Below are 288,358 nucleotides of genomic sequence, written 5' to 3'. Positions count from 1 at the left end.
GATCATTGGATGGAGTCTTTTGGAGGAGTTAATCAGCCTAATCTTGCCCTACTGTCGCAGCTGCAACCTCTCCCTACGCTAATCAGAGCAGAGTGACGGGCGGCGCTATGTGACTCCAGCTTAAATAGAGGCTGGGTCACATGGTGCTCTGGCCAATCACAGCCATGCCAATAGTAGGCATGGCTGTGACGGCCTCTTGGGGCAAGTAGTATGACGCTTGTTGATTGGCTGCTTTGCAGCCTTTCAAAAAGCGCCAAGAAAGCGACGAACACCGAACCCGAACCCGGACTTTTACGAAAATGTCCGGGTTCGGGTCTGTGTCACGGACACCCCAAAATTCGGTACGAACCCGAACTATACAGTTCGGGTTCGCTCATCCCTAGTTAAAAACAGTTCCGTCTGACTACCCCATAAACTTCCCCACACGTGAGCCGCTGCTACTAAAGGATATATTTCAAAAAGGGGGGATGACTGTAGAAAACCTGGAATAGCCAGTACCTCAGGTGGCCAAGGACTGGCCAGCCACCAATTTCCGTATATGGCCGCAAAGCCGGTGGAGGAGGCGGCATCCGTGTGGACGACCGGAGAGTGACTCGAAACGGAGGGAACAAAAAATGACATGCCATTCCATAGTGCAAGAAATTTGTCCCACATCATTAGGTCTGCTAAGGAATCCTGATCTAATTTAATAACACTATCTTGATCTGAGGCTATAGGCAGCAGTTTAAGTAACCTATAAATAAATGACCTGCCTTGTGGAATTATTCTCATGGCAAAGTTTAACATGCCAAAAAAACTCTGGAGATCTGCCTTTGTGTTGACTCTAACTCGTGTCAATTTGTGCACTACCTCTCTAATCCTGGTTAATTTATCCTGAGGTAGACTCGCTTGCATACTACCTGTATCCAAGCGAATGCCTAGAAAGGTTATGATATTGCTTGGACCCTCTACTTTATTGGATGCTACCGGGACATTGAGACTGTCAAAAACTTCTCTAAAAACCATGAGTTCTCGCGGTACCTGTGTGGGTGGCTCGATTAACAGAAAATCGTCTAGATAGTGGATTACATGATGAACCCGAAATACATTTGACAGTACCCAATGCAAGCTTTGGGCGAACTGATCAAACAACCAGGGACTCGATTTTGCGCCAAAAGTCAACTTATTTGCAAAATAATACTGCCCTTGCCACTTGATGCCATGACACTGCCATAACTGAGGTTTTAAGGGAAGTAACTTGAACGCGTCCGTGATATCAGCTTTAGATAACCAAGTACCCTTCCCTAATGAGAGGATGACCTGTATCGCTTCATCAATAGATGAGTATTTCATGGAAACTTCTTCAGAAGGTACCAGTGAATTCAGACTTGGAATGGAGAGTGAATGAGGAGCTGACAAATCGTAGATTACCCTCTTTTTATTAAAGAATTTCCCTGTGACAATTCCTATGGGGTTAATCCTCCAACAGTTAAAGGGGGGCTGCACCCTTCTCTAACTCCACCTTTAACAGACGTGAAATTGAGTCAGGGTCTCTGTTAGATGACAATAGGTTCTTGCACTCATAAGTGGCTTGTGGTAGTGCTACCAAACCTGTATGGAACCCTTTAACAGACGTGAAATTGAGTCAGGGTCTCTGTTAGATGACAATAGGTTCTTGCACTCATATGTGGCTTGTGGTAGTGCTACCAAACCTGTATGGAACCCGTAATGAAGACCATCGACTAAGAACTGTACCCAAATCTGATCTGGATGACCTTCTAAATACAGTCCTGATCAAATGTTTAAGACCACTTGAAAAATGGCAAAAAAATTATATATAGCATGGCTGGATCTTAACAAGGTTCCAAGTAGAGCTTTAACATGCAACAAGAAGAAATGGGAATGAGACAAAACATTTTTTGAGCATTCAATTTAATGAAAACAACGAATAAACTGAAACAGGCTGTTTTTCAGCTGATCAAAAGTTTAGGACCACACCTCCAAAAGAAAACTAAACCCTCCCAAAACAGAAATCCAACTTCCAAACATGAACTCAGTAATGAGTAGCTCCGCCGTTAATGTTTATCACTTCAAAAATTAGTTTCGACATGCTTGATGCAAGCGTTTCCATGAGGTGAGTGGGAACATTTCTCCAAGCGGTAAAGACGGCCGCACGAAGGCCGTCTACTGTCTGGAACTGTTTTGTAAACTTCCCTTGCCATCCATCCCCAAAGGTTATCAGTTGGATTTAGATCAGGGGAACACGCAGGAAGGGCCAAAAGAGTAAAGGTATTCTCCTGGAAGAAGTCCCTTGTCCTGCGGGCATTGTGTACTGTAGCGTTGTCCTGTTGAAAAACCCAGTCGTTGTCACACACGAGGGCTCTCAGTCATGAGGAATGCTCTCTGCAACATCTGGACATAGCCAGCGGCCGTTTGACGCCCCTGCACTTCCTGAAGCTCCATTGTTCCACTGAAGGAAAAAGCACCCCAGACCATTATGGCGCCCCCTCCACTGTGGTGCGTAGAAAATATCTCAGGTGGGATCTGCTTGTCATGCCAGTTTCACTGGAAACCATCAGGACCATCAAGGTTACATTTTTTCTTATCAGAGAATAAAACTTTCTTCCACCTTTGAATGTCCCATGTTTGGTGCTGTCTTGCAAAGTCCAAAAGAGCAGTTCTGTGGCATTCAAGGAGATGAGGTCTTTGAAGAGGTTTTTTGTTTTTGAAGCCCTTCAGTTTTAGATGCCGCCTAATGGTTATGGGGCTGCAGTCAGCACCAGTAAGGGCCTTAATTTGGGTCGAGGATCGTCCAGTGTCTTGACGGACAGCCAATTAGATCCTCCGGCTCAGTGCTGATTACATTTTTGGGGGTCTTTCACTTGACTTTTTTGTTCCATAACCCTCAGGATCATTTAAGAATTTAAGAAATTCCAAATGACTGTCTTACTGCGTCCCATCTCAGCAGCGATGACGCGCTGTGAGAGACCCTTCAACAACCCGACCACGTTCAAAAAGGGAGAGTTTTTTTGCCTTTGCCATCACAACGTGTGACTACCTGACAGAAAATGACAATGAATCCACATCTTTGCACAGATTTGGCCTTTTAAAGGCATGTGGTCCTAAACTTTTGATCAGCTAAAAAACAGCCTGTTTCAGTTTATTCGTTGTTTTCATTAAATTAAATGCTCAAAAAATGTTTTGTCTCACTCCCATTTCTTCTTGTTGCATGTTGAAGCTCTATTTGGAACCTTGTTAAGATCCAACCATGCTAAATATGATTTTTTGCTATTTTTCAAGTGGTCTTAAACTTTTGATCAGGACTGTACATAGACAGTAAATCCACATCTACCACGCTTAGTCATGCTGAATTCTGCCCCTTTTGTGGACACACTGTGTTAGAATGAGCCCTAAAGCACCGGGTACACAAGTGCAGCAACCTACCTACCTGACTCAATTTCACCTTGGTTATAGTAACAACCTATCGTGTTGAAATTATTACATATTTGTGATTTCCCTAGGTATTTTATTGGGCGCCCTAACTTATCTACGCCTGCAGTAGACCTGGCAAGTGGAGGTTGTGGGGTATTATCAATTTGAGACCGCTCTGCCTTGACGCTAGCACTAGCGCACCATTCAGTTACATGAAAATAAGACCCACAGTTATTACTAGAGATGTCCCGAACTATTCGCCGGCGAACAGTTCCCGGCGAACATCGCTTGTTCGCGTTCGCCGCGGCGGGCGAACATATGCGATGTTCGGTCCGCCCCCTAATTGTCATCATTGAGCAAACTTTGACCCTGTACCTCACAGTCAGCAGACACATTCCAGCCAATCAACAGCATACCCTCCCTCCCAGACCCTCCCACCTCATAGCAAAAAGCAAGGACAGCATCCATCTTAGATTCATTCTGAAGCTGCAGTGTTAGTGAGAGCAGGGACAGTGCAGCTGCTGCTGATTTAATAGGGAAATCGATAGCTAGGCCAGTGTATTCAGTGTCCACTCCAGTCCTCAAAGACTTATCTGATCTGCTGTAAGGATAGCGTACTGACAGCACCCCAAAAAGCCCTTTTTAAGGCTAGTACATCAGTCTGCTTTTTTTTTTCTCTGTAATCTAATTGCAGTTGACTGCAAGCGTGTGTGTCAGGTCTAAGGCGTGTACTGTGTACTGTACTGCCAGTGCCCAGTGCTACCACTCATATCTGGTGTCACAGTAGCTTGCACGCATAGTACAACTAATAGAGAAAAAAATGACAGGCAGAGGCAGGCCATCCCGCAGGGGCCGTCGTGGTCGTGGTGCTGTGATTTCCTTTGGCCCTAGAATAATGCCCAGTGTTCAGAGGCCACATACCCTGAACTCGAAAAGTTCTGAGGACATAGTTGACTGGCTAACATGGGACACCCAATCTTCTACAGCTTCCGCTCGGAACCTTGACACACCATCCTCCTCCAGCTCAGCTTCGGGCACCTCTCAAGTTACCTCTCGCCCGCCTGCCGCCACCACCAACACTAGCACCACAGCTGCTTCACTTGATCTGTCAGAGGAGTTATTTAGACATCAGTTGGAAGAAATGAGTGATGCGCAACCATTATTGCCAGAGGAGGTAGATAACAGGGATATGTCTCAGTCAGGCAGCATTACACACATGGACGTACGGTGTGATGATGATGATGTTGTATCCGCTGCTGCTTCCTTTGCTGAGTTGTCAGATACAAGTGAAGCGGTTGATGATGACGATGTGTCCGTGGATGTCACGTGGGTGCCCGCTCGAAGAGAAGAACAACAGGGGGAAAGTTCAGATGGGGAGAATGAGAGGAGGAGGAGACAAGTTGGAAGCAGGGGGAGGTCGTCGCAAGGAGCTAGTGGCACAGTCAGACAGCATGTATCGGCACCCAGGGTCAGCCAGACAGCACGCCAATCAACGCATGCTGTTGCCACCACCAGAATGCCGTCATTGCAAAGCTCAGCAGTGTGCCATTTTTTTTGTGTGTCTGCCTCTAATAACAGCAATGCCATTTGCAACCTGTGCCAAAAGAAACTGAGTGGTGGGAAGTCCAACACCCACCTAGGTACAACTGCTTTACGAAGGCACATGATCTCACATCACAAACGCCTATGGGATCAACACATGATGACGAGTACAAGCAGCACACAAACTCAAAGCCACCATCCTCCTCCTGGTCCAGCATCTTCAGTCACATCAACCACTGCTCTCCATCTTGCCCCCTCTCAACCATCCGCCACTTCGCCTCTCGCCTTGAGCTGTTCCTGCTCATCTGCCCACAGTCAGGTGTCTGTCAAGGAAATGTTTGAGCGTAAGAAGCCAATGTCACAGAGTCACCGCCTTGCCCTGCATCTGACAGCTGGCTTGACGGAACTCTTAGCCCGCCAGCTTTTACCATACAAGCTGGTGGAGTCTGAGGCCTTCAAAAAATTTGTATGTATTGGGACACCGAAGTGGAGGGTACCCGGCCGAAATTTCTTTTCACAAAAGACAATCCCCAAACTGTACTCTATTGTTGAAAAGGAAGTCATGGCATGTCTGGCACACAGTGTTGGGGCAAGGGTCCATCTGACCACTGATACCTGGTCTGCAAAGCATGGTCAGGGCAGGTATATCACGTACACTGCGCATTGGGTAAACGTACCGACGGCTGCCAAGCATGGAATGCGTGGCTCTGCAGAGGAGTTGGTGACACTTCCACGACTTGCAGGCAGGCCTGCTGCCACCTCCTCTACTCCTCCTACTCCATTATCTTCGCTAACCTCCTCGGCTGAGTCCTCTTCTGCTGCTGCATCTTGCTCCACATCAACTACACCCCCCCAGCTCCCCAGGGCCTATTCCATATCCCGGATATGACAGTGTCACGCCGTCTTGGGGTTGACTTGCCTGAAAGCAGAGAGTCACACTGGACTAGCACTCCTGTCCGCCCTGAACGCACAGGTGGATCAGTGGCTGACTCCGCACCAACTGGAGATCGGCAAAGTGGTGTGTGACAACGGAAGCAATTTGTTGGCGGCATTGAATTTGGGCAAGTTGACACATGTGCCATGCATGGCACATGTGTTGAATCTGATTGTACAACGCTTTGTGCATAAGTACCCAGTCTTACAGGACGTCCTCAAGCAGGCCAGGAAGGTGTGTGGCCATTTCAGGCGTTCCTACACGGCCATGGTGCACTTTTCAGATATTCAGCGGCAAAACAACATGCCAGTGAGGCGCTTGATTTGCGACAGCCCGACACGTTGGAATTCAACACTCCTAATGTTCGACCGCCTGCTCCAACAAGAAAAAGCCGTCAACGAGTATTTGTATGACTGGGGTGTTAGGACAGCCTCTGCAGAGCTGGGTATTTTTTTGCCACGTTACTGGATGCTCATGCGCAATGCCTGTAGGCTCATGCATCCTTTTGAGGAGGTGACAAACCTAGTCAGTCGCACCGAAGGCACCATCAGCGACATCATCCCATATGTTTTCTTCCTGGAGCATGCCCTGCGAAGAGTGCTGGATCAGGCCGTAGATGAGCGTGAAGAGGAAGAGGAAGAGTTGTGGTCTCCATCACCACCAGAAACAGCCTTATCAGCATTGCTTGCTAGACCTGCGGCAATGCTGGAAGAGGAGTCTGAGGAAGAGGAGTCAGAAAAGGAATGTGGCTTTGAGGAGGAGGAAGACCAACCACAGCAGGCATTCCAGGGTGCTCGTTGTCACCTAGCTGGTACCCGTGGTGTTGTACGTGGCTGGGGGGAAAAACAGACCTTCAGTGAGATCAGTGAGGACGAGGAACGGGACATGAGTAGCTCGGCATCCAACCTTGTGAAAATTGGGTCTTTCATGCTGTCGTGCCTTTTGAGGGACCCTCCTATAAAAAGGCTGAAGGAGAACAACATGTACTGGGTGGCCACGCTACTATACACCCAGTATAAGCAAAAAGTGGCTGAAATGTTACTGAATTACCGGAAGTCGGAAAGGATGCAGCAGTTCCAAAACAAGCTAAAAAGTATGCTTTACACAGCGTATAAGGGTGATGTCACAGCACAACAGGAATCTAACACGGGAAGAGGTGAAAGTAATCCTCCTCCTACCACGGCAAGGACAGGATGCTTTACAGACGTGCTGTTGATGGAGGACATGCAGAGCTTTTTAAGTCCTACTCATCGCCACAGCCCTTCGCGGTCCACCCTTAGAGAATGACTCGACCGACAGGTAGCAGACTACCTTGCCTTAACTGCAGATATCGGCACTCTGAGGAGAGATGAACCCCTTGACTACTGGGTGTGCAGGCTTTAACTGTGGCCTGAGCTATCCCAATTTGCGATAGAACTTCTGGACTGCCCCGCATCAAGTGTCCTGTCAGAAAGGACCTTCAGTGCAGCAGGAGGTATTGTCACTAAGAAGAGAAGTCGCCTAGGTCAAAAAAGTTTAGATTACCTCACCTTTATTAAGATGAATGAGGCATGGATCCCGAAAGGACTGGCTTGCGTATCACAATGAAGCAATCACCTCTATGAGTGTGTTGGCAATGGCAATGTTGACACACCCCAGATGATAAGGTCATTGCTTCATTGTGAACAGACCAAAAGCTGATCGGCTGGATAATTTTGCACAGAAAAAACATTAATTTTCTTTGTGATCATCTAAGGTGATCATTAAAGCCTACTAGGCCAACAATGGGCCCACACTGCAGAATCATTGTTTTCTGGGTCACTTATCTGTCACTGAACTACCTCAGCACGACCATAGGCTTTGAAAAAACGCCATCGCCTGCAATCTCCCAAACGTGCGCATGAGCACAGTCATCACTACACCAAGATTGACGCATAGAGGAATAAAATTTATGTCATGAGTGTGTCAACTATTGACAACTCTTTGCGGTTGTCTAAACTCTATTCCATACACGTTTCCTGATAGGGGATGTAACAGGGATTAAACTGATAGGAATAGTACTACTTAACATACCACTCATATCTGGTAGCACAGTACATTGCACGGCGCACGCGCAGTGTCCCAAATTGGAAGTAAGAGGACCGACCAAGCATCTTTTTCCATCTCCCGGTTCCTAAAATCTATTCCATACACGTCCCCTGATAGGGGACGTAACAGGGATTAAACTGATAGGAATAGTACTACTTAACATACCACTTATATCTAAAAGCACAGTACATTGCAAGGCGTATGCGCAGTGCCCCAAATTGGAAGCAAGAGGACCGACCAAGCATCTTTTTCCATCTCCCGGTTCCTAAAATCTATTCCATACACCGACTCCTGATAGGGGACATAACAGAGATTAAACTGATAGGAATAGTACTACTTAACATACCACTCATATTGGGATTGCACAGTACATTGCACGGTGCACAGCGCAGTGCCCCAAATTGGAAGTAAGAGGACCGACCAAGCATCTTTTCCCATCTCCCGGTTCCTAAAATCTATTCCATACACCGGAATAAAGGACAAAACAGAGATTAAACTGGTAAGAACAGATTATTTTTTATTTAAAAAAAATAGGACAGCCTCTGCGAAGCTGGGTATTTTTGGGCCGCGTTGCTGCACAATGGCTTTAGGCTCATGCGTCCTTTTGCGGAGGTGACAAACCTGGTCAGTCAAACCCGTGGCAACATAATTGACCTCATCCCATATGCGTTTTTTCTGGAGCGTGCCCTGCGAAGAGTGCTGGATCAGGCCGTAGATGAGCATGAAGAGAAAGAGTTGTGGTCACCATCACCACCAGAAGCAGCCTTGTCGTTGTCGATTGCTGGACCTGCGGCAACGCAGAGAGAGGAGTCTGAAGAAGAGGAGTCAGAGGAGGAAGGTGGCTTTGAGGAGGTGGAAGACCAACCACAGCAGGCGTCCCAGGGGGCTTGTTGTCACCTTTCAGGGACCTTTGGTGTTGTACGTGGCTGGGTGGAGGAAGAGACCTTCAATGACGTCAGTGAGGACAAGGAATGGGACATGGCTAGCTTGGTATCCAACCTTGTGCAAATGGGGAGTTTGCGGTTGTGCAAATGGACTGTTTGCGGTGGGTTAAACGGGGAGTTTAGTCTGTAATATTTTTGTCTGTATCTGTGAAGCGGGCATAACCCTCACACTACCTGATCGATACAACATCATACCTGATGTTTTAAAGCACGTTATTTCAAACAATTTAGGAATTTTAGGTGATTTATGCCCTTTATGGATTAAAACCCCACTCTGCGTCAACTACGTAATTTTCCATGGGAGTTTTGCCATGGATTTCCCTCCGGCATGCCACAGTCCAGGTGTTAGTCCCCTTGAAACAACTTTTCATTCACTATTGTGGCCAGAAAGAGTCCCTGTGGGTTTTAAAATTCGCCTGCCTATTCAAGACTATGGCGGTTCGCCCGTTCACGAACATTCGCGGAAATTTGCGTTCGCCGTCCGCAAACGGAAAATTTTATGTTCGCAACATCTCTTCTCCAGGGCAATATTTTTAGACGCCATGTTTTCCAGGGGCATTGCTTCCGGGTACCGAGTGGCATAATCCAACACAACCAAAATATACTGGTATCCACTAGCTGACTTAACAATGGTACCCACCAAATCCATGGAAATTCTTTCAAAAGGTGCCTCATTGATGAGAAGAGGCACCAAGGGACTCCGGAAATGGGATGCTGGGGCACTTATCTGACAGGTGGGGCACGAACCGCGGTTCAATTTTACTTCCTTATACACTCCAGGCCAGTAAAACCTTTGTAGTACCCTCTCCTGTGTTTCTTCAATGGCTGCATAAGAGTTTTCCTTCCCCAACAACTTCCAAAAATATGGGAAGTCCCGTCCCAGTATTACATCATGCATAGTCTTTTGACTACCCAACTTCATAGATTACAGTCCCAGCCAGAGTCTCCAGCTTCACCCGAGCCACCGGGTATGATTTTGCATCCCCTTGGATGCATTGCACATTTACTCTTTTGTCCGGCACATAATTCCCAGCCACGAAGCTGGCATGCACTAAGATGACCAGACTACCGGAGTCCAACAGAGCCCTGATGGAGCAGTCATTTATCACCAGTGTATAGTCCTGGTGATGCTGCACACACTGGCAGTGCATACAGAGACTGTCTCCGGCTATCTGCACACTCCATGGGCTCTAAGGTAAGAGGGCAATGGGCAGCAATGTGTCCCCACTCACGGCACCTCCAGCACTGGAGCATCCTAGGTCTTCTCGGTAGGGAGACCTCTCTGGGACCATACTGCCAGTCGCACTTAGTCTTAGGCCCACACCCTACCTCTAGAGGCTTGTTCCCTCTAGCACCCTTCCACACACCCCCCAACAGCCGGAACGCTCTTACCCACAGATGACACAGGTCTGGTACTCTGGGGAGGTGTTGGTGCGTCAGGGACATCACGGAGGTACTCCTCAGTCGCCAGGAACCTTTCCACCAGGTTTACGAGCTGATACGCAGTTTTGGGGTCTCCATGTCCGCCCCCCCATTGCAGCTCCGCCGGGAGGGCTCTGAAGTAGTAATCCACCACTATTTTGTCCACGATCTTGTCCGGTGTAGAAGACTCAGGTTCCAGCCACTTCTGTACAAGATAGAGGAGGTCAAACATCTGGGATCGGGCCGGCTTGTCCGTGGTGTAGCTCCACGTGTGGACCCTCTGGGCACGAACAGTTGGTGTAAGGCCCAAACGAGTCAGGATTTCCATTTTTAATTTAGCATAGTCCCGGACATCCTGCTCTCTAAGGTCATAGTAGGCCTTTTGTTGTTCACCGGACAAAAAGGGCGCAAGGATGTCTGCCCACTCTGCTACTGGCAGCCTTTCTCTCTCCGCCACCCACTCAAATACAATCAGGTAGGCCTCAATATTATTGTAAGAGGCAGCCCTGAATCAACCAGCAGCATTTCCAGCACTTATATCTATGCAAACTCATGTTTCCCTCCGGCCACCAGAGGCCACTGTGACTGAACAGGAACCTGAGTTGTGCTGGCCAGAGGCTAAGAAAGAGTTAAGAAGTTTTCCGGGCTGTTCTAGAAGTTGCTGGGGCCTTGCTGAGATAACAGGGAGAGATGGACTGCTGAGAGATAACAGTAAAAGACTGGAACAGCAGGAGGCTATAATAGCTGAGTTTTCCCTGACAGCTGTGGAGCAGCACACAGAGGACTGTGCCGTGTGTTCCAGACGAGTGGGAGGCATGACTGCATTACTAGACACTGCCTGTGGATGACACTAGTGTTGAGCGCGAATATTCGAATTGCAAATTTTAATTGTGAATATCGCCACTTTGAGAATTCGCAAATATTTAGAATATAGTGCTATATATTTGTATTCGCGAATATTGTTTAATATTCTAATCGTGAATTTATTGCGAATTTATCACATTGCCCATTTTTCCCAATCAAGTAAACAATGACTGGAGATCACGAATTCTCGAATTTTCTAATTTATGGCGAATATTTAGCCAAAAATTTGCCAAATATTGCGAATTCGAATATTGCCTATGCCGCTCATCACTAGATGACACATATATAGCGTAAGATGCTATGTGTCATGATGCTACATAGCATCTTATGCTATATATGTGTCATCAACAGGCAGCGTCTAGTAATGCAGTCATGCCTCATTCAACTTAATGGAGTTTATATGCAATTCCAAACAATACCTCATCCCAGGGGCGTTATTAGGATCTCAAAAGATCTGAGGCCCAAGCCCCAATGAATATGGCCCAACTCTTTAAGTCAAAAAGTATTTTTTTGCAATATGTGCAACTTGTGACCTCACAGCACTTTGTCTGCAGCATGTATGTTCGCCAGCGAACACATGCGATCTGCCATCTTAAATGACAAGTCCGGTGAGGCACAGGTAAGTCCTTACCTGTGCCTGTGCACGAGCCCGTCTGAAATGAAATGTGGTCTCCGGGAGCAGGCAGTTCCGAGAACAGTCTCCGGGAGCAAGCAGTTCCGAGAACAGCCTCCGGGGGGAGGCTGTTCTCGGAACTGCCTGCTCCTGGAGACTGCATTTAATTTCAGACTGGCTCGCGCACAGGTACAGGTAAGGACTTACATGTGCCTCGCCGGACTTGTCAGTTAAGATGGCAGATCGCATGTGTTCGCTGGCGAACACTGCGAACTGGCCATCACAGCTGCCTAACACCCTGCACTGGAACCTGTCAGCTACACTATAGTTCAATCTCACCTACCTTCCTCTAACTATCTGAATTATATATATAAGTTAACTGTCTAATGTAATACAGCAAAGCACAGAGCACAACAATGACACTGCTGTCTCTTTCATAACTGCTATAAACTTTAGAAGATAGCTGCTGGGGAGGTTCTTACATAGTAAGGGGTAGGAAACTTTCCTATTGGTTGCTAGGGATGTTGCTAAACTGTGACAAAACCTTCTCATTGGCCCACAAGCTAGAAGAAGGGAGGGATGATCACCTGATGTGTACTGTGTTAAAAAAATAATAATAATATTCGTCATTACGAATATATAGCACTATATTTTAAATATTCGCAAACTCTCTGTGCCGATATTCGCGATAAAAATTAGATTTTTTCGAAATATTTGCGCTCAACACTACCTGTCACATCCAGTACCTCTCATGTGACTTCTCATCTGATGTAGAACTTCTCTGTCATCATCTTCTCCATTCAGTTCGGACAACTTCTCTCAGCCGCCTCGTCTCTGCAGAAAGTGACACACGGACATCTTAGCTTCCTCACTTTTCTATCATCATTCCCCAACCTGGAGTCCCAACAGTGTTATCCTGTTGCTTGCTGTGCTCCCCAATACCCCCAAATACTATCCTGAAGTATAATGAGTGCCATACAGATAATCTTCCCCATAGTAATAGTGCTCCTCATAGTCCCACCAATAGTAATTCCCTTCTATAATGCCCTCATTAGTAATACTGCCCCCTACAGTGCTCCTAACCGTGATAACGCTTCCCAAGAATGCCTCCATTAGTAGAAGAGCCCTCCGGTATTCATAATACCCTCACAGAGCCCCCAGTTGAAATAAGGCTTCCTATTGTTCCCCCAGTGGGCTCTCTACAGACCCCTCAGTAGTAATAAGGCCCCCATAGTGCTCTTAGTAGAAATAAGGCAGATTTAAAAGTCCCTCCTATAGAGCCCCCAGTAGCTTGGAGGATTTCGGGGACCCCAATAAGCGTCAAGCCCCCAATGCTCACCCTGAAGTGCCCCAGTATTTATATCGCCCCCTACTGTTATAATGCTTCTACAGTGCCCCCAGTATTTATAAATGCCCCCTACTGTTACAATGATTGTCCTGAAGTGCCCCCAGTATTTTTTATTGCCCCTACTGTTATAATGCTCTTCCTGAAGCTCCCCCAGTATTTATTCTATGCCCACTGTAGTTATATTCCTCCCTTTAGTGTCCTCAGAAATTATAATTCCTCAGTCCCTCCAAAATACAGTCCCATGTAAATAACATCACACCATCTCTCCCGCCTCCCCCAAAATACAGTCCCACGTAAATAACATCACCCCTTCCCCAACCGCCTTCAACATACAGTCCAATGTAAAGAATATCACCCCCTCAATATTCAGTCCCTTGTAAATGACATCACTCTCTCCCCAGACACCTTCAACATACAGTCCCAAATAAATAAAATCAGCCGCCCCAGCCACCTACAACATTCAGTACCATGTAAATAATATAATTCCCTCCCACAGCCGCATTCAACATATATTTCCATGGAAATAACATTACCATGCCCCAGCCAACTCCAACATGCATTCCCATGTAAATAACATCACAACCATAACTTTCAATCCCATTTAACTAACATCACTTCACCCCACTGTCCCATGTAAACAACTTCTCTCCCTTCAGCACTAACAAACAGTCCCAGTTAAATAATTACAACTCCCAGCATTGCTCTGCGTCTCCCTTCACTTACCTCTCCTCATGTAGCAGACATCACCACAGCTTCTTCCCTGGAATTCTCTTCACTGCTGAGCCGTCCTCTCATGTAGTGATGTCCGGATCATGAACGAATCGTTCTTTTGAACCGATTCAGTTCACTGATCCGGAAGAGTCGGTTCCTCTGACTGAGCCGATCCGAATGAAACGGCTCAGTCAGATCAGCATACAGTGTAATAGCCCCGCCCTCCAACCAATCAGAGGCAGCCAGTGGACGCTAGCCGCGCCCCCTCCCCGCCCTCCAACCAATCAGAGGCTACCAGCACAGGGGGAGTCGCAGGGACTCGGAGAGTCGGCTGAGTCTATTAGTTAAAAGAATCGAATGAGTCAGAGACTCATTCGATTCTTTTGAGTTAAAAGAACCGTGAGTCACCGAGTCCCTGCCAGGCTCCCTGCTCTGCGGCTCCCTGTAAGTCCGTGGGGGGTGGGGGGCATTAATCTAGCATGTAGCAGAGCAGGAAGTCTGGTAGGGACTCGGTGACAATTCTTTTAACTAAAACTCTCAATTATCACAGTCTGCTCCACTGCAGGAGAGCTGTGTTTGCCAGAGCCAGTCCCTCCTGACCTTCGGTTCACTTGAGAGCCGACTCAGCAAGTGAACCGAAGATTCGATGAGCTGAACATGCGCATTGATCTTCAGTTCACTTGCCTCTGCCGGCTCAGGAAGTGAACCGAAGATCCGATTCATGAATCGGTTCATTTGAATGAGCTGATTCAAATGAACCGATTCATGTGAAAGATCCGAACTTCCCATCACTACTCTCATGCACTGGTCACATGATGGTGACGTCATTGCAGGTCCTTTTCAGCTACTACATTTAGAACTGATCACATGACCTGTGATGTCACCACAGGTCCTTCAGCTCTTGCAGGGCATTAGATTCCTGAGGAAGGCAACACAGTTGGATCTATCTGGCAGGCAGAACATTCAGTGCCTGGAACAAAACATCAGGGACCAAGGCCCCAAATGTTTTAACCTAGCAATGCCCCTGCCTCATCCACAGATCCCCTCCATAGAAGTGTCATCCACAGATCCCCCATAACAGTGTGTCATCCACAGATCCCCCATAACAGTGTCATCCACAGATCCCCCATAACAGTGCACCTGCACACTGAGGAGAGACAGAAAGGAGGGGAAAGAATCCACGGAAGCAAGCAGGGGACGGCACAGCAGATGACTAAATAGCTTCTTTTGTAAGTAAATTGTTTTATTATAAATGTAGTTAAGTTTAATGTCTGTTTTTGTCTTTTATTATATTCTGGCTTTTGCTTAAAGGGACAGGAAAAAATGTTTTTTTTTTGTTATGTATGATGCTTTTTTGATAATAAATAAATGCTAATGTAGTGGTAATAAAATGTGGACGCCAGGCCTCTCTAATGTCCTGCAGGCTGGGATGGGGCTGTGGCAGCATAAGATTGGCCAGGCAGCAGAAAGGCTCTGGGGCTGTCATTGTGTGCTCTGGAACTTTTTCCTTCACAGCCACTGCTATCTCCCTGTCCCTGCCTCTCGTACAGTGCAGACTCTGCAGGAGGCAGACTCTTTCATAAGTGCACGGGATGAGCAGGCAGCATCTACTGAGGAGACAAATGGGCAAGCAGGTAGAAGGGCGTTACAAAGTCCTGCGTCCAGTGCGTTACAAAGTCCTGAGTCCAGTGCGTTACAAAGTCCTGCGACCAGTGCGTTACAAAGTCCTGCGTCCAGTGCATTACAAAGTCCGGCGACCAGTGCGTTACAAAGTCCTGCCTCCAGTGAGTTACAAAGTCCTGCCTCCAGTGAGTTACAAAGTCCTGCCTCCAGTGAGTTACAAAGTCTTGCCTCCAGCGCGTTACAGACTCCTGCATCCAGCGCATTGCAAAGACAGGCATATTCACTCACAGGTTACATAAGACACTAAAGCTGGCCATACACCTATACTGTAGATTATCTGCAGATTTTCTATGGTCAGATGGAAAAAGTGCAACAGATTCCTCCATCTACACTAAACTGTGCGGATGGAGGAATCTCCCACTGGGCCAAGCTTCAGTATACTGCTAGCCAGCCCTGCTGGCTATCAAAATACCTGAGCAATGCCTGCATCCAATCAATATTTTGAGAGCCAGCGGGGCCGTCTAGCAAGATACTGAAGCTTTGCCCAGTGGGAGATTTCTCCATCCGCACAGTTTAGCGTAGCTGGAGGAACCTCTTGCACTTTTTCCATCTGACCATAGAAAGTCTGCAGATAATCTAAAGGTGTGTGGCCAGCTTTACTCTCTTTCACCTCCCCACTTAGGCCTCTTTCACACGGGTGTCGTGGGTAAGGGCCGGATAGGATGCGGGTGCGTTCAGGGAAAATTGTTGCGTTCTTCAGTTTTTTCCGTGCGAGTGCAATGCGCTTTGCACGCGTGTGATAAAAAACTGAATGTTTAAGACCCAGGCCCGAACCCGGACTTCTTCACTGAAGTTCGGGTTTGGGTTTGGTGTTCGATAGATTTTAATATTTTCCATTATAACATGGTTATAATGGAAAATAATATCATTCTTTAATACAGAATGCAAAGTCAAATGTCAATTGAGGGTGAAAAAATAATAAAAACATTACTCACCCCATCCACTTGATCGCGCAGCCGGGATCCTCTTCTTTGTTCTTCTTGAAGGACCTTCAAAAGGACCTTTGCTGAAGTCCTCGCGCTTAACAAAGAAGAGGATCCCGGCTGTGCGATCAAGTGGCTGGGGTGAGTAATGTTTTTATTATTTTTTAATCCTCAATTGACATTTGACTTTGCATTCTGTATTAAAGAATGATATTATTTTTCATTATAACCATGTTATAATGGAAAATAATAAAGTAAATGGGGTCCAGGGTCGCTCATCCCTCGTCTCCTTAGCAACCATCCATGAAAATCGCATCGCATCTGTAACACCCCAGAGTTGTGTTACTACACTCCTCTACTCTGCTACTGTCTTCTAAGAGCTTTTATATTGTCATCTAATATGATTTTGCTCATGTCTTCACAACTGTGCATTTAAAACTTTGTTAACTGTAAATTTCCTTGTAATTTTCCTTGTAATTTTCCATGTTCACCAGCAGGTGGCAGCATTATTGTTATGGCTGTTCAGAGTGGAACAATCCTGTTCTATTCTGCCCCCCTGCTGAAGAGAAGTGGAGGTTTCCATCTTCCTGCAGCAAGGGAGGAAAAACCAGTTAGAACCAGTTCTAGTTTCCCCTGCATAGGGAAGACAGCAAGGACCAAGTCTCGTTCTGAGACTTGATCAAATTCCCAGTCTGAGCTCTGAAGCTCAGCTGGATGACAAATAGCAAAAAGTTGCAAACAACCTCCAGAATTCCAGGAAGAAAGCATCCCCTGAGAATGTATCTGTGAGTCAAGTCTGGAGACCTAGGAGAAGCCATTCCTCCTCAGCAGAAGGTACAGTTCAAAGCAGAAGACTCTATTCGTGCCAATGATTGCCAAAACCTGCTGGGACCAAGGATCAAAGCTGCATACTATTTTCAAAATTGGCTACCATGGAATGGATTTTGCAATCCCCATGCTAGTTCACTACAAGCCAATTTGGAAATTGTGGGATTTTACTAGTTTCACGACGTAAAGTCATGATTTTATTAAAGACACGGAGGCAAGTATTGCATTCTCTTTCTTTACTGAAAACTATAGCAGCAAATACAGGACAGGAAGAGAAAAAAACTAGTGACCTAGGCAACAGGCCACTCCCCCTGTTACAGCCGGTATAATAATCAGCCACTCCTCCCAATCCTCCTCTTTCTTTGCTGCTCACAGGAGGAGATAAGTATATGGTTTGCCCTTTGGCTTATATACAGTCAGGTCCATAAATATTGGGACATCGACACAATTTTAACATGTTTGACTCTATACACCACCACAATGGATTTGAAATGAAAAGAACAAGATGTGCTTTCACTTCAGACTGTCAGCTTTAATTTGAGGGCATTTACATCAAAATCAGGTGAACGGTGTAGGAATTACAACAGTTTGCATATGTGCCTCCCACTTGTTAAGGGACTAAAAGTAATGGGACAGAATAATAATCATACATCAAACTTTCACTTTTTAATACTTGGTTGCAAATCCTTTGCAGTCAATTACAGACTGAAGTCTGGAATGCATATACATCATAAGACGGTATAATAACCAGCCACTCCTCACAATCCTCCTCTTTCTTTGAAATCATATCATGCGAACAGGCCAACAATTAACTGGAACCGCGGGACTCCGAAACGAACATCCCCACAGGAACTCAAACCAAATGAACTGGAACTTGAAGCACACCGTTGCAACCTCACAAACTGCAGGCCCACCAGCGCACGGGTAGAACGAATGAGAATCCGGACAGTCGGATCATTGAAGAATCAACCTAAAAGGGAAGGAGAAGAAAATATGCAAAGTCAATTACGCCCTACTACATATGGGAGAGAATATCCTGCATAGCTGGAAAAAACATATGCAAATACAACGGAAGATACAATCAACCATTTCCCCTAAGATCCCATACTTACAATACCCCAGGAGGAAGCATGGGTGGGAGTTGCAAACCGGGTGGGTCAATACTCGCCGCCGTGTCTTTAATAAAATCAGAACTTTACGTTGTGAAACTAGTAAAATCCTACAATTTTATAGCAGACACGGAGGCTTCGTATTGCAAGTTCAAAGCTGCATGACCACAGCGGAGAAAACATGAGGTGACAGGCAAAAGTAGAAGTCCAAGAAAGGTGGATTCGCGCGACTAGTCGGCCGCTTTCAAGATGTCTTGCAACCGTGCCCCCGAAACCATCATAGAAGTGGCCGATGCACTACGGGTGGAATGAGCGGTAAAGACAGAAGTGTCCACCCCAATGAGCAACAGTACCCATTTGACCCAACGCGCCAAGGTGGCGCGTGACACCGGAGCAAAAGTTGGGCGATATAAGAGGAAAAGATTTGGAGAGGCAGAAGATCGGTAGGCCGCCGTCCTTGTCTCATATTTGCGTAGGCAGGAAACCGGACACAAGGCTGGCCTAGCCGTGAAACTCGGGTAAGAGACCGAACGAAACGCAGTCTTGGTGTGTCTGGAGATATCAAAGGTCACCCCTTCCGGAGTAAAATACCTGGCGGAATAATCCAAGGCCTGCACGTCGGAGACCCGTTTACAAGACACCAGAACTTGGCTGACAGTTGGCGCAGGGAGAGATCTGCGTTAGAGGGCCAGGAGGAAAAGAGAGACAGAACGCAGGAGACATCCCAGGTAGCCGCATACCTGGGCCTAGAAGGGCGCGCAAGGTGAGAACCCTTAAGCAGACGGCACACCAAAGGGTGTTGTCCTGCAGGGCAGCTGTAGAAATCTTGGTGAGCCGAGGATATGGCTGATCTGTAAACATTAATGGTGCGATAAGCCAGACCAGCCTCAAATAAGGACGTCAAAATCTGAAGAATGTCCGTCACAGGGGCTGAAACGGGATCCAAGCCCCGTCCCATGCACCAACTAGCCCAAGCCTTCCATGCGGACCAATATGAGCGTCTAGTGCCGGGGGCCCAAGCATTAACCAATAAGCGTTGAGTTTAGATCGGAAGTCCCTTAAAATCCCAGGGGTCCCCGAAATCCTCCAAGCTAACAGGGGCAATGATCCCTCCAGTAGAAGGGGGGTGACACTAATTGAGGGGTCCCGACAAGAGATCTGGAAGGGCCGGCAACAGCTTGGGGATATCCATTGTCAACTCCAGAAGCTAGGGAAACCACACCTGAGACCTCCAAAATGGGGTCAGCAGAACCAATTTGGCGCCCTGGTGTCTGACCTGAAGAAGGACTCTGAGAATGAGGGCAAACAGAGGGAACGCATAAAGCAGCAAGTTGGACCAGTCCTGGAGAAACGCATCCACAGCCTCTGCCGTGGGATCCGGGCGCCAGCTGTAAAAACGCGGGAGTTGGGCGTTGAGCTGGGATGCAAAGTGGTTGATGGCAAAGAAGAAATAGCGGAGAAGACCTCCACCTTCAACGTTTAGTCACTGCTGTCCAACCAGTGGCGAGAACTCCAGTCCGTCTGGGTATTGTGGAAACCGGGGAGATAGTCTGCCTGGACGGGCACATTCCTGGAAAAACAGTAATTCCAAAAATCATTCGCCAAACGAGGCAGCAACGCGGAACGAGTGCTGCCCATGTGGTTGACATAGCGTACAGCGGACACGTTGTCCATGCAAAGTCGTATGCAAGCATTCACGGTGTCTTTCGTGAAACTCCGGATTGCAAAGGAGCCGGCCAGCAGTTTGAGGGCATTGATATGGAGGCCCGACTCCTCGAATGACCACAGGCCCCGTTGCAGTGGGCTCCCCAGCCGAGGAGGCTGGCATCGGAGTCCACCGTGAGATCCGGTTGGGACCCGAAGATGGCTCTGCCGTTCCAGGCAGACAGATTGTGGATTCATCACTTCAATTCGTCCCGTGTCTCCACATTCAGTGACACCACATCTGAATACGAGGCCCCCCTGAGAAGATAGGCAATCTTCTGGCGCTGGAGAGCCCGATAATGAAGAGGGGGTAGGAAGACTGCCTGAATGGAGGACAAAAGGAGGCCGATAATGCGGGCCAGGTGGCGCAACGACATCTGACGCTGTAGCTCTTTGCGAATCGAGCGCACCTTTGCCAAGGGGAGGCTGAGGGATTCCACTAGAAAACCGAGGAACTCCATGCGCCTGGCCGGGGACAGACAGGATTTCTTCAGGTTGAGGAGGAAACCTAGTCACGAAAGGAGGTCTATTGTCCATTGAAGATGAGAGAGCAGCATCTCCCGGCTCTGGGCCATAAGGAGGATATCGTCCAGATAAATGATCAGACGGACACCCTGGCCCCGCAGTCAGGACACCACTGGGCACATCAACTTGGTGAAGCACCAAGGAGCCGAGGAAAGGCCAAAGGGAAGGCAGGTGAAGCGCCAGACTTCATTGTTCCAGAGAAACCTGAGAAGGTCTCTCGAATGTTCCGCAACCGGGACCATTAAATATGCGTCCTGGAGATCCAATTTCGCCATCCAATTCCCGGGAAGGAGATCTCGCAGGAGGTGAATGCCCTCCATTTTGAAGTGCCGGTAGCGAACGAGGTTGATTACCGGTCGCATCTGACCACCCTTTTTCTCCACTAGGAAAATGTTGCTTAAGACCCCCGGTGAAGGGGTGGGGGCTCGTTCTATGGCCCCTTTGAGGAACAGAGCAGAGAGTTCCTCTTCGACCAAGGCGCGGTTGGACGATGATAATATCATTGGGTGGGGGGTGGGTATACGGTCTGGGGTGTCTACAAGCTCTATTTGGAAGCCCCTGATTATGGAAAGGACCCAACTGTCCGAGGTGATGGCTTGCCAAGCAGGGAAAAAATTACGGAGTCTTCCCCTACAGATGTATTGGAAGAAACATGGGGAAATCGTAGACTTACTATATGGACGTCTTGAGCCGGGAGTTCCTCTGAGACCTTGGGAACGCCAGGATCTTCCGCGGGAAGTGAAGAACAAGGATTGATGGCGCGTCTCCTGGAAGGACGACCTATGGAAACCAGTTGATTTGGTAAAGGAGCCTCAGCCCATGTTACAGGCTTGGTTGGTGGACCGGCCGGACAGACGGCCCCTGACACTGCCGCCCTGGTACAGACCCACTCCTGAAAAACTCTCCTCATGGAGGACTGCGCCTTGTCTAGGGCTGTGATGGCCCCCACGAAGAGCCCTAACTCTTTGATAAAAGAGTCCCCAAACAGGAGGCCCTGGGCCAAAGATATCCAATAACTTATCTTGGCATGCCTTCAAAGCGGAATCCAATTCCTTATGGGGATTCCATCCTAGTTAAGCTAGGAATTGGGTCATTTTTGGATCCACAGTAGGTGTCTCACATACTTTATTAGGGCCAAGGACATTCCGCTTTGAGCTTGTTACGGGCCGCTTTGCTAAGCGGGGAGGCGGACCCAGGTCTCCAGGTATTTGGATACGTGGTCTGCTGGGAGCCAAATAAAGGTTCCTCAAAGGGATCCGTGATCGCGCCATCCCCGGTAGCGGGGGGATCGTTTGGGGCGCCCGAAGGGAGGGCCTTAGGTGGTGCCAGAATAGAAGGACCCGGGTCCTGCATCTCTATACCGTCATCTGAATCATGAACGGACTCATCCTCAGCCTCCTCACTTGACCCGATTTCTGAGTCAGAGTCACTCTTGGGTTGTGCTCTAGCATATTTCTATTGCCGCGCCCGTTCTGCCTGGCATGGAAAGGCTCTTTTACGTGATTGAAACATGCTATCCTGGGGGTGAGAAACATGGATTCTGGACGCCTGAGCGTCATGATGGGGACAATCAACTCAGGGGAGCTCAGAACACGCCGATCGTGCACTATGCGCCGCGCCCTGGGCGCCAGAGGAGCGTGCTAGGCGAGCTTGTGAGAGAGTGTGGGAGATGGTAGCAGAAACGGATCCCATGGCCGTGGCAATGGCATCTGCCACTGACTTTTGAAAGGCCAAAGGGTCGTCTGGTATAAGGCCTAAGGTGGGAATGGGGAATGATTGTGGCGTCAGTGCCTGTGGATTGGTCTGTGCATGAGGGCAATCAGTGTCCCCCGGGGGGGGTGAGATGGGGTGGCTGGGTTAGGCATGGTGGGGCAGGCCACAGCCACAGGTGGGACCAGGTTAAGGGTTACTGGGGTGGGAAGTGTCCAAAATGGGCACAAACAAAGATGCACCTGACCTGGCCAGTTGGTTACTGGGGACTGCGGCACTGAAGGGGGGAAGAAAAAACCCCAAGAGAAGAGAAGGCGCGCTGCAGGGGTCGGGATCTCCAGAGCCCGGCAGTTGTGCGGTATTCACAAGATGGACGCCGAGATCTTGCGATATTTCCGGCGCAATGGCCGGAGAGGGAAAGAGAAGCCGGCGGGGAGCGCAATGCAGGCGGGGGTAAGAGGAGCAGAGCGAACCACTCTGAGCGGAGACTGGGCGAGGCAGGGAGCCGGAAAAGGTCAGATGGGTAGGGAAAAATAACAAGGGGTAAAAGCAGGGAAAAAAACTGTTGACGATATATATACAGTCAGGTCCATAAATATTGTGACATCAACACAATTCTAACATTTTTGGCTCTGTACACCACCACAATGGATTTGAAATGAAACAAACAAGATGTGCTTTAACTTCAGACTGTCAGCTTTAATTTGAGGGTATTTACATCCAAATCAGGTGAACGGTGTAGGAATTACAACAGTTTGCATATGTGCCTCCCACTTGTCAAGGGACCAAAAGTAATGGGACAATTGGCTTATCAGCTGTTCCATGGCCAGGTGTGTGTTATTCCCTCATTATCCCAATTACAATGAGCAGATAAAAGGTCCAGAGTTCATTTCAAGTGTGCAATTTGCATTTGGAATCTGTTGCTGTCAACTCTCAAGATGAGATCCAAAGAGCTGTCACTATCAGTGAAGCAAGCCATCATTAGGCTGAAAAAACAAAACAAACCCATCAGAGAGATAGCAAAAACATTAGGCATGGCCAAAACAACTGTTTTGAACATTCTTAAAAAGGAAGGAACACACCCGTGAACTCAGCAACACCAAAAGACCCATAAGACCAAGGAAAACAACTGTGGTGGATGACCGAAGAATTCTTTCCCTGGTGAAGAAAACACCCTTCACAACAGTTGGCTAGATCAAGAACACTCTCCAGGAGGTAGGTGTATGTGTGTCAAAGTCAACAATCAAGAGAAGACTTCACCAGAGTGAATACAGAGGGTTTACACAAGATGTAAACCATTGGTGAGCCTCAAAAACAGGAAGGCTAGATTAGAGTTTGCCAAACGACATCTAAAAAAGCCTTCACAGTTCTGGAACAGCATTCTATGGACAGATGAGACCAAGATCAACTTGTATCTGAGTGATGGGAAGAGAAGAGTATGGAGAAGAAAAGGAACTGCTCATGATCCTAAGCATACCACCTCATCAGTGAAGCATGGTAGTGGTAGTGTCATGGCGTGGGCATGTATGGCTGCCAATGGTACTGGTTCTCTTGTATTTATTGATGATATGACTGCTGACAAAAGCAGCAGGATGAATTCTGAAGTGTTTCAGGTAATATTATCTGCTCATATTCAGCCAAATGCTTCAGAACTCATTGGACGGCACTTCACAGTGCAAATGGACAATGACCCAAAGCATACTGCAAAAGCAACCAAAGAGTTTTTTAAGGGAAAGAAGTGGAATGTTATGCAATGGCCAAGTCAATCACTTGACCTGAATCCGATTGGGCATTTATTTAACTTGCTGAAGACAAAACTGAAGGGAAAATGCCCCAAGAACAAGCAGGAACTGAAGACAGTTGCAGTAGAGGCCTGGCAGAGCATCACCAGGGATGAAACCCAGCGTCTTATAATGTCTATGCGTTCCAGACTTCAGGCTGTAATTGACTGCAAAGGATTTGCAACCAAGTATTAAAAAGTGAAAGTTTGATTTATGATTATTATTCTGTCCCATTACTTTTGGTTTCTTAACAAGTGGGAGGTACATGTGCAAACTGTTGTAATTCCTACACCGTTCACCCGATTTGGATGTAAATGCCATCAAATTAAAGCTGACAGTCTGAAGTGAAAGCACGTCGTGTTCTTTTCATTTTAAATCCATTGTGGTGGTGTATAGAGTCAAACATGTTAAAATTGTGTCGATGTCCCAATATTTATGGAACTGACTGTATATAAGCCAAAGGGCAAACCATATACTTATCTCCTCCTGTGAGCAGCAAAGAAAGAGGAGGATTGGGAGGAGTGGCTGGTTATTATACCGACTGTAACAGGGGGAGTGGCCTGTTGCCTAGGTCACTATTTTTTTCTCTTCCTGTCCTGTATTTGCTGCTATAGTTTTCAGTAAAGAAAGAGAATGCAATACGAAGCCTCCGTGTCTGCTATAAAATGTTCAATTGTTGCACTTTATTTAATGTAAATATTTCATTTTTTTTAAATTAGTAAACATTTATTTTGAGCATAGTTAAGAGAAATTCTGTACCAAGTGTAGGTAATGTGGACAGCTCGATATGTGGGTAGGGCTGTGTGGTGTGTGGGTGTGGCTTAAGGGTGGGCAGGGACACAATCTCCTATTGCCCGGGGGCCCCATGAGTTGTCAGTCCGCCCCTGGGTTCGAATATATGGCTCACCTATTAAACATAGGTCACACTGAGCACCAGGCTTTTCTTAGTCAGGATGGCAGCCAGCCTCCTGGACTTGTCTCCAGACATCACTCCCCCCAGACTGACAGCCTGGGACAGGTTTTTATTCCCTCTTAATGATCGCTGATGGCTACACCTGGAGATCCCTCAGGCTAGGGGAAAACGTGCCCTGGAGTGGGGAGGTCCCTCTACCAAGCCTACCTTCCCCAGTACAAAACAATCCAGCCCATAAACTACTATAAAAAATAGCTTCAGAAACTATATTTGCTGAAGCCAGCACCATTCTGGATCTTACTTACCTCATCCAGTTGAGGAACCTAGGTTAGATATACACCCCTTGCAGGACTTTAGCATATACTTTCCTGTTCATATTTCCACACTGCCTAAATGTATTTGCAAGACTTGTATGCTGGACCCTTCACAGTTTATTGTTTAAAATTAGATTATTAGGTTTTAGATGTTTTTCTTTATGCATATCACATGATACAAGAAGGAATGTCACAAGTCAGGAGAATCTACATAATGGTATGTTCAGACAATTGTGGATTTTGATACATGACGATTTTGCTGCAAACATTACCTTTTTCACTCAGAAGAATGAGTAAAAATTTTAAAGTCTGGAAGATATCCACAAGATATGGGGCATTTTAATCAAGCATGACCTTAAAGACTGTATTGAATGTATTTTTGGTCTGCATCCGATCTGCAGACCAAAAATAGATAGGATGCAGACCCATTCACTTCAATGGGGCCACAAAAGATGGGAGAGCACACCCATGTATTTCCGTTCCATGGCACTGCAAAAAATAGAACATGTTCTATTCTTATCCGTTTTATGGACAGGGATAGGACTGTTCCATTAGGGGCCGGCCATTCTGTTCTGCAAAATGCAGAATGCACATAACCGGTATCCATGTTTTGCGGATCCACAATTTGTGGACCACAAAAACAGCAATGCCTAAAGCAAACATATTGTACCATGTTATACTCCCCTCTCTGAAGTTTGGATGCAATAAAGACTGCTGATTTCAGCTACTGGATGAAAGATTTTTTATGCTGCGTGTAAATGAGAGTTTTGTTTTATTTTTAATATATATTTGTTTCACGATTTCTCGTAGCTATATTGTAGTGTCCCACTAGGTAAAGGTGGGCACTACACAAAAGGGGTTAATGTGTTTTATTGCATTGAATGTCATGTGCATGTATTTCCCTGTGTTAACTGGGTGTCAGGCCTGTCAGGGTGCAGTTTAGCCTCCCGGGCGTTAGAGGGAGCTAGAGAGCCCTAGATATATATAGGAAGGCCCAGACAGGGGAGAGTTAGTGTATTCCAGGGGACTAGAGGAGTCACCTTGTCAGCCTGAAGCTCCTGAGGCTAAGCATAGCTCAGTTGAGATACCCCAGTAGTAGGAGAGCACCTCCTGGGAGCAACCTGCAGTTTCCCTACCAAGAGAGGAGAATACAACCAAGTACAGATAAGTAAACTGATGGGCAGAAGTACTATAAAGTGAAGAGCAAGGGTTTATACTGGAGGAAGGATTTATATACCAAGGATTAAAGCCAGCACTTAGGCATCCGGGCCTTGGGATCCAGCCAGCTAGAATACCTGAGGGGATAGAGCAGCATTGCACTGCAAAGCATTAACTGTGTGCCCTCCAAGTATCTTGCATGATTAATACCTGCCATCATTGAAAGTAAGCCTGCTTGTGAAGTATTGTTCAAGGGACTGCATCATCATTATTAACCACTGTAATTGACTGTACAAAGTTGGACTGTTTCCCAAGTAAAGCAACGTTTGGTTCACCATACAACCTGTGTACCTAAATTACTATTCCTACCAACCGGTGTGCCACCGTTACAGGCACTGGCGTCACGATCCTTAAAGGGACCTTGCCTCAGGCACTCTAAACACCTGCAACAACCAGGGCACCTCACCCAACATCAGGCCAGGTCTCTACACCCAGAGTGTGCCCCAGAGGAACTAGTGTCTGCCTCTCATTCACTGTTGCACGCCTGCCCAGGGTCCTCCAAAAAGTGAGTAACCCTCGATTGCCCATACCGTGACCTCACTGTCGCTATACCCTGCAGGTCTGGCGTGCTGCATAAATTGGCGTCACGAACAGGATACGATCATTCCTGCGCCATTGCGGATACAAAAACTGTGTGCTGTTATTTGCCTTAAAGTGACAAGCCCTAATTGTTTTATTGAAAATTGCTGGGCCAAAGTGAACTGTAATAATTGCGGTGTGAAGATAATATTGTCTGGACTGTTTGCTGTCGATTTAAGCAACAGCTTGCTGTCAGGGAATAGACAGCGATTTTGCCCACTTATCCTGATTGGATTACAAGTGCGCCTTGTGGAACTGTTTGGCGCGAAAAAAAAGAGGACTTTGGCGCGAAAAGAACCAGGCGGAGTCATCGCCCAGCCAACAAGGAGGAAGAACGCTGCCCTGTCTGGAAGAAAAGGTGCCGCCTACCTGAGTCCCGGAGCTACGAGAGGCCGCGCCTACCTGCTGACGCTGTACGCAGGACGCTCAACGCCCGTAGCCACGCATCTCGCGAGACCTGGAGCGAGCACCATCGGAGTAAGTACAGACTTTAAACTTTTGCCGGCTCCTCCGATTACCTTACTGGAACCTTCCCGACCCCTGCCAGGGCACCGGAGGGACCCCCGTTAGTGACCGAAGACTTTTCTGTGAAAAAAAAAAGGGTTATTACCATTGCCGCTCCGGTCCGCTTGGCTACATTTAAAGGGCCATACCCACCTAGCAACGCCATGTCTGCGCCTGAGGAAATTGGGCAGGCGGCCCCAGTTGTGCCTTCCGAAGTACCCACAGACGACTCCAGGGCCTCTGCCACCGCGGCACCGCCAAGCCTGATGCCGCTAACCATGCCGTATTATTTTGGGGCCCCCTGGTTCCCACGTAATTCGGGGGAAGCCCACAAGTTAAAGGACTTTAGGGAGCAGATACTGGCCTTGTTCTGGCTTTATCCCATAACTGCTGAACAACAAATGGAGATCCCCCTAGCTGAGCTAGAAGGGGCCGCCCGCAGGGAAGTCACGTCGTGGCCCCGTTCTGAGAAAAGTAGCCTGGAACAGATCTTTGATCGCTTGGGCACAACATTTGAGGCCAGAACGGTGTCAGAAATTAAAATGCGTTTCTTCAGCAGAAAGCAGCGGCCTGGAGAGTTGCTCCGCGATTTTGCCCTGTCCTTACAAGAGACGCTGAGAGCTGTAGTCCAAGTGGATCCTAAAGAAGCTGAGGACCAGGACCGGACTCTTAGAGAGCAATTCATTGCGGGCATAGGTACTGAGCACTTAAAGGGCCAGCTACGCATGTTGTCCGCTCAACACCCCCACTATACATTTTTGGACTTTAAGGAATTGGCCATCAGTATATTAGGCCAGAACCCTGCTCCAGGGCCAGCAGCCTCCCCTGAACCTCAGGCTTGTCAGCCAAAGACTTTTAATGTGGGGTCTGCAGGAGTCGGTCAGACCACACAAGCTCCAGTCACGGATGTGGTGGCAGCACTAATGGAGCAAGTGAACTATCTTATGCTAAGTCTAGAGAAGGTGTGCAAGAAAATAGAGGAGTGGGAGAGACCATTGTTACTAGAAGATGAAGGTCCTTTTCCTCCAAGGCTCCCACCTGCATATGAAGATGTATATCCAAAAGAGCCTGATGGGCGACCGAGGTACCGGCCCAGAAGTAGAAAACAGCCTGTCTGCCACCACTGCAAGAAATATGGACATACTGAATCAATGTGCTGGCAGTTAAATGGGCAACCCCTGAGGCAGAGGACCGCCCCTCGGGAGGTAGAACAGTAGGTCCAAAGGATCCAAGCTGGATGCCTAAGTATGTAGGATCCCGTCTGAAAATTAATATATGTATCAACGGGATACCCTTTGAAGCCCTGTTGGACACTGGGTCACAGGTCACTACCATTCAACGGCCTGCCTTTGACAAATTTTGGGATCCAAGTCTCCTCACCCAGCCACCTGGGAACCTACCCTTCAGGTGGGAGAAGCCACCCTGCCACAGCAAGGCGTAATTGTGGTACAAGCAGGAGATAAGGGAGGACACCCTGTGATCTTAGGGACTAACGTTCTTAAAAATTGTTACTCCGAAGTGCTTGAAGCATTGAATCAAACCATATCTTCAGCCTTGCCGGCTTCCAGAAGAGTTATTCAAAAGACTATTAGTGTGCTGTGTGCTCAACAAAGGTTCGCCAACAAGAAAGGAGAAATTTGTACTGTCCGGTTCCGGGATAACCGGACAGTAATTCTGCCTCCAAATTCCCAGATCATCCTGTGGTGCCGTGCTGTATTAGGGATCCAGGGCCAGGACTATCAAGCCCTAGTGGAACCTATTCCCATTGAAGATCAGCCCTTCATACGGACAGCCAAGAACCTGGTGACCGTGTCTCAAGGTAAAGTGCCTGTCCGTTTAATTAACTTTGGTGATCATCCCGTTACTCTCCTTAAACACTGCCCCGTTGCTCAGCTTTTCCAGGTGTCTTTCCAGGATGTGATCTGTCTGCCTGCCACGGAGGCGTTCCAGACCACACAGAGCAGCAGCACCCCTATGGCATCCTGGTGGGAAGAACTACATGTGGGGAACGAATCCACCCCAAAGGAGCAAATAAAGGGAGTCCTGAAGCTGGTGAAGGAGCACCACCAGGCTTTCAGCAAACACTCCACGGACTACGGAGAGGTCAGTGTAATCAAACACACCATACCCACTGGCTCTCATCCTCCTATTAAGGAGAGGCACAGACCCATACCACCTACTACCTATCAGTCCTTGAAAGAAATGATACAAGAGATGAAAAACTCTAATATAATCCGGGACAGTCATAGTCCCTGGGCTGCGCCCCTAGTACTTGTCCGGAAAAAGGATGGCAGCATAAGGTTCTGCGTGGACTACAGGAAAATTAATCAAATCACCCACAAAGATGCATATCCCTTGCCACGCATTGAAGAGTCTTTGACTGCCCTGGGGTCATCAGCCTGTTTCTCCACCTTGGACTTAACCATAGGGTACTGGCAGGTACCCATGGCCCCAGAAGATCGAGAAAAGACTGCTTTCACTACACCTATGGGCCTGTTTGAATTCAATTATATGCCGTTTGGACTGTGTAACGCTCCAGGAACGTTCCAGAGGCTGATGGAACGTTGTTTAGGCCATAGGAATTTTGAGACTGTACTATTATACCTGGATGACGTCATTATATACTCCAAGACGTATGAGGACCATTTAAAGCACCTGGGTGAGGTGTTTCAAGTTCTTACCAAATATGGCCTCAAAATCAAGCCATCCAAGTGCCACCTGCTGAAACCTGCGGTCAAATATTGTCAGTGCCGAAGGAGTACAGCCTGATCCTGATAAACTTGCTGCTGTCCGCAACTGGCCTACTCCTACGACCGTGAAAGAGGTGAGAAGCTTTCTCAGTTTTGCAGGGTATTACAGGCGTTTCATCACGCATTTCGCACAGATTGCGGATCCCATCCAGGAACTCTTGAGGGGGCATCCAAAGAAGAGCCAAAAAACTCCTATTCCTGTTGAATGGAATGAAGAACGGGAAATTGCCTTCTAACTCCTAAAGAAGAAGTTGACTGAACCCCCTGTTCTGGGTTACCCAGATTATCAGAAGCCATTCCACCTCTACACAGATGCCAGTGAAAGAGGCTTGGGGGCCGTGTTGGCTCAAGTGCAGGATAACAAAGAAAGGGTAATTGCCTACGCCAGCAGATCCCTGAAGGGAGCTGAAAAGAACGACCAGAATTACAGTTCTTTCAAGCTGGAGTTTCTTGCCTTAGTGTGGGCTGTGACCGAAAAGTTTAAAGACTATCTCTCTGCCACACCATTTGTCGCCTTCACGGACAATAACCCCTTGGCGCATCTGAATACAGCCAAATTAGAGGCACTGGAGCAAAGATGGGCCTCCCGCCTTGCCAACTATGACTTTACTGTGAAATACCGGGCAGGCCGCTCCAACGATAATGCTGATGCTCTGTCGCGGCTACCCACTACAGAAGCCCCAGATGAACCAAAAGATGCCTGGGAAGAGGTGGAAATGCCAGCGTTCTACAATTAATTTTCCCAGCAGGATAATATCCGTACTGAAGATCCCCCTGCTGCTGATCCTCCCTCATCAGATGGTCCTGAGTCCAGAGGCGATCAAGAAAGATGGATTAAGCTCCAGTCCGAAAGTAGAGTCCTCGGTGAACTGCTCGACTTCCTTACCAGTGGGAAAATCCCTGAGAGAATCTGCAGGAAGAGTGCAGACCCAGAACTAACGAGACTGTGGAGACATCATAGTAACATAGTAACATAGTAACATAGTACATAAGGCCGAAAAAAGACATTTGTCCATCCAGTTCGGCCTGTCATCCTGCAAGTTGATCCAGAGGAAGGCAAAAAAAACCCTGTGAGGTAGAAGCCAATTTTCCTCACTTTAGGGGAATAAAAATTCCTTCCCGACTCCAATCAGGCAATCAGAATAAATCCCTGGATCAACGATATCTCTCTAGTAACTATAGCCTGTAATATTATTACGCTCCAGAAATACATCCAGGCCCCTTTTGAATTCCTTTATTGTACTCACCATCACCACCTCCTCAGGCAGAGAGTTCCATAGTCTCACTGCTCTTACCGTAAAGAATCCTCTTCTATGTTTGTGTACAAACCTTCTTTCCTCCAGACGCAGAGGATGTCCCCTCGTCACAGTCACCGTCCTGGGAATAAATAGATGACGGGATAGATCTCTGTACTGACCCCTGATATATTTATACATATTAATTAGATCTCCTCTCAGTCGTCTTTTTTCTAAAGTGAATAACCCTAATTTTGATAATCTTTCAGGGTACTGTAGTTGCCCCATTCCAGTTATTACTTTAGTTGCCCTCCTCTGGACCCTCTCCAGCTCTGCTATGTCTGCTTTGTTCACTGGAGCCCACAACTGTACACAGTACTCCATGTGTGGTCTGACTAATGATTTGTAAAGTGGTAGGACTATGTTCTCATCACGGGCATCTATGCCCCTTTTGATGCAACCCATTATCTTATTGGCCTTGGCAGCAGCTGCCTGACACTGTTTTTTGCAGCTTAGTTTGCTGTTTATTAAAATTCCTAGATCTTTTTCCATGTCAGTGTTACCGAGTGTTTTAGCATTTAATAAGTACGGGTGACTTGCATTATTCCTTCCCATGTGCATAACTTTACATTTGTCAGTGTTAAACCTCATCTGCCACTTATCTGCCCAAGCCTCCAATCTATCCAGATCCCTCTGTAGTAGTATACTGTCCTCTTCAGTGTTAATTACTTTACACAGTTTAGTGTCATCTGCAAAAATTGATATTTTACTATGCAAGCCTTCTACAAGATCATTAATAAATATATTGAAGAGAATAGGGCCTAATACTGACCCCTGAGGTACCCCACTAGTGACAGTGACCCAATCTGAGTATTTACCATTAATAACCACCCTCTGTTTTCTATCATTGAGCCAGTTACTTACCCACTTACAGACGTTTTCTCCCAGTCCGAGCAGTCTCATTTTATATACTAACCTTTTATGTGGTACAGTGTCAAATGCTTTGGAGAAGTCAAGATACACCACATCCATTGATTCGCCGCTGTCAAGTCTAGAACTTACCTCCTCATAGAAACTGATTAAATTTGTTTGACATGATCGATCCCTCACAAAGCCATGCTGATATGGCGTTATTTGCTTATTTCCGTTAAGATGCTCTAACATAGCATCTCTCAGAAAACCTTCAAACAGTTTACCCACAACAGATGTCAAACTTACCGGCCTATAGTTTCGCCACCAACTATTCCTTCAAAGAGGCCTGTTGCTCAGAAGGAGTCTGGATCCAGTGTCCTGTGATAGAGTGTACCAAATTCTCCTGCCACGTCGGGATGCCAGCCTGGTGCTGGATATGTATCTGTCACTACCAGAGCTTTGAGACGCTCTCACAGCTCTGTGTCTCCACCCCTGTGATGATGTCACTTAGAGCTTGGAGGTGTTCTCACTGTTCTGTTTCTCCGCCCCTGTGATGAGGTCTTTACTCCCAGCTGTTCCTCCTGCGTTTGATTTCCCTGCCTTTAAATCACCCCTCCTCCTATTGCAGGGCGTGGATTATATTTCTCATTTCAGTTGTAGCTCTGGCTTGAGTATCTTCACTTGTAAGCTATCAGTTCACTGGACCTGTGTTCTGCTGCAACAAGCACTCCGGATATTGCCAGCTGTCCTTGGATCCGTTTTTTCTGCGGCTGCAGCTCCTTCAGCTAAGTGTGCAGACATTGTTGTGTACCTGGTTATTTTCTGTCTGGTTCTGAGGTGGCCACGGTTCCCTCCATATACTGAGCAGGGCACCGGTGGCCGTGCCCTTTCCACTATTGTAGGGGTTACAGTGGTCATCAGTCTTAGGTATGCGGGCATGCCTCGTTCCACCATTTGGATCCGGGCATGTGCTTTAACAGCATAGGGAGAGCTTTGAGGGTCTGACAGGGGTCACCCTTTATCTTCCCTAGTTTGGGTCCAGTCAGTAGCTCTTTTTACTGTGTATGCTCTTGTTACTCTCAAACAGCCGTGACAGTATCACGACCAGTCCGGACACTTTGGTGTACAGAAGACTGAGGCTACCATACGTAGAAGATTCTATTGGATTTGGATGAGAGAAGATATCGAGAAATGGTGCAGAGAATGCGCTGCCTGTGCTGTGGGGCGAACTGAACGCCATGACACCTCTCCATCCTATTGTAAGTACAGCTCCTTTAGAACTTGTCGCTATTGATCATGCAAAGTTGGAGCCGAGTCGCTCAGGGTATACGTATGCCATGACTATAATTGATCACTTCACCAAGTTTGTCGTAGCAGTGCCTGTGAGAGACCTGACAGCTAAGACTACAGCGGAGGCGTTCTGGAAGCATTTCCTGCTGCCCTACGGCTGTCCAGAAAGGATCCTCACCGACCAAGGGTCTGCATTTGAGTCGCAGCTGTTCCATGAGATGTGCCTGCTGCACAACTGCCAGAAAGTCCGGACCACCGCCTATCATCCGCAAGGTAACGGACTCTGTGAAAAAATGAATAAGACTCTCATTGAAATGTTGAGAGCAGTACCCACTGAGACGAGGGGTGATTGGCCTACTCTGTTGCCGCAGCTCATGTACACTTACAACAACACCATCCATTGTTCCACCGGTTACACCCCGTTCTATCTGATGTTTGGGCGACAAGGGAGATTACCTGCGGATCACTCCCTGGGTGTACAAGTCCCGGATGTGATCAACCCACTGCCCAGGACGGATTGGGTAGTGGAACACCAAAGGTGTCTCCTCAATGCTAAGGAGATCGTCCAGGAACGTATGGAGATTGTTCGGGAAAGGCACCAAAAAGACTATGACCAGGCTGCCCATGCGGAACCCCTGGCTCTTGGAGACAAGGTGTGGTTAAAAAACAACCACCGGACCAGCAAGTTGGACAGCAAATGGGAAAGGATTCCCTATATTATTACTGCCATCCCCAATGCTGCGGCACACATCTATCTAGTCTCCAGAGAAGGAAAAGGTTCCCAGGTCGTCCACAGGAACCGCCTCAAACCTTGTATAGAAGGAGAACCAGCGGCAGAGGATATGGAACCTGAGCCTTCTGAAGAAGAGTTGCCGGCTCCACCTATGGACCCTATGCAGGCTGTGGAGAACTTGATTCATGATAAAGAGCCGCTCCACTGTGCCCTCACTCCCTGGTTGAATTTACTGGTTCCTGCTCCTGTTCCTGTTAGCCCTCAGCCTCACGACACCTTACCCCAGAGAGCTCCTGAAGAAGCTCCAGAGGCGGTGGGCTCCTCTGACCTTCCTGAATCCAGGCAGGAAGAACCCCTGCCAGTAAGGAGGTCCACCCGTTCTACCAGGGGGCACCCACCTGTGAGGTTTGGGGACTACATTATGGGCCCAGGTAGCCCCTCACGGGAAACCCCTGTTTAACCCTTTGCAAGCCTGGGTACGGACTCATGTGTTCCTGTGAGCCTCCAAGGACTTATGGTTGTTTGCGTTTTTGTGGACTGTTTACAGTTAAAGTTTTATAATGGACTATCCTGGTTTATTGATACGCTGCACCAGGTCAGCGCCCCTGTTCCCTTACATTATCCTGAAAGAAGAGAACGACGCCCCTTTTCACCACTCCTCTCAGTGACACTGTTTGCCATTGTTCATATTGTTAATGTGGTGATTGCCGTATATGCATGTTCTCATCTGTCTTTCAGGTTGCCGCTTCCAGATGGGCGGACCCTCCATGTTGCGCCGAGGATGGGCAACGTCATAGCGTGGGGGTATGTAGTGTCCCACTAGGTAAAGGTGGGCACTACACAAAAGGGGTTAATGTGTTTTATTGCATTGAATGTCATGTGCATGTATTTCCCTGTGTTAACTGGGTGTCAGGCCTGTCAGGGTGCAGTTTAGCCTCCCGGGCATTAGAGGGAGCTAGAGAGCCCTAGATATATATAGGAAGGCCCAGACAGGGGAGAGTTAGTGTATTCCTGGGGACTAGAGGAGTCACCTCGTCGGCCTGAAGCTCCTGAGGCTAAGCATAGCTCAGTTGAGATACCCCAGTAGTAGGAGAGCACCTCCTGGGAGCAACCTGCAGTTTCCCTACCAAGAGAGGAGAATACAACCAAGTACAGATAAGTAAACTGATGGGCAGAAGTACTATAAAGTGAAGAGCAAGGGTTTATACTGGAGGAAGGATTTATATACCAAGGATTAAAGCCAGCACTTCCGGGCCTTGGGATCCAGCCAGCTAGAATAGCTGAGGGGATAGAGCAGCATTGCACTGCAAAGCATTAACTGTGTGCCCTCCAAGTATCTTGCATGATTAATACCTGCCATCATTGAAAGTAAGCCTGCTTGTGAAGTATTGTTCAAGGGACTGCATCATCATCATTAACCACTGTAATTGACTGTACAAAGTTGGACTGTTTCCCAAGTAAAGCAACGTTTGGTTCACCATACAACCTGTGTACCTCAATTACTATTCCTACCAACCGGTGTGCCACCGTTACAGGCACTGGCGTCACGATCCTTAAAGGGACCTTGCCTCAGGCACTCTAAACACCTGCAACAACCAGGGCACCTCACCCAACATCAGGCCAGGTCTCTACACCCAGAGTGTGCCCCAGAGGAACTAGTGTCTGCCTCTCATTCACTGTTGCATGCCTGCCCAGGGTCCTCCAAAAATTGAGAAACCCTCGATTGCCCATACCGTGACCTCACTGTCGCTATACCCTGCAGGTCTGGCGTGCTGCAATATTACAATACAGGATATAACAATGACACCAAGTGATGGATACCAATAAAATTTCAGACATCATATTTATAGGGTATAAAATTCACCACAGTCAGTTTTAGTTAGCCTCATAACAGTTACATAAAAAATACCAATTTCCAATTTTTTTATTTACTTGTAACATGTATGGTTAGCTCAGAATTACAGAAATGCACAAAAAAATAAACGCAGGTACAGCCTGAAAAGTCACTTATACTGATGATGTGGTTTTTGGCAGAACTTTACTGTCGGAAACTAGGCTGGAAGATGAAACGCAGGAAAGCATTCAGAACAGTCGCAAAAGCAGTCAGAACAGTCTCTAATACTGAGATTGCAGATATTTGGCAACACTAAAATGGAGACACTAGAAGATCCTTCGGGTGGTGAAGTGGTGGATGAAAGAACAAGGCAGACAAGAACCAAAACTGTAGCACAGACAAGGAGAACTTAATCTCAGACTTGAACTAAAAGCTGAACTGTGAGGTTGTTACGATCTGTGCATTTGGATTTATTGTGCCAACCACCCAGGAGTGGTAGGCTGCAGACCTGTGAGGATCAGGGACACCAGAGTGGAGCACAAGATGGATCAGGCTAGCAGGACCTGTGCTGATCAGGCAAGGAATGAGAGAGATAGTGGCTATTTATAGGGAAGCTGATAAGCTATTGTAGTTAGTTAGCAGCAGAACAAGAATACAAATGGTAAGGAGAGACAGGGTGTAACCCCTGCAGTGCTAAACCTGAAGTGAGATACACTAAACTACACTGAAGCATATTGAGTGGAGCAGTGGAAAGCATAACAGAGGTCAGGAGTACAAAGGCAGGATGGGTAAATAGCAGAAACATTGACAGAAATAAAGGCTGGATAATGCAAGGAAATCACAAGAAAATCACTGAAGTGCTAAGTCTTCCAAATACCTTTGCTGGTCACAGGGAACCTTAAAACTTCTTCTGGGAGGGGGGTGCCTTAAATACCCAGGTACCCAAAGCCATTGGCTGGGAAAGGTATAATTAACACTCTCACCTGCCCTTATAAATGCCAGATGGGAGGGCATTTATGCCCTAAGGACACACTAGACAAGATAATGGAGGCTGCAACATGGAGAGAACACCGGTGAGTGGGACACTAGATGGCAGCATGCACCCCCATAAGATACAGCAGGAAGGCAGTGCAGCATGCACCCCCATAAGATACAGCAAGAAGGCAGTGCAGCATGCACCCCCATAAGATACAGCAGGAAGGCAGTGCAGCATGCACCCCCATAAGATACAGCAGGAAGGCAGTGGACACAAACTGCAGACCTAACATGCAATATCACTAGGATATGCAATCACTTAATGATTTGTGGGGGTCCGACCTCTGGGCCACAACCAATCCTGAGAATGAAGGGACCACATCACTCATGTAGAATTGCAACTACTGTACTTCTACGTTTTACCAGCTGGGTGGCTAGGAGTATTGCTATGCAGGAAAGTGCAATCAGCCCTGTTCACTGTTTAGTGCAAGAACCCATCTGTATGAGGTTACCTTGTTGTGTCAAGATGGCAGGAATAAACAGATGTATAGTGTGGTCACATACACTTCTATTTTTTCCCTATTATACTATAGTTTTGTACAATTTTTTTGTACAGGGATTTTATGTGGACAATGCCGATATCATATACTCCACAGATTTGTTATTGTCAGTCTGTTTAACTTCTTTTTCAATTGTTATAGTTCTGCTTAGTAGTTTCTTCTTTCACTGACATGAAAATAATAAGTTAAATGCAGGGGCATATATAGAAATCATTGGGCCCCATAGCAAGAATCTGAATTGGGTCCCTTGCCCTTGGTCCCTCCCACTACCCACCCCTAGCCCCTAACACTTCAGAGGTTCTGGCATATAATGGTATTTCATCCAGAAAACGATCTGATTTGTAGGGTTTCACCCTTTGCACTTCCCTTTCCCCTCCCATTGCTGAATTACTGCGTGTACCTCTGTAGCCAGCTGTCTATCACAGATGTAGTAGAGGAGAACACCAAAAGACAATCAAGAAGGAAGGGGAAAGTCACTAGGCCTCACCGCTAGGGAAGGAAAAGGGTCACCACCTGTAAAACCCTGCTCCTGGCCCTAACTCCTATCCGTATGGGCACCTCTCGATGGTAGAGATACCCATACACGGGAACCTAGAAAACCCTGATGACCCTCAGATGCCCTAAAGATAATGACAGGGCAGAGACCACCTGTTCCTTCCCTGGTGAAGGAACTATCGTCTCAATGAAGCCTAGTAAACAACCGGTGGGGGGGGGGGGGAATACAAAACATGACAAGCGGAACACTTAACTTCAGAGGATGAAGGATGAACAGGACTTCAACACGAACCACACTCCAGCTCTTCCAAGACCAAATTAAGCTATCACAAGCAAGGAGTGATGGGAAAAGTCAGACTAAATAGGGCGAGGTAAAGGTCACATGATCCACACCTGAACAGGAGCTGTGGACATACCAGCAACACACAGACAAAGTGAAACCAAAAGAGGCTGTCAGATCACTAATGCGTAGATAATCTTTCAGACCTTCTGAGACCTTACAGGATGAGCTCTGTGGAATGCTCTCACCAGACGACTAGCATTAACATCGGTCACTGGAACCCACATCCTATCCTCTGGTCCGTACCCTCTCCAATGAACGAGATACTGGAGGGATCTCCGGAGAACTCCGGAGTGTCCACAATCCTGCTGATCTGAAATTCTAAATTGCCGTCCACCATGACAGGAGTGGGAGGCAAGGAGGACGGCTCAACAGGTTCGACACATTTCTTCAGCAACGATTTATGAAATACGTTATGGATTTTCAATGCCTGGGGAAGTTCAAGACGGAAGGCTACAGGGTTAACAATGGCAGTGATCTTATATGGACCAATAAATCTTCGGCCCAACTTCCAAGAAGGTACCTTAAGTTTAATGTTTCTTGTAGACAACCACATAGAATCACCCACTCTCAGGTCCGGATCACTCATACGTCTCCTGTCAGCTACACGCTTATACCTGTTGCCCATCTTCAGGTTATTTTGGATTTTTTTCAGCCAAATACAAGACAAAGAAGAGGAAAATCGTTCCTCCTCAGAAATGCCAGAATTTTGAGAACCAGAAAATGTACCAAACTGTGGATGGAACCCATATGCCCCCAAAAATGGCGACTTATCAGTGGATTCCTGTCTACGGTTATTTATAGCAAACTCAGCTAACGACAAAAATGAAGACCACTCTTCTTGATTCTCTGAAACAAAACATCTCAAGTAAGTCTCCAGATTCTGATTAGTGTGCTCCATCTGTCCATTCGACTGAGGATGAAAAGCCGAAGAGAAGGACAATTGTACACCCAGACGAGTACAGAACGCTTTCCAGAATCTGGAAACAAACTGAGTCCCTCTATCGGACACCACATCAGAGGGAATGCCATGTAGTTTCAAGATGTTGTCGACAAACACCTGTGCGAGAGTTTTAGCATTGGGTAGACTAGGTAATGGAATAAAGTGTGCCATTTTACAAAAACGATCTACAACCACCAGTTTTTCCCGAATAATTCAGTAAATCCGTCATAAAATCCATGGACAAATGGGTCCAAGGTCTGGACGGGATGGGCAATGGAAGCAGAGATCCGAAAGGCCGAGTATGCGTCACCTTAGCACGTGCACAGGTACCACAGGCTGACACATACGCAACCCTGGCCACCAAAATCTGTGAGAGATGAGATCGACAGTCGATCTGCTCTCAGGGTGCCCAGCAAGCACCGTACAGTGATGTTCCTCAAACACCTTGTGACGTAATGAGGAGGGAACAAACAACTTCCCCTGGGGACACCCTGGCCTCAAGATCAAGATAAAGAGCGGATATGACTACCCTTTCAGATAAAATGGGACTAGGGTCATTAGACTTACCCCACCCCAGCAAAGCTACATGACAAAGCATCCGCCTTGACGTTCTTAACCCCAGGGTGGTAAGTGAAGATGAAATTAAATCTGGGGAAAAACAATGACCATCTGGCCTGCCTTGGGTTCAGTCGCTTAACCGACTCCAGGTAGGCCAGATTTTTGTGATCGGTAATTACCGTAATAGGGTGAATTGCTTCTTCCAACCAATGCCGCCATTCCACGAACACAAACTTAATGGCCAGCAATTCCCTATTCCCCACATCATAATTCCTTTCAGCAGTAGAGAATTTTTTAGAGAAAAATGCACATGGGCCCCTATACTAGGTGAACGACCTTGCGACAAGATTGCTCCTAACCCTACCTCGGACGTGTCAACCTCAGCAATAAATGGCTGAGTCACATCCGGTTCCATCAGAATAGGGGCCGAAGCAAAACATTATTTCACAGCAGAAAAGGCCTGTAATGCCGCATCAGACCAGACAGAAATATCCGCACCCTTCCTAGTCATGTCTGTTAAAGGTTTAACCACCGATGAATAGTTCAAGATAAATTTACGGTAGTAGTTGGTAAACCCCAAAAACCGCATAAGCGCTTTCAGATTTTCAGGTCGATCCCAGTCCAACACGGCACAGACCTTCTCGGGTTCCATACGAAAACCTGAGGATGAGAGCAGGTAACTCAGAAATTGCACTTCCTGCACAGCAAATACACATTTTTCAATCTTATCATACAATGTATTCTCTCTTAGGATCTGTAACACCTGTCTCACATGATCCTGATGAGTCTCCATATTAGGCGAATAAATTAGTATGTCATCAAGGTATACAACGACAAACCTCCCCACCAGATGATGAAAGATGTCATTGACAAAGTGTTGAAAAACCGCAGGAGCATTGGTTAACCCAAAGAGCATGACCAGGTTTTCAAAATGACCCTCAGGGGTATTAAATGCGGTCTTCCACTCATCCCCCTCCTTGATCCTTACCAGATTATATGCCCCCCCTCAGGTCCCACTTAGAGAACACCTTGGCACCGACAATCTGACTAAACAAATCCGGAATCAAAGGAAGGGGGTAAGGATCACAGACGGTAATATGATTGAGCTCACGGAAGTCCAGGCATGGTCTCAGGGTACCATCTTTTTTCTTTACAAAGAAAAACCCAGCAGCCACTGGGGACTTGGATGGTCTAATATGTCCCTTTGCCAAACTCTCGGTAATATACTCTCGCATGGCCTTTCTTTCGAGTTCTGAAAGATTATACAACCGAGATTTGGGCAATTTAGCTCCGGGAATAAGATTGACGGGACAGTCATACTCCCGGTGCGGAGGCAACTCCTGATTACCACTCTCAGAGAAAACATCAGAAAATTCTGAAATGAACGAGGGTACAGTTTTAGTGGTCACTATAGAGAATGATGCATTAAGACAGTTGTCTATGCAAAAATCACTCCAATCCAGAATCTGTTTCGCTTGCCAGTCGATGTAAGGGATATGTTTGCTTAACCATGGTAAGTCCAACACCAACGGAGCAGGCAGACCCTCCAATACATAACAGGAGATAAATTCCTGATTCAAATCACCCACTCTTAAATGAATGTCATTCACTACCTGCGACAGGCATTTTTGGGTGAGAGGTGCTGATGAGTCAATTGCAAAGACAGAAATACTTTTCTCTAATGCATTAGTAGTCAACCCATGAATGCATACAAACTCTCCATCAATCAAGTTAACTCCTGCCCCACTGTCGATAAATGCTTTGATTTTCACAGTTTTGGACTCTAGCGCCACCTCTGCAGACAGGAGAAAACAGGTACTACCAGTAAAAAACAAAAGTAGGTTTTCTTGCTTACCATCCAAACCACCAATAGTAGTTTGAGGATTAAAAGTTTTTTTCTTTTTATTTACACCTTAATGCTCGAAGTACGGACAAATATTCACAAAATGTCCCTTCTTGCCACAATAAAAGCAGAATCCTATTACATGACCCAAGCTTTTGCCAGGAGTAGCTCCTCCTAACTGCATAGGCTCATCACAAGGCGCAACACCAGTGTATCGCCACCATAAGTGTCAAAGGAAGCAGTACCCTTATTGGACAGTACGTCCTAAAGGTAAGGACCCCTAGATCTCTCTCTCAGGCGTCTATCTAGACATACAGCAAGGGACATAGCTGCCTCAAATGACACAGGATTTCAACACGAACCACACTCCAGCTCTTCCAAGACCAAATTAAGCTATCCCAAGCAAGGAGTGATGGGAAAAGTCAGACTAAATAGGGCGAGGTAAAGGTTACATGATCCACACCTGAACAGGAGGTGTGGACATACCAGCAACACACAGACAAAGTGAAACCAAAAGAGGCTGTCAGATCACTAATGCGTATATAACCTTTCAGACCTTCTGAGACCTGTCACAGATGTGACACTGTCACTGTGGCAGAGCGCAGTCAGGGCCTGGGGCAAATCTTCACAGCACTGGACTGGAGTCTGGACTGGTGACACTGCTGGATCAGGTCAGGTCTGGAATGGTTAGTAACGTCGCAGTGCGACACGTGCTGGCAGAGGAACAGGGACAGGACAAGGTACTTTGGTGCCCCAGGCAGATAGGCACATGGCACCACCTTTGTAGAATCAGTTAAAGAAACTACTGTACTTGCTAATAAAACATATTTTACAACATTTTACAAGGTGCAGACACAGAATAATAAAAGATTGAATCCAGTCACTCACCTGGAACCTCATAATACACACCTGCTGCAGAACGCAATAACCCACATCTCAGTTGCTGCAGAACCTTATAATACACACCTAAGCTGCTACAGAACCTCATAATTCACACCTCATCTGCTGCAGAACCTCATAATACACACCTCAACTGCTGGAGAACCTCATAATACATACCTCAGCTACTGCATTGCCCAGGCTCCATGATGGAAACCCATCAGATCTCATTATAGTTGGCATGATCTGTCACGTGTTGTCCATAATGGGCCAGATCCACCAGTATTGGGATTTACGTTGTTCTGCTCCTATTACAGAAGTTACTAGTGCAGATATGAACAAAGCATAATACACACCTCATATCCTGCAGAACATCATGATATGACAAGAGAACTACAAGTCTCATCATGACCAGGTTGTTAATGGAATTCAGAGGGCAATATATGGAGGGCTAAAAGAGGAGAGAACTATGACTTCCAACATGTCCAGGCTGTTATTATGGGAAGCAAGTTGACATTACAGACAGAGGGTAAAAGAGGAGAGAACTACAACCCCCAGCAGTATCATATGGCATCAATGGACATTATAAGAGAACTACAACCCCCAGAATGTCCAGGCTATTATTGTAGGGCACCGGTGAACATTACATGGAGAGGAATATAGGACAGAACTACTACTCCCAGTATTTCTAGGATGTTATGGGTTATCCATAACACCACTAACTTCTCCAGGTACAGCACAGAAGCTCATCCCCAGGTAGTTCATCACATTTTCCTCTTTACTGCTGAGCTCTGTGTTCCTCCACTGGTCACATGATGATGACATCATCACAGGTCCTTCACCTGAAAATCTGCTGCACTCTGTATTCCTGCCCAGATCACATGATGATGACATCATCACAGGTTCTTCTTCACATCGTTCTTTTCACAGCTAGCCATAAAAGTTTAAGTAGGAGACTGAGCCTTTCCTGCATGGCCGGGCCTCCTTCCTCCATGGGCCCCATAGCAGCTGTGTGGTCTGACTCAATTGGAGGTATTGTACGCCACTGGATAAATGTCTTCTCATCCTGCCAGTACTATGAAAACACAAATATAGGGAACAGATCCTTCCTTATTTTCATCATGTTCTCAGGAATCTCTGATGAGCTTGATATCACCTCTGAAAACACATTCCCATTCACATTTACTTGACAGGGTATTGTACAATTTGTTGCTCCACTACCCTATTCAGATAATGAGCGTTTGTGATGTTGACTGACTCACATCATTAACCCCTTAAGGACGCAGGGCGTACCAGTACGCCCTATTTCCCGAGTCCTTAAGGACTCAGGGCGTACCGGTATGTCCTAACTTTAAATCGGGATTCCGGTGCCGCGGGGGTCAATTGGAACGGGATGCTGGCTGAAATCATTCAGCCGGCATCCCGTAACAACGCAGGGGGGGGGGGGCATTTGACCCCCCCCCCCCCCCCGTATCGGCGATCGCAGAAAACCGCAGGTCAATTCAGACCTGCGGTTTTCTGCGTTTCCGGTCCATTCGGGTGTCCTGTGACCCGATGAACCAGAAAAAGACTGCGATCGTGGCGTGATTACACACCACCAATCGCAGTGCGAAGATTTGGAGAGGCGGTGCTGGCCCTGGTGCTGAACACTGCTGTCCAGGGTGCTGATTGGTGCAAGGGAGAGAGGCGCAAGATTCAAACTTCCTGCGCTCCTCTCTCCCCTCCTCTTCCTGTTCTGCACAAGCACTCGGCAGCATCGTCCAGCACCAGCTCCTGCGTCCCCCAAAAATCGGCATCCATCACCCTCCTGCACCCATCGCCATCCAGGTAGGTTAGGGTCAGTGAGGGAGAGGCATCGTTAGGCAGGGAAAGAAGGGAAAAGTTAGTTAGGAAAAAAAAAATCTATCTAAATCTTTCTCTCAGAACCCAGACCCCCCCTGCCACTTGCCCCCCCCCCCCCCCAACCGTGTCCACTGCTGGATAATGGTTACTAATTTTATACCAGCATTCCCTTGTTCAGGTCCCTTGCCGCCAGATCCACGTTCGCTTATGGGACCGTGCGGAAAAATCAAGCGGCCTCCCTGCCTACCCCCTCCAGGTACCTATCCCCAGGGGTGAGACCCGTGCACTTACCAGTGGAAACCTGTTGCTGGTCAGGTATAAGGACAAGAGGGATGTCCTTATGCTGTCCACAATCCACGGTAACAGCACCACCCCGTCTCTGTGCGAGGTACCGCGGCAACGGTCCTCAAGCCCGATTGTATCGTCGACTACAATCGGTATATGGGAGGAGTTGATCTCTCTGATCAAGTCCTCAAGCCATATAACGCCATGTGCAAAACCCGGGCATGGTACAAAAAAGTTGCGGTCTACTTGGTGCAGGTTGCCATGTACAACTCTTTTGTACTATCCCAAAGCACTGGCAGCACAGGGACATTCCTCCAATTCTATGAGGCAGTCCTCAAGGCCCTGATCTTTTCGGACCGGGAAAGAGCAGGCCGGAGTACCTCGGGAACTGGAGGCGCCCGGATCATCCCTGGCCAACACTTTCCAGGTGTGGTCCCCCATACTGGAAAGAAGGGACGAACCCCAAAAAAGTGCAGAGTGTGTCGCAGGAGGGGGATACGGAAGGACACCACCACTCAGTGTGACACGTGCCCCGATCATCCGGGCCTCTGCGTTATCGATTGCGTCAGGGAGTATCACACTTCCATGGAGTACTAAATTTTTATAATCCCCAACAGTCCACTAGAGAACATAAAAAACTATGGCGCTCAGACTTTGGAGACACGGAAACAATTTTTGTTTCTCAAAAAAATATTAGTTTTAGTGCAGGCATCCTCAAACTGCGGCCCTCCAGATGTTGTAAAACTATAACTCCCAGCACGCCCAGACAACCTACAGCCATCAGCAGGGCATGGTGGGAATTGTAGTTTTACAACATCTGGAGGGCCGCAGTTTTAGGATGCCTGCTTAGTGTCTCTAAAGTCTGAGAGACATACATATTGGGCATCGTCGCGTGCATAAAAGTCGTCGCTATAAAAATAACTTTTGACCAAACGCCTCGGATGAACGGTATTAAAAATATAAAATAAAAACGGTGCCAAAACACAAATTTTGGGGAAAAATTTCCATTTGAATCCTTTTTTCCGGTAATAAAGCAAGGGTTAACAGCCAAACAAAACTAAATATTTATTGCCCCGATTCTGTAGTTTGCATAAACACCCCATATGTGGTCGTAAATGGCTATATAGCCGCACGGCAGGGCATAGAGTGAAGGGAACTCCATACGGTTTCTGGAAGGCAGATTTTGATGGACAGGTTTTTTTTTTGACACCATGTCCCATTAGAACCCCCCCTGATGTAGCCTAGACTAGAAACTCTAAAAAAGTGACCCCATCTAAGAAACTACACCCCTCAAGGTATTCAAAAGTTACCTTACAAACTATGTTAACCCTTTAGGTGTTCCACAAAACTAAATAGCGAATGTAGAAACAATTTTAGAATTTAAATTTGTTGTTACATTGCCTCAAAAAAGAGTAATATAGAGCAACCAAAAATCATATTTACCCCTAAAATAGTCCCAAAACAACAACCACCTTATCCCGTAGTTTCCTAGATGGGGTCACTTTTATGGAGTTTCTACTCTAGGGGTGCATTAGGGGGCTTGAAAGGGTACATGGTGTAAATAAACCAGTCCAGCAAAATCTGCCTTCCAAAAACCATATGACGTTCCCTTTCTTCTATGTCCTGCCGTTTAGCCAAATAGTAGTTTACGACCACATATGGGGTGTTTCTGCAAACTACAGAATCAGGGCAACCCATTTTGAGTTTTGTTTGGCTGTTAACCCATTTTTTACAGTAATAAAGTAAGGGTTAAAATGGAAAATTTTCAAAAAAAATTAAATTTCAAAATTGTTTCTCCATCTGCCATTAAGTCTTGTGGAACACCTAAAGGGTTAACAAAGTTTGTAAACCCAGTTTTGAATACCTTGAGGGGTGTACTTTCTTAGATGGAGTCACTTTTTTTAAATTTCTATTCTAGGGGTGCAACACGGGGCTTCAAATGGGACATGGTATAAACAAAACCAGTCCTGCAAAATCTGCCTTCCAAAACCCATATGGTGTTCCCCTCCTTCTATGTGCTCCCGTTTGGCCAAACAGTAGTTTACGACCACATATGGGGTGTTTTTGCAAACTACAGAATCAGGGCAACCCATATTGAGTTTTGTTTGGCAGTTAACCCTTATTTTATCCTGGAAAAAAATTATTATATTGGAAAATTCTCCAAAAAATAGAAATTTCAAAATTGTTTCTCCATCTGCCATTAACTCTTGTGGAACACCTAAAGGGTTAACAAAGTTTGTAAACCCAGTTTTGAATACCTTGAGGGGTGTACTTTCTTAGATGGAGTCACTTTTTTTAAATTTCTATTCTAGGGGTGCAACAGGGGGCTTCAAATGGGACATGGTATAAATAAACCAGTCCTGCAAAATCTGCCTTCCAAAACCCACATGGTGTTCCCCTCCTTCTATGTCCTCCCGTTCGGCCAAACAGTAGTTTACGACCACATATGGGGTGTTTCTGCAAACTACAGAATCAGGGCAACCCATTTTGAGTTTTGTTTGGCAGTTAACCATTGTTTTACTCCTGGAAAAAATGGATTATATTGAAAAATTTCCCAAAAAATTTAAATTGTTTCTCAATCTGCCATTAACTCTTGTGGAAGACCTAAAGGGCTAATAAAGTTTGAAAAAACAGTTTTGAATACCTTGAGGTATAGTTTCTAGAATGGGGTCATTTTTGGGAGGTTTCTATTATCTAAGCCTCACAATATGACTTCAAACCTGAACTGGTCCATAAAAAGTGGGATTTTGAAGATTTCAGAAAAATTTCAAAATTTGCTTCTAAACTCCTAAGCCTTGTAACATCCCCAAAAAAATTTATATCATTCTCAAAATGCTACAAACATGAAGTAGACATATGGGGAATGTAAAGTCATCACAATTTTTGGGGGTATTACTATGTGTTACAGAAGTAGAGAAACTGAAACTTTGAAATTTGCTAATTTTTCAAAATGTTTGGTAAAAATTAAATTTTTTATGCAAAAAAATTATCTTTTTTGACCTAATTTCAGCAGTGTCATGAAGTACAATATGTGACGAAAAAAATATCTCAGAACGGCCTGGGTAAGTGAAAGTGTTTTAAAGTTATGAGCACTTAAAGTGACACTGGTCAGATTTGCAAAATATGGCCAAGTTCTTAAGGTAAAATAGGGCTGAGTCCTTAAGGGGTTAAAGGACATGTCTACAACTACTGTATCCATCATCTCCATCAATAAAGGGAATCTGTCAGCTCCAAAACACTCCCCGAACTAAAGTAAGCAGTGTATAGTGTACTTGGTGCTGAGTCTGATTATGTGATTTTTCTCCTCAAACTTGCATTCCAAAGCTGTACTCTGACAAACCAGCAGTAAAATGCATTGAGTGGACTCCTGTGTTTACACATATAATGTAGAGGATTCAAAGAAGAGTCCTCTCAATACCTTTTACTGCTGGTTTATGGGAACACAGTATTGGAGTACAAGTGGTATGAAAATAAAAATTACATAATCAGACTCAGCGTCACTTACACTGTACATTGCTTACTCAAGTTTGAAGGGGGGGGGGGGTGTTTTGGAGCTGACTGATTCCTTTTAAGCATACAATTGGCACGCTATAGTACCTTTGAAAGATTATTACTTGGACAATATTATTCCAGATGTACCTTTGAAAGATTATTACTTGGACAATATTATTCCAGAAGACTGATTTACGTTAGTTGAATTTATAGCCCTATTTTGGTGATTTGGGCATTAGCTTTGGCAAAATATCACCCATTCTCACTCAGATAACAGCAGTCCTGGCCAGAATTAGTCACTAAGCAGAATAAAAACAAGTTAATTTTATGTAATGGTTCAAATTCTTGTGTACAAAGGAACATATCACAACTTTCCGTGCGGCTTTTCTTATTTATTTAATATCAGTGATAATAAAATCTTTTCTGCTAAAGTTAAACCACATTGCAATTTTGTTGATAATTACCTTTTTGCCAAAAATTATAACATCAAAATTACTTGTTCTGGAATATCAATATCACTGTTTTGATCAATGTTCCTGGCTAAAGGAATGATCCATCATAAAATTAAAGCCATGGCTTTCTGTGCAGATAAACAGATAGATACAGAAAACTCTGGCAGTAACTTCTCAGTAAAAATGTTGCAATGAGGGAAAGAAAAAATATGACATTGGATGTACTATAGATTTGTACTGTATCTCACATTACAGGAGATGATCTATTAAGTGCACTATATAGTTCATGTAGACGGGAGCATTAGAATTAAAAGATTAACATTGTGGCCAAATTATTCAAATTAGTAGTTTTTGATGTGCAAAGTACAACACGTTTAACATAATATGAGTCAATATACAAGTGATCTTCTCAAGTAGAATAAGACTAGAGATGAGCGATTAAAAAAAAAAATTGATTTGTGTTGAAAAACGGCTAATTCCTGGCTGCAGAGAGCCTTTAAAGTTGTGTAGAACACTAGGCCTTGCAGTAACATGCATAGGGAGTCTGCTGTGGTAGTGAAGTCATACTGTGAGTCAGTATGACATGCAGATGACAGGTGTCGCTCTTAGAATCACTGCACACTTCACTTATTTGGGCAGTCACAGAGCCAAAACTGACCAAATAACTCAAGTAGGAGCTCAGCCTTACAGGTCGATGTTAGCTCCAAGAAAAAGCGCACTCCTTTTACACCGTTGTCAGTTGATTCCACATAGATGTCTACAGAACCTGTTCAATTAAACGCTTATACAAGTAGAGCCCACCGACAGAGTAGAGAGGTGTCAGCAGTAAGTTTGTGTTGACGTCCCTGATTATGTTGCTCTTTCTCTGATCCGTCAGAACAATAACCCCCAAAAAACGGATCCTGTCTGTTGAGCATCTGCCTTTACTCGGTCAGCATTTGGTCAGTAATCCATCAGTATTGCTAATGCCAAAAAAAACAGGAGTAGATCCAAAACAGAGATGACACATGAATGGAATATTTGCATGTCTTCTGTGTTTTGTACCCACTCCTGCTTTTGGATACCAAATCACAAGCCAATTCTGATGGGACCATGCAGGCCTTAGAGCTGCTACACAGACAGGATCCGTTGTGCATCTCATTTTCCCTTACTTCTGACAGATCAGAAGAAGCGTCAAATAAATGATGATGTCAGCCAGGCAAAAAGGCAAAATAGTGACCCAGTCATGAAGTGGGGAGGGTGGGAACAGCAAGTCCATAGAATGGCCATATGACATAATGGTGAGGTGGAAGCAGCATGAGGAGACCACAGAGTGGTCCAATGACAGAGTCTGGAGGTGGCGGCAGCATCAGGAGGAGGCTACAGAGTGGCACAATGACAGTGTAGAGGTGGAGGCTGCATGAGGAGACCACAGAATGACCCGGTAACATAGTGTGGAGGTGGCAGCAGCATGAGGAGACCACTGAGTGTCATAATGACAGTGTGGAGGTGGCGAAAGCATCATGAGACCATAGAGTGACCCGGTGACATAGTGTGGAGGTGCCAGCAGCATCAGAAGATCACATAGTGGCACGGTGATATAGTGTGGAGGTGGCAGTAGTATGAAGAGACCACAGAGTGGCAAGGTGACATAGTGTGGAGGTTTCAGTAGCATCAGGAGGTCACAGAGCGGCAATGTGACATAGTGTGGATGTGGCAGCAGCATCAGAAGACCACAGAGTAGCAAGATGACATATTGCGGAGGTGGCAGAAGCATCAGGATACCACAGAGTGGCAAAGTGACATAGTGTGGAGGTGGCAGCAGCATCAGAAGACCACAGAGTGGCCCAATGACAGAGTCTGAAGGTGGCAGAAGCATCAAGAGGAGGCAACAGAGTGGCACAATGACAGTGCGGAGATAGCGGCAGCATGAGGGGACCACAGAGTGGCAAGGTGACATAGTGTGAAGGTGGCAGCAGCATGAGGAGACCACAGAGTGGCAAGGTGACATAGTGTGGGGGTGGCAGCAGCATGAGGAGGCCACTGAGTATCACAATGACAGTGTGGAGGTGGCAGCAGCATGAGGAGACCACAGAATGACAAGACGACATAGTGTGGAGATGGCAGCAGCATGAATAGACCACAGAGTGGCAAGGTGACAGAGTGGAGGTGGCAGCATCATCAGGAGGCCACAGAGTGACCCGGTGACATAGTGTGGAGGTGCCAGCAGCATGAGGAGACCACAGAGTGGCAAGGTGACAGTTTGGAGATGGCAGCAGCATGAGGAGACCACAGAGTGGCAAGGTGACATAATGTGAAGGTGGCATAGTTTGGGGGTGGCAGCAGCATGAGGAGGCCACTGAGTATCACAATGACAGTGTGGAGGTGGCAGCAGCATGAGGAGACCACAGAATGGCAAGGCGACATAGTGTGGAGATGGCAGCAGCATGAATAGACCACAGAGTGGCAAGGTGACATAGAGTGGAGGTGCAGCATCATCAGGAGGCCACAGAGTGACCCGGTGACATAGCGTGGAGGTGCCAGCAGCATGAGGAGACCACAGAGTGGCAAGGTGACATAGTGTGGAGGTGGCAGCAGCATCAGGAGAAAGCCACAAAGTGACACAATGACAGTGTTGAGGTGGCGGCAGCATTAGAAGGCCACAGAGTGGCAAGTTGACATAGTGTGGAGGTGGCAGCAGCATAAGGAGACCACAGAGTGGCAAAGGGACATAGTGTGGAGATGGCACCAGCATTAGAAGACCACAGAGTGGCAATTTGACATAGTGTGGAGGTGGCAGCAGCACGAGGAGACCACACAGTGGCAAGGTGACATAGTGTGGAGGTGGCATCAGCATAAGAAGACTACAGAGTGGCAAGGTGACATAGTGTGGAGGTGGCAGCAGCATCAGAAGACCACAGAGTGTCAAGATGACATAGTGTAAAGGTGGCAGAAGCATCAGGATACCACAGAGTGTCAAAGGGACATAGTGTGGAGATGGCACCAGCATTAGAAGACCACAGAGTGGCAATTTGACATAGTGTGGAGGTGGCAGCAGCATGAGGAGACCACACAGTGGCTAGGTGACATAGTGTGGAGGTGGCAGCAGCATCAGAATACCACAGAGAGGCAAGGTGACATATTGTGGAGGTGGCATCAGCATGAGAAGACTACAGAGTGGCAAGGTGGCATAGTGTGGAGGTGGCAGCAGCATCAGGGGGCCACAGAATATCACAATGACAGTGTGGAGATGGCAGCAGCAGCATCAGGAGGCCGCAGAGTGGCACAATGACAGAGTGTGGAGGTGACAGCATCACCAGCAGCATCAGGAGCAAGCTACAGAGTGGCACAATGACAGTGTGGAGGTGGCGACAGCATTAGGAGGCCACAGAGTGGCAAAGTGAAATAGTGTGGAGGTGGCAGCAGCATGAGGAGACCACAGAGTGGCAAGGTGACATAGTGCGGAGGTGGTATCAGCATCAGAAGAGCACAGAGTGGGAAGGACCCTGCCATTATAAATAAAATTCAAGGAAATAAATACACCCCAAAAAAGTCTATAATTTTCTTATCTCACCACACAATGGCTAATAAGCCCTTTTTTCCCCCACAATAAGCCCTTTTTTGTGTATTGTAGTAGCCCAGGGGGGAGAATCGTGGATGGTCAGTGCGTCTCACTGAGAATGTATGCCTCAGTGATATAATTCCCGGAAATAAGTATACCAGTAACATTAGGTTGCTGGGAGGCTTTCATTAAAGTGGATTTTGGGTCCGGGTTTTAGGAGTGACCAGAGAGCTTGGGTGGGACAGGTAACTCCCGTACTCCATCCAGGGTTTTCCTACTGTGTGGTTAAAAAGGATGTGGAAATCTCAGCTGAGGAGATCGTGTGCACAGGCTAACTAAAGCTGAACAAGCTAAGAGGGAGGATTTGGTCTCTGAAAATTCCCAGAGAGTGGTGAGATCATATTGTTGTTACCTGATTTGGACTGAACACAAAATGTGGGACTTTATGTTATGCAATATTTGTGGGCCTAAGAAAGCTTAAAGCTAAAGTTTGGACATGTTTACTTTTGTTTGCTGAAATAAACACTGCCTGTGGTGAAGAGTGAACTGACACACGTGTATGTGTGCACTGTGACGGAGTTAAAACCCCCACAATTGGTGTCGGATGCGGGCACAATGCTCCTAGAAAACACAGCCACCGGCAGTTGAAGGAGGTAAATGTCCTGGGTAAAAACTGCAGCGAAATTACAGTCTGAACATCCAACCATGGAGGATTTAGTAAAGCAATTGGTGCAGGCTAACTTGCTGCAGCAACAGGCTACTGCACAACAGCAGAAAGCTCATATGGAGGCTATGCAAGCCCAGCAAGAGACAAATCAGCTACTGATATGACAGATGTCTGTATTGACTGAGGCCGTCAAATCTCGGGAACTTTGCAAAAAATAACACCTGAGGACGATGTTGAGGCGTACCTGTCCGTATTTGAAAGAGTGGCAGAAAGGGAGAGTCTCCCAACTGAGCAGTGGGCAGAAGTGTTGGCGCCATATTTAACAGGAGAACTGCAGAAAGCCTATTATGATTTAACCTTGCAAGATGCTAAACAAGATGCTAAAGAATACGGCAAGCTGGGGGGGGGGCGGAGCCTGCATCGGTCTGAGATGGCCGCGCTTTGCTGAGCTCCTGCACTGCTGCCGTCCATATCTTCAGCTATCAGTAGATACCAGCCCTTAAAATGGTGAAAATTGGCAACCCGAGGAGTGGTGACCTCCCGATCCAACAGAAGAACTTGCCAGCGAGTGGAGAAATGGACAAGTTTGTGAAAAAAGCGGCGGCCTCGTTTGTAGCGCGGGACACTAAGATGGCGCCGTCCCAGCCTACGCAGCTCCACAGAGCCAGCACGCAGGAGAAGTCTGACGAAGACAGCGAGACAGACGAACCGCAAAGTAAAGGGTCTCTCCCCATAACCCGACATTATCTGAAACACACGCTGTGCAAAGCCATGGAGCTGATACTCACCGAAATAGCCGCCATGCGGCAAGACCTGAGACAAGTGGGGGACAGAGTAGAAGCCCTCGAGACCCATCAGATCTCGGTTATGGAACACCAGACAGCCACAGCGTCCTCATTGCAGAAGTGCAGCGCATATCTCAACGACCTGCACAACGCCCTGGAAGACCAGGAGAACAGGGGGCGCCGCAATAACCTCAGAATACGAGGGATTCCTGAAGCGGTTGCCCCAGGAGACATCCCAAATGCGGTTAAACACCTTTGCATATCGCTCCTGGGTCCAAATTTCACTCCAGAAATAATACTGGAGAGAGCCCATAGGGCTTTACGTCCGAAGCCTAAGACAGAAGATCCCCCTAGGGATATAATTTGTAAGTTCCTCAACTTCCAGGTCAAAGCCGCGGTTCAAGAAGCTGCCAGGAACCGCCCTGATATTATATTTGAAGGAGCACAAATATCTATTTATCAAGATTTGGCCCCCTCTACACTCAGAAAACGTCGGATCATGAAGCCTTTAACAGAATGGCTACGGGCTAATAGGATCTTATATAAGTGGAACTTTCCGTTTGGGCTATCCTTTACTCAGGAAGGGCGTCGCTTTAATATCACTTCACATTCAGATCTGGACGCAATGTACGACGTTTTACAAATTCCTCCTTTTCAGATTGAGAACTGGGACTTATTTCAAGATATTGCTGTCCTTCCTGAAGTCCCGACCGTTACGCCTTTCTCTTTGCTGCACACCCCTAAAGCCCATAAAGCGAGTAAAAGAAGCAAGCAACTAACTCCAAAGAGACTTTCTCATGACCAGTGAACCTATTGACGATCATGCTAGTGAACTCTTTACCACAACTCGCCTCCTGAACTTTCTTCCTAATATATCAGAATGGACGACGACGGATACCCTACGGAATGGACTTGTTTCAGCAAATTATGGAGAAGTCTTACCCATCTATTATATTTTACTGTCTGTCCGTCTTACTTTTTCTCTCCACTCTCTCATCCCTTATTGTGATCTTCTTTGTTTGCTTCTCTCACACAAATCACACCTTTATGCATACCCATTACTGCCTTTACGTATTGTCCAAAGACAAATTTGCCTAGTTCCTTTCACTAGTTCATAGGCCCACTCCAAGTATGTTCCAAACCCTCTGTAGTAACATGAGGCATCAATGTCCCATACAGGCTGCCTATTATTGTGCTGGACGGCACATAACTCGGTCAGTTGACCTTACTTCCCCCAAGATGATTAGCTTAGGGGTGACCCTAGGCTTGAACTGTTCTTTTTTCTCTGTTTTAATGTTTTTCTTTTTTCCCCGGTTTGTTATAAGGTACATGACACAAGGTCTACATCACAGTAGAGGATCTCACGACAACTTATGGAACCTATCCATTTCTTCTGACCATCCGACTGACACCTTACCGGTAAGTGCTCTCCCCTGGGGGACTGACACATTGATACGCCTCACTCCCCACTTACTTATCGCTCATGGCTGATCTGAGAATCGCCTCATACAATGTGAGAGGATTTAATTCTCCTTCTAAAAGAAGCCAAGTTTTGGCGATGTTACGCAAAGAGGGATCAGATGTGTTACTTCTCCAGGAGACACACTTCAGGTTTAATCACTATCCCAACCTGGAATTCTCACAATATCCTGTGTGGTTCCACTGTGGCGGTAATTCATCAGCATCAGGTGGTGTTAGTATTGGTTTTAGAAGAAAAGTCCCTTTTAAATATTCACAACATCATCAAGACCCAGATGGGAGATACCTTTTAGTGAAAGGATCCATAGGCCCTCATACATACACGTTTATAAATTTGTATACCCCTAATACCAAACAAACCTCATGGCTTTCCAAAATGTATACGACCATCGAGTCCTTTAAAGAAGGTATTGTGGTTTTGGGAGGCGATCTTAATATAGCATTTGACCCGCAACTTGATTTATCCTCCCATAAATCTGCTCACTCACAGACCTCACTTAGACGGGTGAGGGATGTTTTCTGGAAACTACATTTGGTGGATTCATGGCGCACTCTGCATCCTAGCGAGGTAGACTATACCTTTTTTTCGCATGTCCACAATACATACCACCACATCGACTACTTGTTTGTGTCCAAGGAACACCTCCAGCACTGTTCGGCAGCTAAAATAGGCTCTATCCATATATCCGACCATGCCCCTGTATTTCTAACAGTCACGTCACCTACGCGCATTGCCTCACACTTCAATTGGCGTTTAAACGAATCCATTATAGGAGACCCCCAAGTCATTAAAAAAATTGCTTCCCTACTTGAGGAATTCTTTAAACTAAACACTGATCCATCCATTTCCCCTCAAACCCTGTGGGATGCACATAAGCCTTTCATAAGGGGACACTTTATTAGCATTGGTTCCTACGTTAAGAAGCTTAGGGAACAAAAGATAACCTCTCTCCTCACTAAAATTAAAAATCTTGAGACTTTACACAAACGTACATTAGCCGATTCTCAACGTCAAGACCTCTCTAGTCTTAGAGCAGAACTGAAAGCTTTATTGGATGCTAAATCCGCTAAATACTATCTGAACTCGCAACATAAATTTTATGCTCACGGCGATAAGACCACAAAGTTCTTGATGAATAGAATTAAGGCAAGAAGGGATGCAAATTACATACACCAACTAAGTTCCCCAACAGGTGAAACCACCTTCTCCACAGACCAAATAGCTGATCAATTCAGGACATTTTACGAAAAGCTCTACAATATCCCAGCCACTTCACCCCCTGATACTCATTTGTCCCTAATCTCCTTTCTTGAGGCAAATACTCTCCCCACACTCTCTGATACTCAGAAAACTTTTCTAGCAACTCCCTTCTCTACCGAGGAACTCTCAGTAGCTCTTTCTCAAATGCCCTTGGGAAAAAGTCCAGGTCCTGACGGCCTCCCGTCATCATATTACAAAACCTTTAAGACCCAACTACTTCCGTATCTTCTTGAGGTATGCAATTCGGCGCTTCAAGGTAAGGCCCTTTCTAGGGATATGACAACTGCACACATAGCACTGATCCCCAAGGAGGGGAAAGATCCCAAACTCTGTGCTAACTACAGACCTATTTCCCTCTTAAACATTGATCTCAAGATCTTAGCTAAAATGTTAGCCAATCGGCTTGCAAACCTCCTCCCTTCCTTGATACATGGGGACCAGGTGGGTTTTGTCCGTAATAGGGAGGGCAAAGATAACACTACGAGGGTTATCAATGCAATGTGCTATGCCAAACATACTTCCTCTTCTCTCTTACTGCTTAGTACCGACGCAGAAAAAGCGTTTGACAGAATTAATTGGACTTATCTGAGACAAGTACTTTCGTGCTTTGGTCTGCCTGGTCCCTTTGTTCAAGCGATCTTTGCTATGTATGCACAGGCCACAGCCCTGGTAATGGTTAACGGTAGTCTCTCCTTGCCCTTTTACATTCACAACGGTACCCGTCAAGGTTGCCCCCTGTCCCCCCTCCTTTTTATCCTGGCAATGGAACCCCTTTTAACCACAATTAGAAATGATCATAACATTAAAGGTACTACCTTGGGGGGAAGAGACCACAAAATCGCGGCTTTCGCCGATGATGTTATGATCATGACAACAAATCCCACTACTTCCCTACCCCGCATACAAAAACATTTACAACAATATAGCTCCGTCTCTAACTTTAAAATAAATACTAGCAAATCATTGATCCTCACGTTAGGAATATCCTCTCATACTAGGTCTATATTGATGGATAATTCCCCTTTTAATTGGTCATCCCCGACCATCACCTACCTGGGAGTTAAAATCGGCCCTCAAATCTCAGACCTATTTTCCCTAAACTACATCCCCCTCAAAAACTCTTTATTTACAGCCATAGACCATTTACAAACTAGGGCGCCCATGCTTTCATGGTTTGGACGTAAGAACCTACTCACCTCATTGATCTTACCGCGCCTTACATACCTCCAACAGGTTCTCCCTATCCCTCTGCCCAAATCCTTCTACACATCTTTGAAACAAAAGTTTAGAACCTTCATATGGAATGGTAAGAAAGCCAGACTCTCTTACAAGCTCTTAGCTCTTCCACGCCAGTTAGGCGGTATCGGCCTCCCAGACCCAGAACTTTACGGGTTAGCAATAAGGTTAGCTAGAGCGGTTGATTGGCTTCGCAACCCTACTGACAAACCTTGGGTGAGCCTTGAACAAGGTATTCTTGACACTCCATTCCGGACAGTCTTATTGGGTCATCAATCTCCACCCCATATACCTCTATTAAATTTCCCAATACTGAAAGCCACGATTGAGGCCTGGAGATGGCTGAACTCTTCTCATTGTTCAGTTCCTTTTCCCTCACCTATACTGAATGTTGCGGATATCTTAGGCACGTCCTCCCCAACACTATGGCGATCCTTTTCCAAACGAGTTAGAACTTCCTCTTTGCCCATAAGAAATCTCCTAGACTCCACCGGTAAACCCCTTGAGACTGATGCCATTCACAATTTACTCAATCCCCACCCATGTGACCTTACTTTAATCCCGCACATTAGATCCTTTCTATTACAGAACAATACCGAGGGAGAACTTCTCCGGCCAATAGGTTGGTTTGAAGCTCTTCTTATCAATCCCAAACCCCCGAGAAAGCTAATATCGCAAATTCACAACAAACTGAAGACCTCGCCACTCATTGCGAAACCATCCTTCATTCATCACTGGGAAAGAGACACCGGGGTAACCATACCCTTCAACGAACTGCCTGACTTATTTAATACTCCCCATAAGGCTTCCCGATGTGTACGTATCCAGGAAAATGGATACAAAATATTGACCCAATGGTATATAACTCCATCTAGATCTTCCCACTTTGCTGAATTCTCTTCTGACAGATGCTGGAGGTGTTTTCCGAGGAGACTGGGACCTTCCTCCATATTTGGTGGAATTGCCCCGTAATTAACAAATGGTGGTCAGATATTTTTCGCTTAAGCAACCAGATAAGCCGGGAATCGGTAAAGATGTCCCCACTGGGAGCACTGCTGTCTTATTTTACAGACACAAACCAACCCACCCCTAGCCACCTCTTTAAGCAGCTTCTGAGTGCTGCTCGCCTACTTGTTCCCAAACATTGGCTCCAGACTACCCTGCCAACAATTGAACAGTGGAAACTCAAAGTGGACCAGCTCTACCGTTTTGAAGAGCTTTCTGCTTGGGAATCTCGCTCGCACCCAGCCTTCCAGAGGCGCTGGTCACTTTGGTCTACCTATAGGTTTTCCAGCAGCAAGTAGCCACAGTGCCCCCCATCGGCTTCTCTACTTCACATTCCTAGTGCTCCGTAATCACAAACTACTGGTAGCCCTAGCTCTCTAGGTCCCCTTTTTGCCATTGATTAAATGACTGCCTTTGACACTGGATCAAAACGCACTAGAACTTCCTAGGTATGGATAGGCACATTTACAGATATAGGCCTGTGAACGGGTCTGGAAAACGTGCTGTAACATAAAAGTTTGGAATTATGTTTGCCACATTAACACTATTCCGATTGTCGCCGGTTGGTCACGAATATGCTTACTTCCTCTATGTATGCTTTTACTCTTTGCTACTGAATATCATGTACCTTTTTCCATGTTACATTATTCCCTGTAACTCACTGACGTCTTTTGACGCTATGAAAATAAAATAAACAATTTAAAAAAATAAATAAAAAAAAAAAGAATACGGCAAGCTAAAAGCAGAAATTCTTGCTCGGCAGGGGGTGATTGATGCAGTCCGAGCGCAGCGTGTCCACAGCTGGGAGTTTTGCCAAGATAAGCCTCCCAGGTCCCAAATGTTCGATCTGTTCCACCTGGTACAAAAATGGTTACAGCCAGAATCATCCTCCCCAGCTCAAATGGTGGAAAAAGTGGTGATGGACCGGTTCCTCCATACGCTGCCAAAACCCATACAATGTTGGTGTCACCCATACAATGTTGTCCTAGGGTGTGTTTTGTGACACTTTCCTTCTCTTGGTTGCCCGTGGCAATGTGTGGTGTTGTGTGCATGTGGTGGCAGTGTCTCAGCCCTATGGCTGATCCCCAGGACATGGTTGCCACGCATGCCGTTGCCCGCGGCAACAGGTGAAGTGTATGTTTATGTGTGTACTTCCCCTTTAAGTGTCCGTCTTCCCTTGCCTTGTGTTGGAAGGGTTAATTCCCCTCTGTGTGTGTGAACACTGGGTGTGGCTACTTGGGCCTATAAAGCCTCAGTGTATATCTCTAGTCTGAGGCGTACTTCAGCCATGGTTAGCTGGAGCAGCCTCCTGTGTAATTCCATCTGCCAGTGGGGGCCACCCTTGTGGTCATAAGTTTATGTATGGTGTTTAGAAGATGTTTGCTTGGTCTTTTGTTATTGCAGCATATGGTTTCCTGGGTTTCCGTGTGATGTCTGTTGTGTGCTGTGTCCTTTGTGTTTGTTGTGGACAGCAGCACTTGCACGTGGGTTCCAGGTTGTGTGTCTGTGGCAGGTAAGTGTGGTACTAGTCTCACTTACCTGTCATTGCCATATGTCTGTTCATGTTCCAATTTCTATGTAGCTTGGCCAGTGAGAATCCTGTTCCTCCGTATTACCCTCCTTCTAGTCCAGGGCCACCCTGAGAGCTAGCAGGAATATCAGGTTCCGGAGTATGAGCCCTCCTACCTTCAGGGTTGGCTCATACGGATAGGAGACAGGGTCAGAATTGGGGATGTGTAGGAGGTGACCTGCTCCCTGATTCCTGTCCTGGCCTGGCATTGACCATCCGCCTTCTGATACCGCACGGCTGAGGGTTTTCCCCATCCTCAGCCGTGACAGTTGGGTTGCCCAGGGAAATCCCCAGACTGTGGACGAATTGGTGGGCCTCATAGAAAGGTATATCAGGGTGGAGGACTCCCTGGAAAATAAGGGGGAGTTGAGACAGCCATATCGCGGCTCTAAGAACGGGACTGGGTTCCCCAAGAAAGGACTACAACCCGGACCCAACTGGAAAACCCAGGTTAAGCAAAAGTTGGAGACTGGAACCCGAGTCCAGACCGGCCCCATTATCTGTTGGAGATGTCAGGCTCCTGGACATATAGCAGCGCACTACCCTTTGTCTACCGAGCCCATGGAGTGCGGTGTTGGCCAACCATATTCTCTTTTTGCACATCCTGTGTGCACTGCAGTTACCCAAGCCCAGGAAAGACCCCAGGTATGCCAAGTGACCATGAACAGTGTTATAGTGACTCCCCTCTTGGACTCCGGCAGTTTGGTAACTTTGATGATGTCCATGGTGCCTCACGTATTAAATCCTGAAAAGCATGTGGGAGTGATGTGCATCCATGGAGACACACAGGATTATCCTGTCACTCAGGTGTCCATAAACACTATGTGTGGTACTGTACTGCATGAGGTGGGAGTTGTGAAAACTTACTGCACCCGATGATACTGGGAAGAGACTTCCTGTTGTTCTGGGACCTGTGGGCTAACGCTAAGGTCCCGATAAAACTGTCAAGTACTGAGCATTCTAGTTGTGATGTTATGGGAGAGGTATTGGAGTGTCCTGGGGCTATATCAGGGTCTCTATTAGCAGTGATGTTAGGTGAGGAGGATGAGGAATGAACCCCTGAGACCAATGTCCTGGATCTTGAGGTGTCTCGGGACAATTTTGGAGAGGCACAGCTCAGGGATCTTACCTTGAAAGGTGCCCGGGAGAATGTATCAGTTCTGAATGGGGTTGCCCAAAGTCCAGAGGCTGATGATCAGTTTCCCCACTTCGCCATAAACAATGATATGTTGTATAGAGTGACCAAAAGGGGGGATGAAGTAGTGGAACAACTGCTGGTACCCAGTCCTTATCGACAAGTGGTATTAAGGATGGCCCACTCGCATGTTTTAGGGGGGCACTTGGGGGCAGCTAAAACCCAAGAATGCATTCTGCAGCGATTTTATTGGCCGGGGTGTTATAAGGAAATAGCTGACTATTGCCAGTCGTGTCCCACCTGCCAGGTATCAGCCCCTGTCCCTCATTTCAAAAGTCCTTTGGTCCCTCTGCCAATCATTGAAGTTCCATTTGAACGGATTGCAATGGACCTCGTAGGACCCCTAGTAAAGTCCGCTAGAGGTCATCAGTATATTTTGGTGGTAGTAGACTATGCCACCAGATACCCGGAAGCAGTCCCTTTAAGAAATACCTTGTCAAAAAACATAGCGAGAGAGTTGTTCCAGATGTTTGCCAGAACTGGTATGCCAAAAGAGATATTAACTGATCAGGGAACACCGTTCATGTCTAAAGTCATGAAAGAGTTATGTCGGATGTTAAAAATTAAACAACTGCGAACATCAGTATATCATCCGCAGACAGGCGGTCTAGTAGAACGTTTTAATAAAACACTTAAGAGTATGTTAAAAAAGGTGGTAGAGAAGGATGGTCGTAATTGGGACTGTCTGCTACCGTACCTACTGTTCTCTATTAGAGAGGTTCCTCAAACCTCCACTGGGTTTTCACTTTTTGAATTATTATATGCTCGGCACCCTCGGGGGTTACTAGATGTGGCAAAGGTAACCTGGGAAAATGAGACTACCCCATATAAAAGTGTAGTGGAACATATTGCAAAAATGCAAGAGAGGATATCTAAGGTCATGCCCATAGTAAAAGAACATCTTCTGAGGGCTCAAGATAACCAAGCTCGAGTGTATAACAGGGCAGCCAAGGTTAGGCAGTTCAGTCCAGGGAACCGAGTGCTAGTTTTGGTACCCACGCTGGAAAGCAAATTCCTAGCTAAGTGGCAGGGGCCTTATGAGGTGGTTGAGAAAGTTGGGGAAGTTAACTACAAAGTTCACCAGCCTGGGAAAAGAAAACCTATCCAGTTGTATCATGTGAACTTGTTAAAACCGTGGAAAGATCGAAACTCCCTGGAAACAACCTGTTTGGTGGTAGAGGCTAAAAGTAACAGTCAGGATGTCACAATTGCGGAGACCCTCTCCAAATTCCAAAAACAGCAATGCAAGGAACTGCTACAACAGAATAGGGATTTGTTCTCAGATTTGCCAGGTCTCACTAATTGTATTGAGCACGAGATTCGAACAAAACCACATGTTCGGGTAAACATAAAACCCTATAGAATCCCTGAGGCTCGTAAGGAAGTAATATCACAAGAGATCAGAAGGATGTTAGAGCTAGGAGTGATTGAGGAGTCCCGAAGTGGGTGGTCCAGTCCAATAGTTTTGGTACCAAAACCATCTGGGGAATGGCGGTTCTGTAATGATTACAGAAAACTCAATGAGGCTTCGGAGTTCGATGCCTACCCTATGCCAAGAGTAGACAAACTCATTGAGAGGTTAGGTCCAGCGCAGTATATTACTACGTTAGACCTAACAAAAGGGTAATGGCAGATCCCTCTATCAATGGATGCTAAAGAAAAGACTGCCTTTTCCACACCTGAAGGATGTTACCAGTATGTAAGGATGCCATTCGGTTTACAAGGTGCCCCAGCTACACTTCAAAGGGCTATGGACAGGATCTTAGGCCCTCACAAAAAGTATGAAGCTGCATACCTGGACGATATCGTCATCTTTAGCCCAGATTCGGAGAGTCACCTGGGTAAAGTTCAAGCCATACTAAATTCCCTAAAAACAGCCGGATTCACCATAAACCCCCAAAAATGTGCCATGGGTATGGAAGAGGCCAGATATCTCGGGTATGTAGTAGGGCGAGGTCTGATTAAACCCCAGATTAACAAGGTGAAAGCAATTCAAACCTGGCCACGTCCACTTACAAAAAAACAGATAAAAGCTTTCTTGGGAATAGTGGGCTATTACAGACGATTTGTACCGAATTTTGCTACAATAGCTGCTCCGCTAACGGAGCTTACAAAAGGTACAAAGTCAGTCATGGCTAGATGGACCCCGGAAGCAGAACAGGCATTTAACGAGCTTAAGCTATGGTTGTGCCAGCAGCCAGTATTATTGGCCCCAGATTTTAGTAAGGAATTCATAGTGCAGACAGATGCCTCAGAGGTAGGTCTAGGCGCTGTGATGTCCCAAGAGGTTAGGGGGGAAGAACACCCGGTGTTATACCTGAGCCGAAAACGTACCCCCTGCGAAAAAAAATATTCTATTGTGGAAAAAGGATGTTTGGCGATAAAGTGGGCACTGGACTTTATCTACTGGGTAGGAGGTTCAGATTAGTTTCAGATCATGCACCACTAAAGTGGATGTCTGAGAAAAAGGGGAGTAATGCCAGAGTAACAAGATGGTTTCTGACATTACAGGATTTCAATTTTTATATAGAACACAGGCCCGGGAAGTTGCATGGGAATGCAGATGCCTTATCAAGGGTACATTGTTTGATGGTAACAGGTGCCCAGCCCCTCGGCTTTAGGCAGAGGGGGAGGGTATGTAGTAGCCCAGAGGGGAGAATCGTGGATGGCCAGTACGTCTCACTGAGAATGTATGCCTCAGTGATATAATAAGTATACCAGTAACATTAGGTTGCTGGGAGGCTTTCATTAAAGTGGATTTTGGGTCCGGGTTTTAGGAGTGACCAGAGAGCTTGGGTGGGACAGGTCACTCCCGTACTCCATCCAGAGTTTTCCTACTGTGTGGTTAAAAAGGATGTGGGAATCTCAGCTGAGGAGATCAAGTGTGCACAGGCTAACTAAAGCTGAAAAAGCTAAGAGGGAGGATTTGGTATCTGAAAGACCCCAGAGAGTGGTGAGATCATATTGTTGTTACCTGATTTGGACTGAACACAAAATGTGGGACTTTATGTTATGCAATATTTGTGGGCTGAAGAAAGCTTAAAGCTAAAGTTTGGACATGTTTCCTTTTGTTTGCTGAAATAAACACTGCCTGTGGTGAAGAGTGAACTGACACGCGTGTATATGTGCACTGTGACGGAGTTAAAACCCCCACAGTATACATATAAGTGCACCGCTGAACGGCAAATAGGCCCTTATTTTTTTCCACTTATACACTCCACAGAAGGCTTTAGAACATATAACTGTGTAACGCACCAAGTTGATTAGTTAGGATCTCAACTGCAGAGTCACTGGACATCAACATTTACCACACTGCCTGAGTGTTGGCTGTGTGATTTGCGGCTGCTCAGTTTGAACCCCAGGCGGCTCTCTCAGTCTTGGGCGGAGAGTTTGGGGTAACCAAAATCATGTACTGCAATAACAAAATAAACAGTTAACTAATGGGGAGGAAGGTCTCCTATTAGTTGAAGAGGTTAAGAGGTAGTTCAGAAGTATTCAGTAATGTATCTAACTGTATGGGGGAGTCCCTCTTACTGGTTGGCGCTTAAGTGAGTACCTCACGTGGTATCCGAAGTTACAAGGTTGTATCATCAGAGGTTAATGCGAGAAGGCATTATCTCCCACAGGCATACAGGTGCTACCTCTAGTTTGGTTCAGGCATAAATAATAATCAGCTCTACGTACATACGGTAGGCACAGTGTGAAACCCCAGCAGTAATGACAGTCTCTCAGTCCTTGGAGGTCTGATTAGGTTTCACATGGAAGATAGTTCATAGCATTTCCTCAGGTTAGGTATAACACTGCAATACCAATTCTCACCACCGGGAGTTCCCTCTACTCTAACTTCCACATTAATAGAAAAGCCGGTTAGCAGGCATATACTTGCAGTTAGCAGTCCTTCGAGAGGGAGCCAGCAGTGGGGGAGCCCGTGGATGATGGTGGGGAGTCCTCCACAGTGTTTAGGGTTCCAGTCCAGATTCAGGGATGGCGTCCTCTGGGTGAATGGAGCTGACAGGGTGCGCACTCCATTAGTGGAACACCCTGTGCAGCCCCTGGCTCCTATTTATCGTCCGGAGCGTGAGTGGGTGGAGCCACTAGACGGCCCGGCGGCCGCTGCGTTCCAGGCTGGAGCGCAACCCAGCGTACCATTACAGTACTCCCCCCCCCTAAGGGGACCGCTCCGGGGTACCCCAGTAGGGGAGGGTCGGTCGGGAAACCTCTGGTGGAACAACTTTTGGAGTCTGGGAGCATGAACGTCTTGCACATCTTCCCAAGAGTTATCCTGGGAGCCATACCCCTTCCATCTAACGAGGTACTGGATCCTCCCCCGTATTCTCCTGGAATCGAGGAGCTGCTCGACTTCAAATTCCTCTTCACCTTGGACGTCTATCGGGGGCGAGGGTCGAGGATCCCGTGATGGGAACGGGCTAGGTCTGAACGGCTTCAGCAGTGACACATGGAATGTGGGATGTACCTGTAGTCAAGGAGGAAGGGTGAGTCTCACCGTGTTGGGGTTGATAACCCTTTCTATCGGAAAAGGACCCAAGAATTGTCTTCCCAATTTCTTGGAAGGTACCCCCAACCGAAGGTTTCTCGTCGACAGCCATACCGAGTCCCCGACCTGGTAGGGAGGATTTTCTCTTCTGCGACGGTCGTAGTAGATCTTTTGTCTTTTCTTTGCCCGTTGGAGGTTGTTTTTCAGCGTCTTGAGGGTAGTTTGCAGAGTTGTCAGATAATCGTCTGTGGCTGGAACGTTTGTGGGAAGGCTGGTTTGAGGGAGAGACCTAGGGTGAAATCCATAATTAGCAAAGAATGGACTATGCAAAGTGAAGGAATTCGTAGAATTATTATAGGCGAATTCGGCGAGGGGAAGTAGGCCTTCCCAGTCATCTTGGAGAAAAGAGCAGTGACATCTGAGAAACTGTTCCAGACACTGATTCACCCTTTCTGTCTGCCCGTTAGTTTGGGGGTGATAGGCGCTAGACATTCTGTGGTCGATTTGGAGTCTGGAACAGAGTGCTCTCCAAAATTTGGATATAAATTGCGAACCCCTGTCTGATATGACCTGGCTAGGAACTCCATGCAGCTTTATGATGTTGGACAGGAAGGCCTCGGCTGTTTCCCTGGAGGAGGGTAACTTCTTGAGGGCCACGAAGTGTGCCATCTTAGCAGATCTACTACCACCATGATGGTGTTGTTTCCTCTGGAAAGGGGGAGTTCTACGATGAAGTCCATCGAGACCCATTCCCAGGGTCTGTTGGCAATGGGAAGACTCATTAGGAGACCATATGGTCGGTTCCTGTCACTTTTGCATGAGGCACAGGTCTCGCACGTGGAAACGTATTCCTCAATTTCTTTGGTCATTTTTGGCCACCAGAAGTTCCTGCGTATCAGGGTTGTGGTTTTGGCTATGCCAGGGTGCCCCGCGAGGGGTGAATCATGGCAGAGTTTGATCACCTGGGTGGTGAGAGAGGGTGGTATGTACAGTTGGTTGTCCTTGTAGAGGAAACCCTGTTGGTTCTGCAGAAGACCTGGGGGTGTGTTGGCATGGTCATTATTCAGAGCATCCTTGAGCTGGGTCTCCAACCCGACGGTGGCGAGGACGAGTTTCTTCGGTGGTATGATCCATGTGGGGGCCGTGTCCGCGGCGCAGAATTCAGCCAGCCGTGATAGGGCGTCTGCCTTCCCATTTTTTGAGCCTGGTCGGTATGTAATTTGAAAGTTGAATCTGTCAAAAAAGAAGCTCCACCGTACTTGACGGGCTGACAGTGTTTTACTGGTTTTCAGATACTGTAAGTTACGGTGATCCGTGTATATTGTGATGGGGTGTGTTGAACCTTCAAGTAAATGCCTCCAGTTTTCCAGAGAACATTTTATGGCGAGGAGTTCCTTTTCTCCTATGGGGTAATTGAATTTGGCGGTATTTAGCGTCCGGGATTAGAACCCGATAGGATGTAACGGGGTTGAGAAGGAGCTTCGCTGGGACAGGACCGCTCCTATGGCTGCCTGGGATGCGTCTACTTCCAGCACGTAGTGATGGTTCGGATTCGGAAGGGTCAGTATCGGTGCCGAAGTGAATCTGTTCTTTAGTAAATCAAACGCTGATTGGGCCTCCTTGGACCAAACAAACTTCGTATTGACACTAGTTAACCGGGTAAGCAGTTTAGTGGTAGCGTAGAAGTCCTTGATAAATTTCCTGTAGAAGTTTGAGAACCCCAGGAATCGCTGAAGGGCTTTCCTGGAGTCCGGGATCGGCCAGTTTTGGATGCAAGTGATTTTTGAGTGATCCATCTGGATACTCTTAGGTGAGATTATGTATCCGAGGAACGGAAGGGAAGTAGTCTCAAATATATACTTTTCCGGTTTGACGTATAAGTGATGGGCGCTTAATCGTGCAAGTACCCAACGGACGTGTTTCCTGTGATCGTGTAAGGTATCAGAATACACTAGTATGTCGTCTAGATAGATGATTACACATACGTCCAGTAGGTCCCTGAAAATGTCGTTAATAAAGTTTTGGAATGTGGCAGGAGCGTTGCACAATCCGAAGGGCATCACAGTATACTCGAAGAGTCCGTACCGGGTGCGGAAGGCTGTCTTCCATTCATCGCCCTTTCAGATCCTAATCAAGTTGTATGCGCCTCTCAAGTCCAGCTTGGTGTAGATTGTGGATGTTTGAAGTCTTTCTATGAGTTCGGATATTAGCGGCAGGGGGTACCGATTTTTGATTGTTACTTTGTTCAACGCTCTGTAATCGATGATGGGCCTTAGGCTTGAGTCTTTGTTTCTTACGAAGAACATCCCTGCGGCTGCCGGGGAGGTTGAAGGCCGAATGAATCCTTTCCGTAAGTTCTCTTCCAGGTACTGTTTGAGGTGAACAAGTTCTGGTTGTGCCAATGGGTAGATTCTTCCTGTGGGTATCTCACTGCCCGGCAACAAGTCTATGGGGCAATCGTAAGATCTATGGGGTGGAAGGGATTCCGCCTTCTTTGCACTGAATACCTCAGCGAACTCTGCGTATTGGGTGGGGACCTGGTTCACTCCCACATGCATGAGGGTCTTGAGAGGGAAGCAGGTCTCCATGCAATAGCGTGAGGTAAACCCAACTTTCCCCTGTTCCCATAGGAGGGCCGGCTGATGTAACCGCAGCCATGGCAACCCTAGAATCACGGGGAACAAAGGAGAGTGTATGATATCAAAGGATAAGAATTCTGTGTGGTTATTTTCGCTTGTCACCAGGAGGGGTTGAGTCTGACTGTGGACAGGTCTAGAAGTGGTACCCTCAATGAAACTCACGGATATCGGAATGTTTTTTCTCGTGTGGGGAATTTTATTTCGCTCTATCAGATGCATGTCAATAAAATTCCCGCAAGCTCCCGTGTCCACCATGGCTTCAACGATAGTTTGGTTTTGGTCCCACTGTAAGGTGAGAGACGTGTAGATGTAACCACCTGTGCTATTATTTCTATTGCCTAAGGTACAAGACGTCCTGCTCTTACCTTCATGTTTCTTTCGTATGGCGGGACATCCATCAACTGTATGGTCAGCAGACGCACAGTATAAACAGAGGTTGAGGTCGCGTCTCCTGGCTTTCTCCCTCTCAGTCAGAGGACCCCGAATCGCCCCGATCTCCATCATCTCTACTGCAGAACCCGGGCTGGACTGTCTTGGGGTGGGTATGAACCCTGAGACTCTCTCGGCTCTGCGTTCCCTCAATCGTCTGTCAATGGTGGTGGCCTTCTGCATCAAGGCGTCAAGTGTATGTGGTAACTCTCCTCGGGCTAATTCGTCCTTCAGGGCCTCGGAGAGACCGAGACGGAACTGATTCCTAAGGGTGAGATCATTCTATTCAGTCTCCCGGGCCCAACGAGTGTATTCCGCAATGAAGTCCTCTATAGGTCATCTCCCTTGCTTTAGGCTGCGGATGGCGGTCTCTGCGGTCAGCTGTTTGCTATGGTCCTCGTAGAGGAGGGCCATGGTTTCAAGGAACAGGGGAAAGGAATCCAGGACCGGGTCTTCCTTTTCTAAATATGTATTGGCCCATGCTCTGGGCTCCCCCCTGAGGTACGAGATCATGGTCAGTACTTTTGTTCTGTCTGTTGTGTAGGTCCGGGCCGTAGTTCAAACATTAGTTTGCACGCATTCAGGAATTCACAGAACTGCTTCCGGTCTCCCGAGAATAGTTCAGGTGGGCTGACCTTGGGTTCTGGTCCATCGCGGGGGTGTCCTGTGCCCTGAGTGACGAGTTCCCGTAGGGTCTGATTTTCCAACTGGAGATTTTGTACGGTCTCATTGAGGGTCTCCACCCTCTCTGTGAGGGCGACCATGTGTCCTGCAAGCTCTGCTGGATCCATGAAGGTTCCACTAATATGTAACGCACCAAGTTGATTAGTTAGGATCTCAACTGCAGAGTCACTGGATATCAACTTTTACCACACTGCCTGAGTGTTGGCTGTGTGATTTGCGGCTGCTCAGTTTGAACCCCAGGTGGCTCTCTCAGTCTTAGGCGGAGAGTTTGGGGTAACCAAAATCATGTACCGCAATAACAAAATAAACGGTTAACTAATGGGGAGGAAGGTCTCCTATTAGTTGAAGAGGTTAAGAGGTAGTTCAGAAGTATTCAGTAATGTATCTAACTGTATGGGGGAGTCCCTCTTACTGGTTGGCGCTTAAGTGAGTACCTCACGTGGTATCCGAAGTTACAAGGTTGTATCATCAGAGGTTAATGCGAGAAGGCATTATCTCCCACAGGCATACAGGTGCTACCTCTAGTTTGGTTCAGGCATAAATAATAATCAGCTCTACGTACATACGGTAGGCACAGTGTGAAACCCCAGCAGTAATGACAGTCTCTCAGTCCTTGGAGGTCTGATTAGGTTTCACATGGAAGATAGTTCATAGCATTTCCTCAGGTTAGGTATAACACTGCAATACCAATTCTCACCACCGGGAGTTCCCTCTACTCTAACTTCCACATTAATAGAAAAGCCGGTTAGCAGGCATATACTTGCAGTTAGCAGTCCTTCGAGAGGGAGCCAGCAGTGGGGGAGCCCGTGGATGATGGTGGGGAGTCCTCCACGGTGTTTAGGGTTCCAGTCCAGATTCAGGGATGGCGTCCTCTGGGTGAATGGAGCTGACAGGGTGCGCACTCCATTAGTGGAACACCCTGTGCAGCCCCTGGCTCCTATTTATCGGCCGGAGCGTGAGTGGGCGGAGCCACTAGACGGCCCGGCGGCCGCTGCGTTCCAGGCTGGAGCGCAACCCAGCGTACCATTACAAACTGCACCGCTGAATGGCAAATATATTTTTATTTTGCCACTAATACACGGCAAAAAAGGCTTTAGAACATATAACTGCACTGCTGAACGGCAAATATATTTTACTTTCGCCACTAATACACGGGAAAAAGGGCTTTAAAACATCTAACTGCACCGCTGAACGACAAATATATTTTTATTTTGCCACTAATACACAACAAAAAGGGTTTTAGAACATATAACTGCACCGCTGAACGGCAAATATATTTTTATTTTGCCACTAATACACGACAACAAGGGCTTTAGAACCTATAACTGCACCTCTGAACGGCAAATATATTTTGCTTTTGCCACTAATACATGACAAAAAGGGCTTTAGAACATATAGCTGCGCCGCTGAACGGCAAATAAGCCCCTATTTTTTTCCATTTATACACGCCACAGAAGGCTTTAGAACATATAACTGCACCGCTGAACGGCAAATATATATTTTTTTTGTCACTAATACACAATAAAAAGGGCTTTAGAACATATAACTGCACCTCTGAATGGCAAATATATTTTTATTTTGCCACTAATACATGACAAAAAGGGCTGTAAATTTCACAGCCTAATAAGCCTATTCTTCCCACTAATACAAGCCAAAAAATGCTTTAGAACATGTAATTACACCGCAAAAACGACATAGAAATAATTCCTTGTAATAAACACTGTTAATGGCTGTGTCAAACAGCACTTGCACCCCAATAACAAGAATGGTTTGCTGGAATTACAGAGCACTATAATGGCAATTTGGGTGCTCAGTCAGTGCAGCAAGGGGTAATCGGATTGTTCCTATTACCCAGGCTGTAACCTCCCCTACTGAACCCTGTTCAGCATAAATGCAGTGGAATGATTCCTACCTATCCTTTCCCTACACCTTGAATTATCTTTCCCTGCACTTGTAAATCGTTTTTTGTAGCACAATAAAGTTTTTTCTAGCATTGTCCTTAGTGCCTGCTGTTGTCTCTCCCTGCACTAAGTACACTGGAAAATGGCAGAATCCAAGATTAATGAGGCATTTATAGGGCTGTGACATCACAGGGCTGGCTGGCTGCTGATTGGCTGCTTGCATGGCATTATGGGTGATCCCTCCTTCCCAGAGTTCCTTGCTTCATGTCCTCACACGTGAAGCAGCCATTTTAAGAAAAAATGTGATTCGTTACCACAAAGCATGAGGAAATTCGGATTCGATGCAAATCAAATTTTTCCTGAAATTTAGATAGAATTCCACTTCGTCATCTTCGATTCGCTCATCTATATATATATATATATATATATATATATATATCTCCATAAAACATCTTTTTTGACAATTTTCTTCTATTTGGTTCCTAAATACTGTATTTGGAGGATTTCTGAGTGCTCTGATTTCTGTAACAAAGACTAACAAACTGCTAGGCATTCCAACTAAAGAATTATAGGTTACAATGGACCTGTAGGACATAGCATGTACATATTGCATTTATTGTTATGTTATGAATGTGTTTGATATCATTTCCATTGTAAGATATGGACATTATCTTTATTTTAATTTCTTTGATATGCTGGGTGTCACGAGGGTATCGAGAACCACGCCTGACTCCGTTATACCCGGGGTCAGGAAGTCGCAGCGGTTGGCTGCACGCTCTATTTAAGATAGGGCTGTTTTCCTTATGGTAGCTTTCTGGGTTTGCTTTGCAAACCCTTCTGGCTCACTCAGGGATCCGTAGCTCCTTCTCCTCAGCTGTTCCTTGTCCAGCACTCCCAAACCTCCTTATATTCCTCTCTCACACTTCTCTGGTTGCCAGAGATAGAGCTTCCTGCCTGGACATCTATCCTGACCCACTGGAGCTGTGTTGCTTCGTTCTCTGACTGTTGATTCAGAACGCTACCCTCCGGATCCCTGTTGGACCTTTGTGGACAGTTGTTGTCGTCCACCTGGGTGTTTGTGTTTGTCTGTGTTTGTCTGTCCTCTCCCTGGTGTTTCCCTCTTAGTGCAGTGGTGAGGACTAGCGATTCCACCGGCCTGTTCACTATCTAGGGCTCATTTCAGGGAAAGCCAGGGTTTAGGCACGTGATCGCCGCACGGGTGAGGAACCCGTCTAGGGACGTCAGGGCAGTCAGGTGCCAGCCGCAAGGTGAGTTAGGGGTCACCACCTTTCCCTCTCCCTTAGGCAGGGCTTTCCCTGTTTTCCTCCCTGTGCGTGACACCGGTCATTACACTGGGTGTCTGATAGTGCTTTATTTCCCTTCTAAGGCGGACTTATGCGAGGGGAGAGGTTAATGTGAAGTATAACATTCCTGGTCCTCAAACTATGTTTAGTAATGCTAATGCAGTTGAACTGTGGGGGATATTTAGGTTACTTTTTATTTGGAAATGTTTAGCCATGATTTATCTGTAAAATGTGTATTATTTGCATATTTGATTATATTTGTGACTCCCAACACAAGCCTTATCCATTTTTGTAGTTTCCTGGCTTATGAAATGAGCAAGACGATTTACAAACTGGTACAAATTGAGAGAGGAACCTACCTGCGAGGGCTTGCAATTAGTGATGAGCGAACCTGAACTGCAAAGTTTGGGCTCGTAGCAAACTTTGCAAGTTCGGGTCCGGACTTTTTCACTAAAGTCTGGGTTCGGGTTCGGTGTTCAGGCGATTTTATTATTTTTTTGTCATAACTAGTGTTGATCACGAATATTCGAATTGCGAATTTTTACTGCGTATATAGGTAATTCAAAAATTTGCGAATATTTAGACTATAATGATATATAATCGTAATTTTGAATATTTGAGATTTTTTTTATTGCGAGTTTTCGTAATTCAAATTTTTATCAATTGCCGAGTAAAAACATGATTCCTCCCTGCTTCTTGCTTGTGGGCCAATGATTCATTGGCCCACAATCAAGAAGGCGGGAGGAATCATGACTTTAAATGGGAAAAATGATTAATATTTAAAAAATAATAATATAATAGCACTATATCGAATATAGCTGTTTTTTCGAATATTCGTAATATTCTAAAACAAGAATATTTAGCAATATAGCGAATGTTCAAAAAAACTAATGTAGAGCAATTTAGCTAATATAGTGCTATAATCTTCTTTGTCTAATAGTTGTATTTTTTTTCTCATCTGAAGTTCAGAAAAAAATTACAACTATTGAAAAAAAAGATTATAGCACTATATTAGCTAAATTGCTCTATATGCGTTTTTTTCCCCTGAATATTCACTATGTTGCTATATATTCTTGTTTTAGAATATTACGAATATTCGACAAAACAAATATATAGTTTTTTTGAATATTCTTAATATTTTAGCCTCCTGTCACCTGGGTAACCAGTCACGTGACCACGGCTCTGGTTTCCCATCGTATCATCGGTAGAACACTAGGCCGTCATGGTTTCAAATCATGCATTGCACGAAAGGTTCCCCTGCTCAAGTCATCACATGTCCAGGCCCATCTGAAGTTTGCCAATGACCATCTGGATGATCCAGAGGAGGCATGGGAGAAAGTGATGTGGTCAGATGAGACCAAAGTAGAACTTTTTGGTCTAAGGCCTCATGCACACGATAGTTTTATTTTGCAGTCCGCAAAACGGGGTTCCGTTGTTCCGTGATCCGTTTCCGTTTTTGGTTCCATTGTGTTTCCGTGTGTCATCCGTTTTTTTGCGGATCGCAAAAAAAAAAGAATGTTACAAAAATGTTAGAAAAAAAGGAAGATTTAAATATCTACACCCAGGATACAAGTATATATGCCTAGTCACCTGAGGTTTGTTTGGTGGCCATTTTCTGTAGTCTTTACAGGGTACAGAGGTGCGTTTGGTTGCTTGGCTTTGCTGTTCTTGGCTTTTCCCTTGTTGCGTCTTGGTTTCACCATGGCGGATGACTCTGAGGAAGAAGTGGTACTGCAAAGGCTAGTTTCTTGGCGATAGGGACAGCGCTCAATTTTGTTGGATGAGGAACCGACTAGAAGGCAGCGATTTTGGGTTCATCCAATTGTTTCCCAACGCTACCGGAAAGGACACTTTCATACCCTCTACCAAGATCTTCGTCAGCATCCTGAGAAGTTTTGGGCGTTCTGTCGGATGTCAGCATCTACCTTTGATTGCTTGCTGTTGTCTGTGTGTACTGTCCTTACCTTCATGGACATCAATATGAGGCACAGCATTACTCCTGTGAAAAGGCTCAACGTGACGTTGAGGTAAGCTATATCTTTTCTTTATAGTTCAAACAGTAATGTGTATGGCTTATGTCATCAGTAACATGTTTCTGGAAATGGCTAGTTTTAGACATGTGCTCATGTTTGGAGAAGTCGCCTTTCTTTTTCCATAATATGTCTGCCCAATTGTCAAATTTAGTTTTGGGGTTAACTGACTGACACATAACCTGGCCAGATTAAAGGTAGTCATGTATGTCAAAATGGTTAACTATTTGTGTGTGTTTGGCTAATGTCATCATCATGCCGAGTGTTCACATTATCCTTGAAGTCGCCCATTCATTCTGCATGAAAATGGCGTAAACACAGTTGCTGTAGCATAGCTGGTGTGAGTATTGCCCACACCCCAATTTCTGAAAATGTTTTGTGCAGTTGTACCCATATTTCTCATATAAAACATTAGACAAATGATGTATTGTTTTGTAAACTTTTTTTTTAGCTGCTTAATGATATTATATTTTTCTCTATTTTTCCACAGATTCCTTGCAACTGTGAACTCATTTGCATCCCTGCATTTTGAGTTTCTTTTGGGAACTTCAATCATTTCTCGGATTATGCGTCACACTTGCCGTGTCATCTGGCACCAACTCCGAGAGACGGTGATGCCACAGCCCAAAGCGGATGATTGGCTTCGGATCGCTGAGGGCTTCAATATTCCAGCGCAGTTTCCCGACTGCCTCGGGGCACTGGATGGCAAGCACATCTGTGTGAAGAAGCCTCCTCACACAGGGTCCCGATTCTTCAATTATAAGCAATATTTTTCGGTAGTGCTTATGGCTGTTGCTGTCAGTAACTACCTGTTTATAGTGGTTGATATCGGGGCCTATGGAAGCACAGCAGATGCTCGCATCTTTAGTGCTTCTAGAATGGGTGAGCGGCTTCGTGCCAACCAGCTTGCCCTGCCCGAGTCCAGAAGACTGCCCGGATATGCAGGTCCACCGGCTCCATTTGTCATCATGGTGAATGAAGGGTTTGCATTGACTCACCATGTTATGCGGCCCTTCCCAAAGCGTGGTTTGGATGTCAGGAGGCGTATTTTCAACTAACGGTTGACTCGTGCCCGTCATTATGTTGAGTGCGCTTTCGGGATACTCTCTAGCAAGTGGAGGGTGTTTTTGTCATCCAAACAGGTGGATCCAGAGAATGCTACCTGGTGATTCAAGCTTGTGTTGTTCTACACAACTTCACCAGGATTCACGAGGCTTCCTCTTCTGTTGACATGGAAGATTTTCCTATGTCACTAGGTTTGGGTTTGGATAGGACCCTGCATAGACGACCTGGGACTGCTGGCATTGCAGTTCGGGAACTCTATGCAGACTACTTTTTTAACCCAGAGGGGTCCTTGCCATGGCAGAGGGACGCTATTCATGGCAGTGTTTGATTTCTTCTGTGCTCAATAGTATTTTTTTGTTTTCTAGATAGCTTGTGTAATATATGTCCTCAATTTATGTTTCAAAAAACCTTCTAATACCTCATTTTTTTATTTCTTTTTTGTTTTAACACAGAAAATAAAGTTTGGTTATTAGAAGTATTGTGTGTGTCTATCTAGTTTCTAAATATGTTGAAATGTGATATATTTGATATCAAGCTATAATCTAACAATAACAATATCACATTCGACATGTATTCCTGGAACATTATATATTTTCTTTTGGAAAAGAACACTCAATTCAAATTGGTGGTAGGAAAATGTGCATATCCAAGTGGTTGGCTGTGCAACCACTTGGGTATTAATATTTCACTCAACCCATTAGTTTTAGTGTGTTTGTACATTTCTGCCTTTTAGTGTTGACCAATATTAGGTTCGATTTGTCCCCATGCAAACAGATGTTTTGCTAACCCCCCATTCCTTTGGCCGATATAATCTGTATTGCTACTTCACCATCCAAAGGTTGAGTTGTTTGTTGGGCCCTCTCCCATAGTTATGTTTGATTGAAGCCACTATTGTTGAAGTTTATTATAAAAAAACACATGGCATTTGGAACTGGTCAAATTTTCTTAAACTGAAGCCCCCCAAATAAAAAAAAGCACACAATTTTGCCAAATATTAAGGAAACATAAATAACAACAAAATTGCACACATTTTTATAAACCAAATAATTCCCTGCTGAACGGACCAGGAGGAAAAGAGGTTCCCAGCAAAAGCTGGTCAGGTTGTTGTGCCACAGTCGAATAAGTGGCAGCATGAATAGAAGAAAGGGAAGGGGGATGGTGTCTTGTACCACCTGACAACCTGGTACAGGTAAAGGTGTGCCATGGGGTTGTTGGCTGTAGCTGGGAACATACTGCAAGGGTGCAGACAGGATTTGGCAGTGTAGAGTATTGAGTAAGGCGACAATGTCTCCCTGGTATGGGGAAGCGAACATGTCTAGTACCAGCGCCAGTCCTGCTACACACGCGCTATACTTGTTTGGATTCACACGCCTCAGTAATGGCGCCATCCCCCTCAGCATCGCTTCGTCTTGGCCCTCACTCCTCCTCTCGGCAAGGAACTCAATGACTCGGGAGTCTATCATCTCCCTTGATGATTGCCCAGAGGAAGAGTGAGGCACATTTTGCCCACGCCTAGGCTTAGGCTGCTGTGACCTTTCGGGGCTCCCCTGGAAAACAGTGGCCGGCTCAACGGACTGTTGCTGAGTCTCCTCTGCCAGTGTTGGAGCTGGGCTACTTTCAGGGGAGAAAACCGCTGGAGTCTCACTTCCCCCAAAATCAAACTCTTCTTGTTCATCCAGACTGTCCACAGTACTGTATAGAAAAATAACATGAAAACATATATTACATCATTTGAGTACATTTCAGTAGTACCTAATGGTTTTAACCAAATAAAAGCTTTGTGTGTAATATATACTGTGAGCCTACATAGATGACATATTGTTTTAAAATGTGGTATTTCCACTTTAGATGTTATTTTACAACATTCACCAAAAATACTTCACTGATGTTATTTTTTTGGGAGCGTAAACACTAAATGGGAAACTCTTTTTCAAACATGGCTTGGAGTTTGGAGATGTCCAGCCCGAAAGCACAGGCCAACCAATGTAGACACATTCAAGAAGCTAACTAAGTGCTGAGATTCTGTCCGTCTGGATCTGGCCTGTTTCTACCATGCCAACCTCCTTATGACGAATAATAAACGAAAAACCCTGTTTTTATAATAAAAGGCAAAGTATGTATTTTGCCTTTAATTATAATCTGATTACATCCATTTTGTGGTTTGTACCCCAACAGGAAAAATATGTAAATGGCAACTACAGAACTGAGGGGTTAGAAATACCAAAAAACATAACTCAAAATGCACAAATTAGCATGTATCTACCCAAACATAGGAACACAAAGAACCATACCCAAATCACAACACTATTCAGGCCCAAAAAAATGCAAAGGGCTTGGCCCAGCATTTTCATATTTGGGACCGATCCATAGGATAGGTCCACATTATCAGATTGGCTGTGGACAAACACCCGGCAAAATATCAGCTGTATGAGGAGAAAATGCATGCAGTGCGCAAGTGCCATCTCCCTTCTCTATTCCTGCACTGATTGCAGATATCTGTAATTTGCTCCGGCAAAAAATGCCACACGGGAATAGAGACGTGCTTTATGCACGTGTTGTCTCGTCATACAGCAGAACAGCAGTGTTGACGGGTGTTTTCCAACCCCAAAGATGAAATTGATCACCTACTTAGAGGATAGGTACTCAATAGTAACACGTCACACAACCACTTTAAGTATTTCCTACTAGTGTTAAACATACATTGTGAAGTATTGAGACCCTGCAAATAATGTTTTATTTGTATCACAAACATACTTACGGCCTCAAATCCATGACTGGCTGTAAAAATTGTAATTGGACCGTATATAAGTATGACCTTTTTTTCGACCCTCCTTCGCCACTACTGCCTCTTTCATTTAATTCCCGGCGGAATTGATCCCGGCAGCTATTCCATCGGGTCTTCGTCTGTTTCACTATGAAGAAATAAACCAATAAAAATCTGAAAAATTGCACAAAGAAATATAACATAAAAACAGGACTAATAGCAAAGCAAACATTTGACCAAAATTAAACGGACAACTAACGATAAATGTCCGATAATGCACGATTACACATAACATGGTATAGTAGTGCAGGTGTGGGTATACTTATATACAATACGTTCAGGAAGCCTGAGATTAGTCATGCTATACATTTGGATAATAAGACTTTTTCAAATATGGGATAGTGACAACTATTGTATGCTCAATTACAACAGGGACACATGTGTCCCAAAATAAAACATGCACATGCATGTTATCCCTTACTACAGTTTGCTGTAGCAAAGGTAGGACAGGCATTTAAAATAAACCAAAATGCAGGAGTATGGTATAATTTGCAAGATTGTTCCCAAAACCATATATAGGCCTATACACAATTCAGCAGGCCCACAAAATATACAGTTTATTAGGACTTCAAGGTTTATTAGGACTTAATAGCTAGTTCATTAGTGACAAAACAGGCCCAGGACAGTACAACGACATTGCTGGCACTTACCTAAATCAGCCCGGCCTCTGCCATCAGCTTTTTGCCATTTGGACCGCCTCATGGCACGGACAACTTTCTCCCATGCCACCTCCTTTCGTACTCGGTCCTGGTATAGATTGATCCTGGTGTCCCATAATTCTGGCCTCTTTTGGACCAGGGTAAATAATTTTTTCCACGTTCCAGCGAGGCATTTTGGCTTGAACACTGCAAATCTTCTGGCAAACTACACACCACACTTTTGCCACAGGTGCCTAGCAATCAGCTATCAGATAACCTGTGACCTTGAACTTCCTTCCTGTATTATAATATTTTTATTTTATTTGGCTCAGTTCTGGCAGACAGGTTGCCATGAATATGAATGTAAAAATCGGACGCGGATGCAGACGTGGATGACATACGGTTGTGCATCCGCACTTTTTGCGGAACAATTGACTTGATTGGGTCCGCAAACTGTTTTTCGCAAACAAGAATAGGACAGGTTATATTTTTTTGATGGACCGGAACCACGGACCACGGATGCGGATTACAAACATTGCATTATCCGCATTTTACGCTGCTCCATAGAAATGAATGGGTCTGCATCCGAAACGCTAAAATCAGCTGAACGGACGCGGAAACAACATATGGTCGTGTGCATGAGGCCTTAAACACATGTATTTGACCTGTATTTATACTGGCCTTCAGTGCAATTGATATCAATTGACAGTCTAATATAACTCCAGCCACATAATCACCTGATCTTCTATGTACGGTGAATGCATAATGTTTGGGGCCTGCAAATACACTGGCCTGCAGTAAAATTGATATCCAATGACCGTATAATCTACCTCCAGCCACATACTTACTAGTACTTTTCTGTCCGCTGAATGCATAATTTTGGGGCCTGTAGTCCACTGATCTACTGTAAAATTAATATCCGATGACCGTGTAATCTACCTCCATCCACATACTTACTTGATCTTTTCTGTACGGCGAATGCATAATTTTTGGGTCCTGTAGTCCACGGGACTGCTGTAAAATTGATATCCAATGGCGGTGTAATCTACCTCAAGCCACATACTTACTTGTTCTTTTCTTTCTGTTGAATGCATAATTTTTGGGGCCTGTGGTCCACTGGCCTGCTGTAAAATTGATATCCAATGACTGTGTAATCTACCTCAAGCCACATACTTACTAGTTCTTTTCTGTCCGCTGAATGCATAATTATTGGGGCCTGTAGTCCACTGGCCTACTGTAAAACTGATATCCAATGACCATGTAATCTACCTCCAGCCACATACTTGCTTGTTCTTTTCCATACGGTGAATGAATTATTGTTGAGGCCTCAGAGGAATTCAACACAAGTGACGACCACGTGTTATCGAATTTCAACTATTATCATGAAGTACATATGTATTTGACCTATATTTGTACTGGCCTGCAGGAAAATTGATATCCATTGATCGTGTAATATACCTCCAGCCATATAATCACTTGATCTTTTCTGTCTGGTGAATGCCTAATGTTTGGGGCCTGCAGTCCAGTGGCCTACAGTAAAAATGTTATACATTGACTGTGAAATGTACTTCGAGCCACATATTCAGAATTACATTTTTTTATGTCAGGTGAATGCCTAATTTTTAACGTCCGTACTCCTGAGGCTAAGATTTTTCTAGGCCCTAACAGGGCGCATTTCAGAGAATTTCCCTTTAAGACGCATAAAAATGTCCCCTAATTCACCGGGCTCCCAAGTGCGATCAGCTACAAAATCATTATCGAGTACTCTCTGCATGTCACTGATGTCCTCCTCAATGTTTTCTGGGTCAGGAACCTCACCACTCGCAACACCAGCACCCACGCCACTCTCCTCATCACAATTTTCCCACCTAGCAGAGAAAGCGGCTGATGTCTCCTCCACATCTTGGCTCACCAGTAGCTGCTGACTGTCTTCTAGTAGCTCGTCCTCGCTTTATAGTGGGGCTGAGCCCACAGCATACAATACTTATCTGGCTAAGGGAACAGAAAAGGACGGAGGCAGGTTGAGGACAGGTGAGGGCACAGGGCCTGCTCCCGGGCCATGCCAACTAAGGGTTGTGTCTGACGAACCTATCAACTCTTGAATAGGGGTGTCTGATGTCAATTGAGATGAAGTGGATAATCGAGTCAGCTATTCAAAAATTGCTGGGTTGCTGGTCAAGACACGACTGCTAGATGACACCTGGAGCTCAGGCCTCTCGCTGCAACGCCGAATGCGAAGCCCCGTTACTCTGCAGCGACCTGTCCCGGAAACATTTAGGCCTCTGCACTCCCCTGTGCAGGGCCTGGCACTTCTCTGTCTGACATACTGTTAGATTAGTAGAGATGGCCTTGCGGTTCGCCCGGCGGTTGTTTCACTGCGAACTTTGTTCGTTCGCAGTTTGCCAAACAGGCTAACATGTGGCGATGTCCGCCGGCACCATATTCTTTTGCATTATGCCGAACTTTGACCCATGACACATCCATCAAGTGGGACAGGACAGCCAATTAAGACATTTCAGCACATGGACACACCCTCTACCCTATAAATAAACCCGATCTGGCTGCCATTTTACATTCAGTCTTTTTGCCAGTGTAGAGAGAGGTTGCTGTGTGGAGTAGAGACAGTCTGTTAGAGACTGTCATGGTCTTACCTTCTTGCTGTTCTCCTTTGTTTGACATGTGCGGCGGCCATCTTGGTTTCTGGGTTTCTTGTAGCCTCCCACCCTGCGGCTTCTCCTTCCCACTGGGAGGAGCTGGATGCCTAGCTCATATATATAGGAGGTCTGTGGCTTCAGTTCCTTGCTTGGTCCTCCTGTGTTCACATGCTTCTAAGACTGCTGCTGCTTCTGGTTCCTGATCCTGGCCTCGTCTGACTACCCCGCTGGTTCCTGATCCTGGCTTCGTCTGACTACCCCGCTGGTTCCTGATCCTGGCTTCGTCTGACTACCCTTCTGGTTCCTGACCTCTGGCTATGCAAGACCCTGCTTCGGTTTAGCCATCCGTTTGGACTTTTGCTTACAGCTTGATTTTCAATAAAGCCTTCTTATTTCCACTTATCTCTTGTTGTACGTCTGGTTCATGGTTCCATGACATTAGGACCAAGCCATGAATTCTGACGGTACAGGGCCATCCTCGCTACCTACGCTGATTGCCAGACTTGATCAGCAGGATCACCTGTTGGGTCGGTTCGCTGTGGCGTTGCAAACCCTGCTTGAACGCACGGCTCATTTCGCTTCCGTTGCCAATGGGTCGGTTGTCGCTCCTGGGCCCGCTCCTACTGCCGCTCCGGTTGTTGCGCCAGAGTCTACCCCGACACCTGTTGCTGCGCCTGCGGTGTCTCGGGGTATGACCGGTTCTGCCCCCCTTCCACAGCGCTTTGGGGGAGAGCCAACTCAGTGCCGAGGTTTCCTTAACCAGGTGGGCATTTATTTCGAGTTGCTGCCACATGCCTTTCCTACTGAGAGATCAAAGGTGGGCTTCTTGATCTCGCTGCTCTCGGACAAGGCCTTGGCCTGGGCCAGCCCTTTATGGGAGAACAACAATCAGGTGGTTGCCGAGTTTTCCGGTTTTGTTGCTTCTCTTCGGAAGGTATTCGATGTGCCGGCTCGTGCTGCCTCTGCTGCGAAGCTCCTTATGTCCATCAGACAGGGTTCACGATCCGTAGCTGAATACGCCATTGAGTTTCGTACCCTGGCAGCAGAGGTGGGCTGGAATAATGAGGCTCTGGTCGCTGCTTTCTCTCATGGTCTCTCGGATGCCTTGAAGGATGAGGTTGCAGCTAAGGACCTACCAGTGGAGCTCGAGTCTCTAATTTCTTTCCTGATTTTGATTGACACCAGACTCAGGGAGAGACCTTCCTTTAAGGAGAGCCTGCGGAGGCCTTCTAACAGATTGGCGCCTACGTTTGCTGTCCCACCCGTGCCTCCCTCTCCTCCCACGCCTCCTGGGGATGACTTGTCTGGGGGTGAACCCATGCAGCTGGGGTTTGCTCGCCTGTCCGAGGGGGAGAGGGTACTCCGGAGACGCGAGGGCCGATGCATGTACTGTGGTCTCGGTGGGCATTTTCGGTTGGCATGTCCGAACCGTCCGGGAAACGCTCGCACCTGAGATCCTGTCGGGGGCAGATCTTGGGTGGAGTATCCTCGTCCCCGGTTTCCCGTGTTGACAAACCACTGATCACTGTTGTCCTCTCCTGGGTCGGGGGCTCGGTGATGACCCAGGCGTTGGTGGACTCTGGTGCTGGTGGTTTGTTCATTGATAGTGTGTTCGCTGCCGCCAATTCCATTCCTCTGCAGCCTCGAGGTTCCCCACTGGCTCTTGAGGCGATAGACGGCAGACCCCTTCTGCCGCCACACGTGACTCATGAGACCCTTCCAGTGGGGATAGCCATTGGTGCCGTTCACAGAGAGTCGGTCTGTCTCCAGGTGATTTCGTCTCCACACTACTCGGTGGTCTTGGGGTACCCCTGGCTCCAGAAGCATAATCCGACTTTCGATTGGAGATCGGCCGAGATCCTCTCGTGGTCACCGCAGTGTGGGGCCAGTTGCATCCATGGGCCTGTCAAGTTGCTGTGTACTTCCTCGGACTCTCTGTTGCCTCCTGAATACGAAGAGTACCGGGATGTATTCGATAAGGTGCGCGCGGTTGCCCTACCTCCGCACCGCCCATACGATTGTGCCATAGAGTTACAATCTGGTGCCGTTCCTCCTCGTGGCAAAGTCTATCCACTGTCGGTAGCGGAGAATGAGGCCATGGAGGAGTACGTGAGGGAGGCGCTTTCACGCGGACACATTCGCAAATCCTCGTCCCCGGCAGGGGCTGGATTTTTCTTTGTGAAAAAGAAGGGCGGTGAAAGAGGCCTTGCATCGATTACAGGGGTCTCAATCGCATCACGATCAAGAACGCTTACCCGATACCCTTGATTTCCGAGCTGTTCGATCGCCTCAAAGGGGCCACGGTCTTTACCAAACTCGACCTGAGGGCGGCATATAACCTGGTAAGGATCAAGGCGGGCGATGAGTGGAAGACCGCGTTTAACACCAGGACCGGTTATTATGAATCCTTGGTTATGCCCTTTGGGTTGTGCAATGCGCCCGCAGTCTTCCAGGAATTCATCAACGATGTTTTCCGTGACCTGTTGCAGCAGTGTGTGGTGGTCTATTTGGATGACATCTTGGTATATTCTGAATCCATGGAGGCCCACATTATGGATGTCAGACGAGTGTTGCAACGGTTACGAGAGAACAGGCTGTTCGGTAAGCTTGAGAAATGCGAATTTCACCGATCCCAGGTAACCTTCTTAGGTTACATCATTTCCGCTGAGGGGTTCTCCATGGATCCTGAGAAGGTTTCGGCTGTCTTACAGTGGCCCCAGCCCAGTGGTCTCCGTGCCCTGCAGCGCTTTTTGGGCTTTGCCAATTATTATCGGAAGTTCATCAGGGACTTTTCTATGCTAGCCAAGCCTCTCACGGATCTGACCAGGAAGGGCAGTAATTTCCAGGTCTGGCCGCTCGAGGCCATCCGAGCTTTTGAGGCTCTAAAGTCCGCCTTTGTGTCGGCTCCGATTCTGTCGCATCCCAACCCTGGGTTGCCCTTTGTCCTCGAGGTGGACGCGTCTGAGACGGGAGTAGGCGCCCTTCTGTCTCAGCGTAGAACACCAGAGGGTCCTCTGCTTCCTTGTGGGTTTTACTCCCGGAAACTGTCTTCCGCGGAGTGCAACTATCAGATTGGTGACAGGGAGTTATTGGCCATCGTGCAGGCCCTTAAAGAATGGAGGCACTTGCTCGAGGGCTCGGTGGTTCCGGTTCTCATCCTGACGGACCACAAGAATCTGACCTACCTCTCTGAGGCCAAGAGATTGACACCACGTCAGGCCAGATGGGCTCTGTTCTTGTCACGTTTTAATTACGTGGTCTCCTACCTACCCGGTTCCAAGAACATCAGAGCGGATGCCTTATCACGGCAGTACTCCGAGCTGTCCGGGGAGGAGTCTATTCCGACTTCGGTCATACATCCGAATCAGATCCTAGCCGCCATTCGCACCAGCCTGACCTCTCCCCTGGGTGAGCAGATTTTGGCGGCTCAATCTGGTGCTCCCTCTGGGAGACCCAACGGCAGATGTTTTGTGCCCGAGGAGTTGCGCACTCGGTTGTTGCGAACCTACCATAACTCCAAGGCCGCGGGGCATCCTGGAAAGAATCAGCTGTCCTGGGCTGTTTCACGTCTGTTCTGGTGGCCTTCTCTACGTTCCGACATCGCCGCATATGTAGCGGCATGCTCCGTTTGTGCCCAGAGTAAGTCCCCTCGGCACCTTCCGTTGGGCCTTTTGCAACCCATAGCCACCGGGGAGCGCCCATGGTCACACCTGGGGATGGATTTCATTGTGGACCTCCCTGCATCCCGAGGCCATACGGTCATTCTCATGATTGTGGATCGGTTTTCCAAAATGTGCCACTGTGTTCCTCTCAAGAAGTTACCCTCTGCACAAGAGTTGGCCACGATTTTCGCCAGGGAGGTCTTCCGGTTGCACGGTTTGCCCAAGGAGATTGTGTCGGATCGGGGGAGTCAGTTTGTGTCCAGGTTCTGGCGCGCCTTTTGCTCCCAGTTGGGGATTCATCTCTCTTTCTCCTCGGCCTACCACCCTCAGTCCAATGGGGCCGCAGAACGATCCAATCAGGCCTTGGAGCAATTCCTTCGTTGCTATGTCTCCGATCACCAAGACAATTGGGTTGACCTCCTGCCTTGGGCTGAGTTTGCCAGGAACACGGCGGTGAACTCTTCCTCTGGGACGTCTCCCTTCATGGCCAATTATGGGTTCCAACCTGCCGTGTTACCGGAGGTATTCTCTCCCCAGGATATTCCGGCTGTGGAGGATCACCTTTCCGTCCTACGTGCTTCTTGGGTACAGATCCAGAGGTCCCTTGAGGTCTCTGCGCAGCGCCAGAGCCTCCAGGCTGATCGCAGACGAGCGCCCGCTCCTTCCTACCAGGTCGGAGACCGTGTATGGTTGTCCACCCGCAACCTCAACCTTCGAGTGCCCACTCCCAAGCTGGCGCCTCGCTTTGTTGGTCCCTTCCGAGTGCTTCGCAGGGTAAACCCGGTAGCCTATGCCCTTGCGCTTCCTCCTGGCATGCGGATCTCCAACGTGTTTCATGTCTCCCTGTTGAAGCCATTGGTGTGTAATCGTTTCACTTCCTCGGTTCCTCGGCCCCGTCCGGTCCAAGTGGGCAATCGTGAGGAATATGAGGTGAGCAATATCCTGGACTCACGCCTGGTCCGCGGTCGGTTGCAGTTTTTGGTCCATTGGCGTGGTTATAGTCCAGAGGAGCGTTCCTGGGTTCCCTCCGCAGATGTCCATGCCCCTGCTTTGCTCCGAGCCTTCCACGCACGCTTTCCTCAGAAACCGTTCCTTACTCCGCGGAGGAGGGGCCCTTGAGGGGGAGGTACTGTCATGGTCTTACCTTCTTGCTGTTCTCCTTTGTTTGACATGTGCGGCGGCCATCTTGGTTTCTGGGTTTCTTGTAGCCTCCCACCCTGCGGCTTCTCCTTCCCACTGGGAGGAGCTGGATGCCTAGCTCATATATATAGGAGGTCTGTGGCTTCAGTTCCTTGCTTGGTCCTCCTGTGTTCACATGCTTCTAAGACTGCTGCTGCTTCTGGTTCCTGATCCTGGCCTCGTCTGACTACCCCGCTGGTTCCTGATCCTGGCTTCGTCTGACTACCCCGCTGGTTCCTGATCCTGGCTTCGTCTGACTACCCTTCTGGTTCCTGACCTCTGGCTACGCAAGACCCTGCTTCGGTTTAGCCATCCGTTTGGACTTTTGCTTACAGCTTGATTTTCAATAAAGCCTTCTTATTTCCACTTATCTCTTGTTGTACGTCTGGTTCATGGTTCCATGACAGAGACACCAAAAGCTAGCTAATAGGGCCACAAAAGTTATTTTAAAGACTGGTATAGGTGTGCTATCGATAGGTGTGACATACTGAGGGGTATGATATACTTATACTATACTTTTTAACATAGAAAGTATATTATAGTGCATTTGTATTGTGCAGCAGTTGTGTGCGTTTCTGCTGCGATACTGCAGCTATACAGAGGGGCAAACGCTCTTGAAACAACTAATAGAAACTGGTGTGATATACCAGTTGCCCCCCAAAAAAACTGATTGAAGCAGGGGTGTTATATACCAATAATATTCTACCTATATAGTGCATTTGTATTGTGCAGCATTTGTGTGCGGTTCTGCTGAGATACTGCAGCTATACAGAGGAACCAACAATATTAGAACAACTAATTGAAACTGGTGTCATATACCAGTTGCTCCCCAAAAAATCTGATTGAGGCAGGGGTGTGAAATACCTATAACATAAGTTCTATATAGTGAATTTGTATTGAGCAGCTTTTGTGTGCGGTTCTGCTGAGATACCGCAGCTATACAGAGGGACCAACGCTATTGGAATGACTAATTGCAACTAGTGAGATACACCAGTTTCCCTCCCCAAAAACTTTTTGAGGCAGGGGTGTGATATAACTATAATATCATTTCTATATAGTGCATTTGTATTGTGCAGCATTTGTGTGCGGATATGCTTGGATACCGCAGCTATACAGAGGGACCAACGCTATTAGAACAATTAATTGCAACTAATATATATACCAGTTGCCCCCCCCCCCCCCCCCCAAAAAAAAATAAATAAAAATGATTGAGGCATACTGAGCAGCTTTTGTGTGCGGTTCTGCTGAGATACCGCAGCTATACAGAGGGACCAACGCTATTGGAATGACTAATTGCAACTAGTGAGATACACCAGTTTCCCTCCCCAAAAACTTTTTGAGGCAGGGGTGTGATATACCTATAATATAATTACTATATAGTGCATTTGTATTGTGCATCATTTGAGTGCGGTTCTGCTGAGATACCGCAGCTATACAGAGGGACCAAAGCTATTGGAACGACTAATTGCAGTTGGTGTGATATACCAGTTGCCCCCCCAAAAACTGATGGAGGCAGGGGTGTGATATACCTATAATATAAATTCTATATAGTGCATTTGTATTGTGAAGCTTTTGTGTGCGTTTCTGCTGAGATACCGCAGCTATACAGAGGGACCAACGCTATTGGAAAAACTAATTGCAACTGGTGTGATATACCAGTTGCCCCCCAAAAAACTGATTGAGACAGGGGTGTTATATACCTATAATATAATTTCTACATAGTGCAGTTGTATTGTGCAGAATTTGTTTGCGGTTCTGCTGAGATACTGCAGCTATAAAGGGGACCAATTGTAATGACCGGCGTCACGCACAGGGAGGGAAAAGGGAAAGCCCTGCCCAAGGGAAAGGGAAAGGTGGTGACCCCTGACTTCCCTTGCGGCTGGCACCTGACTGCCCTGACATCCCTAGACGGGTTCGTCACCCGTGCGGCGATCACGTGCCTAAACCCTGGCTTTCCCTAAAATGAGCCCTAGATAGTGAACGGGCCGGTGGGATCGCTAGTCCGCACCACTGACACTAAGAGGGAAACACCAGGGAGAGGACAGACAATACAGACAAACACATAAACCCAGGTGGGCGACCACAGCAGACCCCAAAGGTCCAACAGGGATCCGGAGGGAAACGTTCTGGACCAACAACCAGAGAACGAAGCAACACAGCTCCAGTGGGTCAGTATAGAAGTCCAGGCAGGAATCTCTATATCTGGCAACCAGAGAAGTGTGAGAGAGGAATATAAGGAGGTTGGGAGTGCTGGACAAGGAACAGCTGAAGAGAAGGAGCTACGGATCCCTGAGTGAGCCAAAAAGGGTTGCAAAGCAAACCCAGAAAGCTACCATAAGGAAACAGCCCTATCTTACATAGAGCGCGCAGCCAACCGCTGCGACTTTCTGACCCCGGGTATAACGGAGTCAGGCGTGGTTCTTGACGCCCTCGTGACACCAACATTATTGGAATAAATTGCAACTGGTGTGATATACCAGTTGCCCCCCCCCCCCAAATAAAACTGATTGAGGCAGGGGTGTGATATACCTATAATATTATTTCTATATAGTGCATTTGTATTGTGCAGCATTTGTGTCTGGTTTTTCTCAGATACCGCAGCTATACAGAGGGAACAATGCAATTGGAACAACTAGATGCCATTGGTGTGATATACCAGTTGCCCCCCAAAAAACTGTTTTAAGCAGGGGTGTGATATACCTATAATATACTTCCTATATAGTGCATTCGTATTGTGCAGCATTTGTGTGTGGTTCTACTGAGATACCGCAGCTATACAGAGGGACTAACACTATTGGAACAACTAATTGCAACTGGTGTGATATAACAGTTGCCCCCCCCAAAAAAACTGAATGAAGCAGGAGTGTGATATACCTATAATATAATTTCTATATAGTGCATTTGAATTGTGCAGCATTTGTGTGTGGTTCTGTTGCGATACCGCAGCTATACAGAGGGACAAACACTATTGGAGCATCTAATTGCAACTGGTGTTATATACCAGTTGCCCCCCAAAAAAACTGAATGAAGCAGCGGTGTGATATACAGTACAGACCAAAAGTTTGGACACACCTTCTCATTCAAAGAGTTTTCTTTATTTTCATGACTATGAAAATTGTAGATTCACACTGAAGGCATCAAAACTATGAATTAACACATGTGGAATTATATAAATAACAAAAAAGTGTGAAACAACTGAAAATATGTCATATTCTAGGTTCTTCAAAGTAGCCACCTTTTGCTTTGATTACTGCTTAGCACACTCTTGGCGTTCTCTTGATGAGCTTCAAGGGATAGTCACCTGAAATGGTTTTCACTTCACAGGTGTGCCCTGTCAGGTTTAATAAGTGGGATTTCTTGCCTTATAAATGGGGTTGGGACCATCAGTTGCATTGTGGAGAAGTCAGGTGGATACACAGCTGATAGTCCTATTGAATAGACTGTTAGAAATTGTAGTATGGCAAGAAAAGCAGCTAAGTAAAGAAAAATGAGAGGCCATCATAACTTTAAGAAATTAAGGTCAGTCAGTCCAAAAAATTGGGAAAACTTTGAAAGTGTACCCAAGTGCAGTCACAAAAACCATCAAGCGCTACAAAGAAACTGGCTCACATGCGGACTGCCCCAGGAAAGGAAGACCAAGAGTCACCTCTGCTGCGGAGGATAAGTTCATCAGAGTCAACAGCCTCAGAAATCGCAGGTTAACAGCAGCTCAGATTACAGACCAGGTCAATGCCACACACAGTTCTAGCAGCAGACACATCTCTAGAACAACTGTTAAGAGGAGACTGTGTGAATCAGGTCTTCACGGTAGAATATCTGCTAGGAAGCCACTGCTAAGGACAGGCAACCAGCAGAAGAGACTTGTTTGGGCTAAAGAACACAAGGAATGGACATTAGACCAGTGGAAATCTGTGCTTTGGTCTGATGAGTCCAAATTTGAGATCTTTGGTTCCAACCACTGTGTCTTTGTGCGACGCAGAAAAGGTGAATGGATGGACTCTACATGCCTGGTTCCCACTGTGAAGCATGGAGGAGGAGGCGTGATGGTGCTTTGCTTGTGACACTGTTGGGGATTTATTCCAAATTGAAGGCATACTGAACCAGCATGGCTACCACAGATTCTCGCAGCGGCATGCTATTCCATCCGGTTTGCGTTTAGTTGGACCATCATTTATTTTTCAACAAGACAATGACCCCAAACACACCTCCAGGCTGTGTAAGGGCTATTTGACCATGAAGGAGAGTGATGGGGTGCTGCGCCAGATGACCTGGCCTCCACAGTCACCGGACCTGAACCCAATCGAGATGGTTTGGGGTGAGCTGGACCGCAGAGTGAAGGCAAAAGGGCCAACAAGTGCTAAGCATCTCTGGGAACTCCTTCAAGACTGTTGGAAGACCATTTCAGGTGACTACTTCTTGAAGCTCATCAAAAGAATGCCAAGAGTGTGTAAAGCAGTAATCAAAGCAAAAGGTGGCTACTTTGAAGAACCTAGAATATGACATATTTTCAGTTGTTTCACACTTTTTTGTTATGTATATAATTCCACATGTGTTAATTCATAGTTTTGATGCCTTCAGTGTCAATCTACAATTTTCATAGTCATGAAAATAAAGAAAACTCTTTGAATGAGAAGGTGTGTCCAAACTTTTGGTCCGTACTGTACGTATAATATAATTTCTATATAGTGCATTTGTTGTGTGCATCATTTGTGTGTGGTTCTGCTGACATACCGTATGCTATACAGAGGGAACAACGCTATTGGAACATCTAATTGCAACTGGTGTAATATACCAGTTGCTCCCCCAAAAAACTGATTGAGGCAGGGGTGTGATATACCTATAATTTAGTTTCTATATAGTGCGTTTGTATTGTGCAGCATTTGTGTGTGGTTCTCCTGCGATATCGCAGCTATATAGAGGGACCAACACTATTGGAACAACTAATTGCAACTGGTGTGATATACCAGTTTCCCCCTAAAAAACATATTGAGACAGTGGTGTAATATACCTATAATATAATTTCAATATAGTGCATTTGTATTGTGCATCGTTTGTGTGCGGTTCTGCTGAGATACCGCAGCTATACAGAGGGACCAACGCTATTGGAATGACTAATTACAACTGGTGTGATACACCAGTTGCCCTCCCCAAAAACATTTTGAGGCAGGGGTGTGATATAACTATAATATTATTTCCATATACACTACGTGCAGAATTATTAGGCAAATGAGTATTTTGACCACATCATCCTCTTTATGCATGTTGTCTTACTCCAAGCTGTATAGGCTCGAAAGCCTACTACCAATTAAGCATATTAGGTGATGTGCATCTCTGTAATGAGAAGGGGTGTGGTCTAATGACATCAACACCCTATATCAGGTGTGCATAATTATTAGGCAACTTCCTTTCCTTTGGCAAAATGGGTCAAAAGAAGGACTTGACAGGCTCAGAAAAGTCAAAAATAGTGAGATATCTTGCAGAGGGATGCAGCACTCTTAAAATTGCAAAGCTTCTGAAGCGTGATCATCGAACAATCAAGCGTTTCATTCAAAATAGTCAACAGGGTCGCAAGAAGCGTGTGGAAAAACCAAGGCGCAAAATAACTGCCCATGAACTGAGAAAAGTCAAGCGTGCAGCTGCCAAGATGCCACTTGCCACCAGTTTGGCCATATTTCAGAGCTGCAACATCACTGGAGTGCCCAAAAGCACAAGGTGTGCAATACTCAGAGACATGGCCAAGGTAAGAAAGGCTGAAAGACGACCACCACTGAACAAGACACACAAGCTGAAACGTCAAGACTGGGCCAAGAAATATCTCAAGACTGATTTTTCTAAGGTTTTATGGACTGATGAAATGAGAGTGAGTCTTGATGGGCCAGATGGCTGGATTGGTAAAGGGCAGAGAGCTCCAGTCCGACTCGGACGCCAGCAAGGTGGAGGTGGAGTACTGGTTTGGGCTGGTATCATCAAAGATGAGCTTGTGGGGCCTTTTTGGGTTGAGGATGGAGTCAAGCTCAACTCCCAGTCCTACTGCCAGTTTCTGGAAGACACCTTCTTCAAGCAGTGGTACAGGAAGAAGTCTGCAAGGTAAGAAAAACATGATTTTCATGCAGGACAATGCTCCATCACACACGTCCAAGTACTCCACAACGTGGCTGGCAAGAAAGGGTATAAAAGAAAAAAATCTAATGACATGGCCTCTTTGTTCACCTGATCTGAACCCCATTGAGAACCTGTGGTCCATCATCAAATGTGAGATTTACAAGGAGGGAAAACAGTACACCTCTCTGAACAGTGTCTGGAAGGCTGTGGTTGCTGCTGCACACAATGTTGATGGTGAACAGATCAAAACACTGACAGAATCCATGGATGGCAGGCTTTTGAGTGTCCTTGCAAAGAAAGGTGGCTATATTGGTCACTGATTTGTTTTTGTTTTGTTTTTGAATGTCAGAAATGTATATTTGTGAATGTTGAGATGTTATATTGGTTTCACTGGTAAAAATAAATAATTGTACAGTAATAGTCACCTGCACACACAGATATCCCCCTAAAATAGCTAAAACTAAAAACAAACTAAAAACTACTTCCAAAAATATTCAGCTTTGATATTAATGAGTTTTTTGGGTTCATTGAGAACATGGTTGTTGTTCAATAATAAAATTAATCCTCAAAAATACTACTTGCCTAATAATTCTGCACTCCCTGTAGTGCATTTGTATTGTGCAGCATTTGTGTGCGGATATGCTTAGATACCGCAGCTATACAGAGGAACCAATGCTATTGGAACATCTAATTGCAACTGGTGTGACATACCAGTTGCTTCCCAAAAAAACTGAATGAAGCAGCGATTTGATATACCTATAATAAAATTTATATATAGTGCATTTGTATTGTGCAGCATTTATGTGTGGTTCTGCTGACATACCACAGCTATACAGAGGAACCAGCGCTATTGGAACATATAATTGCAACTGGTGTGATATACCAGTTGCTCCCCCCAATAAAACAGATTGAGGCAGGGGTATGATATACCTATAATTTAGTTTCTATATAGTGTGTTTGTATTGTGCAGTATTTGTGTGCGGTTCTGCTGAGATACCGCAGCTATACAGAGGGACCAACACTATTGGAAGAACTAATTGCAATTGGTGTTATATACCAGTTGCCCCCCCAAAAAAACTGATTGAGGCAGGGGTGTGGTATGCCTATAATATAATTTCTATAAAGTGAATTTGTATTGTGCAACATTTGTGTGCGGTTCTGCTGAAATACTGCAGCTATACAGAGGGACAAATGCTATTGGAACAATTAATTGCAACTGGTGTGATATACCGTACCAGTTTCCCCTAAAAAAAACTTATTGAGCCAGGGGTGTGATATACCTATAATATACTTCATATATAGTTCATTTGTATTGTGCAGCATATGTGTGCGGCTCTGCTGAGCAGCTATACATAGGGACCAACGCTATTGGAACAACTAATTGCAACTGGTATGATATACCAGTTGCCCTTCAAAAAAACTTTTTAAGGCAGGGGTGTGATATAACTATAATATAATTTCTATAAAGTGCATTTGTATTGTGCTGCATTTGTGTGTGGTTTTTCTGAGATACCGCAGCTATACAGAGGATCAACGCTATTGGAACAACTAATTGCAACTGGTATGATATACCAGTTGCCCCCCAAAAAAACTGATTGAGGCAGGAGTGTGATATACCTATAACATAATTTCTATATAGTGCATTTGTTTTGTGCAGCATTTGTGTGCGGATCTGCTTAGATACCGCAGCTATACAAAGGGACCAACGCAGTTGGAACAACTAATTGCCACTGGTGTGACATACCAGTTGCCCCCCAAAAAAACTGATTGAGGTAGGGGTGTGATATACCTATATTAAACTTCCTATATAGTGTATTTGTATTGTGCAGCATTTGTGTGCGGTTCTGCTGAGATACTGCAGCTATACAGATGGACAAACACTATTGGAACAACTAATTGCAACTGGTGTGATATACCAGTTGCCCCCCCAAAAAACTGAATTAAGCAGCGGTGTGAAATACCTATAATATCATTTCTATATAGTGCATTTGTATTGTGCAGCTTTTGTGTGCGGTTCTGCTGAGATACTGTATGCTATACAGAGGGACCAACGCTATTGGAACATCTAATTGCAACTGGTGTGATATACCAGTTGCTCCCCAAAAAAACTGATTGAGGCAGGGGTGTGATATACCTATAATTTAGTTTCTATATAGTGCATTTGTATTGTGCAGCATTTGTGTGCTTTTCTGCTGCGATACCGCAGCTATACAGAGGGAGCCAAGCTATTGGAACAACTAATTTCAACTGGTGTGATATACCAGTTGGCCACAAATAAAACTGATTAAGGGGTTTGATATGCCTGCTTACAGCAAATATTCATTAACGGGTTCTATATACCTGCTTCCACAAAAACTGCTTATCTATAAGGACTCATAGGGTCATTTTGAAAATGACAGGCAGAGGAAGAGGCCAGCCATTCAGCAGTAGTGGTAGGGGTCGGGCAGATGCACCAGGCCGGAGCCTAAGTGGGAAGTTGCAGAAGGTGCATGCAATTACCTCAAAGGATGCGCCAGAATTGGTTGAGTGGCTCACTCAGTCTTGGCATCGGATGAGGACGAGGAGGTAGCAACGGCCGCCACCCAGCGGTCTGACGACCGTACCCAGATCAGCCCAAGTAGGGTGGTCCCCACTGTTTCTCCCTACTCCGAGATCTCTAATGTCAGTGGTGGTGAAGGTGACAATGATGACGTGTCGATAGACGTCACATGGGTGCCCAGAAGAGATGAAAAGGAGGTGAGTTCAGAGGGAGAGATGGAGCAGCAGATAGGGAGGAGAAGGAGGAGAAGCAGGCAGAACTTGCAGAGCACAGGAGGCAAAAAGCAGACTGCAAATGTATCTGGAGCGAGGCATCCACCATGTACGGTCACATCTTGCACTCCCAGGATGCCGGCACATGGCTCCGCAGTGTGGGCTTTTTTTTAACGTGTCACCTGCTGACAATAGTGTTCCCATCTGCAGCCTGTGCTGTCAACGCATAAGTCGTGATAAGCCCAACACTCACCTAGGGACGCACCAGGGACGCCTTAAGAAGGGACCTGGCCTCCAATCACCAAGCCCAGTGTGAGCAACACCATCAGAACCCACAAAACCACACTCTCGGCGCTCCACATCCTGCCTCTTCTCCTTCTCCTCTCTGCTCCCATTTGTTCTCCTCTCCACCTTCCACCATGCCATTGTCGCATTTATCTGGCAAAAGGCAGGCTTCCATGGCCCAAATGTTCGAACATAAAAAGTTGATGATGCCGGATAACCCTCTTGCCCAACAGCTGACCGCCGGATTTTCAAAACTGCTAGCCCACCAACTATTGCCATAAAATAATATATAACATTTTGTGGCCATTGGCACACCGCAAGGTCCCCGGAAGGAAATATTTCTCCCAGAAGTTCATACCAGAGCTATATGGCCATGTTTAGCGGCAAGTGAATGCATCTCTGGCACACAGTGTGGGTGCCAAGATACATCTGACCACATCTACATGGTCTAGCAAACATGGGCAGGGAAGGTACATAACTTTCACTGCCCACTGGGTGAACCTTCTGATGGCTTTTAAGCATGCAAGCCGTGGCACTCGTGTGGATTTTGTGCTACCGCCACAGATTGCATGCAAGCCTGCCTCTTCTTCTCCTTCTACTGCATTCTCCGTCTCCTCCTCGGCTGACTCCTCCCTTTTCACTGCTACCGTCTTTTCCGCTGCACCCTTCCCCCCAGCTTACCAGAACCAATTTGACGTGCCACATTTTCATGCTGTGCTGCAGCTGTTGTGCCTGGAAGCCAAGAGCCTCACTGGTCCTGCACTGCTTTCAGCTCTGCGGTCACAGGCCAATCAGTGGCTAACCCCGCTCAATTTGACAGTTGGTAAAGTGGTGCGTGACAATGGTGCCAATCTGCTGAGCGTGCTGAAACAGGGCAAGATGACACATGTGCCGTGCATGGCACACGTCCTGAACTTAGTCGTGCAGCGATTCATTGCCAAATACCCCGGGGTCCAGGACGTCTTGTGGCAGGCCAGGAAATTCTCTGGCCATTTTAGAAGATCTTGCACGGCCATGGCTGGCCTTGCTGACGTTCAGCGGTGACACCATTTGCCCGTCAGACATCTAATTTGTGACTGCCCGACATGCTGGAACTCCACCTTGTATATGCTTGATAGGCTGCTCCAGCAAAAATGTGCCATTAACGACTACCTGTACAAACTCTGCAGCAGGACAGGTTCTGGGGAGCTTTTTTTTTTTCACCGCTCCAGTGGCTGCTTATGTGCGATGCTTGCAGACTTCTGCAGCCATTTTATGAGATCACCAAACTGGTCAGTCGCAGCCAGGGCACTATCAGTGACATCGTACCTTACGCCTTCTTTCTGGAGCGTGCATTGCGTCATGTCATTGATCAAGCCGTTGAGGAGCAGGATCAGGAAGATGAGGAAGTCGCAATGCTGAATGAATTCCCAGGGGGGCTACTCCATCCAAGACAACTCAGCAGGAGTCTGAAGAAGAGTCAGAGGAGGATGGTACCTCGGGAGGGGGGGGGGAGGAGGAGCAGCAAGAAGAACAGGCTTTAAACTTTTCTGGGATCACTGGTGGTGTCCGTGGATGGGGGGAGGAGACCAAGGATGACATTCTCCTGGGCGATGAGCAGAAGCCAGGCCACTCCACTGCTTCCAATTTAGTGCAAATGTTGGCCTTCATGCTCTAGTGTTTGAAGAGGGACCCCCGTATATCAAAAGCTTAAAGGGCAAGGACCAGTACTGGGTGGCAACGTAATTAGACCCCCGGTACAAACACAAAATGGCATACATGTTACCAGCATCACAGAGGGCTGTCAGAGTGCAGCATCTCCCGGTCTTGCTTCGAGAGATGCTGAATTCTGCTGTTGCGGGTGCTGGTAGAGGAATTTCCACCCACAGAGAAACAGTTGTGAGTACTAATCCTACAGCGCATGCAAGAAGAGGGCGGTTTGAAGATGTGTTGTCACTTCGGATATAAGATCATTCTTGCAGCCAACCCATTGACAGCCGCCCTCCGGTTCCAGCCTCAGGGAACGCCTAGACTTACAGGTGTCAGATTACATTGGGTTAATGTCCGATGTGGACGCTCTGAGAAACGAGGAACCCCTTGACTACTGGGTGTGCTGGCTTGACCTGTGGACAGAGCTGGCACAATTTGCCATGGAACTCTTGGCTTGCCACTCGTCGAGTAATCTAACTGGCCAACAATAAAATTGCTATATGGTGACCGCCTAATATGCCTCCAGCCACATTGTCAATTGTTCTTTTCTGCGCGGTGAATGGCAAAATTTTGTAGTCCACTGGCCTGCAGTTAAATTGATATCCATTGACCGTCTAATATACCTCCAGTCACATAATCTCTTGTTCTTTGCTTTACGGTGAATGCCTAATTTTTGGGACCTCGGAGGAATTCAACACCTGTAACGACCACGTGTTATCGAATTTCACCTATTATCATTTGGGGTTTATTCAAGAGGGGAGATTTCGTTAGCCATGTTTTTAATCAAATTTTATATTTTTAGTCCTTTTAAACATATGTATTTGACATTTATTTGTACTGGCCTGCAGTAAAATTCATATCCAATGACCATCTAATATATCTCCAGCCACATAATCATCTGATGTTTTTTATCCGGTGAATGCCTAATGTTTGTGGCCTGTCCTCCCGTGGCCTAAAATAAAAATTTTCTAGGCTCCAGCAGGCCACATTTTTGACAGTTTTCCTTTAAGATGCATAAAAATGGACCCTGATTAAAATGCATATTTTTTGTGGGAATTTTTGCCATTGATCCCCTGTGGTATATCACTGTCCATGTTGTGGGACGATTTGTGCACTTATTGTAAGTAATTGGTGGCTGCAATAATGACCTGAAGGTTTTTCAGGTTCACCTGCCATTAATGTGAATAGGACCTGCCGTGAAATTGTGGTTCGCAAACATTTGATCGCGTTCGCGCGATCGTGAATCGTCCCTGCCGATGTTCGTCCATCACTATAGATCAGATAAATAAATAAAAAGGAAATTAAAACACCCCAAAAAGTCTGAAATGTTCTCACTTCACCACACAACGGCTAAATAAGCCATTTTTTTCCCACTAATACACAACAAAAAAGGCTGTAATTTTCTCACTTCACCACACAATGGCAAATCCTTTTTTTGTGCAACACATTTTTTTTCTACTTATACACGCCACAAAAGGCTTTAGAAATATATTTTTCTTTTACCACTAATACATGACAACAAGGGCTTTAGAAAATATAACTGGTTAGTTCAATTCAATGCTTTATTTTTGTTCGGTCTTCAATGCTTCATCACTGAATATTATCAAGTGTTACATATGCCCATCCAATATGTATGTGATGTATTTTGTGTATTATCCTTTCCTTGAACTTCTGTGCACTATGCTATTGTAAAAGTGTATTCACGTTTCTGTTTTATACCATAATAAACATACAATTATTTAAAAAAAAGAAAATATAACTGCACTGCTGAACGGCAAATATATTTTTCTTTTGCCACTAATACACGCACAATAATCGCATTTCACCACACAATGGCTAATAAGCCCTTTTTTTCCCACTAATACAAGCCAAAGAATGCTTTCGAACATATAACTGCACTGAACAAGGGCAAATAAGACATATAAATATTTCCTTGTAATAAACCCTGTTAATGGCTGTATCAAACAACACTTGCACCCCAATAGCAAGAACGGTTTGCTGGAATTACAGAGCTCTATAATGGCAATTTGGGTGCCCAGTCAGTGCAGCACGGTGTAATCGGATTGCTCCTATTACCCAGGCTGTAACCCCCCCTACTGAACCCTGTTCAACATAAATGCTGAGAAATTATTCCTCCCTATCCTTTCTCTACACCTTGAATAATCTTTCCCTGCACTGTAAATCGCTTTTTTTAGCACAATAAAGTTTTCTCTAGCACTGTCTCTAGCGCCTGCTGGCGTCTCTCCCTACATTAGGTACACTGGAAAATGGCAGAATCTAAGATGGCTGAGATTATATATAGGGCTGTGACCTCAGAGGGCTGGCTGGCTGCTGATTGGCTGCATGCATCGCATTATGGGTGATCTGCCTTCCCAGAGTTCCTTGCTCCATGTCCTCACACGTGCAGCAGCCATTTTAGGAAAAAATGTGATTCGTTACCATGAAGTGTGAGGAAATTCGGATTCGGTGCAAATCCAATTTTTCCTGAAATTCTAATCGAATTCCACTATGTCAATTTTGATTCGCTCATCTCTTGTAAGTACGTACGTTTATTTTTTTATATGGTATAATACAGGAGCGGGGCGCTATGGGGGCACTGTGGGGGTACTTGTTACTCTCGCATGATTGGGGGGGCACTTGTTACTGGCACATGATTGGGGGCATCTATGGGGGGGCACTTTTTACTGGCACATGATTGGAGGGCATCTATGAGGGGGCACTTCTTACTGGCACATAATTAGTGGAACATCTATGGGGCTACTTTTTACTGGCACATTATTGGGTGGCACTATGGGGCATCTATGGGGGCCACAAGGAAGGGGTATTTTATATGGGGGGCACTATAGGAGAAGGGGGGAAGAGGAACACTATGGGGGTATCTACTGAAGCCACAAAAGAAGAGGTATTTTCTAAGAGGGCTCTGTATAGGGACATTTTATACTGGCACTAGGAGGAAGTGGGGAGAGGAGCACTATGGGGGCATTTACTGGGGACACTATATAGGGCCATTTTATTAGCTCAACTGGGTGCATTAAAAGGGGGTATTTTTTGCACGGGCACACATTACAAGGGGGGATTTTTTGTACTTGTACATTATAAGGAGAATTATTACTACTGGGGAGCATGTTGGTGGTCTTTCTTGCTACTGGAGGTCTATGGGGAACATGATTACTAATATGGGCACCATGAGAGCATTATTACTTCTGGGGCACAGTGGGGACATGTTGGGGTCCTTGTAGGAGCACTATTACTACCATGTGTGCTCTATCAGAGAATGATTACTATTAGTGGGATTTTTGGGAGCACTATTACTGTGAGGGCACCTTGGCACAGTATCAGCTTACCACAATTTTTTTTGGGGGGGGGGGGGCATTATGTTTACACTATTAGTGTCAGGGACACTATTTACTGGGCGCAGTTATTTTAGGACACTGCATGCTAATAATTATTAAAGGGCACTATCTACATGGTACTAGTATTATCAGGGTGTTTATCTGTTTCTACAGTATAATATTGGGGAGCACAGCGACACAGTATTGGGGATGGTAGGATGATTTGTCCAAAAGATCGGAGAATGATAGAAAAGTAGTAAACTAAGATTTTTTTGGTCAAACTGCAGAGACGAGAAATGGCTGAAAAATTGTTGTCTGGTCTGAAGGTCTGAAATGAGAAGATGAGGTAAGAAAACATCGACATCAAAGGAGACGTCACTGAATGTAAGAGGTATGTGGTGCTGTATTAGCCTGTATGTTCTGTAGTGATATACATAATGTTAGGAGGGAAGGGGTTAGGTTGAGAATTTGGTATGATTGGGGGTGCAGCGCTTTTTCAATTTTTGCCTCAGGCAGCAGAAAGGCTAGGTGCACCCCTGGTTTTTAGTGTTAAAAGTGCAAGATTTATGGATTTAAAAAAAATATAACGACATGGAAAATGAAAAATAGCATCTTAAAAAAATCATAAAAAAATGTTACATAAAATAACATAAAACTTGATTGAAATAATAGGTCTATGGCTAATGACAGCCATAGCCTACTATAAACTCAAACTGGACATACGCATGCCTCCATTTTTATAAGAAACACATGGAGGTTTTTCTCACAGCCATTCTACGAACCAATGAAAAGAATGGTGGCATGCTTCATGGTAGAACACATACCATTTGCCTACTAACTCATGTAAAGGCATACAGGATCATCACACACAAACATTGCAATGTGCATAGGTCTACAATAAATACAATATGTTGTCATAGAACAAACTTTTATTCCCTAATGCTGTGGTTTTGTTAATAGAAAGCATGCTTAAACCTGAGCTATTGTGTGTGCTTCACATCTGCAGAATTTCTCCCACAGATCTGGTTATAACATTAGTTATGGTTATAAGTTTTTAGAATGTGGAAATAATGTACATATATTCTGTGAAACACATGAATCCTATATCAAACTTTACAATTCTTGCAGAATCCTATTGCTATTTTGCAATAGTTTCTTTTTTGCTTTGACATTGTGTAAGAATACAATTTCTATTTTGCAATACCTTCTGTGATGGTCATGTGAGGCTACTTTCACACTAGCGTTTCTTGTGGATCCGTCATGGATCTTCAAAAACATAATAATATAATAATAATACGACCACATGCATCCATCATGAACGGATCCAGTTGTATAATGTCTTCTTTAGCCAAGACGGATCAGTCTTAAACACCATTGAAAGTCAATGGGGGACAGATCTGTTTTCTGTTGTGCCAGATTGTCTTAGAGAAAATCCATCCCTATTGACTTACATTGTGTGCCAGGACGGATCTGTTTGGCTACGCTTCGTCAGACGGACAGCAAAATGCTGCAGGCAGTGTTTTGGTGTCCGCCTCCAGAGCGGAATGGTGACTCAACGGAGGCAAACTGATGCATTCTGAGTGGATCCTTTTCCATTCAGAATGCATTAGGGCAAAAGTGATCTGTTTTGGACCACTTTTGAGAGCCCTGAACCGATCTCACAAACAGAAAGCCAAAACGTTAGTGTGAAAGTAGCCTGAGATGTATATTCTGGATCATTTTTATTCTTGGTAGTTTAAGATGTGTGACACAGTGAGAGGTTTTGTCTGGGAAAACAGGTATTTTCCTCCCAGCATGTGCTGCTGGGCTGATTTACAACTAGGTGAGGTCAAATACCGGACCAGATTTTAAATGCCGGTCCGGGTTTTGGCAGCACCTGGCTGTCCTAAAATAGGCAGCTGGGCTCAGAAGCTAGGTCTCTGTATAGGGATCTGGAAGCCTTGTGTCTGGATAAAGGCTTGCTACCTGTTTGGCATGAAAACAGGTTGGTGCTGCTATGGGCAAGGACTCTTTGAGGCAGAATTGCCGCATGGTGTGAATTACCACCAACACCGCAAGGTAACTTTTTGTTTGATTATGACTGCTTGATTTGCCACTTGCCTAAAGTGTGAATAAAACACTGAACTGTTTGATCCAAAGAACTTGTTGTTGCTTCTATACTGCATCCACTAATCCTGTCTACTAGAGCGAAACCCCACAGATGATATGCTATAACTAATAGATATTGCAGATTTTATCATGCCATTTTACTATCGTAGCATGCTGTCATAAATGCAAAATTACATAAATGCTGACATACATTCAAATGTGGAAACGGAAAGATTCCATATTTTCTATGCTTCGTCTATATATAGATGCTGATTGTCACGTGCTGGGGGTCCAAGGCAGACCTCCGAGATGTCATACGAGCAGGACATAGGCAAACAGAACAGTCATGACAAAAACAAGATACAGAATACAACAATGTAAACCTAGGTAGAACAATACAAACAGGGCAGATGGTAAGACCCCTTGGGTCAGCAGCAAGGACCTACACCTAGAACGGAACATGACAAACTGACAGACAGAACAACTAAACCAGAACTGATCTACAGACAAACTCACAGACTGAACAGAAAACTGAACTAGACAAAAAAAAACTGAACCACAGCTCACAGGACTATATAGCTGGGTAACGAGGAACCTGGGAAGACACACCCAGGCACAGCAGACAGGGGAAGTTAACCCCAACAGAACCGGAGCTCAGACAGACACATAGGAACAGAATTGGGCGTTCTGAACTACATCAAATGGGTAAACATGCAGGTTCACACTAGTACCACAGCCAGCACACAGCCAAAAGCAACCAGCCTGCACGGAATCACACTCAGCCAGAACGCAAAAGACATGTAGCCAGCCTGCACGGCAATACACGTCACGGTGAACCGCACCGTGACACTGATCCTCCATCTCTCCCTGTTGTACTTTGTGAACATTTTGACAAGGTGCTATGTCTCTTTAAAGTGTATGTCAATTTCCTTTTTTTCTTTTTGCACGGGATAGTGAGTGTGTTTTTGTAATACACTTTATTAGTTAAATGTGTTCATTTTTATTAAAAACTATATGACAAGCCTCTGCTCAGAACCCTTCTAAGGGTTGCAAAGGAGAAGCCATCTGCTTCATTCTACTAAATTCTGAAAGAGGTGTCTCAGCCTACCACAGCCTCTGCCTGTTTACCCCAGTCCTGCCTCCGAAAATACATAATAGATATTACTGAGAAATGATGTGCAATGCTTCCTTGCAGACAGTGCATCTGCTGGCAGCAGCACTCCCCTCTATCTTCCCAGCGCTTTTCTGGTTACTACTGGGAAGAAAGGGAGAGAAATCTGAAACTGGACCTGTAAGTATATAAGAAACATAGTACACTTATGTTCAGTGCAAATCGCTGCAAACCTGCCTCCTTTCTATCTTAGCAGTGTGTGTGGTTAGTGCTGGTAAGATAGAGAGGAATGGGGCTGCAGTGTTCAGTATACTAAGTTCCTTAAAACTTTGTGTCAGTGTGTAAAAACCAAATCATCCCAATGAAAATGTCAACTCATCCCACATAAACTAAGCCCTTACACAGCTCTGTCAATGGAAAAATGATTTTTAGAATCGGTCGACTTAACAACTTTTTTTTTATTTTTTTATAACCACTACATATTTGATATCACCATGATCGTACTGACCTATGAAAATGTTATTTTTGCAACACAGTGAATGGAGCAAAATTTATAATGTATAAAAACAACGGTGGATTCTCAGTTTTTTTTCCCAGAAAGAGTTAATAAAAGTTAACACATTCCCCAAGATGGCACCTATTGAAAAATACAACTCATCCCGCAAAAAACAAGCCCTTATACAGTTGCGTGAATGGCAAAATAAAAAAGTTATGGCTGAGACACTGAAAAAACTTGAAAAAAAAGCTTGTTCTTAAGACCCAAACAGACCCGGTTGTTAAGTTTTTCTTTTCCTTTATGTACCTCCCACCTACAAAAAGTTACATATTACACTCTTATGTACATATAATAAATGTCTTTTTTTTGGAAAGAGTATAGCTGGGGTAACTTAGGTCCAATGAAATGCCATCTGGAGCATTTATCAAATGTTTTACGGCACTATTGTGGCGTAAAAAAAACTTGCAAATTATAATGCACTCCATCTTTATGCTATAATTCGGGACTTTTAACTTCTGTCAGCACTTTTCAAAAGTGAGCAGGGCTTAATGATAGGGGACCTTGACTCCCACTGCTTGGAAGATTTACTATCATTTATGGTGTAAATCAAAGTTCAACTGTACGCCAGCTCATAACAAAAGTGGTTTAACTTTAATTTCTGGTGCATGACTGCCTGGATATGCACCAAATCTATTACAAAGGTCTGCACTGATTGACTTTATACTAAGACTTGCATTAGTAATGTGAGTTTTCGAATATCTGCCCAACAGTCTATAAATAGAAAAAAGTGGAGAATTTAGCAGTTTATTTTAACACTATTTAAGTTACTGTATTTCAAAAGCCAACTTTTATTGTGCTGGAACACTGGAAAAAAGTATGCTGTAGACGATCAGATGTGAAGTTAGAGAACATGTGCTTCTTGTTCCCATGCGTAAAGAAGAGTAAATCTAAACAGTTATCACAAACTACTTCCCACATATGATTAGAAATATGTTATATTTTAAATTACGGTGATGCCAGGATATATAATAGAGAGCTATTGCTAGAAAACAAACATTTTATACTACAGTATATATTCTTAAGTAGCAGCACAAGCCTTTACCGTTATTCATCATATTTAACATTTGAATCAATCTTACTGAGTAGAAATAGCAAAAATTATAGTAAAATGCCTTGATTGTAGCCATATGTCTACATTTGGTTTATTAGGTTATGCTAATAATTCATTATATTCCAATAGGGTAGGCAGTGTGCTTTTAATGGGGTTGTACATCCAGTAACTCTTTTCTTAAAAAAAAAAAAGGAAAAGTCTCAGAATGCTTTAAAATATAAAAGAAAGCAATGCCTCCATGATCCCTCGTTGCTGCTGTTCTAACACTTCCCAGGTCCGCCAACAGTCTCTACTTTCCAGTTCTTCTTGACATGGAAAAGTTTCTCCTCAGGCAATAATTTGCCACAGCTATGGACAGTGATAAGCTGCAGCAACATATAGCATTTTCAAGAGATACAAGACAACAGAAGCCAGTGAATGACTGAGGAGTGGCAACTACACGATAAGCGTGGTTGACGCATATTTATTCAACTGGGGAAAGCGAGGAAATAAAAAATGTTGTGCCATTCGGCGAATACAAGCGATGTATTCATGAGGGGCACTCTGCCCTATTTTCCCCGGTCCCCCTCCACTGTGATGTGGGTTATGCCATGGTTGATGTAAAAATTGAAAATCAGACATCATATAGTACATGACATTACATTTCTAGCAAAGCTAGAACTAGCCCTGTACCTCACATGGATCCAGAGATCTCCACATTCACTGATCCAATTTTTCTGCTAGATTATCTTCAGCCTAGCAGCTCAGGGATGGACGTGTTCTTTATGCTGCATCTCTCTCCCTGTAACTGCCACAGCTTCTAACAGAACATATGGCTGGTGACAGTTGAAGATGTAAACTGAGCACATTCGACCAGCTCAGTGAGGTGGCAAAAAATAAGGAAAAGAACAAACAGCAGGTGGCGCTATACAGATACATTTTATTGAACAACCGACTATACAACAGTTTTAAATACATGCAATTGCAAAAGTATTCATATTCAGGTGCTGTCTTATGTAAATAAAGCAATACAATTATATAATGGAAAGTTATGGAATTGTGTCTACTGTTAGCCTAAGTTTACATTTCAGTTATTTGGTCAGTAATTTCCATCAGTTAGGCCTCATGCACACGACAGTATTTTGCGTTCAGTATACTGGACGTTTTTTGAGTTCAGTATGCGGAACATATACAGAACCATTCATTTCAATGGTTCAGCAAAAAATACTGAAGTGTATCCGTGTGCATCCCATTTCAGTATTTCAGTATTTCCGTGCCGTGAAAAGATAGAACTTGTCCGCAAATCAAGGTGCTTGGCTCCATTCAAGTCAATGGGTCCGCAAAAAAAGGAACACATACGGAAATGCATCCGTATGTCTTCTGTATCCGCTCCGTTTTTGCTGAACCGTCTATGTAATTTTTCTATGTAATTACTGTATACTGCATATGGCATACGGAAAAACGGAAAGGAAACGGAAACACAATGGAAACAAAAAATGGAACAACGGATCCGTAAAAAACGGACCGCAAAACACTGAAAAAGCAATACTGTCGTGTGCATGAGGCCTTATTGTGAGCCAAAACCCGGTTTGTGTCAAAAACACAGAACAGGTGCATATATTTCCATTATACCCTATCTCTACTTCACTACTGTTTTGGCTCACAATAATGATGGAAATAACTGACCAAATAACTGAACTGTGAACTTCAGAAAAGGAAACACTCCCCTAATCTAAACCTTTATGGCAGAGTGGCCAGAAAGAAGCCTATCCTTAGTAAAATACACATGAATGCCCAACTGGAGTTTTCAGAAAAGCACCTAAAGGTCTCTCAGACTGTGAGTAACAAGATTCATTGGTCTCATGAAGCCGTGTTTGAACTTTTTGGCCTAAATTCTAAGCGTCATATCTGGAGGAAACCAGACACTGTTCATTACCTGCCTAGTACCATTCCTATAGTGAAGCATGGTGGTGGCAGCATCATGCTGTGGGGGTGTTTTTCAGTGACTGGTATGGGGAGACTGGTCAAGATTGAGGGAAAGATGAATGGAACAAAGTACAGAATGAAAACCTGATCCAGAATGCTCCGGACTTAAGACAGGGCAGAAGATGTATCTCTCAACAAGACAATGACCCTAAACACATAGCCAAAACATGAACCCATCACTGGAAAGACCTTAAAATGGCTGTCTACGGATGGTTCTCATTAGTGATTAAAAAAAAAATAGTTTAAAAAAATTAGATTCGGCTGCTTTGCTAAACTTTGACAAGAAATTTGATTTGTTACGAATTACTTAGTAAGGAATCACATTCCATTGTATGGAACAGGTGCAATAATGGGGAACAGTAATCAAGCTACCCCCATCAATTAACCCCTCAGATGCTGTATTCAATGATGATTGCGGCATCTAAGAGTCACATTCAGCCTATCAGGAGGTTATTCAGAAGTTAAAACTTCTCATGCTCGTCTCATACTCGTCTCATGCATTTGATTGCAGAGAGGCCATTGCGGCCATCGATTTTTAAACTTTAAAACCATTTTAAAACATGGATCCGAAGACAGTTTCTGTTTTAAAATAGTTTTAAAGTTTAAAAATCTAATCCTGAAGTTACTAGAAGTCCCTCAAGACTTCGGTAATAACGAATTTCCCACGCCGGAGCCCATACATGAATGCTGTAACGAGACGAATCTCTGTACAGCATTCAAATGAAGTTTTAATGAATCGATTTCAGATCTAGGATTCGAAGAACGATTTGTTCAACACTAGTGATGACGTAAACGCACCCGCCCAAGAATTGGCGTGTTTTCTTTAATCAAGATGGCTGCAACAGCCTCTCCACGATCAAATGAATGAGGTGAGTACGCATTTTTTCTTACCGCCATTTCAGGAAAATTTGATTCGTTACCATAAAAACACCAAGAAACTCTGATTTGTGGCGAATCAAATTATTCCTGAAATTCGGATGGAATTACACTTTGTTAACTTCAATTCCCTCAACACTAGTCCCCATCAAACCTGACAGAGCTTGAGTGGATCTACATAGAAGAATGGCAGCAATTTCCTAAATCCAGGTATGCAAACTTTGTGGCAACAAACCAAAGAAACCAGAGGCTGTAATCTCTGCCAAAGGTGCTTCAACTATATCCTGAGTAAAGGGTCTGAATGCTTATGAAGATTTCTAACATTCTTTTTCATGTTTTCATTATAGGGATATTGAGTGCAGAATGATTGGAAAAAACTTGAATTCTTATTTATTTTAACACAAGGCTGCAACATAACAAAATGTTAAAAAAGGTAACGGGTCTGAAGACTTTCCAAATGCATTGTATGTATTTCTTGAAGCTACCCTTATTGACACTATTACAGGCATATCCAAACTGCGGCCCTCCAGCTGTTGCAAAACTACAACTCCCAGCATGCCTGGATAGCTTATAGCTAGTAGGGCATGCTGGGATTTGTAGTTTTGCAACAGCTGGAGGGCCGCAGTTTGGACATGCCTGCACTATTAGATGATGCCGTTGTTGCAAATCACATCATTTAAATGATTAAATGGATAAGAAGGAAGTTATCCTCAATCTTGAATATTAACATGAACTATTGGCTTTGGGCAACAACTGATTTCTGTGGAGGAAAGCATGGTACAGATTCTGTGCCTACAGCGTTTGTGCCTGCAACATTATTATTTCATACATGTACTTCCCCTGTGTGTCATACCCATTAGGCCAGTAAGGTACTGTATTTTAATTAGAAGAATTACTAAAGGTATAATTTCTGGTACTTGACTCCAACACCCTTGTTCTTTTAGAACAGATCTCAGCCTGTTTGGGGCCATGATGCTTCCCTGGGCTGTGGTGGCAGTTCCTCCAGACTTACAACTTCATGTATTACCATAGGTAATGCAGTATAATGCAGTGGCTGTTCTGATTTTATCAGGCTTGGAACCCAGCAAAAAACTTGATATTCACAGGTATATGCTCCACCACAAAGGCCACGAACACTAGAGCATCAGCACTGAATAATTTGACATAACTCCCTTTGCTCTTTCCTTTTCTATGTCCAGCTGTGAATGTCTGCTGTTCCTGGCTGTAGCTCTGCTCCTCTCCTTGTAATTTCATCTTCCTGTGTTATCAATGCATAGAAAGGCTATTGTATAAGATAACCCAGGTTCATCTGTCAAAGAGTTAAGAACGGGCCCACAATGCATCGATAATTCAGCAAAAACAATTACAAATATTCTGGAAAAAAAGTCTCATGTGCAGGTATCCTCAGATATCCTTCAAACCTCGAGGTGATATTGTTATTTGTTGTTCCATCATTGCTACAAAATATGTCTTCAAAAATCCCTATATGAAGAAAACAGGACTACAGCCCAGAATAGTGAAGTGCCGTGGAATTTTTCCAAACACACAGAATTTATTGTACTAACAAAAGCAGAGTTAAACATGGCACATCACAATGAAAAAACTGCCAGATGGAGAACTACCCAATTAGGGTTTCACTACTGCTTCTTCCGGGGGTATCCACTGCTTCTCCTCCCCCAAAAAATCAAATAAAAAGTGATCAAAAAGTCTTGCATACTCCAAAATTATATCAATAAAAACAAAAAATTGCCCTGCAAAAAGACTCATTACACAGCTCACTTTATAAAAATATAAAATGGTCATGGATGTCAGAATACTTTTTTTTAAGTATTAAAACATAACATTTATTAAAACATAAAATGTATATACATTTAGTATCACTGTGATCATACTGACCCATAGAATAGGCAATGCGTGAACACCTTAATAACGAGACCAATCAAACACTGAAGAAATCCATTTTTTTTCCAATTCTAGCACATTTGGAATTTTTTTCCCCCACTACATCATATGAAATATTAAATGGTGCCATTAGAAAGTACAACTTCTCCTGCAAGAAAGTACAACTTGTCCTACTAAAATATGCCCTCTTATGGCTATGTGAATGGAAACATTTTGAAAAAGTTATAGCTTTTGGCAGACAGGGAATAAAAATATAGATAAAAAATGTTTTTTTTTTTACCACAGTAAGGGGTTAAAAAACTTTTAACTGTCACTAAAATAATAACGCAGACGTAGGAACTTCTTAAGCCATTTTAGTTTAGCTTCTCCAACTTTGGTTGCTCTGTGACCTTTCCTGAACAATCTTCTAAACTGATTTATAACTAAATCAAAAGTGGAACTTTGATGTGGTCATCAAAGTTCAACATACAAGGCTGGAGACATTTCTGATTTGTGGCACATGTGATTGTCATGAAGATCCAACCAATCAGCATAGATATTTATATGGCAAAACACTTGCATTACTGCATGGCTGTCTAGTAGTGCCTCTCTAAAGTATAGCACACAACTGCATGTTCTATACTGTGCTACACTGTGTGTACTATACAGGATCCTGACATCTACATAGAAGGTGATCTACATTTTGTTATACAGTATGTAAAGACGTGCATTATCTGTATTAGTTATGTGCTTATTTTTCTTTAATCTTTTGGGTTGACATTTTTGGGGGCTTTGAACCAATTACTAGTTTTCCCATAGAGTTATGATCTCTAGTTGCAATATTTTAACATTACATTGGTTGCCTCGGGACTGCAGAATATTTCTATCGAATTACATGCTCCCTTGTTTGGCAGAAGACATTCATGTCAAATTATTGATACTGATTGTCTCATGCCTTATGGGTTTTACCTTCCTTTGGATCACTAAGATCTAGTTGATTTAGCATGTTTTATGGAAAAAAAAGTATATCATTTTTATGTCATCACACCTATAACTTCTTTTTAATTCTCTGTCGCATTGTTTTCTATGGCACAGGTTGTAGGTTTTTGTACCATTTGGGGATATATATAGCTTAATATTTAACTTTTTTTTTTTTTAAATCAGGGGAATGTTAAAAACAGCAATTTGGTGTACATCAATGAATTTTCTAGAAAAAAGTGAGAAATAACACAAAGTATGTTAGAAAGTTACGTTAAAATTGTCATGTTTCTAACATAAACCCAGCAATAACTCCCATAGGTGTTATTTGTCACTGAGATACACGCACAGGTTTGGCAGTAATCACAGCTCTATTGGAAGATGCTATAACTTTGCATATTACAGTCTGAGAACTTTGGCGTTAACATCTTCAGCCATGTACTGCAGCTCAAAGAAAGCTGATCTGATGTAACATTTATCAAGCACTCATGTAAAACAGACTTGCTTTACTTAGCAGGAATTCGGAAATCAGAGCATATAAATGCCTGTATACCTGCACCCAATTACCAATCTGTGGGAGCTGGGACCATGCCCATATATTTATTAGAGGCTATGCTTTGATTTGCTAACCATATGGTAGAATATATTTACCATAACGCTATTACACAGAATTCTATATTAGAAACATACAGCATCAAGCTCTGGCCATCCCACATGGAATGCTTGTATATGAGGGATGTCTGACATTCAGAAGGACAGAAAAGAAAGGAAATATTTCCTGTGGAACAGCTGCACAGTAATTGCTAGTAGGGCAGGAAAGACAGAACAATATGATGTGCCTCATTGTAATGTGGATCTTCTAATGTCTTGTGCATAGAGGACAAGGAATGAGAGGTGAGCCTTTGCACTCCAGGATGCAGTCTTGTAGGAAGCATGTGGATAAACTTCTCAGGAGGGCATGTCTCCCTCTCACGTCTTCCTTCCAAATGTTAAAAGTAGCTAGGGGATCAGTTTCATGCTTTGTCACTCCTGGATGTGGGCGGGGGAAAGAAACTCATTGTGGAAACCTATAAAAAGAAAGGAGCTGAGGTCATTAAAGACCAAAGAGAAAAGGGAAGCCAGAAAGAGTCAGAATCGCAAGGAATGTTTGTATGGGTGTTATTACACAGTGATCAGGTTCTGTAAATCACTGCTAGCTCACTGCTGGACTGGCAGGCTGGCTCTCTGTGCATGGGACTGGAGAAGTGTTCCTGCAGCATCCCAGCCCTACAGCTGCTCACCTGGATCCCTGTCTAAGGATGCTGCTGGACCTCACTAGGAGGACAATCAAAGTCTGAGCTGGAGCCCCTCTTTTCATGGACACTAAAATCTATACAACCGAAGACTGATAATAAGACATCATTCACTGTAAATCCTAATTCTATTCAGGAGGTTTATTGAATGCTGATGACTTTCAGTGCATACATTGCATTTTCCACTCCCATGTATTCAAACAACCAGATGTGCAGTTTCCCCAGTAACTGTTTAAAGTTATTGGGTGTGATTGTAAACTAGAGAGAGCAGATCCTGAAGTGCCTTCAGTTTCAGACATTTGGAGAATTGTGTCATAGTTCCTTCCTTCACTTTCACTCAGTGCTGAAGGATGAACATGGTTTTTCTGGGGTGGAATGGGGAGTCTTGCTGTCTACTACCTCTACTAGCTGTAGTTCTGGTGGTGGAGAGTACCCAACTAGACACCTCCAGATCCAAGGTCAACTCCATCAAGTCCATTATAGTGGGACAGACTCCTGTTCTGGCCACCAACAGGTCTTTAAGCTTCCAGCATGGAATTTCTCACAAGAAAGGGAAGACCCTTGGTCAGGTAATATTTCATTCTGGCTTCATATATTTCTGTCTCACTGTGAATTATGTATATTGGCTTTTCTTTTAGAGAGTATTTCTCATTGTATATGTATGTCACTTTAATTTGAAAGGATGAGATATTAAGTATGGAAAATGCATTTGTATTGGTTATTGCACATTGTCTTACATAGCACTATGGCTATATACACTAAATGGCTATATACTTTATTAAACATCAATATAGATAGATCAGATAGATGGATAGATAGATAGGTAATTAGATTGATGAGATAGATAATTAGATAGCTATATAGATCAGATAGATAGATAGATCAGATAGATAATTAGATAGATAGATGAGATATATAATTAGATAGATAGATAGATAGATAGATCAGATAGATAGATGAGATATATAATTAGATAGATAGATAATTAGATAGATGAGATAGATAGATAATTAGATAGATAGATAATTAGATAGATGAGATAGATAGATAATTAGATAGATAGATAGACTATCTATACTTGTAAACATCCTATGCTTGCATATGAATTACCTGGGTGTGTATATATATATATATATATATATATATATATACTCTAGTCACTGTTGCTGTATATTAGTATTAAACCAACTTTTTAAGGTGTGAAATGTTATTTCTGGGCAGAATGATAACCTGGATAGCAATGTAAATTGACACTGCCCATGTAGAATATCACATAAGAGATTCTCCACTTAGAGGTTTTAAGTCCTAGCATAAAATATCAGAGAACAAGTCAAAGATTCTTATCTTGATATCATGTTGGAGTACAGAAAATACGTGACAAAGTCAATAAATGATAGTGATGTCATTATGTGAAGTTGATGTGAGGATACCCAGAATGCTGTGGGCTGACATCAGTTACTATTGTATACCGAACAGTGTAAGGTATGTTTAGTTTATTGCTGTGGTTTCATACTGTACATTAAAGCTTGTCTTAAAGTTCCATCTGGTGAACAGACATATAGAGGCTTCAATAAAAAATGCATATTCCTTATGCTCTTTCTTGCATTTGCATAATTGACTATTATTGACAAGTGATGCTCAGAAAAAGTAGAAGAAAAACTATTTGACCCTGCTATAACTAACATTCAGATGCAGCAGAACGGAATTTGTTGTTTGTGATTGTGACTCTTTCGTAGGATGATACGCTGAAAGTCCTATGGAAAAATACTTAGCAGACATACCATGATAAGTTATGCTTAATGACAAACTCAACTCTTCGACATATGTAAAAACTTGCTGCATTTGCTTCTATTTCATTACAAAATAAATGCTACACAGCTGTGCTGTGGTCATACTGACCCGAGCTTGTGTGGTTGGTTTTGCAGTAAGTCTCCTGCTTGTCCTATGTGCAGTCCTCTGTTCCTGAATAAGATGTGCAGACAGGGAATTCATCCCTTCAGCACTGGCCACTCTAGACAGATATTCCCAGCACCCCATCTTATCACAGCAGCCATCTGGCTTATATTAACTTGCCTCTTACACATTTTTCCTTCAAAATGAGCTAACATGAACTGCACATCATAAGATAAGTGACATATAATATGTCAAAGAAAAGAGAACATTATAATTTTAACTGAAATAACACGTTGCACAGGTTACCTGATATGGCAGCTCATGATAAACATATGCTATTTATCTAAATAAATCAACACTAATTACATGCATGTGTCTGAGGATAGCAAAAGATATAGATCACAACCTTCCCTTCTATATAGGCGCGTTGCTGGAACATATGTAGATATACAATTTGTGCTATGCATCATCAAATGCTAATTTTCAACTTTTACTACATTGCCACCAGCATTAGGTTACATGACTTTCTCTTCTTCCTCCCCAAGGCAAGACTTTCGCAAGCAGTGACTCTACATTCCTAATAACTGACTAAAGTCTCAAAATTATGCTTTTCTTACTTGGGAGGATACTAATTGCAGTGTAATTGCACCTTCCTGTATGAATTAGATAGATTAATAGATAGATAGACATGAATTAGTTCAATACATAGGACAATTATATTATATGCAGATTGACAGATGATAGATAAAATAGATAAAGAGATAGATACAGAGATAGGTAGTAAGGAAATAGAAAGATAGAATAGACAGATAGTTAGATATAATAGATATACGATAGAGATATATAGATAGATATAGAAACAAGATAACAGCAGCACAAGTCAAAAAGATGATTACACTGGGTTTTCAATCCCTTCAGGCTGTGGGTTCTAAGCCAAGGAATACTAAAGCAGCAAATGAGCTAGCACTACAAGTGAGGCGAAATAGTGGTGGACCGCTTTATTCACCCCATCCGGTAGACAGAAAAATAGATAGATAGAAAGATAGATACATAGATAGATAGTGGATATATAGAAAGATAGAAAGAATGTATTCGGAAAGTCTTCAGACCGTTTCACATTTTTTAAATTTTGTTAAATTGTGGTCTTGTGCTAAAATAAAAAAATAAAAATAAGTTTTCCCCATCATTCTGCACTGAGTACTCCATATTGACATAGTAAAAACAGAATTTTACTAATTTTTGTTTAGAAAGTTTATTAAAAAGGAAAAATTTAAGTGCTATGACACTTGACCTCCCATTTCTCTTGATCATCTTTGAAATGTTTCTACACCTTGATTGGAGCGCACTTATGGTAAATTCAGTTGATTGGACATGATTTGGAAAGACACACTGCTGTCTATAGAAGGTCTTACAGCTGACAATACATCAGAGCAAAAACCAAGCCATGAGGAAGAAATAACTTCCTGTACAGTTTAGATACAGGATTGTGTGAAGGCACTGATCTGAGGAAGGGTACACAACTTTCTACTTCACTGACAGCCCCCAAGAGCACAATGACCTCCATACTTCACTGACAGCCCCCAAGAGCACAATGACCTCCATAATTCTTAAATGGAAGAAGTTTGAAACAACCAGGACTCTTCCTATATGTAGCTGGCCACCCCATCAGACTAAGTTATCAGAAGAGAAGGGCCTTGGTAAGAGAGGTGACCAAGAACCCAATGGCCCCAAAGATCCTGTGTGCAGATGGCAGAAACCATCCAGCAATCTGCCTTCCGCCAATCTGAGCTTTATGGTAGACTGGCCAGAAAGACACCTCTCCTCAGTAAAAGACACATGAAATCCTGGATTTTGCAAATAAAGAAGTAAATAAAAATAAGAGCTTAAAGGACTCTCAGACTGTGAGAAACAAGATTCTCTGGTCTGATGAAACCAAGATTAAACTTTTTGGCTTCAATTCTAGGAGGAAACCACTGCCCAATACCACAACTACAGTGAAGCATGGTGGTGGCAGCATCATGTTGTGGTGGTGTTTTTCAGAGGTTGAGACAGAGAGATGGGTCAGAGTCAAGGGAAAGCTTAATGGAACACTATACATAGATATTAATGAAACCTGATCCAATGTGCTCTGGACTTCAAACTGGGCCAAAGGTTTACCTTCCAACAAGACAAGACAATGATCTTAAGCACACAGCCAAGACAACACAATAGGGGCCTTGAGTGGCCCAGCTAAAGCTTTGACTTAAACCCAATTGAATATCTCTGGAGAGACCTGAAAAGTCCCCATCCAACCTGACAAAGCTTGAGGATCTGCAGAGAAGAATTGTGGAAAATCCCCTAATCCATGTGTGCAAACCTTGTGGCATCATATTTAAAAAAAATGGAGGCTGTAATTGCAGCCAAGGGTGCTTTAACTAAGTACTGAGTAAAGGGTCTGATTAATTATGCAACCTTTTTTTTCCCCAATAAATTAGCAAATATTTTGAACATTCTGTATTCATTTTCTCATTATGGGGTATTGAGAGCAGAATGATGTGGGAAAAACTATATTTTTTTCAATTTTAGCGCAAGGTCACAACTTAACAATAAATGTAAAAAAAAAAAATGTGATACGGTCTGAAGACCCCCCTCTGTATGTATGTGTATATATATATATATATATATATATATATATGTATATATTATTTTATATATATATATATATATATATATATATATATATATTCAACAGATATGGTGATTGATATATGAATTGATTCTATAAGAAATATGTCATTTTTACATGGTAAATTATAATTTAGACCGTTGATGTTCTTTGTTTGTTTTTTGGTTTATTAATCCTTATTTGGTTTCTTTTTTTCTTTAATTGCATAAAACAAACATAAAAAATCTGCAGCAAAACTTAATCCAAAAATGTCCCACAGATGGGGATAATTATATATATAAAAAACATCCTGTGTTAATCAGCATTTTCTAAGATGTTAAATTCCAAATTGGTATTTATTTTTCTTAAATGTGCACCTCCCGGTTTTCCATTTTCCAGTCAAACTAAGTGTTTTCTAAAAATCTGTTCCGTTTTATACTATGGTCTGTCCTTTTTAACAATAGATTTTTAGAATTGTATGTAGTTCCTGGAGTCATGCATGAGCTATGATTAAAAGTTCACTGTTGTAGAGGGTGAATGGTGCTCTGCTAATGCTTGTGTGTATGTCATATCTCATATAATGTCGGATGGAAGCCTACCTTGGACTGGCGCCACAATTATGGTACTTCTACTTATTACTGTAAGATATTAAAAGCGATCTGACAGCAGAATTGTGAGATTGACTGTAATCATATGTACGTTTGAACAGGACTTTCTGTAGCTGCGCTACATACAGTATGCATTTTGCAGATGGTAGATATTTATTTGCAAATCATACAAGTAGAGAACAGCGAGTTTCTTGAAATTCAATTCTGGTCTGATTCGGTCAAATAACCCCTCACATTCGATTCAGGTCAAAATAAATTCCACCTGATTCGAAAGTGCTCTGATTGCCAGGAAAGGTTTCTCTCTTTTCGTTTTTTCTTTTCTTTTGTTCACTGAAGTAAGACAATATAGAATATTACCTGCAATCCTTTAGAAAACCATAAATAAAAAACACATATTTTAACGTGAATAGTACCAAATGACAAATCCATCTTTTGTGCACACACCTCTGCTAAATATATCTTTCCTAAATTGTGTAATTCAGACTGATGGGCTGATATTTCTCAGTATTCTAGATTACAGGAAATAGGTTATAGACATATAGATTTCACCTAATTATTAGTGCATTCCAATAAGTGTTTATTGTATAAATCTGTGTGCATCGACCCTGAAAGGCAGCACATGTCGCCCTTTCCAGTCCACACCATGGACCTATGGGCAATGTCTGTGTTGACTGTGGAATCATGACTTTACCTTTCTTAGGTTAATTTCACACTTGCATTGTTAATTCCGGCAGAGGATCTCATTACCGGAATTAAACAGATCCGTTTTGATTTTGTGCATCAGGATGCATCTGTTCTGTTAGGATGCTGTTGTGTAAAATCAAAATGGATCTGTCACTGAATACTGTACATTAGAAGTCAATGGGTGATGGATCCAATTTTTAAGGCTCCAAAAAAACAGATCTGTCACCATTGACTTACATTGTTTTTAGTGATGGATCAGTTTTTTCCCTGTTTTTATGAGCAGACACAAAAAGGCAGCTTGCAATGGAAGACATCCTGGTACATCCTGAACGGATCTCTTTCCATTTAGAATGCAGGAGGACTAACAATAAATGTTTTTTTTTTTTCTCTGTATTGACATCCTCTGCTGGATCTCGGTACCGGCAAACAACACCGCAAGTGTGAAACAGGCCTTAGATAACTTATATTAGACACTAATTTATTGAAGAATCCCTCTTTTATATATTTTTTTATTACTGACATAACAGAGACCATAGTCCAGTTCATCTTAGGTTGCACTTTATTAAGTTTGCATGACATCCATTGTGAATGTCCACTGTGCATTATTATTGAGCCAATATATGTTTTGGTTGCTCAGTCTAACTTGTTTAGACATTAACTGACTGAACAACTTGTGTTTTATAAAAGTTCCTCTTAATTACTCCTTTTATAATAATTTCAGGTCTATGACCTTGATAGCATAGCTCTCTATATAGTGAAAGTGCCTTGTCTGCACTACAGCAAAATCAAAATGGGACTTCTTCTCTAGTGTTAGTTTTCCCCACTAACACAACCACCATTACCACCAACTATCCTTCACCATTGTGGGAGAGAACGGCAGCATGAATCTTAGGCCCATTTTAGACAGCCAGACCAACATTCATGATCTGATTGCTCTGGACAACTTCTTTAAAAAGCAATCAGAATGGATTCTAATACCATTGACAGATTGAACACGTATTCACTCAAATATTTTTGGTGTAGAATTTCATATTTCATTGATGAAGGGAAAATATCCATTATGAAGGAAAGAATTAAATAAAATGACAAGTCAAATTACAAGTTCTGCCACATTGTCTGCATGAGAGCTGCTGCCTCTTATTATGTGAAAAAGAAACACTATATTAACCGTTTTACTTCTTGGATTGTCTCTTGGGTTCAGACACATTCCCAGGAGACACTCCTCCAGTAAAGAGTGCTCTGTCATTCTCCTTGATATAAATATATCAGTGAGAACCAAGTGGAGAAGTGACATTTAAAACTATCAGGTATTTTGCTTCAGGGCTAATAAGAAAAAAGATGGCTTTAGAAAAAAAAGAGGAAATCTTAGAGGCGCTCAGGTCTAAAACATGATTTTGCCAATGATGAAAGGGCAAACGGATAGATTACGTTCAGGCAGACATTATTAGCACCTTCAATGCATTCTTCTCCTGAGAACTATGAACACTAGGACGAACTGCAAGTGTTTCAATAGAAGACCTTCATTGGCATCCAGCAGGCACTGGAAAGCTGCCTCTACCAGGCGTCTTAATCTGTTCACCTACGTTGAACATAATACATTGTCAACTGTTACAAAGAGAACAATATCAAAGCAGATAGAAGATATTTGGTGTGACTTCCCTTTACCTTTAAAACAGCATCAATTCTTCTAGGTAGACTTGTGTACAGTTTTTGAAGGAACTCTGTAGGGCCTGCATTTCAGGGTTGGGGATTCCATCAGGACTAATGGTGTCCTTAATACTTATACATAATTCAGTACCATCAGGGAGGCATATGTTTGGCTCGAAATTTATTGTGCAGCAGGACAACATGACTCCAAACATACATGTTAATAAGGACTATCTCCAGTATAAAGAAGAACTGGAATTGATTATATGTCCCTCACAGAAGCCTGATCTCAGCATCAAGTCTGTCTGTGATTACATGAAAAGACTGAAGGATCTGAGCAAGCCTACATCCATAGGCGATCTGTGGTTAGTTCTCCAAGATATTTGGAACAACCTGTCTGTCAAGTTCTTTCACAAACTGAATGAAGGCAAAGGGTGGTCACACCAAATATTGATTGGATTTTACATTTCTCTTTTGTTCATTCACTTTGCATTCTAATTGATAAAAATAAACTATTAGCTCTTTTTTTCTTTTCCATTTTTTTAAAGCACTCTTACTTTAAAGCATTTTTTTTCACACCTACATACCTAAATCTTTTGAAGAGTACTGTATAGAATATTTTTGTAGACTACTATTTATTGAATGCATTAATCTACATATTTACTGAACGAATGCACAGCTATGATATTATCTCTTTAAATTGATATGATGTGGTATGAAAAAATCTTGGCAGCTTGAGCTACTACTAGGGTGTCTGCTGAATATGCAGCTGTATAGTTCTTATTCTTGAATAGGGGAAGTATACAGCTGTATATGGGCTGAACACCCTATTAGTGCCTTGATTTTATATATGATGCCTAATATCTTTGCACCTTATTCACGGCCATCTTGAAGTTTTTTTTCACGAAGAGAATTTCTTTGTGAAATTCCGCAAAGCAGCCAAATCTAATATTCCATAACTTCTTTCATCTCTAGTTCCGGGCATTATACAGCTATGCTGGATAATAAACTACGGCAGGCTGTTGCTCTGCCATATCATTCTACTATATTTCTAAATGCTAATGTGAACATAGCCTAATTCAGGTGACTTAATAGTGTAAGGATGAGTCCTCTGTACTAGAGAAACGCTTGATGAAGTATACTCAATTTTGTATTGATGAGGGATGCTTTGATTACATATTAACAATTAAAGGGGTTGTCTCATTTCAGCAGATGGCATTTATCCTGTAGACAAAGTAATTACAAAGCGCTTACTAAAATATGCTTGATTCATTTTTTCCATTACGTTGCACACGGCTCGTTTCCAGGGGTTATGACCACCCTACAATGTAGCAGTGGCGGCCATGCCTATAGAAAAAGGTGACAGCTTTTCTGGTGGCCGATCCTGTGGGAGCTCACATAGGCCAGCGCTTTTTTCTATAGTGTGCAAACATGGCCACCACTGCTGGACTGCAAGGTGGTCATAACCACTGGAAACGAGTAGTGTATAATGTGATGGAAAAATGAATTAATCCAACAAAGGAGACAATATGGACAATCACAATACATTAGGAAGTGTCTTGTATTAACTTTCTCTACACAATAAATGCCATTTGCTGAAGTGAGACAACCCCTTTAATTTTGTATATTTGGTCTAGAAAAAGATAAACTTGATGGACCTGTGTCTTCTTTCATCCTGTGTAACTATGTTAAAATATAAAAATCTTCTAGTTTTTTCTCTGCAATTTTCAGAACCATTTTAAAATTTGTGTGTTATGTGTTTTTTTTCTCTCTTGTTATCCTTTGATATTATACATGTATATTATACATTCTAGTAATAGTAACGGAATGTGATAATGCTCCGAATGAGTCCGCCATTGAGAAATGTTGGATTTTAACAATTTTAGCAGTCTGCTATTGTTGACATACGGATTTTGGGAAACTATGAACACCTGTTTGACGTGTGCAGCTGAACTTATACAAGATTTATTATCCCCTCAATTGCTCATAAGATCATAAAAATAAAATTGTGTAACAATCACACATCTGTTAGGAAGCAAAGGAGGGGACATAGCATAAGGGATTTTAGATACTACAACACAGTTAAAGTTGATTCATTGCTTTAGAGAGTCACTGAAAAAAAGTATTTCAGGGTTGTGAATAAAGACAATTGGTAAAGTTCATAGTGAAAACTGAGTTTTAATTGTTCAACTGTTCATTGAATTTGCTGAGAAAGAAACCATTGCCGGTAAAAGTTTTATTTCTTATGTCACCTTCATCAGCATTGTTTTTGATTTCCCCATCAGGGTAACAATAAATCTTGATGGTATTTCACATATAGACGGAAATTGCTTTGCAGTTTTCCAGTCCAAAGTTTCCGAAATTCACAGTGTCTCAAGCAGTGTTGTTTGGGCATTGTTATATAAAGTCTGACCTTCTCAGGCAGCAATTCACACCTTCTTGACGACATAATAAATAGGGGGAGATTTATCAAGGCTGACTTTTCATACAGCCATACAGTCTTAAAATGAAGTTTTTGGGAGTTAAATACTTCACAGTTATTATAAGTTTAATGCCCCTTTATAAATTTGGGACATTTTGATCCGACTTAAAGTCAGAAAATGAAACCCATGGCTGTTATGAGCAGGTATAGATTTGCTCTGCAATTATTGTCATTTTCTACCTTTAAACAATAAACTTGTTGGTCTGATAAACACAAAATTCAATTCGGCTGATTCGCCAAATTTCACAAAACAATTTGCTACTTGACGAATTACTTCACCACGAAGCGCATTTTTTTGTAAGTAGCAGGTGCAATGACAGGAATCTGCGATAGCGCCGCCCCCGTCATTGTACCCCTCAGATGCCACGTCCATACATGATCGCGGCATCTGAGTGTACAAACAGTGTGAAATGAACATAAAAAAAAAATGACATCAAATTTACTGCGTCCATCTGCTCACGACGGGCCGCAACCGCCATCTTGCTTGAAAATCTCGGCCAAAATCACGTGCAGTGCGAGATTATGTCATCACGCCGCGAGATCCCTGTTCTCAGGATTGGTTGGGGTTCCTGCAGTCTGACCCCTAGTGATCAGTTCATTATCCCCTATTCTGTAGATAGAGGATAACTTCAAAACTTGACAGAGTGCCCCCGGATTGCTCTAAATTGCATGCAAGTTAATGTGCTCCATGGATGACAGTTGTAGATCGATAGTAAAAAAAGGATAAATCTTGATACCAAAAGTCTGTGTGTAGCCGTAGCTTTTTTTTTATTTTTTTTTTTATTCTATTTTTATTCTATTAAATTTTATTCTTTTCTTTTTGAAAACATATACACAATCATCACATCAATACCGCAATACAAAAATCCGTATTACAACTGTAATAAATATTATCTTTATTCCTTAACACCAAAATACCCACCCACCACTCCTTGGAGAGAGAAAGGGGGAAAGAGGAACTGAAAAAACTAAAAAAGTTCTATACCTAATATGGCCATTTTTCCCATATCTCATCCATTTCTTCTGAATTTTTCGTATAGCACTCAGTTACCTGTTGAATTTTAATGAGATTACCGACTGCTACTCACCACTGTCCCACTGTAGGCGGGTCTTCCTTTACCCATTTCCTAAGTATAAGGAGTCTAGCTTGAAATAGTACTTTACCCAGAACCAATCGTACTTCTTTCTTTAATTGCAGATGTTCAGTTGCTCCCAATATACAAACTACTGGATCTTCAAGCACCTGAAAATCCAAGAATACAAGTACAATCTCTGCTATCTCCTTCCAATATCTAAAAAGTCTGGGGCATCTCCAAAAACAGTGTATTAGATCTGCATTCTCTCCCCTACATTTTGGGCACTTATCTGAAGTTCTCACACCCATTTTCTTTAGCATCATAGGAGATCGATGTAATCTATGTACTATAAAAAACGGTGATATTTTATGTGAGCCCCTATCCTACACCATAGCATAACTTCGAAGAGCGTCTTTCCATTTCTCTTCCGTGAAGAAAAACTGAAGTTCTTTTTCCCATTTTTTTCTGGCAAGTATTGTAATTCGTTCTTTTTTTCCCTCCATCAATATCCCATATCTTTTTTTTGTTATGCCTCTTTTTTCTCCTCCATTAGTGAATTTATATATTCTGTCTGATTGTTCCTTTCTATATTTGTCTACCTTTACGACTGTCCTCAAAGCGTTCCTAAGCTGGAAGTATTTATAGATATCCTTTTGGAGGATCCAAAACTCCCTAGCGAGTGTATTAAAGTCCTTCAGTTTATCTTCTTCAAATACTTGACCTAGATATTTCATCCCCTTTTTTTCCCAGTCGATGTAACCCCTAATCGTTTGCAATTCCGTTAAATTAAAAAATTTTCCAAATGGGTGTATAATGCAAAAAACCTTTAATTCCCAATATTTTTTTAATCTGCACCCATATGTGATCCAATGAGTTCAATATTATATTTCCTAAAATATTTTTGCGTAGTGTACCAGATTCCAAAACCTCTAGGTGATTCCATTCCCCTCTCCAACCCATTTTATTTAATTCCTGTCTTCCCACTAAACCGTTCAAACTATCTCTTATCTGACTATATTGTGTTATCAAATAATACAGAAACCAATTAGGCACCGCCAAACCACCCTCTCTTACTGAGAGCTGAAGCACTTCTTTTTTTATCCTAGGGATAGCACCTTTCCAAATAAAGTCCCCCATTAGGCGATCCAATAATCTGAAAATCTTCTGCGGCAATCTTATTGGGGCATTTTGTAAAACATAAAGTATTTTTGGTAGAAAAATCATTTTTATTAGATTTACCTGACCTTTAATTTAGAGTGGTAATCTTTTCCAAATGTGTATTTTAGTTCTAAGTTCTTTTATTACGGGAAGTACGTTTAATTTTTCATATTCTTCTATATTACCGGAAATTTGTATACCTAAATATTTGAAACTCTCGTGTTTCTCAAGCACATGCACCCTTGAGTCCCTCTGTGATTTCCCGTAGCTTAAGTCCTCTTGTGAGTGGGTATCATTATTGGATAAACACCTTGGTCGATGAGAGGATACTCCACTAGCAGTCTAGTCATGTCCTGAATATTAGATGTGTCCTGGTATTGTGATAATGTATTAGTACGCTGTATATACAGCTATTACATTTTCATTCCAGGAAATAAACACACCATAGCTAATCTATTTATAAATTTGGGACATTTTGATCCGACTTAAAGTCAGAAAATGAAACCCATGGCTGTTATGAGCAGGTATAGATTTGCTCTGCAATTATTGTCATTTTCTAACTTTAAACAATAAATTTGTTGGTCTGATAAACATTAGAGATGAGCGAATTTCTTGACTTTTCTTGACGAATTACTTCACCACGAAGCGCATTTTTTTGTAAGTAGCAGGTGCAATGACAGGAATCTGCGATAGCGCCGCCCCCGTCATTGTACCCCTCAGATGCCACGTCCATACATGATCGCGGCATCTGAGTGTACAAACACTGTGAAATGAACATAAAAAAAGAATGACATCACGCCGGCGTGGTGACATATGATGTCATCACGCCGGCCAGCGTGATGATGTAATCTCGCGCCACACGGGATTTCGTCTGATATCTTCAAGCAAGATGGAGCCTGGCAGCCCTTAGTGTGCAAATGGAGGCGGTAAATTAGAATTTCAGGATTAATAAATTCGCTGACACGAAGCATGAAGAAATTCAGCTTCTAGGTGAATCGAATAATTCCTGAAATTCGGATCGAATTCCACTTCGTGGGATTCGAATCGCTCATATCTAATAAACATCATACCCGCTCATTCCAAATCCACCCATTTTTTTTTACACTTTTCAAAGTGGTGAGTAGCAAGAACTGTAGAGCTGTAAAATAGGCACCTAGGGGGTCATTTAGTAAGACCGGCGTTTTAGATGCCGGTCTTAATAAATCCCTAAGCTGGTGCTGGATCCGCTGCAGTTATAAAAAAGGCGCAGGCCTCTCTATAACTTTGGTGGATCCTCCGCCAGTCCTCTCTAGCTGTCTTACATCTAGACCTTTTTCTATGCCTAAACCAGGCATAGAAAATAGTAAATGAGACGAGCCTGCTGGCCTGTGCCCTTCCTTACCCATGCCACACCCAATATTTTTAGATCTAACATGGGAGGGGAGAAGTCGCAGATTGCGGCGCAACTAGGTGTTGTGTCTGAAATATGCCTAATATAATAAATTACCCGCCTAAAATATATGTTTTTTGGAGGGGGCTAAGGTACCTCAGTCTGACACTGCTTCAACATGATCAGGCAGGATGCCCTTGTCTATATTCATACGTAAGCTTTAGATAACTGTCTATTATTAAAATAACAACAGCCATACAGAGTATATCAGGGTGTTATATAGCCACATGTTCATCATTTATTTCAACTTCTATTGTGCTATCCACTAAAAATTAATTAACTATTGGACCTCTTTGTAATTGGTAAACTACATAAAAGGGAAAATGTAATCACATTATATTATGGTCCTAAAAATTCAAGCTCCTGCTGTTATCTAGTACAAGCTATGTCAGACAATGAAGAGGCCAGTACTTACACAGGAACAGGGGCTCTTCTTTATAAGAATGTATGTGTGGTACTATGGCTCATTTTACTTGGTTATGCCTTGCTTATGAATTAGCTGGTGTGAATTATCGTAAACCTGCATTTGCAATAAGGCAAGACTACTTCCAGTGGAGGAAATACAATTCTTTTTATAAGGTCACTACAACAGATATTTAGTGAAGATTTCAAATATCAGAGGTCTTTTACATACACGGCTCATCAGTACAATTATCAGGGGATGAGTAATTAAAGAAATGTTTGTTCCTGACAATTACCCCGTGTATACCCTATAAATTTGCAAATTCTAACTCATAGCATGATCTTATGTTTCGGCTGGCACCCAAAAATCATCATGTGTGGGCAGCACATTGCCCTGTGTAAATACGGATTTGCTTGTCCCCATACATAGGGGATGACTTCTGCATGTAAGTGCACCTCTCCCTATTACTCAACAATGAGACAGTTATCAAGAACAAATGGTTTGTAAATCGGCCTGTGCCAAAGAACCATAAGGATACACCTAGTTTTTTTGTAGTGCTATAACATTTATTTTAAATGAGTTGTGCCAAATGTTGAAGTTATCCTGTAGATGGAGGATGACTGATTGCGAGATGTCCCGCTACCCTGATCTGATGGAGCGAGAGGCCAAGCATGCAACTTGTGGCTCCTTTCATTCTCTAAGCCGAGTGCTGTACTTGGCTATCTCCAGCATTCCTATAAAGCAGGGCTGGCCAACCTGCGGCTCTCCAGCTGTTGCAAAACTACAACTCCCATCATGCCCAGTCTGCCTACAGCTATTAGCCTACAGCAGGGAATGGTGGGAGTTGTAGTTTTACAACAGCTGGAGAGCCGCAGGTTGGCCAGCCCTGCTATAGAGAATGCAGCTCCATCAGGACAGGTGAACAAGATCCCTGTTCTCAGGATTGGTTGGGGTTCCAGAAGTCTGACCCCCAGTGATCAGTTCGCTATCCCCTATTCTGTAAATAGAGGATAACTTCAAAACTTGATAGAGCGCCCCCGGATTGATCTAAATTGCATGCAAGTTAATGTGCTCCATGGATGACAGTTGTAGATCGATAGTAAATATAGGATAAATCTTGATACCAAAAGTCTGTGTGTTAGCCGTAGCTTAAGTCCTCCTGTGAGTGGGTATCATTATTGGATAAACACCTTGGTCGATTAGAGGATAATCCACTAGTAGTCTAGTCTTGTCCTGAATATTAGATGTGTCCTGGTATTGTGATAATGTATTAGTACGCTGTATATACATATATTACATTTTCATTCCAGGAAATAAACACACCATAGCTAATCTATTCACTGTCGAAGACTATTGCTGTACTGATCATCTCTGCATTGTAGAAAATGGAGACTATTATTTCATATTATACACAACAAATGTTCAAAATGGGAACACAACTTTTTATATTGCTTCCTCTGGATCAACTTGCAGGATAACAGGCCGAACTGGATGGACAAATGTCTTTTTTCGGCCTTATGTACTATGTTATAGTGTAATAAAACACATAAAATCTCTAGTACATGTGTTATGTCGGTAGTGAAACACAACATATGTTGCTAGTTTATAATATGTGTTGAAGACATGTGTCATCCATCTAACATAGACAAATCCGTACTCTCTTCAGGAAAGTATAAGCAAATGCTTCCAGTTAGAAGATAGCCATAGCCAGTATTTCTGATAAAAGTGACAGTTCAGAAGTCTGGCTTTAAATCACTATCCATAGTAAGTTCTTTTTGCTTATTGTGAGTAATGTAAAGTGGCAGTAACATATGGCTATGGGTAAATGCCTGGCTGTTGATGGTAACAATCACTCTCTTTAAAAACGGACTGCATTGTCACTGTGTCAGATTATAATTTTTTTTAATAGTCCAAAAATGTTTGCAGGTATTTATGCAGAAACACCTCCTGGGATCATGTGATCCTCATTCTTCATCTTTTCCTGTCTAATGATCTGGAAAATGGGCTGATGCCATTTTGAGAATTTCATCCAAAAGGACTTGTTTGATAATCAATTCACTCATCTCTATCCATAAGTCTTGCAGGAAAAACAATTCAAATCGGAGGTGTCACAAAAAAACTAATAAACGCTGAAAAAAAAATAGTAACTGCAACTAAAATGCTAAAAGAAAATGGCATAGTGTCAAAGAACTGATACAGGGCTAATGTGGTGCCCATATTCACAAAGTCGCCTAAAGTCAATAAATTATAAAGATCAACTACTGACTTAAAAAAAAGCTGACACTACATTACTTCTTAATATATTATCATTTATGTACAGGTGAAGCATTCTTGTGGGAATGTTGATCGCCACTTGAGATCAGTAGGTATTAGTTTTCCCTTTTAAGGCAGATTGGCTCTTGTCTTGTTTTTTTTTATTCTTCTCCTAGATAAATAGGGGAAACACAGTTATAAAATTTACCTTCATCAATATCGTCATTCATTCCTTGATTTAAAAAGATTTTTTTTCAGTCGTACTAAATACTGTGTGTAAGGGTACTTTTACACTGGCTTTTTTTATTCCGGCAGGCGGATCCGGCAAGCCGTGTACAAACGGATCTGGTATTTAAAGATCAAAAACAAAAATAGCTCCTCCTATGTCCCGGCATATTCGCAGAGCGGAAAACCAGATCCGGCAATGCAGCATTTTCCGGAACACTTAGTACTGGGTCTGGCATAAATACATCTCTATGGAAATTGTGTAAAGCGCGGTATTGTTCCGGGATTTTGTTTGGTCAGATACCGTACAAGGGACGGAACGGAAGACATCCTGATGCATACTAAACGGATTGCTTCCTATTTAGAATGCATTAGGACAAAGCTTTTTTTTTCCGGTATTGAGACTCTTTACTGGATTTAAATACCAGAAAAGAATAACGCTAGTGTGAAAGTACCCTAAGTACATGTTTCATAGTGTTTAATGACATAACAGTGGCATAGTAATATAGCAACTTGATAAAAGACACAGATCCATAAAGACCAACCTACAATTCTATTGTGTTGTTCAGTTGGAAGACTAAAACCTCTATATTCTTGTTAATGTAAGCAATATGTATATATATATATATATATATATATATATATATATATATAATTCATATAGATGTGTATCATGTTAAAATGATCTAGAAACGAATAGTTTCTCCCTTATAGAGCACAAAACAGTTTGTTGTACACAGATTATGTTATACTTATGTGACAAAATTGAATTTTTACATTTGGAAATGAAACTCAACTTAACTGTATTGTTATTCATGAAGTTGTATGTATTTGGAGGAGTGAGGTGACTTTTATAGGTGCTTGTTACATGCTGCTCTAACCCACCGTTATTTGGAAGCACGCAGTCGCAACGTTAAAAGGATTTGTTAAAATTCTTGCAATGATATTCTTCATGATCCCACAAGAGGGCGCACAATATTTGACACAAAACACGGGGATCATAATGTTCATATGCCTGGATGTTTCTGATATATCAGGTTTCTTAAAAAGCATTACGTTGTACTTTGATTTTGAAATAACTTGCATGCAATCCAGAGTCATGTTCTTGTAGTTGCTGCTGAATATTATATGAACTTTCCAGACTCACCTGCTCTTTTTTTAATGCCATTACCTTCATGTAGTTTGCATGTTTTCTCAGTAAGATTTGATTAATTGATTTGCCTAGAAATTTGCCCTAGACTGTGTGTTTATATGCTTATACATGCTGCATTTTTCCTTTTTTCCTATTTAAAAAGGACATGTCACCACGAAATGCAGTAAAATCTTCCGGGAGCATGTTATACAGCAGGAGGAGGTGTATATATATATATATATAAAACGGCAAAATGAAGGCAGCACTCCGGTTTTCAAGTGAAAAAGGTGGATTTTTTTACACCAAACAGTGTATATATATATATAGTTTTGTGGGAAAAGATTGAGCAACACTTGAGTTTATACATTTAAATCTCTGCTCTTTCTATACTTGTCTGACAGCTATGTATAAATACGTAAGGGTGTATTAGACACTCCGATGCTGCAAGTGATTGTTGGAAGGGAGGTGTTTCCTCCTGGCAGTTGTTAAATAGCTAGCGGAGGACACCACTGCCATTTCATGCAACAATGTCCTCCGCTGCATGGGGAGGAGCTAACACTATGCCATCGCTCATCCCCATGCCGGACAACAGTGTGCTGGTGGCAGTTTGTGGTTACACAGCAAAATCTGCTGCCAGCAAATCCAGATCTTTAAGTAAGCTGAAAGATCTGAATAGCCCGATGAATGAGTATTTGCTCATTCATCGGGCAATCAGAGGCAGTATTAGACTGCAAGATCATCGCTAACAAGCGTTCATAAGAACGCAATTATTGGGCACAAAATCTGCCCATCTAATATACCCTTTACAAAGAGAATGCTATTAGTCATTGATAACACCTCCCCCGTGTTCACCTATCAGTGACTGACAGCTATCTCTGTATACAGAAATAAGTCGAAAAAATGGTTTCGACACTAAAGTTACAATCCAATAAAAACTTCTTCTTTATTGAAACACATGTACATTAGTGATGGAGGAACATCTGCCGGGACGGTTCGCAAACGCGAACAAATGTTTGCGAACCGCAAGTTCACGGCGGGTTCCATTAATTTTATTGGCAGGCAACCTGAAAAACCTTCAGCTCATATTTGCAGCCAAGAGATAATTACTAGAAGTGCACAAATAGTCCCACAACATGGACAGTGACATACCAGATGTATTATTCGAATTTGCGATCTCCATTCATTATTTTTTTCAATACAAAATGTCTGCAATATAATTTTCGCGTACGCGCATGCGCAAATGCACTATACAGTACCCAAATGCAGTATAAAGAAAGTATATTAGTATATAACACCCCGCTTCAATCAGTTTTTTGGGGGGTGACTGGTATATCACATCAGTAGAAATTATTTGTTCCAATAACGCTTGTCCCTCTATATACCTGCAGTATCGCAGCTGAAACACACACAACTGCCGCACAATACAAATGCACTGTAATATACTTTCTAACATAGTCATAGTCCTTCTTGGTTGGACATATCCAGAAACGTGTGTCACAAGATGAAGAGCTGTTTAAAACATGATGATTTTGTGACATTGTATCACAAGATGTCTGTTCTGTATGTGTCTTGGTGCAACTACTGAGTGGTTGTGATATCAATTGAAGGCTGTCAATGGTTTTATTAACATTTTGTGACATTGTGTTGACATGGTGACATGAGAAACAACCCCTTCAAGACCAAACCAGTTTTCACCATAAGGACCAAGCCACATTTTGCAAATCTGACATGTTTCATTTTATGTGGCAATAACTCTGGAACGCTTTTACTTATATAAGCGATTCTGAGAATGTTTTCTTGTGACATATTGTACTTCATGTTAGTGGTAAATTTGAGTCAATATGTTTCACCTTTATTCATAAAAAATTCCTACAAAAATTACAGAAAATTTGAAAAAAATCAAAATTTTTGAAATTTGAATGTCTCTGCTTTTTAAAGCAGATTGTGATACCTCATAAGCACTTCAATCGGATTGAGTTCCTCTAGAGCGCTATATAAGGACTTAGTAACATAACATAAAATAGCTGTTACTGTACATTTCCGAAATGTGTACTTCATGTTGGCATCATTTTGTAAACGTCATTTTATTTTTTTAGGATGTTAGAAGGCTTAGAACTTTAGAAGCAATTGTTAATTTTTTTTAGAAAACTTCCAAAACCCACTTTTTAAGGACCAGTTCAGTTATGAAGTCACCCATAAATGACCCCATTTTAGAAACCACACCATTCAAGTTTTTCAAAACTGATTTTACAAACTTAGTTAACCCTTTAGGTGTTCCACAAGAATGAAAGGAAAATGGAGGTAAAATTTTAAAATTTCACTTTTTTTACAGATTTTCCATTTTAATCAATTTTCCATGTAACATAGCAAGGTTTAACAGGCAAATAAAACTTAATATTTATTTCCCTGATTCTGCAGTTTACAGAAACATTCCATATGTGGTTGTAAACTGCTGTATGGGTACACGGCAGGGTGCAGAAAGAAAGGAGCGCCATATGGATTTTGAAGGGCAGATTTCACTGGGATAATTTTAAGTTGCCATGTCACATTTGAAGACCCCCTTAATCACCCCTAGAGTAGAAACTCCCAAAAAGTGACCCCATTATATAAACTGCGGGATGAGGTGACAGTTTTATTGGTACTATTTTGGGTACATATGATTTTTGATTGCTCGATATTATGCTTTTTGTGAGGCAAAGTAACCAAAACTTTTTGTGGCACAGTTTTTATTTTTTGTTTTTTACAGAGTTCTCCTGACAGGATAGATCAAAATTTTCATTTTTTGCACAGTTTTATTTATTTTTTCTTATGGTGTTCACCTTAGGGGGTAAGTGACATAATATTTTTATAGAGCAAGTCATTATGAATGTGAAGATACCTTATATGTCTCCTTTTTTACATTTATTTCAGTTTTACATTATAAAAGCATTTTTGAAGAAAAAAAATCATGTTTTAGTGTCTCCATTTTCTGAAAGCCATATTTTTTTATCGTTTAGGTGATTGTCCTATGTAGGGGCTAATTTTTTTTGCGGGAAGAAATTACTTTTTGATAAGTACTATATTGGAGTACATATGTCTTTTTGATCGCTTGTAATTACACTTTTTGTGACTTATGGTGACAAAAAATTGCATTTTTGGTAGTTATTTTTTTATGGTGTTCATCTGAGGGGTTAGGCCATGTGATATTTTTATAGAGATGGGATACCTAATATGTATACTTTTGAAAGCCATATTTTTTTTATCTTTTGGGCGATTGTCTTAGGTAGGGGCTCATTTTTCGTGGGACGAGATGTTGGTTTGATTGGGACTATATTGGGGGTACATATGTCTTTTTGATAGCTTGGAATTACACTTTTTGTAATGTAAGTTGATAAAAAAAATTGAATTTTTTGCTCAGTTTTTATTTATTCACCTAAGGTGGAAGATTATGTGACATGTTTATGGATCACGTCGTTACGGAAGCGGCGATTACCTAATATGTCAGTTTTTTTTTTATTTAAAAAAAATTAACACTATTTTATGGTAAGGGGGCATTTTATTTTATTTTTACTTGAAACTTAATTTTTTTTAACTTTTTTCACTTTTTTTTTACTTTTTATATTTGTTCCACTGTGGGACTTTACCTTTTCAGGGTTTGATCCCTGTTTCAAATTAGTACAATACATTATGTATTGTACTGAATTGAACTGTCAGCGTCTTACACTGTAAGTATGCCACAGTATGCCTGTGGAAAGCATCGGGGCTGCCATGGCAACCATCGGTCCCCTGTCACCGCAGCACAGGGGGCCGATAGAATCAGAGGGAGCCCCCTCCCTCTGTAACCCCGCACTTGCCGCGGTCAGAGCTGACTGCGGCATATGAAAGGGTTAATCCTCCAGCATCACCCCATACAGCGATGCTGGCAGATGCAGCAGAGGCCTGGCTATCAGTAACAACCAGGCCCATGCTGTGGATCAGGCGGGTGCAGCTCCTGCACCCGCCCAATCAAATCACGTACATGCATGTGAGGAGGCAGCAAGAAGCCACATTCCTTAATGTACATGTACGTGAAAATGCATGAATGCTCAGGATAGGTCATTAATATCTGATCGGTGAGGATCTGACACCTGACACCCCCACCAATCAGCTGTTCCCTGCAGCCTCAGGAGCTGGAATTAGCACTGAGAGAAGAGCAGGAATCACGGCTCTCTTCAAAGTGTAGCGGTTATTCTGGGTTAATGAGCTGTAGTACTCCGACACGACCACTACACTTTGAATGGAGCTATGCTTCCTGTGTCAGGTGTCAGACCCTCACCAACCAGACACTAATGATCTATCCTCAGGATAAGTTATCAGTATCAAGAGCCTGGAAAACCCCTTTAACCAAATTAAAGCTGAGGTAAGGGTGGACACATTTGAACAGTGCATAAACACTTATGTACATTATATATACATATACTCTGTGCATTTATACACACATTATGTACACACTTGTTATTTATACTATACACATTGATTAATATTTGCATTATACACATATTGTGAACTGCATGTTATACACACACATATATACATTATACAAACATATTCTGTACATTATGCACACACTATGTCCACTATACACACTTATTATGTACTATATGCACACTTTTATTATTTACATTATACACATGATTATTATGTACATCATACACACACACTTAATATGTACCATACATTATATGTGCATTTATGACAAACATTATGCACACATTCTGATAATCTCATAATTATTATGTACTTTATGCACGTGTACACATTCTATGCACACTTATGTATAGTAGCACACAATTATTATATACATTATGCACACTTACTGTGCACACCATTATTTTGCACGCTATTCACATTTATTATGTATTATATGCAAATGATTATTATGTACACAATGCACACATGTACATTATATATACACACATGTTCTATGGGTTATGCAACCACTTATTAACTTATGTACATTATGCACACACTTATTATATACACAATGCACACTATAGTTTGCACATTATGTGCAAATTTGTTAAGTACATTATGCATTCACTTATTATGTACATGGTACACATATTCTGTACATTATACACAAATTTATGTTCATTATGTGTACACTTAGCAGGAGTATTTCACCAGCGACCTCACTATCCAACTGTTTGCATAGACACATAGCTGTAGTTCAACTGATTAAAACGCTGTTTTTCTTTCATTGATCCAAGACTCCATTCCAGACTTATGATACTCTTTTTCAATATCGAAATTAGGCCTTTGGTGCAATGAGGGTGTCACCATTGCTTTTGTTGCACCCATGCTTCACTCCTTTCTGTGGCCAGCCCCTCCAGGGGGAGGGCCTGACCACAGAAATAAGCGGAGATTGTATGAAACAGGTAACATCTACAATGTACACATTTATTATGAAGACTAAATCATTTACGTTCATCATTTTCCACCTATAAATGTCTCTGAAGTTCAAAATGAAATAAGTACGTTTTTAAAATTATCATTAAAAATCATACAGCATAGTTATTCATAAGCCATCAACCATTATATTCCTATTAAAAAAATTAAAATAATATATTATATTTTTTTATTTTTTATTTAAGCTCTAAACCTTTAGAACAAAGGGGCACATTTATTAAGACTGGCGTTTTAGACACCGGACTTAATAAAGCCCCTGCTCTGGCGGTAGATCTACAGGAGTTATGTATGTACGTAGAGGCACAGGCCTACTTTTTAAGACCTGGCGTAAGCTGAGAAAAGTTGCAGATTGCGGCACAAAGGTCTGTGCCAAAAAAAAAACTAAGTGAACCCCAAAATGCCTCTGAATCAAGAGAAACCAACATCCAGTCAAGTCTGTTCAGACATTTTGACTGCTACAAATTAGGTATATGATACACTGCACAAAATTCCTCATATTTTCAAGATTTCACCATAGTTCTCTGAACCTGTACAGTTCCTTTAATGCAGAGCTATATAAAGCAGTAAACCCTACACGCATGGCCATACGGGTTATATTATTCCCTTCCTGTGGAGTTATTTAGCTTTAGAAAAGCAAAGAGAAACATTACCTGTATTACCAAAAAGCCAAAAGGTCATAAGACAAGTAAATGTTTAGGCGTAAATAAAGGAAATAAATATTTCTATCAATGATCTTCTACTACCAAATAATATTTTAAATCATCTGCATTTTTTGGCTTTTAGCTAAAAGTAAAGATTGAAGAATCTAACACCTGCCTGTTCCCAAATTCCACTCTAAAATATATCAACTTCTCTCATAACTCTAATTAAAATCAGCTGGAAGCCTGTTATGTTCTTGGAATACCATCTGTCAAGTCCACCTTCTTAAAATGTGGCTGAAGAAAGTTATTTAGTAATGGTTTATGGGAATTTCCCACAAGATTTGTGAATGGTGTCATACTAATGTGACCAATTTTCTTTTCTCTGATGATTTCTAAGCCTCCCACCATCCATAAGAAAGCAATGACATTACGTTTTACAAAAATTAGAAAAACATTAGTTATATTTTGTAGTTCTAATTTCATTGTCTGCCATCTACAGAATACAGTGTAAAAAAAAACTAATGAGTCACTAGATAGCAGAAGACTGTCCTGTCATCCATTGGCGACACCCGTTGCACAATCAAAGATCGCTGTGGTATCAATGCTACTCTCTAGTTGCTGCGACCATGACCCCAGAAATGCTAAAAATCCAGCAGTGTTTCGACCCCAATTAGTTCAAAGTCTTCACTGCTACTTAGCCTTCTTTGGTTACACAGTGGTGCTACAGCAAAGATCCCAGTATAGCCCCAATGTTAAATTTTAGACCACCAGCAGATACGTAACTCATCTCAAAGGAGAAATAGATGGGGGGGGGGGGGGAATTACTGATCCAACAACCACAGTTTAAAAAGAAAAAGTTAGCTTCCTAAAAAAGAAAAGTTAGAAATAGACAGGAGTTTGATGGGAAAGGTGGTGGGAATGGATAATCCAAATAGGTATTACTGTAAGTCAAGAAGAACCATCTCCAACTTGGAACCCCTTTGGAGTTAGCTGTGACCATCCTTTACCACTCTGTGGTGCCTAGTAGCATCTGTTATATGATTTAATGTCCTTTATCTCAGCAGCTCACTCGCCATCGATGAAGACTGAGCAACATTTCTCAAAAATTATTCAAATCAATTCTTCTAAGGAATTAAAGAGTAGGGCTAGTACCTCTAAAACCATCTCATTTCAGGATCTCTTCCTACAAAACCACAGATTCATACTGTATGAGATGCCAGCGTATCATTGCTAATCCTTTTATTGTTATGCATTTCACCACGACACATTTGAGGGTATCGTAAAATCACTTATGAATCTTCAGCTATTGTATCTTCAATTATTATAAACAATTGTAAAAGAATGAGTTTTAGCAGTTTGTTAATGGACTCTTCACAAAGACATTTACAGTTTACAGGGCCCTCAAAATACATTGAGTTATGAATAGTAATTTGCATTAACAAAACGATTACTGATAACATGATAACATCATATAAATCTGCAGTCTTGTGAGAAATAATCTTTGTATAAGATGGTTTAAGGCTAAGTAATGTTACTCCCATTAGATTAGTTAATTTGGCTAATTTGTTTGAAATTATGCTTGCCACCAGATACATTTTCCTCTTCTTACTCTTTTTATGTAGATTCTCATCTCATCTATCTAGTATAGAGGTGCACAACCAGCACTCCAGAGATGAGGAGACACATGTGCATCTATCTTCACAGTAGTTTATGAGAGTTATGGAGACAGCTGAGCATTTCACAGCTACCATAAACTACAATGGAGAGAGCCAAAGACATATCCAGCCATCTCTCTACTTCACCTTTTTCTCTTTGGGGTCCACACCAGGGGTTCAGTGGCTTTCTGTTCTCCTAATAAATTAAGATTCCAGGGGTAGAATGCCCACCTTTTCTATCATGTGGAGATGCCTTAATTCTCTCAAATGGAAATGCCTCTTAAAAGGTTTCACTCTGTGTAGTGCCGAGTCTAGGTGACTCCTTGGGACTCATCAGGCCTGTGCTAGATATAATACTGAAAGGTTTGCCTTGATTGACTTAAAAGGGTTATTCCATGAATAATGTAAAAAATGAAAATCATACATAATCTAATACCTTACGACTTTTTTCTAACAAAGCTGAAACCAGCCCTGTACCTCACATGGATCCAGAGATCTCCCCATTCATTGCTCCAATTGTTCTGCGAGATTTATGTAAAGCTGTCAGCTTAGTTGACGTGTACTTTGGCAGGACGTGTCCTTACTGCTGCAGCTGGTGGCATTTGAGGGATGGAACTTATCATGTGCTTCTGTCTCAGTGAGGAGGACAGAGAAATTAGAGAAAGAGGAACCAGCAGGTAGAGCTATACAAATACATTTCAGTGAACAACTCAGTAGCTGTAATACATTTTTTTTATTCTTATTATTCTTATTCTTATTATTATTATTATTATTATTATTATTATTTAATATTCAATATGCAATTGCAAAAGTATTCAGAACCAGGTGCTGGTTTGAAAACTGTAGAATATTTTTCGTGGGACAACCCCTTTAAGTAGTATAAGATAATAGCTATAGCTTACATTGACTCCATTAAACTGCCAGCTACAGTCACTGTCTATATGACCGGCATTCATACCCCTAGCTAATGTTAAATATGACACTCCCTTCTCTTATCAGGCAGAGGGAGTGCAAATACCAAATACAAAGCCTTGATATGACAATAACAGAAACCAATTTGAAGATTTAATTTAGTGTTTTTAATCTCTAGAAACTGTATATAAAGCAACCATTGGGCAGGGATATCACATAACATGGTTAAGAGATTCGTATTAGGAGGTGTCATTGAGGGCACCGCCAGCTGTAACTATACTAATTCTAGATTTTGATAACTTTCACGTTTCCTATCATCTTTTCCATACCGAAATGCATTATATGTTCATTTGCCAGCATTTCCTTAGACTAAAGGCGTAGTAAGGAAATTCAAAGTAGTCATTTCCTACAGAAGTCAAAAGCTATACAATTCAGATGGGAGTGGCAGGAACACAGAATTTCAATAAGCATGCTTTATGGGTGCAGATTAATGGCTTAATATTGTGTAGACCTTCTGATTACATACTGCATGCGTAATTTTAAATATTAGTTCATCCTAATATGTTTTCAAAGAAATAATACCGCCACACCCTTTTAGCCTTTGAAAAATGTCTGGAGACTGGGTAAGGAAAACAACTAAAATCATTTTCCAGCTGGATTCGCAGAGGCGACAGCCCTAGCACGCAACGCCCAATTAGCAAGAAAAAAATACTCTGATTGACCGACAAGTGTGTGGTTATCCATGACATTATTATTATTTTTTATTATTTTTGAATGTTTATTTTCTGCAAGCACTTGCTTATTGTCATTTCATCAGCAGCACAGGGGCTATGGGTTAGTTTTCGATTATTCACATAAAACCAGGCATCTACTTAATATATTCATTTCTTTAAAAATAAAAATAAAAAACATGCAATTCATGCTGTTTTACCCAGGAGTAAAATAACTGGGTACAGCAGCTTAGAAAATTGAGTTTAGGCACAGCTCTGATAAGAGTTTAATGTAATGTTACCAGGAGCAGCTCCCTTGTGCTTCGAAAATCTGCACATGGCCCCACTAATGTGAAGTAGGCATCAGAGTAAAAATGTTAAGGTTTATAATTCTGTATTGTTATTAAAACATAAGTAAAATACTATGACTAGAGCCATGGGGCACTTTTAGGGTATAGACCAAAAAACAGACTAAGTGCCTCCAGGCAGCTGGACACTGAATGTTACTGGGCCGGTAAGAGGGCTTAATACTCATAGACACAAAGTGGGGCATTTACTAACTGATATGTCACAGATTAAATCTACAACTTTTTCCGGCTCATGCCAGGTCTAAAAAGGTCTGAATCAAATCGGTTTTGAAATTGCTTACAGACACTCCTGATGGTCTAAATCAGGGATGCCCAACCTGCGGCCCTCCAGCTGTTGCAAAACTACAATTCCCAACATGGCTGGGCAGTCTATAGGTATTATTGCATGCTCGGAGTTGTACTTTTGCAACAGCTGGAGGGCCACAGGTTGAGCCTCCCTGGTCTAAATGAAGCTACTGAACAGATGAAAATGAGACCTCCACTGTATGCTGAATGCATACAATACATTTATTCCCTTAGATGCTTTGGTCTAATGTGACCATGAAATCTGAGCAGTGCAGACAGCATTCCCTGGCTGAGATCGGGGAAGATGTTATGTTGCAGTGATAGTCCAGAACCTCAAGCAGGCTCCGATAGCTATCACTGGAATATTCCAATACAGGTCAGAAGGGTGCAGGACTGTATTAGAATACAGTGAATGGGCTGTTCTTTGATGGCTACATACCCATTACAGAACATAACTGGCAGTAGTTGTGCCATGGTGTCCCACCCCAGGCCGTCGTAATAAAGTTATTTTACTAAGTGCAACTTGAACTTGAGAATACAGATGGTTTCTGCAGGCTATAGGGCAAATTTTCTTTCTGGCACCAGCAAGGAGGTATGGTTGCAGGCAGACTTGATGCTGATAACTGGTGCACTTAGCTAATACTGGCCTGATAGTGGCTTGATAATGAGGGTGTCCTTGGCCCATTTCCCCTCTGCCTATAGGCAGGACTCTAGCTATGAATGTCCTGACTCTCGTGATGGTGTCTTAGTGTGTTTACCACCACTTTTGCAACAGAGTCTTGATAGCTTGCATGCTTGATCACTCTGCTGCCTAATACTCTGTTGCTTGCTAATCTTCTTTGACCTAGGAACCCTGCAGACTCTCTGGAGAAGTGGACCTCACAGGTGATCAGCTTCTGGAGCCCTCATGGCCCAGAGGAGCAGGAGATGGGTCACATTCCTCTTCACTCTCCATCTTTAGAGTGCCCCTGACTCTCAGCCCCACCCTTGGCAGGAAGTAGGCCTAGGCCACTTCTGTCAAAGGGGGAGGAATGGAATGGTAAGTTCCTTTCCTGGTGCAGAGCACTGCCAGCCATACTCCACCTGCTAGTAAACCAGATACATAACATGTCATTACAACAGGGTTATATTTGTATCATAAGAAAGACAGTAAATAGTGCAATAATAGTAATGCTTTACTCATATATAAATGCCTTTCTCATCTATATTAATCCCTTTCCATGCTTTTAGTCCTTACATCATCACTTGATGTACAGTATTGTGCATAAAATGTAGGCAGATGTGGGAAAAATACTACAAAGTAAGAATGATTTAAAAAAATAAAAGCATTAATTGTTTATTTCTTCACCTTCTCTGACCTACATATATTCTGCATTTTTTTTTTATTAACTACCACATGGCTTAATAGCTTCTATGTTTCAATATACTGTAAATTAGTTATTTTCCTTATTTTACTGTTTTCTTTTCCCAAGAGGGTATTTACTTCCGGATCACTGGTGTATTAACGGCCTGATAACATTCAGTCTGCAAGTTCCTGGGGAAGGGGACTGTGTGTTCCCAAAATGTATTGCATGGCTCTAATCATTGTATTTTACATATGTTTTAATAAATATGCCACCCATGAATGTCACCTTTAGGTGCTCGGTGCCATGGCAACCTAACACTGTTGAGAGAGAAGAAGCCTTATAGCGAAACGGCGCTGGGCGGAGGGCGCCGCTTCATCGGTTTGTTACTAATATTTATGGTCTATTTTTCTTTCGAACGTTTTTGCCTTTAGCCTTTTGCCAAATTTTGTACTGGGTTTTAAGTTTTGAGCTCTATATATATTATGCACTTGTTGGGCTACACTGTCTGATATCTGTACCATTTAAATTGGTACATGGTTTATACATAACTGATATGGCAGTGCCCTCTTTGTCCTTTTTTGGATTTCTAGTTGTCACCAATTTATGGTTTTCTACTATTTATTTATTTTAATCTAATAAAGTATAACTGTTAACATACTAAGGGGAGGATATTTTTATCATGGGTTATTCAATATAGTATTCATCTCCCCAATATACGGACTTGGTGTGTATCCCGGCTTCGATAATTAGGTGTTTACACTGTTGAGAGAGAGCAGAACGGAACTTTCTTAAGGAGGAGGAAGCAGATGCTACAGGTTGCTTAACAACTGTCCGTATGTAGGAATGGACAGCCGCAGCATGATGAGGAGAGGCAGAGTGGTGCTGGAGCTGGAAAAGGAAGCTGCATCCTGAACTATTGGATTTTAGTAGTATATTTACTGCATAATAATAATACTGTATATGAAGTCCTTTTAAAGTAATTTATTTTTTTACAGTATGTGCAATCACAGCTGCGCTATACGTGATTTATAACATGGCAAAGGATGTAAAACAGGAATGGCATCCTAAAAATCTGTGTCAGGTCTATAATGTCTGAAGTGCGTGACTATGGGTTACGTTATGTGATTAGGAGTTGTGGTAAGGTACTGCATTATTTCAAGGCAGCATATGCATGTAAAATAAAATACAAAAGTTGAGTGCTGGTGCAAAAAAAAATGTTTAAAGGGGTCCTCTAGATAGGTCATCAATATCAGATCAGCAGGGATCCAACTCCCAGAACCTCCACCGATCAGCTGTTAGAGGCTGGGAGCTCAGTGAGCACTGCTCCCCTTCCTAGGCCTGTGATATCGCGGTCATTGGTCACATGGCCTAGTTGCAGCTCAGCCCTATTGAAGTGAATGGAGCTAAGTTGCAATACCAAGCGCAGCCACTTTACTATGTACGGCGCTGTGCTTGGTAATCTGCTGGGAGTGCACAGCGCTCTCCAGAGCTCCAGTGAGCTCTGCACCTCCCTGAAACATGTGATCCCCCACTGATCTAATAATAATGACCTATCATTAGGAAAGGTCATAATTATATTTTCCTGGATAGCCCCTATAAGGTTTTATACAAATGAAACTGCAGTACTAGAAAAAAAATATACATACATTTATACGTATTTATGTTTCATCTATTGACCCCAGGAGTGAGAACGTACTCTGTTCTAATTACTCTTCCCAATAAGGTAGAGAAAATGAATGATAAGTATATATACTGCATGTTGTTACTGGGTTTTTAAAATATTGGGTCAGTTATTATAACACCTTTATGCACTGGCTCAGCAGGGCATTATCTCTACATAAAACAGTACTTTAGAATGAAAATCAGTTGTATGGGGCGTGGAAACTATTTTCATAGAAGATAGTTACAATTTAATACTACTAAGGGACAAATAGGGAGGTAGAGAGAGAGGAGATAAAGGAGGGTTCAGCACTGCAGAGAGCTTTGTGGATGCAAATGAGAAGTTTAAATTGATTTCTTTACTGTATAGCAACCCAGTGCATCAGAGCAGAGTCTGGCAGCTGCATTTAGGTTACATTAGGGATGGGAGACTTTAGCGAGGGGAAGACGGATTAGCATTGAGTTACAAGGAGACATAGTAACCCCCAAATCATGACCTAAGCCTCTCACCCAGTAAAGCCAGTACTCTCTGCTGTGCACGGATGAGGGGCAATCACCCCGAAACAGCTGTCTGCAGATGAGGTGTTGGCTTAATTAATATCCGAGTCATGTCTCAAGGCCTATTTAAAGGGTTGAACATTGACTTATAGGATAGCTGCCTTACATCTGGTGACATTACAGGTGAAGCCTGTTAAGAGCTCATTTGCATCCCTTTCTTCCCAGAATTCCAGAGGAGTATGCATGGCTTATAAGCCTCCTCATGCCGACTAAGGCGCTCTCTCCCCAAGAAGAGATAGTACCCCCCAAGTATTGAGTTACAGTAATCAAGGCTAGAATGGATAAGGGCAACAATGAGAATTTTTGTTGTTTCTGCAGTAAGAAGGGATGAGTTTTACAGATGTAGGGCGCATGGGCAGGCTAGTAATAGAATGGAGATAAAATCAAGCATAGATAAGTTAAATAGGGTAAATGTGAACAAGGCTCCGGGTCCAGATGGATTACACGCAAGAGTGCTTAAAGAGCTCAGTTCAGTCATTGCTGTACCCCTGTTTATAATTTTTAAAGATTCTCTGGGTACTGGTACAGTGTCAAGTGATTGGCGCAAGACAAACGTAGTGCCCATATTCAAAAAAGGATCAAGGTCCTTCACAGGTAATTATAGACCTATAGGCTTGGAAAGTATACTTTGTAATTGGATTGAAAACTGTCTGAAGGACCGTGTCCAGAGAATTGTGGTCAATGATTCCTATTCAGAATGGTCCCGGGTTATAAGTAGTGTACCCCAAGGTTCAGTGCTGGGCCCTTTACTATTTAATTTATTTATTAATGATATCGAAGACAAGATTAATAGCACCATTTCTATTTTTGCAGATGATACTAAGCTAGGTAGAACTGTACAGTCAATGGAAGATGTCCATATACTACAAGCTGACTTGAACACTCTGAGTGATTGGGCATCAACTTGGCAAATGAGGTTCAATGTGGACAAATGTAAAGTAATTAATCTTGGTAGTAATCTGTGCTTCATATGTCCTAGGTGATGTAACACTGGGAGAGTTACTTATAGAGAAAGATTTGGGTGTCCTTGTGGATGGTAGATTAAATTACAGCACACAATGTCAATCAGCTGCTTCTAAGGCCACCAGGATACTGTCATGCCTTAAACAAGGCATGGACTCTCGGGGCAGAGATGTAATATTACCACTTGACAAAGCATTGGTGTGGCCTCATCTGGAGTATGCAGTTCAGTTCTGGGAACCAGTCCATAGAAAGGACGCACTACAGCTGGAAAAAGTACAGAGGAGAGCGACTAAAATTATAAGGGGCATGGAGGGTTATGAACAAAGATTACAAGAATTTAATTTATTTAGTCTTGAGAAGAGACATCTAAGGGGGGGACATGATTTACCTATACAAATATATAAATGGGCCATGCAAAAAATACGGTGAAAAACTGTTCCATGTAAAATGCGCTCAAAAGACAAGGGGGCACTGCCTCCGATTGGAGAGGAAAAAGTTCAGTCTCCGGAAGCGTCAAAACTTCTTTACTGTAAGAACAGTGAAGCTGTGGAATAGACTTCCTCAGGATGTGGTCACAGCAGGAACAGTGGACAGTTTTAAAAAGGGTTTAGATAAATTCTTAAAAGTAAACATTAATGCTTATGAAAACATGTAGCAATTTGAGTCTCAATTCCTTCTGGGATTTGTGTCCCCACCGATCCCTTGGTTGAACTTGATGGACTTATGTCTTTTTTCAACCATATTAACTATGTAACCCCAAGACAGTTGGAGTGCTGCCTAGGAATTATGGTAGTAACACACTCAAATGGAAATATCAGGCTTAGGTACGTTAGTAGATGGAGAAAACAGAGAGAGAGGAAAGAATGTTAGAGACAACCGACAGACTGTAAAGGGTAATTTATAGTACAGCAGGTGTGATGTCACAGAATGAGGTACGTATATAATCATAACCCTAGAGATGGTAATGAACACCATATCTACTGAGAGAAGAATTAGAACCAGCAAATTAAACACTGAAAGAGCAGCCAGAGAGATAGGAAGAAAATTAAGAGAAAACAGTATTGTTAAGGGCAATAGATTAAAGCATGTTTAGTGAGAGTTAGTGGTCTACAGTGTCAAATGCTAAAGAGAGAATAAGTACAGTGTAGTCACTATTGTTCTAGAAATAGCAATCAATCAATTGTGGCATCACTATAGCTGCCCCCTTCCAAAATATAGCGCCAAACAGATAACACCCATGTAATAGTTTCCCAAACATTGATGTGTCTTTTTGTCCCTTCACATAATAATACCCCATTATCACTTATACACTACTTACTTCTTTGGGGGAGATTTATCAAACTGGTGTAACGTAGAACTGCCCTCGTTGCCCATAGCAACCAATCAGATTCCACCCTTCATTTTCCAAAGGAGCTGTGAAAAATTAAAGGAGGAATCTGATTGGTTGCTATGGGCAAATACGCCAGTTCTACTTTACACCAGTTTAATAAATAATCGTAAACTACAAGCAGTATTTCCAAGTCTTTAAAACGTCATCCTCCTGATTGTTTTTTCATATTCAATAGTTGGTTTTACCACAGTTAACCAGTGATCCACTGCTGGGATGGAATTAGACCACCAAATTCTAGATATCACAAGCCTAGCCAGGAACAAATATTTAGACACAGATTATATATCTTTAGAGCCACACTATGGAGAGTATTCTCCAAGAATTGTGTACTCTGGAATAGCAGGGAAGTGCACTCTATCTCTATTATATCACTTTAAACACCGCACACCAATATTTGATGAACATAGGATGCAAAATAGATATGTATACCCTATACACTACATTGAACTGAACCATATGCCGATTGGCATTGTAACAGATAACTACCCCTACACTTAGAACCAATATCATTCACATTTCCATCCATTAACAAAATGTATATTTAATGTGAAATCCCCCAATAGCAATGTATGAATTCTAAATCTAAGTTTTCAGTGAAAGGTGAAAATCTTCAACGTACATGACATGAAATATTTATCTATATTATAATCATTTTGAAGATTTTCAAATTAAATCATCCTGCCTCCTTCAAGTAATTGTGAAATCAGAAAAATACCCTTTATTTCCCAAAATTCAAACCTATTAAACCATAAAAAATCATACAAACCAAAAATTGTGCCATATAGGAGTGCAGGAAAATGCTTCTTCTTGTAATTTTCCTAATATTTCTCTGAGAATCTAGTAAAAGATTACTCAAAGGCAAAGATGGCACAGTTCCCAGCACTTTGAGCCAATCAGATGCCATAAACCTGTACCCCCATTATAGACCACTCTGTTTCACTGAAACACTGAATAAAAAAACTGCAGCTGCAAGCCCCTTCTCCCCTCTTTGCTGTCTATAAAAGTCATCCTCTGTGATAGTACAGCCCTATATAACCCTCAACCAGCATAGTCTCTGCCATTGTCCTCTGAGCTGAGCATAAGAAATGACGTTGCAAGCGCTGATGTGCTAGGGGCAGTGTTGCTAAAAAAGATTAATAGAAGAATATTGGAGAAGGAGAGTGTAGGGAGAGTGCAGCATAACGCATGGAGAGTGCAGGGAGGCTTATTCTGCATCATGTCTGTGAAGGTTCTCATTTATCGAGGTCATGGTATATCTGTAAAGAATAAATCAAGGCAACTGGACTGTAGAATTCTTGAAAACGTTTCACTCGTTCTTCCAATGAGCTTTCTCAATTCTGAGTGACTGTACAAGAATTATCTGGGAATAAATATGTAACTGAATCAGCATCTAGTAATCATACCCAGCATGGGGTCAGAGGTCATTATACCCAGCATGGGGTCAAAGGTGTTGACTCAATTATCCTAATTGGAGTCAGTAGGTGATAATGACCTCCCAGAAAAAGGTGTCAAGACAGCATTGTATGTGGCAGACAATAGATGTCTAACCCCCCCGCCTCTATTCAAGCTTGTCTTCTCCATTTTTACGTAGATGACCTCCTTCACACCTCGTTTGTACCAATTGGCCTCCTTATCCAAAACACGTACTTGACTGTTTCTTTTAGATGTAAATACACGGCTGAATCTTGACCAGAGGTTTTGGCTCTAGTGCTGAGCCATACGCTGATGTAGTTGTTGTTTTGTTTTGCCGATATACAGTTCTGAGCATTCCTCATTGCACTGGACTGCGTACACAATGTTGTCCATCTTGTGTTTAGGCGTTGGGTCTTGTGGGTGAACCAGTTGTTGCCTCAGTGTGTTGCTGGGTTTAAAGCAGAAAGGCATGTGATGTTTATTAAAAATCTTTTTGAGTTTCTCAGACACCCCAGCTACATATGGGATAACCATATTATTTTCATGCTTCTCGTCCTCACTGGTAGTCTTGGTGCTCCTTCTTCTCCTTCCTTCTGTTTTGACAAAGGCCCAATCTGGATACCCATAAGTTTTAAGTTCCCCTCTGAGGTGTTTTAATTTCTTTGCCTTGGCCTCTGTGCTGGTGGGGGTTTTCTCTGCCCGGTGGTGTAGAGTCTGGATGACTCCATGCTGGGTATAATGACCTGACCCCATGCTGGGTATAATTACCAGATGTTGATTCAGTTACATATTTATTCCCAGAGAATTCTTGTACAGTCACTCAGAATTGAGAAAGCTCGTTGGAAGAACGAGTGAAACGTTTTCAAGAAATCTACAGTAAGTCCAGTTGCCTTGATTTATTCTTTACAGATTTATAATGCATCAGTTTTATTTATTTATTCCGGCATTTACTTATTCTTATGTCAGCCGTAAACTAAGATATGTAATTTAATACCAATAGGATAGAAGCCTTTATTATTCCGGTGCCAGCATGCCAACCAATGCCATCCAGTCTGCACCTCTTAGGGAGGCCAGGTCTTAATGATGGCCATACTTATCTTTTGCTAGCTTTACTTATTCTAAATAATACTCTTGGTCTGCATGTCCTAGAAATGTCAGCAAGATGCAACGAGAGAGAAGGAGCTGAATGTTCCTGATGAAATATTCTCATCTATATTAGTGTTGAGCGCGAATATTCGAATCGCGAATTTTTTTCTCGAATATCGCAATTTCGAGATTTCGCGAATATTTAGAATATCGTTCTATATATTCGCGAATTCGAATATTCGTCTTTTTTTTTTTTTTTTTTTATTATTATAATTTTTTCCTTTCCCACTTCCCTAAAGTTGTTCTTACCTGTCCTTTGGATTCCTGGCTTCCTGGCTGCTCCAGTCAGTGGCGTTTTCAACTTACTGCTATATTCAATATTAGCTAAATTACAATCTAATCTATATGTGTATTTTACGAAATTTCGCAAAAGCCGAAATTGCGATGCGAGTAATATAATACGAAATAATCGCATGAAGATTTCAATTTAGCACTGCTATATTCCATATTCTAGCCTAATATGGAATATAGCTGTGCTAAGTTAGCACTGCTACATTCCATACTAGGCTAGAATATGGAATATAGCAGTGCTAAAGTTGAAATCTTCATGCGATTATTTCGTATTATATTATTCGCATCGCAATTTCGACTTATTCAAATGTTCTTATTATTGCTCTAACTTCGTCTTTTCGAAATTTCGTAATATTCTGAAAGACGAAGTTAAAGCAATATTACGAAATTTCGAAAAGACGAAGTTAGAGCAATATTACGAAATTTCGTAAAATACACATAGATTGTATTTAAGCTAATATACTGCTATAGTAATATTTTTTAATAGTGTACATATTTTACAAAACTTAAGTTCAGAAGAGGCAAAAAAAAACTTAGAGGAAAAAAAAGGGATTATAGCACTATATAAGCTAAATTACAATCTATATGTGTATTTTACGAAATTTCGTAATATTGCTCTAACTTCGTCTTTTAGAATATTCGTAATATTGCTTTAACTTCGTCTTTCAGAATATTACGAAATTTCGAAAAGACGAAGTTAGAGCAATAATAAGAACATTTGAATAAGTCGAAATTGCGATGCGAATAATATAATACGAAATAATCGCATGAAGATTTCAACTTTAGCACTGCTATATTCCATATTCTAGCCTAGTATGGAATGTAGCAGTGCTAACTTAGCACAGCTATATTCCATATTAGGCTAGAATATGGAATATAGCAGTGCTAAATTGAAATCTTCATGCGATTATTTCGTATTATATTACTCGCATCGCAATTTCGGCTTTTGCAAATGTTCTTAATATTGCTCTAACTTCGTCTATTAGAATATTACGAATATTCTAAAAGACGAAGTTAGAGCAATATTACGAAATTTCGAAAAGACGAAGTTAGAGCAATATTACGAAATTTCGTAAAATGCACATATTAGCCTAGCCATTGTCAATTAGCATAGGAACGTTGCCTTATACTATCAAGATAAATAATCGCAATACGCGAAAATTTTTATTCGTATATTATTCGCGATAATTGGAATAATTACGAATATTCGATTTCGACGAATATAACACGAATATTCATTCGAATATTCGCGAAATATCGCGAAATCGAATATGGCACCTCCCGCTCATCACTAATCTATATTAGATGATGTGGAAAAGGAGGAAAAGCAGATGGCAGAAGAAGGTCTCCCACCTGTCCCCTCACTTAACCAGCCAAACCCCATACCAGCAACAGCCCTTGTTTAAAGGTGCAATAAAGGTGTCACGTGAGCATTAACAATGAAGAAGGACTATCCAGTGTGATCTTCATTATTAAATAAAAGGCAGCTGCAGGCTAATTGGCGAATGGTTCATCATAGCAGCATGGCTTTAACCTGCCCTGTGCACTGCTGCTCTGTGTGGCCGTACCCTATGGCATAGCGGCCTATGTATACCTTATTTATAGCGGTTTGTGATTAATTAATTTGGAATGACTCAAATTACTTCGTCAAAGTTACTGAATCAAAACTTTGCTCTTCTCTAACTACTGCTGAAAGTAAAAAGGCCATAACAACAAACTGACAAATATGCAGTGCCAGCGGCACTGAGTGCATTTGGGCACTCTCATCAGCTTATAATATAAAGAAGTTATATTTAACATCAGCTCATTAACCACTTGCCTCCTGCCACATGACTTTATATGTCTTGGTGGTAGGCCGTTAACTGTAACCCAACATATAAAAGCATCAGGTTGCATTACAATCTGCCACTGTGCGTAGAGTTTTTGGTCTAGCCAATTCTCTGCTCAATTGCGGAGTTTCCGCCGGGTATCAGGTAGCGTCTGGCAATGCCAGGCACAGACATCTCTGGCAGGTTGCTCCCTGCTGAAAATATTTAGAGCTAGTGTGAAACTGGCCTAAAAAATATCATTCGTTTTATCAATAGTATATATAGAGGACTTTGTGTGTGTAAAATATACAAAAGTATTTTTTTTTTCTACTTTCTAGTTTAAAAGTATAGGTACTTGTTTTAACTATATTTAATATAGCTTTTTTTTTGGGGGGGGGGGGCATAAAATATACAAATGCATACTTTTTTTCATTTATAAAGGTTTTTATTTATTTATCCAAACGCTTAAAATTTTAAAATTTCCCTTAGATGAATATCTTAGGGGTTCAACATTAATAGTCACTTTGAAGGAGTTTCTAATGTTTTAGCAGTGTTCTAGCAGTACAGTGCCATAGGACTAGCAATAGAAAATAGGCTTCTAAAATCTATAATGAAGGTAAATTAAACAAGCATCATCCATTTTCATAGTACAATCGTACAGTAATAGTTTTAGAAATACTTTGTCTTGAAATCTTTTATGACAGGACAACTATACATATATATTTTTATTATTATTTTCACAGCTTTTCCTTCATTGTATACTTTTTTTAAAATATTGTATCTTTTATCTAATGGCACAAAGAAAGTTCTAATGTGTCCTGTGAAAAACAATATGAAATACATGTAGGTTGACTTAGGAGGATTGACATACATGGATATCTGCAGACTACGCAAAAAATATGTGAAAAAGAAAACATTGTTTGCATTTGGGAACAATATAAGTGAATGCAATATTCAATTATAAAGACATTTATCTCCCCTTTAGTGAACTGTCAGTAATATTTTCATCCAAGACACACTGCAAATGCAGTACTCTCTATGGGTGTTAATATTTTCTTGTACAAGTTTTCATTGCTGATAACGAGCCTCGGAGATGATTTGCCTTGTAAACATGTGTAGTCCAGGTGCTATTTGATGAGAGCCATATCTCCAACACTAATTCCTTGGACTAGTAAATTGCGAGCTGAAAAGTAGTTGTAATACCATTTACGATAGCTCTCCTGCCTCAAAGTCAAGTCATCCTAATGTAGACTAAGACTTTTCCCAGATCAGTTCACCAGCTATTATTTAATTTTACTCATTTTATTTAATTTTACTTGACTGGTTCTATAAAATAATATTACGTAAGGCAAGGTCTGTGGAGTAAGTGGAAAATTAAAGAGCCCTTTAAAGTCAAACATCTGGTTCTGGTCTCCTTTTCTTCCTATAGTTGAGTCTAATTGCGATTGACAAAAAATGAGCATGGCCATAAATTATCCATGAGCAGGAAATGTATTGTCATTAGGATAGGAGAAGTATCTTTCTTCTGTATTTTCTCAAATGATACATACAAGAAAATAGGCATTATTATGGAATATATGTTATGCAAGAATTAAGATTACTTACCCTGTACTGCATCTCATATTAACACAATGTCTCCTTGCCCTAAAATGATAATGAATTGATTTAAAGGGGTTGTCCATGATTAGAAAAACATGGCTGCCCTTTTCCCTCTAAAAAGAGTACAAAACCTGTCTTCAAGCTGTGTATTAAATTGAAACTCAGGTCTAATCCCATCAATAGAGTTGAGTTGCAATACTAAACACAACCTACAGAAATGTTTGTTGCTGTTACTAGAAGGAAAAAAAACATGTTTTCTGATCCTGAACATCCCCTTTAATTTATAATAGTCTGTTGGTGTGATCCAGACAGCTCTGGAAGGCTGTCCCCTACTGGAAGGCTGTCCCCTAGTATGAAACTAGCCTAACAAACACAACATCCTAACCTCCTAGATATTTGGGGGAAAATTAATCATTCCTCCCACACCAGTTTTCTGGCATCAAAAAGTTGTAAACCCTGTGTTTGAAACTTTTTAAACACCGCTGTGACAAAATTTTGCTGCAAGTGCCATTTCTGCACCACCATTTCCACTGCCACTTTCTAATAAGGGGGCATGGTAATGTTTGGGAGCGAGTGTTGCCAGCAGGCCTAACACATTTATTATTGGTGTGAATGAAGACAGAAACCTACGACAGCTAAGAGACTGCCATAGATTTCATTCTGGTGCATAGCCTACTGGAGAATGTGCCAATTCTAGGACAAGGTATGAATTAGGTGCATCCTGTGGCAGTGCAGGAAAAATCAAGACTGGCGGTCTTGATAAATGTCTGCCCTATTTTTTGCTATGATGCTTCAGAGCTGTTAGTGAGGGGTCAATACAAATATCATGATGATGATCACATCATATTTTTTCAAATTACTTTTTTATAAAATATAGATATAAAGATAAAATATTATTCAGTGCTAAGTAATTTAGTAAACAGTACAATTATATAACTTTTCACTTAATGTTTATACTTTTATACTATCCTATAACTGTGTTACTAGCAGGTGGCTGATATCATTAACCCAGCAATATGCACAGTTCGATCCATAGAAATTATTGCAATTGCGAGAGGTACAGGTATTTTTCACTCCATGTGCTGCACTGTGAACTAAGACAGTTTTTTTTTTTACTGAGGTTTATCCCACTTTTGTAGTCAAAACTCTTAGAATCCCTACGGAAAGTTGACCGATCCCATAAAATTTATGGGACATGTTAAGATTCATTGGCATCAGTTCTAACACAAATTTGTCATAGTTTATTCTGTTTGATTTCTACAGACTTGGATATGTTGCTGTTCTTCCAAAAATAGGGATTTCTAATTTTAAGATTCATTTTCTTAGAGCGAACATGGGAAAGTCATTAAACTGGGTGAAGAAGAATTGGGATTGTAGCAACTATTTGAAAATTAGACACAAAAACCACTCCTATAACCTCTTGCTGCATTAGGTCAGACTGGTGAGCTTTTCAGCAAATGATTTGTTGTTGATTTTTGTCCGAATTTCCAAAATGATTGCTCTCCTAGTTTTATGCTGTCACTATTATTTCCTTCCTGAAATACATAATACTTCCTGGGAAATTTTCTTAAAAAACTGAACTGATTTAATCTGATTTGATCATACTGGTACTGGTATATGGTACATATTAGTATATTTATGGGTTTAACAGTTGTTTATATATACAAGAGAGTTCTGTCAGTCTGTCATATCCACAGCTTTTTACATTAAAATACTGACTCAAATCATAGAAAACGATATACTTTCTAGCTTAGTACTTCCTCTACTATTTAATCCAAAGGAAACAAAACAGGCTGGTTTTGAGAGCTCCATTTATATAAGCAGGAATATAACGCGAGTTTGCGCGTCGCATGTTTGATTTAAGTGTGTGTTTGTATAAGTGTGAGACTTTAGATTAAGTTACTTCAGATTCGGGGACTTCAGTGGGGAGCTGCGGTAAATCAGTTTCTTATTACTGCATTATATTGTATTTTTCGTTTTTATTGTGCAATCCCCATTAGTATGTGTTCCATGATTGACAGCGCCGTCCAGTGCACATCTTGTCTGATGTATGCAGTCCTGGAACAGCCATTCAGGCGTATATCATTGTTCAAAATGTGAGCAAATTAACCGTTTGGAATCGCAAATTGAGTATCTAAATGGGCGAGTTTCAACACTGAAAGACGTAAACAATTTGGAGCACTGAGCAAGCACTCTATGGGGTAGATGAGGGGGAGGGTGAAAGTGAGGAGGCTGAGGAAAGTGAGGTAGCTAGCTGGGTAACAGTTAGAAAGCGGGGTGAGGGAAGAGTGCCAGGGAGGCTAGCCCTGATCTGTCACGCCCCAACAAGTTTGCACGGTTGGCAGATGAGGGGGATGTCAGTTCAGGGAGAGCACTGCTACAGCCGGACACTTCCTCTGCCAGTCAGGGGAATGTCAGCTCCAGTAAGCAGGGGACCAGGAGAGCAGGGCAGGCCAGACAGGTGCTGGTAGTGGGAGAATCTATTATTAGGGGTACAGAAAGGGCAATCTGTCCCAAAGACCGTGATTGCCGAACAGTGTGTTGCCTTCCTGGTGCTAGAGTTCGACACATCGCGGATCGGGTTGACAGATTACTGGGAGGGGCTGGAGAATACCCAGCGGTCATGGTCCATATCAGAACCAATGACAAAGTTAGAGGAAGGTGGAGAGTCCTTAAAAATGATTTTAGGGATTTAGGTCAAAAACTTAGGGCAAGGAACTCAAAGGTAGTGTTTTCCGAAATACTACCTGTACCACGAGCTACACAAGAAAGGCAGCGGAAGATTAGGGAGGTTAACAAGTGGCTCAAGAACTGGTGTAGGAAGGAGGGGTTTGTATTCCTGTAGAATTGGGCCGATTTCTCTGTCAGCTACAGGCTCTATCATAGGGATGGGCTGCACCTCAATGGGGAAGGGGCAGCTGTGTTGGGGAAAGATGGCTAGAAGGTTGGAGGAGTGTTTAAACTAGGGATTTGGGGGGAGGGGAATTACGTTATAGGATGGGAAGATGGAAACCAGGGGCTAGGTAGTAGGACTGGGGGAAGAATGGAAGGAGGGACTAGAACAGTTCAGAAGGAAATGTGTAGGGTAGAAAATATACATAAGCCTCTTAATTGTATGTATACTAATGCCAGATGCCTGACTAATAAAACTGGTGAACTGGAATTAGTGATGTGTGAGGAGGACTATGACATAGTGGGAATAACTGAGACATGGATGGATGATAGATATGATTGGGCAGTTAATGTGCAAGGTTACAGTCTGTTTAGAAAGGATCGTCAAAACCGGAGAGGGGGAGGGGTCTGCTTTTATGTAAAGTCCAGTCTAAAGCCCACACTCCGAGAAGATATAAGTGAGGAACATGAACATGTGAAGTCACTGTGGGTAGAAATACATGGAGGCAAAAATAATAATAAATTACTAATAGGAGTTTATTATAAACCACCTAATATTCCCGAGCCCACAGAAAATCTACTACTAAACGAGATAGACAAGGCTGCAAATCATAATGAGGTGGTTATTATGGGGGACTTCAACTACCCAGATGTAGACTGGGAAACTAAAAGCTGTACATCTCATAAAGGAAACAGGTTCTTGGCAATAACCAAAGATAATTACCTTTCCTAACTGGTTCAGGACCTGACTAGAGGGACGGCCATACAGGACTTACTATTAACCAATAGACCTGACAGAACAACAGATGTGCAGGTCGGGGGACACCTGGGAAATAGTGACCATAAAGTAATAATTTTCCAATTATCCTTCAAATGAGCACTTCTACAGGGAGGAACAAAATTACCAAACTTCAAAAAAAAAAAAACTTTAGCCAACTAAGAGAGGCCATAGGCCTAACTAACTGGGACGAAGTCCTCAAAAATAAAAATACACCCACAAAATGGGATATGTTTAAAAGCATCCTAAAATCTAATTGTTAGAGGTACATACCTTATTGGAATAAAAGGTTAAGGAACAAGAAGAAACCAATGGGGATAAATAGAACTGTAAAGAAGACAATAAATGATAAAAAGAAAGCATTTCAATCACTAAAACAGGAGGGTACCGAGGAAGCACTGAAAAAACTACAAGGAAAAAAATGGAATATGTAAAAAACAAATAAAAGCTAGAGACCGAGAGATTAATTGACAAAGAGAGCAAAACTAACCCTAAAATGTTCTTAAATTATATAAATGGTAAAAAGTATAAATCTGGAGGTGTCGGCCCTCTACAGAGTAATGAGGGGGGAGTTGCAGAAAGCGATGAGGAGAAAGCAAAGCCATTAAATACTTTTTTCTCCACTGTAATCACTGAGAAAAATAAAATTGTCAGATAAAATGCAGAATATAAAAGTAAATTCCCCATTAAAAGTGCCCTGTCTGACCCAAGAAGAAGTACAGCGACTTAAAAAGATTAAAATAGACAAATTGCCAGGGCCAGATGGCATACACCCCCGTATCCTAAGATAATTAAGTAATGTCATAGCCAAACCCTTATTTTTCATATTTACAGACAGGGAGGGTTCCACAGGATTGGCGCATAGCAAATGTGGTGTCAATATTCAAAAAGGGTGCAAAAACAGACCGGCAAGTTTAACATCTGTTGTGGGTAAACTGTTTGAAGGTTTTCTAAGAGATGCTATCTTGGAGGATCTCAATGAAAACAAGCAAATAACATCATATTAGCATGGCTTCATGAGGGATCGGTCATGTCAAACTAATTTAATCAGTTTCTATGAGGAGGTGAGTTCTAGACTTGGCAGTGGCGAATCAATGGATGTTGTATATCTGGACTTATCCAAAGCATATGACACGTACCGCATATAAGGTTAGTATATAAAATGAGAATGCTCAGACTGGGAGAAAACGTCTGTATGTGGGTAAGTAACTGGCTCAATGATAGAAAACAGAGGGTGGTTATTAATGGTACACATTCAGATTGGGTCACTGTCACTAGCGGAGTACCTCAGGGGTAAGTATTGGGTCCTATTCTCTTCAATATATTTATTAATGATCTTGTAGAAGGCTGGCACAGTAAAATATAAATGTTTGCAGATGACACTAAACTGTGTAAAGTAATTAACACTGAAGAGGACACTATACAGCTACAGATGTATCTGGATAGATTAGAGGCTTGGACAGAGAAGTGGCAAATGAGTTTTAACACTGACAAATGTAAGGTTATGCACATGGGAACGAATAATGCAAATCACCCGTATATACTAAATAGTAAAACACTGGGTAACACTGACATATAAAAAGGACCTAGGAATTTTAATAAACAGCAAACTAAGCAGTAAAAACCAGGGCCAGGCAGCTGCTGCCAAGGCCAATAAGATAATGGGTTGCATCAAAAGGGGCATAGATGCCTGTGACCAGAACATAGTCCTGCTACTTTACAAATCACTAGTCAGACAACACATGGAGTACTGTGTACAGTTCTGGGCTCCTGTGAACAAGGCAGACATAGCAGAGCTGGAGAGGGTTCAGAGGAGGGCAACTAAAGTAATAACTGGAATGGGGCAACTACAGTACCCTGAAAGATTATCAACATTAGGGTTATTCACTTTAGAAAAAAGACGACTGAGGGGAGATCTAATTACTATTTATAAATATATCAGGTGGCAGTACAGAGATCTCTCCCATCATCGATTTATCCCCAGGACTGTGACTGTAACGAGGGGACACCCTCTGCGTCTGGAGAAAAGACACAAACATAGAAGAGGATTCTTTAAGGTAAGAGCAGTGAGACTATGGAACTCTCTGCCTGAGGAGGTTGTGATGGTGAGTACAATAAAATAATTCAAGAGGGGCTTGGAGGAATTTCTGGAGTGTAATAATATTACAGGCTATAGCTACTAGAGAGGGGTAGTTGATCCAGGGAGTTATTCTGATTTCCTGATTTGAGTCAGGAAGGAATTTTTCCCCACTTAAGTGGGGAAAATTGGCTTGTACCTCACAGGGGTTTTTCGCCTTCCTCTGGATCAACTTGCAGGATAACAGGCCAAACTGGATAGACAATTGTCTTTTTTCGGCCTTATATACTATGTTACTATGTATTATATGCTGATCTCATACAGTATAAGGTAGCTACAGGAGTTAGATACCTCTGTACTTTTATTTGCTGAGGGTCCGATCAAACTTCGACTGATCATGCATTTATCATTATCACCTATCCAGTAGAGATGGCCTTGCGGTGCACCCGGCAATCGTTTCCCAGTGAGCTTTGCACATTCGCGATTTGCTGAATATGCGAACATATGGCAATAACCGCCGGCACCATATTATTTTGCATTGCGCCCAACTTTGACCCATGACACACACATCAGGTGGGACAGGACAGCCAATTGAGACGTTTCAGCTCATGGAAATACCCCTACCCCATAACAGAACCCGATCTGGCAGCCATTTTACATTCTGTTTTTCCAGTGTAGGGAGAGGTTGCTTTGTGGAGCACGGACAGACTGTTAGGGACACCAAATATTAGCTAATAGGGCCAAAAAATCCTTTTAAAGACTGGTATAGGTGTGCTATCGATAGGTGTGATATACTAAGGGGTGTGATATACTTATAATATACTTTTTAACATAGAAAGTATATCATAGTGCATTTATATTGTGCAGCAGTTGTGTGCTTTTCTGCTGTGATACTGCAGGTATATACTGTAGAGGGACAAATTATATTGTAGTAACTAATTTCAACTGGTGTGATATACCTGTTGCCCCACAAAAAATTGATTGAGGGGTGTGATATACCTATAATATACTTTCTAACATAAAAAGTATATACTGCATTTGTATTGTGCAGCAGGTGTGTGCGGTTCTGCAACGATACCGCAGGTATATAGAGTGACAAACGCTATTGCAACAACTATTTGCAACGGGTGTGATTGAGGGGTGCAATATACCTGCTTCCACAAAATACTGATTAAGGGGTTTGATATACCTGCTTCCACAAAATACTGATTGAGGGGTGCGACATACCTGCTTCCACCAAATATTGATTAAGGAGTTCTATATACCTGCTTCTACAAAATACAGATTAAGGGGTGCGATATACCTGCTTCCACCAAATACTGATTAAGGTTTTTTTTATACCTGCCTCCACAAAATACTGATTAAGGGGATTGATATACCTGCTTTCACCAAATATTGATTGAGGACTGCGATACATCTGCTTCCACAAAATACTTATTAAAGGGTTTGATATACCAACTATCACAAAATACTGATTAAGGGGTGTGATATACCTGCTTCCATCAAATATTGATTAAGAGGTTCTATATGCCTGCTTCCACAAAATACAGATTGAGGGGTGCAATATATCTGCTTCCACAAAATGCTGATTAAAGGTTGTTTATATACCTGCTTCCACAAAATACAGATTGAGGAGTCCGATATACCTGCTTCCACAAAATACTGATTAAAGGGTTTGATATACCTGCTTCAACTAAATATTAATTAAGGGGTTTTATATGCCTACTTCCACCAAATACTGATTTAGGCATGCAATATACCTGCTTCCACCAAATATTGATTAAGGTGTTCTATATACCTACTTATACAAAATACTGATTGAGGGGTGTGATACACCTGCTTCCACCAAATATTGATTAAGGGGTTTGATATACCTGCTTCCACCAAATATTGATTAAGGGGTTCTATTTACCTGCTTCCACAAAATACTGATTGAGGGGTGCGATATACCTGCTTCCACAAAATATAGATTGAGGGGTGCAATATACCTGCTTCCACTAAATATTGATTGAGGCCTGCGATACACCTGCTTCCAAAAAATACTGATTAAGGGGATTGATATACCTGTTTCCACCAAATACTGATTGAGGCAAGCAATATACTTGCTTCCACAAATACTGCTCTTCTCTAGGGACTTTGGCACAGGGTCATTTTGAAAATGACACGCAGAGAAAGAAGCAGGCCGTTCTGCAGGGGTCATAGGGGTCAGGAAGGTGCACCAGGACGGACCCGAAGTAGGAAGTTGGAGAAGATGCATGCAATTACATCAAAGGACGCACCAGAGTTGGTTGAGTGGCCTTCCGCTTCTGCACCCTCCTCATCCTCTGTATCTTCACCCTCCTCACTCTCTGCACCCCCAAAGACACCACCACCACCATAGGCCCTCCACTCTAGTCAGAGGAATATTTTTCCCATCCATTCCCAGACCTTACCGATGCTCAGCCATTCTTGGCATTGGATGAGAAAATGAGGAAGAGGATGTAGCAACGGCCGCCACCGAGCGGTCTGACGACAGTACCCAGATCAAGGTGGTCCCTGCTGTTGCTGCCTACTCTGAGATCTCTAATGTCAGTGGTGGTGAAGGTGATTTTGATGATGATGACGTGTCAATGGACGTCACGTGGGTGCCCACAAGAGATGAAGAATAGGGGAGTTCAGAGGGAGAGACTGAGCAGCAGATAGGGAGGAGAAGGAGAAGTAGGCAGAACTCGCTGTTCACAGGAGGCAAGAAGCAGACTGCAAATGTATCTGGAGCTAGCCATCCACCATGCACGGTTATATCTTGCTCTACCAGGACACCGGCACATGGCTCCGCAGTGTGGGCTTTTTTTTAACGTATCAACTGCTGACAATAGTGTTCCCATCTGCAGCCTGTGATGTCAAGGTGTAAGTCATGGTAAGCCCAACACTCACCCAGAGACGACCGCCTTAAGAAAGGACCTGGCTTCCCATCACCGAGCCCAGTGGGAGCAACACCATCAGAACTCACAAAGCCACACTCCCGATGCTCCACGTCCTGTCGCTTCTCCTTCTCCTGTGTTCTCCAATTTGTTTATTACTCCAGCTTCCACCGTACAATCGTCGAGTTCATCTGGCAGAAGGCAGGTTCCGACGCCCAAATGTTCAAGCGTAAAAAGCTTATGACGCCGGATGACCGCTGGCTTGTCGGAACTGCTAGCCCGCCAACTGCCGCCATATAAACTGGAGGCCTTGAAGGCCTTTAGAAAAAATTTTGCCATCGGAACACCGCAATGGAAGGTCCCCGAAAGGAAATATTTCTCCCAGAAGGGCATCCCAGAGCTATATGTTCAGCGGCAATTGAATGTATCTCTGGCACACATTGTCAGTGCCAAGATACATCTGACTACAGACACGTGGTCTAGCAAACACTGGCAGGGAAGGTACATAACATTTACTGCCAACTGGGTGAACCTTCTGATGGCTGTCAAGAATGCAACCCGTGGAACCCATGTGGATTTGGTGTTACCGCCAGGGATTGCATGCAAGCCTGTCTCTTCTTCTCCTCCTCTTACTCCATCCTTCATCTCCTCCTCTGCTGACTCCTCTTTTTCCACTGCTACCGCCTCTTCCGCTGCACCCCACCAGCTCCCCAGTACCTATTCGACGTGCCAGGTGAGACTTTTTTTATGCTGTGCTGCGGCTGTTGTGCCTGGAAGCCAAGAGCCACACCGGTCCTGCACTGCTTTCAGCTCTGCGGTCACAGGCCAATCAGTGGCTAACCCAGCTCAATTTGACAATTGGTAAAGTGGTGTGCGACAATGGTGCCATTATAACATATTTTCCGTTATAACATGGTTATAATGGAAAATAATAGCATTCTTAAAACAGAATGCTAAACATAATGTCTATTGAACGGTTAAAAAAACTCACCTCATCCACTTGATCGCGCAGCCGGTATATTCTTCTTTGGGACCTACAAAAGGACCTGTGGTGAGCACGTTGATGTCACCGCAGGTCCTTTTGCGGGTCCTGAATAAAAGAAGATACCGGCTACGCGATCAAGTGGATGAGGTTAGTTGTTTTTTTTTAACCCCTCAATAGTCATTATGTTTAGCATTCTGTTTTAAGAATGCTATTATTTTCCGTTATAACCATGTTTTAATAGAAAATAATAAAATAACCCGAATACCGAACCCAAACCTGAACTTCAGTGAAAAAAAAATACTAAAATTTTAAAAAGTAAGAGACTAGGGAGAAAAAATATGATTCTTAGGAAACCTCCGAATGCCATACACAAATGTCCTGGTGAATTGAAGCACTTTCAATTTTAGTAGAATCGATTGTGAATGCAATATGTTTACTGATTCAGCCTAATCGAAGTGCAGTCAAAATTCGCTATTACTGAAAATGTTTTTAAACCATGCAGCAAAACAGTAAAACAACAGCAGAGACTACATGTTGTTTTACCCTAAGACTTATTTTAGGCAGCATAAATGCATCCACAATGAAATGCAAAATAATATATAAGTAGTTTGCAAACCTGGCATTAGTTTACTTAAAATGCATTCGGAAGGTCTTCAAACACACTTTTTTTTTTCACATTCTGATATGATCCCACCTTGTGCTAATAAAAAAAAAAAGTTGTTTTACCCAATCATTCTGCAGTTCTCCATAATGACAAAGTGAATGCAAATTGTCTGAAATCTTTGCTAATTTATTGAAAAGGAAAAACTAAAATATTGCATTGACATAAGTATTCAGAGCCATGACATGCTGGTTCTTCTCCGCAGATCCTCTCAAGCTCTGCCAGGTTGGATGGTGTCAATCGGTGAACAGCATTTTTCAGGTTTCTCTAGAAATGTTCGATTGGGCTCAAGTCAGAGCTCTGGCTGGTCTACTCAAAGACATTAAGAGAGATGTCCCTAAGTCACTGTTGTCCTGGCTGTGTGCTTAGGGTCATTGTCTTGTCGGAAGGTAAACCTTCGGCTCAGTCTGAAGTCCAGAGCACTCTAGATCAGGCTTTCATTAGGAATATCTCTGTACTTTTCTCTATTCGGCTTTCCCTCAACCCTGACCAGTCTCCCTGTCCCAACACCATACTTCACTGTAGGAATGGTATACTGTAGGTAGGTGATGAGCAGTGCCTGGTTTCCTCCATACAGTACATAATGCTTAGAAATGAGGCCAAAAAGTTCAATATTGGTTTCATCAGACGAGAGGGGGCTTTCATGTTTCCTTTAATGAGGAGAGGCTGGCTATGCTGCCATAAAGCCCAGATTGGTGGAGTGCTACAGTGATTTAAGAATTATAGAGGCCACCTTGCTGTTGGGAACTGTCAGTGCATTAGAAATGTTTTTGTACCCTTCTCAAGGTCTTTGCCTCCACGCAATCCTTCTCTGAGCTCTATAGGCAGTTCTTTCCTTCTTGTAGCTTGGTTTGCTCTCATATGCACTGTCAACTATACGGCCTTATGTAGATTTAGGTGTCATAACAAACGGTCTCAATACTTACTGTATGTCCATGCAAAATTAAAATGTTTCCTTTTTAATAAATTAGCAAAAGTTTCTAAAATTCTCTTTTCATTTTCTCATTATAGGGTATTGAGTCCAGATTGATGGAGGAGAACTTTTTTTTATTTTAGCACAAAGCCGCAATATTTTAACAAAATGTGAAAAAGTGAAAGGGCCTGTAGACTTTCCAAATAAATTGTAGGACAAGGATTCAGTTTACTGTATTTAAAAATAAATCTATTAAGCTTACATATAGTTATTCATTATTAGGAAGGAGATGTTCATCAACAGTTATGGGAGCGTGTTCTAGACATGTTCTGTGACCTATGCAGTAATGATATCACCTACTGTGAAACTTGGATACTGTATTTTCCAAATACAATTAAAAAAGAACATCATCAAAAATGCTTTACCCCCTTAAGGACACAACCTAGTTTGGTACTTTTTTATTTTTCTGTTAATATAGCCTCATAAGGGCTTGTTTGATATTGGGCAAGCTGTATTTTTTTTAACGGCACCATTTTGGGTACATCATATGAGAAATGGGAGATGGCCATGTATTATGGAGCTACCAAATGTATATGTTTTTTGTTATTTATTATTACCTAAAATGAATTGCTTAAAAAAGATTTCATTGTGTTGCCATATTCTGACACCAATTACTTTTTTAATTTGTATACTGGTTAAACTGCATGAGGGATCAGTTTTTGCAGGGTAAGCTATAGATGTATTTAATACCATTTTGAGATACATATGACCTTTCCATTATTCTAAATGCAACTTTATTTGTAGGAGAGATGACCAAAGATATGAACCTAAAACCTCTTGATCTCTTGATCACTTCTACTCCAATTTTTCAGTACATAGTCATTATAACAGGCAGGCTAATACATGCATCCAGGCCCGAGGAACTTCAGAAGGCCCCAGTTGCCATGACAGATACAAGTTGTGGCCAATTGGAGGACAGAGGGAGTTGCATCCCTATGTTTAAACGCTTAGATGCTGCAATTGCTATTGACCGTGGGATCTGAGGGGTTAAACTGTCAGAAACAAAGTTATCTCATTAGCAAGAGATATGGTGGTTATACTTTTATGTCACTGAGCATTAACAGGTTAACATAAACACTTTATTAAACCAATAGGTCATGTTCTGATGACACATTGCTTTTAACAGCCAGACTAAGCCAGAGTGACTTGATGGCAACCCTACGGGGATCTGGCATTCAGAGGTCATGTCCTGTAACCCATTTCCCTAGTTATAGTCATGACTTGATAAAACCATAGGGAATATGAAATGATCTTGGTGAGCTAAACCTGCAAGTAATTGATACAATTTTGTCAATAGCAACATTTTTCATTTTCCAAAAGAGCTGTCCAAAATGAAAGAAGGAATCTCATTAGTTGCTATGGGCAAGTAAGCCAGTTCTACTGTACACCAGTTTGATAAATGACCCTCTAAGTATTTGCTATTTGATTTAATTAATAGGTTTTTATAAGAATGTCCAAAATATAGTTCCTCTTTGTGTCAGCTAAGACTCTTACTAAGGTTTCTTATGTAACTTTTCATAAATACCCACAATTTATTTAAAAGCTCAAATTATAACAACTCTTTTCTCGAGAAACATGAAATAGACCTCTGGTTCCTTTAAGAAAAAAATATATAAAAAAGCATTTTATTTAGTTAGTTTCTTTTTTTTAGAAATTTGGAGTCATCATGAAAGTGTAGACAAATGAAAGCTTCTGTTACAAGTGATAAGAAGCAATAATTTAACAGAGGCCCGTTGTTTGCATTGGAAGAACTAGAGTGTATTATTTTTCTGAGGTCTATCCAAGTAGGATGCTTTGAAGTGTTTTGATAGCTGCAGTCTTTTGTGATGATGGGTGAAAGTGCATTCAATTCTGCAGTAGACCATTTCCTGTAAGAAGTTTAGCACAAACACAATTCCAAGTCTGCTTCAATGGTAAGGCTTAAGATTGAAGTGATATTTATTAGGAAATCTCAGACTGCTTGGTCACAGCCATTAATATCACCTACTCACATGTTTAAAAGTGTTTCATTTGATCTGTTTTTAATGGATTTTGAATGTTGCGTATCACACCTACTCTTTCACACTTCTAATACAATCAAGAATTCTTATAGTTACATTTCTTCTGTCTCCCATATGACTATTATTCAGTAGATAGAATGCTAGCACTGCACCTGGTCCATGTTGTCTAAGTGGTGTTGGATCACTCATTTCATTAACCCATCGAATCAGATTTCTAGAAGGTTGCCAATAGGTCAAGTATGTTACAGATTATAGTTTTTTTTAACCAGTAAATGTATTGATTGTACAATTGACTAGCAAGTGGCCTCCTTTTGCAGAATCAATCGCCAAACCTTTCCAACATTGCACTTTAACATGTTCATAATGTCTTACTTAGTCATTGTGCATTGTATCATCAGAACGGGTTGTAGAACACACTCTCCATAGCATACGCCAATGTCTTGAAGTGTAAAATATATTGCTGCAAGGTTTGGTCTGCCATTTGGAAACTATAGTCATAGATGCACTATTTAAAGTTTTTTTTAAGACTTAGGTATTGGTGCTTATCCTCAGTATCCGACTACCCAGCACCCCCTACCAATCAACTGTTTTGGGCAGCCCATCCAAGGCTCCATCAATTGTATAGGTTCAAGCATCGACCTACTGGTGCTCAGCTCGCTTGGATGGAAGCACACTACACAGTGTATGGAACCTTGTTCTTCTGGTTTTGTACACTGCATAGTGTTCTGCACCACTGATCTGATAGTATTGACCTGTCCTAAGGATAGGCCATCAATATCTAAGAACCCCATTAATATGGTCACATATCTGAAGTCGTCATGTAGTAGTATAGGATAAAAAGCAGAGCATGATAAAAATCCATTCAGAAATACCTATACCAGTGTGCTAGCAACATCAGCAATCAGTACTGGGCCCTACTGTCATTTTTTTTTAAATAAATGATCTTGTAGAAGGCTTGCATAGTAAAATATAAATTTTTGCAGACGACACTAAACTGTGTAAAGTAATTTACACAGAAGAGGACAGTATACTACTACAGATGGATCTGGAAAGATTGGAAGCTTGGGCAGAGAAGTGGCAGATGAGGTTTAACACTGACAAATGTAAGGTTATACACATGGGAAGGAATAATGCAAGTCACCCGTACATACTAAATGGTAAAACACTTGGTAACACTGACATGGAAAAGGACCTAGAAATTTTAGAGTTCAGAGGACAGCAATTGATGGACTACAGCACCCAGAAAGGTTATCAGGGTTCTTAAAGCTACTTTCACACTAGCGGCAGGCCGTTTCCGACAGGCTGTTCACTCTGTCAAATCCGTCCTGCCATTATTTCGCCGTGCCGCCGGACCGCTGCTCCGTCCCCATTAACTATAATGGGGACGGGGCGGAGCTCCGGCGCAGCACGGCAGTTCGTGGTGAGAGGCCGCCGGACTAAAAAGTCGGACATCCAGTACTTTTAGTCCGGTGGCCTTTCGCCGTGCACTGCCGTGCTGCACCGGAGCTCCACCACGTCCCCATTATAGTCAATGGGGATGGAGCGGCGATCCAGCGGCACAGGGAAATAGCGGCAGGATGGATCCGACAGGGTGAACAGCCTGTCGAATCCGTCCTGCCGCTAGTGTGAAAGTACCCTTAGTTTAGAATAAAGACTACTGAGGGGAGATCTAATAACTATGTATAAATACATCAGGGGTTAATACAGAGATCTCTCCCATCAACTATGGAGGAAAGAAGGTTTGTACACAAACATAGTAGAGCATTCTTTACTGTAAGAGCAGTGAAACTATGGAACTCTCTGCCTGAGGAGGTGGTGATGATGAATTCACTAAAAGAGTTCAAGAGGGGCCTGGATGTATTTCTGGAGTGTAAGGCTACTTTCACACTTGCGCTTTCCCTTTCCGCTATTGAGTTCCGTCATAAGATCTAAATAGCGGGGGGAAAATACTTCCTTTTGTCCCCATTCATTGTTAATGGGGACAAAACTGAACAGAACGAAATAGAATGCACCAGAATGCATTCAGTTCTGTTTGGTTGCGTCCCCATTGCGGACAGAATAATGCTGCAAGCAGCATTTTTTTTCCCTCGATGTGGTGCGGAGCAAGACAAATCCTTCATGACAATGTAAGTCAATGGGGACGGATCTGTTTTCTCAGACACAATAGAAAAAGGATCCATTCCCTATTGACTTTCAATGGAGTTCATGACGAATCCGTAATTGCTATGTTAAGGATAAAAGAATCGTTCATAACGGATGCAGACGATTGTATTATCAGAACGAAAGCGTTTTTTCTGATCCATGACGGATCCAGTAAGAACGCTGGTGTAAAAGTAGCCTAATAATATTAGAGGTAATAGTTATTATATTTCTGGAGAAGGGTCGATAATCCAGGGAGTATTCTGATTGTCGGGAAGAAATTTCTTACCCTTAAATGAGGAAATTTGGCTACCTCATGAGTTTTTTTTTTTTTACTTCTTATGGATCAACTTTGCAGGATAACAGACTGGATGGGCATATGCCTTTTTAAACCTTACAAACTTTGTTACTATGTTACTATAAAATAATCACATAAACAAGGCAGTGCACAGAATGTTAGCCACTACATTGCTCCTAGAATGTTACTTCTACATGGTTTTGAGCAGTTTTTTTTATTCCACTAACAAGAATAGTCAGTCAGAACTTTGTACATGTAGCTATGGCTTCCTTTTCAGTCCTTATGATTAAAGATTACTGTGGAGTTTTATCAGGCAGTTTTATGGCATACAGGAATAGTGCCAACTTTCTCAATGAAATTTGAAAACTAGAGTGACGGAGTCTCAAAATTGGTCTGGAAGCTACAGGTGACCTCTGAGCTTTGCAGATATATATTTATTCAAAAAAGGAACATATTGATAATCAGGAGACACAGGCTGTTCTACGACAATCTTCTGCTCTACTGGAAGTCTGAATTCTGGTATGATATGTAGTGCAAACAGTTTAAGGGAACCCATTAATAAAATGCTTCCACTTATAAACGTTTTGATATGATTAAGAGAAGTACAGTACATCAGAAATAGCTGTTTAATGCCATAATCACACACCCTGACTTAGCAGGCAATTATAGAGTAGGAACAGTTCCTTCCCAATAATTGCCTGCTTGTCAGTGTAGATGAAGAGCTGCACTTACATGCAGCCATCTCCTCCACTTCATTTTGCCGATAAGTCCTCTCATCAAGGTTCATACCAAATTAGATAATTTGATGATATTCCTTCAGGCAGTCTACACTGGAGGGGTATGGTCATTTAATGGCTAGAGTCATGTTCTGATTAAGTTTCCAGTTCACTGAGGTTTAATAGTCAAAACCACAGATGTAGTAAAGTTAACTAAACTTATTGTGTTAAGTTAACATGATGAGTTAAGAAAGTTGAGTTGAGTTTGAGTATAAACTCTACTTCATCTGTATTTTTAAGAGGAAGGTACCATAAACTAGACAATGCCTTGACGTATATGGAATTTGCACTTGATTTTTTTTAATGAAAAGTCCCCTTTAAACTTGATTCCTTTGCACAAATCTGTTGATATTCATGGTACATTTGCTTAGAATGTTCATGGAAGACAGAGAAGTACAATCTTCTTACTGTGTTTAGTCTGTGTTTAAAAGAAGTTAACGTGAAACTGCTGAGAATCACTAAAAACCTTGATTACAGTAGTTACAGCCAGACACAATATTTATGAGCAGAAATTTTGGTAGCATCAGCATGAACACATGATATGGTTGTAACTAAGAGAAGTAGATAATTTTCTGAAAGTGAAATAAGTTAGAAGAGAAGTTTAAAAATCAATTTCATGAAATAAATTGCATATTACTAAATTGCTGCAATTTAATTTTCTTTACCTAGAAGATAATACTATATTAGTAACATAGTAACATAGTTTATAAGGCTGAAAAAAGACATCTGTCCATCCAGTTCAGTCTGTTATCCTGCAAGTTGATCCAGAAGAAGGCAAAAAAAAAACAACAACTGTGAGATAGAAGCCAATTTTCTTCACTTTAGGGAAAATAAATTATTTCCCAACTCCAATCAGGCAATCAGAATAAGTCCCTGGATCAACAACCCATCTATAGTAGATATAACCTGTAATATTTAGTGTTGAGCGAGCATGCTCGGCACATTGCGGAGTTCGGCCAAACACTGCGTGTGCTCAATGCTTGAGTCAGTGTATTTAAATCTAATTTAGCCTATATTTCTATGCAGAAGATAGCTATACAGTGAGGGAATCCCTCAGTGTGAGTCTGTGGCTTAGGAGTCCCTGCTCTGACTCCATATATAGCTATGTCCATATATGGAGTCAGTGCTTGGGGACACCCTAGTGTATTTAAATATAATTTAGCGAAAAGACAAAGAAAACGGAGCTCAAAGTACCAAAAAATAATTATTATTTTATTGCATAATATCAAAGCATGATTAAAAATACATATATGTGATGCCAAAAAACAGGGTAAATAGGAGCAAGGTGATGGCGGGGTAGCGCCATCCTGGGTCGTTTCACACACGGTCTTTTTTGGTGAGTTTTGGTCGTAGCTCTACTTCCACGGTTTCCGGATTTTTGTGCTTCACTTTACACCTGTCTTTTACTGACTTTGGTATGTTGTTTACCCTTTCATTTCTTATGTCCTTAGCTTCAACATACCACGTGTCATTACTGTGGTTGATTTTGAGCCGACCTCTTACTCCCCCCACATCATTGTATGTAATAGGTTCATAGGTTGGTCATTGTACCGATACTTTCCTATGACCCTCATAGTTATGTATTTTTGATCTGTGTGTCCTCCCAGGGTGGTGCTTTTTTCCATCACTTTGCTCCTATTTACCCTGTTCTTTGGAATCACATATATGTATTTTTAATCATGCTTTGATATTATGTAATAAAACAATTATTATTTTTTGGTACTTTGAGCTCCGTTTTCTTTGTCTTTTCGCTATTGTACTCGGGAGCTTGTATCGAGTTATTTTCTACGGGTGCCCCTTGTGAATATACTCGGTGGGCACTGTCCTTCTTCTTTTCTTTTTGACACCAGGGGTCTCTCTCTCATTTTCTGATTAAATATAATTTAGCCTGTATTTAAGAAAAGTTTCTGCTAGAATTCAAACTCACAACCTTTTGCATTAGAGGCAAGGAACTTAACCACTCAGCTATAATAGCTGCGTTATATATATATATATATATATATATATATATATATATATATATCTCTATCTTCTATTGTACATTTTTTTTATGTAGCTATATAATGTAGTGGTTAAATGTGTAATTACTAAAATATATATAATCAGAACTTCTGATATATATGAATGCATAATAAGTGGGAAACTACTACTGATGTTTTCGCCATAATATATTTACATATATTATAATATATTACATATTCTAAATATATAATAATATGTGTAAATATATTATGGCTAAAAACATATAAATATATATATATATATATATATATATATATATATATATGTTTAAATTAAGTTTAGCCTCTTTTTCTGAAAAAGTTTGTGATAGGATTTGAACTTATAGCTTCTGCATCATAGCCCAGAACTTTAACCACTACACTATATAGCTGCATAGACCATCACTTAAAAAAATTAAATTAAAATATGAGACTTGTACTGCATAGGTCTTTTTTAGGCATTTTTTTAAGGCACTGGCTTTGCAGCTATATAGTGTAATGGTTAGAGTCCTGGGTTATAATGCAGAGGCTATGAGTTCAAATCCTGTCACAAACTTTTTCAGAAATAGAGGTTAAATTAGATTATTAGATTTATAGTGATTGGCTGGCCGGAACGCGTCATCTGGTGCTATATAGCACCCGATGACACGTGTTCGGCTCAGTGTTAGTCAGAGAAAGCTGTGCTGAAGAAGGGAAATATAGTGTAGGGAGTAAATTTTTTTTGTAAGTTTAAAAACTTGTCAGAGACCCAAAAGTCCTTTTAAGGATTATTGTTGTTTGTGGCAGCAGCAATGTATATTTTTAGCACAAAATGCGCTAAATTACTAAAACTTTTCAGACCCAAAAGTCCTTTTAAGGATTGTTGTGTGTGGCAACAAGATCTATTCTTAGTGCATGCTTCGCTAAATAGCATGCATCTGCAGACAGCGACATTATCCGTGCTACATCTCCTGTGTAATGTGTGCGCATCCCAAAAATATCTGTGACATCCAGTGTACTTTTCCGTAGACGGTGTCCGCTGCGGACAGTGACATTAGCTGTGATACATCTCCTGTGTAACGTGTGCAAATCCAAAAAAATATCGGTGACATCCAATGTACTTTTTCCGTAGACGGTGTCCGCTGTGGACAGTGACATTATTTGGGGTACATCTCCTGTGTAACGTTTCCTCATCCCAAATACCTGTGACATTCCCTGTAATTTTATATTATCCGCTGCTGACATCATCGACATTATCTGCAGTATTTCTCCTGTGTAACGTTTCCACAATCAAAATGCCAGTGACATTCCCTGTAATTTTATATTAGCTGCTGCTGACATCAGTGACATTATCTGCGGTATTTCTCCTGTGTAACGTTTCCACATTCAAAATGCCTTTGACATTCCCTGTAATTTTATATTAGCCGCTGCTGACATTAGCGACATTATCTGCGGTATTTCTCCTGTGTAACGTTTCCACATCCAAAATACCTGTGACATTCCCTGTAATTTTATATTAGCCGCTGCTGACATCAGCAAATTGCGCTAAATAGCGTGCAATAGTTAGGTTGCTGCAGACAGCGACATTATCTGTGCTATATCTCCTGTGTAACGTGTGCGCATCCCTAAAATATCTGTGACATTCAGTGTACTTTTTCCGTAGATGGTGTCCGCTGCAGACAGTGACATCAGCTGAGCTACATCTCCTCTGTAACATGTGCACATCTAAAAAATATCAGTAACATCCAGCGTACTTTTTTCGTAGATGGTGTCCGCTGCGGACAGTGACATTACTTAGGGTAGATCTCTTGTGTAACATTTCCACATCCTAAATACCTGTAACATTCCCTGTAATTTTATATTAGCCGCTGCTGACATCAGCGACATTATCTGTGGTATTTCTCCTGTGTAACGTTTCCACATCCCAAATACTTGTGACATTCCCTGTAATTTTTTATTAGTCGCTGCGGACATCAGCGACATTATTTGCGGTTTATCTCCTGTGTGACATTTCCACATCCCAAATACCTTTTTTTTTATTTTTTGGCACATATACTTATAAATCCTATGCTACTGTATGTGTGACATACTTTCAAGCATATATGACATTTAATATGAATAAGACGAGCGGTAAGGGACAGGGAAGTGGCCATGATGCTGATGGTGCACTGCAGAGGTCGTGGCCTTAGGTGCGTTGAAACAGTGCCTGTTGCCAGAGCACAAGAAAAACAATTATCCACGATACCTAGCTTCATGTCCCAGTTTTCAGGGTAGTGCAGGACAACGCTCTCGAAGTCAGACCAGTGTGACCAGGTGGTCGGTTGGATTGTAGCAGATAATGCTTCCAGTCAGTTAAGAACCACCCTGTCTTCCACCAAGTCCAGTCTCAGTAGCCAAGAGTCTGGTCAACACAATCCTCACCCTGATCCTCCTTCTTCCCACCATTAAGAGTCTCGTCAAACAAGTGATCCCACACTCAGATATTCCAAAGAGCTCTTTTCAGCGCCATTCCTTCATTTAAGCCTCTCGACAGACCCGCTTGAAGAGGGACATGCCATGATTTCCAAACTCTTGAGCATCCACAGTCACAAGAAGATGACGGTGGGAAACGACAATTAGTGTTTCACGAGGTGGATGATGAGGATGAGACACAGATGTCAATAACTGAGGTTGTTGTTAGGTCAACAAGTCATAAGGATGAGTAGAGTGAGGAAGTAGAAGAGGAGGTGGTGGACAATAAAGTCACTGACCCAACCTGGGAAGGTGGCAAGCCAAGTGAGGACAGCAGTAAAGAGGGGAAGGGATCTACAGCACCACAACAGGCTGGAAGAGGCAGTGGGGTGGCAAAAGGGAGAAAGCAAGCCAAATCAAACAGGCCCACAACTGTTCCCCGGAGCACACCCTTGCAGAAATCACCCTTGCCAAGGGGTAGGTGTTCCACAGTCTAGCGATTTTTTTTTGAGGAAAGTGCGGACAACAAAAGAATTGTAATTTGCAACCTGTGTCATACAAAAATTAGCATTGGCGTGAACACTAGCAACCTCACCACCACCAGCATGATCGTACATCAAAGGACCGTAATTGGTGGGCCAAACGCTTGGGTCCACAATCTGTGTCTGCATGCCACACCACTGCCTACTCTTTCCCTTTGTTACGTGTTGACCAATCCCCTAGTCGAAAGTGCAGGCCCAGATGCCTCCCGCCCTGCACCTGGACCTTTGCAAGCACCATCAGCGACCACATCCACTTCGGTGTCCCAGCGCAGAGTACCAATGTACTTACCCCAGGCATTTGAACGTGAGAGCAAATACCCAGCCACCCACCCACCCACAGGCCATAGCAATAAATGTGCAACTTTTCAAATAACGGCCCTGGAAATGTTGTCATTTAGGCTTGTGGACACTTAGGCCTTCCACAGCCTGATGTCGGCGGCCGTCCCTCGTTACGCAGTCCCCAGCCGTCCATACCTTGAATAATTTTCCTTGTTGCCCTCTTAACAAGATTAAGAAGGTTCTTGGGAAGCCCGCAGGCTCATCTGTCACAAAAAGTGCCCAACTGCTTCCAGTTACTGTACATCTCTGACAGGCAAGCTGCCATATACTATATTCTGGCAGAAAATCTATATTCTGATTATGAAGGGACAGATCCCTGCGTGTTTTCATGGGTGATTGTTTCAGTACTTTGTTCGTAAGGTATGTGAATGCTTAGTGAGGGAGTAGGGTTGTTATATGTGATAAGTTCAAATTGAGCCTAAATTAGCTGTATATGCCTGGAAAGCTGGCAGAATATACATCAAACATATACATGGTGCCTACATCAGACTGGTATACTTTGGCATATTTTATTTTTACTGTATAGACAAGTGAAGTCAAGTATGTTTTGCTATGCAGAGGAATCCTACAAAAAGCATGATACCATGCAGAATAGTTTTTCTTACAATAGGGGTCTTTGGGTGACGCACGCCTCTTTATGCATGTGCTTGGAGACTTCATTTGGAAGAATACATTTGGCAATACTCCCAGGGTATATCTGAAGGAAAGATTCAGACTTGAACAGAACCTTAGCCTAAACCTCTGGTGTATATGGCAAATGTAGCGCTCATTCAATTTAAACAGATCCTTGGTAATGGTCAGTAGAGAAAACAGGTTCCTAATTGCACATAGACCACTGCAATGAAGCCAGACAGATACTCATGGACAACTGAAACAGTTCTACCACTGTGATCTTTTGCTTCCCTATTAGGCTAGTGATAATACATTCTGGCTACTTTCTGGCTTAAAAATATTAAAGCTAAATTGTATTTTAAGATTGCCTTTTTGGACCTTAAAGGGGTTTTGTCATAAAACATTTTCTACCGTTTTCAAACCAGCACCTGGCTCTGAATACCTTTGTAATTGCATGTAATAAAAAAAAAATTGTATAGCGCCACCTGCTGTTTATTATTTTCCTTATTTCTTGACTGCAGTTTAAATATTTTATTAAACTTTATTTAAACGTACTTTATTAAACTTACTTTTTTTTATTTATTCCCACTGTGGAACTTGAAGCTTTAATTACATACATAGTGATTTGGAATACTTAGTATTCTCTGAGAGTAATACTGACAGTTGATATATTAGGCTTGCAAGGTCGCATAAGCTGTTACCTCAAGTACCTTTGTTAGGCCACTATTGCCATGGTAATATGATCACAGGGTGCCAATGGACAGAAATACCTTTGTCAAGCTTCATAGATGCAGCTTTCGCTATTGAATGAGGTGTTAAATGGTCAAGATCAGAGTTTTTCTGATCTTGGATGTTAAAGCAGGACCCCAGCTATCTATTAAAGAGGACCTGTCAGCTCTCCTGACGTGTCAGTTTTAGTAACTACTTGCATTCCCAATGTAATACAAATTCTGGAGCATCTATTCTTATGACTCTATGTTGGGCCATTCCTGTATTAGAAATCAATTGCCAGCAATCTGCTGTAAAGGTCCTGCTGGGCGTTAGCAGTAGCAGGTGTGTCTGACTCTGCCCAATCAGTGCTGCTGGTATCAGACTGTACAAGCACACACCCCTGACTGGTAAGATCCTTTTGTGCCTTTACTGAAAGTTTCTGATAATTAATTCATAACTTCTAGCAGAAATAATAAAGGAATGATACAACATAGAGCCCTAAGAATAGATGCCCCAGAATTGTTATTACAAGGGGAATGTAAATAGTTACTTAAACCGACATCTCAGGATAGGTAACAGGTTCTCTTTAAGTCCTCATGCTAAAATCTTGAGTTTCTCGACTGCAGACAAAGACACTTTTCATACAACAGTGGCTCCTGAAAATCTTGGGGACAAAAGTTTAAATGATACTACATTACAAAGTTTTCTTTCATTTCTGGGTACAATTCAATGTATAGTCAAATTTGAAGGCCGAAAAGCCATTTAAACCACTACATTTGAAAAAATGGTCACAAACAAAGTGTTATCACTTTTGCATGGAGGTTGAAAGTGGCCCAAAGGATCTAGGTTTAAATAATTCATAGCTCAGAAGAGGTTAAGCACTATTTTCAGAATAACACTATATATTACTCCTTACAACTGTTAGAAGTATTTGTGCAAATGCCAGCTTGGCCACCCACTATTGCGTGTTGTGAGCATTATAAAAACCATTGCTTTCATGTGTTAAATATTTCCTTCAATTGCTACAAGGAAAGTGTACCCAGACTGATCTGATGCCAAGCATGCAGGATTAAGTCTTTAGAGGAGGTTGCTAAACATATCGAGAATATTGCTTTCAGCTGAAAGGGATCCAGAAGTTGATCAAAAGAATCCTTAATAAGCAGGGGAAACGTGGTTAATGTGAATCCAAAAGTAAAATGGAAATTGTATTTAATCTTTAGGAAGATATGTTATTTATAAAAATTCTGGAAAATCAAATTTTTGGGGCAGACAAGCTGTCATATAACCTGCTCCATTGAGTGATAAGTACAGTTCAACTGGCCATATCTATGTGACCCTAGAGAAAACAATTGATTACATTTTACATTATATGGAACCTAAAAAATTCTAAATAACTAGTCACCAGTCACAAAACCATTGTCATAAATTGTCCCTTTTTTCTTAAGCTCATTATGAGGTGAAGGGCCCTTGTGAAATATATCTATACAATTAAAAACAAAGGGACTACAAAGGAATAATTTTAGCTACTTAGGAGCATCTCTAGGGTTGCCGCTATCCTGTCCAATTGATATTTCTCCAAATTTTTCCTGAGCACGCATGTGTTACAAATAAACAGTTAGTGGCCAATCTCATCCTACTTCCTATTCATGGCTGTTAGGAGTTCCTATGAATTCAAACATATCACTGTCTTTCTCCATGGAAATTAAGAGCTCTAAGTTGCTGTTAGTGTGCTCAAGATAAAGGGATCTATAATCAGGCCTGTATCATGTTAACCACTTGCCTACCACTGCACACCTTTATAAGTGTTGGCGATAGGCTGTTAATTGTAAATGACCTGCAGGCCACTGTGACCATGCTGTTATTAGACAGCTACAGTATAGTCACAGTGAAGATCCCAGAGACCAACCAAAATTGTCTCTGGGCATGTGATCATTGTGACACATGTCAGAGCAATCCACTGTGAAGAAAAGTATGGAGCCAGCAGGGCCACTGTTTAAGATCTTCTTGATGTGAAAGAGACCCCTGCTGGCTATAAAGTTAATCGTGATCCTGCTCCCATTGTGAATTAACCCTTTCCTGCCCTGACAATGGCAGTAAGGGGTTAGTTCCCTTTTTTCATAAAGAAACAAAAAGTTAAATAAAAAATAAAACGATTAGAGCTATAGTTTTAGCAATAGTATGGCAGGCTACACACATACACACCCCTTTTATTTCATAAAAAATATAACATAAAAATATATTTAACATTTTTATCAATAGTATAGTGGATTTTGCGTAAAATAAAAAAAATGACACACATGTTTCTCTTTTTCTTTCACAATGTTTGAAAAAATATAGGCATTCATTTTAGCTATAGTTAGTATAGAAGGCTTTTTGCACATGAAATGAATACATTGGGTCAACGTTGAAGGAGTTTCTAACATTTTGGCACTGTAAAACATCTTTTCTGGCAGTATGTTGCCATAGAACAAACTATTGAAAAAAAGGCCACCAGAATCTAAAATGCCAGTAGATAAATTACAAAAGTGCCATCCAGTTTCACAGCACAAACATACAATAGTAGCATATAGGGATAATCACAAAATACAGGGTGGGCCATTTATATGGATACACCTTAATAAAATGTGAATGGTTGGTGATATTAACTTCCTGTTTGTGGCACATTAGTATATGTGAGGGGGGAAACTTTTGAATCCAACTTTTGTTTTTTCAATAGGAGGAAGAAGGTCATGTGACACATCAAACTTATTTGGAATTTCACAAGAAAAACAATGGTGTGCTTGGTTTTAACATAGAAACATAGAATGTGTCGGCAGATAAGAACCATTTGGCCCATCTAGTCTGCCCAATATATCTGAATCCTATGAATAGTCCCTGGCCCTATCTTATATGAAGGATAGCCTTATGCCTATCCCATGCATGCTTAAACTCCTTCACTGTATTTGCCGCTACCACTTCTGCAGGAAGGCTATTCCATGCATCCACTACTCTCTCAGTAAAGTAATACTTCCTTATATTACTTTTAAACCTTTGCCCCTCTAATTTAAAACTGTGTCCTCTTGTGGTAGTTTTTCTTCTTTTAAATATGCTCTCCTCCTTTACCGAGTTGATTCCCTTTATGTATTTAAAAGTTTCTATCATATCCCCTCGGTCTCTTCTTTCTTCCAAGCTATACATATTAAGGTCTTTTAACCTTTCCTGGTAAGTTTTATCCTGCAATCTATGGACCTAGTTTAGTAGCTCTTCTCTGAACTCTCTCTAGAGTATCTATATCCTTCTGGAGATATGGCCTCCAGTACTGCGCACAATACTCCAAGTGAGGTCTCACCAGTGTTCTGTACAGCGGCATAAGCACTTCACTTCACTCTTTCTACTGCTTATACCTCTCCCTATACATCCAAGCATTCTGCTGGCATTTCGTGCTGCTTTATTACATTGTCTTCCCACCTTTAAGTCTTCTGAAATAATTACTCCTAAATCCCTTTCCTCAGATACTGAGGTCAGGACTGTGTCAAATATTCTATATTCTGTCCTTGGGTTTTAACGTAACTTTATTCTTTCATGAGTTATTTACAAGTTTCTGACCACTGGCCTGTGTTAGCATTTATCCTGCGGTGTTGCTATCAGTGTGTGAAGAGTTGGAGAAGAGGGTTGCATTGACAATCCAACACAATGGGCAGCACATTGAACACAATTTATAAGTGGTCAGAAACTTGTAAATAACTCATGAAAGAATAAAGTTACATTTAAACCAGGCACACCATTGTTTTTCTTGTGAAATTCCCAATAAGTTTGATATGTCACATGACCCTTTTCCTATTGAAAAAACAAAAGTTGGATTCCAAATGACTGCCATGGTCACCACCCATCTTGAAAAGTTTCCCCCCTCACATATACTAATGTGCCACAAACAGGAAGTTAATATCACCAACCATTCCCATTTTATTAAGGTGTATCCATATAAATGGCCCACCCTGTATCATAAAATTAGTCATTCTCATACAATGCTCCTGGAAAGAAGACTTAGAGGAGAAACAGAAAAGTATAACACATATGATATTTTTAAAAAATGACTGTAAATATGCATATCATTACAGACCACTGCAAATAAAAGTATAAGGACAAATTTCAAATGTATAAGGGATTTGTTTAGAGAAATACTGTATGTTGTAGTCATACATCTGCATAATAGTCTAGAATTCATGCTAGTGTACACTAACCAGGTCTCAGTGTTGACCAGTGTTTGTTCATCAATGATTGAGATTGTTGTTGATTATTAACAATCAGTCCCCGTCATACAATAAATGATAATAGTCACTGTATAGAGTATGACAGCAAGACATGCAACACAGGCTAACCTACACTATGGGGGGAATTTATTATTAGTGTTGGGCGCGAATATTTGAATCCCGGATATTAATTGCGAATAGCGGCACTTCAGGAATTCGCAAATATTTAGAATTTAGTGCTATATATTCGTATTTTCGAATATTCTAGATTTTTTTTCATCAGTAACCTCCCTTCTTGCTTGTGGGCCAATGAGAAGGCTGCAATGTCTTTGTCTGAGCTTAGCAACATCCTTAGCAACTAATAGGAAAGTTGCCTACCCCTTACTATATAAGAACCTCCCCAGCAGCCATTTTCTGTAGTTTTATGGAGTTCTGAGAGAGACAGCAGTGATATTGCTGTGCTCTGTGCTTTCCACCCTACATTAGGTATATAGTTAGACAGCTTATATATATAATACAGATAGTTAGTGGGAGTCAGTGTAGGTTATATCCTGATATAGTGTAGTTGTTGCAGTGCAGTGTGTTAGGTAGTGTGATAGGTTCTGCTGTCCATACATTCATGCAGACCTGCTAAAATGTGAAGTTTCACATATTGTGCCAAAATATTTGCATCATTAGTGCCGATTAGCGCAATTGCGAATATATTGGAGCACTCTAACTACATATAAAGCCATTTTTTATGTTCTGCTAACCATTTTCTCCAGTCTCTGAAAACTTCTAGCAGCTTGGAAAATTTAGCAAAGGTGACCCACGCCTGTATTTTACGCGCATTACGCGAATATTACATTGCCGATTTTTCGCAATCAAGAAAATAATCTTGAATTTGCGAATATATGATGAATATTCGCCCAAATATTCATGAAATATCGCAAATTCGAATATAGCCCCTGCCGCTCATCACTATTTATTATTCCTATGACACCTCTTTTGGTGTAGAGTCCTGTCATAATCGGCATTTTACGCTGCCCTCGCCAACTCTACAAAATTGTTTAATTGCATAATTAATGCATTCTCTCTCTCTCTCTCTCTAGATATATATATATTCCATTGTATATACGGTTTCAAACTACTAAATAGTTGCTGTTGTGTTATTAAAAAAGATGCAATGTGCTCTGACAGAGGATGTGTGATATAGCAGCCACATCAGCTGAACTCAATGGTCCATGTCATATAACTAAAAAAACTAAGCTGAAGAAACCACACTTGCGGTTAGACATGTATTGTAAGTTATAATTGTGGCTAGAGAGCATTGGGCAAGTTACCACACCTCAGATTCACATGTAAGTTCTGCCAGTGAGACAGAAAATTGATATAAAATCCATAGCAGATACTGAGCCATAGTATGTATTATAAAGGGAATCCGTCTTTATAAAAATGTAGTGCAATCTGCAGGCAGCATGTTATAGAGCAGGATGAGCTGAGCAGATGGATCTATTGTTTATGGGAAATAATTCAGTAAAACCTGTAATTTATATATTTACATATTTTCTCTTTCTGTGCTTAGGAGTAGTGCTGGTAGATTTGGATTTGTCTTGCTTTGGACAAATCCGAATTTGTTTTCTGTTTATAGTAAACATTAGGAGTTCCCAATCGCCATAGCTTCTTTATAGTGTATTGGCCCCACTGTGATCAAATGAACGTCGCCACTAGTAATGCAAGACTATGGGAGTCTTGCATATGCGCCCTTAAAGTAAGTAGTGGCGCATGCCAAATTGCATTAAAGAAAGATGCGATCAACAAATCTGGGTTTGAATTTGTTCTTTAATACAGTTCGCCATGTGCCACTACCATAGTCTTGCATTACTAGCAGCCATGTTCATTCAGCTGCAATGGGGACAATACAGTATAAAGAAGGTACGGTGATCGGGAACTCATAATGTTTACTGCTAACAGAAGATAGATTCAAATTCATCCAAAGCAACTACCTAGGAGTCATATGGTCCTCCTCAGTGGCTGACAGCTGACTGCACCACTAAGCATACAGGGAAGGCTGTCAATCACTGAGTAGCACTACCCACATAACTCATAAGCATAGAAATAGCAGATGTTTAATTTAAAGGGAATCTGTCAGCTCCAAAACACCCCCAAACTAGAGTAAACAGTGTATAGAGTTTGTGGTGCTGAGTGTGATTATGTAGCTTTTATCGTCATACTCGCTTGCATTCAACTTTTCATTGAGTCCTCTCCATTATGTGTATGAAAACAGGAGTCCTCTCAATGGCATTTACTGCTGGTTTGTGGGAGCACAGTATCAGAATGCAAGTGACTATGAAGATAAAAATCACATAATCGGACTTGGCTTCATTTACAATATACACCAGTTACTCTAGATTTTGGGTCTGTTTCAGAGCTGACAGATTCTCTTTAATAAATCACAAATAGTACTGAATCTTTTCCCACAAAACTTTAAAATAATCTGCTCAGCTCTTCCTGCTCTATAACATGCTACCTTCAGATTGCACTGCACTTTAATGGTGACAGGTTCTCGTTAAATCCACAGCCTGACAATTGATGCTGTACATAAACTCTACACGTAGCACATATTTTGCCACAGATTAGTATCAAATTTTGCAAGAAATTCTTCTGTGGAAACTCAACTCATGTTGCCATAACCTCAAGTGTAAAATGAAAGATATAAAAGTGCATTTTTTGTTTGCAAGCAATTGTAGCTGTTGGTTGAATTTGTGATAGCTTGGCATAGCAATAAGGAGAGAGCGTGCAATGGATTCTGACAATCTGACAGGGTCAAAAGTTCCTGATGGTACAGTACTTTACGGAGTAAAGTAGGATTGGCCATTTTGAATTTCAACATGGCCCTTTTTTTTTTGTTTGTAAAGTTTTACAATATACCACAGACGCATATGACCACTACTTCCTAATAGGCGTCAGGGAATGTGAAGCATGTTATTTACTTGAACATTGTTTGCATGACGGAATTTACCATAGTTAATGTCATACTGGATTCATTTAAGTGACGACAGTCAGCCCTTGAACGCATGCTCAGAATGTTCGAGCTAGGATTAAATAAACCATATTTTGTTCTGAAGCCAGGACTACTGGCTGGAATGACTAGGTGGTGGTCGGAAGAGATTACATGGAGTAATGCTGCACATTACAGCGTCTTTGTGATTTGTGATCACATGTGACCATTCAGTCACCCACATAAACAGCAACAGACATCTTCTTAGAAAATATTTCACCCTCAAATAGTATTTGTCTTGTCGTTCAATTTCCTCTCTCTTTTAATTTCACAGCATGAGAAATATATTGGTTTTCTTTTCATTTCCTTTGAGGTTAAAACCTGTGCCTTGTCTTTACTTTGAAGATTGCCCTTTACCAGTGCCATTTTATGTAGCAAGAGCAATGACGTTTGGTTGGTCTAGGGTTGTCATAAATAACTCCTATAGAGGATTTCCGGGGTAAAACTGCGATTTCTGCACCACATGTGCAGCTGTATAGAATACATTTACATTTGCCTGAAATGGTATTATCACTGTTGAATAGTTATTTTAGATTGCTGTATAGCGGCAAGTGCCATAATCATAACCTTAAATAATAGAGGCTTTCTGACAAAGACCTGTGTATTACATACTTATCATGAATCTCATCAATCCAACAATCATCCACCAGAGCTACGTATCTAATCTGTCTTACTTTTTATTGAAAAACTATTTGGCAATGTATCATGCTATGTAAATAATGCAATATATCATGCTGAATAAAGGTGTTAGGGTTTAGCCCTAATATTTTTGAAACTTTTTATAAGTAAAATAGTAAAATTAGTAAAGTAAAACGTAGTATAAAAGAGTATACTATAAACCAAGTGTATAAATTAATATATGACACCTATCTATTTATCAAATGAAAGCACTGTGTATATTAAGGAATCTGCATTTATTTTCAGTGTATACTCTCATTGCATAAAGTGCTGTCTTTGGAAGATTGCTTTTTGGCAGATTTTTCAATAAATGCTAAAGTTCCATACGATGTGGAAAAAAGCAATGTTATATGATATTGCTCATGCCAGAGGAGTTGAATCAGTAGTCACCTTTCATACTTTTAAACACGCAATAGTGAACATACTATACAGGCAGACCATCTGTCTACTGTGGGGCTGATGGAAAGAGTAGGACAAGCCTTAGTTACTGTTATGGCTGCATGGAAAGAGCCTGCATTATCCTCTCCAGAAGACCTGCATTTCTAGCAAGTTATAGGATGAACAATATGCACCAAGGCTCATATCAAAGATGCAAAGAGTGAAGCAAACATTAGGCCCATATTAGGGGGTGGAAACTCCTGTAATATAATGATGAGCACATTTTGAGATGGGTCTCTTCTCTTATTTAGTATGTACTTTTTTGTTTAGTTATTGGTCAGTAGAATAAATGTGTTTCAAAAATATATATATATATATATATATATATATATATATATATATATTTTTTTTTTTTATAAGGGACATTAATTCAATAGGGCTTTCTTATGGCAATGCCTCGAGGCACCAGTTGTTTTTTGTGCCTAAAAGCTCATGAGATGGAAATATGACTCTGTATATAAACTAAGTATATAATATTTTGTATAATGTTTTGCTGATAATATAACTTTATTTGGGGTTGTAAATAGGTTGTTCTTATTATTAAAAATAATATAGATAAATAATATAGAAAATTACATTTTCAGTTAGCTCTGCTTAAGGTGAAAGAACAGTCCTCAAGTTCATTTGTGGTCTTTTCTTTTAGATAACTTTTATGATATAAAACAAAAAATAAAACAAATGGAGTGGTTATAGTAGAATAACAGTGCAGTCATTTGAGGTTTAGTTTTTTGGCCAGCTAGTAAAATAGACTATGATATTGTGGTGGAATCCAGTAAAGCCTGATGCATATGAATGGCAGCCAGATTATGCCACTGTTGAAGCAAGGCATATTCCATCTGTAAATTTGATTTATTTGATTATTTTGTGTTGTGTGCCAGGTTTATTTAGCTATTTGCAGGATAAAGGACATAGTTATATTTGATCCAATTTGCCAACCACAATATTCTTTTTCACATAGTACTCACCATCACTATTGCCCTTTGACTGCTTGCAAAAGCCAACTGGGAAACTTCCTAGGAGTGTGGTTGTTGATGGATTAAGTGGATAGGTGGCAAAAGAATGGCACAGAAAAGGTCAACACATTTTTATCTAGTAAAAGTTAGAAAAATATTGTTTGTGCTGAAGAATTAGAGAACTTGGCCTTTTAAAATGTACAATCACACCCTGGATCAGTGTGGAGAAATACTTCATAAAGTTCTTGATTCTCTCAGGGAATGAATGAATTCGCTACACTGATATGTAGGAATGTTATTTTCTCTATTGAGTCTGTAGACTTCATGCTATCCATGTAATCAGATATATGCCATATTTAGATGCCATACATCTCTTTTGTTAATGGACTGGATGAAGATCTCAAAGCATGCTTCCTAGCTATAAATCTGGTCTTTAATAGAAATCCTTTTTACTTTAAAGGGGTTGCCCAGGAGGTAGCAATTAGAAATTGACATATGGTGAAAGCAGCTGAAACCTGCTTTCAATTGCTATATCTTCTGACCTTATTCTCCCAATGTAGATATGCTAATGTGATTCTGGCCTTATTTTTAAGCTTAGATTGTCATATTTCAAACAAGACTAGGCTCATATCTCTAGCTACAATACTATACCTAGAAGCCTGAGATATGAAGGATTAAAGCAGCCCTCCTATCTCCTTGCCTTGTTGGTCAACCTCTGCTCAGGCTGAACAAGCAGAGAAATATGCATTTTTTTTATTTTCTTCTTGGTTTGATTTGTGCCAAATTTATTTAGAGATTTATTCCTCCTAATAATTTTGGTACCTTCTTTTCTCTAAGCAAATAAATTATATTATCATTTCAACCTATTGCATGTTAGTAATCCTATTTTACATTATGTCTTCTCTGGGGACCATACCAACCTTTTTCATTGCCTCCTAAAATGCAAAAATGTTGTATGTCATCAATCATGGTATTTTAATAAAGATGGGCCAAAGTTTCCCCCACATCACATTGCTACTCATACAAAACCTAAACCCTAGAACATTCAATGGAGAAGCAATTAGATCATGTTATGACTCTGAACTTTTTGGAAAATGATGTCACAATCAATAACGGAGGAAATGTGAAATCAAATGCACCTTTCTTTTCCTGCTGTCCTTTCATGGTTGAATATATGTGGCCATATTCACTGATCCCCCAATGCTGTTATTCTTTTGTTTACATCCTAAACCTGGTTAAAGATGCAGGAAATATATAGAAATGCCTACTCAGCCAAGGCTGCAACTAGTGATTAGTTGAGCGGGCATCTCCTGAAGTTTCCTATGTGTTGAGCCAGGGAGAAGACCAACTGTAATTTGATGAGTATGTATTTGTTTTATTTTACCCATTTTACCCCATAAATAAAAAAATTTAACCCTGCCAAACAGCCCTATTAAAGTCACCTATTCTCATTTTATCTATTCGACTTCAGCGACAACCTTTATTCTCTCTCCTACCCTCTTTTTTTGTAATATTTAAATAGTTTAAAGTTAAGCTGAACATGTTTTAATATAGATACCACGTTTGAGTTTTTTTGTCTGTTTACACCACAATCTGCTTTTCAATTTAATAAACAATTCCTGGAAAGACACTGTGTGGAAAGGAAAGAGAACATGATATTATCTTTGCTGAGTTCAGCTGGCCTTAAATATATGACTGAGCTGATTGCTTTGGAGGTTATGGTCTAAGACCAAGTATGCAAAACCACATTTTTGCTCATGGTTGATAAAGCAGGGATAGATATTTACACTTTCATCCAAGAAATCGTCTCATTTAGATGAAAATACATTTATCTAAAATAATAACGTCCAGATTCAAATTAACTCCTTGGAATTTTTGCTAATATAGCCTAACAAATTATTATAGTTAGAGATGAGCAAATTTAAAAAAAATTAGATTCGGCCAGTTCACCGAATTTTTTGAAAAAAATTGGCTTGATCATAATATATTCGCGAGGAATCGTGCTAAAAACAGCTATTTCCTGGCTGCAGAGAGCCTATATAGTGGTGTAGAACACTGTGCCTTGCAATAAAAAGCAGAGTGGAGAGGGTGTTAGCAGTAACTTTGTGTTGATGTCACTGATTATTTTGCCATTCCTCTGATCCGTCAGAACAATAACCCCCCAAAAAACTGATCCTGTCTGTTAAGCATCCTCCTTCACTAGGTCAGCATTTGGTCAGTAACCATTAGTATTGCTAATGCCAAAAAAACTGGAGAGGATCCCAGAGATGACCGAATCAACCATTCAAGAACTGCTGGTCGAGACACGACCGCTAGTTGACACTGGGAGCTCAGGCCTCCCGCTGCGACTCCTGCTGCCACGCCCCCTTACTCTGCTGCGACCCATGCCTGCGCCAGAAACATTTAGGCCTCTGCCACTCCCCTGTGCAGGGCCTGGCACTCCTATGTCTGACATACTGTTAGATCAAATAAATAAATAAAAAGGAAATCAAAACACCCCAAAAATAAAAAGCCCTTTTTCCCCCACTAATACACACAAAAAGGGCTTTAGAACATATACCTGCACCGCTGAAAGGCAAATATATTTTACTTTTGCCACTAGCACACGGCAAAAAGGACTTTAGAGCATAAAACTGCACCACTGAACGGCAAATATATTTTACTTTTGCCACTAATACATAGCAAAAAGGGCTTTAGAATATATAACTGCACTGCTGAACGGCAAATATATTTTTTTTGTGCCACTAATACACGACAAAAAGTGCTGTAATTTTAGCACCTCACCACACAAAGGCTAATAAGCCCTTTTTTCCCACTAATACAAGCCAAAAAATGCTTTAGAACATATAACTGCACCGTACAAAAGCAAATAAGACATATAAATATTTCCTTGCAATAAACCCTGTTAATAGCTGTTAGAGATGGCCTTGCGGTTCGCCCGGTGGTCGTTTTGCAGCGAACTTTGTGCGCTAGCGATTTGCCGAACATGCGAACATATGGCGATGTTCGCATGCACCATATTCTTTTGCATTGCACAAACTTTGACCCATGAAAAATCCATCAGGTGGGAAGGACAGCCAATTGAGACGTTTCAGTACATGGACACACCCCCACCCTATAACAGAACCGGATCTGGCAGCCATTTAGCATTCTGTGTTTTGCCACTGTCTGTAGGGACAGGTTGCTTTGTGGAGGTGGAGCAGGGACAGACTGTTAGGGACACAAAACGCTAGCTAATAGGGCCAGAAAAGTCCTTTTAAGGACTGGTATAGATGTGCTATCAAAAGTTTCTGCTGCGATACCGCAGCTATATAGTGGGACAAACGCTATTAGAGTAATTAATTTAAACTGGTGTGATATATCTGTTGCCCCCAAAAAAACTGATTGAGGGGTGTGATATAACTATAATATACTTTCTAACATAGAAAATATATAGTGCATTTGTATTATGCAGCAGTTGTGTGCGGTTCTGCTGCGATACCGCAGGTATATAGAGTTACAAGCGCCATTGAAACAACTATTTGCAACAGGAGTGATATACCTGTTGCCCCCCCCCCAAAAAAAATGATTGAGGGGTGCAATTTGCCTGCTTTCACAAAATACTGATTAAGGGGTTTAATATACCTGCTTCTAAAAAATACTGATTAAGGGGATTGATATACCTGCTTCCACAAAATACTGATTAAGGGGTTTAAAATACCTGCTTCCACTAAATACTGATTGAGGGGTGGTATATACCAGCTTCCCCAAAATACTGACTAAGGGGTTTGATATCCCTGCTTCCACAAAATACAGATTGAGGGATGTGAAATACCTACTTCCACCAAATATTGATTAAGGGGTTCTATAAACCTGCTTCACACAAAATACTGATTGAGGGGTTTGATATACCTGCTTCTACAAAATACTGATTAAGGGGTTTGATGTACCTGCTTCCAAAAAATACTGATTAAGGGTTTTTATATATCTGCTTCCACCAAATATTGATTAAGGTGTTCTATATACCTGAATCCACAATATATAGATTAAGGGGTGCGATATACCTGCTTCCACAAAATATTAATTAAGGGGTTCTATATACCTGTTTCTACAAAATGCTGATTGAGTTGTGATATACCTGTATCCACAAAATACTGATTCAGTGGATTGATATATCTGCTTCCGCAAAATACAGATTAAGGGGTGCGATATACCTGCTTCCACAACATACTGATTAAGGGGATTAATATACCTGCTTCCACAAAATGCAGATTAAGGGGTTTGATATACCTGCTTTCACAAAATACTGATTGAGGGGTGCGATATACCTGCTTCCACAAAATACTGAATAAGGGTATTGAAATACTGGCTAGCAAAAAATATAGTTTGAGGGTTGCGATATAACTGCTTCCACCAAATATTGATTAAGGGGTTCTATATACCTGCTTACACAAAATACTGATTAATGGGATTAATATACCTGCTTCCACCAAATATTGATTAAGGGGTTCTATATACCTGCTTCCACAAAATATTGATTGAGGGGTGCGATATACCTGCTTCCAACAAATATTGATTGAGGGGTGCTATATACTTGCTTACACCAAATATTGATTGAGGCCTGCTATACACCTGCTTCCACAAAATACTGATTGAGGGTTGCGATATACCTACTTCCACTAAATAGTAATTGAGGCCTGCCATACACCTGCTTCCACAAAATACAAATTGAGAGATGCGATATACCTGCTTCCACCAAATATTAATTAAGGGGTTCTAAATTCCTGCTTCCAGAAAATAATGATAAAGTGGTGCGATATATCTGCTTCCACAAAATAGGGATTAGGGGATTGATAAACAAAATACTGATTAAGGGGATTGATATCCCTGCTTCCACCAAATATTGATTGAGGCCTGTGATACACCTGCTTCCACAAAATACTGATACAGGGGTTTGAAATACCTAATTCCACAAAATACTGAGTAAGGGGTTTAATATACCTGCTACCACAAAATACAGATTGAGGGTTGCGATATACCTGCTTCCACCAAATATTGATTAGGGGGTTTTAAATACCTGTTTGCACAAAATACTGATTAAGGGGATTGATATACCTGTTTCAACAAAATACTGATTAAAGGGATTGATATACCTGCTTCCACCAAATATTGATTGAGGTCTGCAATACATCTGCTTCCACAAAATACTGATTAAGGGGATTGACATACCTGCTTCCACATAATATTGATTGAGGCCTATGATACATCTACTTTCACAAAATGGTGATTAAGGGGTTTGATATACCTGCTTCCACCAAATATTGATTAAGCAGTTCTATATACCTGCTTCCACAATATATAGATTGAGGGGTGCGATATACCTGCTTCCACAAAATACTGATTAAGGGTTTTTTATATACCTGCTTCCACAAAAAAATGATTTAGGGGTGCGATATACCTGCTTCCACAAAATATTAATTAAGGGGTTCTATAAAACAGTTTCTACAAAATACTGATTGAGGGGTGCGATATACCTGCATCCACAAAATACTGATTAAGGGGATTGATATACCTGCTTCCACAAAATAAAGATTGAGGGGTGCGATATACCTGCTTCCACCAAATATTGATTAAGGGGTTCTATATACCTGCTTCCACAACATACTGATTAAGGAGATTGATATACCTGCTTCAACAAAATACAAATTAAGGGGTTTGATATACCTGCTTCTACAAAATACTGATTGAGGGGTGCGCTATAGCTGCTTCCACAAAATACTGAATAAGGGTATTGAAATACCGGCTACCAAAAAATATAGATTGAAGGTTGCGATATACCTGCTTCCACCAAATATTGATTAAGGGTTTCTATATACCTGCTTACGCAAAATACTGATTAATGGGATTGATATACCTGCTACCACCAAATATTGATTGAGGCCTGCGATACAACTGCTTCCACAAAATACTGATTAAGGGGATTGATATACCTGCTTCCACCAAATATTGATTGAGGCCTGCGATATACCTGCTTCCACAGAATACTGAATAAAGGGTTTGATATACCTGCTTCTACAAAATACTGATTGAGGGTTGCGATATACCTGATTCCACCAAATAGTGATTGAGGCCAATGATACACTGCTTCCACAAAATACAGATTGAGGGGTGGGATATGCCTGCTTCCAACAAATATTGAATAAGGGGTTCTATATTCCTGCTTCCACAAAATACTGATATATCTGCTTCCACAAAATAGTGATTAAGGGGATTGATATATCTGCTTCAACAAAATACTAATTAAGGGGATTGATATCCCTATTCCAGCAAAAATTTACTGAGGCCTGTGATACACCTATTTTCACCAAATACTGATACAGGGGTTTAATATACCTGCTTCCACCAAATATTGACTAAGGGGTTCTATATAGCTGCTTCAACAAAATACAGATTGAGGGATGCAATATACCTGCTTCCACAAAATACTGATTAATGTTTTTTTTATATACCTGCTTCCACAAAATAATTATTCAGGGGTGCGATATACCTGCTTCCACAAAATATTGATTAAAGGGTTCTATATACCTGTTTGTACAAAATACTGATTAAGGGGATTGATATATCTGCTTCCACCAAATATTGATTGAGGGGTTCTATATACCTGCTTCCACAAGAAATACTGATTAAGGGGATTGATATAAATGCTTCAAGAAAATACTGATTAAGGGGTATGATATACCTGCTTCCGCAAAATACTAATTGAAGGATGCAATATACCTGCTTCCACAAAATACTAAATAAGGGGTTTGATATACCTGCTTCCACAAAATACAGATTGAGGGTTGTGATATGCCTGCTTCAATCAAATATTGATTAAGGTGTTCTATATATGTGCTTCCACAAAATACTGATTAAAAGGAAATGATATACCTGCTTCCACCAAATATTGATTGAGGCCTGCAATACACCTGCTTCCACAAAATACTGATTGAGGGTTGCGATATACTTGCTTCCACCAAATATTGATTAAGGGGTTCAATATACATTTTTCCACAAAGTATTGATTGAGGGGTGCAATATATCTTCTTCCACAAAGGGTTTCTATATACCTGCTGCCACAAAATACTGATTAAGTGATTTGATATACCTCCTTCCACAAAATATTGATTGAGGGGTGCGATATATCTGCTTCCACAAAATACTGAATAAGGGGATTGATATACCTGGTTCCATCAAATATTGATTGAGGCCTGCGATGCACCTACTTCCACAAATTGCTGATTAAGGGGTTTGATTTACCTGCTTCCACAAAATACTGATAGATGGTTGCGATATACCTGCTTCCACTAAATACTGATTGAGGCATGAGATACACCTGCTTTAACAAAATACTGATTGAGGAGTGCGATATTCTTGCTTCCGCAAAATACTAATAAGGGGTTTGATATATCTGCTTCCACAAAATACAGATTGAGAGGCGCGATACACCTGCTTCCACAAAATATTGATTAAGGGGTTCTATATACCTGCTTCCACAAAATACTGATTGAGGGGTGTGATATACCTGCTTCCACAAAATACTGATTGAGGGGTGCTTTATATTTGCTTTCACAAAATATTAATTGAGGCCTAAGATACACCTGTTTCTGCAAAATACTGATTAAGGGGTTTAATATACATGCTTCAACAAAATACTAATTATTTGTGATATATCAGCTTCCGCCAAATATTGATTGAGGCCTGCGATACACCTGTTTCCACAAAATACTGATTTAGGGGATTGATATACCTGCTTCCACCAAATATTGATTGAGGTCTGCAATACACCTGCTTCCACAAAATACTGATTAAGGGGATTGATATACCTGCTTCCACCAAATATTGATTGAGGCCTGCGATACACCTGCTTCCACAAAATACTGATTAAGGTGTTTGATATACCAGCTTCCACCAAATTCTTAATGAGGCCTGCGATATACCTGCTTTCACAAATACTGCTCTTCTCTTGGGACTTTGGCACAGTCATTTTAAAAATGACAGCTAGAAAAAGAGGCAGGCCATTCCACAGGGGTCGTAGGGGTCGGGCAGGTGCACCAGGCCGGAGCCTAAGAGGGAAGTTGGAGAAGGTGCGTGCGATTACGTCAAAGGACGCACCAGATTTGGTTGAGAGGCTCACTTATCATTTCGCTTATGCACCCTCCTCATCCTCTGTATCTGCACCATCCTCACTCTCTGCTGTCTGCACCCCCAAAGACACCACCACCACCACCATAGCCCCTCCACTCGATTTAGAGGTATTATTTTCCCATCCACTCCCAGACCTTACCGATGCTCAGCCATTTTTGGCATCGGATGAGGAAGAAGAGGTAGCAATGGTCGCCACCCAGCGGTCTAATGACAGTACCCATATCAGCCCAAGGAGGGTGGTCCCCTCTGTTGCTGCCTACTCCCAGATCTCTAATGTCAGGTGAAGGTTATGATGATGACGTGTCGATGGACGTCACGTGGGTGCCCACAAGAGAGGAAGAGGAGGGGAGTTCAGAGGGAGAGACAGAGCAGCAGATAGGGAGAAGAAGGAGGAGAAGCAGGCAGAACTCACAGTGCACCAGAGGCAAAAGGCAGACTGCAAATGTATCTGGAGCGAGCCATCCACTATGCACAGTCACATCTTGCGCCTATAGGGTTGCCATCTGCTGCCTATGCTGTCAACGAATAAGTTGCGGTAAGCCCACCACTCACTTAGGGACGACTGCCTTAAGAAGGCATCTGGCCTCCCATCACCGAGCCCAGTGGGAGCAACGCCGTCAGAACCCACAAAGCCACCCTCCCAACGCTCCATGTCCTGCCTCTTCTCCTTTTCCTCTCTCCTCCCATTTGTCCTCCACTCCACCTTCCACCGTGCAGTCGTCGCGTTTATCTGGCAGAAGGCAGGCTTTCGTGGCCCAAATGTTCGAGCGTAAAAAGTGGATGACGCCGGATAACCCTCTTGCCCAACGGCTGACCGCTGGCTTGTTGGAACTGCTAGCCCGCCAACTACTGCCATATAAACTTATGGACTCAGTGTCCTTTAGAAAATTTGTGTCCATTGACACACTGCAATAAAAATAATACTTCAATTCCTTTAAAGTATATATTTAAAAAAAACATAGAATAGAACTTTAATTACACAAATACACAGTGATACTAAGACAATAATCATTAGCCAGGGAAAGTAAATCAATAGGAGAGCTATTTGTACACTATTATTTTTTTTAGCATATTTATGTTTTTTCTAGCTCTGCTATTGATTTATTATTATTTTTAAGGATGAGCGAATCGACTTCGGATGAAACATCCGAAGTCGATTAGAATAATACTTTGTTTGAATACTGTACGGAACGAGAGCTCCATACAGTATTAGAATGTGTTGGCTTTGATGAGCTGAAATTATCACGAGACTTCGCATAATAACTTCATAATTTAATTTCTACCGTAAAAAAACATTTCCTGAACTCAGGAACTAACTTAGGCTCATCAGAGCCAATACATTCTAATACTGTACGGAGCGCTGGTTCCGTACAGTATTCAAAAAAAGTATTATTCGAATTGACTTCAGATGCTTCATCCAAAGTCTTAAGATTTTCAACCCCCAAGACACTATGAAAATACTCCAAAATCAAGGTGCTTAGTGCCTAAAGTGAAATGTGTGTGTTCCGACAAAATATGTCTAATGCAACAACAAATAACAAGAAGAATGATTAAGTACATCCATAGATCTTTTGACTATTAGGTCCAATTCCTTTTTGGATTATTGTTTTAAATTTAAGGATACACAACTTACCCTTTCTCAAATATATCACAGATTTCGGGACTGTCTAGGGGAAATGACAACATTTAAAAGTGAGGAGGGCTGGGAAGTCGATTGCCCAAAAATATAGATTGATACAATTTAAAATTGTACATCGCCTGTACTACTCCCCCGCCTTCCTCTCAAAAATGTATAAGGAAAAGAAAGATATGTGTTGGAAGTGTTCGGCAGAGGGCGCTGGTCTAAGTCACTTGTTATGGAATTGCCCCAGGATAGGTGGCTTCTGGACCAGAATTTATGAAGAAATATATAGGAGATATAAGATCAAATTGAATAGTTGTTTTATGCAGGCAATATTAGTTTTTTCCCCCCTACCAATTTAACGCCCCTTCAGAAACGACAGTGTTTGGAGGGTTTTATGGCCGCAAAGGTCTTGATCGTTAAATATTGGGGCACGCAGAATAGTCCTAGTTTCTCAGAGTGGAGGGCTAGTATAGATACTATCGATGCCTACAGAAGAATAGCAAGAAGAACAGAATAATGGTCGATAGGGTGGGTTATTCGCCCCTAGGAGTTTGGTTACCTTTAGCATTGGAAATTGATACTTAGGACACAGACGGGGTGTGCAGCAGTGAATCAAGGGGTGGGGGGATAAATGGGGTCAATTATATTGATTATTGTATAATTATCTGACTTTTTTTTTTTTTTGATTGTGTGAAATGAAAATTTATATACTTGGCACAGAAAACAATAAAAAAAAATAATATTTAAATAAAATAAAAAGTACATGAAAGGAGCCAATACTTTTTAAAAAGTATTTTAGTTGCACTTTTTGCTAGTAAAAAAAAAAAAAATATGTAAAAATTTGATTATTTTTTCACTTTTCCAAAATAAAAACAAAAAATACTAAAATAAAAATAAAGCCCTATGTATTACTGGAAAACTGAACAAAGTTATGGCTTTTAAACCTGCATGAACTAAAAAGTAAAAGCAAAAATTGTATTTGTTCAGATATTGTATTTCTGTTTTTAAATAACAGTAGAAAACTTTCATGTATGAACCCAACTTACAAATACTTGTAAGTTGAAATTAATAATGTTGCAAATACTTTGCTTTTATTTGTCTTGCTCCAATCTGATCTATAATAGCCAGTTCCTATCGTCAGCTGCTTACACAGTCCCTTTCATGTTTATATACACTAGTATGAGAGAGCATGAGAGAGCGTCTGACGTAGGACGCTAGGGCTCCGCCTCCTCCTCCTCCCCTGCCTCTGCCCCGCCGCCGCTCGCTGGCCGCCTGCAGCCCGCACTACCGAACAGCTGATGGGCCGAGAGTCGGAGACATCATTATGCTGAGCCTGCCCTGCTTTCCCTGCTCTCCCCTGCTTCCGCTGCTACCGTTCCGCCCCTGCTCGCTGGATTGTGGAACTGCCGAACAGCTGAACAGTTGAACAGCTGACGGGCTGAAAGTCCGAGACGCCGCAATGCCGAGGTTGCCCTCACCTTAATGCCGGAGTTTATATACTGACCTCCGTTTCACTCTGCAAGGCAAGGGGATATCGGGTGGTGAGTTGTTGTGTCGGCTGTCTTGTGAGTTGTTGTGGAGGAGCTGGGATGTTGGAGAAATGAAGGGTGCATAAAGGGCTTCACAGGACGCTACAGCTTCTTTGAAGTGGATTCCTGCTGCCCCAGTTGCCTTTGTGGGAGAGGCGGACCCGGTTAACCTGGACTGCACTGTCCGACGATATCATTGAATGACAGGTCCTCTTAACTTTAATATATGACCGCCAGGAGTGACTAACTTGGGGGGTACAGTTTGTACTGCCTCCCACCGCAACCTATACTCAGCCTTTGCCCTTAGGTCTGCCTCTACCGTGAAGGTATACTGTGAAGGTATACAAGTAGTGGGGACGATATCCCCGGTGATGGCAGCTGATAGAGGGCTGGTTTCCCACGGTGATTATGGTTGCACGGATGGATATGCGGTTTGAAGATATTGTCGACTGAAGGGAGGAAAAGGAAAAAAAAAAGGAAAGGAAAAGGGGAAAAAAAATAAAAATATATATATATAAAAGAAAAGGATATATGACCCCGCTCCCACCCTGGTTGTATAATTAATGACATTGTTCTTTCCGGATTTAACGAACTAACTAACTTTTTGCACCTTCCGATACGCCGGATGCTAATGCGTGTGTTATAACTTTGCAAGAAATCCACCTCTCCCGGCCAAAGCTTTAATTAACAGTACTAATATTACTAATGTTTTCTCCTTCTGAAATGATTTTTCCTGTATTGGACGGATATTGAATCGATCTCCTTTATTATTGTTTGAAAAAGATTTATTGTTTACATTTTGATTGTGACTAATTTAGAAGGGGGTGTTATATTTGTAGTTGTTCCTTCGGGCTCATAAACCGTGTTGGTATTGAGAGAGGGAGGGAGAGGGAAAAGGGAGGGAAAAGGAAGGGAGGAGGGAAGGAAAAAAAAAAAAAAAAAAGGCAAAAAAAAAAGGCAAAAAAAAATAAAAAATGGTGAGAACTGAAATGCCGTCCAAGAAAAGGGAGGAACCGCGTGCCCCCGCGGGAAACACCGCTAGGAGATCAGCTGCAGGTTTGGAAAGTGGGTCTAAACAATCGGGCCTAAACAAATATCTGGTCCCGAATTCACCGGGGATAAGATCCCCACAAAAAGAAAAAATTGTAGACTTGAGACCGCAGGGTTTAACGCACGAGACATCAGTCGAAGGGGGAGAGGCAGAGAGGGGACCCCCAGTGACATATACAGAAACGGATGTAAAAATGGTGCAGGATATACTCTGTACTGTCTCACGGATGGAAAATTTAATGGGCAATCTAGTAACCCAGCTTGGGGCAGTACAGACAGATGTTATGGTTATACGAGCGGAGATGGAAAAAGTTAGACAGCGGTTGCAGGAGATGGAAAAAAAGATCCCCCCCCTTGAGAAATCTGTTCAGAAATTAGAGAAGGAAGTGATTGCTTTAAAACAGACAAACGCTAAGATGGAAAAAAAACTGGTAGACCAGGAGGATAGATCAAGAAGGTCAAATATAAGATGTGTGGGGATTCCAGAGCGAGCGGAGGGAGATAACTGTACCGATTTTATGGAGGGATGGTTAAGGGAAAACAGTAGAGAAGGTACTCTCTCTCCCCTGTTCTCCATCGAAAGAGCACATAGGATCCCCACAAAAAATAGGGTACCAGGAGATTTTCCCAGACCGATATTAGTGAAATGTCTACTATCTAAGGACCGAGATGGAATATTAGCCGACGCTAGAACCTCGGAAAGATATCACATACAGGGGGTAAAGATTAAATTTTTTCCAGATTACTCATTCAGTACTAATGCACAAAGAAGAGAGTTTATATCGGTAAAAAAAAGATTAAGGGAAGCAGGTAAAAAGTATAGCCTTTTTTTTCCAGCAAAATTAAGGGTGGAACACAATGGCAAGTTTATTTTTTTTCAGACTCCGGAGGAAGCTAGCGAGTGGGCAGACGGGGAGGGTCTCTGAGGTTGGGGGGGAGGAGGCGATAGGCGCTAATATGCTAAGATATGGAGTCGCCCGGACTGCCGACCAGCAGAAGGGGGGACTACTATGGAGGGGTTGGGGGGGTGGGGCGTGGAGAGAAGCAATATTATTTTTAATTTTTTATTTTTTTTTTTCTCTGTCTATCTGGATAGATGGTTAGGGTTCTTTCATTGAATGTGAGAGGGCTCCGTGAGAGGGTTAAAAGGTTTGCTATCCTTGAGTGGATCAAGAGGTTCCTGCCAGCTGTCATCTGCCTCCAGGAGACACATTTAGACAAAGAATCAGTCAGGTGGTTGGAGAGGAGATGGATGGTGGCGGGATATCATTCAGTATATACTACCTACTCTAGAGGGGTCTCGATTTTGATACATAATAAAATTAAGTTTGAGGCCCTGGCATGTGAGGCTGATGATCGTGGCAGGTACCTCTTTCTATATTGCTATGTAGAGGGGAAAAAAACTGTACTTGCAAATATATATATTCCACCACCTTATAAATCAGATGTTTTGTACCAACTGTATAGATTTATGTTGAATAAACAGGAATGTATGCTGATTGCGGTCGGAGATTATAATGCGGTTATGGATCCACTCAAGGATAGGATGTCTAGTGGAAGGGGAGGAGCACAAAATGTAGAGTTACGCAAACTAGTGTACGAATTTAATTGGGTAGATGTTTGGCGGGTGCAGAACCCGGATGAAATTAATTATTCTTGCTACTCAAAAACACACCAAACCTGGTCGAGAATAGATATGATTCTGGGAAATAAAAATTTAATATCTCAAAATAGGATTAGGATAAAGTATATACCCATGGCTTTATCGGACCATAGTGCAATGGTAATGGAGCTAGATCTGAATAAAAATAATATTTTGCCGTTGTTTAAGTTCAATCCCCATTGGTTATTATTAATCTCAGATAAAGAGAGTATAATAGAAGAGTTGAAACTCTTTTTTATGGAAAATAATGGTTCTGCCGGTAGACTTGTGGTTTGGGACACCTTTAAGGCTTTTTTGAGGGGAATATTGTTTAAAAAAGTAAACTATTGGAAAAAAAATACTAGAGAGAATGGGAAGGCATTGGAAAAAAAATTACAAGAGGCTGGAATGGTATGTATGAGACACCCTACTGTACTTAATAAGAGAGTTTGAAGAACAAGAAAAGTTGAGGCTATATCAATTAGAAAAAAGTAGGAAAGAATTGCTCCTTCAGGGGATTAAGTTGGCCTCGGAGGGTGAAAAGGTCGGAAAAATATTAGCAAATATAGTCAGAAACCAAAAAGGGAAATCATGGATTGGAGTGATTAAAGATAAAATGGGAAAATTACTCACGGTACCTGAAGATATAAAAAAAGTGTTTGGGGACTACTTCCAAGAGTTATATAAGTCCAGGGTACAATACTCAAAACAAGAGTTAGATTCCTATTTAGATAAGATTGCTTTTAATAGGATTTCTGAGGTTCAAAAAGAATTTCTGGAAAAAGAAATAACTGTGGCAGATATAAATTCAGTTCTGGGCAAGGTTAAATCCGAGAAAGCACCAGGTGGAGATGGATTGCCCTTTGAAATATATAAAACCTTTGCACAGGTATTAGTTCCAGAATTAAAAATAACATTGGATGAGGCCCGAAAATTAAGTGATCTACCGAGCTCTATGAAGGAAGCAATTATTACATTAATTCTAAAAAAGGGGAAGGAACAAACAGACCCTGGCTCATATAGGCCTATATCCCTCTTGAATACAGATGCAAAAATTTTGGCAAAAGTTCTAGCAGATAGGCTCTCTAAGGTTATTAAAGAAATAATAAATAAAGATCAAACAGGTTTTATACCGGGAAGAACAATATACTCCAATATAAGAAGACTATTCCTTAATATTGAAGCTAATAGATCAGATGCAGGGGAAAAAGCGATACTCTCATTGGATGCTCAAAAGGCGTTTGATTGCATCGAATGGGAGTATCTATGGGCAGTATTAAGGAGATTTGGCATAGGGGAAGGATTTATAGGCTGGATTCAGCTAATTTATTGTAACCCCAGGGCTAGAGTGGTTGTGGATGGGAGCCTATCCCCTTCGTTTGCCCTATCACGTGGTACAAGGCAGGGATGCCCTCTCTCCCCATTGCTATTTGCAATTGCAATTGAACCCCTGGCAAATATAATAAGAAATGACAGGGAGATTAAAAGTTTTACATATGTGGGTGGAGAAGAAAAATTGTTGATGTATGCAGATGATATTTTACTTTTTTTGCAAAACACTGGGGAACAGTTCAATAAAATAGTAGAGATAATAGATAAGTTTGGGTTCTACTCCGGTTTAAATATTAATTGGGGTAAATCACACATGTTATTATTAGGAGAGGGGCAATTACAGAGAGACACACGGGTGCAGGTTTTAAAAAGACACGAAAATTTCAAATATCTCGGTATACAAATCTCTGGGAACATAGAAGAATATGAAAAATTAAATTTTCTCTCTCTAATAAAAGAATTAAGAACTAAAATACACATATGGAAAAGACTACCACTGTCAATGCAGGGCAGGGTAAATTTAATAAAAATGGTCTTCCTCCCAAAGATACTTTATGCATTGCAAAACGCCCCAGTAAGAATATCACAGAATATTTTTAAACTACTTGATAGATTAATGGGGGATTTTATGTGGAAGGGTGCGGTCCCTCGGATAAAGAAGGAAGTCCTTCAGCTCCCAGTGAAAGAAGGAGGATTAGCGCTTCCTAATCTATTTTTCTACTATTTAATAACACAATATGGGAATATAAAGGATAGCTTAGATAGTGAGGTGGGTAGACAATAAATAAATAGATGGGGATGGAAAGAAAAATTTAATCACTTAGAGGTGTTGGAGTCAGGTTTTTTTGGGAAAAAAAATACTAGTAATAGGATATTCAACCACTTAGAATATGTATGGGGGGAAATTAAGAGACTATTGGAGATTAAAGGGTTTTTGAAATATACACCGATATGGAAAAATCTTAATTTAAAGGAATTGGAAACAATAAGGGATTATATAGATTGGGAAAAAAAAGGAGTGAAATACCTAGAACAGATTTTTGTGGGAGATAAGCTGAAGGACTTTAATATAATGGTGTCGGAATTTGGGATCCCCCATAGGGACTTGTATAAATATTTCCAGCTTAGGAATGCATTGTGGATAGCGGTACAGGGGGATAGTTACCGAAGGGAAACATCAGATACGTTAGATAAGTTTATTGCAGCAGGGGAAGGAGCTGGATTAACTGCAAGAAGATATAAGATCTTGATGGAGGAAAAAAGAAAAACAATTACAATGCTTGCCGCGAAGAAATGGCAGAAAGATTTAGTATCCTTTACAGAGGAAAAATGGAGCGATGCCCTTAGAAATTACGCGACAATTTCGGATAGGGGTTCGCATAAGATCTCACAATTTTTTATAATACACAGACTGCATCGGTCTCCATGGATGTTAAAAAGAATGGGGGTGAGACCAATAGACAAATGTTTAAAATGTCGGGAAGAGAGAGCTGATTTGATACACTGTTTTTGGAGGTGTCCCAAGCTTCATAGATACTGGACAGAAATTATGGAAACTGTGTTTTTGTTACTGAAGGTCCGAGTATTTTAGGGGCAACTGAACATTTGAAATTAAATAAAAATATACGATTGGTTTTAAATAAAGTATTATTCCAGGCTAGAATCCTGATACTTAGAAAATGGATAAAGGTAGATCCACCGACGGTGGAACAGTGGAGGAACACAATAGACAAGTTAATTAAAGAAGAACGTGGGATGAAGAATTATATTAAAAAGTTTTCAAATCTCGACCAGGTCTGGAAAAATTGGGTACTCTAGGTTTTTTTTTTTTTTTTTTTTTTTTTTCTCTTTTTCTCTCTCCACGCGGGGGGTAATGGGAGGGTGGGTGCCGGGTGGTGGTTGGGAATGGGGTGAAAGAAAGAAAAAGAATAGAAATGAAAGATGAACAGTAACCACCATTTGTTAATAACTTTTTCATATGTATTGTTGGGATAATGTTGTGTTACGGAAGTATTTATTGTACGAAATGGAAATAAAAAGATTTAAATCAACACTAGTAGTCATGGCCATTTGTTGAGTATGATTATGATACACTATTGCTATGGCCAAACAATGATCCCGTGGGACCATGGCACCACCAGCATGGAAGCAGAGGATGATTTAAAAAGTATGTGATTATTTACTAATTTTAGCCATTGATTTAGATTTTTTAGAGGGTAGGAAAACCCCTTTAAGCTTATAATCTCAAAAATTGACGGATCATTGCCTTCAAGTTACAGCCCAGAGCTGCATTCAGATTTCTCTAGCTAATCCTGTCTTTCATGGCCTCAGAATTCTTCTACTGTTTAATAACATGATGTAACATAAACTTGTATTCTACGTACAGTAAGTGCAGTCTATACCATTGCAATCAGTGCTTTCTAAAAAGCTTGTAAATGCATGTTTTTTTAGGATTCTTGAGAATTATAATTGGACACAGGTCAAGGTCTTCTTTTCATACATAGTTGAAGCATCAAAGCTTATATAAGGTTTTACTTCATGTATTGTTATAGATTACCATGTTATAGTTTCCATATGTTGTAGGAACTTTTTCCCATTGCTAAATACCTCAATCGCAACAATGTTTAGACAATTTGACATAATTTCTCTGCCATCAAGAGCGTCTCCTTAGTATACTAGCCAATAATGTCCAACAAATAAGATGAATACAAGAAGTCATGCAAATTCTAAGATATCCCTTAACACTTTCTTAAGGTTCCTTGACACCTATCATCCTTTACTACATCAACACCTCATTCTATAACCACTTGCAGCTGTAAAGTGACGACTCTTAGCCAGCTGTAAGTAATGTGTGAAGCAACAGGTATATTTTTGTAGAATACAAAGCTTAAAAGTAGAGTCACAGCTACGTAAACCATGGCAGATGTGAAAAGTGAACAGCAAGCTGCAGCATATATGATTAATAATAGACTACACTGCGCTGTTGCTTCTGAAGTGCACTCATGGATCACTATTATAGTCAGTAGCCTAGCAGTATAGCTTTGTCTTCTTAATGAAAGCAAAAAAAGGCAAATATTAGCTTATTGGGGAGAGCAAATCAGGTAACATTTCCCCGTTGACGGAGGGTTGGGGTGGGGAATAAGTATTGTAAGTACACCTAAATATTAATTCTTGAGAGTACCAGCATGATATGCAAAGTTGCATATTCTGGAGAGTACACATGTTCACAGCCTTTTTCCCATTACTGTTCATTTCCCTTTCATGAGTATGTTTGCTTGCAGGTTTTACAGCAGATTTTGCAGCATTTTGCCACAGTTTTCACTTTTCACATTGCATAAGACAATCCATGGCACACACCTGTGCTAAATCTATAACATAGTAGCATGCTACAGATTTAAACATTCGCACCAAGGCAGTCATTTACTAACAGAAATTTGCCTATTTTTTGCATAATTGTGCTGCAGATTGCAGCGCAAAGGTTATTTGTGCCTCAATCTGTGGCTTTTCCTCACTCACGCCAGGTCTAAAAAAGGGGGTGTGGCAGGGGGGAAGAAGGGGACTGGCTTGCCGGCCCATCACACTAAACATTTTTTACAATGGTCTAAATTTAAGGAAGCTTAAGATCCACTACCAGCATATGGGGTTATTAAGACCGGCGTTTTAGTCATTAATAAATGATCCTCTATGTCCTTAAATCTTCAGCAGCAACATCCCAGTTTTTGTATCGGCATGAAAAATCTACAAGTCCACCTGATTTGAACACATCCATTTAAGTTCCTGGCAGCTACATTGACACCGTTCATATAAGTTGCAATGCCATCCATTAAATGTTTTCTGTCTGTAATCAATGAACAATGAACTATTCGTTCAACTAAATAGAATTTCATTGAATTTAGTTAAAGGCTATGGTCACCTTTGGGCATTTTTTATTGTTGCATTGCACTTATTTTGAGCTAAAAATATATTTTTTCAATTGGTCTTTAATAAAAATGTTCAACCCCTTTCTCCGTACATAGATGAGATTCTCTAGTAGCAGGCTCTGTGCTTATACGATTTCTCATCAGGCAGCTAAGCTGACGGCTCCTTATCTCTGAATTGAATAAACACTCATTATAGTTCAATTCTTATCTTACTAATAATAATATGGCTTAAATGAGTATATACAGTATGAGCTGTTAGTAGTTCAAAGATAAGGGACATGAATAGCTAGAAGATAAAGGCTGAAAGTGAAAGTAAGATGCTCATAGCTAGGCAGAGTTTTAACCCTTTATAATGAAAACTGCTGAAAATGTTTAATAAAAACCAATTGAAAAAAGTTTATAATGAATAAAATGTCAGATACAAATCCCAAATGGCATATATGTCTAATGAAGGCCATAATCTGCAGTTTTAAACATATAAGACATGGGTCATGTTCTTGAAAAGGCAATTTTGACCTCTGACCATCAAGTCTTTTACATGTTGACCTTCACCATATAAGAAATTGCACTCGCCACTGCTATAGGTTGCATTACATTTCTTAGGAAACATTTACAATTGTTCCCATGATACACACATTTCAAATACATAATCAAAGCCACAATGTCAAACAGAAAAAAAACAGTTAACACTAAGACATTTATGAAGACTTCTAATGAGGTGAAATTAATCCTACAAAGCTAATGTAGACAACTACAGGAACTACAGTAATGAATGTCTGCTTCATTTATGCCCATTGGCACGATTTTTCAGTTTTACCGCCCACTATATTTTAGTGTCAGTCCTGATATGTCCCAGCCAAGCTGGCATGAAATTTTGGTTCTTTGCCAAAGAAAGATACTTTTACTAATGTAATGTACAAACTCCAACAGCCAAAAAAAAACTATAGGATGTAATTATAGTGTCTAAAAAGTACCTGAAGGGGAAAGCTGCAGAGCAATTGATTTAGAGCCAGCTGTTACTGTTAGCTTAGTGAAAGTGCTTTTTAACTAGTATTAACTATAGCAAGCTGACTACATTGTAAATGGAATAAAACTGCCATAATACAGTCCTGATCAAAAGTTTAAGACCAGTTGAAAAATGACAAAAAAATCATATTTAGCAAGGCTGGATCTTAACAAGGTTCCAAGTAGAGCTTCAACATGCAACAAGAAGAAATGGGAGTGAGACAAAACATTTTTTGAACATTCAATTTAATGAAAACAACAAATAAACTGAAACAGGCTGTTTTTCAGCTGATCAAAAGTTTAGGACCACACCTCCAAAAAAAACTAAACCCCCCTAAACAGAAATCCAACTTCCAAACATGAACTCAGTAATGAGTAGCTCCGTCGTTATTGTTGATCACTTCAAAAATTTGTTTCGGCATGCTTGATGCAAGCGTTTCCATGAGGTGAGTGGGAACATTTCGCCAAGTGGTGAAGACTGCCGCACGAAGGCCATCTACTGCCTGGAACTGTTGTCCATTTTTGTAAACTTCCCTTGCCATCCACCCCCAAAGGTTCTCAATTGGATTTAGATCAGGGGAACACGCAGGATGGGCCAAAAGAGTGATTTTATTCTCCTGGAAGAAGTCCCTTGTCCTGCGGGCATTGTGTACTGTAGCGTTGTCCTGTTGAAAAACCCATCGTTGCCACACAGACGAGGGCCCTGAGTCATGAGGAATGCTCTCTGCAACATCTGGACATAGCCAGCGGCCGTTTGACGTCCCTGCACTTGCTGAAGGTCCATTGTTCCACTGAAGGAAAAAGCACCCCAGACACATTATGGCGCCCCCTCCACTGTGGCGTGTAGAAAACATCTCAGGTGGGATCTGCTTGTCATGTCAGTAACATTGGAAACCATCAGGACCATCAAGGTTAAATTTTTTATCATCAGAGAATAAAACTTTCTTCCACCTTTAAATGTCCCATGTTTGGTATTCTCTTGCAAAGTCCAAATGAGCAGTTCTGTGGCGTTCAAGGAGATGAGGTCTTTGAAGACGTTTTTTGTTTTTGAAGCCCTTCAGTCTCAGATGCCGTCTGATGGTTATGGGGTTGCAGCCAGCACAAGTAAGGGCCTTAATTTGGGTCGAGGATCGTCCAGTGTCTTGACGGACAACCAATTGGATCCTCCGGCTCAGTGCTGATGAAATTTTTTTGGGTCTTCCACTTGACTTTTTTGTTCCATAACCCTCAGGATTATTTAAGAAATTCCAAATGACTGTCTTCCTGCGTCCCACCTCAGCAGCGATGGCGCGCTGTGAGAGACCCTGCTTATGCAGTTCAACAACCCGACCACGTTCAAAAAAGGAGAGTATTTTTGCCTTTGCCATCACAACGTGTGACTACCTGACAGAAAATGACAATAAATCCACATCTTTGCACAGATTTGTCTTTTAAAGGCATGTGGTCCTAAAATTTAGATCAGCTGAAAAACAGCCTGTTTCAGTTTAATCGTTATTTTCAATTAATTGACTGCTCAAAAAATGTTTTGTCTCACTCTCATTTCTTCTCGTTGCATGTTTAAGCTCTACTTGGAACCTTGTTAAGATCCAACAATGTAAAATATAATTTTTTGCCATTTTTCAAGTGGTCTTAAACTTTTGATCAGGACTGTATTTTACAGTATGTACCTTCCAAAAAATATATACTATAAAGCAGATTTATAGTCTTACTAGATACCTTGTGATATTATGTGGTCAAGAAAGTTCATAAAGTAGGGTTCTTACCCCATTCATCAAGTTTAAAATAACTCCATCATTTCGAGAGATTTTCAAAGTGCAAAATGTGATTTATTTACAGGTGGCTTTACACACGACGCTTCGATCAATAAAGACCTTTTTCAAACTACTGTAGCTGGGTGAAGAGAGTTATATGGAAATAGTGCTGTAGTAGAAATGTTTATCCACAAAAGGAAGCGCTATTTCCATATGACTCTCTTCTCCCACTAGCAGAAATTTGAAAATGGTCTTCATTGACTGAAGTGCCACGTGTACAGTCGCCTGTAAATAAATTTCATTTTCCACCTTGAAAATCTCTTGAAGTGCTGGAGTTATTCTATAAAGTAAATTCAGCAAAGAAATATATTAAAATATAAGGTGTTTGGAGTCATGCCGAACCTGACTTACGTGTACAGTATATCTACTGTACATATTCTCAAACTTCTCTACCTTAAAATTAGTTTGTTTTGAACTATTGTTAAACAGTTTCTATAGATTCAGGCATTTTTTTCCACTATTTCACCCAAAAACATTGCTTATTATGTCTTGAGTGTACTATACATAAAATGTAGTCCAAGGGTGCTGATCATGGGGTTGTGTGACCCCAGTTGTGTGAAGGATTTTCTTTACATAGATTGTCCATACAAGCTGCTATTCATGGCTAGCATATGTATAAGTAGTGATGAGCGGCAGGGGTCATATTCGAATTCGCGATATTTCGCGAATATTTTTAGAATATTCGTCGAATATTCGAAAATTCGAAAATTTGCGATTTTTTTTCTTGAAAAAATAAAAATGGCAAGGTAATGATTGTGTAATATGCGAATTTTCGTAATTCGACTTTTCGGATTAGAATTTTTATTGCAAATTTTTCAACTTACAACTATTAGACAAAGAAGATTATAGCACTATATTAGCTAAATTGCTCTATATTCGATTTTTTGAATATTCGCTATATTGCTATAACAGTTTTTTTGAATATTCGTAATATATAGCAATATAGCGAATATTCGAAAAAAAATAATATAGAGCAATTTAGCTAATATAGTGCTATAATCTTTTTTTTTATAGTTGTAATTTTTTTCCAATCTGAACTTCAGATGAGAAAAAATTACAACTATTAGACAAAGAAGATTATAGCACTATATTAGCTAAAATGCTCTATATTTGTTTTTTTTTCGAATATTCGCTATATTGCTATAACTTCGTTTTTTCGAATATTTGTAATATTCTAAAACAAGAATATATAGCAATATAGCGAATATTCGAAAAAACGAATATAGAGCAATTTAGCTAATATAGTGCTATAATCTTCTTTGTCTAAAAGTTGAAAAATTTGCAATAAAAAATTCCAATCCGAAAATTCGAATTACGAAAATTCGCATATTACACAATCATTACCTTGCCGATTTTTTCAAGAAAAAAAAATCGTGCATTTTCGAATATGACCCCTGCCGCTCATCACTACTCCTAAAGTCAAGTATATTGCAGCCTTCTTATTGGCCCACAAGCTAGAAGCAGAAAGGGATCATGTGTACTGATTTTAAAAAAAAAAAAAATCGGAAAGAAAAAAAATCGGAAAAAAAAAAATCGAATATTCGAAATTGCGAATATATAACTACTGTATTCGAAATATTCACGAATTTTCGAAGTGCCTATATTCGCGATAAAAATTCGAAATTCGAATATTCGTGATCAACACTATGTATAAGTATATCTACCAAAATGCTCCATGATCCTGTCTATGGATAGCCAACATTGACGTGATCTTGTAGAGAGATCACCACATGGGATAAAATCTTTCTATGTCTTATGTTATCATATTGGAGAACCACACATATTTTAGAGGCTATAGGTCCATTTTACTTGAATTTACTTAAGCCATTTTCTTTGTGGATTTTTTCAGGCTTATCCCTGTGTTAGTGATAAAGAGTGTGAAGTTGGAAGATATTGCTACAGTCCTCATCAGGCTCCATCCTCATGCATGGTCTGTCGAAGAAAGAAGAAACGTTGCCATAGAGATGGCATGTGCTGTGTTGGGAATCGCTGCAACAATGGTAAGTAGGATGGGCAGGTTAAGGATATATTCTGGCCTTGTACAATATGGAAATGTGATTACTTGTTGCTAGGGATGAGCGGACCCGTGGATGTTCAGGTTCACTGGGTTTGGGACCCGAACTTGACCCGAACTCGAACCCGAACCCGATTGAAGTCAATGGGGACCATAACTTTGGTACACTAAAATGGCTCTAAAATAGTCGTCGTAAGGGCTAGCGGGCTGCAAAAGGAAGCAAAATAGAGGTAAGAGCAGGACAGTCGCCCTGCAAACAAATGTGGATAGGGAAATGACTTAAAATAATATAGAATATAATTTAAAAAAAATTATAATCTTGAACTAGGAGGTGGAAAAGGTTTTCATTTTTTATAAATTTGGGAAGACCCCGAAACATTGCAAAATAGAAAAGAGAATGCAAAGAGAAAGTGCGCTGGAGTATAACAATGGCTGGGTGCGGCCGGTATACTTGCCTACTCAGCACAAGGTACAGGCAAGTCCTGTGGGATCCATGCCTGGTTAATTTTAATGAACATGAGCTTCTCCACATTGGCTGTGGACAGGCGGCTGCGCTTGTCTGTGATTACCCCCCCCCTCCGTGCTAAACACACGTTCGGACAATACACTTGCCGCAAGGCAGGCCAGCACCTTTTTAAGGCATAAAGGGCAAGATCAGGCCATGTGCACAATTTGGAGACCCAGAAGTTGAATAGGGCAGCCCCATCAGTCAGTATGTGTAGGCATGTGCACACGTACTGTTCCACTATGTTGCTGAAATGCTGCCTCCTGCTAAGACGTTCCGTATCAGCTAGTGGTGCTCGTTGTTGTGGCGTGCTGACAAAGCTTTTCCACATTTCGGCCATGCTAACCCTCCCTTCTGAGGATCTGGCGGTGCCCCAGCTTTGTTGGCAACTTCCACTGAGCTCCCGCTGTCAGCTGTGAATGCCATTGGCAGCACATCTACCAGCGTGCGCTTGTACTCGTGCCTCTTTCGATCACACTTCAGTGACAAAATTAAGGACAGCACATTGTCCTTGTAGAAGGGATCCAGCAGGGTGGCCACCCAGTAATCAGCACTGGTTATAATGTGGGCAACACAGTGGTCGTTGCGCAGGCACTTCAGCATGTAGTCGCTCATGTGTGCCAGGCTGCCCAGAGCCAACGACAAGCTGTCCTCTGTGGGAGGTGTATTGTCTGTGTCCTCTGTATCTCCCCAGCCACGCTTCATTGATGCCCATAAGCTGCTTTGGGTGCCACCATGCTGTGAACACGGTTCCTTCTCCTCATCATCCTCCTCCTCCTGCAGAACTGTGCCCTGGCTGGACAGTTGTGTACCTGGCCTCTGTTGGTGTAGGAACCTACCCTCTGAGCCACTTGTGAATGACTGGCCTGATAACTGTGGAAATTATGCTTCTTCCTCCTGTGCCACATCCTCTTCCATCATCGCCCAAAGTGTTTTTTCAAGGAGACATAGAAGTGGGATAGTAACACTGAGGACTGAGTCATCGGCACTGGCCATGTTGGTGGAGTACTCGAAACAGCACAACACAGCACACACGTCCCGCATGGAGGCCCACTCGTTGGTGGTGAAGTGGTGCTGTTCCGCAGAGCAACTCACCCATGAGTGCTGCAGATGAAACTCCACAATTGACTGCTGCTGCTCTCACAGTCTCTTCAGCATGTCCAAGGTGGAGTTCCACCTTGTGAGTACGTCGCATATGAGGCGGTGTGCGGGAAGGCCAAAGTTACGCTACAGCACAGACAGGCAAGCAGCAGGGTGAGAACGCCGAAAGCGCACACTGATGGCCCGCACTTTCTGCAGCAGCTTTGACCTATTGGGGTAATTTTTAAGGAACCTCTGCAGACCAAATTAAGCACATGTGCCAGGATGTGCGTCAAACCGGCTAAGCCCAGAGCTGCTACGAGATTTTGCTGTTATTGCACACCACCAGGCCAGGCTTGAGGCTCAGCAACACCAACTACTCATAGCTCTGATGTTCCATGCCCGTCCACAGCTCCTGCGCTGTGTGGGGTTTCCCCCCAAACAGATGAGTTTCAAAACAGCCTGCTGTCATTCCCCCTTGCTGTACTGAAGTTGGTGGTGAAGGTGTTATGCTGACCGGATGAGGAGGCGGTAGAGGAGGAAGTGGAGTAGGAGGAGGCAACAGGAGGCAATGAGAAATGTCCTGCAATCCTCGGTGGCGGTAGGACATGCGCCAAACTGCTATCCGCCTCAGGCCCAGCAGCCACTGCATTTACCCAGTGTGCTGCTAGGGAGATATAACGTCCCTGCCCGTGCTTAATGGTCCACTTATCGGTAGTTATGCGGACCTTGCCACAGATGGCTTTGCCCAGTGCACACCTGATTTTGTCCCCCACTTGGTTGTGTAGGGCAGGGATGGCTCACCTGAAAAAGTAGAGGCGGCTGGGAACCACGTACTGTGGGACAGCCACCGCCATAAGGTTTTTAAAAGTCTCTGTCTCCACCAGATGGCATGACAGCATTTCAAAGGCCAGGAATTTTAAAATACTGGCTGTGAGGGATACCACCCCTCGTGCCCGCTTGACGTCAACTACGTTGAGCTCACAAGACGCGGCATGGTCCCTGGTTACCAAGACATGATGCTATGCCCTCCTGGAGGAGCACGTAAAGTCGGCTTGGTACAGTTTACACAGACACCTCCTGTCCACGTGGGCACAGAGAGGCAACAAGCTGAGAGAGCCTTTCCACTGCCACAGTGAAACAGCGCTTTCTCAGCCCGGGTAATCTGCCATCAGCTTCTCGTTTGATATAAGCCCAGTCCACTAATGGTATTATATAGGGCACACTAGATAACACAATATACACTAAGAATATATACAGTGGTCTGAGGTTATAAATACAGGTAATATGGTACAAACAGGATTACACAAAGTACAAGTCAGTTACCGAATAGATGACTGTTCCTTTGCTGTATTCACATGGAGGGCAGTGATGTCAGCTGGTTGCAGGTCCCTCTAAACACATGGCATGATGTGACCCTCCTTCAGAGAAAAGACACACCCGCTTGCTGGAACAAGCCTTTTAAACTGTAGCCGGCCCTTCCCCTGGATCATCAAAGTCATCAAAACGCATAAGAGACTGCTACATGAATTGGGGCTCAGACTGCTTGGCTGATTTGTAAGGGGGGTAAGGTGAAAGACAGATGCCCATTGGCTGCAGGTGCCAACTGTGTGGTTTCAGCAGGGGATCGGGAATGTGAAGGAACTGGAGGCACTGTCAGCCATCCAATCTACTACCACCTCTACGTGTTCTGGCCTCACCATTCGTACACTGGTATTCGAGCCTACAAAATGATGTTGAACGTCCTGTCACCTACATGAACCTGATAAAGGTGTTTCATTTGGGCGCGTAGGTGGCACAGATCAACCATGACCTCTCCACGTATGAAAGACTACAAGGACCTAGATAAGAGGGAGGAAACAAAGAATGGGAATATTATGTCATTAAAGTAAAATCTTAAGTATGCATGCTTGTAATTAAATACTGTTAATCGAATAATAATGGTTGTTTATATAGCACCAAAATATTCTACAGCGCTTTAAGATCATGTACATTACATGATACAAACAAAATCGGACATTACAAATGAATAAAATGATCAACAATTTAAAAAAGAGGAGTGAGGATCCTGCTCACAAGAGCTCACACTCTATGAGGAAATAGAGATGGCAAAAAGGTATAAGCACTTTTGTACAATGGTCCATCCATCTTTAATAAAGCAGAATACTGCCCATAAACCTACATGAGCCAGTCACCAGCTGGGCACAAATACTAAGTACAAGGACTGTGGGGGTTACTGTTGGGTACAGGGATCAAGTTCTGAAGAAAAATGAAGGAGAGATTAGGGAGTGAAGAGTTAGATTAGTGAATGTGATAGACATTCCTAAAAAAGTTTTTTTTTTTTAGGTCACGCTTAAAATTGTAAATGCTAGAAATAAATCTGATCGTCCAGGGTAGAGAACTAGTGCATGACAAGAAAATTCTTGGAGTCGGAGAAACGAATTAGGGAAATAGATCATTGGCAGAACAAAAGCCATGAAAATGGGGGTAGACAGAGATCATGGAGGAGATATAGGGTGGTTCAGCAGTGTGGAGAGTTTGTAGGTACAAATAAGCATCATACATCAATCCTTTAAAGGAGTTGTGCCACATTATTAAAGTGATTCTGTCACCTCTTTTTACCCTATAGAGATGCAGACATGCATGGCTAGATCGCCACTAGCATGTCTGCAATATACCTGTCCCATATCTCTGAGTGGTTTTATTGAGTGTAAAAAATGATTTTATATATATGTAAATCAGCCTGGTAAGGAACCCAAGGGGCTGTACTAACCGTTCTGGAGCCCATCTACGCCCCCCTGTGAAGGAGCCCAGCACAGCCTGTATCCACGAATCTCCTCCTTGCTCACGAAGTTAGATCGCGTAATCTCACCGTGTGCAGTTCCTTCCCTGAGGCTGATACCAGCACATGGAAGGAACACTATGACGGCACTGCACATGCGCGAGCTCGCGCATCGTGAGATTACAGCGATCGGACTTCGTGAGCAAGGAGGAGATTCGTGGATACAGGTGGTGCTGGGCTCCTTCACAGGGGGGCGTGGCTGGTCTCCAGAACGGTTAGTACAGCCCCTTGGGCTCCTTACCAGGCTGATTTACATATATATAAAATCATTTTTTACACTCAATGAAACCACTCAGAGATATGGGACAGGTATATTGCGGATATGCTAGCGGCGATCTAGCTGTGCATGTCCGCATCTCTATAGGGTAAAAGAGGTTACAGAATCCCTTTAAGTTATCTCTTATCCACAGGATAGGGGATATCTAGAAGATTGCTGGGGGTCTAACCCCTGGAACTCCCACCAGTTACGAAAATTGAGATCCAGTTCACCCATTCTGATGGAGTAGCAGGTTGTGCGCTCACACTGCCCGTCTATTCCATTTCTATGGTAAGATATAGCTGAGTACAGCACTCGGACACACAGTAATGAGCTAGTGATCCTCTATCCTGTGGATAGGGGATAATTTAAAAACTTAGCACAGCCTGTCAATAACTTACCTGTCAAAGTTCCAGTGGCGCGACCCTCAGCCTTGGCACGGCCGCATCGGGAGATACGTGTGCTGACTCATGCCCCCTGGTGACACAACAGCATTCATAGTAGGATGCAATGTTCTGTTTCTCCCTGCAGCGGGCGTGTGCTGGCGGATATTAACAGTGGTTTCTATTTCTGTGTGCTAGTGTTTCTGACTAATGGAGCACCTATCAGGTGCTGATTAGCTTTGAGCGAGCACCAAAGTGCTTGAGTAGAACACTTCGCGATGCTCGGGTGTTCTACCAAGAACAATGGAAATGAATGGGAGAACCCCAGTCACCCCCTGCTCTGAAGAGGGGAGGGTGTCGGGACTCTAGTTTGGCTTAGGAGTCCCTGCTCTGACTCCATATATAGCTAAATCCATATATGGAGTCAGTAGTTGGGGACACCCCAGTGTATTTAAATCTAATCTAACCTGTATTTCATATTCTCATATATATATATATATATATATATATATATATATGTTAAAAAATAATAATAATAAAAAAATTGACTTCTACTGTACTGTACTTCTACTGAGATCTATATAGTAGAAGTCTCATATTTATTTATTTTTGTTACTGGCTATGCAGCTATATAGTATAGTGGTTAAAGTTCTGGGCTGTGATGCAGAAGCTGTGAGTTAAAATCCTGTCATAAACTTTTTCAGAAATAGAGGCTAACCTTATTTTAGAATATATAATATATTATAATATATGTAAAAATATTATGGCTAAAACATCAGTAGTAGTTTCCCACATATTATGCATTCATATACAGTACAGACCAAAAGTTTGGACACACCTTCTCATTCAAAGAGTTTTCTTTATTTTCATGACTATGAAAATTGTAGATTCACACTGAAGGCATCAAAACTATGAATTAACACATGTGGAATTATATACATAACAAAAAAGTGTGAAAGAACTGAAAATATGTCATATTCTAGGTTCTTCAAAGTAGCCACCTTTTGCTTTGATTACTGCTTTGCACACGCTTGGCATTCTCTTGATGAGCTTCAAGAGGTAGTCACCTGAAATGGTCCTCCAACAGTCTTGAAGGAGTTCCCAGAGACGCTCAGCACTTGTTGGCCCTTTTGCCTTCACTCTGCTGTCCAGCTCACCCCAAACCATCTCGATTGGGTTCAGGTCCGGTGACTGTGGAGGCCAGGTCATCTGGCGCAGCACCCCATCACTCTCCTTCATGGTCAAATAGCCCTTACACAGCCTGGAGGTGTGTTTGGGGTCATTGTCCTGTTGAAAAATAAATGATGGTCCAACTAAACGCAAACCGGATGGAATAGCATGCCGCTGCAAGATGCTGTGGTAGCCATGCTGGTTCAGTATGCCTTCAATTTTGAATAAATCCCCAACAGTGTCACCAGCAAAGCGCCCCCACACCATCACACCTCCTCCTCCATGCTTCACGATGGGAACCAGGCATGTAGAGTCCATCCGTTCACCTTTTCTGCGTCGCACAAAGGCACGGTGGTTGGAACCAAAGATCTCAAATTTGGACTCATCAGACCAAAGCACAGATTTCCACTGGTCTAATGTCCATTCCTTGTGTTTTTTAGCCCAAACAAGTCTCTTCTGCTTATTGCCTGTCCTTAGCAGTGGTTTCCTAGCAGATATTCTACCATGAAGGCCTGATTCACAGTCTCCTCTAAACAGTGGTTCTAGAGATGTGTCTGCTACTAGAACTCTGTGTGGCATTGACCTGGTCTCTAATCTGAGCTGCTGTTAACCTGCAATTTCTGAGGCTGGTGACTCGAATGAACTTATCCTCCGCAGCAAAGGTGACTCTTGGTCTTCCTTTACTGGGGCGGTCCGCATGTGAGACAGTTTCTTTGTAGCGCTTGATGATTTTTGTGACTACACTTGGGGACACTTTCAAAGTTTTCCCAATTTTTCGGACTGACTGACCTTAATTTCTTAAAGTAATGATGGCCACTCGTTTTTCTTTACTTAGCTGCTTTTTTCTTGCCATAATACAAATTCTAACAGTCTATTCAGTAGAACTATCAGCTGTATATTCACCTGACTTCTCCACAACGCAACTGATGATCCCAACACCATTTATAGGGCAAGAAATCCCACTTATTAAACCTGACAGGGCACACCTGTGAAGGGAAAACCATTTCAGATGACTACCTCTTGAAGCTCATCAAGAGAATGCCAAGAGTGTGCAAAGCAGTAATCAAAGCAAAAGGTGGCTACTTTAAAGAACCTAGAATATGACATATTTTCAGTTGTTTCACACTTTTTTGTTATGTATATAATTCCACATGCGTTAATTCATAGTTTTGATGCCTTCAGTGTGAATCTACAATTTTCATAGTCCTGAAAATAAAGAAAACTCTTTGAATGAGAAGGTGTGTCCAAACTTTTGGTCTGTACTGTAAATATATAAAATATATAAATCTAATTTAACCTCTATTTCTGAAAAAGTTTGTGATGGGATTTGAACTCACATCTTCAACATCATAGCCCAGAACTTTAACCACTACACTATATAACTGCTTAGCCAGGCCCTTAAAAAAATTAATAAACTGTATAGGTCTCAGTAGAAGTGCAGTACTATTTTTTTTTTTTTTTTTAAGTGTTCAGCTATGCAGCTATTATAGATGAGTGGTTAAGTGCCTTGCCTCTAATGCAAAAGGTTGTGAGTTTAAATCCCAGCAAGAACTTTTCTGAAATATAGGCCAAATTAGATGTAAATACACTGTGGTGTCCCCAAGCACTGACTCCATATATGGACATATTTTAGCTATATATGGAGTCAGAGCAGGGACTCCTAAGCAGCAGACTCACTCTGAGGGATTCTCATCCAGTACAGTGATCTTTTGCATAGATATAGAGGCTAAATTAGATTTAAATACACTGACTCGAGTATCGCGCTCGAGCACACGTGGTGTTCAGCCGAACTCTGCAATGTGCCGAGCATGCTCGCTCAAGGCTAGTGCTGATCCAGTGACTCGGTGCTCTATTTAAACCTCTTTGTGGCCATACACCAGTGTCAGTGATAGTCTGGTTTGGGATCACTAGCTAGGTTCCTGTTTCTTGTTACTGTGTTGATTTGGATTGTTCATGTTTTTTACCTCGGCTCGTCCTTTGAGCACTCTCTGCCTCTCGTGATTTGTACTGTGCATCCTGTCTGCTTCTGACCAGGACTCTTCTTTTGACCACTCTCTGTCTCTCATTTTTGTACTGTGTTGTCCTCCTTGTTCTAACCCATTTACATACGACTCTGTCTTTGTGTCATTTGTTTCTAGGTGTTTGTTTGTCTCTGCACCTTCGTAGCATAGGGACTGTCGACCAATTGTGGTCTTGCTACCTAGGGCTTGCATTGCAAGTAGGTAGGTAAAGCAGCCTTGGTTCTAGGTTAGGACTCACTGTTTGTGTCTGTCCCTACCTACAGCCATTACACAACCCCTTTAAAGACAAGGACAATTTTTGTTTTTGTGTTTTCGTTTTTTCCTCCCTACCCTCCAAGAACCATAACTTTTTTACTTTTCCATTGACATAGCCATATGAGTGCTATTTTTTGTGGGACACGTTGTAATTGTTAATGGCATCATTTAATTTACCATATCTTGTATTGAAGAATGTGAAAATAATTATTTGCCTTTTTGATCAATTGTATGAATTTTTTTGAGAAGTTACCAATTATGTTTATTTTTTATTGTAAATTTTTATATGTAACATTGGGAAAGGGAATGATTTGAATTCGTAATTTTTTTTTGCTTTTTTTATATGTTTAAAAACTTTTTTTACTTTCATCTTTAGTCCCTTTAGTGGACATGCGGTTATTTTCTCATTCCAAAGACTGCAATATTATAGTCAATTGGATTACTGCCAACTTCCTATGAAGTTATGCCACAGGAGCCTTAACAAATCCACAGGCTGCCATATCAACTGACTGGAACCCCACAATTTTACTGCTGGGAGTCTGATTGCAAGACAGAGGGAGCCCAGCATCTGCCTGGTATATAACGGGCTTGGTTTATGAGTCCGCTCCATGCATATCCTGCATGCAAATTTCTTACATGTATGACATTTTGCTTTACGGGTGTAAAATGTATCCTACAGTACAACATATAATCATTCATATCTTGTCAAATCATCCATATAGCAACTCAAACCTCAAATATAAAGAGCAGCAGCATACAAAAAAATCGAGCCCAATAGTGCAGATAAAATATAGACCTCTTTCAGGTTCTGCTTGAGACCATAACCCCGTACAGAAGGTCTCATTTCTCCCATGCCATTTTATATGCTGTAGAGCACGGGTGGCAAACCCGTGGCTCTCAAGCCGCATGCGGCTTTTTGCCGCTTCAAGTGCGACTCTAGGGCTACATGCACACGTTCAGGATTCATGTGCGGAGAATCCGCACTGAAATCCGCAGGTGTTCACAGGCAAATCCGTGCGGTCAATCCGCATTAATTGGTGCGGATTTGCATGCGGATTTGCGTGTGGATTTGGTACGGATTCGGTGCGGATTTTCTGCATGCGGATTTCACTAAGTGAATTAAGAAAATCCGGTCAGGAAAAAAAAAATTAATTGACATGTCGCGGATTTTAAAATCCGCACCGCAGGTCAAAATCCGCGCGGAAAAAATCCGCATCGTGTGCATTGAGAATTTCAAATTCTCATAGAATACAATGTACATGACCTACGGTGCGGATTTTCCGCACGCAAATCCGCGCGGAAAATCCGCACGCAATCCTGATCGTGTGCAGGGGGCCTAGCGGTGGAGCTGGGAGGCAGATGCGCAGCCTAGTAGAGAACATGGCACGCGCCGCTCTCAGCACACACCATGTTCTCTTCACTAGCACAGTGGAGTCCCTCCCTCCCTCTCCACTGTTAGGCGACTGCCGCTGCCACCAATGGGGAGATAGCAGGAAGGAGAAGGGGAGCGGTTGTGGCCACTCTGCTGGCACCCACTGCCTCCTATACTTAAATTAATGTGTTAATTACATTCATTGGTAGCTCAGTGTGCCCCCCAGTATTATACATTCTAACCCTGCCAAGTATTAGTATCATTGGTGGCAGTGACCACAGGGTCCCCTCCCCTCCTCTTATTTGGTGGCAGTTCTGATCGGAGCCCCAGCAGTGTAATTACTGGGCTCCTATCTGTTATCATGGCAGCCAAGATGCTACTGAACTGCCTTGGTAAGCTCCCTGCTGCTGTGTGTAATATGCACAGGGAAGCAGGGACAGTGTGAAGTCCTATTCACCCTAATAGAGCTATAGTAGGTTGAATAGGACAAGGTTCTAGCCCCTAAGGGGGCTAATAGTAAAAAAAAAAAAAAATACAAAAAGTTTAAATTGCTCTCTTTCCTAATTTTACATATAAAATTTACAAACAATAAAAAATAAACATATTACATATCACCATGCCAAAAAAAAGTGTGAGAGAAAAATCAAAGGGGCAGTAACAATTAAAACGTGATGTTTATTATTATAACTAAAACAAGTAAGGTCCCCTTACAAGACAAACAAACAGATACGGTCGGGTCCTATGTACAGGTGTATCACTAGATCAGTGACCCACTGTACCCAGGATCCCTAGGGCGAGCCCTTTATAAGAGTGTGCGGACCCCAAAGGTCAGGAGGTGCCACAAATAGTGCTGATAAACCCCGGCAAGGGTGTCCTAGATCCCAATTGGAGAGCAGGGACGAACCCAGGTGGGATAGAAAATAAGGATGGGTCTTACCGGTACCGGGGCAAACCGTGCTTGGTTGTAAACAGTCACGGCAGACGACCAAGGTAAATCCTTGTTCTAGCACATGGATAGGATGTTCCGGTCCGGGGGAAGGGTACTTCGTAGGTAGGAGGTTGCCTTTTGGGGAAGGGGCCGCAGGGGGAACAACTGTCCCTGTAGCGCCCTACTTGACCTACTGTGACCCTGTTACCCTAACACGGGATCCGTGCCCCGCAAGGGGTGGTCCCGTCCGGAACCTTTCCCTGCGATAAGGTCCCTAAGAGACCCTGTCAGGGTAATGGAGAGGGGAACACCCAATCTGAGACTAAGGTGGTAATAACACCGTGGGCAAATTGAGGGAATGCTCATAAGCCCCTAAGTGTATGTGGTATGCTCATATGTCCCTACGCGTTTCGTCAAAAAAATGGAACATACATAAAAAGCGTACTAGTACTGACAACCTCTTGAGTCATCAGGGGACAGGGGTTGGTACTAGTGGCTGTGGTCCAAGTCACCAGGCGTCGGTGTTGTAGTACTAAACGCCCGTGGCCTAGACCAGACTAAATGGGTCATTAGGTATACTTAGTCTATTTGCAAGAGTCCTAACAGCCACATAAGAAACTAAGCTTATGCTGGGCTAGTAGGAGGGAGGTACTGGCTACCTCCAACCACTTAATGGTGAGTAACGTGGTTGATACTGTAGCTAGAGTGCGTATGGCATATCCAGGTACATAGTCAAAGCCTTGGTGCGTATGGCATCCAACTGGCTAGGCCGGCGTCATTCCGTTTTGTTGAGGCCGGATGTATGCCATACATCCGGCCTCAACAAAACGGAATGACGCCGGCCTAGCCAGTTGGATGCCATACGCACCAAGGCTTTGACTATGTACCTGGATATGCCATACGCACTCTAGCTACAGTATCAACCACGTTACTCACCATTAAGTGGTTGGAGGTAGCCAGTACCTCCCTCCTACTAGCCCAGCATAAGCTTAGTTTCTTATGTGGCTGTTAGGACTCTTGCAAATAGACTAAGTATACCTAATGACCCATTTAGTCTGGTCTAGGCCACGGGCGTTTAGTACTACAACACCGACGCCTGGTGACTTGGACCACAGCCACTAGTACCAACCCCTGTCCCCTGATGACTCAAGAGGTTGTCAGTACTAGTACGCTTTTTATGTATGTTCCATTTTTTTGACGAAACGCGTAGGGACATATGAGCATACCACATACACTTAGGGGCTTATGAGCATTCCCTCAATTTGCCCACGGTGTTATTACCACCTTAGTCTCAGATTGGGTGTTCCCCTCTCCATTACCCTGACAGGGTCTCTTAGGGACCTTATCGCAGGGAAAGGTTCCGGACGGGACCACCCCTTGCGGGGCACGGATCCCGTGTTAGGGTAACAGGGTCACAGTAGGTCAAGTAGGGCGCTACAGGGACAGTTGTTCCCCCTGCGGCCCCTTCCCCAAAAGGCAACCTCCTACCTACGAAGTACCCTTCCCCCGGACCGGAACATCCTATCCATGTGCTAGAACAAGGATTTACCTTGGTCGTCTGCCGTGACTGTTTACAACCAAGCACGGTTTGCCCCGGTACCGGTAAGACCCATCCTTATTTTCTATCCCACCTGGGTTCGTCCCTGCTCTCCAATTGGGATCTAGGACACCCTTGCCGGGGTTTATCAGCACTATTTGTGGCACCTCCTGACCTTTGGGGTCCGCACACTCTTATAAAGGGCTCGCCCTAGGGATCCTGGGTACAGTGGGTCACTGATCTAGTGATACACCTGTACATAGGACCCGACCGTATCTGTTTGTTTGTCTTGTAAGGGGACCTTACTTGTTTTAGTTATAATAATAAACATCACGTTTTAATTGTTACTGCCCCTTTGATTTTTCTCTTACGCTTGACAGCAGTATATTGGTGAGAGGTGCATTCGCACCGCTCTCACCCTTATAGGACGACTCAATAAATTTTTTTTCCAAAAAAAAGTGTGAACTATTAAAATATAAAAAAATATTTCCTATGCAGTGAAAGCCGTAACAGAAAAAAAAAAATTAAGAGGGTGCGCTCACCTGGATAATGAAGGAAGCACGGAGCACGCTGGGAACAAAAGCGTGGAAGTAACATCCAAAGAAACAGAAATCCAGCTTCCAGTACAAAATAAGTGGCAGCTTTTATTGGAAATAGTGCATTAAAAACCAAACAGGGTATTCATGTCTACGTGTTTCGGATCATGTAGTGCTGATCCTTACTCATGACAAATGCGTAGACATGAATACCCTGATCCGAAACGCGTAAATATGAATACACTGTTTGGTTTTTAATGCACTCTTTCCAATAAAAGCTGCCACTTTTTTGTACTGGAAGCTGGATTTCTGTTTCTTTAGAAAAAAATCACAACCGCTCGATTCACCATTTTTAGTCACCTTGTCCCCCGCAAAGAATAGGATAGGACTGATCTATTATGGGCCGGATGTTCCATAAAATATGAAATGCACACGGCTTTTTTGGTGTTTATTTTTTTTCGCATGGTATCGAAATCTAATCAAAATTTTGGTATCGAGACAACCCTAGTAGGTGGAGACGAGCAGTATGACCTGACGCTGTGCGCATCAGGTCACAGTGGAGACCGTGTCAGACCTGCAGAGTAGCAGGTGCTTGATCAGGAGCCGATGCCCGATCAGGAGAGGTAGGCGATTTCTTTAAATTATAGTACTGTTTTGAGCATGAGGGATCTGAGCATGGGGGGGTCCTGATCTCAGCATGGAGGGTCTGATCTGAGTATGGGGGGGATCTTATCAGAGCAATGGGGGTCTGATCTGACCATTAGGGGTCTGATCTCAGCATGGGAGTATAGTCTGAGAATCGGGGGGTCAGATTTGAGCACGGGGGGGGTCTGATCTGAGCACGGGGGGTCTGATCTGAGCACAGGGGGTCTGATCTGAGCACGGGGGGTCTGATCTGAACACAGGGGGGTCTGATCTGAGCACGGGGGGGGGTTTGATCTGAGCACGGGGGGGTCTGACACTGGGAGTCTGATTTTTGTTGTCTGATCTGAGCATTGGGGCTCTTATTTTGGGGGTATGATTTGGAGTTCTGATGAGGATTGGGATCTTATCTTAGGTCAGATGAGCATTGGGGGTCTGATGAAAAATATTTTTTTTTCTTTTCTTCTCTGCTAATGAAAAATAAGAAAAAAAAACTCAGATCAGATGAATTTTTTTTTCTTTTTTTCTCCGGTAAAACCTAGGAGCATCTTATAGGGCAAAAAATATGTTGACTTGTGTGTAAATGAATATCTTGTGGCTCCTGGTAGTCTGTAAGGTTGGCCACCCCTGCCTATAGAGACTGAATTTATTTGCAGGTCCTCTTTGCCTAATAAAATGGGGTTGAGATCAACCTGGATGAGTTCCCTCACCTCAGGGTACCCACTGCAGCCACATGGTCTGCTTGTATGTGGGCCAAATAATTATTTCACCAATAGAAATCATATGAAAGCCTTTGCAAGCTACAACTTGACATGGCATTCTCAGTAGACTGTGCTTTTAACTCCCTTATTTCTACAAAGCACAACTTGAAAGGACCAGTGATCTTAACGGAATAGCAGTGGAAAAGAGATTTATTATAGCTAACAGAGCCTTTAGTCCCTGTTCTAACTTTCCATCCAAATGTTCATATTTCACATAATTAATTGGCTTTAAGTGTTCCAAAAATCCAAAACCCCAAGATAACAAAATGAAATCTGAGTACATGATGCCATGATTGTTTCTTATTATATACTTCTATAAAATCTAAAATTATCTTGGCAATATAATAAAATAACATTTCCAAAGGATATCCTTTTTGGTGGTACAGTCTAACTGATGCTGTTTCCACTCAAGAAGTAATGCCAGTGGTTTATTGCCGCTGAACACTACAATGAAAGCTATGTATATATAAATTTCAGTGGAAATTATGCTGGAATTTGTAATACGTGTTTTGGCAGTGTCAAGTCTAATATGGTTGATGATAAATTTTCACAACTTTTTAAATGCATGTATTCCCTATAACTCATAGAGGATTTTGTGCTTATAGGTCAAATAGCATATGCTGTAAAGCAGCCTTAATTGTGTCACTCTCATGTTACCTCTATTTTAAGACATTTTATCTGATGCTCTGCCGAAATACCAGTCCACTCAATTTTGTGATATCATGCAGATACATAGTTATAGTGTACATTGTACAGATCAGGATAGCAATTGTACCCAAATGCCTGGAAGTCCTAAGTCCCATGTGAGATGTGCAACCACAAGCAAGGCGATGCATAGATATGAAGATCTCACTGCATATCTGAATGCACTTTATTATAATGACAATGTCAAAAGTTGTAACATGTGGATCTACTGCAGATATATATATATTTTTCCAGGGCCAAAGAGCTTCAATGAATGATATCATGGATTTATTTTCATATAATAACTTTCTCACTGAGTTGTCCTTGGGAAGTGACTTGACATCTCAGATATAGCTATTGGTGGAGGACCAAGCAGTCAGACACCTGCCAGTCCAATATATATTTTCTATCCAATGGATAGGTAATATATGTTTTCTACTGAAATGCTGTACTGAGAGCAGCTGAGCTCTGTGGTATATAGGTTTATATGGTTTAGGGCAGGGTTTCTGAGTTAAAAGCAGAGTAATCCTGATAAGACTCCTAGGAGAGATAATGAGAGTACTGATTATCCCAACCACGCAGAATGTTTGACTGTTTTCCCTGTGTATGAGTGTGTATACACACAAGGTTGGCAATCATTTTTTTAGGTGGGATAATCAGGAACAGCATTGTAGTTTATGCAAATAGTAACTCTGACCACTTATTATACATGTCGAAATGGGTCCACTCAGGGGCGACGCTACCATGGACGTATGAGAAAGACATGCAAATTAGCAGAATCTGCCTTGTTTTTCAGCTGAAACACTATGTGCATGTCTTTCCCATATGCCCCTGTTTATGCAAATGAGTTTACATGACAATCTTAATGTTTCATGAACAGAATAAATGCCTTTCATTTTAACTGTTTGCCTAGGTGGTCACCATTTTCTTGCTATGAAGCATGCTGCAATGTAGCTTTCTATACATCATTTGCAAATAATTGAACCTTTTAATTGGGTTGATTGTGGGAAAAATGTGGGTTTTTATTAAACATAAAAGCTTTGAAATAGAAAATCTGTGTGCAAAACTCCTACCTCTCCCAGAAACAGATCCTTCTCCTATTACGCTGCTCCTCCAATTTGCTCCACATGCTTCACTTCTTTTTTTATTTGATATTTTTTTTATTATATCCATGTGTCCCTCTCTGCTCAAAAATTCTTATTTAGTTCCCATGAATCAACACCAAGTTTTGTTTCATGATTTTTCCATCTTAGGCCTCATACACACGACCGTTGTTTTGGTCCACATCCGAGCCGCAGTTTTTGCGGCTTGGATGCGGACCCATTCACTTCAATGGGGCTGCAAAAGATGCGGACAGCACTCCGTGTGCTGTCCGCATCCGTTGCTCCATTCCATGGTCTGCAAAAAATATATAATCTGTCCTATTCTTGTCCATTTTGCAGACAAGAATTGTATGATTTTCCTAAAATATGACGTAAAGTCATGATTTTATGAAAGACACGGAGGCGAGTATTGCTTTAACCCTTTCTTTACTTCCACAAATAGCAGCAAAGAATTAAACAGACAAAATCCACCAATGGGCACACAGCCCTCCCCCTAGTCAGGGTATAAAGGGACCACCCCTTAAGTCCATCCTCCTCTTTCTTTGTCTTTAAACTCCATCCACGAATCAAACAGGAACAACCGGAACCAGGAAGAACATCAACCGGAGGAACAACACGCCGTGAACATGGACACGAAGAAAAAACTGTAAACAGGGAGCGCAGGAGATCCACTCCACCTTCCACCGAACTGGATGAAATCAACCTTAAAGAGAGAAACACACAGATAACCTCCAGCAAAGGCATGCGGAAATATCATAGCAGCGACATAGCGGTAAACAAGGCAAGAAGGTTAAATAATTTAAACATATGCATATCAAGTCGAACAACAACAAGGACAAAATACATGCACATGACACATATTATAAAAAATATATAAACAATAGCACCCCAGGGAGGGAGAAAAACACGGGTGGGGCAATACTCGCCTCCGTGTCTTTCATAAAATCATGACTTTACGTCATATTTTAGGAAAATCATACAATTTTATTTCAAGACACGGAGGCTCATATTGCTAGTTCAAAGCCGATCCACAATAGAAGCAAAAACATGCGGATCCGGCCTAAAATAAAATTCCCTAAATGTGGAGACACGCGACCAGTCCGCCAACCTCATGACGTCCTCCAGGCGCGCACCCGACACAGTCAAGGAAGTCGCGGAAGCGCCGCGAACAGAATGCGCCGTAAAAACGGACGTATCTATACCCGAGAGAGACAAGATCCACTTCACCCAGCGCGACAGAGTAACCACGGCAACTGGAGCAAAAGGCCTGCGGAAGGAAATAAACAACTGGGTCGCCGAAGAGGACCGCAAGTGGCGAGTTCTGGATTCGTATTCCTTCAAACACGCGACAGGACAGAGCGCCGCCGAAGAAGGAAAAACAGGGTAGGAAACCGAAGTGATACCGGTCTTTGTACGCCGGGAAATATTGAACGTCACACCCTCCGGTGTAAACGACCGAGCGTCAAAATCTAGAGCACGGACGTCCGAGACCCTTTTACAAGAGATCAAGCAAAAAAGAGTGACCAATTTAGCTGACAATTGGCGAAGGGATAAATCCTCGTTAGGATGCCAAGCCGACAGGAAAGACAATACGGACGAAACGTCCCAAGAACTGGAAAACCGAGGCCTGGGGGGACGCGCAAAGCGGGAGCCTTTAAGCAATCGACACACCAAAGGATGCCGACCGGCAGAACAGCCATCAAAGCCCCTATGACCGGAGGAAATGGCGGACCGGAACACATTTATAGTCCGATAAGCCTTACCCTCTTCATACAGAGTACTGAGAAACTGAACCACATTGCCTACAGCGGCCGTAGTGGGATCCAAATTCCGAAGGCAGCACCAATCAGCCCAGGACCGCCAAGCCGACCTATAGGCTCTCCTGGTCCCTGGGGCCCACGCGCTCTCCAAAAGGAAAATAGCCGTCTCCGAAAGTCCCTCGGTCTGCCAGGACAACCCGACACTCTGCAAGCCAGAAGACGCAGGGACCCCTCCAGAATCAGCGGGTGAGGATGGTTCAACGGATCCAGTAGCAGCGACGTCCGGACAGGAAGCAACCAGGGAATCTCCACCAGAAGTTCCAACAGCTGTGGGAACCACGACTGCGCGCTCCAGAAAGGAAGAATCAGCACCAGTTCCGAGGCTTGAAGACGTATCTTGGCCAAGGTCCGAGGAATCATCGAGAACGGTGGGAATGCATACATCACGTCCGTCGACCAGCACTGGAGGAAGGCATCCACTGCCTCTGCGGACGGGTCCGGCCTCCAACTGAAGTATCTGGGCAGCTGGGCGTTCCAACGGGACGCGAAAAGGTCGATCGAAAACGGACCCCAAAGAGACTCGATGGAGGAAAATATCTCCCTGTCTAATCTCCAGTCGCTGGCGTCTGAGATGTAGCGAGAGCTCCAATCGGCCAGCGTATTGTGTAAACCCGGAAGGTATTCCGCCACAACCGAAACTCCATTGGACAGGCAGTATTCCCAAAAATCCTTGGCTAGGTATGTCAACATCCTCGAGCGGGTACCGCCCATGGCATTGATGTAGCGGACGGCCGAGATATTGTCCATGCGAAGACGAATGCACGCCGTGGCCCTCCCGCTGGCAAAGCTGCGGACAGCAAACGACCCCGCCAGAAGCTCCAAAGCGTTGATGTGTAAGCGGGATTCCACCGTGGACCACGGACCTCCCGTGGAAACGCCCTCGCAATGAGCGCCCCAACCGTGAAGGCTGGCGTCCGACTCGATCACCATATCCGGGCGCGGGCCGAACAGAGCCCTGCCATTCCAGGCAGAGAGGTTGGCAATCCACCACTCCAACTCGTCCCTCGTCTCCTGATCCAGAGAGATAAGGTCCGCATAAGAAGACCCGGCATGCAGGTGAGCAATTTTGAGGCGCTGAAGGGCCCGATAATGAAGGGGAGCCGGAAAGATCGCCTGAATGGAGGATGATAAGAGACCTATCACCCTGGCCAAATGACGCAGAGAAATCCGCGGAAGGGTAAGAGTGCGACGCAACTCCTTGCGGATAGACCGTACCTTCACAGGAGGGAGACTGAGAGTCAAGGACAGAGAATCCAACTGGAATCCGAGAAACTCCATGGACCGGGAAGGAATCAAACAAGACTTCTCCCGATTGATAATGAAGCCCAGAGCCGAGAGGAGATGAACTGTCATCTGCAGGTGCGACAGCAGAGATGGACGGTCCTCCGCCATAATCAGAATATCGTCCAGATAGATTATGAGTCTCACCCCGCGATAGCGGAGCCAAGCCACCACTGGACGCATCAGTTTGGTGAAACACCAGGGGGCGGACGAAAGACCGAAGGGGAGGCAAGAGAAACGCCAAACCGCTCCCTGCCAATGGAAGCGCAGAAGATCCCTGGAAGGAGGAGAGATCGGAACCGTCAAGTAGGCATCTTTGAGATCCAACTTGGCCATCCAGTCCCCCGGGAGTAGCATGTCCCTCAGGAGATGGATGCCCTCCATCTTGAAATGCCTGTATTTGACGAATACATTTAGAGCCTTGAGGTTGATAACGGGGCGTAACTGACCCCCTTTTTTCTCCACCAAGAAAATCCTGCTGATTACCCCTTCGTGGTCGAGAGGAGCCGGTTCTATAGCTCCCTTGAGGTATAAATCCCGAAGCTCTAGATCTATCAGCTTCCGGGCTTCCCGAGAACGGAAAGCGGGAGGGGGCGGGACTGGAAGCCCCGGAGGGGCGACCAGCTCTATGTGGAAACCCCGAACCGTGGACAGCACCCAGGGGTCGTTGGTAATGAACTCCCAAGCAGGCATAAAATGTTGGAGTCTGCCCCCTACATAACTTTCCGAAAAAGGGTGAAGTGGCGGTAGACTTACCAAATGGACGCCTGAGGTTCGGGTTCCCTCTGTAAGGTCTCCCCCGTCCGGAAGCACCACGGGTGGGGAAGAAGGACGGCTGATGTCTTTGTTCATTGGCAGGAGGACGGTACGATGAGTAGGAGCCTCGACCCGAACCACGGGTCTGGAACGAGGAACGGCCGGACAGACGGCCCCTTGAACTGCCGGCCCTGGTGGAAACCCTACCACTAAAAACCCTACGCATAGACGTTTGGGCCTTATCCAATGCGGTGAAGGTTCCTACAAACTTTCCCAGTTCTTTAATGAAAGGATCCCCAAATAGGAAACCCTGGGCATCCTTGCCAGCCTCCGACAGGGCCATATTGGTCAATTTTGGCTCAATTTTTAACAATATGGCTTTACGCCTTTCGATACTGAGGGAGGTATTTGCATTACCTGCCATGCAAATGGCTCTTTGGGTCCAACCACGGAGGTCTTCCGGGTCGACCATTCGGCCTTCAGCCTTGGCGGACTCCGCCAAATCAAAAATCTTTGTCAGGGGCCCCATAATATCAAGTAGCTTGTCCTGGCAAGCTTTCAGGGCCGAGTCTAGGCCTCTCTTTGGACTAAATCCCGTTTTAGACAGGAATTGGACCATCTTCGGGTCCACAACCGGCGTCTCGCATACCTTATTAGGTATCGCCGGGCGGGGGCATTCTGCCCGGAGTTTGTTCCGCGCCTCCTTGCTAAGGGGCTTACGGACCATGGACTCCAAGTAACTGGCGATGTGGGGAGCCGGGAGCCATTCCGCGGACCTGGGGTGGTGCAAAGAGTCCGGGTCAAAGAGCGCCTCCCCTGCCGGATCCAAAAGGGAAACGGATTGGGACGGGTTCACCGGATCGACCTCTAACGGTCGCTGAGGCGCTGACGAAAAGGACACAGACGTCCCCTGAGCAGGTGACATATCATCATCGCCATATTCATTTGAATCGTCATATGGATCAATCAAAGCCTCCTCATCAGATTCACCATTAGAATCAGAAACTAGCTCGGGGTGGGAACGAGCAGATTTCCAATGCCGTGCTTTTTCTGCCTGGCGCGGACAGGCTCTTTTGCGCGGCCGAGGCGCGCCGTCATTGGATGGAACAACGCCATCAATCATATCACTTCTGGAGGCAATAGGGGCTGGCAAAGGCATGGGGTTTGGGGCCACCGTAGATGAGGTATTGGCGATAAGGACCTGGGATATAGAGTGAGTCAATACTGAGGACATAGAGCCCATTGCGGAGATAATGGCCTCAGAAATAGACTTTTGTAAGGTAAGTGCCTGCGGATCCGCTGGGACCTGAGCAGGCCCCCTAGCAGCTGGGGCAACACCCATAATTTGAGGAGGGCAAGGGGAGTCTCCAGGGACAGGAGTCCCAAGCACTGATGGTGGGGCCTTCTGGGCAGACATAATCCTGGACTATATATATATATAATGTATAATCCCAGGGAAGAAGAAAAACCAAGCACCGCTAACCACTAACTACTAACCCTACTAGATGCTAAAACAGCAAGCAGAGTTAGTCACTCTGTGCTGCCGAAGGAGCCGCCGTTCCGGACAGATGCAGGGTGAAGCCGTACGCTGCACGAGTACAGCGGTGCGGCTTATCACAGCAGACGTCCGAGATCCCGCCCAGTATCGCGAGATCTCGGACGCAGCAATAGGAGCGGCGGGAAACGAAACTGAGGAAGAAGCGATGGCGGCCGAGATCCCGCGAGAAGCAAGAGATCTCGGACGCGAACGGAGCGGCGGCGAAAAAGGTAATCGCCGACCCGATCCAGCCGGCGCACTGAAAAAACAGAGAGAGATCCCCGATCCAAGGCGGGGGGGGGATAATGGGAACCTGTAAGGGAAAAACGGCGGCCGAACGGCACCACAGCCCTAACAGATAAAATCGGGCATGAACATCAGGGGAGAAGAGACGCCCTATAATGGGATGAAAACCAGTAATATGACATTTAGACAAAAAAAACCACCACCCCTGCAAGCAGGAGGGTGGAATACTTAACTTGTGCAGCAGCAAAGAAAGAGGAGGATGGACTTAAGGGGTGGTCCCTTTATACCCTGACTAGGGGGAGGGCTGTGTGCCCATTGGTGGATTTTGTCTGTTTAATTCTTTGCTGCTATTTGTGGAAGTAAAGAAAGGGTTAAAAGCAATATGAGCCTCCGTGTCTTGAAATAAAATAGGCAGTTATATCAATGGCTGTCAGTGCCGTTCCGCAAATTACGGAACGCACACGGACGCCATCCCTGTTTTGCGAATCCGCAATTTGCGGAGATCTTACTTTATTAACAAGACTTTTACTTCTTTCTGCTTTTTTTAATGTAACCTGTTCCTTTAATAAGTTTCTGCATATAGGGGGTGCAGAGGTGGCAGTCGCACCTGAGTCCTGGTGTCTGTGGAGGGCCAAAAGCCCCTCAGCCATAGAATGGTACACCAGTATTAGAAATGACACTTGGCAGGTGGTGAACCTTGATTTTAAATTGGTATCCAATATTTTTAGATTAAACCCAGATCTCCAATTAACATGTATTTTGTTTTGGCTACACTTTTTGATCCACAACTGCTTTCCATTCATTTTCTTTCCCAATATTTCCTTCTGTCCTTTTTCCTCCGCTCCCACAACAAACAGGCATCTACTGTGTGTGATAAGACTTTTTCCCCTACACTTTCTGACACTTTTCACATTCTCTAGCTTACTCCATGTGCTTCCACCCCATGTCCATGGGAACTAGTACCGGGAGGATCGTATCTGCCAAAACATTTGGGAGGACAGTAAATGGCAAAAAGAATTCCAACACACTTTAGCTTAAGAATTTATGCAGAAGATCATATTTTATTTATTAGTCATGTTGTTTTCACCTTATTTCCATAATTCACTCTTTATGTTCACAGATGAAGTTAAACATTACCTTACTGATAAATTTATGGTATCTTAACAACAGAATTTTTTTTTTTTTTCACAGGTATATGTATTCCAGTAGCTGAGACCATCCTGACACCTCATATTCCGGAACTTGAAGGACGTCCAAAGAAGAACAGTCACATGTCTAACAAGGATTTGGGTTGGCAGAATATTGGAAGGCATCATTCCAAAATACCACATATAAAAGGTAAGATTATACATTTCATTTAAACAGACACATACAGTGCCTTGAAAAAGTATTCATACCACTTGAACTTTACCACATTGTTTCACATTACACCCACAAAGTTAAATGTACACTATTTTATTGGGATTTTATGTGCTAGACCAACACGAAGTAGCAAGTGTATGTGAAGTGAAAAGAAAATGATGCACGGTTTTCAAAATTTTTAATAAGTAAAAATCTGGAAAGTGTGGAGTGCCTTTGTATTCAGCCTCCTGTACTCTGATACCCCTAAATATTATCCAGTGTGACCAATTGCTTTCAGAAGTCCCCTAATTAGTAAATTGAAGAATATTATTACCACCAAAACATTTTAGAGACCCAAAAGTCCTTTTAAGGACTATTGTGTGTGGCAGCAGATATCTATATTTTTAACGCATACTGCGCTAAATTGCTAAAGCTTTACAGACCCAAAAGTCCTTCTAAGGACTATTGTGTGTGGCAGCAATATCTTTTTTTAGTGCATCCTGCGCTAAATAGCGTACAATAGTTAGGCCACTGCAGAAAGCGACATTAGCTGCACCACTCCACCAGAGAAAAGCTGATAAACATAAAGGCACTTTAAATGTGTTGTTTATAATGTACTGAACACACTGTATTCCCATGCACCCCTTCCACCACAAACAAGTGTATATGGTTTAATCTTCCTTTTCTCATCCTCCTTCTCCTCTTCCATCATATTAACATGCTTATTCGTCACATATAATCCCCTTGGATATATGCCCTTTGCATATCATGTTTTATAGGGTGTCAGCTAACCAGCAGGCCCTCACTTCCAATGTTTTACAGGGTCAGCTCACCAGCAGGCCCTTGCATATAATTTTTTAGAGGGTCAGCTCACCAGCAGGCCCTTGCATATAATGTTTTACAGGGTCAGATCACCAGCAGGCCCTCACCTACAAAGTTTTAAATGGTCAGCTCACCAGCAGGCCCTCACATATAATTTTTTAGAGGGTCAGCTGACCAGCAGTCCCTCGCCTATAATGTTTTACAGGGTCAGCTCACCAGCAGGCCTTCACCTACAATCTTTTGCAGGGTCAGCTCACCTGAAGGTCCTTGCATAAAATTTTTTAGAGAGCCGGCTCACCAGCAGGCCCTCACCTACAATGTTTTACAGGGTCAGATCACCTGCAGGCCCACACCTAAAATCTTTCACAGGGTCAGGTCACCAGCAGGCCCTCGCATATAATTTTTTTAGAGGGTCAGCTCACCAGCAGGCCCTTACCTACAATCTTTTACAGGGTCAGTTCATCTGAAGGCCCTCGCATATAATGTTTTAGAGGGTCAGCTTACCTGCAGGCCCTCACCTACAACCTTTTTAAGGGTCAGCTGACCAGCAGGCCCTCGCATATAATTTTTTACAGGGTCAGCTCACCAGCAGGCCTTTACCTACAATATTTTACAGGGTCAGCTCACAGCAGGCCTTTACCTACAATCTTTTACAGGGTCAGCTCACCTACAGGCCCGCACCTAAAATCTTTTACAGGGTCAGCTCCCCAGCAGGCCCGCACCTAAAATCTTTTACAGGGTCAGCTCACCTACAGGCCTACACCTAAAATATTTTACAGGGTCAGCTCACCTGCAGGCCCGCACCTAAAATCTTTTACAGGGTCAGCTCACTTGCAGGCCTTCACCTATATTATATCTACAGTAATAGGTAATTTGCGAACATGCTGCCTTGCTTGGATGTGGTAGCCGTAGCTGTTTCTCAGGCTCCCTCTCCAGAATCGAACCATGATTCCCTATTACCTGTGGTCACCATTTTTTCCCCTGAAAATAGCATTGAAAGTTGATAGAGCAGACATCCGAATGTATCGTTGCCATCACAGGGACGTGCGATCGGCCCCAGGTTATCTACAGTCACCAAAGCCGCAGCAGGCCCTCGCCCATAATGTTTTAGATGGTCAGATCACAGGCCCTTGCTCCAAATGTTTTTGAGGGTCCCCAGCAGGCCATCAATCATAATTTTTAAAGGCTGTGTATGATGCCCTCCTTTATGTGTAACATAAACATGTCTTGGAGTGCCGGTTCGTTGCAATTTTTGGCAGCCCTTTCACTTAGTGCATAGGCTTTATGAGTGTAGCAGTCTTACTACATGACTAATTGTACCACAATGTGAATGAGGCCCTCCTTTATGTGATATACAGGTTGTATCGGAGTGCCTCTTCCTTGTAATTTTTGGCAGCACTTGCACTTTATATACAAGTAAATATACAGGAAAGAATGTTTCCTAACAATTTTTCCTCTAAAATCGATTTTATCTTCGGTTTGGTGCGTATTATTGTCAGTCTGTAAAAGTGGCGTACTACTCGGACAACATCGTTCCCAGCAGCGACCTGGGAGTCCAAAATGCATCCAGACATCCTCCCCATGCTGTTCCCAAACCATTTTAGTGGTGTTTCCATCAATTTCTGACCTTTTCCTATGAACCAGACACCCTCCCCTCTTCAGAGCAGGGGTGCCTGGTTTAATGCTCGGGTTCTTCCATTGACTTCCATTTTACTCGGGTGCTCGGTAGAATCCCGATGTGTTCGGCCAGAGCACCCGAGCACTTTGGTGCTTGATCAATCAACACTAATAAACTTGTAAATAATAAAATTTTATGTCAAAGTGGAAAACTTCCGTTTTTCCTTTTGTACTACACTTGAATGTAGGAAGAATGCACCTTTCAGCCTGAATAAAGTGGCAGACACAATTGGTATATGTGAACCTAGTCTTTAGATATCAGATCAGTAGAAGCCTGACTAGTTTTTTTTTGTCGCGTGACTGTTCTGCAATTTTCTGTTATGTGTAACATGTTGCCATGTAGTCCCAGCCTTATCGTTTACCAGGGAACCAAATCTAATTACAGTTCGTTCCCATTCAATTAAATGGGATTAAGCTGCAATACCTGGTACAGCCACTACAAAGTTTTTGGCACTGTACCTATTAAACAATGAATTGGACCATGCTATGGCCACTATATTTAGCTGATCAGTAGAGGTGCCAGGCTTTGGACCCCCTGATATAATCCTAAGGACAGGCCATCAATATTAGATCAGTGGGGGTCTGAAACCTGTTTAATTTTTAATATTAGTTTTTATTGCACCTCATTGGTCCAAGAGGCTCTGGTCACTACCTTTCATGCCACACCCCTCCCTGTACAGTTTATGCACTGAAAGAGCTCTCATGGAACTTCAGGTTCAGGATTGAGTACATCTTTACTACCTGGCTCTGTCAGTCGGTGGAGGATATGTGGCATGAACGGCAGAGAGCGGGGCATTTGGGAGCAACAAGTTGCAACGACACCACCCTAGCTGCATTTAGCGGCTCATTTGCCTATAATAAAACATCAATTTCCTCACCTAGGAAGATGTGACCAAAATCATGATGTCAACTGTCATTCGCGCATGTCTCAGGTGAGATGATTCTTTCGAAAAGCATCAGAACTCCTTTAAGAAAGGAATATTTGTGTAAATGAATGTTACTGGCAAGTTTACTATGAATCCTTAATAAAACTGGAATCAATCATTTACTTTTTGGCAGGACATGAAGGAGATCCCTGTCTGCGGTCAACCGATTGTATCGAAGGATATTGCTGCGCTCGACATTTCTGGACCAAAATTTGTAAACCTGTATTACGTCAAGGGGAGGTTTGCACAAAACTAAGAAAAAAAGGGTCTCATGGTTTGGAGATATTTCAGAGATGTGACTGTGCTAAAGGCCTGTCTTGTAAAGTATGGAAAGATGCCACATATTCTTCAAAATCAAGACTACACATTTGCCAGAAAATATAAGTATTCATCAAAAAGCTGCTGTTTCGACAGACTGTGAGTTTGCCGTTGGTACAAGATGGGGACGTTTATTAGCGTCATCGGTACTGGAGAACATACAACACTGACCTGAAAGGATATCTTTATATTTGAACTGAAGCCATTAGAGCTTTTCTTTGTAAATAAACATTTTGTGACGGTGACATTTCATTTACTATTGTAACAGTGCATGCCCACTGATTTTACAAAATATATGAACTTTATCTACGTAGAAATAATCTCTGTTAGTGTATACTGTCAAAATGCTTTAACAAAATCCAAACATATTTCTTGAGTTTCCTGTGCATTTGCTTTTGGGGTTCTTTCCATAGAAAGCATTGCAGATCATCTCCAGGGAATAGAACTATAGCATTTTCTTATGATGATCAATCACAGCCGATCAGAATTACACTATATCCTGTTTTTTGTCAAGAAAGTCTTTTTCAGAACACAGAAAGTTGGCTCAGCCAGTTACTGGCAACTTCTATGTGCATCTGAAAGCTCAATTATGAATACCAGATCTATGAAGCTTGGAGATTGCTCAGACTGTACTGAGATCAGTATTATTAAATTAGACCAATTAGGAGGGACTCAAGCCTGCTTAACACAGTCCATTGTAATGGTTAGTGTACATGTGTCTGCTGTCCAACTTGAAATACTACAGCAGTTCCTTGTGGCTTACGTAAATTAACATTATGAGAACATGGTATTAAATGTCTACAAGGCAACACGCTATGGTTTACTAGCAATGATGATATAACTGTAGTGTGAAGATTGCTATACTACAATAGGAAAAGCATAAAATACTGGATTCAACTTAAAGGAGCTGTTTGGGATTTTCATATTCTCAAGATAGGTCATCAGTTTCTGAAGCGTGGGGTCCAACTCGTGGAACCCTTGCTGATCAGCCATTTCAAGAGGATACTGTGCTCCAGTGAGTGCCTGTGTCTTCCTCATAGCTTACCAAGATAGGTCATACATATCAAATCGGCGGAGGGCCCGACTCCTGGAACCCTTGCTGATCAGCCATTTCAAGAGGATACTGTGCTCCAGTGAGTGCCTGCGTCTTCCTCATAGCTTACCAAGATAGGTCATACATATCTAATCGGCGGAGGGTCCGACTCCTGGAACCCTTGCTGATCAGCCGTTTCAAGTTTCTGCAGTGCTCCAGTGAGAGCCTACGTCTTCCTTATAGGTTACCAAGCACAGCTCCATACATTGTATAGCGGCTTTGCTTGGTATTTCAGCTTAGGCCCATTCACATGAAAGGGACTGAGCTGCTCTTAGGCCATGTAACCAATAAATGTGATGCCACTGGTCTAGGAAGAGACCACAGTAGAGCGCTGTGGCCTTCTCAAACAGTTGATCAGTATGGGTGCCAGTAGTTGGACCCCCACTGCTCTGATATTAATGACCTATCCTGATGATAGGTCATCAATATGAAAATCTCAGACTACCCCTTTAATCACCAATGTCTCTTCCTGAATTGCAACTGCTTTTGTTACTTTTTTGCAGGTATGGAAGCATATTTCTTCTATTTAGTTTTCGACCTCTTGATTTTCAAACAGAATAAAATATTCATGTGTTTTATGGATTGCATTGTGTTTCATTGGATCAGTGTCACTGGAGGTGTCAGGATCCATCATTGAGAAAAGACATTACCTAATGTCAGATATTGTACTATACTTAAAGACGTCTTATCACCTCTCCTGACATGTCTGTTCTAATAAATACCTGTATTCCTCATAATGAACGCTGCATTATGCCGATCTTCTGTTAATCCTCATGGACATGTATGAATTAATAAATTGACAACTGGGTGTTACCAATCCTCTTGTGAACAGGGCATTCTTGCATTCTGTATAGGAACAACCCAAAAATACATATAAAATAGTTTGGGCCTATATTATTCATGGGTGCCCTAAGTATCTGATAGATTAGAGGTTGATGTTAATAACATTATGATCTACAAAGAAGGAACAAGTTACTAAGGGAACACAAGCAGTATTTTTGGAGAGCCCTTGCAGGGAGAGGGTGAGATTCAGAAATTACCTTATAAATGGGATTGAGTATCTAAAGGACCACTCCAGGAAAATCTGATGTAGTATGCTACAACTAGTGCATGACCTGAAATGGCAGAGCTTGACTTCTTTCTGCTGTGTTCTTTTGAATCTCTAAATCATGGACCAATTCTCCTGCACTATAAACACTGTATAATTCTTCGGTGTTTTTCAGTAGCTTTCTAATATAATGTACTCATTAAAGTATCTCCAAAATGGAGTTAAACATTTTTGACTTGTGTGTATATATTTTTTACATAGTCAAGATTAAATTCACATTATATATCTATGGTGTACAGTGAATTATTCTACATTTTATTTTTGTTTCATTTTTTACTTTCTTATACTTTTGCCTATTTTTATATGGGTTTTTATTTGATGACAGGAGAACAGGCAAGAGTAGACAGATTAGGCATGCATCAAGCATACGTGTCCATTGAGATATAGGTCCATCGAGATGTTGATTATTTTTAAAAAGGAAAAAAAAAAAAAAATTGTTTCATTAGCTGGTTTTATGACTTAAAATAGCATGAAAGGCCCCCTGTTAGGTACTGTAAGCATAAGTAAGATATAAAGATAGGAAGTTAAGAAAAGGCAACCACTGAAGCTATAGTTTATAGAGTAGAAGACCAGAAAGATATTCAGCTATTGATATTTTTGTGGTCTTCACATGTATTACATGTATGCCTGTTATTGTTAGCTTGCTAGAGATACACTTAGGGTCCATTCACACATCCGTTGTTTCTTTCCTGATCTGTTCCGTTTTTTGCGGAACAGATCTGGACCAGATCTGGACCCATTCATTTTCAATGGGTCCTGAAAAAAAGTCAGACATTGCGCTGTCCGATTTTTTTCAGGACCCATTGAAAATGAATGGGTCCAGATCTGGTCCAGATCTGTTCCGCAAAAAACGGAACAGATCAGGAAAGAAACAACGGACGTGTGAATGGACCCTTAATATGTACAGTTTACTACAAATAGTCCAGTCATTTTGGAATATGGTACATACTGTAGATAAAAGAAAATATAATAGAAACAATTAAACTTGTGACGCACAAATGATTTGATTATCCCCAAATTAGATGACTGGATACAAACCAATTTTTATTACAGTGAGAATCCAAGAAACTTTGAATTGGTTACCCTATTAATGTTTAAAATGCAAATCAGACATCATATAGTACATGACAATCTATTTCTTACAAACATAGCCCTGTACCTCACATGGATCCAAAGCTTATCCTATTGATTTCCCTAATTGCTCTGCTAGATTTATTTCAAGTTAGCAAATTAGAGGGATTGTTCATTTTGCTGCAGCCCTCCCCCTCTCACAGCTCATGGGATGTGCCCATTCCCCTGCAGCTCTCTTCCTGTTACAACTCAGAGGGCATGTCCTTCCTGGTGTAGTTAAACTGCAACGCAATTGCGTCCACCTGAGTGATGCTGCTATGGTGGACAGAGAAAAAAAAACTAAAGAACAAACAGCATTCAATACATTTTATTGAATAACTCAGAAGCTAGGCTAAATGCTTAATTGCATGCAGTTACAAAAGTATTCAGATTTAGGTGCTGGTTTGAAAATTGTAGAATTTTTTTTTTGTGGGATAACCCCTTTAAGATAATTAAAGTAGTTGTAGAGTCAAAGTTCAAATACATATGTAAACTACTATAATGATCACAGCGATGACCATTGGCTACATCTTCTGCATCCTGTCTCATTAGTGTTCAAGCTTATGTTCTGTCCCTCTCTCATTATTTACTCTTCAGCTCTGTTCCAACCTATTGGTTACTGTATATAGACACAGGTTCACCAAAAAAGAATGACCACACACTATGATCAATGGCACTACCAGTGAGAAAGGAGATCATTAGGACATATGTCTCAGAAGATCAGTTGCAGGTTTCCCAATTATGGTACTTTTATGAAAAATAAGTGGGTTGTCTCTAGACACGATAACTGCTTTCACACTATAGGAAAAAGTGCCAGCCTCCCAAGGTTCGGGCCGCCAGAAAGGAAATTGTGTGCAATTGCACTCTAATGTGCAATCATGGCCACCGCTGCTGGATTACAGGGTGGTCGTAACCATGATAACGAGCAGCATATAATTTGATTGAAAAATAAATCAAACTCTTAAAGGAGGCAATATGGACAATCACAATACATTAGTAAGTGCCTTGTATTAGCTTTGTCTACGTGATGAATGTCATGTGCTGAAGTGAGAAAACTAATTTAAGGCTAGATAAACATGATGCATATTCAATAGTTTTTTTTTAGTTTTTTTTTATATACAGATTTTTTTCATTTATATTTAAAAATATGCATGAAAAATCTGACTGAAAAAGTCCATATTTCACCAACCATTTAAATAAGCACTATACTTTATAGTAGCTGTCTTGAATTCCATTTATTGCTCATATGCAAGACACTTATTTATTACTAGCTGAAAGATGATTACACATGGTTTATACTGCCTTCTAGTAGTTTCTCATATAGACAGTCCACATAAAATACTACCGTACTGACTAATTTACTGTTAACATCATTTGGAGAGGCTACCATGACCTGGGGGAGACATCATTTTTTATGTCCTATTATACATTTTGGACCCTTTATACTAAAGCAAAGACTGCCAGTTGGACCCAGGATGAAGTATTTTCATACTGGGAAAATTATATCTCTGGAATTCAAGCCAAGACCACCAGATTCAAATCAGTTACAACATTCTAACATCACCTCATTAGAATGATTTCCATCCGCACAAGTAGTGACTGGCTTTAAACCAGGCTACTCCAGGTTAAAAGTAGTTTTATTGATGGTGAATTTGACAGGACACCATTTTCTTCACTTATTAATGATAACTTATTTTGATGAAGCTAGAGATTGCTCAACTCTGTGTTTCTAATAAACCTCTAATTTTACTAGGTCATAGACCAGGTTTTACTAGAGTCATTAAAGGTACAATTCCTAAAAAAAAAGTTTTATTGCATATTAAAAGATATATATATATATATATATATATATATATATATATATATATACAGGATGAGTCAAAAGTCTCAGTACACACTTTTATTTCAGAAATGAAATCGAAAATGTAATATCTGAATACCACAGCAAGTAATGAAGTAATGCTTTATGAGGCCTTATCTTGAAAGCCGTCATATTGGATCAAGAGCAACTTTTTCCAATGGGAAGGGGTTCATGTAGCACATCAAAGACCAGAATTTTCCCAGAAATCGATTGCCACATTTAGATTTGCAATAACTCTTGTGGTTCAAAAGTTATCATCACAGAAAGTTCGAAGCTTCAAAGTTCTGTGTTCAGCACGAGGGACAACACATTCAACACTAGTGATAGACGAACATCGGCAGGGACGATGCGCAAACGCGTTCGCGCGTTCACGATTAAATGGTCGTAAACCAAGCGTTCGCGGCGGGCCACATTCACTTTAATGGCAGGGGAACCTGAAAAACCTTCAGGTCCTATTTGCAGCCAGCAAACACTTACTAGAAGTACACAAATAGTCCCACAACATGGACAGTGATATACCAGAGGGGGATCAATGGCAAAAATTCCCACATAAAATATGTATTTTAATCAGGGGCCATTTTTATGCATTATAAAGGGAAACTCTCAAAAATGTGCCCTGCTGGAGCCTAGAAATTTTTTATTTCCTATCGGTTTGATGGATACAAATGTGCAGCTCTCCACGGTTTTGTATCCTGCAGAGTCCATTTAAAAAAATGCATGCGTTAACGTACATTTTTTCCTACCATGGAACTGTATGGTGAACGGATGCCACTGTACGGCATCAGTCTGAGGCATCTGTTAACGCATACATTTTTGGTATGCATTAAATGGATGGCAAAAATAGGATGTGAACACAAAACTAGTTTCAGAATAGGCACCAGTACACAGCGGAGCAGCGTGGCGGAGAGGGGAGGCTGCCATGTACTTACAGAGTGTTAACTGGTCCTGGTGGTCAGGTATGAAGACTGTGTTTCCCAAAGATAATTTTCTACTGGGAAATACAGGGCACAGTATATTGCACTATAATATATATATATATATATATATATATATATATATATAATATAAAGATATTAGCCCTACCCCCGAATAATAATACAATTAGGTGGTCATTTATTATATAGAAATACATCTATGTTAGGCTTATATCTGACAAAGATTGTAGAGCAAAGGTCCATAGCACCTCAGGGAAAGGGATACAGATATGGCCATCCAGTTATTGGATACCACCGCCATACATTGACCGGATAAAACACCTCTGCACAGTGACCGGATAACACCGCCATATCGTGACCTGATAAAAGGGTATAAGAGGGCACAGTACAGGGAATGACTTGGGGCACTGCACAGGGTGTGGTAAGAGGGCATAATGCAGGGAATATGGGGGCACAGTACGGGGTGTGGGGCACAGTCACATGACCCTGTCACATTAGAAGGTCCTTATGGTGAATGCCGTTCATACGCCACCATAATGAGAGGCAGAGGAATGAGACAAGGGTGTGATTATGTGGCACTTTATAATCATCTGTAAATCACCTTCCTTTATGCCCAAGGGGCGTTTTTTCACATTTCTTTATGCCCAGGGGGCGTTTTTACTCCTACCTTTGTGCCCAGCTGCGCCCCAACTGTCGCTTCCTAGCGCCGCCCAGCTCATTATTATTTACTGCGCTGGGCGGATTTTACAGTCCCCGATCCTCCCGAGCCGGCGCAGGCGCAGCAGGAGACGCTGGTATTGAATAAGGGACGCAGGCGCACTGCGAGTGAGGGTGCCGGGCAAGTTATCCAGCGCACGAGCAGAAGGTACAAGTGAGTTCAATGCCAGGGTCTCCTGCTGCATTGAACTCACTTGTACCTTCTGCGAGTGCACCGGATAACTTGCCCAGCACCCTCACTCGCAGTGCGCCTGGGTCCCTTATCCAATGCCAGCGTCTCCTGCTGCGCCTGCGCCGGCTCGGGAGGATCGGGGACCTTTGGCATAAAGGAAGGTGATTGACAGATGATTATAAAGTTGTTTTTACATGGTTTAAAATGCGGACAGGGGGTACTCTTATGTGATTGGAATACACTTCAATAGACCTATGACTGCATAGGAATAACTAAATATGTTTATCGGGCCTGTCAGTGTCCCTTCAAATAAGAGGCAGGTTCAGCATGCCAGGTGGACACAATCAACACATAGCTCCACCTGAAACACTTAAAAACATATGCTAAACATGAGAAGAGAAAAGGGGAAAAGCTGCAGAAAATACAGAGAAAACGTACCAAGGTCAATAATGTAATATAAGATCATGTCTGCGATTTAGACCTGTTGGTACACAAGTACCCATAGTAAAAATCCAGTATGATTCTCTATTTAAAAGAACTCTCATGTGATCACCTCCACGTTTGGGGATTTTAACCCTTTCCACTCCTTGCACCACAAGGCTACTGATATCACCTGCATGACAAGCCGCATAGTGTGAACTGACCGCAGAAACATTTCGGGTCAGTGCATGCGGAATATCAGAAATATGTCGTCAAATTCTGGTTTTGAGGCTGTTAGAAGTACAGCCTATGTACTGTAAGCGTCATGTCATGCAGGTGATGCAGTATACCACAAAGCTGGTGTTGCAATTGATATATTGGTTCACAGAAAAGGTTTTTGGGTTAGATAGAGACAACAAATTGGCCTATAGAAAGATGCTTGCAGCAAGTGCAGATGCGATGTCTGCACTTACAGTTGCCTTTAAAACGTAGCCATCTCTGCTGTGTCTGTAAAATATCCATGAACAAACTGGGACTGATCCGTTGGCCCAGGGTGGGGGCTCGACGGGCAACACATTTAATATTACAACTGAGAACATCAGACCACTGCTCATCCATACGAAGCAGAGACAGATTTTTTCTGACAATCTGACTAATCTGGTTGAATTCTGCACTGTAGCTTGTGGAAAAAATTGGGGCTCTATTCTTTGAACTTGCACTGTTGGAATCTAAGCCGGTACCAGCCCTGTTCTGAGGAAACAATAAATCCATGCGTGATTTGGACTTAACCTGAGTCGCACCCTGTGTCAGACTGTTGTTGCTGTAACCACGGGCAACAAGGCGCTCAGCAGCTAGGTTGAGCTCCTCCCTGAGGTCCGTGTCATTAGAGCAATTCCGTGCATGGCGTATAAATTCGCCTTTAGGGATATTGCGTACAACATGAGCAGGGTGACATGGAAGCAAGCAAGGTGCCTGCCGTCTCCTTGCGGTAGGTGCGGGTAACTATGCTGGACTCACAAGTGTTGCCCTTCAGAGACATATCCAAAAACACAATAGAAGTGCAATTGAAATTCAGAGCAAATGCAGATTCAAATTGTTGTTATTTAGGAACTCCTGAAACAGTGGTATGGCAGTGTGGTCGCCTGAGTCATCAATATAACGGCCATACCACCGTAATGAGGGGGCCCAAATATTGTCATCAGAAAAAAGATAACAGGATTCCCGCCACACCATGTAGAATTTTTCTCCCATGGAAACACCGGTGCGTTGGAGGAAAAAGCGGTGGTTAAACATGAATACATTGTGTTTCAATAGAAAAGATACAACATCACATATGTAGTCTTGAAATTCTAGGCTGTAATCAGCATAAGTATTCAAAAGAACCAACATAAAGAAACTATGGCTGCATGGTGGGGAATGACAGTATAGAGAGATGTAACGTCAGCAGTTATCCATACATATTCCGGCTTCCAGGGAAATTGATGAAAGGACTGGAGTACAGTTCTAGTGTCTAAAAGGAAGCCTGGAATAGTCTGGACAAGTGGCTGCAGCAAACTGTCCACCCAGGCAGATAACCGCTCCGTAAAAGAGCCTATCCCGGCCACAATAGGCAGCATGGGTGGAGGAAAGCCTGGTTTGTGGATCTTGGGTAATGAGTGGAAGATGGGAATAATAGGATGTGGGACATATATAAAATCACTTTGTTTTTGATCCATAAATCCACTCTTAACCCCCAATGACAACAAAGAAAGCAAATCCATTTGGAATTGGGGAGTGGGGCCATGTGACATCTCCAGATATGTGTCCGAATCTCCTGACATGAGAAGGTTTTGGGATGCATATATGGAGCGGTCCATGACCACAACTGACCCCCTTTGTCAGCCTGTTTAAAGACGACATCTTTCATATTTTCAAGCTCCGTTAGAGCCGTTTTTTCAGCAATAGATAAATTATAATTACTATTAAATTTGGATCGGGACTGACAGTTATCCCTCAAGGCAACCAAATCTCGCTCCACTGATTCCTGAAAATGATCAAGAGCCAGAGAGCGAGACTGTATGGGATAGAAATCACGATTATGCGTTGCAAATTTATGAGAGAAATCAGACATAGACGAACAACTAGAAACGTCCCGACATTGCTGCAAATGAGAGATGTGGACAAGTTCCTGAAAGGACATATTCATATGACTGGGAAGAATTGTGACAGACGGAATAGAGACAGGAACAGAAATAGCAGGGGAAGATTCACCTGTGTCATCATGGGCAAAGTGCTTCTTTTCTAAGGTAAGGTCCCGAGCTAGTCTGTTCACATCCAGTAAGGTTTTGTAAATGTCAAAATGACACATTGGTGAAAAAGAAAGTCCTTTGGATAGAACTTGAATCTGTGGCTGGGAGAGTATCATGGAGGAAATGTGGATCACCTGAGAGTGGACAATGTTTTTCTCTGACGCGAGGGGTAACGCCCACCTTTTCTTGTGTCTGCGCCCTGCTCGGTGTTTTTTGCTGGTTTTCCGGGGCAGGCGGTTTCCTCTGCGGTAACGTGAGGTGTAGATGAAGCGCTGGGATGTGCGATTTCTGACGCTGATTAGGAGGAATCGATGTCTGTGGAGCTGAAGCTGACTTTGGAAAATCTGGATTTCTTTCCTCTATACATTCTTCGCATAATGGAGCGAGGAATATTGGTTTTTGCAGCAGACCAGTTATAGACATTGTTGATTTTATAATCTTGCATGTCTCTGCCGAATTTATCCTGCTTAATAGCAATCAGGGTATCCTCCATTTTATTTAAATTCAATTGGAGTTTCTCATCCAGATCTAAGAAAATAGATGAGTCCGCCAGAGGTGTAATGGAGTTTTGAACAACTTTGATTTCTTCACTGAGATTAACCAGGGTCTCCTCCTCATGAGAAATAATCAGTCCCATTAATTTGATGAAGCAGTCTGACAATATATTTTGCCATTTGGTGGTAAAATCCTCAGAATAAATCGTTGTTGTTTTTTTTTTAGCAGCCTCAGGCCGCGAGGAATCATTCCTCTATCCACATACTTCTTTAATGAGGTTAGGTCCCACCAGGTGAGCATTTCACGTGTGAGCAGCTTTTCAAGAGAATTCATATGAATTTTGAGATCCAGAACATTGTGTGAATCCTCATCTTCTATATTAAATATAGCATTGATTTTCTTGAGTCTATTATCACAATTATCAATGACTCTAAGTGAGGTATTAGACATGTTGGTGGTGTCCATAAGGGATATATGTATCCAGCACTGAATATAAACAGCAAAGACCGGGAGCACTACAAGACAGTTCCTGAATGCGGACAATCAAGAGAAAACAGGAGTCGAGGCTCACCTGGTCATGGTCTGAGATGGAAAATCGCCAGGAACTCAGCGATAATGAAATGTAGGGAAAAAGAGAAAATGCAGCTTCCAAATGACCAATTGAATGCTTTAATGCAAAAACGTGCTAAAATCCGGACATGTACACCAGGTCTACGCGTTTCAGATCAATAAATTCAGATCCTTACTCATAACAACATGATAGTGTAAGACACTGGCCTTAAATAAGAGGCAGGTTCAGCATGCCGGGTGGACACAATCAACACATAGCTCCACTCAGCTATTTTTCAGGTTGAGCTATTATATTGTCATCAGAAAAAAGATAACAGGATTCCCGCCACACCATGTAGATGTTAGCCATGGAGGGCGAGAATTTTTCTCCCATGGAAACACCGGTGCGTTGGAGGAAAAAGCGGTGGTTAAACATGAATACATTGTGTTTCAATAGAAAAGATACAACAACGCCAGGAACTGGCCTTAAATAAGAGGCAGGTTCAGCATGCCGGGTGGACACAATCAACACATAGCTCCACTCAGCTATTTTTCAGGTTGAGCTATGTGTTGATTGTGTCCACGTGGCATGCTGAACCTGCCTCTTATTTAAGGCCAGTGTCTTACACTATCATGTTGTTATGAGTAAGGATCTGAATTTATTGATCTGAAACGCGTAGACCTGGTGTACATGTCCGGATTTTAGCACGTTTTTGCATTAAAGCATTCAATTGGTCGTTTGGAAGCTGGATTTTCTCTTTTTTCCTACATTTCATTATCGCTGAGTTCCTGGTGATTATCCGTGCCTCCATCTCAGACCATGACCAGGTGAGCCTCGACTCCTGTTTTCTCTTGATTGTCATGGGTCAAAGTTCAGCGCAATGCGGAGCGGTGAGCATGCATGCGGACGCACGTAGGTAGCGTGCGGACCTCCCCCCCACATCGTGAGCTCCAGCCTGTACTGCGTCGGTAATGAAGCCGCCGATGCTGAAGCCGCTCCGATGCCGCTCTAGTCCATCGTTTCCCCGCCGTGAGGATCGCTGCCTTTGCCCTGCCGTCCTGTGACTCTGTTGTCCGGCCCCCCTGAAGCCTTGATGTTGCGAAGTGGGTGCTGTTTGTTCCGGATGTTGAGCTGCTGGGCGTGAATTACGATCTGGTGCTGGGAGCTGGCGCAGAGGTGAGACGCATGGGGCTGGATACTCTGCTGAAAGTCGTTTGAAGCTGTGCTGCTGTGCCAGGAGCGATCCAGCGAGCAAGAGTGGGGGACTGGGGATGGGATGGTGAGGCAACTGCCCTAAGGTGAGAGTACTGGGCGCCCCCCCTTTACCCTCCCAGGCAGCAAGGGAGATATTGGTACTTCTGTCCAGAAACACAGACTGGCTTTTTTTTGCGGGACCCGAGGGTGCGAGGTAAATCCCCCCTTGGAGTTCCTTTAATCCCCCTTTACGCCCTTTCCTACTTTCGCTGCATTTAGTAATTGGACGCTGGTTGGGGTGTTACAACTAGAGGAACTAGCCCTTTCTTCCCATCAACTGTGTGTAAATAGGAGAACTATCTATGGTGCAGATTATTTTTGTCTGAAGGGGAGCTGGAGTGTTTTGAGGGAAGCTATATTGCTACTTGGGAAAGTGGTATACAGCAACTGGTTTGGTAATGAAATACTTAGCGACTGAGGACGGAAGAAGAAAAAATTGCCGGCATGAACTAACCTGACTAACTACGTTTTTTCCCCCCTTTTTTTAACACTAAGTGGCTGGAGGCGAAGTGACAACGGCCACTTTAACCGACGTGAGAGTTCAGTTGGCTGGACTATACTAACGCATGATATGTACTAACCTGTGCTCTATACAATCTATTGTTTGTCTGGTATCCAATTTGAAAGCTGCTATGTTTTATCACCCGAGAGTACTTGGGAGGGTTTAACTATGTATTTTGCTAATTGAAGGGGGCTTTTATTTTTTATTAGACTATGATTCCTCTTGTATTAACTATATTAATGAGGTGGTATGGAGTGATTTACTAACAGACTGCCTAAGTAATACTGTTAAGTTGCTATATTGCAAGAGGCTTCCCCCCCCCCCCTTTTTTTTTTCTCTCTTCTCTCTCTCTCTCGCTCTCTCTCTCCTCTTTCTCTTTCTTGGACATGTATAATGCAGGGTTAAAATCTCCTTGTAGCCTGTGTTGGTAAATTTTGGACCTTGTGGTGACTGGCTGCCCTACAGTCAATAGGAGTATTCTTCACTAACTGTGTATTGCATTTTTTTCAATGCCCGTGGATGTCTGGTCACTTTGAGTCTGATTAACTAGGGGAGATACTACCCGGACACTGAGACAATTGGGATAATTGATGGAGTTTCTAGAAGGGATTTTAGATACTAGATACTGATACTAAGAGAAAGTAGGGGGGGCGGGAGGGGAGAGAGGGGAGAGGGGGGTAGAGAAGAAAAGATAAGGGGGAAATGACAATGTCTAGACAGGGGGTGGGTAAAAAGGGGAGAACCCAACCAGAGTTAAATACTTCGATCTCTCCTTCGCTCCAGAGAGCAGATAGACTGAAACAACAAATGTTGATTAATACAAGTGGACAGATTAGCCTCCCTAGGAGGAAGAAGGACAACATAGTGCAAATTCCAGAGGGGGAATCCACCTGTTCAATAGATAAATTCAAGGTGATACCATTGGTGGGTGAAGTCCAGTCTGGAGGGAGTAGTAATAAACAGTTAAAAGAGGTGGAGAAAATCACCTCTGCTCAGGAGGAGCAGGGGCCAAGTTTGCAGGATATATTTCAAGAAAAAAAAATGTAACCTGGCAATACAGGATCTCTCCCTCCAGACTGGAAATATCAAGGAAACGGTGGAACTCCTGAGGACAGACTTACAAAAATATAAAGACAGATTGGTAGAAGTAGAAAAGAGAACAGGGAGGACCTGTTACAGACAATGGGAAAGGAAAAGAGTATATTAAAGGAAGAAAATAGAGAACTTAAAATTAAATTACTCAATCTTGAAAATAGATCCAGGAGGTCCAACCTGAGATGTTTGGGGTTCCCGGAGGGGGTGGAGGGACGGGATCCTTGCGGATTTATACTGACCTGGTTAATGGAGCAACTGGGCCAGGATATTTCAGCTCATAAAAATTGTATAGAGCGCGTTCATAGAGTGTCAGCAAGGATGCCCCCTCCGGGAACGAGACCCCAACCAATCAGAATCAATTTTATGTTGGTTAGAGATAAGGAAAAGGTAATACATAGGTCAAGAACTAAGGGTAAACTAGAATATGAGGGCACAGTAATAATGTTGTTTTCCGACTATGCACAAGAAACAATAAGAAAAATAAGTCATTTTATTGACCTAAAAAAAAAATTGGCGCTCCAAAAACATGAAGTATTCAATGATGTTTCCGGCTAGGCTGAGAGTGGAATGGAAAAACAAGACTTGGTTCTTTGACACAGTTGAAGCGGCGCAAGTATGGATTAAAGAAAAGATAAACGTTTGAGGAAATAGGGGTGGAGTTTGGTTGGGAGGGAGTAATGCAAGAGAGAGGGCCAGGTGTGGATGCTATCCTGGGCCATTCAGGAAGGGTGGGTTAGGGAGGGATTTGCGGCCTGTTGTGGCGTCCCCTTCTGGGTAGGAGGTGTTAAAAGGTGTGTTTTTTTTTCCCTCTTCCTCTCTCTCTCGCTCGTCCCTCCCCCTTCATCCCTCCGAGCTCCGTTCCCCTCCCTCCTTTTTTGGGTTTATAGGAAGATAGGAAATAGAAAGCCGTCATAAGGAGACTGGATGAGATTAATTTCATGGAATATTAGGGGACTTGATAGGGGAATTAAGAGAGTTGCGATCTTTGATTCAATACATAGGATGTTGCCAGCCATAGTTTGCCTGCAAGAAACACATTTGACAGGTGAGACGCTATCAGGGCTCAATAAGCCATGGGTACAATATGCCTTTCACTTGGTATTCTCATCATATGCGAGAGGAGTGAGTATATTGATCCACCGAAATATAAACAGTAAAATAGTAAATACAGCTATAGATGAGGATGGTCGATTTGTTTTTATTGACTGTATTTTAGAGAGCAAACCATGGATTATAGCGAATGTATATATACCCCCCCCCCCCCCTTTTAGACCACCAGATGTCTTATTAAAAATAAATGAGTGTTTGCTTAAAGTAGGAGATAAACCACTTCTAGTTATAGGAGATTTTAATATTGTAATGGATGGCTAAATGGACAGATGTAGATTAAATAATACGCAATTAGCTAATACGGGGTCAAAATTAAAAGATATTACAATAGAACTGGGGTGGATTGACATTTGGAGGGTGATGAATCCTAAGTTAAAAAGATACTCATGTTTTTCTAAAACACACAGGAGTTTATCACGGATTGATTTAGTTTTTACTGATAATAGAGGTGCACAAGATATTAAACAGGTTAAGTATGGAGAATGAGGGATTTCAGATCATAATTCAATTATTATAAAGATAAAAACAAAAATAAAAAACAGAAGGATGAACATAAGTATAGGATGGATTAATATAATGGGCACACATGATAAGATATTAAAAGAGATTAGGGACTATTTATGAGAATGTCACCAAATATCCTATGATATACAGGAAGAGTATAAAGAAAAGGATTATGGATTTAGAAGGTGAGGTGGAAAAACTTGAAAAAAATATATAGATGACCCTAGTTCAAAACTACAAAAAGCGGACCGATAAAGCGGCCAAATTTGAAACGGAGTTGCTTATAATGGCGGAACAACAGAAAGAGAATTATGTAAGGGATAATTTCATATATGCACATATACCTGGAAAAAAGTTGGCAACCCTGGTGACAACCCCCATTTAAAACAAATATATTCACTGCCTGATAGATAAAATTGGTCATAAATTTACGGAACAATCAGCTAAAATGATTCTCCTTAAGGAATACTTTGAAGACATGTACAGTAGTAAGATAAATAAGAATGGGGGGGATTACAACAGTTTCTAGATAAAATCCCTACTTCTACGATAACAGCTGATCAGAGAGAAATTTTAGAAGCTCCTATAAATCCGGCGGAGGTGGAGGCAATATTGCTAAGGATAACTAAGAATAAGACCCCAGGAATAGATGGGATTCCATTTGAAATTTATGTACAATATAAAGAGTTATTTATCCTGAAACTTCTTACAATGTGGACCGCTTTGCGGGAAATAGGAAAACTCCCAGATTCTGTGAGAGAAGCCTTGATAACACTTATTTTAAAACCAGGGAAAGACTCAATAGTACTGGACTCATACCGTCCTATTTCAATAATTAATACTGATAATAAATTATTAGCCAGGGTCTTAGCAAATAGACTTGGTAGAGTAGCTCCCGGGATTATTCATGAGGATCAGTCGGGATTTATGCCAGGTAAAACTACAACTGATAATATAATGAGATACTATATGGCTACCCAACTCGAACCCTCGAATGGTGGAGAACGCATGATTGTAACTATAGATGCATCCAAGGTTTTCGATGCAATAGAATGGCCCTTTTTGTTTGCCACATTCATGAGAATGGGATTTGGAGATAATTTTATAAATTGGGTCAAGCTATTATATACTGAGGCTTCTGCAAGGGTAATACTGAATGGTGAGTTCTCAGATAAAATTCATATTGGTAGGGGGGTTAGGCAGGGTTGTCCCCTATCCCCCCTGCTATTTGCCATAGCTATCGAACCGTTAGCTGATTTAATCAGACAAGACAAAGAAATGGGTTTTAGACATGGGACCCATGAAGAAAAAATTTCCCTATATGCAGATGACATCATGCTGCTTGTAGGATCGCATGATTCACTTAGGAAGATTTTTCAAGTATTTAAAGATTATAGTGACTATGCGGGATTGAATATAAACTGGTCAAAATCAGCCTGTATCCCGATTGATCCCTTAAATGGTTTTGTACCGGGTGCACTCGAAATTAAAGAGAGGCAGGAATCTGTTAAGTACCTTGGTATCCAGATAACACCTAACCCTAAAGACTATGTACAGCTAAATGTACTCCCCAAAATACATGAGATATGTAAAAGGATAGAGGTTTGGAAAAAAATACATATTTCAATGGCGGGTCGTATTTTGCTTGTGGAAATGTGTATATTGCCCTCCCTGAATTATATGCTCTGGAATACACCGACAGTAATCCCCAAATTATTTTTTTAAATGAATAGCCACTTTAATAACATATTTGGTATGGAGAGGGAAAAAACCTAGAATAAGAGCACAGTTATTGTATATTCATGAGAAAAAGGGTGGACTATCAGTTCCCGATTTGGAACTTTACTTTATGGCTGGACAGATTAAAAACATGATAGCGTGGAGTAAGTCACATAGCTATATGGAGTAAGTCACATAGCTATAAGAGTATGATAACAGGAGTCAATAAAAACCTGGAAAATTGTAGTATTTTTCAATTGTTAGAAGCAGATATTTTTTCAAAACAACAAATTAATAAATTACCCCTATTTGAGTTGTGGATTAAAGCTTGGAATAGGGTAAAGGAACTGTGGTCCCAGGAGGGTCTACACTCAGATACGCTGCTATGGGACAATATCCACCTAAGGGAACTAAAGTAGAAGAAAAAGTCTGGTGGAAAAATTGAAGTTTTAAATTGGGACAGATATGGAAAGAGGGGGATATAATTTCTTATCAAGATCTTAAGAATGAATACTCATTCGGAAATAAATATTAGATTTTTTTTTATCATCAATTAAAACATGCTTAGAGATAAAAAAGGGTGCGCAAATTGTCCCCCTCTTATTACCCCTAGTTAATATTACCAAGCTAGCTGCAGGGAAGAAACTGGTTTCTAGGATATACGGATGTCTACTCCAACAGAAGACAAAAAAAAGAGCTGTTATTACTTTAAATTATAAATGGCAAGAGGTACTTAATCTGCAACAGGAGGACTTTTGGGAAAGGGCTATACCATTCAAAAATAGTGTGTCAAATAATTTCTCCTATAGAATTATGCAATTTAATATATTATATTGTTTATATTATTTCCCCAAGACATTAAAGAAATGTTATAAAACCCAACAATTTAAATGTAAAAAATGTGGGGAAGTGGGAGCAGATGACATTCATATACTCTGCCGATACTTTCAATAATCCGCAGCACTCGCCAGTAGTTGGTGAAAATTTTTTGATTTATTCACTCAGACAGCTAGGTTACAGTGACGTTTCGACCGGTTGGTCTTTATCAAGCAATGAAGTCCCATATCACAAAGTGCCTTTATATGGTGTATGAAGGTGGATACATTGGTGGGTGTGTATAATCCATCCTCCCAAGTGGGAGTATACACATTACATAGTTTAAATGCAGGGTAGCTCAGAAAGAATATCAACATCATCACAGTGATTTGCCTCAAAACACTCAAGGTGATAAAAACAAAACATTTTGTTATACCTTATTCATAAGTGATGATCTCTGCAATGCCTCCGCACTCCACGCCGGTCTCAGTGCCACGCCAGATGCCGGCGTCCCCTTCCCCCCATTGCGCATGCGTCAGCGCCTCTCAGCAGCTAGTAGGTACCGGAGGCAATACATAACGTCGGCCAATGAAAAAAAGTGCCATCAATGACATTAGTAGTTACCGCCTCCAGAGCCAATAGAAAAAATCTACATAGGGGAAATTAGAGCCAATACAAAAAAAGCTTTATTGTGACGTCAGCTGTTGTCGCACGGAGAGAGGTATACTCTTCTTCTCAGTGCGGTCTAAAAGCCGGCCAATCAGCTACGGACGCTAGGGAAACAGGGACGCCTCCATACATAAGAAGGAAGCGGTCCGTCTCATCTGTTGCCCGGAGCTATAAAGGTCACTAACCGTTTACCAGTAGGTAGAATACCAGTCAAGCCTGCCATACGTTTTAAAGAGGCCATTAGTGAGCTACTGAAGTCCAGCAGTCTCTAGCTTGAAGTCCATACACAAGAACATGGTACCTCCAAGGTGACAATCAGCAACCGCTAGTTGTACACCCGCATGAGGTCGCCATGTTCACATACATTCTGCCCCAGGAAACTGGCCACATCTCCTATCCATATTATTTTGGGGAATCGTGGATACAGAAAACAGACCCCCGTTGCCCACAGCAACCAACCCCAGGGTCAGTAATGTATCCACCCATACATAAGCTAGAGAACCACTCAACAGAACATGGTCCCTCCAGGGATACAATCAGCAAAAGCTGGTTGAACACCCAAATGAGGTTCCTATGTACACATTCACTTCGTCCCAGAAACCTGACCATGCCTCCTATCCATATTACTGGACCTGTGTCACGTTATTTTGGGGTATTTTCTTGTGGACACAAAAAGATGACCCACCGTTGCTCATGACAATCAACAGTAGGGACAAAATTGTATCCACGCATACATACACTCAAACCGAACCTCTCTGGGCAGGAATTAACAGACTCACCTACCGTATCCTTGTGTTGGACACCAGATCCCCCGAAAAAACTTCAAGTTGTAGCTGTAGGAAGACGCCAAGGATCCGTCAGCTAAAAGGCAGGCCGAGGCAAGAGTAAAGTGTGGGGGAATGCACAGAGAACAACCATCTGTCACCATTAGGCAGAGGGATGACTTATGGCTCTCCACCTTGTTGGACACTTGCTACCGGTCCAAAATGGGGGCCTTTTTAACACCCTCTGAGAGGGGGGACAACCTGAACTACCATAGAGACATCCTATGTAGTCAGTTGGCCGCTGCCAATCTGTGCCATCGTCCATCCTCTGGCAGGTTTGACTGGGGGGGGCGCTCTGTGCTCACATTTCATTGCAAAGGCTGTTGGGGAGGGGTCTGGTGGCAGGAGCAGTACCAGCATCATCAGCAGCATCCTGAGTCTAGAGTCACTGATGAGAAGCTTTCTTCACCCGCATAGTGAAGAAACTACTCATCAGCAGCTAGACAGAGAGCAGAACCTGAACCAGCAGGTGGTGACATGCTTGTAGTGCACCCTGGCAGCCATCATTGTAGATCCGCTGGACTACTGGGCAGCCATACTGGATTAGTGGCCGCAACTCTGGTTCCCCTGGAAAAGCTGTCCTGCTCGGCCAGTAGTATTACATCAGAGCAAGTGTTTAGTGGCGTGGGCCATAGTTACCCCAAAAAACTCGCCTGTCCACCCAAAATGTAGAGAGACTGACCTTTGTCAAGATGAATCAGGCGTGGATCAGCCAGGATTTCCACCCACCAATGCTTGATGTATCAGACTAGATCATCCATGGTGCCACACCAACATTTTGACAAAAGAGACTGGTTTCTTCTGGCTACCTGCCTCAGCTACTATTATTATGCTGCCACCCACCTGATGCCAAACATCAAATGCCAAGTGCTCCTTCTTTCACCCATCATCTTCAGCTAGTACTGGTATTGCCACCCACTTCTCCACTCTGTCACCTGGTCACGCTGTGGTCTCCTGATGCTGCTGCCACCTACACACTATGTCACCTTGCCACTCTGTGGTCTCCTGATGCTGCTGCCACCTCCACACTATGTTATCTTGCCACTCTGTGGTCTCCTCATGCTGCTGCCACCTCCACACTATGTCACCTTGCCACTTTGTGGTCTCCTCATGCCGCTGTCACCTCCACACTATGTCACCTTACCACTTTGTGGCCTCCTAATTCTGCCACCACCTCCACACTGTCATTGTGCCACTCTGTGGTCTCCTCCTTATGCTGATGCTGCTGCCACCTCCACACTCTGTCATTGTGCCACTCTGTGGCCTCCTCCTTATGCTGATGCTGCTGCCACCTCCACACTAGGCTTGTGATTTGGTAGCCAAAGCAGGAGTGGGTACAAAACACAGAAGACATGCAAATATGTGACGATGATGACTTGTCAATGAACGTAACGTGGGTGCCCACAAGAGAGGAAGAGGAGGTCAGAGGGAGAGATGGAGCAACAGATAGGGAGGAGAAGGAGGAGAAGCAGGCAGAACTCGCAGTGCATAGGAGGCAAAAAGCAGATTGCAAATGTATCTGGAGCGAGCCATCCACCATGCAAGGTCACATCTTGCGCTCCCAGGACGCTGGCACATGGCTCCGCAGTGTGGCCTTTTTTTAACGTCTCAGCTGCTGACAATAGTGTTGCCATCTGCAACCTGTGCTGTCAACGCATAAGTCGCGGTAAGCCCAACACTCACCTAGGGAGGACCGCAGTAAGAAAGCACCCGGCCTCCCATCACTGAGCCCAGTGGGGGCAATGCCGTCAGAACCCACAAAGCCACACTCCCTGCGCTCCACGTCCTGCCTCATCTCCTTCTCCTCTCTCCTCCCATTTGTCCTCGACTCCACCTTCCATCATGCCATCATCACGTTCATCTGGCACAAGGCAGGCTTTAGTGGACTAAATGTTCGAGTGTAAAAAAATGATGACGCCGGATAATCCTCTTGCCCAACGGCTGACCGCTGGCTTGTCAGAACTGCTAGCCCACCAACTACTGCCATATAAATTAGTGGACTCCGAGGCCTTTATAAAATTTGTGCCCATTGGTACACCACAATGGAAGGTGTGCCAATGGGCACACCTTCCTAGAAGGGCATCCCTGAAGGGCATCCCTGAACTATATGGCCACGTTCAGCGGCAAGTTAATATATCTCTGGCACACAGTGTCAGTGCCAAGATTCATCTGACCACAGACATGTAGTCTAGGAAACACGGGCAGGGAAGGTACATAACTTTAACTGCCCACTGAGCAAACCTTCTGACGGCCATCAAGCATGTAACCTGTGGCAACTGTGTGGATTTGGTGTTACCGCCACGGATTGCATGCAGGCCGGCCTCTTCTTCTTCTCCTCCTCCTCCTCCTACTTCATCCTCCTTGGCTGACTCCTCCTTTTCCACTTCTACTGCTTCTTCCGCTACACCCCCCAAGCTCCCCAGAACCTATTCGACTTGCCAGGTGAGATGTTGCCATGCTGTGCTGCGGCTGTTGTGCCTGGATGCCAAGAGCCACACCGGTCCTGCACTGCTATCAGCTCTGCGGTCACAGGTCGATCAGTGGCTAACCCCACTCAATTTGACAGTTGGTAAAGTGGTGTGCGACAACGGTGCCAATCTGCTGAGCATGCTAAAACAGGGCAAAATGACACACAAGCCGTGCATGGCACACGTCCTGAACTTAGTCGTGCAGCGACCAAATACCCCGGGGTCTAGAATGTCTTGCGGCAGGCCAGGAAAATCTATGTCCATTTTAGAAGCTCTTACACGGCCATGACTCGCCTTGCTGACGTTCAGCGGTGAGACCACTTGCCCGTCAGACGTCTGATTTGTGACTGCCTGACGCGCTGGATCTCCACCTTGTATATGCTTGATAGGCTGCTCCAGCAGAGACGGGCTGTTAACGATTTCCTGTATGAACTCTGCGGCAGGACAGGTTCTGGGGAGCTTGGTTTCTTTTCACCGCTCCAGTGGCTGCTCATGCGTGATGTGGCTGCTCATGCGTGATGCGTGCAGACTTCTGCATCCATTTGGTGAGATCACCAAACTGGTCAGTCGCAGCCAGGGCGCCATCAGTGACATCGTACCTTACGCCTTCTTTCTGGAGTGTGCATTGCATTTTGTCATTGATCAAGCCGTCGAGGAGCAGGAGCTGAAAGATAAGGAAGTCGCAATGTTTAATTAATTCCCAGGGGGGGGCTACTCCACTTGAGACAAGTCAGCAGGAGTCTGAATAGAAGTCAGAGGAGGATGGTGGCAGGGGGGAGGAGGGGGAGCAAGAAGAGCAATCTTTAAACTTTTCAGGGTTCCCTGGTGTTGTCCGTGGCTGGTGGGAGACGACCAAGGATGACATTTTCCTGGGCAATGAGCAGGAGGCAGGGCGCTCCACTGCTTCCAATTTAGTGCAAATGGGGGCCTTCATGCTCCAGTGATTGAAGAGGAACCCCGGTATAAAAAGCACAAAGGGCAAGGACCTGTTCTGGGTGGCAACGTACTTAGACCCCCGGTACAAACAGAAAATGGCAGACATGTTACCAGCATCACAGAGGGCTGTCAGAATGCAGCATTTCCAGGCCTTGCTGCGAGAGATGCTGCATTCTGCTGTTGCATGCACTGACAGAGGAATTTCCACCCATACATATTTTTTGTGGGAATATATGCCAATGATCCCCCTCTGGTATATCACTGTCCATGTTGTGGGACTATTTGTGTACTTCTAGTAAGTGTTTGCTGGCTGCAAATATGACCTGAAAGTTTTTCAGTGTTGCCTGCCATTAAAGTGAATGGGGCCCGCTGCGAACGCACGGTTTGTGAACATTTGATCGTGAACACGAGTACGCTTTTGCGAATCGTCCGGCAGATGTTTGTCCATCTTTACTGATAAGCAAAAGGGTAACAATGTTTTGAACTTTTGACTCAGGCTCCATTTCTCACCATTCACTACAGATTTGAACATGCAACTACCATAATTTAATTGACAATTATCTTGGCTATGTCATACATAAATTGGGTTTGCAACTATTTAGTGTATGATTAGTTATGAAGATTCTTGTCAAGTTACTGCATTATTACTGTTTTGCTCCTAAAATTTCTCGACCTGTTAGCCCCCTTTTCCCTTGTTTCTTCCAGACCCATTTGCACCCATCAGAGCCCAGTCTATTGACTTTTGTCTTATCTATCCAAATCACCCGTTTCCAATCTTCTACTGTCCACTGTTCATACATTTTTGCAAACTTGAGCCAACACTTCTCATGACGATATTGAAGTCGAGGCTTCTTCACCTTTTTTTGGTCTACCATTCCAGAATTGCGTAATGCACGTCACACAGTGCTTGCATGGATGTCTGTGATCTCACTATTATGAAGCATACGAGCCACCTCAACTGCCGTGTTTGCCACACCAGAACTGATAGATCTTGTGATGAGCCGACTTCTTGACACCAATACATTGCCATCCACCTCTTGGCTTTGAAATGGATCGACGGACTTCATATCGTATTCTTCCAACTGTCATTGCACTCACATGATGCTGTTTTGCAATTTTCTTGACCACCATCAATGAGCTGCTGTTTCTCTTTTCTTGGGAAATATTCTTCATGGCTGCTCCTAGATTCAGACCAGTGAACTTTTGCTTGGGAATCAACCTAACAATCCACTGAGGGAATGTGAGAACAGGTTGTAATTTGTAGTATACAAGAAGAAAAACATTGTTCCACCACCAGTTGCAAAACAGTAACAATAGTTACATGACAAAAATCTGCATAACTAAGCAAATGCTTAAATAGTTGCAAGCCTAAGTTATGTATGAGATAGCCAGACAATTTTCTATAAAATGATGGTAGTCTCACATTCGAAGCTGTAGTGGTTGGTGAGATATGGAGCCTGAAAGTCAAAAGTTCTAAACATTGTTACCCTTTTGCATGTCAGTGTATGCTGCTTATATAGCGCCAGTGTATGCACAGTGCTGAACAGAGATTATCACTGGACACAACTTTTGCTATCCCAATGAGGATTATTATCAAAATTCCCTGTCTCAGACACCTGCACACTATGGCAAATTTTATAGAAAACCAATTAACCTGGGAGCAAAGTCAGGGTGGGGGGTCTTTGGGAGAAAACAAATAAAATACATGCAAACATGATCATGCACCATTGCAGTAGCAATTATCATTTTTTGATTCTCCCTTCCTAGTAGGAACATTTCCAGAGATAACTGAGTGGAACACATAGCACCTCATATCCTGAATAAGGTATACTACTCTGAATAAACAATAATTGTGGAATCAAGAAAAGGGAACACACCTAAGAGAAATGGAAAAGACCAAAACAAACAAAAAAACTAACAAAAACATTTGAAAAAAATTAATGGAAGTGAAAAAATGGGAGTAAAAAATAGGAATATACTGTAGAAAGATAAGCAACAAAGTAAGCTCTGCAGCATCTTTTTTGAATCACAGCATGGAGTATTCAGGCTAATCTGATAGTTCAGAAAAGTTTATATGGTACAGCCGTTCCCCAGAAGTAAATAAAAAATGACACCTATATATGATAATCCTTTAAGTCACTGCCTGGCTCCCTATGGCTTTGTAAATGATAATTCCTAAAGTGATTTCAAGAGCAATCCACCTCTGAAATATAGTACATAAGAGTTGCAATTAACAAATGTTTTTAAAAGCATATTTCAAAGCAGATTTTAGTTGTGGATTTTGACTCTACCTAGCATCCTACAAAAGCCACTTTCTATGCTCCCAAGTGCTGTAAATTGATTTGTTTACCTTCCAATATCCATCAAAAAGTTACCAAAAAGTTAAAGTTGGGATTCACAAACCAGGAGACCTCAAGAATTCCACAAGAGCCCAGGTTAAAAGGGAGCAGGCCAGATAATTGTCAACATCATTCATCATGTAGATCAGTCGGCACTGAGTAGTAGCGTGTGGGTGCACGGTCCTAGGGTTGGTATCCCAGGAAATAGTAGTAATAAAGGACCGGCACTCACAGGTTGCTTTTTGTGGATTATTCCTTTATTGTCACTTTATCTGTGACGTGTTTCGGCACTTCCAGTGCCTTTGTCAAACACTGTTTGACAAAGGCACTGGAAGTGCCGAAACGTGTCACAGATAAACTGTCATTGCCATTAGAGATGAGCGAATCACTCAAAAATTATTTCGGCCGGTTTGAAAAAATTTGGTTAGATCTGAATTTATTTGTGGCGAATCGCATTAAAAACAGCAATTTTCTGGCTGCAGAAAGCCTTTATAGTGGTGTAGAACAGTGTGCCTTGCAGTAACACGCTTAGAGAGTCTGCTGTGGTAGAGACAGTATGACACGCAGATGACAGGTGTCGCTCTTAGAATCACTGCACACAAAACTGACCAAATACAGTCAGGTCCATATATATTTGGACAGAGGCAACATTTTTCTAGTTTTTGTTCTGTACATTACCACAATAGATTATGAACAAAAGAATTCAGAAGCAGTTGAAGTTCAGACTTTCAGCTTTAGATCAGTGGGTTGAACAAAATGATTGCATAAAAATGTGAGGAACTAAAGCATTTTTTAAACTCAATCCCTTCATTTCAGGTGCTGAAAAGTAATTGTACAAATTAAATAATTGTAAATAAAATGTTAATTTCTAATACTTTGTTGGCAATGACTGCCTGAAGTCTTGAACTCATGGACATCACCAGACGCTGAGTTTCCTCCTTCTTAATGCTCTGCCAGGCCTTTACTGCAGCGGTTTTCAGTTGCTGTTTGTTTGTGGGCCTTTCTGTCTGAAGTTCAGTCTTTAACAAGTGAAATGTATGCTCTATTGGGTTCAGATCAGGTGACTGACTTGGCCATTCAAGAATATTCCACTTCTTTGCTATAATAAACTCCTGGGTTGCTTTGGCTTTATGTTTTGGGTCAATGTCCATCTGTATTATGAAACACTGACCAATCAGTTTGGCTGCATTTGGCTGGATTTGAGCACACAGTATGTCTCTGAAAACTCCAGAATTCATCCGGCTGCTTCTGTTCTGTGTCACATCATCAATAAACACTAGGCACCCAGTGCAACTGGCAGCCATGCATGTCCTCCGCCGTGTTTTACAGATGATGCGGTATGCTTTGAATCATGAGCTGTATTTACGTTCATGCAGTCTTCTCTTTATGGTAGATTTGGATATTAATACGCCTATATCCTGGAGTGTGTTGTTCACTTGGTTTGGTGTTGTGAAGGGGTTTCTCTTCACCATGTTAATTATTCTCAGATGATCCACCACTGTTGTCTTCTGTGGGCATCCAGGTCTTTTTGCATTTTTGAGGTCACCAGTGCTTTCTTTCTTTCTCAGGATGTACCAACTTGTAGATTTTGCCACTCCTAATAGTGTAGCAATTTCTCGGATGGGTTTTTTCTGTTTTCGCAGATGATGGATGGCTTGATTCACCTGCATGGAGAGCTCATTTAACCACATGTTTACTTTTCAGCAAAATCTTCAAAATGCAAGCACCGCATCTCAGATCAACTGCAGGCCTTTTATGTGCTTAATTGAGAATGAAATAATGAAGGAATTGCCCACACCTGCCCATGAAACAGCCTTTGAGTCAGTTAACCAATTACTTTTGGTCCCTTTAAAACAGGGTGTCACATGTAAAGGAGCTGAAACTCCTTAACCCTTCATCCAATTTGTATGTGGATACCCTCAAATGAAAGCTAAATGTCTGTACTTTATTTCCATGTCCGTTATATAACTATAACTTGAATATGTTTTAGTGAACAGGTAAAAAAACTAAATGTGTGTCAGTGTCCAAACATATATGGACCGAACTGTAACTCAAATGTGAACTCAGCCTTACAGGTCAATGTTAGCGTCAAGAAGAAGCGCACTCCTTTTACACCGTTGTCAGCTGACTCCACATTGATTTCTACAGAACCTGTTCTATTAAATGCTTATACAAGTAGAGCCCCCCTGACAGAGTGTAGTAGGTGTCAGCAGTAAGTTTGTGTTGAAGTCACTGATTATTTTGCACTTCCTCTGATCCTTCAGGACAATATGATGCTGCTACAGTACCTCAACACCATGTCACCTGGCCTTACAGTATTTTCCCACTAATACAAGCCCAAAAATGCTTTAGAACATATAGCTGCACCACACAAGGGAAAATAAGATGTATAAATATTTCCTTGTAATACACTATTAATGGCTGTATCAAACTGCACTTGCACCCCAATAACAAGAACGGTTTTGGTGGAATTACAGAGCTCTATAATGGCAATTTGGATCCCCAGTCAGTGCAGCAAAGTGTAATAGGATTGTTCCTATTACCCAGGCTGTACACTCTCCTACTGAACCTTGTTCTGCTTCAATATTGTGGAATGATTCCTCCCTATCCTTTCCCTGAACTTCTATACAGCAAAATAATAGTTTTAAAGTCTTTTCTACCACTGTCCCTAGCACCTGCTGGCTATTTATTGGGATGTGACATCACAGGGCTGGCTGGCTGCCGATTGGCTGCATGCATGGCATTGTGGATGATCCCTCATTCCCAGAGTTCCTTGTTCCATGTCCTAACACGTGCAGCAGCCATGTTAGGAATAAAAATTTGATTACCACGAAGCGTGAGAAAATTCAGATTCGGTGCAAATCAAATTTGCTATATTATGTGTCAAGTATATATGGAAAAAAGAATATTATCTACATTATTTCTATTTTTACTTTAAATGCAGTGAAACACAATTTTTAATGTACTGCATGTTATCAATTTAGCTCTTTACAAGAGGAAGCTATAAAGTGCCATCAATATTGGATGCATAGATTAAAGAAAGCATTTTGCACACCTCTATCAAAGTTAAAGTTTTTCTATACATTTCGTGATAAGCATGGTGTAGTTATGCTAATGGCAGTGACTGTGACTGTGTATAATTATTTAATGATTGTCTTTTTCCTTTCAGTTTCCTGGAAAAATCTACCAGCATCTGTTGGATGCCCATGGGCATTCGATCATCTGGTGAGCAGTCTGGTATCTTATCTCAGCTGGTTTGATATGATGGGGTGTCTATATGAGATTGGAGATGTTGGTTACAGCTGCCCTATAAAAACACACACCAGTTCTGGGTTTGCTTTTCACAAAAAGCATTGCCTGATGTGAATGATGCCTTGCAAAAAAGAGCTCTCAGAAGACCTACGATTAAGAATTGTTGACTTGCATAAAGCTGGAAAGGGTTATAAATGTATCTCCAAAAGCATTGCTATTCATCAGTCCACGGTAAGACATATTGTCTATACATGGAGAAAGTTCAGCACTGCTGCTACTCTCCCTAGGAGTGGCCGTCCTGTAAAGATGACTGCAAGAGCACAGAGCAGACTGCTCAATGAGGTGAAGAAGAATCCTGAGTGTCAGCTAAAGACTTACAAAAGTCTCTGGCATATGCTAACATCCCTGTTAGCGAATCTACGATACGTAAAACACTAAACAAGAATGGATTTCATGGGAGGATACCACAGAGGAAGCCACTGCTGTCCAAAAAACATTGCTGCACGTTTACAGTTTGCACAAGAGCACCTGGATGTTCCACAGCAGTACTGGCAAAATATTCTGAGGACAGATGAAACCAAAGTTGAGTTGTTTGGAAGAAACACACAACACTATGTGGGGAGAAAAAGAGGCACAGCACGCCAACATCAAAACCTCATCCCAACTGTAAAGTATGGTGGTGGGGGCATCATGGTTTGGGGCTGCTTTGCTGTGTCAGGGCCTGGACAGATTGCTATCATCAAAGAAAAAATAAATTCCTAAGTTTATGAAGACAGTTTGCAGGAGAACTTAAGGCCATCTGTCCACCATCTGAAGCTCAACAGAAGATGGGTGTTGCAACAGGACAACAACCCAAAGCATAGAAGTAAATCAATAACAGAATGGCTTAAACAGAAGAAAATACGCCTTCTGGAGTGGCCCAGTCAGAGTCCTGACCTCAACCCAAATGAGATGCTGTGGCATCACCTCAAGAAAGCGATTCACACCAGACATCCCAAGAATATTGCTGAACTGAAACAGTTCTGTAAAGAGGAATGGTCAAAAATTACTCCTGACCGTTGTGCACGTCTGACCTGCAACTACAGGAAAAGTTTGGTTCAAGTTATTAAGGAGGTTCAACCAGTTATTAAATCCAAGGGTTCACATACTTTTTCCACCTGCACTGTGAATGTTCACATGGCGTGTTCAATAAAAACATGGTAACATTTAATTCTTTGTGTGTTATTAGTTTAAGCAGACTGTGATTGTCTATTGTTGTGACTTAGATGAAGATCAGATCACTTTTTTTGACCAATTTGTGCAGAAATCCATATCATTCCAAAGGGTTCACATACTTTGTCTTGCAACTGTATATTCAAACCAAACAAAATTGAGTATATGTAGTGCCCTGTTGTAGGGATACTTTGAAGTCTGGACACTTGCCCCTATTTCCCCTATGTCATCAACTCCTTACTTTATTTCACTTTGAAGGATTAACTTGCACTGATTTATACTGTGTAACTGCATTTTATGAGTTTGTTGTGATATATGTTCTGTTCATTTGCACAGCACTGTGAAAAGGGTAAATGAATGCTGAGAGACTTTTGGGACTTTGATTCGATGCAAAGCCAAATTTACTTGTGCTTCGTGGTAGCGAAACAATTTAAACTGAAATAGTGTAAAAAAACAAAAAAAATCATACCTACCTTCTGACAGTGTGCTTCTTGTCAGGGGTCAGTACAGAGATCTCTCCCATCATCTATTTATCCCCAGGACTGTGACGAGGGGACATCCTCTTGGTCTGGATGAAAGAAGGTTTGTACACAAACATAGAAAAGGATTCTTTACGGTAAGAGCAGTGAGACTATGGAACTCTCTGCCTGAGGAGGTGGTGATGGTGAGTACAATAAAGGAATTCAAGGGGGGCCTGGATGTATTTCTGGAGCATAATAATATTACAGGCTATAGCTACTAGAGAGGGGTCGTTGATCCAGGGAGTTAGTCTGATTGCCTGATTGAAGGAATTTTTTATTCCCCTAAAGTGGGGAAAATTGGCTTCTACCTCACGGGGTCTTTTTTGCCTTCCTCTGGATTAACTTGTAGGATAACAGGCCAAACTGGATGGAGAAATGTCTTTTTTTCGGCCTTATGTACTATGTTACTATGTTACTTCCTCCATTTTCTCACGACAGGCCAGCAGTCACCATCTTGATTGAAGATCTCGGCCAAAATCCTGTGCGTGGTGATGTATGACGTCACCACCCCGGCCAGCGTGATGATGTCATCTTGGGCTGTGAAAGATTTTGCGCCAAATCTTCATGAAAGATGGTGGCGGCCGGCCCATGGCGAGCAAATGGAGGTGCTAAGTATGATTTCATTTTTTTATTCTGTTAATTTTACACTGTTTTTACTCTCAGATGCCGCGATCATGTATGAACGCGGCATCTAAGGGGTACAATGATGTGGAGCGGCGCTATAGCAGCTCCCTGTCATTGTACTCGCTACTGACAAAAAATGCGATTTATGATAAAGTAATTCATTACAAAGCAGATTATTTTTTTTTTTATTCAATGAAGCAGCCAAATCGAATTTTCCAAAACTTTGCTCATCTCTATATCTAGCTAATAATTAGAAGCTAGTAAGTTTCCATAGCTTCCATAAGGTGTAAAGAAGAGCAATGGTTTGGAGGGAAAAGGCCAGACTTGTTTACCGCCAAAACCACACAGACTGACCTTTTGAATATCAGGTGTTGTTATTATATCGTAAAACCTATTTTTGTCTGGAAAAACTGTCATTGCCATTGAGTATCATTGAAGATCTAATACAAGTCTATGGGAGCTAGAAAGTGTAACATTGTATTTGTTTGTGCTGAGGCTGAGTTTCTCCACTCCACCCTTCTCACTAGAAGGTTCTAGTTCAGCTACAAACTGCATATAAGGAGAGCAGTTAGATCCTCTAGTTATCAGGACTTAGGGAACAGTGCTTAGATGAGGAGACTCTGCCAGACTACTTGAGTGACCAGAAAAAGGCACTGAGGTAGGGATTCTCTGCCACCGACCCTGGGCCTCCAGCTTATGGCCAGGGTACCAGCCTTCTGAGAGTGAGAGAGAGAGTGAGAGAGAGTGAGAGAGAGTGAGAGAGTGAGAGAGAGAGAGAGAGAGAGAGAGAGAGAGGGACAGCTAGCTCAGGCCTTTTCTTAGCATCAAACCCTTTTTATGCCAGGGAGGAGACTGGAGAAGCCAGCCCTATGTTTTTCCTTTATTGTTTTGTACCTCAATCCCTCCAGTAAAGAAGCACCCTGACTCTCTGGACTTATTTCCCATTTGGGTGCACCATACCTTACCATCCCTTCCGGAGAGCAGCAATATGTGGTTACACCTTGATGGTGTCCAGGAGACCCAGAGTAGCATTGGTGGCACCCCAAACCTGCCACTGCATATGTACATTGATACATTTGCTAATTAATTTTGAAATACAAAACAACAACTTGACATGGATTGGAATAAAAGTCCTGGCAGAGGAGTTAGGACTTACGAGGAATCATTGTAAAGTGATACAGGTTTTACTTGAAAAATACATTTGCAGATGTTATTTTATGATCAATGTCAGCCACCCGTTACTTTGTGGCATTTTTTTTTATGAGTGCGTTTCATTAACTCTGAAGCATGTCCTGAGAAGAAGAACATATGAGGTGTAAATCCCATAAATTCACCAGAATCAGGAGGCGAAAAGTGACTATACAACGCAGTGCACTGACAGGATAAATATATATCCACATAATATGACTGGAATAAATGCTAACAAACAGCAGCCAGATGATTTTCACATGCATAGCAGGTGAAAGTGTGACATTCAGTTCAGCCAGCAGACTATGTGCAGAATGTGCTCTTGCTTTGAAATTTCCCATGCAAATTACAGTGGTGACACCACTACGTATCGGGGGAACGCATGAGATTTACTAGATTACATTACCTTCTGCTTTGAGTTATTGCATTCATTGGAAGTAACCTTAAGACTAAAACACTAGGGTGTCTCAGACTGCAACACCTGGGTGACTTGGAAGCTATTTTATAAATCACACTTCTCAGAATGAAGAGTGCTTGGGTTCTAAAGCACACAATTAGTTATTTATTATGCAACAGTGAAGAGTTTTAACAAAATCTACTGAAACTGCTTCCAGAAAAGTATTGCTTTGTAAAAAGTAAGCATGTTAAAGGATAATTCTACCTACAAGCCGAAAAAAAATCCTGGGGTGGAATGAGGTCACATACGTTGCATAGGTTGCATAGGAAGATATCACTTCCTTTCAATCCTCATAGACGTCACTCAGGACCTCCTTCTATTAGCCAGAGCAAAAAGCCGCTAAGTGACTCTTCTAGACTCAAGGCGATAATATATTTTATTTCCACAAAGTCAGGCTGAACACACCATTCCAGCTGATCACAAACGGTTATCGGATCTGCACCCATTAGCTGATCGATGGCAGACACTTGTTCTCCATTTAGATGATTAAACATAAATGCTGAAGTCCATGACAAATGAATGAGACTCTTGGGTCACGGATGTACATAGAAAAGAGCAAGACTACTTTCACATCTATGATTTTAAATCTGGTGGCCTGATGGAGTTTACCGTATCCAGCATTAGAGATAGACGAACATCGGTCGGGATAGTTTGTGAGCGTGATCATGCGAACGTGATCAAATGTTTGCGAACCACAAGTTCGCAGCGGGCCAAATTCACTTTAATGGCAGACAAACCTGAAAAACCTTCAGCTCATATTTGCAGCCACCAAATACTTAGTAGAAGTGCACAAATAGTCCCATAACATGGACAGTGACATACTAGAGAGGGATCAATGACAAAAATCCCAACAATATGTGTCTTAAAGGGAAATTCTCTTAAATGGAGCTTATAAAATTGGAGCTTATAAAAATTTTATTTTAGTCCACGGAAGTACGGGCCTTAAAAATTAGGCATTCACCTGACATAAAAGAAATTTTTAATTATGTGGTTCGAGGTACATTATGCAGTCAATGGATAAAAATGTTACTGTAGGCCCCTGGACTACAGGCCCCAAACATTAGGCATTCACTGGACATAAAAGATCAAGTGATTATGTGGCCGGAGGTATATTACACGGTCAATGGATATCAATTTTACTGCAGGCCAGTACAAATACAGGTCAAATACATATGTTTAAAATAACTTAAAATATAAAATTGGATTAAAAACATGGCTAACGAAATCCCCCCTCTTGAAAAAATCCATAATGTTAATTGTTGAAATTTGATAACACGTTTTCGTCACTGGTGTTGATTCCTCAGAGGCTGCAACAATTATTCATTCACCGTACAGAAAATAATGTGGCTGGAGGTAGATTACACGGTCATTGGATATCAATTTTACAACAGGCCAGTGTACTATAGGCCACAAAAATTATGCATTCAGCGTACAGAAAAGAACAAGTAAGTATGTGGCTGGAGGTGGATTACACGGTCATTGGATATCAATTTTACAGCAGGCCAGTGTACTACAGGCCCCAAAAATTATGCATTCAGCGTACAGTAAATAACAAGTAAGTATGTGGCTGGAGGTAGATTACACGGTCATTGGATATCAATTTTACAGCTGGCCAGTGTACTACAGGCCCCAAAAATTATGCATTCAGCGTACAGAAAATAACAAGTATGTGGCTGGAGGTAGATTACATGGTCATCGGATATCAATTTTACAGCAGGCCAGTGTACTACAAACCCCAAAAATTATGCATTTAGCGTACAGAAAAGAACAAGTAAGTATGTGGCTGGAGGTAAATTACACGGTCATTGGATATCAATTTTACAGCAGGCCAGTGTACTACAAGCCCCAAAAATTATGCATTCAGCGTACAGTAAAGAACAAGTAAGTATGTGGCTGTAGGTAGATTACACTGTCATTGGATATCAAATTTAATGCAGGCCAGTGTATTACAGGCCCCAAAAATTATGCATTCCATGTACAAAAAAGATCAAGTGATTATGTGGCTGGAGGTCTATTAGATGGTCAATGGATATCAATTTTATTGCAGACCAGTACAAATACAGGTCAAATACATATGTTTAAAATAACTAAAAATATAAAATTAGATTAAAAACATGGCTAACGAAATCCCCCCTCTTGAAAAAAAAAACAAATGATAATAGTTGAAATTCAATAACACGTGGTCGTCACTGGTGTTGAATTTCTCCGAGGCCCCAACAATTATTCATTCACCGTACAAAAAAGAGCAAGTAAGTATGTGGCTGGAGGTAGATTACACTGTTGCATGACTAAGTTCAGGATGTGTGCCATGCACGGCACGTGTGTCATTTTGCCCTGTTTCAGCATGCTCAGCAGATTGGCATCGTTGTCGCACACCACTTTACCAACTGTCAAATTGAGCGGAGTTAGCCACCGATCGACCTGTGACTGCACAACTGAAAGCAATGCAGGACCGGTGTGGCTCTTGGCATCCAGGCACAACAGCTGCAGCACAGCATGGCAACGTCTCAGCTGGCAAGTCGAATAGGTTCTGGGGAGCTTGGGGGTGTAGCAGAAGAGGCGGTAGCAGTGGAAAAGGAGTCAGCCGAGGAGGAGATGGAGGATGGAGTAGGAGGAGGAGAAGAAGGTAACACCAAATCCACACAGGTGCCACGGGTTGCATGCTTGACGGCAATCAGAAGGCTCACCCAGTGGGCAGTAAAAGTTATGTATAATATTTCCTTCTGGGGACCTTCCATTGCAGTGTGCCAGTGGCCACAAATTTTCTAAAGGCCTCCGAGTCCACCAGTTTATATGGCAGTAGTTGGCGGGCTAGCAGTTCCAACAAGCCAGCGATCAGCCTTTGGGCAAGAGGGTTATCCGGCTCCATCATCTTTTTACGCTCGAACATTTGGGCCACGGAAGCCTGTCTTTTGCCGGATGAACGCAACGATAGCATGGTGGAAGCTGGAGTGGAGGACAAATAGGAAGAGGAGAAGGAGAAGAGGCAGGACGTGGAGCGCTGGGAGTGTGGCTTTGTGTGTTCTGACGGTGTTGCTCCCAATGAGCTCGGTGATGGGATGCCAGGTGCCTTCTTAAGGTGGTCGCCCCTAGGTGAGTGTTGGGCTTACCGCGACTTATGCATTGGCACAGGCTGCAGATGGCAACAATATTGTCAGCAGCAGACACGTTAAAAAAAAAGCCCACACTGCGGAGCCATGTGCCGGCGTCCTGGGAGCGCCAAATGTGACCATGCATGGTGGATGGCTCGTTCCAGATACATTAGCAGTCTGCTTTTTGCCTCCTGTGCACTGTAAGTTCTGCCTGCTTCTCCTCCTTCTCCTCCCTATATGCTGCTCCATCAATACTTCTGAACTGTACCTTGTGGGTACCCACGTGACGTCCATCTACACGTCATCATCGTCACCTTCACCAACACTGACATAAGAGATCTCGGAGTAGGCAGCAACAGCAAGGACCACCCTACTTGGGCTGATCTGGGTACTGTCGTCAGACTCTTGGGTGGCGACCATTGATACCTCCTCTTCCTGATCCGATGGCAAGAATGGCTGCGCATCGTTAAAGTCTTGGAATGGATTGGAAAATAATTCCTCTGACTCGAGCGGAGGGGATATGGTGGTGGTGTCTTTGGGGGTGCATATAGCCGATAGTGAAGAGGGTGCAGATAGAGAGGATGAGGAGGGTGCAGAAGCAGAAGGCTGAGTGAGCCACTCAACCAAGTCTGGTATGTCTTTTGACGTAATCGCACGCACCTTCTGCAACTTCCTACTTAGGCTCCTGGTGCCTGGAGCACCTGCCCGACCCCTACCAACCTTGCGGAATGGCCTGCCTCTTCCTCTACCTGTCATTTTCAAAATGACCCTGTGACAAAAGTCCCTACTGAAGAGCAGTATTTGTGGACGAAGGTATATCACACCCCTGCCTCAAACAGTTTTTCTAGGGAGCAACTAGCATATCACACCAGTAGAAATTATTTTTTAATAGCGCTTGTCACTCTGTGTAGCTGCGGTAAGGCAGCAGAACTGCTGCACTACCCAAATGCACTATATAGAAAGTATATTATTGGTATATAACACTAGTGTTGATCATGAATATTCGAATTACGAATTTTTATCGCGAATATAGGTACTTCGAAAATTCGCTAATATTTAGAATATAGTGATATATATTCGAAATTTCGAATATTCGAGATTCTTTTTATTTTTCAATTGCCGAGTAAAAACATGATTTCTCCCTGCTTCTTGTGTGTGGGCCAATAACTCATTGGCCCACAAGTCATGATGACTTTAAATGGGAAAAATTATGAATATTCAAAAAAACTAATATATAGCACTATATCGAATATATAAGTTTTTTTCGAATATTCGTAATATTCTAAAACAAGTATATATAGCAATACAGCGAATATTCGAAAAAAACTAATGTAGAGCAATTTAGTTAATATAGTGCTATAATCATTTTTTTTTTATAGTTGTCATTTTTTTCCAATCTGGTCATTAGATGAGAAAAAAATTACATTTATTAGACAAATAAGATTATAGCACTATATTAGCTAAATTGCTCTATATAAATTTTGTGTCCGAATATTCGCTATATTGCTATATATTCTTGTTTTAGAATATTAAGAATATACGAAAAAATTTATATATTCATTTTTTCAAATATTCGTAATATTCTAAAACAAGAATATATAGCAATAGAGCGAATATAAAAAAAAAAAAATAAACAAATATAGAGCAATTTAGCTAATATAGTGCTATAATCTTTTTTTTTCAATAGTTGAATTTTTTTTCCAATCTACAACTATTAGACAAAAAAGATTATAGCACTATATTAGCTAAATTGCTCTATATTGGTTTTTTTATATTCACTATATTGCTATATATTCTTGTTTTAGAATATTATGAATATTCAAAAAAACTAATATATTCGATATAGTGCTATATATTCGTTTATTAGAATATTCATAATTATTCCCATTTAAAGTCATGATTCCTCCCTGCTTCTTGCTTGTGGGCCAATGACTTATTGAAAAAAAATAAAGATTATAGCACTATAATAGCTAAATTGCTCTATATTCTTTTTTTTTCCGAATATTTGCTATATTACTATACATTCTTGTTTTAGAATATTACGAATATTCAAAAAAATGAATATCAAGATTATTCTTAATATTCTAAAACATAAATATATAGCAATATAGCGAATATTCGTGAAAAAAACAGAATATAGAGCAATTTAGCTAATATAATGCTATAATTATAGTTGTCTAATAAATGTAATTTTTTTCTCATCTGAAGTTCAGATTGTAAAAAAAATTACAACTATAAAAAAAAGATTATAGAACTATATTAGCAAAATTGCTCTACATTTGTTTTTGTTTTTTATATTCGCTGTATTGATACAGCAATATAACAAATATATTATTGTTTTAGAATATTACGAATATTTGAAAAAACAAATATTTTCGATATAGTGCTATGACTCATTGGCCCACAAGCAAGAAGCAGAGAGTAATCATGTTTTTGCTTGGCAATTGAAAAATTTGTGATAAAAATTTGCATTACGAAATTTTGCATATTACCATGTTGATTTTTTTGAGTAAAAAAAATCGTTGAATATAACGAATATTCAAATTCGTGAATATTCACCGAAAATTCTACAAAATATTCACGAAATAATCAGTTTATTTGGGGGGCAACTGGTATATCACACCAGTTGAAATTATTTGTTCCAATAGCGTTTGTCACTTTGTGCAGCTGAGGTAATGCAGCAAAACCGCTAACAAATACTGCACTACCTAAATGCACTATATAGAAGGTATATAACACCACTGCTTCAATCAGTTTTTTGGGGGGGCAAATGGTATATCACACCAGTAGAAATTATTTGTTCCAATAGCGTTTGTCACTTTGTGTAGCTACAGTATTGCAGCAGAACCGCACACAACTGCTGCACAATACAAATGCACTATAATATACTTTCTATGTTAGAAAGTATATTATAAGTATATTACACCCCTCAGTAAGTCACACTTATCAATAGCACACCTATACCAGTCCTTAAAACGAATTTTGTGGCCCTATTAGCTAGCGTTTGGTGTCCATAAACGGCTCTCCCTGCTCCACACAGCAACCTCTCCCTACACTGGCAAAAGACTGAATGTAAAATGGCAGCCAGATCGGGTTTATTTATAAGGTAGGGGGTATGTGCATGTTCTGAAATGTCTCAATTGGCTGTCCTGTACCACCTGATGGATGTGTCATGGGTCAAAGTTCGGCGATATGCAAATAAATATCATTTCTATCGTCTCTATCCAGCATAACCAATGACTGCCATTTACCACTGGACTCTACTGACTATATTGGGATCTGGTGGGGATCCAGCTGCTTTCCAGCATTTTGTCCTGCCAAAACCCTGCACTCATGCCGGAAACTGGCTGGCTCAAACGGCCCTATCTTTCTATGCCAGATATGTGAACACCGGCACACTGCTCCTCTGCCAAAACAGTCTGCCGGATTCAAAAACGCAGATATCAAATTAGCCTTAATAGATAGGCCCCTTTCACATGGACGAGAATTCCGTGCGGGTGCAATGCGCACTGAATCTGGACCCATTTACTTCAATGGGGCTGTTCAAATGAGCAGTGATTTTCACGCATCACTTGTGCGTTGCGTGAAAATTGCAGAATGTTCTATATTCTACATTTTCACGCAATGCAGGCCACATAGAAATGAATGGGTCTGTGTGAAAATCACAAGCATCCGCAAGCAAGGGCGGATGCGGTGCGATTTTCACACATGGTTGCTAGGAGATGATGTAAGTACATTTATAAAAGTCAATTTACTGTATTATTTTTCAAAATAACATAGTTATAAGGGAAAATAATAGCATTCTTAATACAGAGTGCTTAGTAAAATGTGGCTTTAGGGGTTAAAAAAATAATAATAATTAACTCACCTCATCCTGTTGTTCGCGCAGCCGGCATCATCTTCTTTCTTCTTCTTTCAGGACCTGCAAAATTACCTTTGATGACGTAATCACGCTCACCACGTGGTGACGTCAGCGCAGGTCCTGCTGAATGAAGATCAACATTTTTTAACCCCTAAAGCCACATTTTAGTAAGCATTCTGTATTAAGAATGCTATTATTTTCCCTAATAACCATGTTATAAAGGAAAATAAAATATACAGAACACCTAACCCAAAACAGAACTTCAGTGAAGAAGTCCGGGTTCGGGTCTGGGTACAACAGTCAGTATTTTATCACGCGTGTGCAAAACGCATTGTACCCTCGCGATAGAAACTGAACATCGGAATGCAATAGCAGTCAAAACTGACTGCAATTGCGTACCTACTCGCACAATTTTCCCTGATCGCAGACACAACGCATTCGGACCTAATCCAGACACGCTTGTCTGCAAGGGGTCCATAGGCTTTTCTTCACCTGAGTATTTCACTGAAGAATTTCAGTGGCAAACTGAAAGAACAGTCTATATCAGGGATGCTTAACCTGTGGCACTCCAGATGTTGTAAAACTACAACTCCCACCATGCCCTGCTGCAGGAAGTCAGCTGTAGGCTGTCCGGGCATGCTTGGAGTTGTAGTTTTGCAACAGCTGGAGGGCCTCAGGTTGTGCATCCCTGGTCTATATAATCAGTGAAGGCCAGAAGGCTACATAGGCCTAATGGTTGAATTTTTTTTACCACTTCCAGTCACAGCCAGATTTAATCTTCTAGACAAATTTGACATGTGTCACTTTATGTGGAAGTAACTTTGCCATGCTTTTATTGATCCAAGCAATTATGTCACTTCATGTTAATTGTACATTTGGGTCAATGTGTTTTACCTTTACTTTAAAGAAATCCATTATTTACAGAAACTTTGGAAACATTAGTAATTTTCTAAATTCGAATTCTTTGTTTGACAGATAGTAATACCTCACAAAATAGCTATTAGTAATAGTAAACATTCACTATATGTCTACTTTATGTTGGCATCATATTGTAAATGTTATTTTATTTTTTAGGACAAAAGAATGCTTAGAATTTTCAAGAAAATTTTCAAGTAAATTTCCAAAACGGACTCTTTTAAGAACTAAAGTTGTGAAGTTACATTGAGGTACTTACTAAATAGAAACCACCCATAAACTACCACATTTTAGAAACTACACCCTCAAACTGATTTTTTAGAAACATTGTTAACCCTTTAGATGTTCCAAATTAATAAAAGCAAAATTGAGTTGCAATTTAAAATTTTCATTTTCTGCAGATTGTCCATTTAAAACTATTTTTCTTACCCTGACCAGAAGCATCCATCATGGTCATAAATTGCTGTATGGGCACACAACAGGACTAAGAACAGAAGGAATACCATATGGTTTTGGGGGATTTTATTAGAATGTTTCTTGGGCACCATGTCACATTTGAAGAGATCGTGAGGAACCCCTACAGTAGAAACACTAAAAACATACCCCTATTTTGGAAACTACATCCCTGAATGAATTTTTTCAACACTGAGTGGTGATGAACTATTGAATGGGCACACCATAGGGCTCAGAAGGAAATGAGCGCCATATGGCTTTTGCAAGTAAGATTTTGCTGAAATGGTCTTTTGGCTCCATATCACATTTGAACAAACTCTGAGGTACACTTCCTGTGGAAACCTACAAAAACGTATCTTATTTTTAGAAACTCCACCCCTCAGTAAATTCCTTTTGTGCTTTGACCCCACAGGCTTTTAATAAACTTGGAGAAATGCGGCTGTAAAAGTGAAAAATTACATTTTTTTTTCAGCCCTTTAAATTGGTCTTGACTCGGAAATTAGACCTGCAGACAGCTGTTTCAGGGTGATTGCCCCTGCTCTGCACTGATGAGGTGCAACCACCCCGAAACAGCTGTCTGCAGATGTGGTACTTGCTTATTTAGTCATGTCACAAGACCTATTTAAAGGGTCAAACATTGACTTATAGGATAACTGCCTAACATTTGGTGGCATTAGAGGCATAACTTTGCATCTCTTTCTTCCCAGAATTCAGAAGAAGCATGAATGGCCTATAAGTCTCCTCACGCCAATTAAGGCGCTCTCTCCCCAAGGAGAGATAGTACCCCCCAAAAAAAAACTCAAATTAGAGACAAGCAAACTTTTTTAAATTGAAAAATTTGTAAAAAAAATTTGTTTAGTGTCAAAATCAATTCTAAATGAATCAAATATGTCCCAATTGGCCTGATAATTGGTATATGACACTTTCCTAGGACTCTTTTCTCCCCTTCCCCCAACAGCCTGATTTAAAACACACTGCTCCGTAACATGTGTTATGCATTTTCTTATTAGAGAGTTTTCAAAAACTCTCCCTTATTGGGGTGAGATGGAATTTAAACACATATGGTATTATAAGAAAAAAAAAAATACTGTGGCTTTATTGGGACCAAGCATTAAAAAATTATGCCTTAATGGCGGCAGATGCCTGCCACTTTTTACACACACACACACACACACACACACACACGTGTTAATGTCATGATTAACAGTGTATTGTTCTGCACAAGCATCCAAAAATTATGCCTTAACAGGGGCAGAATACCTGCTTGTTTTCATACACACAAAAGTGTTAATGTCACGGCTGAGGATGGGGAAAACACTCAGCCGTGAGCTGCCAGAAGATGGTAGGTCGCTACTTGGCCAGGCCCACAGCATTAGGGAGCAGGTCACCTCCTAACGCATCCCTAATCTGACCCTGACTCCTAGCTACATGAGCCGACCTTGAAGGTAGGAGGACTCATGCTTAGGAACCTCGGATCTCTACTCACCCTCCGCAGATCCCTGAGCTAGGAGCTGGGTAGACAGCCCGTTCTTCCTGGATGTGGAGAAACAGGAGTCTAAAGTGGCCAAGCTGCAAGGGGATAGGAACATGAACAGCCTATGGATATGGCAGGAGGATGAAAAGTACTTCCACACCTACCTGCCACAGACACACAGACTGGATCCTGTGCAATACAAGCTAGTGTCCACACCCAAACATAAATGGACACAGCACACACACAAACACACAGGAACCCAGATCCATAGGTGCATAACATATGAAAGAGAAAAGAACATCAACTGAACATCACATATAACATTTTATGACCACAAGGGTGGCCCTCACTGGCAGATGGTATTAGAGACCAGGAGGGTGCCTCCAGCTTACTACAAGGCTGGAGTACCCCTCAGACATCAGGTCTCAACTGAGGTTAAATAGCCCATGTAGCCACACCCATACAGACACACCCAGTACACACACACTAGGAAGGAAGTTAACCCTTCCAACACCAGGGAAGGGAAGAAAGCCACTTAAAGGAGATGTGCACTCATAAATAAACCTTGTGCACAGAAACAAAAACAAGGCACACCTAAATAGACAGGTTGCCAGGTGCAACCGCATGCACATTGCAGCAAGCTGCCTAGCACCAGCACCAGCTCAGGCTGCAAATCACATACAGAATAATAAAATAATAAATCATATATAGATCATCATAATAAAATAATAATCATCACTAAATATGGGGTACAGGTCTGGTCGGCCATCCTATAACACTTAGCTGTCTATCACGGTATAAAACATGACCGACACCCTGGGGTGTACAAGAGTAAGGTAAAATCAATACTTACTTTCTACCTAGGATGACGTGCCTGATGGAATCCCTCATTAATTGTTAGTACAGTCAGCCCCTTCTCCAGTATGCATCATGCATGTCTATGACATCACTCAGAAAGGTGTTCTTATCAGCACAATAGGGGATGGGTACCACATTACAAGACACATCATTACACAGAATGGTAATAATAAAAGGGATCAGAATTAAAGGGACAGAACCAATCAGTACTTAAATACTAGTATAATACAACGGGAGGTAATCGAAAGAGAAAATTGGAATTTTTCCACATATATGCCATTTCAGTGCCCAATATATTGTGTTCAGCATGTGCCAGTGTGAAAAGTAAGCCCCCTTATTATTCTGCTGTGCTTTATGGTTTTAGAAAAACCCTACAGCCTCAGGATGAATGTTTCCTGGGACAGGCTTTTCTCCTGGCCTTCTTCTCAGTAGTTCACACGTGCATGTCTTGCAGCTCTGTTGACTTTGTTGCCCATACATAACAATCTGGGATATATAACACATAAAAAAATAAGTATGTCTACAATGATTCACAACATTTAACTCTGTAGCACAAGGTTAACTCTTTAGCATTAATTTAACTCTTTGAAGCGATGTACTGAATCACTGCATTTGCCCATTTTTAACACGTTTTCCCTGGCATCTTGCTAGATAGATCTCCTGGAACCTGCAAAACAAACAACAGCAAACATGTGTATGTTACACAGTAATCTTCTGGTCCCTTTCTTCTTTCTTCTTCCTGTAGGTTAAAGTATACTGTATGTAAATTCACAGTGCAAATAAATCCCTATCAGAGCACATGGGATCTTGGCTGATGGCATAAGTAGAAGGTTAACATGGGGCTTGTTCTCTCTCATGAGAATAAAGTCCACAAGTAGTGCAAAAATAGTCCATAGCTAACACAAAAAGGTCCATGACTAAAGCAAAAATAATAACGCACAGGGGACTTAACAAACATACTGGGTAGGAAATGTTATATTAAAGTTTTTTCTCTCTGGGTGCACAACTTGGAACCTAGGTACAGTTGATTTACCTTGCATTTAGTAGTTTAAAGTCCTTCTATGGGTGCTGAAAACATTGCAAATAGGGTGGCACTTTTAACCTGACTACACCGCGCAACAATGATTTTGCTACTGAGAGAAAAACATGTGATTTTTACTAAATTGAGCGCGCAGATTTCAAATACGAACTCGGAATTTGCCTGACACGTCTAGATTTTAACCCCCTAAGGACCCTGGGATTTTCCATTTTTGCATTTTCGTTTTTCACTCCCCACCTTCCCATAGTCCTAACTTTTTTTATTTTTCCATTCACATAGCCTTATGAGGACTTATTTTTTTCGGGACAAGTTGTAATTTCTAATGGCACCATTTACAGTTGCATACCATGTAGTAGAAAGCGAGAAAAAAAATCCAAATGGGGAATAATTGAGAAAAAATGCAATTCTGATAAAGTTTTTTTTTTTTTTGTACACTATGCGGTAGAATTGACCTGTTATCTTCATTCTCCAGGGCAGTACGGTTACAACGATACCACACTTGTCAAATTTCTGTTGCATTTTAATACAGATTTTTTTTTTTAAACCTTTGAGGAAAAAAAAAAAATTTTATAACAATATTCGGACCCCCATAACTTTTTTGTAGCTATGTGTATGGGGCTGTGTGAGGGCTTATATTTTGCGGGACGATCTGTTCTTTTCAGTGATGCCAATTTGTTGTGTGTGTGACTTTTTGATCACTTTTTATTAAAAAATAATTAGGTAGTTGAAGTGACAAAAAAATGGCAAATTGGCAGTTTTTATTTTCCCCCCGTTATGCCATTAATATTTTTATATTTTAATAGTATGGACATTTTTGCAAGCGGCGATGCCCATGATGTTTTTTTTTGTTTATGCATTTTTATTTTAAGGAAAGTGGGGTGATTTGAACTTTTAATTTTTTTATATACAGTTGCAAGAAAAAGTATGTGAAACCTTTGGAATGATATGGATTTCTGCACAAATTGGTCATAAAATGTGACCTGATCTTTATCTAAGTCACAACAATGGACAATCACAGTCTGCTTAAACTAATAACACACAAAGAATTAAATGTTAAATTTTTTTTATTGAACACACCATGTAAACATTCACAATGCAGGTGGAAAAAGTATGTGAACCCTTGGATTTAAAACTGGTTGAACCTCTTTTGGCAGCAATAACTTCAACCAAACGTTTCCTGTAGTTGCAGATCAGAAGTGCACAGCGGTTAGGAGTAATTCTTGACCATTCCTCTTTACAGAACTGTTTCAGTTCAGCAATATTCTTGGGATGTCTGGTGTGAATCGCTTTCTTGAGGTCATGCAACAGCATCTCAATCGGGTTGAGGTCAGGATTCTGACTGGGCCACTCCAGAAGGCGTATTTTCTTCTGTTTAAGCCATTCTGTTGTTGATTTACTTCTATGCTTTGGGTCGTTGTCCTGTTGCAACACCCATCTTCTGTTGAGCTTCAGCTGGTGGACAGATGGCCTTAATTTCTCTTGCAAAATGTCTTGATAAACTTGGGAATTCATTTTTCCTTCGATGATAGCAATCCGTCCAGGCCCTGACGCAGCAAAGCAGCCCCAAACCATGATGCCCCCACCACCATACTTCACAGTTGGGATGAGGTTTTGATGTTGGTGTGCTGTGCCTCTTTTTCTCCACACATATTTTTGTGCGTTCCTTCCAAACTACTCAACTTTGGTTTCATCTGTCCACAGAATATTTTGCCAGTACTGCTGTGGAACATCCAGGTGCTTTTGTGCAAATTGTAAACGTGCAGCAATGTTTTTTTCCGACAGCAGTGGCTTCCTCTGTGGTATCCTCCCATGAAATCCATTCTTGTTTAGTGTTTCACGTATCGTAGATTCGCTAATAGGGATGTTAGCATATGCCAGAGACTTTTGTAAGTCTTTAGCTGACACTCTAGGATTCTTCTTCACCTCATTGAGCAGTCTGCTCTGTGCTCTTGCAGTCTTCTTTACAGTCGGCCACGCCTAGGGAGAGTAGCAGCAGTACTGAACTTTCTCTATTTATAGACAATTTGTCTTACCATGGACTGATGAACAGCAAGGCTTTTGGAGATACTTTTATAACCCTTTCCAGCTTTATGTAAGTCAACAAATATAGGGCAGGGCAGCTGTAACCAACATCTCCAATTTCATTTCATTGATTGGACTCCAGTTGGCTGACACCTCACTCCAATTAGTTCTTGGAGATGTCATTAGTCTAGGGGTTCACATACTTTTTCCACCTGCACTGTGAATGTTTACATGGTGTGTTCAATAAAAGCATGGTAACATTTAATTATTTGTGTGTTATTATTTTAAGCAGACTGTGATTGTCTATTGTCGTCACTTAGATGAAGATCAGATAACATTGTATGACCAATTTGTGCAGAAATCCATATCATTCCAAAGTGTTCACATACTTTTTCTTGCAACTGTATTTGCAAAAACTTTTTTTTTACTTTTTTTAAGTCACCTTGGCTGACAATAACTGGCAATCATTAGATTGCCTATTGTGGTCATTGATGTCTATATAGACACAATTGAACACTTCATTTGCACCAGGGATGCTTAACCTGCGGCCCTCCAGCTGTTGTAAAACTACAACTCCCACCATGCCCTGCTGTAGGCTGATAGCTGTAAGCTGTCCAGGCATGCTGGGAGTTGTAGTTTTGTAACAGCTTGAGGGCCGGCAGGTTGAGCATCCCTGCACTATACCAATACAATGCTGCCACCTAGTGGCATAGTGATGAATTCTCTAGGGTAGGCTTTTGTAGGGCCAACAATAATACACAGACTGGATTCAACAGGGACAGTGCCCTACCCTATGCTGTGGGCTCCTTTTTTCTTTCATAGCTATTTAATCCAAGTATCTGGCTGGTACTGTATTTGGCAAACCTTCCCAACAATGATTCTTCACCAGGATAGGCTGACTCTGGTGATCTCTTTTCCTCTGGGACTATGGAGGATCTTGCCAGTTGTGGTCGGGTTGATGAATCTTCAACTGGTGCAATAAATCGAACCGCAGGATTCACTGTAATGGGTCAGGAATAGGTGTTTGTTCAGTTCTTTCTAAAATACAATATTTGTGCCTCAACCGTCTCCGCTGATCTCATAGATGTCTGATTCAGTATATGGGATGGCGGTTTTAATGTATGGCTCTTTTTCCCACTCGCTATCTAATGCTGGAGCGATGGTTGTTCTTGAGCCAAACTTGGTCACCAATGTTAAGAGGCTTAGCTCTGGCAGTCTGATCATATTCTTGCCATTGCTTTTGGTGAAATTTTCTTTATACAGGTCTTAATGATTTATTCTTGTACCCCAGTAGAGGGTTCATCATGGCATCTGGCACTGATATATGCAGAGCAATGTCAGCAGGTAGCTTGCCTTGACAGCCAAACAGGCAGCATAGAATGCACCCTGTATAACAATGGATGCTGTTATTGTTCCGTCATTCTAACTCAGGCAGCAAGATTGACCAATCAACTCTCTTGTTAGGTGGTACAGTTTTTAGCATGCTGTTTACTTTATCTTCTCGTATAGTCCGTTGTCTTGATGATGGTAGGTAGTGGTTCGCAATTTTTTGACAGCTGTACAGAGAACTTAAGAGGCCCTTTATCAAACAGAAACATGCCTATATTAAGTGTATTTCTGGCACAGATTGCAGTGCAAAGTTCCTTTGCACCATAATCTGTGACTTTTTCCCGCTCATGACAGGTCTAAAAGTGGGCATGACATGAGTGGGGAAGGGGACGGGCCAAGAGGCTCGTGTCATTTACCATTTTCTATGCCTGTTTTAGGTGTAGAAAATGATAGTGGATCCGCCAAAGTCATATAGATGCTGGTGCCTCTGCATAACTGCGGTGGATCTACTGCCAGTGCAGGGCTTTGTTAAAACGACTGTCTTAATAAATGTGCCACTTAGTTTTTAGAAGAGTTGGGATTCAAATGCAGAACCTTGGTCAGTCGAGATCTTTTCTGAGCACCCATATAGTAATAAGAGACTCTTCCACAAAGCTACTGCAGTGGTCTTGGGGGTCTGATTTTCTACAGGTTTGGCAACCATGAATTTTGTGTAATGGTCTGACGTGGTCTTTGGCCACAATTTCAACATGTATTCTTCTCACAATTAGATGAAGAGGAGCCTTCTTGTTTTTCTCCTTGCCCCAAGTCACAGAAGGGGCATTCACAACACCAGATCACAATGTCTGTCTGCATTCCAGTCCAATAAAACCCCCACTGAAAGGTATATAGCTTCAGTCTTCTGAGTGCCAAGGTGTCCAGATCTGTCATGACACATTTCCAGGACCATTCTTGCATTCTGGTGGGGTACTTTGATTTGATTTAAGTGGTCAATGGTGATGGGATCCAATGTACTTCAGAACAGCAGGCCTTGTTGCATGAATAGTTCTGGATCTGCATTGCCATGGCAGATTCTTTCTGGTATTCTTCTGCTAATGAGGAATTCTTGCAACTTCCCTAATACACAATGTTTATCCAGAGTTCCTTTTCAAGAGTTGGTTCAGGACTGGATTGTTGCTGTGAGTCAGTAACTTTCTAGTCTTTTTCCTTGACACTAGTTGCACTGTGTTGGGAAAATCTGGTATAGAAGGATGTAATTTCAAGATCTCCCAGCTGCCATCTGGTTGAGTAGGTTCTTCTCCAAATGGACAGAGTGTCTGTACTTTTGTTGAATTTCCTGGTATGGTATTTGACCACAAAGTTATAGTTCATGAACTGAGAGGACTACCTTTGTTTCAGGACTCCTAACCGGGTAGCAATCAGATGGCTTGGGAGATTGCTGTCGGCATACACAGTGAAGGGTGTGGCTGATCATTTAATTTTTGGTGATGGCCCACACCAGTGCAAGGAATTCTAGCCCTCTTCTTGCATGTGCTGTAGGATTGATACCTGCAACAGTTTCTCTGTGGGTGGAAATTCCTCTGCCAGTGTCCGCAACAGCAGCAGAATTCAGCATCTCTCGAAGCAAGGCCTGGAAATGCAGCATTCGGACAGCCCTCTGTGATGCTGCTAACATAGTAACATAGTAACATAGTACATAAGGCTGAAAAAAGACATTTGTCCATCCAGTTCGGCCTGTTATCCTGCAAGTTGATCCAGAGGAAGGCAAAAAAAAAAAACCCTGTGAGGTAGAAGCCAATTTTCCTCACTTTAGGGGAATAAAAATTCCTTCCCGACTCCAATCAGGCAATCAGAATAAATCCCTGGATCAACGACCCCTCTCTAGTAGCTATAGCCTGTAATATTGTTACGCTCCAGAAATACATCCAGGCCCCTCTTGAATTCCTTTATTGTACTCACCATCACCACCTCCTCTGGCAGAGAGTTCCATAGTCTCACTGCTCTTACCGTAAAGAATCCTCTTCTATGTTTGTGTACAAACCTTCTTTCCTCCAGACGCAGAGGATGTCCCCTCGTCACAGTCACCGTCCTGGGAATGAATAGATGATGGGATAGATCTCTTTACTGACCCCTGATATATTTATACATATTAATTAGATCTCCTCTCAGTCGTCTTTTTTCTAAAGTGAATAACCCTAATTTTGATAATCTTTCAGGGTACTGTAGTTGCCCCATTCCAGTTATTACTTTAGTTGCCCCCCCTCTGGACCCTCTCCAGCTCTGCTATGTCTGCTTTGTTCACTGGAGCCCAGAACTGTACACAGTACTCCATGTGTGGTCTGACTAATAATTTGTAAAGTGGTAGGACTATGTTCTCATCACAGGCATCTATGGCCCTTTTGATGCAACCCATTATCTTATTGGCCTTGGCAGCAGCTGCCTGACACTGTTTTTTGCAGCTTAGTTTGCTGTTTATTAAAATTCCTAGATCTTTTTCCATGTCAGTGTTACCGAGTGTTTTACCATTTAATAAGTACGGGTGACTTGCATTATTCCTTCCCATGTGCATAACTTTACATTTGTCAGTGTTAAACCTCATCTGCCACTTATCTGCCCAAGCCTCCAATCTATCCAGATCGTTCTGTAGTAGTATACTGTCCTCTTCAGTGTTAATTAGTTTACACAGTTTGGTGTCATCTGCGAAAATTGATATTTTACTATGCAAGCCTTCTACAAGATCATTAATAAATATATTGAAGAGAATAGGGCCCAATACTGACCCCTGAGGTACTCCACTAGTGACAGTGACCCAATCTGAGTATTTACCATTAATAACCACCCTCTGTTTTCTATCATTGAGCCAGTTACTTACCCACTTACAGACGTTTTCTCCCAGTCCGAGCATTCTCATTTTATATACTAACCTTTTATGTGGTACAGTGTCAAATGCTTTGGAGAAGTCCAGATACACGACATTCATTGATTCGCCGCTGTCAAGTCTAGAACTTACCTCCTCATAGAAACTGATTAAATTTGTTTGACATGATAGATCCCTCACAAAGCCATGCTGATATGGCGTTATTTGCTTATTTCCGTTAAGATGCTCTAACATAGCATCTCTCAGAAAACCTTCAAACAGTTTACCCACAACAGATGTTAAACTTACCGGCCTATAGTTTCCAGGCTCTGTTTTTGGACCCTTTTTGAATATTGGCACTACATTTGCCATGCGCCAATCCTGTGGGACATTCCCTGTCGGTATAGAATCTGCAAATATCAGAAATAAGGGTCTGGCTATGACATTACTTAATTCCCTTAGGATACGGGGGTGTATGCCATCCGATCCTGGCGATTTGTCGATTTAAGTCGCTGTTGCACTTCTTCCTGGGTCAGACAGGACACTTTTAATGGGGAATTTATTTCAACATTCGGCATGTCATCTGACAGTTTATTTTCCTCAGTGAATACATTGGAGAAAAAAATATTTAACAGCTTTGCTTTCACTTCGTCGCTCTCTGCGACTCCCCCCTCATTACTCTTTAACGGGCCGACACCTTCAGATTTATACTTTTTAACATTTATATAATTGAAGAACATTTTAGGGTTAGTTTTACTCTCTTTGGCAATTAATCTCTCAGTCTCTAGTTTGGCCGCTTTTATTTGTTTTTTACATGTTCTATTTTTTTCCTTATAGTTTTTCAGTGCTTCCGTGCTACCTTCCTGTTTTAGTGTTTTATAGGCTTTCTTTTTGTCATTTATTGCTTTCTTTACAGTTCTGTTTATCCACATTGGTTTCTTTTTGTTCCTTAACCTTTTATTCCCATACGGTATGTACCTCTCACAATTAGATTTTAGGATGCTTTTAAAGATATCCCATTTTGTGGCTGTATTTTTATTTGTGAGGACTTTATCCCATTTAGTTAGGCCTATGGCCTCTCTTAGTTGGCAAAATTTAGCTTTTTTGAAGTTTGGTATTTTTGTTCCTCCCTGTAGAAACGCTCTTTTGAATGATAATTGGAAGGTTATTACTTTGTGGTCACTATTTCCCAGGTGTCCCCCAACCTGCACATCTGTTGTTCTGTCAGGCCTATTGGTTAATACTATGTCCAGTATGGCCGTCCCTCTAGTCGGGTCCTGAACCAGTTGGGAGAGGTAATTGTCTTTGGTTATTGCCAAGAACCTGTTTCCTTTATAAGATATACAAGTTTCAGTTTCCCAGTCTATATCTGGGTAGTTGAAGTCCCCCATAATAACCACCTCTTATGATTTGCCGCCTCATCTATCTCGTTTAGTAGTAGATTTTCTGTGGACTCTGGTATATTAGGTGGTTTATAGTAAACTCCTATTAGTAATTTATTATTGTTTTTAGCGCCATGTATCTCTACCCACAGTGACTCCACATGTTTATGTCCCTCATTATATCTTCACGGAGTGTGGTCTTTAGACCGGACTTTACATAAAGGCAGACCCCTCCCCCTCTCCGGTTTTGATGATCCTTTCTAAACAGACTGTAACCCTGTACATTAACTGCCCAGTCATAGCTATCGTCCAGCCATGTCTCAGTTATTCGCACTATGTCATAGTCCTCCTCACACATCACTAATTCCAGTTCACCAGTTTTATTAGTCAGGCTTCTGGCATTAGTATACATACATTTGAGAG

General features: G+C 42.2%; 1 protein-coding gene across 1 annotated transcript; it reads left to right on the top strand.

The window, feature by feature from the left end:
* The first annotated feature begins 113,092 nt into the window (after nt 1-113,092).
* On the top strand, nt 113,093-238,753 carry DKK2 (dickkopf WNT signaling pathway inhibitor 2). Its single transcript, XM_044304490.1, has 4 exons — nt 113,093-113,834; nt 209,450-209,600; nt 232,521-232,667; nt 236,229-238,753. Exons 1-4 carry the CDS (start codon nt 113,616-113,618, stop codon nt 236,477-236,479), a joined length of 768 nt encoding a protein of 255 aa, XP_044160425.1. The 5' UTR covers nt 113,093-113,615; the 3' UTR covers nt 236,480-238,753.
* The last annotated feature ends 49,605 nt before the right edge of the window (nt 238,754-288,358 follow it).

Source organism: Bufo gargarizans, chromosome 1 (assembly GCF_014858855.1).
Source record: "Bufo gargarizans isolate SCDJY-AF-19 chromosome 1, ASM1485885v1, whole genome shotgun sequence".
In the NCBI taxonomy this organism is placed as follows: domain Eukaryota; kingdom Metazoa; phylum Chordata; class Amphibia; order Anura; family Bufonidae; genus Bufo; species Bufo gargarizans.
Note: the sequence above shows the minus strand (reverse complement) of the source record. Positions and strands in the feature narration are given on the sequence as shown.

Coding starts and splice junctions, on each gene's coding strand:
- DKK2 (XM_044304490.1), top strand. CDS start 113,616: ATGAACATGGTTTTTCTGGGGTGGAATGGGGAGTCTTGCTGTCTACTA. Junction 113,835..209,449: donor AAGGGAAGACCCTTGGTCAG/GTAATATTTCAT, acceptor GGATTTTTTCAG/GCTTATCCCTGTGTTAGTGA. Junction 209,601..232,520: donor TGGGAATCGCTGCAACAATG/GTAAGTAGGATG, acceptor TTTTTTTCACAG/GTATATGTATTCCAGTAGCT.